The sequence below is a fragment of the Culex pipiens genome, chromosome 2, assembly GCF_016801865.2.
Source record: "Culex pipiens pallens isolate TS chromosome 2, TS_CPP_V2, whole genome shotgun sequence".
Taxonomy (NCBI): Eukaryota; Metazoa; Arthropoda; class Insecta; order Diptera; family Culicidae; genus Culex; species Culex pipiens.
Genome location: NC_068938.1, coordinates 78,877,593 through 79,143,335, shown reverse-complemented (window position 1 = coordinate 79,143,335; position 265,743 = coordinate 78,877,593). Strand labels below are relative to the sequence as shown.

General features: G+C 36.2%; 10 protein-coding genes and 2 long non-coding RNA genes across 24 annotated transcripts in view; 3 read left to right on the top strand and 9 right to left on the bottom strand.

Moving 5' to 3' along the window:
* Window positions 1-15,034: 15,034 nt before the first annotated feature.
* Window positions 15,035-17,255, bottom strand: LOC120422991 (fibroblast growth factor receptor substrate 2). The gene is made up of 2 exons (XM_039586602.2): window positions 15,444-17,255; window positions 15,035-15,376 (listed from the first exon to the last, which is right to left on the bottom strand). Exons 1-2 carry the CDS (start codon window positions 16,890-16,892, stop codon window positions 15,080-15,082), a joined length of 1,746 nt encoding a protein of 581 aa, XP_039442536.1. The 5' UTR covers window positions 16,893-17,255; the 3' UTR covers window positions 15,035-15,079.
* A 7,963-nt stretch (window positions 17,256-25,218) lies between these two features.
* Window positions 25,219-36,406, top strand: LOC120422989 (TBC1 domain family member 20). Its single transcript, XM_039586599.2, has 7 exons — window positions 25,219-25,684; window positions 25,756-25,875; window positions 34,527-34,771; window positions 34,836-35,029; window positions 35,156-35,372; window positions 35,435-35,544; window positions 35,605-36,406. The coding sequence occupies exons 1-7, from the start codon at window positions 25,438-25,440 to the stop codon at window positions 35,828-35,830; spliced, it is 1,359 nt and encodes a 452-aa protein (XP_039442533.1). The 5' UTR covers window positions 25,219-25,437; the 3' UTR covers window positions 35,831-36,406.
* A 2,175-nt stretch (window positions 36,407-38,581) lies between these two features.
* Window positions 38,582-230,609, top strand: LOC120422968 (phosphopentomutase). Of its 2 annotated transcripts, XM_052708945.1 has the most exons (8): window positions 38,582-38,945; window positions 103,938-103,962; window positions 208,627-208,804; window positions 209,154-209,416; window positions 219,740-219,985; window positions 224,140-224,759; window positions 224,820-225,348; window positions 229,348-230,609. In XM_052708945.1, the coding sequence occupies exons 3-8, from the start codon at window positions 208,724-208,726 to the stop codon at window positions 229,448-229,450; spliced, it is 1,842 nt and encodes a 613-aa protein (XP_052564905.1). In that variant the 5' UTR covers window positions 38,582-38,945; window positions 103,938-103,962; window positions 208,627-208,723; the 3' UTR covers window positions 229,451-230,609. The 2 variants fall into 2 exon arrangements, with proteins under 2 accessions (XP_052564905.1, XP_039442490.1); XM_039586556.2 differs by lacking the exons at window positions 38,582-38,945; window positions 103,938-103,962 and adding an exon at window positions 188,372-188,531.
* On the bottom strand, window positions 38,947-53,969 carry LOC120422986 (acylphosphatase-2). The gene is made up of 3 exons (XM_039586597.2): window positions 53,586-53,969; window positions 46,996-47,122; window positions 38,947-39,562 (listed from the first exon to the last, which is right to left on the bottom strand). The coding sequence occupies exons 1-3, from the start codon at window positions 53,653-53,655 to the stop codon at window positions 39,448-39,450; spliced, it is 312 nt and encodes a 103-aa protein (XP_039442531.1). The 5' UTR covers window positions 53,656-53,969; the 3' UTR covers window positions 38,947-39,447.
* Window positions 75,065-106,009, bottom strand: LOC120422975 (uncharacterized). 4 transcript variants are annotated; one of them, XM_039586575.2, is made up of 6 exons: window positions 105,796-106,009; window positions 105,150-105,736; window positions 98,949-99,103; window positions 76,477-76,629; window positions 76,175-76,358; window positions 75,065-76,098 (listed from the first exon to the last, which is right to left on the bottom strand). In XM_039586575.2, exons 1-6 carry the CDS (start codon window positions 105,882-105,884, stop codon window positions 75,728-75,730), a joined length of 1,539 nt encoding a protein of 512 aa, XP_039442509.1. In that variant the 5' UTR covers window positions 105,885-106,009; the 3' UTR covers window positions 75,065-75,727. The 4 variants fall into 4 exon arrangements, with proteins under 4 accessions (XP_039442509.1, XP_052564906.1, XP_039442511.1 ...); XM_052708946.1 differs by having other exon boundaries at window positions 105,150-106,006; XM_039586577.2 differs by lacking the exons at window positions 98,949-99,103; window positions 105,150-105,736; window positions 105,796-106,009 and adding exons at window positions 81,395-82,333; window positions 90,710-91,251.
* LOC120422979 (START domain-containing protein 10-like) lies at window positions 117,202-185,501 on the bottom strand. 3 transcript variants are annotated; one of them, XM_039586588.2, is made up of 5 exons: window positions 185,339-185,501; window positions 154,921-155,279; window positions 123,756-123,894; window positions 123,409-123,679; window positions 117,202-118,954 (listed from the first exon to the last, which is right to left on the bottom strand). In XM_039586588.2, the coding sequence occupies exons 2-5, from the start codon at window positions 155,210-155,212 to the stop codon at window positions 118,490-118,492; spliced, it is 1,167 nt and encodes a 388-aa protein (XP_039442522.1). In that variant the 5' UTR covers window positions 155,213-155,279; window positions 185,339-185,501; the 3' UTR covers window positions 117,202-118,489. The 3 variants fall into 3 exon arrangements, with proteins under 3 accessions (XP_039442522.1, XP_039442521.1, XP_039442523.1); XM_039586587.2 differs by lacking the exon at window positions 185,339-185,501 and adding an exon at window positions 184,945-185,321; XM_039586589.2 differs by lacking the exon at window positions 185,339-185,501 and adding an exon at window positions 184,188-184,334.
* LOC120422977 (uncharacterized) lies at window positions 157,169-160,549 on the bottom strand. The gene is made up of 5 exons (XM_039586586.2): window positions 160,402-160,549; window positions 160,237-160,292; window positions 158,581-159,147; window positions 158,303-158,522; window positions 157,169-158,234 (listed from the first exon to the last, which is right to left on the bottom strand). Exons 1-5 carry the CDS (start codon window positions 160,442-160,444, stop codon window positions 157,444-157,446), a joined length of 1,677 nt encoding a protein of 558 aa, XP_039442520.1. The 5' UTR covers window positions 160,445-160,549; the 3' UTR covers window positions 157,169-157,443.
* Window positions 164,052-168,056, top strand: LOC120422976 (uncharacterized). 3 transcript variants are annotated; one of them, XM_039586583.2, is made up of 7 exons: window positions 164,052-164,410; window positions 164,468-164,548; window positions 164,611-164,703; window positions 164,789-164,881; window positions 164,945-165,175; window positions 165,232-165,933; window positions 166,025-168,056. In XM_039586583.2, exons 1-7 carry the CDS (start codon window positions 164,342-164,344, stop codon window positions 167,378-167,380), a joined length of 2,625 nt encoding a protein of 874 aa, XP_039442517.1. In that variant the 5' UTR covers window positions 164,052-164,341; the 3' UTR covers window positions 167,381-168,056. The 3 variants fall into 3 exon arrangements, with proteins under 3 accessions (XP_039442517.1, XP_039442515.1, XP_039442519.1); XM_039586581.2 differs by having other exon boundaries at window positions 164,789-165,175; XM_039586585.2 differs by having other exon boundaries at window positions 164,789-165,175; window positions 165,232-168,056.
* LOC120422969 (uncharacterized) lies at window positions 198,100-198,522 on the bottom strand. The gene is made up of 2 exons (XR_005606190.2): window positions 198,376-198,522; window positions 198,100-198,303 (listed from the first exon to the last, which is right to left on the bottom strand). It is a non-coding gene; the product is annotated as an uncharacterized LOC120422969 (long non-coding RNA).
* On the bottom strand, window positions 228,316-229,341 carry LOC128093132 (uncharacterized). Its single transcript, XR_008212259.1, has 2 exons — window positions 229,162-229,341; window positions 228,316-228,887 (listed from the first exon to the last, which is right to left on the bottom strand). It is a non-coding gene; the product is annotated as an uncharacterized LOC128093132 (long non-coding RNA).
* Window positions 230,610-233,056: 2,447 nt separating the features above from the next.
* Window positions 233,057-265,743, bottom strand: part of LOC120422973 (cGMP-dependent 3',5'-cyclic phosphodiesterase-like) — a 121,208-nt gene continuing 88,521 nt past the window's right edge. For all 5 annotated transcript variants that reach the window (XM_052708939.1, XM_052708938.1, XM_052708941.1 and 2 more), the window contains exons 7-13: window positions 261,117-261,247; window positions 254,850-254,992; window positions 254,666-254,732; window positions 236,104-236,262; window positions 235,710-236,038; window positions 235,234-235,651; window positions 233,057-234,946 (exon numbers count right to left, since the gene is read on the bottom strand). In XM_052708939.1, the coding sequence (XP_052564899.1) occupies window positions 234,605-234,946; window positions 235,234-235,651; window positions 235,710-236,038; window positions 236,104-236,262; window positions 254,666-254,732; window positions 254,850-254,992; window positions 261,117-261,247 (1,589 nt within the window). In that variant the 3' untranslated portion in view covers window positions 233,057-234,604. The remainder of the gene's footprint in view (window positions 234,947-235,233; window positions 235,652-235,709; window positions 236,039-236,103; window positions 236,263-254,665; window positions 254,733-254,849; window positions 254,993-261,116; window positions 261,248-265,743) is intronic.
* Window positions 251,797-252,702, bottom strand: LOC120422974 (uncharacterized). The gene is made up of 3 exons (XM_039586574.2): window positions 252,357-252,702; window positions 251,995-252,293; window positions 251,797-251,934 (listed from the first exon to the last, which is right to left on the bottom strand). The coding sequence occupies exons 2-3, from the start codon at window positions 252,291-252,293 to the stop codon at window positions 251,877-251,879; spliced, it is 357 nt and encodes a 118-aa protein (XP_039442508.1). The 5' UTR covers window positions 252,357-252,702; the 3' UTR covers window positions 251,797-251,876.

Here is a 265,743-nt window from a genome sequence, read left to right as displayed (position 1 = left end):
CAAATCAGCTCAATATTTTGGTGAAGACTCGTTTAACCGGTCCTGTGTGCATGACGAAGGCCGATTTTTAAAAACATATAAAAAACGTCAGTTTTTGATTTTTGTATTTTTTAAAAAAGCTAAAGCAAAATCGGGCTTCGTCATGCACACGGGGTATGTCTTGGGAGTCTTCACCCCAAATTTCAGCCAATTTGGTTCATCCTATCTCGAGATATCGTGGCACCCGTAAATCAACTCGGTGTTTAGAGAAAAACGTTCACAAAGTTTGACAGTTCACTTTGCGCAAGGCAAAGTTTTTTTTTTTTTTTTTTTTTTTTTTGGGAGGGTGGTCCAGCCGCACATCGTTGATGTTGAAACCTCTAAACTGGGCCCTCGTCCTGTCACGTCCGTCAGTAGTCTTGTCGTACATTACAACTAGAATCAGATCTGCCAATGAATTAGTACACTTCGACCAAATAAACACTGACGCTGTATGGATCTGACTCTAGAATAAATGTACAGTGGTGTGTTATTCATAAGTCCAACTTTTCAATTATTCATTTAAGTCCACATATTCATTTGCTAACTACTTTGGATTGAAAATCTAAATTTTAATCTAACATTCTCTAAACTTAATGTTCAAAACTAAACGTTCCTTTAACCGTTGCAGTACTACTTCTAACAAAAAACAATAAAAATTTGTGAACTGATACAAATAGGATAGAAATCTCGATTTGAAAAAGAATTGACCATTTACGTCAAAAAATCCGTAGTTCCTCGATTCGCAACAATGGTCGATACAACCATAATCCGAAAACCGTTAGTTCAACAGATCAACGAATTTTGTCCGATATCATTTCACTATTGATTGATCGAGACTCTATGGACAATTTGACATAAAAGAATGCCTAGTATTCTACATCAATCAAAGTTTATTGACAGCATTACTTTAACTTAACTTACTAACTTTAACATCAAATAGATTTGGAAAGGATACAGATTTATTTTAAATGCTAATGCTAAGCAACAAATCAATTGTACTATCCTGAAGTCCCAACCTAAATCCCACATTGTGATAGTGAAAAAGTCACAGAAGCAGCGGTGTCTTGTGCAATTGTGATATTTTCACTATCGGAGAACTACTTAGTTCACGAAGACAGCTTATCGGTCAACGCTTAAGCCCTGGGGCTGCGGCAAAGCGAGTTCTCGTAGCATGAAGTGGTGTCCATAGTGCTTATAAAAAAGAATGTATACCCAAATTTTAACTAATGCACTAGGATCAAATCATGCCCCTTGACTTTACAAGGCCCAGGGACTTTGCGCAAGGCAAAGTTGTGAACTTAAATCGCCTCTTACCCAGTTCAGTCACGAAATATCTTCATGAAACTTTCAGGAGTGAATGAAAATCATGTTTTTAGTAAATTAAGTGAATTTTCTGTAATATGAAATTTTGTGATTTTCTACATGTATGTAACCCATTAAGGTCTTAGTTTAAATTTATGATTTTATCGTTCCTAACGATGAAGCTCGTTTTTCTAAGTGAAATGTCACTTTGAACGACCACAAAGAGTTTAATATGGATTTTAAAATTAATTTTCTGGAGTTTTTTTTTTTAAAAAAGGTCCATTAAACCAAATTTCCAGTTTTTGCTTTTTTTTTTGAATCAGGGGTATTAAAAAACACCCAAAAAGCAAAAACTGAAAATTTGTTTAAAAAAAAAAACTCCAGTTTTAAAAAAAATTAATCGCTGTCTTTCATGACAGAAAATTTTTTACTTGGCAGATCGTTTCGAGGAGACCATAGGTAATGTTTATTTTTATAAATTTTAACCCTTTAAAAATTAAAGTTAAAAAAACTAGGAAGCTGCTTTTTTTCTGGTGTCATCTAGCATCCTTGGAAACGAACTTGATTTTCAATAAATGTGAATCGATGATTTTTTTTAACTTTAATTTTTAAAAGGGTTAAAATGAATGAAAATAAACATTTTATTGCATGTTTATATTGTGAAATTGTCTCAGAAACACGAATATGATAAAATTATCACCAGAATTACAACCAAAAAATTAACTAAAGGTAAAAGCACTGACGAACCACCAGTAACAAATTTATCGATCATTTTTGACCGCACACTGTTTCTTTTTCTTTGTACTACACTCAAACCCCGATGGTTTTTCACCAACTGTTGTCAAACAAACGGGGTCACTTTTTAGTTTGACACCCCTTTTACACGGAGTTCACACATACTACCAAACGTTTATTTTGATAGTGTGCGTAAGCTCCGTGTAAATAGTGTCAGTTCGTCACTTTTAAGTTTGACTTTGACCAACCAACAGGGTACAAACTTAAAAAACTGTCAAACGAAAAAGTGACCAACCACCGGGGGTTGAGTGTATTCTCTTCTTCGGCGATTGTCAGAATTCGAGTTTGACGTTTTGTCACATCAGCTGCTTCCTTGCTGTGAAGAATTCTGGAACAACATGTGAAAATGGTGGATAAGAGTTGAAATGGAAATGTTACGAAAAGTCTAAAGCAAGCCTGATTTGGAAGTTTAACGCAATTTGTTGCCTCATTTCCCATTAAATAATGCAAGATTTGCAAAATATTCACCGTTAAGTTCAGAATTCGCAAAAGTTTTTAGGTTCCAATATTATTCCTCCATTGTCATTTGTTGTTCCAGAAAGCTTCTCAGCAACTGCAGCTGCGCATCTGTCAAATCGTCTGTTTGACAATCGCTGATCGCTGAGGGTGAGTGAGAAGGAAGATAGGAAAGTGCGACCAAGTTTGAATTCGGGGTGGCACGTCAGTTCGTCAGTGGTAAAAGTGTCTATTTTATGTGTTAAACTGCCTTACCCAAAGCGTTATCAGTCTCAGATGGTAGTCCCAGATGTCCCCTACAAGCTCCAGGTCGAATCGAGTTGATATCTGGATGGAACACTTTTTTATTTGAGTTTGAAAATTATGTGATTTTTTCACTAAAATGCTTATAACTCGCTTCAGATTTAACGGATTGGGATGCTTTACCCGGCATTTTGTTGGATTTTTTAAGCCCTTTCAAATGCATTTCGAATATTAGTTAAGGTTTGCCCAAGTTACAGCCTTTTTAATATTTTTGACGTTTTTGAACCATAAAACTTTGTGTCCCGGTTTGCCCCACTTCCCGTTGACCTAGAGTGCTCATATTTTTGGCCAGATGCTAGTTATATTTACAAACAATCCCTGAAAATTTCAGCCCGATTGCGATGGGTATGCTTTGCTCGTGGACTCGCTCTTAATGCAAAAAAATAAAAATGACAAGACAACATTTTTTTGATGGATCAACTATGGTCCCCTTAGAACGAGCTGTCAAGAAGGACCTTTTCTGTCAAGAAGGCCCGCTAAGTTAATTTTTTAAAAATGATTTAAACATCCATTTTAACTCTTTGCGTCGTTTTCGTTGTTAATAATAATATCACAAAAATAACCTTACTTTTAGGATCCCCGTAAAAAAATTGACAGTTCTCGACCTAACGCAACACCCTTCGAAATCGGGTAATCAAAAACAACCAACCAGTTAGCCGATTTAGTCGGGATGCGTCAGGAGTAAGATTTTTAGTCGCCCTACGAATAGACCGATAATCAATAATTGATAATAAGTGCAATTTTGATGTCACAAAGGTATTAAAAGAAATTGCTGAATTATTTAAAGGAGCTATTACACTACGGCAAACAAACAAACTCGCACTTTTCGACAGTTTGCTAGTTTTCCTGGATTTGTTTGTACAAACTTCAGCCTACATACATTTTGCGAGTTTGCCGCAAACAGGTTTGCGAGTTTGGCAAACTGTCAAACACGAAAAAGTGCGAGTTTGTTTGTTTGCCGTAGTGCAATGGCTCCTTAAGAGTGCGACAGACTGTGATATTTTGTTCCAGCGACAACAATAGAGAGTTTTTTTTGTAATAAACTAGTTATAGTTTGCCCCACTTCCCGTTGACCTAGAGTGCTCATATTTTATGTCAGATGCTAGTTTTATATGTACAAACAATCCCTAAAAATTTCAGGCGGATTGATGAGGTCGATGCGTGATGGGTATGCTTTGCTCGTGGACTCGCTCTTAATGCAAAAAAATAAAAATGACAAGACAACATTTTTTTGATGGATCAACTATGGTCCCCTTAGAACGAGCTGTCAAGAAGGACCTTTTCTGTCAAGAAGGCCCGCTAAGTTAATTTTTTAAAAATGATTTAAACATCCATTTTAACTCTTTGCGTCGTTTTCGTTGTTAATAATAATATCACAAAAATAACCTTACTTTTAGGATCCCCGTAAAAAAATTGACAGTTCTCGACCTAACGCAACACCCTTCGAAATCGGGTAATCAAAAACAACCAACCAGTTAGCCGATTTAGTCGGGATGCGTCAGGAGTAAGATTTTTAGTCGCCCTACGAATAGACCGATAATCAATAATTGATAATAAGTGCAATTTTGATGTCACAAAGGTATTAAAAGAAATTGCTGAATTATTTAAAGGAGCTATTACACTACGGCAAACAAACAAACTCGCACTTTTCGACAGTTTGCTAGTTTTCCTGGATTTGTTTGTACAAACTTCAGCCTACATACATTTTGCGAGTTTGCCGCAAACAGGTTTGCGAGTTTGGCAAACTGTCAAACACGAAAAAGTGCGAGTTTGTTTGTTTGCCGTAGTGCAATGGCTCCTTAAGAGTGCAACAGACTGTGATATTTTGTTCCACCAACAAAAATACAGAGTTTCTTTTTGTAATAAACTAGTTATCTTTATTTCCAGTTTCATAAACTTACTCGATAATAATCATATCCTGTACTTCGATTTTTTTGGTAGCTTACATCTATTTTTGGCAATAGTTTTTACAATTTAACCTTCTATAACGAAACTCATATTGTTTTGTTCTCTTCTAAACTCCTGTCTCTCTAAACTCATTAGTACGCGATGACCAACTTATTATCTCTGACGTTGTGTTTTAGGGCTACTACAGCGGCAATCAATTCGTCATTTACATATACATATTTCTTATATATTTTCTTTATTTTAATTAAACTATGTTCTGTATGTGTGTGTGTTTGTCACTCTGCACCGAATGCCTTACATTCCATCGTCTAGCACGACCCTCAGCAAACATTTACAATGTGCTTCGTGTGCTTGTATGTACAAAAATAAAAATTATTAAGGTAAATTTAACTATTTTACTGCACTCTCCTCTTTGCTGGTGCACACACTGACGGGCCCTAGACCGAACTTTACTGTTTCAATAATATCGTGCAGTTGTCACTGTTATGTTTATTTGTTTGTTTTATTTTAGTTCGGTTTAGTCATCGGTTGAACTTTTTTTTAAATTTCTCCATAATACGCTTTGGCTTCTGACCGGTTTGGCGTTTGTATAAGTGTGTAACATGCTAATATATTAAAGTTAGAAATATTAAAGACTTAAAAAATTCACGCGTATTGCACTTGGTACTGGTAAACAGATAAAAACTAAAAATCAATCGACATTTGTGCAGCGTTGACATATTATTTTATAAAGCTTGTTTCAAACGTAAATCAGTATTAGGCAAGATTTGCATGTGGTATTTAAAATATCAGCTAAAATATCTTGTTCAACAATGATGCTTTTTCAATCACAATTTCAATAGAATTATAAATATCATGACAACTTCAATTAAATCTATGGAAATTTGAACTGGCTAATCGAATCTATAAATTTTCTCGCTTCTAACTGTAGCATTTGGTTTATAACAAATTAATTGTCCTTTTTTACAAACTTGAGGTTTATTTCCGTACGCGAAAAACTGTTTAAAGTTACACTGATGTTTTCTCACCTTGTTTTAGTTTTTATTATTTTTCAAACCTTTTTTTTTTAAAATTTCAAAACATTCTAAATAAAATAAAAGAATTTTTGAAAATTTAAATGAAAATGATTATTCAAAATATAACCTTCCAATAATTATAATTATTAATCCCACTTTTTTGTATGAATAGCAGCTCAAGGACGCATTAGACTATGACAAACAAATAAATTCGCGCTTTTTCGTGTTTGACAGTTTGCCAAACTCGCAAACAAAACTGAATGTATGCCGGCTGACATTTCTACAAACAAACGCAGAAAAACTGCCAAACTGTAATTTTTTTTTTGGTTTGTCGTAGTCTAATACGTCCTTCAGAAAACAAAACATGCAAATGTCTGTGCATTTGTGAGTGTATCAAATGTGCACTAAATTCGCTAATTAGACAACTGGTTTATACGTTTGGGCGCTTTTAAACTCGTAAACGTTCGAATTAAAAAATCTGTATCTTTTGAATGATTTTTTTTATCGATTTGGTGTCTTCGGCAAATTTGTAGGAATGAATTTGTGGATGAGGACTGCTTCTAAAAATATGATACAAGAAATTTTGATGTTGCTAGTGTTGAAAATCACTTGTTTTTACTAAAATTTGATTTAAAAAACACAATTATTATAATACTAAAAAAATTATAGAAAGGCAAAAAATCTTTGATCAAGTATGACTTTTTTGGAAAAAAAACAGTGTTCAAAAAAAATCTTAAAGGAGGTCAAAAAATGTGACTCCATTTTTTTATGCCAAATCAAATTTGCAATAAAAAAAAAACTATAGTAAAATTTCGATTTTGTGCACCGTTTTAAAGCAATAGCTTTTTTTAACTAATTTAAAAAAAATCACAGTTATTCAGATGAAAAAAAAACTATTTAAAAAAAAAAGAATTTCGAGGGGCTAAAAAAGATGTCTAAATTTTTTTTCTGAACTTTGTAAATATTTTTTTGATTTTTCAACAAGTTTGACATTGATTTTTTTTTTTTTTTCGTTGACATTGAAATACACTCAACCCCCGTTGGTTGGTCAAAGTCAAACTAAAAAGTGACGAACTGTCACTTTTTACACGGCGCTCACGCACACTATCAAAACAAACGTTTTATAGTGTGCATGAACTCCGTGTAAAAGGGGTGTCAAACTAAAAAGTGACCCCGTTCGTTTGACAACAGTTGGTGTCAAACCATCGGGGTTTGAGTGAATTTGTTTCCTATATATCGGTGATCAAAAACTAGGGTTAATGGAGCACCCGCAGTCGAGCAGTTTTTGACAGTTCGCTCCATAAGAAATACATTGTAGGAAATGCTCCATTGGGCAAAACTGAGAAGATCATTATTCCTGTTTTATTTTATCTTTGGATGGCAGCAAAAAAGGCCGTATCAACAAAGTTCAAAAAAGCAAACTGTAGAAAATTTTCTCAGTCCTTCAAACATTTTTTTTATTTGGGCACTATTTTTAAAAATTGAAAAACTGCTACTTTTTTTAAGTTAACTGAAATTGCTATAATTTACAAACACTACCCAAATTTATCAGACTGCAAATTTGATTTCACAATTAAAATAAGTACTCGATTTTTGTAACCTATTCTGAGTATTTTTTAAATACCTATTTAAAAAAATATAAATAGCTCAAAGATTGTTTTTGTCATTCATGGAATTTGGAATATTTTTTAAATCAGGAATTTAAAAAATACTAAAATCATAATTTGATGCAGGCTCATTTCGTATAGAATTGCTCAGCAAATTTATTTTAAAATGCAAAAATTCTAAAATCTGGAAATTTTAGGATGTCAAAATCCTAATAATTTAAGATTCCAACATTTAAAAAATTCAAGAATTTTAAATTTTCAAAATCCTAATAATTTATAATTTTAATACTTTAAAATGAAAGAATTTAGATTTTTAGAATTTGAGAATTTTGGAACTTGAGAATTTATGATTTTAGATTCCAATAGTTTCAATATTGAAAAAATCTCAAAAATGTTTAGTAAAATATTTAAATAGCGTCAATTTAAAAACAAGTTGAATACACATTTTTTTTAATTTGTGATTTGGTGTTGCCAATTTTTTGATTTGAATTGATTTTTCTTGCAATTTTAGACTTTTTAAAATGAGAGAATCAAAAAAATTTAAATGTCAAAATCTTTTAGGATTCTTCAGATTGAATAATAAAAAAAAATTAATTGAAGATTCTTTAATATATTTTTGTAATATATGATTTTATTGTTTAAGTTTTGATTTTTAAATTTATGAATTTAAAAACCGAAGGATTTAAAATTTTACAATTTTAGAATCTTAAATAAATTTAAAATCAACCTTTTCATTTGATCCGATTTTCAATGTACAAAAATAATATTATGTGAAATTTTCTGCTCTTTTCAATACAAATTGTTTTGAACACTGAAAATCTACCTCAACATTAAAAAAAATCTAAATTAAGGATTTTTCCTCCTTTCAAATTTTTTTTAAACCATATTTTTTTTTCAAATTTATGTCAAAAAGCAACATAGATTTCGACCAAATTTCCCGCAGTAGAATACAACCTTCACACTGCTTTAAAACATTTCATGCAGATTTATAGAATTTTTGAAGAGTTTTTCTGGATACGGTATTGATTTTTTTCGTGTGCGGAAATAAACCTTCTTTTCATTTCTTCCTATTTAGCTAACATGGCCTTTACAAACATGATCTTAAATGAAATTACACAGATTTTCTAGATTTCTGGAGTTTTTTTTTTGAAAAGGTCCAGTAAACAAAATTTTCAGTTTTTGCTTTTTGGGTGTTTTTTAATACCCCTGACTCAAGACGGTTTCAAAAACACCCAAAAAGCAAAAACTGGAAATTTTGTTTATTGGACCTTTTAAAAAAAAACTCCAGATTTGCGTTTTTTTGTGCAGTTGAACTTGAAAATAAAAACGTCAGTTTAAAAATGATTTATACAATTGTGTACATGAGGTATGTTCACAGACAAACAGACAGGCTAGAAGAAACTAATAAAAATTAAGAATGCGTAGCTTTATTTATTTTTTTACTTTTTGACCTTTACAGATCCGCTCAAAACTTGTTTTTAGCAAGGTTGTTAATCGATAGAATTATCGTCGATAATATTATCGTCAAAACGATAACGATAATGGCTATCGTTATCGTCGGGACATGCATTTTAACTGGTTTTCAGTTGATAAAACATTAATTTTCATTAAAATTTTGAAGTTTTTCGAAAAAAATATTTGTTTTTCCTGATTGTTCAGGCCGATATAAACTTTGAAAAATATTTGCAACGGCCTAAGTTTCAAAGCATTAATACAAAAAAAAACCCTAAATCCGGTCCTTTTTTAAAGTACTAAAATTTTCATAATTTGAAATATGGGTATCAAACAAAGCGAAATTTTAGCTGCATTTTCACTGTTTTAAATTGTTTTGAATGAAATACTAAAATTTTCACAAAATACCGTATTTCCTCGAAAATACTCAAATTTTCATAATTCGCAATATGTGTTTTAAACGATTTGAAATTTTGCATGCATTTTTCCAGTTTTAGAGTTTTTTGAGTTTTTTTTCTAAAATTTTCACAAAATACCGTATTTTCTCGAAAATACTCAATTTTTTTATAATTCGCAAAATGGGTATCAAACGATTCAAAATTTTGCATGCATCTTCACTGTTTTAGAGATTTTTGAATGAAATACTAAAATTTTCATAAAATACGGTAATTTTCTCGAAAATACTTAAATTTCTATAATCCGCAATATGGGTTTCAAACGATTTGAAATTTAGCTTGCAATTTCACTGTTAAAGTTTTTCTTTTTTGAATGAAATACTAAAATTTTCACAAAATACCGTATTTTCTCGAAAATACTCAAATTTTCATAATTCGCAATATGTGTATTAAACAATTTGAAATTTTGCATGCATTTTTACAGTTTTAGAGTTTTTTGAATAAAATTCTAACATTTTCACAAAATACCGTATTTTTTCGAAAATACTCAATTTTTTTATAATTCGCAAAATGGGTATCAAACGATTCAAAATTTTGCATGCATCTTCACTGTTTTAGAGATTTTTGAATGAAATACTAAAATTTTCATAAAATACGGTAATTTTCTCGAAAATACTCAAATTTCTATAATCCGCAATATGTGTATTAAACGATTTGAAATTTTGCATGCATTTTTACAGTTTTAGAGTTTTTTGAATAAAATTCTAAAATTTTCACAAAATACCGTATTTTCCCGTAAATACTCAATTTTTTTAAAATTCGCAAAATGGGTATCAAACGATTCAAAATTTTGCATGCATCTTCACTGTTTTAGAGATTTTTGAATGAAATACTAAAATTTTCATAAAATACGGTAATTTTCTCGAAAATACTCAAATTTCTATAATCCGCAATATGGGTTTCAAACGATTTGAAATTTAGCTTGCATTTTCACTGTTCGAGATTTTCTTTTTTGAATGAAATACTAAAATTTTCACAAAATACCGTATTTTCTCGAAAATACTCAAATTTTCATAATTCGCAATATGTGTATCAAACGATTTGAAATTTTGCATGCATTTTTACTGTTTTAGAGTTTTTTGAATGAAATTCTAAAATTTTCACAAAATACCGTATTTTCTCGAAAATACTAAATTTTTTTATAATTCGCAAAATGGGTATCAAACGATTCAAAATTTTGCATGCATCTTCACTGTTTTAGAGATTTTTGAATGAAATACTAAAATTTTCATAAAATACGGTAATTTTCTCGAAAATACTCAAATTTCTATAATCCGCAATATGGGTTTCAAACGATTTGAAATTTAACTTGCATTTTCACTGTTCGAGTTTTTCTTTTTTGAATGAAATACTAAAATTTTCACGAAATACCGTTTTTTTAAGTACTCAAATTTTTATAATTCGCAAAATGGGTATCAAACGAAGCGGAATTTTACCTGCATTTTCACTGTTTTAGAGGTTTTTTTTAATGAAATAATAAAAAAAAACTCTAAAACAGTGAAAATGCATGCTAAATTTCGAATAGTTTGACACCCATATTGCGAATTATAGAAATTTGAGTATTTTCGAAAAAATACGGTATTTTGTGATTTTTTTAAAAAATATTTAACGTTTTATTTTTTATCGTTATCGAACCTCGATAATTTTATCGTTGATAACCTTGGTTTTTAGAATCCAATGAAGCACCGGATTTGAGTGGTAAAAATGGTGGCGCCAGCATTCAAATTTGAAGTGGCCGTTATGCTTAGTTTGGCATTCTTAAAAAAACTAAAATCCTGTCTGTTTGTCCATGATCTTACACGTTTAAAAAATTGCTCAGAAAAAATATCATGAACAACAAAACTCAAGGAAGTCGATGAAAATCTGAACTTCCAGCCAAATCAAAATCCATAAATTACCTGTCCGCCTCCTCTCTTTACTCCCCGCCGCCCCTAATCGCTAACCGAGTTGCTCTGGCGGGCCAGTGGCGTAGCGACGGTCGAGTTGTGGCGCGTCTTGCGCGAGCCCTCGCTGTCCAGCTCGGACGAGGGCGTGGTCGAGTTGCTGAGCGCGTTCGTTTTGGTAAAGTCGATCGTCGCGTACCCGAGCGAGGCCTTTTTGGGACTTTCTGGGGGCAACAGGGCCCCGGTTAGGGGCGGCGGCAAGTTGAATACACATTTTTTTTAATTTGTGATTTGGTGTTGCCAATTTTTTGATTTGAATTGATTTTTCTTGCAATTTTAGACTTTTTAAAATGAGAGAATCAAAAAAATTTAAATGTCAAAATCTTTTAGGATTCTTCAGATTGAATAATAAAAAAAATTTAATTGAAGATTCTTTAATATATTTTTGTAATATATGATTTTATTGTTTAAGTTTTGATTTTTAAATTTATGAATTTAAAAAACCGAAGGATTTAAAATTTTACAATTTTAGAATCTTAAATAAATTTAAAATCAACCTTTTCATTTGATCCGATTTTCAATGTACAAAAATAATATTATGTGAAATTTTCTGCTCTTTTCAATACAAATTGTTTTGAACACTGAAAATCTACCTCAACATTAAAAAAAATCTAAATTAAGGATTTTTCCTCCTTTCAAATTTTTTTTAAACCATATTTTTTTTTCAAATTTATGTCAAAAAGCAACATAGATTTCGACCAAATTTCCCGCAGTAGAATACAACCTTCACACTGCTTTAAAACATTTCATGCAGATTTATAGAATTTTTGAAGAGTTTTTCTGGATACGGTATTGATTTTTTTCGTGTGCGGAAATAAACCTTCTTTTCATTTCTTCCTATTTAGCTAACATGGCCTTTACAAACATGATCTTAAATGAAATTACACAGATTTTCTAGATTTCTGGAGTTTTTTTTTTGAAAAGGTCCAGTAAACAAAATTTTCAGTTTTTGCTTTTTGGGTGTTTTTTAATACCCCTGACTCAAGACGGTTTCAAAAACACCCAAAAAGCAAAAACTGGAAATTTTGTTTATTGGACCTTTTAAAAAAAAACTCCAGATTTGCGTTTTTTTGTGCAGTTGAACTTGAAAATAAAAACGTCAGTTTAAAAATGATTTATACAATTGTGTACATGAGGTATGTTCACAGACAAACAGACAGGTTAAAAAAAGTAATAAAAATTAAGAATGCGTAGCTTAATTTTTTTTTACTTTTTGACCTTTACAGATCCGCTTAAAGCTCGTTTTTAGCAAGGTTGTTAATCGAGATAATTGTCGTCGATAATATTATCGTCAAAACGATAACGATAATGGCTATCGTTATCGTCGGGACATGCATTTTAACTGGTTTTCAGTTGATAAAACATTAATTTTCATTAAAATTGTGAAGTTTTTCGAAAAAAATATTTGTTTTTCCTGATTGTTCAGGCCGATATAAACTTTGAAAAATATTTGCAACGGCCGAAGTTTCAAAGCATTAATACAAAAAAAAAATCACAAAATGCTGTACTTTTTTGAAAGTACTAAAATTTTCATAATTTGAAATATGGGTATCAAACAAAGCGAAATTTTACCTGCATTTTCACTGTTTTAAATTGTTTTGAATGAAATACTAAAATTTTCACAAAATACCGTATTTTCTCGAAAATACTCAAATTTTCATAATTCGCAATATGTGTTTTAAACGATTTGAAATTTTGCATGCATTTTTCCAGTTTTAGAGTTTTTTGAGTTTTTTTTCTAAAATTTTCACAAAATACCGTATTTTCTCGAAAATACTCATTTTTTTTTAATTCGCAATATGGGTATCAAACGATTCAAAATTTTGCATGCAGTTTTACTGTTTTATAGTTTTTTGAATGAAATACTAAAATTTTCATAAAATACCGTAATTTTCTCGAAAATACTTAAATTTCTATAATCCGCAATATGGGTTTCAAACGATTTGAAATTTAGCTTGCAATTTCACTGTTAAAGTTTTTCTTTTTTGAATGAAATACTAAAATTTTCACAAAATACCGTATTTTCTCGAAAATACTCAAATTTTCATAATTCGCAATATGGGTATCAGACAATTCGAAATTTTGCATGCATTTTTACTGTTTTAGAGTTTTTTGAAGGAAATACTTAAATTTTCACAAAATACCGTATTTTCTCGAAAATACTCATTTTTTATAATTCGCAATATGGGTATCAAACGATTCAAAATTTTGCATGCATCTTCACTGTTTTAGAGATTTTTGAATGAAATACTAAAATTTTCACAAAATACTGTATTTTCTCGAAAATACTCAAATTTCTATAATTCGCAATATGGGTATCAAACGATTTGAAATTTTGCATGCATTTTTACAGTTTTAGAGTTTTTTGAATAAAATTCTAAAATTTTCACAAAATACCGTATTTTCCCGTAAATACTCAATTTTTTTAAAATTCCCAAAATGGGTATCAAACGATTCAAAATTTTGCATGCATCTTCACTGTTTTAGAGATTTTTGAATGAAATACTAAAATTTTCATAAAATACGGTAATTTTCTCGAAAATACTCAAATTTCTATAATCCGCAATATGGGTTTCAAACGATTTGAAATTTAGCTTGCATTTTCACTGTTCGAGATTTTCTTTTTTTAATGAAATACTAAAATTTTCACAAAATACCGTATTTTCTCGAAAATACTCAAATTTTCATAATTCGCAATATGTGTATTAAACGATTTGAAATTTTGCATGCATTTTTACTGTTTTAGAGTTTTTTGAATAAAATTCTAAAATTTTCACAAAATACCGTATTTTCTCGAAAATACTAAATTTTTTTATAATTCGCAAAATGGGTATCAAACAATTCAAACTTTTGCATGCATCTTCACTGTTTTAGAGATTTTTGAATGAAATACTAAAATTTTCATAAAATACGGTAATTTTCTCGAAAATACTCAAATTTCTATAATCCGCAATATGGGTCTCGTGGCGCAGGGGTAGCGGCTTCGGCTGCCGATCCCGATGATGCTATGAGACGCGGGTTCGATTCCCGCCTTATCCACTGAGCTTCTATCGGATGGTGAAGTAAAACGTCGGTCCCGGTTTCTCCTGTCTCGTCAGAGGCGCTGGAGCAGAAATCCCACGTTAGAGGAAGGCCATGCCCCGGGGGGCGTAGTGCCAATAGTTTCGTTTTCGGGTTTCAAACGATTTGAAATTTAACTTGCATTTTCACTGTTCGAGTTTTTCTTTTTTGAATGAAATACTAAAATTTTCACGAAATACCGTTTTTTTAAGTACTCAAATTTTTATAATTCGCAAAATGGGTATAAAACGAAGCGAAATTTTACCTGCATTTTCACTGTTTTAGAGTTTTTTGAATGTAATACTAAAAAAAACTCTAAAACAGTGAAAATGCAAGCAAAATTTTGAATCGTTTGACACCCATATTGCGAATTATAGAAATTTGAGTATTTTCGAGAAAATACGGTATTTTGTGTTTTTTTTTTAGTATTTATCGTTATATTTTTTTTATCGTTATCGAACCTCGATAATTTTATCGTTAATAACCTTGGTTTTTAAAATCCAATGAAGCACCGGATTCGAGTGGTAAAAATTGTGGTGCCAGCGTTAAAATTTGAAGTGGCCGTTATGCTTGGCATTCTTAAAAAAAAATAAACAACTATAATCCCGTCTGTTTGTCCATGATCTCACAAGTATAAAAAAAATTGCTCAGAAAAAATATCATGAACAACAAAATTCGAAAGTAGATGTAAATCTGAACTTCCAGACAAATCAAAATCCATAAATTACCTGTCCTCCTCCTCCCCCTTCTCCCCGCCGCCCCTAATCGCTAACCGAGTTGCTCTGGCGGGCCAGTGGCGTAGCGACGGTCGAGTTGTGGCGCGTCTTGCGCGAGCCCTCGCTGTCCAGCTCGGACGAGGGCGTGGTCGAGTTGCTGAGCGCGTTCGTTTTGGTAAAGTCGATCGTCGCGTACCCGAGCGAGGCCTTTTTGGGACTCTCCGGGGGCAACAGGGCCCCGGTCAGGGGCGGCGGCTGCGACGAGACGGGGGTGGTGGTGGTGGCGGCGGTTGCGGCACCGGCTGTGGGGTTGACGGTCGCTTCCGATGGGTTGGTTGGGTCCTGAAAGAAGGGGGGGATCGGTTAGTGTTTTGGATGTTTTAGGTAAAATTCAAGAAGGTTAACAAACCCCGTTTGCGATATTGTTGTTGGCCGCGGTGGGAGCACTTCCGGTCGGGGACGTGACCACGGCCGCGGCGTTGATGTTGTGCGACGAGTTGGACGCGTCCAGGCACAGCTCGATGTAGTTGACCTTGCGGTCGGTGCCGGTCGGCGTGCACGGTTCGGAACTGTCCAGCGGGAGGTCCACGTTGGCGAAAATGTCCGGCTTGGAGTACCGGCCGCGTGGGATGACGGCGGATTTGATTTCGCCCGGTTCGAGGTTTTCGTAGCAGCGCGTCGGGTCGATCGAGTAGGTCGAGTTCATGCGGAGGTGCGCCAGCATGGTCGGCACGACCGAGGTTGGCGTTTTGACGTTCTGGTACTGGTTCTCGTCGAACGATCCGCCGTTGTTGTTGATGGAGATTAGACTAGAGTTACTTTTACTGGCAGGTTTCACTTTTGCTTTGGAGACGCTTTCCGGGTTGTACGCGATGTTGACGTTCATGTACATCCGCGACGGATCCAGGTCGGGTGCTTCGACGGCAGTTGAGGAGGTCGCCGGGTCGGCTTCGACACCCGGAGCTTCGTCCAGTGGTGGAATATCCAACGACATGCGGTGCACGGTTGAGGTCACGATTGTCCCGTCCTTCGTCATCATGGGAAACTCCTGGTACAGATTACTGACGCCGTGGTGAGCGCTGTTGATCGCACCGGACGATGCTGGCAAGGGATTCAACGTCGTAACTTCCAGTATGTTTGTCACGCTGTTTGGTGACCCCGGGGACGTCACGTCCGGACTTATCGGTCCACTGCTAACCGAACTTAACCGTAGCCCTTGCTGAAACCTAGAAACGGTCGTTTGTGGCAGTCCTCCCGTCCGGTTGGTCCCGGAAGGTTCCAGATACGGATCGTTTGGAAGAGTGTCCGTGCTTCGACTTTGGTTCGAGTTCGAATGGATCGTGCCGTTCGGACTGAGCGATTGGCTGGTCGTTATCCCACCCCGGTTGATCACAAAGTTACCGGTTCCCGTCCCATTCGACTGGGTTCCGCTGCGGGTCGCCGTGTTGTTCTGCGAAACGCTCTGACCCCGCACGGCCGGCCCCGCTGACGCCACCGGAATCGGGTACGGATCGTTGGGATTTGTGTTTTCGTCGCTGTAGATCCGGCCCTGGATGTACGACTGGACCGTGTAGAACAACGTCTCCGCCCGGCGGCACTTGAACGCGTAAATTCCTTCACCGGTCGTGCACCGCCGGCCCGCCTCAAAGCTAAATTGGTCCACGTTGTACCCATACCTCCGAAGGCATTTCAGTGGCCACGTCGTCGGGTCCTTCCCCTTCCGATACAGGGTCAACTCGGTCCGCGACACCTCCAACTGGCCACTCCACAACTGCTCGCCGTCATCGTCGACGTTTATGACGTGAAAAATATTCGGATGTACGTCATTTATGTCCTTCTTCGAATTGATGCACCCCATTCTCTTGTGATGGGAATCTGCTACGCGCACCGCAAATCCAAAAAATCCCGTCTCAAATCATCGCCTTCCGACCCGCACCAGCAACAGCAATGACAACAGAAAGGGATTTTCCCCGTCGCAAGTTCGGAACCATTTCCCAACGACCTACACCCTCGAAATCCGTCCCATCGTCGCCGCTTCCACACTCCCTCAATAGATACACGTTCTTTCCAAACACTTAATCGTCCCGCTGGGCAAGCACACCGAATTTCAATCCGTATTTTCGTCGTCTTTTTCGGCGGAGAATCGAAATGGAAAATTTTATTTTCAATAATCTTCTAATATTTGTGCTCTTGCTCTTCTTCCTCCTGGATCTGTCGCTTTTCTTTTCGCGTTCGCAGGTCAACTTGCACGCAAGTTTGGGTTTGTTGTTCTAAATTTGGTTACGCAAGACGCGCGCGGTCTGTCACCGCGCGAGAAGGATTTGTTTTCGTGCGCGCACGGTGTGTGCAGCGCGGGAAAAGAGGGAAATACTCGGAACATTGAAAAGGTTCAAAAAATGAATCTTTTTGTTAAATTTGCAAACAGCGATGGTGAAAGTTTGAAAAATTGAAGCAAGAAGTGTAATAAATTTAAAAGATAATAAAATAAAAATTTACACAGTCAGAAATTTCTTCCGATCTTCGGCATAAAAATTTACACTCAAAGTAAAAAGTATCTTTTTTTCAAGTTCACCCGTCGTCACCCTTTAAAAGGGTATCGAAAATGTACTGAATTTGACATACCCTTTTAAAAGGGTGACGCCGGGTGAACTTTAAAAAAGGATAGAAAGTATCCTTTTTGAGGATTGAAAGTACCCTTTTGAGGGATACTTCTGACTTTGAGTGTACATTTCGACAGTACCCAGTCACGAAATATTCTAGCAGAGCTGGTTCTGCCAGAATCTTGCTAGAACGGTGGAACATTTCTGCTAGAATGCTGTAAGAATATCCAGCTCTGTGAGAACTCTGCTAGAATCCTGCTAGAACGTCGTGACTGGGTAGTAACCACAACCTACACTGAAAACCCAACCATGGTAGTTGCTGCCATATTGTAGGGTTAAATTGAGAACACGCACCGACGTATTTTTGCTAAAAACATTCCGTGCTTGGATTGACTTACTAACGCAGTCAGTTTTACTATGTCGAGAGCGGTATGGTAATTTTTACCCTCGATTATGGAGAGAATGATAATGATTTCGTATTAGCTACCATGCAATTTTGTGGAAGCATGGTACATTTTACCATATTTGCGTTTACTTTCACCAAAAAGCCACAGTTAATGTAATAAGCAGCATTTTTAGCAAATTTTCTTAAAACTACCATGGTCGGGCTTTCAGTGTAGAGACCGAGACCAAGTGGACCAGTTTCACCAAGTGTTTCACCGAGAGTTCATTTACCAAACTGCGGTTTGTCTTTGAACCTTCAGGTTTAAACCATGTTTTGAAATTCATGCTTTATGAAAAAACCTTTTCTTAGTATTAAGTTTTTTTAAGTTCTTCAATTTTTAAATTTTTATAAATATACATAAATCTTTAAATTCGTAAATTTTTAAATTTATCAATTCTTCAATTCCAAACTTCTTAAATGTCATCTTTTTAACAGCCAAGATTACAGAAAATCAGATAACTTTGGAGCAGTATAAGGCTTTCTAGTCATAGCTGATCTACATTCACTTAACTTAGAACAGTTAAGTATTACTAAAAAAGATAAGTTACTTAGGAAAGTACTCAACTTACGACCGTCATCTACAATCAACTTAGAAAACTTGCTGGACTGATATACGTAGCTATGTCGATGTTTGTTAATCTTTGATATGGAAAGTTATGTGCAATTCTCTACGAAATCGGTCTTTTTATTTCTTAATTTTAATTTTTATATTTTTTTATCCGACTGAAACTTTTTTGGCGCCTTTGCAATCAAAAAGTACTTAAGTCTCGACTTTAGTGAAATTTTGATAAATAAAGTGCATCGTTTTCAAGTTATAGCCATTTTTTGGTAACTTTTTTGGAAATAGTCGCAGATAATTTATTTTTAAAAATTACTGCCCATATTTGCCCACTCTTGAAAAAAATATATTTGAAAGGCTGAGAAAATTCTCTATATTTTGCTTTTTTGAACTTTGTTGATACGACCCTTAGTTGCTGAGATATTGCCATTTAAAAATTTAAAAACAGGAAAATTGGTGTTTTCTAAGTCTCATCCAAAAAACCCGTAATTTTCTAATGTCGATATCTCAGCAACTAATGTCAAGATATGAAACATTCGAGAAGGGGTATGATTCTCAGTGTGCAAATATTTTGTGTGCAGTTATGATTTGTAAGGGTGGAGAATTTGGTGCAAAGTGTGCTATAGATTAATTTGTTATTTTTTTCAGTTTCGAATTGTAAAATTGTTGCATTTAAATATTTTAATTTTATAAATTTTGTATTTTTTCTTATTAATTATGTTTGAAATCTTCACTCTTTTTTAGTAGTACAGAGTACACTGAGTTTTTGTTTTCGTTATTTCGACGCCAACATTTCAAAAAGCATCATGTACACACCATGCGTTTTGAGAAAAACGCATTTGAATGTTGAGCATCCATTTTCAATTCCCATTTTAGTATAAAAGCAAAATAAGATGTTCTAATAATAACAAACGATGAAAAACGTTGCTTTTATTGATACTTGATCATCCAAATTCAATAAAACATCATTTCCGTAATTTTATTTGAGTAAAACAAACATAACTCCTTTTGAAATCACCAACGTCGATATCACCCTGCTGTCATTGAGGGGGGCGCTTTGTTATGATTCGTTTTTCTTCGCCGAATGTACATGGCGCTTTGTTCATGTAGCTTTTTTTCCGTCACGAGGTTCATGTAGTCTTTTGTTTGAAAGGTTGACAGGGCTATATAAACAGGGACTGCTGATGGCAGAGATTTTGTTTATGTTACTTTATTTAAAATCATGATTAAACAGACTTTACTGAAGTAACTTTTGCTCATTTTTGGTGGAGAGGTAGCTTATTAGGAGTACTTTCAGAATATGCAATAACCCAGAAAGTGTCAAAATGTACATGATGCCTTTTGAAATGTTACCGTCGATTTGACACTTTTGAGTTTGTACCCCGTTAGTTTGATAACATCAAACTTAAAAGTCTTTTTCTGCACCCGTTCTCAAGCATATTATTAAAACGGATTAAAACCTCAATTAAAACACAAGGGGTAAAAGGGGTATCAAGCATAAAAAACCCGATTGGTTTTATTTGACAGAGATCAGCGTCAGTTAGCTAATCTGATCTTGGGTATTCTTGATGTCGATTTTATTTATTGTAATTTTATTACACTCAAACACCGATGGTTTGACATTAACAGTTGTCAAACGAACGGGTTCACTTTTTAGTTTGACACCCCTTTTACATGGAGTTCACACACACTAACAAACGTTTATTTTGATAGTGTGTGTGAGCGCCGTGTAAAAAGTGTCAGTTCATCACTTTTTAGTTTGCCTTGACCAACCAACGAACGGACACGACACTGTGAGTATTGTTGTATAGGACCCCATTGTACCGCTGTAAATAGAGCCCAAATGACAGTTCGGCTGTTGGGCCGACGCCCAGTCAGCGAGCGCATTCTCTCCGCAACAGCGTCCGTGGCTACTCCGGTGCTGGGGATTCTTCCAGGACGATGTCGAGTGCTTACATTTGGCGATCCTGCCAGGAGGAATAACTTCCGGAACACTGTCAGTAAGTTTTAAAACCTGCTTCATGTCCTGGAGAATCCCCAGCACGCGGATGGATTGTGTGTTTTGCTTGACAAAGAGGAAGAGGAATGGAAAAACAAGAGAAAAAAAAGTGTTCAAGCTGGTGGAGGTTATTTGTCAACCCTTGACTGACCAGGGTGAGCATCGTTAACCTTTGGTAAGCCGGGAGCGTTTTAGTTTTATTAAAAGAAATGGAACAGTGAAATTTTGGAACATTTGACAAAGTGAAGAGCTTACAAAGTTTCTGGTCTGAAAGTGAGCTGGAAATTTGATTGAGGCGTGGCAAAAAATGCAAGGCGAGTATTTGAGGTTATGGAATTTAAAAACAAACACTTTAGTGTAATGTGTTGTTCTCCGAGCATGTACTTTCAATGTCATCCGTTGAGTGCAACAGTGTCGTCGCCTACTTCGGCAACGTCGGCGCGTACTCATCACTCGGGTGTGCACAAGTGCAAACAGAGGAGTGAGTTTTCTCAGCCTAAATCGTGATACAGAGCGAGCGTGCAACAGGTTCGCCTATGTCCGAATGCACTTCTTTGATTCTTGTTAAAGCTTCAGACTAACTGGGACGACCGTAGGAAATGTTCGTTTACGAGTCGAACTGGAAAGGCCTCTAGAAAATGTCTGTTTACGAATCAGACTGGATGTGGAATTGCATCAAGGAAATGTTCGTTTACGAGTCGAACTGGAAAGGCCTCTAGGAAATGTCTGTTTACGAATCAGGCTGGATGTGGACCGGGATGAATTGCCTCAAGGAAATGTTCGTTTACGAATCGAACTGGAAAGGCTTCTTGGAAATGTCTGTTTACGAATCAGACTGGATGTGGAATTGCATCAAGGAAATGTTCGTTTACGAGTCGAACTGGAAAGGCCTCTAGGAAATGTCTGTTTACGAATCAGACTGGATGTGGAATTGCATCAAGGAAATGTTCGTTTACGAATCGAACTGGAAAGGCTTCTTGGAAATGTCTGTTTACGAATCAGACTGGATGTGGAATTGCATCAAGGAAATGTTCGTTTACGAGTCGAACTGGAAAGGCCTCTTGGAAATGTCTGTTTACGAATCAGACTGGATGTGGACCTGGATGAATTGCCTCAAGGAAATGTTCGTTTACGAATCGAACTGGAAAGGCCTCTTGGAAATGTCTGTTTACGAATCAGACTGGATGTGGAATTGCATCAAGGAAATGTTCGTTTACGAGTCGAACTGGAAAGGCCTCTAGGAAATGTCTGTTTACGAATCAGACTGGATGTGGAATTGCATCAAGGAAATGTTCGTTTACGAATCGAACTGGAAAGGCTTCTTGGAAATGTCTGTTTACGAATCAGACTGGATGTGGAATTGCATCAAGGAAATGTTCGTTTACGAGTCGAACTGGAAAGGCCTCTTGGAAATGTCTGTTTACGAATCAGACTGGATGTGGACCTGGATGAATTGCCTCAAGGAAATGTTCGTTTACGAATCGAACTGGAAAGGCCTCTTGGAAATGTCTGTTTACGAATCAGACTGGATGTGGAATTGCATCAAGGAAATGTTCGTTTACGAGTCGAACTGGAAAGGCCTCTAGGAAATGTCTGTTTACGAATCAGACTGGATGTGGAATTGCATCAAGGAAATGTTCGTTTACGAATCGAACTGGAAAGGCTTCTTGGAAATGTCTGTTTACGAATCAGACTGGATGTGGAATTGCATCAAGGAAATGTTCGTTTACGAGTCGAACTGGAAAGGCCTCTAGGAAATGTCTGTTTACGAGTCGAACTGGAAAGACCTCTAGAAAATGTCTGTTTACGAATCAGACTGCATGTGGAATTGCATCAAGGAAATGTTCGTTTACGAGTCGAACTGGAAAGACCTCTAGGTAATGTTTGTTTACGAGTCGAACTGGAAAGGCCTCTAGGAAATGTATGTTTACGAATGAGGCGGGATGTGGACCGGGATGAATTGCATCAAGGAAATGTTCGTTTACGAATCGAACTGAAAGGTCTCTACGAAATGTCTGTTTACGAATCAGGCTGGATGTGGACCGGGATGAATTGCATCAAGGAAATGTCTGTTTACGAGTCGAACTGGAAAGGCCTCTAGAAAATGTCTGTTTACGAATCAGACTGCATGTGGAATTGCATCAAGGAAATGTTCGTTTACGAGTCGAACTGGAAAGACCTCTAGGAAATGTCTGTTTACGAATCAGGCTGGATGTGGACCGGGATGAATTGCCTCAAGAAAATGTTCGCTTACGAATCGAACTGGAAGGCCTCTTGGAAATGTCTGTTTACGAATCACACTGGTTATGGACAGGGACGGTCGCTAAAAATTGTTCGTCTACGGGACTAAATGTGATCACCACTGATGATATACCGCATTTACTAAATTCTAGGAAAAATCCACTGGAACAAAGTGCGATGGGACGCTACGTGGTCCGGTCTTAACGCGGGGTGGGATGCCCACAATCATGGATGAGATTTGATTGTTTTGGAGCGGACGCAGAATTGATTAACATTGAAAATCAAACGAATTAATCGCGTTGTGGGATGCACGTGAAGAACAGGACTGCTTGGATGAAAAGCGGAGGTGGTGTGGCGAATACAGTTAACTTCATCCATCGGAAGTTCAGTTTATTCATATTTATCCACGAATGGGTTCCATTTCTTGTGCGTATACTAATAAGAGCAGAATACGAAGAGAAGGAAGACGAGCCCAGCAGGCCTCGCAGGCTCGTTGAAGTATAAGAGATGTCTAGTTGACAAAGGTTAAGTAGGCAAAAACAGATTCAATTTCGATGGATGTCTATAAAGAGGTCTCGATGAAAAACTCTAGATTAAATTAGAAAAACTCGATTAAATTTTACGAAGTTTTCTTTAATACGATCACTTAAAAAAATGTCTTTTGCCCATACATGATTTTCTTTTTAAAACAAATAACAGTTTCAAATATAGGAGCAATACGTAAGGAAATGTACGCACTTTGTAAGGAAACTTGTAAGAGACGCCAAAACACGTGTTAAACTCTTTATCGATAGAGTGGGTGGTTAGCCAGTCTCTGTGAAGCCTGATGGCGTATTTAGTGGGTTTTAGAACAGTTAGTTCACGTGTTCTTTTGCGCTTCTATTAAAAAAAAAGTTTCCATGCGTCTTACATTTTTGTGATACGCTGATTATTATATTTATTATGATTATTAACAAGATTATTCTGGAGGAGTCATGACTATGTTCTAATATTTAAACAAATTGGAGAAAATAACTTAAGAGATTTGTATTTTTTAATCATTACCCCGGAGAAGAGGGAAGATGTGAGTATTGTGCCAACCTTGTTGTATAGGACCCCATTGTACCGCTGTAAATAGAGCCCAAATGACAGTTCGGCTGTTGGACCGACGCTCAGTCAGCGAGCGCATTCTCTCCGCAACAGCGTCCGTGGCTACTCCGGTGCTGGGGATTCTTCCAGGACGATGTCGAGTGCTTACAGACACGAGCATTTGAATTTTGAAGCGAGTCTTCTTGTTCTTTTTCCTATTTATTTTTCTGCTTGCCTTCCCAGCGCGAACGCTTATCCAGCTTTTTAAGCGAAAATGGCGTTCGAATGGTGAACGCCCGAAATGTCAAAATCACGCAGTGGTACCAACATTGAGAAAAAAGTGTGCCATGGCATGACAGCCATTTTTTTTGTCTGATGTTGGTGCTACTGCGCGATTTTGACATATCGGACGTTCAACATTCGAACGCCATCTTTGCTTAAAAACCTGGATATGTCAAAACAAACTTTGACAGTTTGCCTCGCAGTTTGGTCTACTTGACATTTTGCCTAATTATTTATTTTGACTCGTCGACCTTCGCAGATAAACACTCTGGACCACAACACAGCATGTTTCGGAATTCGCTATAAGATCCCGCCGTGTCCTCCAACTGGAAGGCCACTCCTCGAGCTCTGTGTACTGACGGCCTCCCTTTTCCATGGCGATCTGTTTGGCCTTGAAATTTCTATCGCTGTAGATATTTTGTTGACCGTGGAGAAACCGCGTCGGAATATCGTTTTACTCCATAGCACAACCTTCGGACGCCGAGAAATGAGCAGAAACTTGCAACAGAGGCCACAAAAGACCCAGGGGTCGTTAAACTGGATTGTTTTACTTGGCAATCTAGGTTTATTGAAACTGAAAATCTGGACAGTGGAGGCATCGAAATATTTGTTAATTCCTGTTTACAACAGCGGGAAATTTGGGGAAATTAAATGCAGAATCGCGAGCTTGAAGTGATGAAAAAGTTAAAGTTCAAGAAAATTTAACTTCCTAAATTCGGCATAAACTTCCAACATTCTACTTGATTTATTTATTTACAAATGATTCGCTCCAGATGGTATTTATTGTTGTTATCATTCAAAATTGTACAACTACCGCGATTTTATTTGTTATCGTTTACTCAAATTATTTCAGATTAGCGAATCTGCTCTGTGGGTCGATTTAAGTTCAATTCACACTATTCTCCACAACCGTGCACGTTTTAGTACACACTTCTTTCCTTCAATCAACCCAACTTTTAGTACAACATTCCAGCAGCTGTCAAAGTGTTTTGATTGAATCATTTTACGCGAGTGTTGTTTTGAATCAGCCCGAGAGTTCACAGTTCGAATGGCAAACATCGTCACCGCCGCTGCCGTCGTCGTCTTCGTTTGTCCGCGGAAAAATCGATAATCAATCCGTGCATTTTTTTTGCGTCAACCGTTCGCCACCCGCCGGGAATGTTATCTGCTTGAAGCATTCCCCGTGTGAAGTATTTGTTGTTATGAAGGATGGAGAAGGTTGAACAGCTCGATTCCAGCGTCACCAGCAACTCGATGACGGACCACAACAGCAAATCGCTGACCTCGTTCGAGGCGGACCGTAGCTTTACGGAGTTTTGCGATGAGAATAGTCGGCTGGTGGAGGACATTCGGGAATCGCCGTCGCCGACGTCACCCTACGGGAAGAATGTAGCGCTGGTGCAGCCCAATAATCACCGGAGGTCGGACGAGCCGACCGAGCTTAGCTTTGAAAAGTGTAGGGGGTCAAGGACTTTTGGACTAAAGTTTTACTTTATTAATTCCTTTCACTTTTTTTGCCGCTTTTAGTTCCTGAAAATCACGAAGAAAAATTGAAACGTATCAAAATCGAAAACGCTTTGGACGATTCCGCGACCACGCAGGACGAGTGGAGGAAGTTTGCGAAATCCGAGTATGGTCTCATTAACGGTATGTACCCGCCGCCACCGCCCCAACCCTCGACAATCGTCCATGTGCAACCACCTTCTTGTTTGCCTTCTTTGAAGGACGTTTCTTGTCTTCGATATTGAGCTGTCTTGAGCGCCTCCTCCTCCTCCCTCCTCCTCAACGCTAAAAAACCAGCCGACGCAGAGAAAGTGCTTCTTTCGCGGAGGGAGGGAGGTGTGCGAAAAAGCAGCAGCTCCAAAACAGACGTGTTGTAGGAGGAGATTGCAATGCAGTTTTTTTTATTGCTGTTTTTTTTTGACGAGTTCGAATGTGTTTAATTGCTTGATGTGCGGGTCACTGACGCGAAACGAAGTGGTCAGTCGAAATAAAAACAAGCGCGCAATTATGTAAAGCCCCCGAGCGGCCCTGTTATCAAATTGAGTGGCCGGAGTGGTTGAAGAGCGGCGTGGGATGGTTGAAGAGCCAGAGGGGGTCAAAGGTTGAAAAAGACTGAGCTGTCGGGGTGACTCATTTGGCGTTTATTATTTTGTTTTTAAACAGGATTATGTTAACTTTTTCAAGGTTGAAATTAGATGGCTTTAAGATAAAACATTAAGATTTTGTAAACAAATTCAAAAGCTTCAAGATAAAAACTCAAAATTTTGTGAACTCGTTTGCAACAACATGGATAATGCTCTAATCTAGATTGTTGCATTATAAGTTTTAACCGTGGCTCTGAAAATACGTTTTTTCAGAGCCACGGTAAAAACTAGACAGTTTGCTTGCTATCGCTCTTTTTCTCGACTGCAACAAATTTCAAAATTGCAGCATTTTCTTTAAAACTGCTTTCAAAAACTCGAAATATGGAATATCTGGTTCAACAGCCTTATTTTTTTGTCAAAAATTAAGCTTTTTGCCTTCCTCACCTTATTGAGGAAAGGCTATAAAATCACTCAAAAAATGAACTTCTTTATTCGACCTTTTAGACCCACCTTCACGTATACCTATCGACTCAGAATCAAATTCTGAACAAAAGTCTGTGCGTGTGTCTGGATGTAAGTCCGTGCAACAAAAAAATGCACTCGGTTATCTCTGGACTGGCTGAATCGATTTGGACCGTTTTGGACTCATTCGACCCGTTTTGTGGTCCCATAAGTCCCAAGTTACTACCATGAAATTTAGAAAAGTACTTCAAAAGTTGTGCCTTAAAACGAGTTTTTCTAAATTTTGTTCAGATGGTGATTTTGGTAAGAAAACATATTTTTAGAAAGACATTTGAAAGACCTTTCCAGTGAGCATAAGATATTGAAAACCCTTTCAAAAGTTATAAGCACTTAAGTGTTGTTTTTACACTTTTTTGGAGGTCAAATCTCAGTTATTTCGATGAAAATGATGTCTGGGTCCATTATGCGAACCGTCGTAAGTAAGATAATTGAAAGACCTTTCAAATGAGCCTAAAAGATCGAAGATCTGATAATCCTATCAAAAATTATGAGCACTTAACTGCCGTTCTACGCATAATTGTCCCATGTCATTTTGGACGATTATGACTTTTTAACATTTTTAAGTTTAGTTTGTCGTATACTTTAAGAAAAACACATAAAATCTGGTACTTTGTTCGGAAACTCATCAAAAACAACACCAATTAGAGCCAAACATTTCATTAGGGCACAAAACCAAAACGTAAACATTCGGGATTATTCCACTATTTCATTCATTAGTAGGGTAGAGTAGTCATCAATGAGACACGGGGAACAATGATAAAATGGCTCTCACAAGTCGTAGTTTCAACCAATCAGGCTCATATTTGGGGGAAAGGTGTGTCTACTGGATACACGTCTGCCATATAAGTGGCTTTGGTCATGGACGCTCCCTTGAAAAGTTATTCATAAATGTTTGATTCTGGGGTGTAAAAGTAAATTATGGACAAAAAATACTTTTTCGCTCGTAGGCTGCCATTTACACCAAAACTAATATTTCTTCAAATGTCTTTCGACATTCCATAGGGATTAGGTTGGGCTACAATGTCCTTTCATTAGATTTGGCCAAAATTTAGAATACACCCAGAATCCAGGACTGTCTCATTGTTCCCCACTCTTTTCAGCCCATGGGTAACAATGAGACACTTTGATTTTTCTTCAATAAACTTTTCAAAATCGATGGAAATCTTTCAAAACATGAATTTAATGTGATTTTTGGCATATTTATAGAGTTTAAACTTCATTTAACCAAAAATACAAAGTTATTTGGTATTAATATATGGATTTTACAAAATTTAAATACTTTTTAGTGAAACTTTTGTTATTAAAAATTTCATGTTGGCAAAATTACTCTAAAATGTTCAAGGCAAGTCACCTGCAATGGAACAATACAAAAACATGATGTTTTGCTAGAAAAATGTTGATTTTCGTAGAGTGTCTCATTGTTCCCCAGCTGTCTCATTGTTCCTGCCAAGTGCGTCTACAATGAGACAGTTGAATAACTCTGGCTGTAGATGTCGGATCGATCTCATATTTTGGTCAATGATAGAACACATTAAAAGAAAGATAATGCAACTAAAAGCTCATTAAGACATGCTGATGAAAAAAATAGAAAAATCGTTGAAAGTTGAAAACCAAAAGTGTCTCATTGATGACTACTCTACCCTACACTCCCTACATGCCCTCCATGAATCAGATTGATAGCAAACAATTTACCATTGAAAAAACCAAAAACACAAAAGGGCACATAACAATTTACACTCCAAACCAAAAAAATGTTAATATGTGCCCTTTTGTTTTTCGTTAGTTTTTAGTAGTTGTGGAACTTTTTGTGTTATAAAATGAACTTTTCATACATTCTTAACACTAATTTACTTCAAAACAAAGTTTGGTTTACTTTTCACCAAGCATTTCTGCAGAAAAAAACTTCGTCAAAAAACAATATTTAATACGGTCCCGCGGCTGCTGTTCAGTACTCTTTTGAAGAATTTTTATGTTTTACATACCTTATCTACACCATTCAATCACAAAACTTCACCAATTATCAAAATTTCCACTGAATCCCTCATTATTTCTAACTATATAAAAGGGCCCAGAAACATCATTCAAAACATCAATCCGGCGACAGCGCTTTAGTGTCCTTTTAATTCTCTTCGAAATTGCATTTAGAAAGGGCCCATTATGAACAGCAGTTGGAAGCTAAAAGGGCCTAATAACGAGATTTTTTAAAATTATGATTTTTATTGCGAAACTCAACAAAAATTAAGAAGCATTAAAGCAGAGCTCAGGATAATGATGCAATTTATCGAATCCTCAGTTAAAATGCCATCAGTCAAGCTTTCTTTTTTAAATAGGAATTGAAACAAGTTGTCCACTTTTTGCAAGCGATTTTCTCGAATGGCGGTTTTTGGTCTTGTGCCCTAATGAAATGTTTGGCTCGAATTCTGGTTTGTTCCAACTTAAGGACGCATAATTGGGTCCTAAAATTAAGCTTAAATTTGTGATATTATTGTACACAACGAAATAGGTTATTTTTCTGAGTACAATGACCCTTTGTACGACCACAAGGATTTAAAATGAAATTTTAAATTATTTTCAAAAAAAAATAACTTCCAAAAAATTTTATCTTGTCAATTTATTTATTTTTTTGCATTAAAATGAAAAAAAAAATATCAGAAATGGTATTTTACTGTTTTTTTACCGTTTTACACGAAATCATTAGTTGAAAGAAAAATTATATACTGCCCCTTTCAAATGTTGCTCCAGAATTATGCCTACAACTGTTTTTTTTCGAAAATTTATCATTTGAAAACGGTCTACCTCATCAGAAAAAAAAAATAATTCCGTCAAATTAATTATTAGTAAAGCAGATATTAGACTATGACAAACAAACATACAAACTCGCACTCGCAAACTTGTTTGCGGCAAACTCGTTTGTTTCTCAAATGTTTCTTAAAACACAATTTTATATTTTCGTTCAACTTTAAATGTTTAATCAAATTTTTGTTAATTTCAGGAAAAAAAAAATGAAAAAAAAGTTCAAGATGGTATGTCAGAGACATAACCGAAAGACATAGGACCAAACAATTTGAAATTGTTGTTGGATTGCTAGTGAAATCTGGAATAAGATTATTTTATTTTGTTTCATAGATTTGTCGGCAAAATTGTCATAAATGTTCTCCCAAGGTGAACCTTCCATGAAGGCACCGGCAACTCCAGGTTGTGGCCACTACTATCGAAATGTCAATTTTCATGTTCAGTATCAAAAACCATGAATTTTGATACCCATATTGCCACAACTCGTATGTTTCTGTAAATGTCCCCCCAAGCCCCGGGGGAACCTTCTTTGAGGGCACCGGCCACTCCAGGTTGTGGCCACTACTGTCGAAATGGCCATTATTATGTTCAGTATCAAAAACCATGAATTTTGATACCCATATTGCCACAACTCGTATGGTTCTGTAAATGTCCCCCCAGGCCCCGAGGGAACCTTCTTTGAGGGCACCGGCCACTCCAGGTTGTGGCCACTACTGTCGAAATGGCCATTATTATGTTCAGTATCAAAAAGCATGAATTTTGATACCCATATTGCCACAACTCGTATGGTTCTGTAAATGTCCCCCCGGGCCCCGAGGGAACCTTCTTTGAGGGCACCGGCCACTCCAGGTTGTGGCCACTACTGTCGAAATGGCCATTATTATGTTCAGTATCAAAAACCATGAATTTTGATACCCATATTGCCACAACTCGTATGGTTCTGTAAATGTCCCCCCCGGCCCCGGGGGAACCTTCTTTGAGGGCACCGGCCACTCCAGGTTGTGGCCACTACTGTCAAAATGGCCATTATTATGTTCAGAATCAAAAACCATGAATTTTGATACCCATATTGCCACAACTCGTATGATTCTGTAAATGTCCCCCCAGGCCCCGGGGGAACCTTCTTTGAGGGCACCGGCCACTCCAGGTTGTGGCCACTACTGTCGAAATGGCCATTATTATGTTCTGTATCAAAAACCATGAATTTTGATACCCATATTGCCACAACTCGTATGGTTCTGTAAATGTCCCCCCGGGCCCCGAGGGAACCTTCTTTGAGGGCACCGGCCACTCCAGGTTGTGGCCACTACTGTCGAAATGGCCATTATTATGTTCAGTATCAAAAAGCATGAATTTTGATACCCATATTGCCACAACTCGTATGGTTCTGTAAATGTCCCCCAGGCCCCGGGGGAACCTTCTTTGAGGGCACCGGCCACTCCAGGTTGTGGCCACTACTGTCGAAATGGCCATTATTATGTTCAGTATCAAAAACCATGAATTTTGATACCCATATTGCCACAACTCGTATGGTTCTGTAAATGTCCCCCCGGGCCCCGAGGGAACCTTCTTTGAGGGCACCGGCCACTCCAGGTTGTGGCCACTACTGTCGAAATGGCCATTATTATGTTCAGTATCAAAAAGCATGAATTTTGATACCCATATTGCCACAACTCGTATGGTTCTGTAAATGTCCCCCCGGGCCCCGAGGGAACCTTCTTTGAGGGCACCGGCCACTCCAGGTTGTGGCCACTACTGTCGAAATGGCCATTATTATGTTCAGTATCAAAAACCATGAATTTTGATACCCATATTGCCACAACTCGTATGGTTCTGTAAATGTCCCCCCGGGCCCCGAGGGAACCTTCTTTGAGGGCACCGGCCACTCCAGGTTGTGGCCACTACTGTCGAAATGGCCATTATTATGTTCAGTATCAAAAACCATGAATTTTGATACCCATATTGCCACAACTCGTATGTTTCTGTAAATGTCCCCCAGGCCCCGGGGGAACCTTCTTTGAGGGCACCGGCCACTCCAGGTTGTGGCCACTACTGTCGAAATGGCCATTATTATGTTCAGTATCAAAAACCATGAATTTTGATACCCATATTGCCACAACTCGTATGGTTCTATAAATGTTCCCCCGGGCTCCGGGGGAACCTGCTTCGAGGGCACCGGCCACTCCAGGTTTTTTCCACCACTGTCGAATTGGCCATTTTTCATGAGAACCGCCGCATCATAGCGACTTCCACCGGTCCGCTTCGCTCGAATTTCCTCCTTCTGCTGCTGGTGGTTCTTCCTTCTGGTTGCTGGTCCTCTTCTTCTATTGGCCGCTGCTGCTGCTGCTGCTGCTCCGCGCCTGCCCGACGTGCACAGTTCGAGTGCTCGTTCCAAAGTGACTTGCTTTTGCGAAATTTTCTGCTTAAATAGCGGCACAGCCGGAGAACGGCACAAAAGGGGCGCGGCCTCGAATGCATACGCTCGCTCTGATTGGTCATCTGTCCGATTTGTACTGAAAAATTACTCATTTTGATTGCATGTTTTAAGTGCTTTAACTATGTTTAGTCAAACTATCTATGTAGTTAAACAATAGCTGAAGTCTTCCTCTTTCGATTGGTGGTCCAACCGTCTGGATTGATTCACAGGGAAAAAAGATATAAGCGTTCAAAATGTCCCCTTTTTTAACGCTTAAATGTGACGCTTTGGATCGAATTTCTGAACTGGCCCCCCAATATAGTAAGTAAAGACATAGTCCTATGTCAATAAAATAAAAACCTTCAAGGCATGCAGGTTGACATTTCTGCAAACAAATGCAGGCAATCAACAAAACAGGAAAACTGTCAAAAAGTACTAGTTTGTTTGTTTTAGAAGTGGGCAAAACCGCTCTTTTCTAGGAGCCGCTCATTTTCGCTCGCTCATTAAAAAGAGCGTTTCTTTTGAACGGTTCTTTCGCTCTTTTTCAAAATTTTGAAAAAAGGCTATAAAGATTGGGGTAATCTTTATGTTTAGGACTTATATAAATCATTAAAATGAACGATATGGCACCATTGCCATGGTGGTATCTTTGTCAAGATTTCTACTCGAACATCAAATTTTAAATAATAACATGGGGAGAGCCCCCAAACTTAAATTTAAGATTTTGGAGAAAATAGCTTTTAATTTTATAAAATTGTATTTATTCTGTTAACTCTTTTTACATTCTGAATCAATCGATAACGTTTATAAATGCTAAAGTTTAATCGGGCGAGAAAATTGTTTTTTTTTCAAACTTTCATGGGATTTTTTGAAGCATTTTGAAATGCTTATATTTTAACTTAATACAATGAAACCCCGATAGTTTGACACCAACTGTTGTCAAACGAACGGGGTCATTTTTTAGTTTGACACCCCTTTTACACGTAGTTCACACACACTACCAAACGTGTGGTTTGATAGTGTGCGTGAGCGCCGTGTAAAACGTGACAGTTCGTCACTTTTTAGTTTGACTTTGACCAACCAACGGGGTACAATCTAAACAACCCGATTTAATATCACCAGAGGTGAAATAGAGCCATTCTTACAAAATGATGAAACTCCGAAAAATATATTGGTGCAATTAATTTTTCAGAAAGATAATGATACCACCCAGTGAGAGTTTTACCTAAAGCTTCGAATCTTTTTAGACTAAACCTTGAATGCATTTTTTTTTATTTCAGAAGTTCATGATGGGTCGCAAGGTAATTCTATTTAATTAAGAAAAACTTATTGGATTGACATTATAAGAAAAAAATAAAGTGAGAGTTTTACCTAAAGCATCGAATCTTTTTAGACTAAACCTTGAATGCTTTTTTTTTATTTCAGAAGTACATGATGGGTAATTCTATTTAATTAAGAAAAACTTATTGGATTGACATTATAAGAAAAAAATAAAAGTACTCAGTCTTTAATGTTAGTCTATGATTAACTTAAAAAAATATGTATCGATATTGCACTTTGTCAATCTATTACGAGAAGCCAGAAAGATCACTTTCAAGCGCAGCGTTAAACGGGCGACATAAACCTTGAACAATATTTGCAACGGCCTTAGAAATAAAAGATACTCAGGTAAAAAAAATCCATCTTGGAACGGTTCTTTCAAAAGACCAGAGTTTCAAAAAGAACCGTGGTTCTTTTTTGTGAGCCATGGTTCGTTCACTCTTTTTAGTGATCCGGCTCTTTGAACGGTTCGCTCTTTTTTGCCCACCTCTAGTTTGTTTGTTCTTTAAATGTTTCATGAAAAAACACAATTTTATATTTTTGTTCAACTAAGTTTTTAAATGTTTAATCAAATTTATGTAAATTTCAAGTTAAGTTTTTAAAAAATAAATAAAATAAAAACCTTTGACTATCGCTCTTTTAAGTGACTGTAAACAACAGAATCTCATAAGTTTCAGAATTTTCCTAAGAGGCACTTCCTCAAACTCGAGTCGTGGTGTGTTTGTTTTTGGGACGACATTTTTTTCTTTGTTCACTAGTTGCAAAAGTGCGGGGAACCCACGCGACTTTTAAAAGTGAACGGGTTTTTGTGGTTTGGAGGGGGTTAAGATGAATTTCATCGGGCCAATGAAATATGTTTTAATTTGTTAAGTTTTTTTTTTACAAATTGTTCGTTTTCCCCCCTCGTGAGCAATTTCCATACAAAACATTTTTTTTTGTATGGAGCATGGACTAAAGCCCTTCCCGTAGCATCGCAACACGGATGGCTCGGCGACGGATTTATATTAAATAGTCCTCCCCAAAACATCGTAGCTCGGGAGGCATCGGAAAACCAATACCATATCCTACTAACAGAAAGAAAGCATATCATTCACAAGATGCTTGGATGAGATGCCGTGTCGTCTATATTTTCTATATTATTTTTAATTATCCCTCGTCAGATGACCTCCGCCGCAAGGTGTGGCCTCTGCTCGTCGGCGTCGACCCCACCCAGGTCGATCCGGCGCCCTCGCTCGAGCAGCTCAACAGCCACCCCGAGTACAACCAGGTGGTGCTGGACGTGAACCGCTCGCTGAAGCGCTTCCCCCCGGGCATTCCGTACGAGCAGCGTGTCGCCCTGCAGGACCAGCTGACGGTGCTGATTCTGCGCGTCATCATCAAGTATCCCCACCTTAAATACTATCAGGTTAGTTGTTTGAAGGGTCCGCGAATTGAGTTATTGTGACTTGAACGCTTTTTATGCTTTTCAGGGTTATCACGATGTGGCCATCACGTTTCTGTTGGTGGTCGGGGAGGAGGTCGCATACCACGTGATGGAAATCCTGTCCACGAATCACCTGGTGGAGTGCATGCAGGAAACGATGGAACCGACCCAGCGGAGGTTAATGTTTATCTATCCGCTTGTGCGCAAGGAGAGTGCGTCGCTGTGTGACTTTCTCGAACGGTAAGTCCACGCATCCTTCCTCCCCTGTAGAATCTGTGAAATGTGCTCCGTTCACAGAATTCTCTCTGCGGTAATAATAACGCAGTGGGGCTGACTGCTTTTTTTCTTGAATTATATTCAACGCAGATCAACCGTGGGCACTCTGTTCGCGCTGCCGTGGTACCTGACCTGGTTTGGCCACAGCCTAAACTCTTACCGGTCCGTAGTGCGACTGTACGACTATTTTCTGGCCTCCGAGTTTCTTCTGCCTATATACGTGACCTCGGCGATCGTGCTGTACAGACAGAGTGAGATCTTCCAGGAGGACTGCGACATGGCCTCGCTGCACTGCTTGCTCTCGCAGGTTGACCCGTTGTTTGAAGGATGATTTATTTGTTAAGCTTTAAAAATGATATTTCGCTTTAGTTACCAGAAGACTTACCTTTTGAATACCTGCTGAAGAATGCAGAGGAATTGTACCGCAAATATCCACCCAAAATGATTGAAAAGGACGTGGAGAATATGATTGCCAAAGAGTAAGTTCACCTGAATTCTCGTAATCCGCTTCAAACCCTTAACCAACCCCCCAATCCCAGGAAGCAGCAGCGCCTCAAGGAGGAACGCGACCGCGAACGGCGGAAGGCCGCCTACAACAAGGGGGTCGCCAAGCCGGGCCACAACTCGCTCATCGGCCGGTTATTCCCGAACCTACCGCTGACGCGGCGGTCCGTGTTTGTGACGACTGCATTTTCGATCCTGGTCGGATTCTGTGCCTATTACTACCGCGCACACTTGATACCCCTGTCGGCGGCGGTCAGATGAGTCGAGCTGTTCCGGCGGATTCCGTCGACTTTTACGGCCGTCGCCGGCGGCCCACTGACCAGCTACTGAACTGAACTGGACCGGAGGGAAGGGATTTGCATGACTTTGCGATCGCAGGGAGAGAAAAAAAAAGTTTTAAACGAGAAATGTGATTATTTTTTTAAAACAAATATGTTCATATAGTGTTAAACATGGCCAAAAGGAAATCACGCGAGATAATTAACGGTCCGTCTCGTTTTCTCAAATTTGTCATTGCAATAAAATGAAAATGAACCACATTTAGTTCGTACATTTACTGTATATTTTCATCAAACCCTTGTGTACATAAAGTGTACGTTGATTAGCTTTGCATGGAATAAAAAGTGGCTTGGTAAGTTTTCCTGGGAGAAACATTATTATCTAAGATTACTAAAAAAAGGAAATCGTTAACTGTAAGCGAAACAAAATGTGAAAATTAAACCACTAGAATGTAAGCCAACGCACTCTGTTGATGATTAAGATCTATGCAAAATGTATAATACTTTCACTCACTGTTTTATTGGATAAAAAAATAAAAAATACTGTAATAAATAAAGATTTATCACATCTTTTTCATTACATATCACTACAAAAAAAAAAAAGAAAAATAAATAAACACCAAAATCTAAACATTTTTTTACTCCAAGAAACCTTCAACCCCAGGATTCGAACTGACGACCTTTGGATTGCGAGTCCAAGCGCCGCCAGCGATTCTACCGGAGTTGGCTTGGTTTGGTGTGTTGTTTGTACTTATACCAGGGAGACGACTTCTACACATGGAATGACTCACAACACCCAAGGCCGGGACCGACGTTTTACTTCCCCATCCGATGGAAGGCAGAAGCAGGTGGGAATCGAACCCATGATCATACGCTTACAAAGCGAAACTCGAAAAATTTGAACAGTTTGAAAGTTGCATTTTGATAAAAAAAAAAACAATTTTTTTGCCCAACTTCTTCATTTGATTTCTGAATGTGTTTAAATGTTTTACAATTTAAAATTTTCACTAAATTTATCCCTATCAATCTTTTCTAACAAATTCCCTTCTAGGTATTATTTATGTTAAAATAAGATTTTTGAAAAGTAGTCTTTATCAACATTATTTTCATTTTAGCTTGATACATTTTGCTCCTTTTTAGAGCCCAGTTATAGAGCGCCCAGTTAAAAAGCAGCCCAGTTAAACAACGCCCAGTTACTGAACAACTACTGTATACTTTAGGGTCTGATAATAAAATTAAACTTGAAAATGTTCGTCAAAATCTATATTTTATTTTGTTGAATAAATATTTCTATAAAATTTTACTGCAGGCATATAAAAAGCACCTATTCCAAATACAGTAGTTGTTCGGTAACTGGGCGCTCGATAACTGGGCCGTAGCCCAGTTAAAAAACAGACAAACGTCAAAAAACCAAAACAAACCGAAATCACCGAGGGGTTAATGGATGCAAAAATCATGTTCAAAAAATAAAAAAAAAAACTTTTTTCAAACTTTTATGTAATTTCAAGTCACAATTAGAGAAATATGAAAAGTAATCATTGTAATTGAATTTAAGTAACTTTTACATTTATATTTCATCAAAAAAATATGCATCGGTAGTCCCCTCGTTATTTTTCGTTCAGCCCAGTTAGCGAACAGCATTCGGTGACTGGGCTACGTTCTCAGCCCAGTTACCGAACAACTACTGTATTTTAAAACGTTACTTGCTTAATTTATTTATCAGTTGGAAACATTTACGTAATTTTCTAGGTAAATTTAAAATAAATTTTGCTGAAAAATATGTATTTTTCGATTGATTTTGAAACGGGTCTGTATTTGTGTGGTACAGTCCAGACTCAATTATCGATTATCCGAAGTTCGATTACACTGACCTTCAATAAATTACAAAAATGACTGCGCAGACACAACTCGAGGAGAAGCATGAAATTTGGGGTCCCTAGAAAGAAGTGCACTTTGAATTTTTCAAAAATAATTAGACAGGTCCGTTTGGGTTTTCTCCAAATTTTGTATGGGGAATTAGGGTAGTTCGTCGTTGTAGCATACAACCAAGAACTAGAGATCCTTAAAAGGAAACTGGTCGATGTGAATTTGACGTACCCAAACAGACACGAGTTTGACGTATCCAAACTAGAGATCCTAAATAGGGAGACTGGACGAAGTGAATTTGACGTACCCAAACAGACGCGAGTTTGACGTATCCAAACGAGCATTTGCCTTTACGCCCAGCAAAACTTATCAGTGTTGCCAAGCTCAAAACATACGTTGCCAGATCGATTTAGCAAGCTTAGACCAGTCTCCCTATTTAGGGTCTCTAATCCAAACGAGCATTTGCCTTTACGCTTAGCAGAACTTATCAGTGTTGCCAAGCTCAAAACATACGTTGCCAGATCGATTTAGCCAGCTTAGCCCCAAGAAATCGCTCCCTCTCCTTTGTTCTGCTGTTCGTAAAGCTGTTTCTTGACCCCTTTCCTTACGATCTGCATACTAGCCTTTAATTAAAAATTTAATTGTTGGCATTTTTATTTGTTTCTTGATTCATTGTAAATTTTTTGAGGGACCCTCTCCCAGACTTGAAATAAAATTAGCATTGGCCTTATAATTTTTTTTTAGACCTTTGTTAAATTTTCTGATCGCACATTTTACAGAATATTCTGTTTCACAATAAAATTTAATAAAATTAAAAAGAATCGCCTGATTTCGCGGAGAGTTTTTATTGCATATTATTGCACATGTCCTGTTTGCTTGCAGCACTGCCGTCGCCGTTCCGACACAACGCGCGAAACGTCAAACTTGCCAACCGGTCTGTTTATTTACGTTTTCTTCATCGTATCGAGTTTTGATCGCGGCGCGGATTCTAAACTTTTAAAAGTTTCATTCCGGGTATTTTGTGCTTGTTTTAAGTGTTGAATGTAATTGTAATTGTTCGTTGAATATTTTTCGGAAAGTTGAGTGTCAAATTGTGTCCAGTGAACACCAGTTTCCTTGTGTAAGATTCTTCCTGTGGCCCATAATTACCGGCGAAAAAAGTGTGACCACGCAATCGCACACCTGTTGATTTCGAGCAGGGACCGGTCATCAACGCTGAAGAAAGTAAGCTGGTAAGTGGTAATAAATCTGTTTATTTCATTAATAATTTATCTCTTCTTCTATCGTAAATTAAATAAGTTCAACTTAAAAGCTAGACAGCGCTGTCTCTAAATAAAATTTATTCGGATTTCAAGAGAAACTAAACAAAAAACTGCTGAAGAATGGCCATCTGAAGCCATCACCTCACCTTTCACTGTTTGTTTCGATACCGGTATAGAATAAGCTTGTTCGTGATTTGTTGTCCTCTCCTAGAAGCCTTCTGAGCGTGTAAAATAAAGAATCTAATCCAGTTGTAACAAATATACATACAAAATACAGCTTTTTTTCAATGGGATTTGCGCCCCTTTCCTCTCAAAAACAAGCAGTATTATATTGTCACGAATAGGCTGCTAAAATAATTAGCAATATCATGGTTTTAGAGCACATATTTTGTCTAATATTAGCCACAGTTTTGATTAAAATTAAGCGCAGTATTTGATGAGAAGGAGGAGGAGCACGAAGGAAGGGGGTGCCTTAGAATCTAATCGCAAAGTCTGTGAATGCGAACCGCGAAAGCGTGCCCCAGTTTGTGAATTCCGACTTGTCGATCTTGCAGCCAGGAGAACCGGTTTTCGACAGCCAATCAACCCTGGAACGGAAGAAAGATGAGAAATTAGACGTTTGCTACTTTTTTTCGAGAGTTTTTGTTAACGTATGTGGTTCTTTGATGTAACGGTAAGGGTTTAGGTTGATTTCCAAGTATAAACACCAAGAAATTGAAAATAAAATCAAATATTTGATAAATAGATTTCAAAAACATGGCCCCGATCAGAATGAAACGGCTCGAAACAAAAAATCAGAGAAAATCGTCGTTTTCCTGCAGCAATTCATCACGTTTCGAAACAATCGGGGTCGATATAAATACAGCCCAGAGCGCAAACATTCCTTGCTATGCTCGTTTTTATCGTAAATATCAAGAGCGTTGAATAAAGCTCTTGCTCAAGCAAAAGAAGAAAAACAAACTCACGATCCTTGAACAAAATATCAAAATTTGTGATGGTAAGCTAAAAAATGTATTTACCGCCATGGTTGTGAGAAGATGCAAACATATATTTGGTGAGTGGTGAGTGAAATCCTACGCCGGCCGGTAACCGATTTTCCTACCACCTCAACCCCCTTGACGACGACGACGCCGATTTGGGGGTGTCGTTGAACGGAAAGTGGGTTGGTTGATCTTTGATGTATTTTCTAGATCAACGTTTCATGCCGTTGCTAACTACAGTGTTTCTCACATGAAAAAGTAATTGAAACTAAATCATAATAAATGTATGCTGCCCCGAAAAATTACACTTTGAAAAATATTTGCAGCGGCCTTATAAGTTTTTCAAGGAATGAGTTTTTTTTTCTAGAAAAATAGCAATTTTACTCGAATTTTTTTTGACTTCGCTTTTTATTGTAAAATTAATTTTGGAATCAAAAGATAATTCCCAGATATTTTGATAAAGTGCACCGCCTTGAAGATATAACTTTAACCATTTTTTTAAATAGTGTTCATGATTCCATTCCAGAACATATATATTAGGGTGGGTCATTTTTTTCGAAAGTGCTCGGATCCGGCTGAAATAAAGATCATCTTGTAGAGAGGACCCATAGGGACTAAAGTTAAAGTTAAAGTTGAGATAATTATCAACAAAATTGCCGCGATGGCAAAATGTTTTCTCCATACTTTTCTATGCCTCAACAGTTGCCTTTTTTGTCCCCTAAAACATATAATAAATAATATGATAAAACAATGAAAAAATATGGATTTTGGAAAATTGATTTTTTGTGAAAAGAGCTAAATTGGATTTTTTTCCGTGTATCATTCTTTTCTGAATAGTCCTCATCAATGCTTACAACTTTGCCGAAGACACCAAACCGATTAGAAAATTCCATCAAAAGATACAGATTATCGAATATTTACGTACACGCAGAAAAATAAGGCATATTTGAATCAACAAAACGGTTTTTTTGTGGAATTGAGAAAATCAAGGTTTGTTTCAACGTAATTTTGTTGTTGATTATGACACGAAATGGCTTATTTGGTCATAGAGGAGGCCCTCAAAAAGTCTGAGCCAATTGAAAAAATATAAACAAAATCCATTTCCGGTTTTGGTGGAGTATCGTTTATAGGTGAGTTCTATGATCAAATAAGATACATTGCAAAATATATGTTTTTGAAAACTAATGAAGGCAACGAATGAATGGTGTATAGTATCATTCATTTTACAACAGTTTATTAACCCTCTACAACACAACCCCGCCTTTAGACGGGCTTCGATTTATAAAATCAAAAAAATCAATATTTCTACCCATTTTTGATTTTTTGAAAGCATTGGAAAGAAGAACTCTTAAGATTTCAGAAAATTTATGGGTTGGAAGTTTTACTTGTTTTATGTGACTTTGCCAATGTTTTAAAAAATGTAACTTTGGCTGTGTTTTTTACTAACATTTCCTATATTTTAAGCAAAAAGAAGTATGCAGTAATTTTTCTAGTGCCCCAGACTATGCCTCTACGCATTTTTTTTACCATTTAAAGGATGATGTTGCCATTCTAGAGCAGAAAATTTGAAAAACGAGCAATTCTCTACGAAATCGGCCTTTTTTCAATTTTGATTTTTGTATTTTTATCCGACTGAAACTTTTTTTGGTGCCTTCGGTATGCACAAAGAAGCCATTTTGCATCATTAGTTTGTCCATATAATTTTCCATACAAATTTGGCAGCTGTTCATACAAAAATGATGTATAACAATTCAAAAATCTGTATCCTTTGAAGGAATTTTTGATCGATTTGGTGTCTTCAGCAAAGTTGTAGGTATGGATACGGACTACACTGGAAAAAAATGATAAATGGCTTAAAATTTTTTGGTGATTGCAAAAAAAAAAAAACTCTTTTTTATTTTCTAATATGCTTTAGGGCAGGGTGGCCACCAGATTTCGATTTTCAATTTCCCGGTTTTTTCCCGGTTTTCTCCCGAGACCAGAAGGAATTTTCCGGAATGTTTTTAAACCAAATTACAATGTTTTTTAGGCTGACGTTAATATCATCATACTTTTTGAACGCATACATTTGGTTCAAAGTTTGAATTCCTCAAGAAAGCTTTCAAATCTTGAGTAAAAAGTAAGTAAGTTGTAAACGAAGCCGTTTTTATCTGTTATCAATCAAACCTCTAATTTTCAAATTATTGGGTTTTTTCATCAAAAATCGTTTTTATTTTTTAAAATAAGATAAATTATTAATAGAATTTATTAATTTTGTAAAATAGATTTACAAAAATACATTGTTATCAACATTGATGTAAATGCTCGTTAATTTTCTTTGAAAAAAGGTTTTGTGAATTCAAAAAGAACAATTCTTCCAAGAATTATCAATTTCTGTGAATTTTTTTTTTTTGCTAAAATTATGTGAGAACTTTTTTTTAACCAAAAAAGTATTTTTGCATTATTAGTCCAAACAAAAATGTATATACTTTGGCAGCAGTACAGCAAAAGTGCCATACAAATGTAAAAAAATCGATGCCTTGAAACTTTCTTTTTAGAATAATTTTAATGAAAAAACTTTCTAAAAAACCCAAAACACATAATGGTAAAAACAATTAAAAAATTACCGTGCTGTGACTTTTTCAACAACACATAAGGTGGGTACAAATTTCATTCAAAGTTTTTGCTGCCCCGAAAAATCAGGGAACAATTTTTTTTTTTCAAAGAACATCAAAATTTTAATGGAAATTTAAGTGCAATCAGCTGAAATCAATTTAAAATGCATTCCCTTGCGTCTAGAATCATTTTTAAGCATGTTTGGGTTGATTTAATAATCTTTTGAATTTTTGAAAATTTTCGATCTTTAGTTAAGGAGCGGCCGTGGCTTACTGGTCACGGTGTTCGCTTTGTAAGCGAATGGTCCTGGGTTCGATTCCCATCTGCTCCCAACGAGAAAGTATAGAAAAATATAAATCTTGAAACTCTGAACATGAACGAAAAATCAAAGTCGCTCGAGTCGGGGTTCGATTCCCCGTCCTTTGGATTGATAAGCAAAAATGCTAACCACTATGCCTTCGCGACTTGGTGAGCTATGACTGGAATTAGGAATACTGTTTCTATCAACTATATACGCGCTGGGTCCTTGTCCATCTGACAAGGGTTCGGAAGTTCTAAATAACGTTTGAATCCGATTGGTCCAAACGTTCCTCAGGACGGGGCTTGTCGATAAAGCTGAAGTACCTCGTACTCGGCTAGCCAGCGTAGAAATGCATTGGTCACCGATGCTCTGCAGAGCTAACACCTTCCAAATGCCTATGCGAGTTATTTGCCTGTATAGAATGTAGATCTAAAAATACATGGAAACAACTCAATTTGTAAGAAGCGACCCCGTGGTCCCGTTTGGTTGGTTGCACACACTGCACACACACATTTTCGATCTTTAGTTTTTTTTTCGTTCATTTTTTTGTTTTCGTCAAATCTTACATTTTTTGAAGACTAATGATTGCAAAACAACTGAACCAGCGTAAAATGCATTTTTTTACACTTTTTGCATTCAAATGTTGAGACTATGGCTTGTTCTTTGAATTTTTATATTTTTTTCAGATTTAAACATACTACACATACTTTTTTGAAGTTGTAGCTATTTTCAATTAAAAAACAATTCTATTTTATCTCTAAAAAATCAAATGGTTGAGAAAATTCTTTACTGCATTCTTTTTTGAACATTTTTGATCCATTCTTTTGTTGCTGAGATACAGGCCAAGAAAAATATTTTAAAAGAGTGTATTTTGTGTGACAATTTGAAGGAAAAGTCTTGATCTTTAAATTTAGAGAGATATTTAGTGTAATGTTGTTTTCGTACCATGAGATCCATATTTTCCACTTACAAAAAATCCTAATTTTAATTTTATGCAAAACTAATATTTTAGCAAAGATGGGGTAAATGTCCACCATTACGGGGTTTGTCTTCCGGACCCCCTGAGACAGCTCTTGGTACCCCCAGGGGTACATGTACCCCAGGTTGAGAACCGCTGGTAGAGCAAACATTTTGCTTTATTAAAAAAACAAATTCGTCTTGTAAAAGTATCATATATAGGATACAACAGATAAAAAATCCATAGCCAAGAAGCATGAGTCTATCACACAAATTTAAACATAGATTTCGCGAATTCTTCATTTAGAATAACAGGAATAATATTCTTATTGAGAAAAGAACATGTTGAATACATTAAAGAGGCTTTTGTCAAATTTTAACGAAACTTAAAATATTTTCCCGGTTTGTCGGTCGAATTCCCGAGTTTTTCCCGGTTTTCTCCCGGTGGATAAAAATCCCGGTTTTTTCCCGGTTTTCCCGGTTTTTTCCCGAGGTGGCCACCCTGCTTTAGGGACATCAAATGCTAACTTTTTAGAAATTTCCAGGTTGTGCAAAAAATCTTTGGGCGTGAATTTTTTAATCAATACTGATTTTTTTTCAAAAAATCAAATTATTGGTCGCAAAAAATTTTCAACTTCATTTTTCGATATAAAATCATATTTGCAATCAAAAAGTACTTTAGTGAAATTTTCAAAAAGTGCACCGTTTTCAAATTAAATCTTTTTTTATGTGATTTTTTTTTCAAAATAGTCGCAGTTTTTAATTTTTCAAAATAAGTGCACATGTTTGCCCACTTTCGAAAAAAAATATTTTTGAAAAGCTGAGATAATTCTCTATATTTTGCTTTTTGAACTTTGGTGATACGACCCTTAGTTGCTGAGATATTGTCATGCAAAGGTGAAAAAAAAACAGGAAATCTGATTTTTTCTAAGTCTTACCCAAACAACCCACCTTTTTCTAATGTCCATATCTCAACAACTAATGGTCCGATTTACGATGTTAAAATATGAAACATTCGTAAAATTTTGCGATCTTTTCGAAAAAAAAATATTTTCGAAAATTTTAAATCAAGACTTTGGTTTGGTCCTTTTAAAATGTTGGTCTTGATTCAAAAAATTTGAAAACATTTTTTTCGAAATAATTACTTTTTCGGCTAAATACTACCAAAAACAAACATAAACTAAACAAGATAAATTAAAATACTAAAAATGAAACAGGAAAAACATAACACAAAAGAAGTCAAGTTTTTCGTAGAAGGCCCGTTCTTACACTGAAAATTGCGAATTGCGAACAAAAGTTGCTCAAAATGGCCTCCTAAACACGGGAAAAATAAAAAAAATCGAAAAAAATGTGGGCAGTAGAGGGTTAAACTGAAATGATTATTTTTTTAGTTGCAATTTAAAAATGTGCCATGGAAGAAAAAAAAGTGTTAAAAAAGCCCAGAAAATTTCTTTCATTTTTCATTTTACCAAATTTCGCAAAAAATCGAAAAATTATTTTTTTTGCTTGAAATATTTTGTGTTAAGGGATTAGCACTTACTTTTCTGTACACAATTATTCTAAATGGGCCCATTTTTTGCGTGTATTTTAAGCTGATTTTATAGCACCGTGAGAATTTCGTGAAATTACTAATTACTCTGCCGCGAAATTTTATTTTTTATTGCCGTGAAAAATCCCATCAAGTCTGAAAGGCTTCGTTTCACAAAGAAAAATGTCTATGCAAGCCATAAGTCAGTAAAAAATTAACAACCGAAAGATATTTATAGGGGCTGGGGGGCAGAATGGTCCGCCTAAGTAAAATGGGCCAAAAACCATAGAAAAACAAACAAATTTATGAATTCAGTGTAGTAGGCTTATGCTTTGGGATTTTCCCTTTGAATGTTGTATACTTGGTAGATGAAAATTTTTAAGCTTAAAAATATTTTTGATGCAATTTAAAAAAAAAATTGTTTTCGACTACTTTTCCAGGGTGCGGGGCAGAATGGGCCACCTTAGAAAACAAGCCATTTCGTCTAATACAACGTTGAAGGAAGATAAGAAATAACTTTGGGGACCTTTCTAACATAGTTTTCATGAAGTTAGACCACTTTATTAAAAATAGTAACTTACCAAAACAAACATTTCTAAAAATAGTGTTAGTATGTTGTAATTAGACACCATATAAGCATCAAAACAATTAAAAAATCAACTAATGTTGCATCAAACGTGATTTGTGAAGCTACCAGGAGTGAAATAATCCATTTAGCTCAAATTTCGTAACTTTTGATTGTTTTTATAAGGCAGGGAAAAGGTGGTCCATTCTGCCCACAAGTGAATTTTAATTTAACACTTCCACCATCAAGCCTCTAAATGATTTGAAGGTTCCGTTGTTGTTTGTTTACCTTGGTAGTAACATCTAGTAACATTATAAGCATTGAAAACATTTTATCAAACAATCCTATTTTTCAGAAAGCTTATTTAAAAACCTCTAAATAAACAACATTTGCGTGGTTTTGTCAATAAATTTACTTTTTTGCTCATAATTCGAAAAATACAATGAATTCAAACGTTGTTTTTGGTATGGTGATGTTGTTTGACGTCATTTATAAGAACCTTGCCCAACAGTTGGTCTAAATCCATTCTAAATCTCAAAACCAAAGTTGGCCCAATCTGCCCCCGGGTCCGTTCTGCCCCCTGCCCCTATTACCCGATGCACAAGCAAATATGTTAGTAGATTATTCTGAAAATAGGCCAAGGTCATGTGAAAATTTCAGCAAACAAACAAATCAATTCGAGTGGGGAACCCCTGCCTAAACTAACGCGTTAACCGATCTCCAACTTTTTTTTTGCGATCTCTTAGTACACGCCGATTGAAAGACGCTCGCACGGTCTTAAAACGAAGATGACAACTTGATGTAATCAGCCGTAAGTTGCCTCTGTGCGCGTCGCGCGTTCGGTCAGTATTTTTAGCAAAGATTTCATACCAGACGCGCGCAAATTACGCTCCCACGAGGGGCAATGAATTGGTGTTTCGCTCTCTTCTGCTTCGAGGTTGTTTGATATGATGCTTCAAATTAGATAATTAATTCACCCATTCTAACCTTAACCCAATTACCACCAGAGACAGACGGAATGTGTGTGTGTGTGTGTGTGTGTGTGTCGATGGGTTCACATCTATTTCTGTTGAAAAATACTGAAATATACTTACATTTTGCCGACATCACCCTTGGCGCCCTGCATTTTGCCCATGATGGTGCCCTGTTTGGAGTTTTTGACCCATCCTTTGATGCCAAGGGCTAAGCAGTTGTCTCTGCAGTGTTTTGTGAATCCACATCCTGTGTTGTGTTCGATAAAACCGGAAAAGAAAGCAGGAAGAAAAGGGGGAAGGAAGGTTGTTTTTATTGAAGATATGGCCAACAGATAACGTTACACTTCTCGTCACTGTCACAGGACGCGACGGATAAAGGTCCTCTGCTGGAAGACACAACCCGATGATGGCCATCAAATGTGAGACACGAGCAATAAATTACGGTCGTTGGCAGCATGGAAACGGGCCTGCAATTAGGTAATTGATGTGTCCGCGGTGCTAAGTTTAGCATTTCGCTGGAATGTTTCGTTTCGATACGCGGAAATTATCGTTTGGAATTCCTGAAATGGCAAAAGTCACTGGAAATGCGCTACAATATTTTGCATTTTAAATTTTGTGTCTACCCGGACACTATTTGCAATATTTCTAAAACGTTTAAAAAATGAAAAACCACTAAACAATTGTTTCTAATCTAACTTTAAATTTGAGATTGGAAAAATAAGACGGCTTTTTATGATATCCTTTCAACAAAAAGTGAACAACACAGCAAATAAAGTAGTAATCCAGCTGCGTGTAAAAGGCCTGGGTGTAAAATAAATTTTGCATTATTTCATGAAATTCTGTGTAATATTGCACCCTGAAATATGTAGCCCACCAGTATGGGAAACCTACTTGACCGAAATGTCAAGCTCACATATACGTTTATTCTTTCCAATTTTCATCGGTCTGATGGCCAAGCGGGCTAAGGCGCCAGTCCTTACTGTAGGTGCTGGGTTTGAGTCCCATCGGTTGCTACTTTTTTTTGTTGGTTTTACATAAATTGTACATGCAGCGTGTAATTTTAAGTGTCTTTTTTGACGAAGGTGATGTGCATGCTTTTGCATGCGATTTTACCATCGGACTTTTTGCTGTGTAACTTATGACTTTAAAATGTTCTCAGATCATTTACCTACAATTTTGGTAAAGTCTGTCTAGTGCTAATAGTTACTCGATTGGTTAATTTTTTTAGAAAAAACTTTTTACAGTATTTGTTTTGAAATGTTGATCATTTCAATCATTTGACATGTCAATTGTGAGGAAATCCATACCCCAGCATTGGGATCATCCATAAACCACGTGGACACTTTTTTGAAATCTCAGAACCCTTGTGGATAATTTTCATACAAAACCAATCTTTTTTGTATGGAGCATATTTTGTCTCATTAAACAGTTTTCATGACAGATTCGTTTGATTCTAAGAACGTGACTTTATCGACATTATGTGCAAATTTTCTTGTAAACGTCCACACTGCCCATTTTCGCATAATTGTCCCATATGCAATAACAGCAAGCTGAGAAAAACGCATTTGAAGTTTGTCCCACACATAATACTACGTGTTAAGTTTTTGCGAAAAAACTGGATTTCCTCATGATTTGTAGAACAAAGTACTGAATGTTGTAGACTCTTTTGAAAGAGCACATGATTTCGAACCATACTGCATCAATAACTCAGGGGTAGCACATCACCCTTTAGGTGGTAGATGGTGTCTTTCACTTTTGGGGCAATGACTGTCAAACACAAATAGTCCAGAAATAGTAAATTGAAATGAAAAAAAAAATCACTATATGTTAAATGCTTCTACAAACAACAAAAAGAAAACCATTTTTTGATTGAAACATTCGGAATCAAGATTTGAATGTTTTTTTTCTTAAAACAAACATGGCCGATCGGGAATTATGCCTTTCAGAGTCTTGATCAGGGATGCCAGATACACAGATTTGTCTGTGTTTCACAGACTTTTGAGCTTGTGTCAAACATTTTTTGAGGTGCACAGACTTTTAAAAAACTTCATTAAATTATTATTTTGTAATCTTTTTTGTCGAAACTTATTTCGTAAGTCTTCAAATGCTTAAAAACGCAATTTCTGATGGATTTCAATGACTGTGAATTGATATATTTGAATTTTAGACAAATGCACAGATATACACAGACTTTTTTACAGACATTTAAAAAAAACAAGTGGCATTCCTGGTCTTGATTGAACAAATCAATCATTAATAAAATTTTCAGTATAATGCTCTGAAAGTCACCCTATATCTTCACAGAAATGTTGTTGTTTATTTTATTAACGTGACTTTAACCTGAAGAGGTCATTCCTCACTTTCACAGGAATTCGTAGTGAATTGCAATGTTATAAAAGTAATGTTTCAGATTATTATCTACACAGGAAAAAAATGATGGTAATATTCATCAGGAAATGATGACAGATTTTGTGTCAAAAAAAAAATTATGTAATACTACTAAAAAAAAGAGTTAATATTCTTCCTATCAAATTTTCAACACTCCAAAATTCAACTTTTTTTCTGTGTATGAGAATTTTGATAACAAAATAAAACATAGGGTGGAATCGAACATTGTTTTTTCAGCAGCAAAATTTTTGGGTCCTATTTAGGGTCGATTGGAAGCGATTGGGTAAGCCCACGATTGACGCAAAGCGAATGAAATTTGTATGTAAATTACTATGGGGAAACGGTCATTTTCACATTTTAAAACTTACAAAATTCATGTTTTATATTTCATGAAACTAACACCGTAGAAGTATAGCCCTGGATGTCCTGAACAACTCTCCCGAAGACAGTATGGTGCTAAAGTGCGTCATAAAAAAAGGTACAGAGATTTCAAAAGTAGTGTATTGAAATAATCAGTGAAACTCATATTTTCTGCCTACATTGCCAAAGGAACCATGAAATACAAAACAAACATGATTGTTTTATTTTTTTTATTTTGATGAACGTTACGTAAAATCATTATGAAGAAATGTTCAGAAGACATTATTTAGTTAGGTTGCACCGCAATTCCTATTATATATTATAGTTTTCGAAAGTTCAGGTATTTCAATTTGAATTTAGGGATTACAGAGATGTAAAATTTAAAGCAAGAAATTCAGTGGTATCTTGCTGTTTTGCAGTATCGTAACTGTATCAATGTCTAAGATACCCTTGAAATATGGAATTCAGCTTTTTTTTAACTCTTCCTTCCCCGCATCGGCCTCGACTTGAGCCAAGGGACAAAAACGTAAAAAAAAATTCTAATTAATTAAGTAATTAATAATATTCATAAGAACATGTACGTAATTATCAGGTGGGTGTGGCTGTCAATCCCCCCATTGGCCCAGATCAAAATTCGGGCCGAAAGGCCGAAATACAAAAGGCCGAATTACTCGAAAGGTGGAATTCTCAGAAAACCGTATCTCATAAGGCAAACCGCTCCCGAAAAGGCGGCCATAGTTATAGTTAAAAATTGGTTTCGAAATAAAGAAGGCATAACGTTCTAGCATTACTGCTAACTATATTTTTAGTGTTTTTATTTATTTGCCGCAAAAAAATAATCATAATTATTTGAATTCATTTAGTACTAGGTGACGAATGTTCAAATTTCGGTTATCATCACCAAAATTCAATAAACAACAAGATTGAAACACTATTGAAATACTTTAATTCATTCTACTCCACTCACTTGTATGCGTGGTAACAATATGATCGGTAAAGATAAACAGTTAGTTAGTTTACTGTATCTCTGGAGCAGCATTTGAAAAGGGCGCATAAGCATATTGACAGCTAGAAGAGTTGGGAGGTAGCTGGGGAGGCCAGCTTTTGTTTTACAGTTCGAGCTTCGCGAAAAAAATCCTGAATTTTGAGAATTAGCAAAACAGTTCAAGCTGTCAAAATACTTATCCGCCCTTTTCTCGTGTTGCTTTAGATCTTTGAACATCATAATCAATGAAAATCGTGAAAATATTAACAAAATTCAGAATTTCAAAATTATTCTGCCTTTCGTGACATTCGGCCTTTTGAGACGTTCTGCCATTTGAGCAAAAGACAAAATTCGGCCTTTTGATTTTCGGCCTTATGAGTTTCGGCCTTTTGAGGCAATCCCCAAAATAAAAATCACCATGTCAGTAAAAAAACAGTTTTGAGATACTGATATCAGTGAATACAATTAAAGCAAACGCCAATTTACAACACGATTCTGGAGTTTATTTTAAAGGTTAAAAAGTAATAACAAAAACATTATAATTTGGGTTGGAATTAAGTTTGGAGATCAATAAAAAAAATGTTCAGCTCAAATACAGATTTGAAGCTGAGAAATAGTTTGACTGTTGCACAAAATCCTGCCTTTTTAGGGGCGGAAAACCCCGCTCCATACAAAAAGTTGGAATATTGTTTGGACAAAAACTACGGAAGGGGTTGATTATTTAAATTTAAAGGACAAGTGGATTATGTACGAGCCCTTGGCTCTGAATATAAGAGGCATTTTTTTTTCAAAAAACCTCCAGGTTTTAATTTAAATATTTAATTTAATTATTTTTAACATGATTTTAATCAGTCTCAAATTACAAAGATTTTTTTTTGTACCGTAAACTGAGGTCAATCGGGCCACATGGGGCGAATTGGGACAGCAGTTTTAACCATGTTCGAGCACAATATTTTGATTTTTCTGTTTGGTTTCCGTTAGAGCAGACTCAGGTCAACAAAATGTGTACATCCATTTCCAAATTTAAAAGCTTTAAGTGCTCTAAAAACTGCTGTCCCTATTCAGACTGTAGTTCCAATTCACCCCAGATTACGATATATGATGATTGACAAAAATTTATTTTGAAACATTTCATTGAAGCAATGTGTTGAAACTAGGGATTGTAATAAAAAGTTCTGTATTTCGTCTTTTTGTTGACAAAAAATAAAATTATATTGCATGGTTTGCATGGCTTACCCCCTTCTCTTTATACTACCGTTTTACGGCGATATGATGTATACGCCATTTTGGACATTTTCAATTTTATTGTACAGTCTGATAAAGAATCTTAAAAGCTACCTCCTGACGAAAGAAGATTTCAAAAAACTGCTCTGGGGCCCATTTTATTAAGCAAACAAACAATGATGTATACGCCAATTTTACTCATCAAGATGTATGTATACAATGAGAATTGATAGAAGTCAAATTCAATACTGTTTGAATCTTGATTTGAGGTGTTGGGACCAAATCAAGACTGGGCAATATTTTATTACATTATTTCGATTTAATTCTTAAGGGGATGTCCATTAGGCATCATCCATAAAGTACGTCACGTTCTGAGGGAAGAGGGGGGTTTTGAGAAAGCGTAACGTTGCGTGTTAAAAGCATAGGGAAATCGTGACAAAGGGGGGTGGAGTAAATTTTGGCTGATTTTAATGTGACGTACTTAATGGATGACACCTTATCCACATCCACGTAGACACTTTTTTGAAAGTTCTAGACCCACCCACCTCCCTTGCTGACAATTGTTCATGCAAAAAATGTGTTTATGGAGCATAGACAATCGCTAAGGGAGCGTTCTTTTATTACGTAACGCAAAAAATCGGATTTTTAGACCCCCCCCCCCCTCTTAACAAAATTTCAATACAAATTTTAAAAAAAATGTATGGAGCGTAAAACGGCCTCCGACCCCCCTCCCCCCAACTGCGTTACGTAATCAAAGAACGCTCCCTAATACCCTCCCCCCCCCCTTAAAGTGTCCACGTGGACAATGCATTACGGGATCCACTCAGCTATCAAAATAGCTGGCACAAAAAATAAAGCCAGCTTTGATCGCTTTGATCGAGCAATGTATACTATACATACATCATTGGGCAGGAAAAGTAGTGATTTTTTATTGCTATTTTTTCGGCCAAATGATGTTTGTGGTTTAAAATCGTAGAGAATAGGAAAAAAACAAGAAATTTTGTAGGGGCCACATTTTTATTGTACTTTTTAACAGTTTCTACAGAGCAGACCTCAAATTAGTCATTTTAAATTGAAAAAATGAACAAAAACAGAATATCGTGTCTACAGCAAAATCACCTCAATGGCGTATACATCATATCGCCGTAAAACGGCAGTATAGTCTTTGTTGATTTCTAAGCATAATTTAATTATTTATTTTTATGATTATTACAAACAAACAAAACCAAATTATGCTTTATTGCTTCGTTCGATCGTTTCGGTCGTTGGCGTCTTTGGCCGATATCTCGGTTTTTCTGTTTGAAATTCCGCGACCACATCGACTTGTTTTATTTTCGCTTTTTTATCACTCTCGCTTCAGCTGAACGGCTAAATTTGCTTCTTGACGAGAGGATGGTTTCGAAAACCGAACAGCATCAACACCAGCGTGCCACAAAAGTGGAACAATCGGTTTTTAAAAATATTTTCATTTTTAAACCGCGCTCTCAAGTGGCATCAATCAGCAGGTTCAACAAGGCACTAACTACTGAGGTTTGGGTGTGTGTGTGTGGAAGAATTTGTAGGAATTTGGTATTTTTAGGGTTGTTGATAGAATTTTCTAGAATGGCAACATTTTGAGTCGGTTACACTGAATATCACTTATTTGTTATCATTATCAAATGAATCATTGCAGAACTTGTTACGCCATCATCGGGATTTTCTTCCTCAGTGCCAACAGTGACAGAGAGAGTTCATTCATGGTAGTTCAACGCACCTTGCACCTGGCCGAAGATCTCGAAGTCGCACTGAACTAGCACGTGATCCTGAACGTCCTGGACACCCATTTTGGCTCAACTAAAGTGAAGGACAAGTTTCCGCTAGTGGCAAACAGGCAAAGCACCGAAAGTTCTAGAAACGGTTCACTGACGCCGCTGGCGTGTGCAGTCCGAGGGCTTCTTCAAACTGCTAAAAATATCCTTGGCCGAGAGCTTGCACTTTCACTTAGGTCACCCGCGACACACTCCGAGAAGAATGCTCTAGAAATAAGGGGTTGGCTTTTTTTTCTTTTGTCTTTGCTGATAAGAGCTCTGCCGCCGAGAACTGATCTGTTTCCGTTCCGTCGATCGACTAACGAGGCTGCCAAAGTGAGACTGGCTTAAGCCGCGGCCCGGTTCGCGATCTATGTTAACTAGGATTTTGGGGTTCGGTTCCGAATTGCGCGCGCGCTTTCTCTCTCTCTCTGTCTTTGCCCGAGTTTGTGTGGGTGTGAGGGTGCGCAATCGCGGGACTCGCGCGGTGATCGATTGTTTGATGCTCGCGGGGTTTAACGGTTGGCGCCGTAAGTTTGGGGGCAATTTTTTGAAGAATTTCCCAACAAATCATATAACTCCTTGTTTGTTGTTTGGGAATTCAAAAGTGTATCCAGAGTCTCAAGACAGGAGTTGAAACAGATTTTGGCCCTATAGCTACAGATAGTACGGTATCTCATAATTGTCTTGACCAATTCGGTTCGTATTTACATAGTTCCAGTGTTGACGAAAGCCGTTTTGAAAACTAGATTCAAGTTTGAGCCCAACTGTTTGCGTATAAATCCAAATCAATATTTTTATCCCCGTAAAAATCGGTTACTAAAAAAAGTATAAAAATTTAAATTACGAGCCATGGTTTCAACATTTTAATGAAAAAAGTGTTTTAAAATGCATAATACACCTGTCCAGTTGTTTTGCCATCATTAGTTTCCAAAATATATTTTTTTGCGGTGCTGTACATTGGAATTTCATAAAAATGCAAAACATTTTTAAACAAGCCCAAACATGCTAAATATGCAGAAAAATGCATTTTAGATTGTTTTCAGTTGAAAAGCATTCTATTTTCATGGAAATTTTGAAGTTTTTTGGAAAAATATTTTTTTTGCCCCCTGATTTTTCAGACCAATTTTGAAATGGGGGCGACATAAATTTTCAAAATTATTTGCAACGGCCTTATCCATACATAAATATTCTAAAATCTGTATCTTGAGGAAAAAAATCTGACCGAATTGTACGTATTCAAAAAAAAAAAATAAAAATCAAAATCAAATTATTCGCTCTACAGCATTGGCTTGGCGTTCTCGAATGCGAGATTCCTACTCGAAACTAGGTGTCCGAAGGCTTGATTGTTGAAGCAATTGCAAACCTCTTTTTACACCTTAGCTTCCATCCACCCCGGGATTCAAACTGACGACCTTTGGATTGTTAGTCCAACTGCCTACCAGCGACTCCACCGAGGCAGGACCCAGAAAGACTGCTCCTACACCTGGACTGAGCTAACGACCTAACCTTTTTAGGTTAGTCCGGGGCCAACATTTACTTTCCTGTCTAACGGAAGGCGTGATCAGACAAATCTCGTCTCAAAATTTGCCTGGGATCGAATCCAGGCCGACTGGGTGAGAGGCAATCACGCTTACCCCTCCACCACGGTTCCCTACGTATTACCGAGACTTATTCTGATAAAAATACAATTTCAAAAAAATTTAACCATTTTTCCGGCCCTTGCAAATATTCAGAAATTTTTCGTTTAATGTGTTTGAGAGGACCAACAAAGCCATCTGCTGTGCAATAGCAGCAGTTTTGCTGCCCAGCATTAATTTTAAAAAAATAGTCAATTTTTGAAAAAAAATCAAATCGAAAACTACTATTCAAAATTTTTGATAAGGTGCACCGTATGCGAGATATAACCCCTTAATTTTTTTTTCAAAATAGTAATATTGCATTTTTTTGCCCCTTTTCGGACTTGATTTAAAAAATTTCAAAACATACTATTCGAAGAGATCAGAAAATTTTACGACTGTTTGATTTTTTGACATTGAAAATCGGACCAGTATCAGAAATATCGGAAATAAAAAAAGTGCAGTTTAGGTGACTTGACTACTTAGAAAACTTGAATGTAATTTTTTCTTTATATATGAGTGGTTGTATGAATCTTTGGAAAATACCGATCTTCACTGTTTATAGTTTATAGAGTTTATAGGAAATCAAGAAAAACAATTAATAAAAATAAAACTAATTTTCGGTGAGAATACATATCTCGAAAATGGCACACTCAACCAAAATTTCTGTTAAGTACTTTTCGTTTGCAAATTCGATTCTACAAACAAATTTTCTCCATAAAAATAGTTTTTTTTATAATACATATTGTTTTTCAAAAAATATAACTCGGCGGCAAAATTTGCCCAAACTTTTCTATGGCTCAAAAGATGCCTTATTGGTCCCCTGAACCATGCAGTTCATTTAAATCTAAAAATACAGATTTCAGGAATTTAATTTCACGAATATGGTGAACCTTCCAGAAATATGCCATTCAAGTAAAAAACTGAAATCTGCTTGGGTACAACTGGTTGACTAATTCGGCATTTTTTTCTTTTTGATATTATATTATCGGCCAGGCCTACTGCGTTGCATTAATCACAGAGAGAATTCTGTGAACGGATCACATTTCACAAAATATACAGGGGAAGAAAGATACGTGGACATACCGTTTCAACCACTCCGAATGAAGCTTCAAGAATGTTACATATTTTACCAGCGCCACATTGGATAACACGCTCCTGGACATATCTATCGATAATGGGTTCAAATCGACATGTCGGCAGTCTGTGTCTTTTTGATATTGTTACTTTCTCAGTTAAGCTACCATATTGGCCACCATCTTGAATATCTCGTTTCCTTTTATTAATCCAAACTAGGGGGCCATTCATAGACCATAGGAATCTTTTTTTCTGGAATCAAAAATATCAATTTTTGCGCAACGTTATAAAATAACGCTCTCCTAACAACTCCGTAGTAACAGTTCAATAAGGCGAGTCTGCGTTTGTAAACAAGCAGTCTATCCCCCTCTCACTTGACGTGAACTGTCACTTGAGCAAAAAGGATAGACTGCTTGTTTACAAACGCAGATTCGCCCTAGTGAACTGTTACTTCGGAACTGATTATAGTGAATCTAGAAACCTTGTTCAACATGATTGATTTAACAGAAAAGTGTCAACTCCTTTCGTCAACTACTGCCCTCTTGTATCACAACAGAGCATTAACGGGCGCGTCTTTGCGGCTTGTGATCCCGAATGTTTTGCTTGGTCTGACAAAAGACAGCTTCTATTGCTACAGTAAAACTCCGATAGTTTGACAGCAAATGTTCTCAAAAATAGAGTTCAGAGGTCCAATAACCTTTTTTTTAGTGTTTCAAAGACAGTAGTTTTTTGGACCCTCATAAAAAATACCTTGAGAAACGATTATTTTTTATTTTGTTTTTTTTTTATCATCTTTACATGTTAGATAGCGAACACAGCAACTTGTTCAAAACATTTGTATTTTCTTTAAAAAAAAAAGTAAATCTAAAATGCCTCAACCATCGAGGTTTTGCTGTATTTTACATTTATTTTCTTCTCTCAGCCACAAGATTTATTTTTAATTGATTTCGGCACTACACGGCAGACCGGCAACGACAGTGTATAGTGTCAATGTGGTGAGAAATTGCGACTCGTCCGCCGATTTTGAGCCGAAAATTGACAGCGTCAGATCGGCGCTCGCCACTTTGCCCAAGTCGATCGATGTGGGGTTGTGCTGTCGGGTTGTTGAGTTGTTGATGCGCAAAATGGGTTCACTTTGAGCGCGTCGAGAAATTTCCAGCTTATTTTGGTGGAAAATAGCTACAATTGACGTATATTGAGGAAGAAAATTGCGTTTCGGATTTCGTTTTGCGTTAAATTGTTGCATTTTTTTATGTTTAGTGTTATGTTTTTTGTTGGTCATATAGGCATTTGTTTTGATCCTGAAATTTCTTCAACCAAAATAAAAAACAAGGAATTTACCATTCAATCGGAAAAGTGCCCCAACTATACGTTGCTCACATGACTTGCTCATGGTTGGTTTCCGAGGAAATTTTTCGCCCAAAAGTTTCGGCTAGAACGAGCACCGTTCTCATATCATACAAAGTTCCCTTGACCTTGGCATCACTTCGAATCTCGTCGGTCGCCCTCTCGTGAACGCCGGGATGGACGATGAACTCGAATTAAAAATGTGAATTACACGGTGACATACAATTTCCGCTGTTCGAGTATGAAAAAAAAAAACCACCAAACGAATGTGATGAAATAAGTCATCAGAACAGGGGAAGTTTGGGTAAATCTGGTGATTCTGAATAAATGTTCAATTTTCAATCAAGGTCCAACAAAGGTCAAACTTCTCTTTTCGATTTGCTACTACCATGTTTTTGGTCAGGCATGCCAATTTCCGAATGAATTGCCGGTGAAAGTGCCCTCGATTGCCTCATATTAGACTTTTTTCTCCCTATTTTTTGCGCTCGATTCGCAATTAATTTTCAGGAACAGGAACAACAACTACATTTTGGTTGTATCCGGCTAAATAGCTCTCGGCTTGTTTTTTGTTGATTTCGGGGTAGTTCTTTGCTCTCGTTACGATTTGGCACGAGTTTTGCAGGGATGGCTAGTCGTTTTGTTGTGGTCTTATTTCGAACCATTGCATGTGCTGTATTGTAGCTGTATTTGGCTCATGTTCACATCATCGACGGTGGATGGGTTGTGGGGGTTTTGATTGTTTTCTCGCTTCATAGAGATCTAACGATAAATTTAAGCTTTTTAAAAGGATATTTGAATTTGAAAAAAATATATCCCATTCGCGTTTGTTTTCTAATAAAATTATTTGTTCTACTACAATCACGTAAGGCCGTTGCAAATATTTTTCAAAGTTTATGTCGCCCCCCTTCCTTCCGAAAAATTAGGCAAAAAATAATTTTTCAAAAAACATCAATTTTTCATGAATTTAATAAACTGATAACAATCTAAAATGCCTTTTTCTGTATTGATAATCAAATTTAGCATTATATTTTTATAATACAGTATAGAGCGTCCAATTTCCCGGGGTTACAAATTTCCCGGGAAACGGGAAATTTTCAGCCAATTTCCCGGGAAATCCCGGGAAAATTTTAATTTATTGAAAATTGTTATGGTCTTGCTTTTAATTAATATTAAGCAACAGAATTGTATAGGACATCAACATTAATGGTTTAAATAAGTGTGAAGATCAATTAACAGCTTGACTGCATGTAAAAAATCATTCAACTACAAGAAAATGTATTTTGGTATTTTTTGATGAGAAATTTTAAATATGCATCTGTGACCAGTTAATTGAAATGAGAAAAAAACATGCAGAAATTATGTTTTTCATGACAAATACTGGTTTCAGCTCTTGAACAAATGGTAAAGCTTTTTAGTGTTGGTTTTACTCCAAACAACCCAATGTTTTCAAATATTTTAGCAAACTTTGAATATATTCTTGCATTTTTTTTAGAACAATCAATAGAAAGTAATTTATGAATGATTTTTTTTGTATTATCATGTTGCATAATTTAAATTACACGATAAACTAACATCAATCCACAAAAAGTCTTCTATTTTTCACATTTAACCCTCTAACACCTGTAGTTGCACCAGTGCTTTATAATTCTTTTACTTCAAATTGTAATTTCTTTAGTACTAGGTATTCAACCAATTGAATTAATTCTTTTTGCACAAATTCGATTTTCATCTCATTTGATCATGGTAAACAAAAACGTAAAAAAAATCTCAATTTTAATTTGGAGGTAAGGAGTTAATATTGTTTTGATTAAATTACATCAATCTGTTGAAATTTAATAATAATTTAATTTGTATTAATTTAATACTCATTAAACAAGATCTATTCTCAGTTGCCTTAAAAATTAGTATTATCAGAAATAATTCTGATGTCATAATTTCTCAATACATTTAATTTAACAAATTATGTTAAGTTTGTTCATTTATTATTTTTTCAGAGCATTTTCAAAAAAAAGTTCAAAAATTTTAAGAAATGTATGCTTCCGCTTGAATTTCGGGAATTCCCGGGAAATTTACAAATTTCCCGGGAAACGGAAAATATTTTTTTTCGGGAAATCCTGGGAATTCCCGGGACGGGAAATTGGACGCTCTAATACAGTACTTGTTCGGTAACTGGGCTGAGAACGTAGCCCAGTTACCGAATGCTGCTCGCTAACTGTGCTGATCGAAAAATGACGAGGGGAACGTCAATGTATTAAATTTTCTTTAAAAAAATATGATTGTACCACAAAAATAATTCCAGAGCATACCCTTAAAAAATCCTTTGAATATGACATAACATTTCATGAAAACTTAGAAACAATATTTTAATTGTTGATAATTATCTTTGCATTGAGTGACCCCTCGATCATTTTACTTTGTTATTGTTTTTTGACGTTTGCCTGCTTTTTTAATTAGGCTACAGCCCAGTTAAACAACACCCAGTCACCGAACAACTACTGTACATTGAACTTTCATGAAATTGCAATGTTTTTACAAAACTTAACAAAGTTACAAAAATATTATTTTCGTCAATATTTAGAAATTTTGGAAATTAATGATTGCAAAACATCAAATTCGGAAGTAACTAAACATTACTCAAAATTTAATTATAAAATTATAAAGTGTATAATATCAATTTTTGTCTGGCTTTTGTATAGCTTACGATATATGCTGATGAAAATTCAGTAAAATTTTAGTCCATCTAAGATAAAATTTTATGAACTACCGTCATCAGGGGTGACATTGGGCTATCTTTTGATGAAAACAAGGTATTCCAAAAATTCCAAATAAAGGAATTTAAGAATACAGTACTTGTTTGGTAACTGGGCTGAACGAAAAATTACGAGGGGAGCACCGATGCATAATATTTTCCTGATGAAATATGAAAATAAAGGTTATTCAAATTTATTTGCCATGCTTACTTTTCATATTTCTTTCATTGTGACATGAAATTAAATAAAAGTTTGAAAAAAGTTTTTTTTTATTGATTGAACTTTTTTTTTGCATTCATTAACCCCTCGGTCAATTCGATTTGCTTTGGTTTTTTTTGTGGCATTTGTCTGCTTTTTAACTGGGCTACGGCCCAGTTATCGAACGCCCAGTTAAACACGGAAAAAAGTCAATTCCTGAAATCGTGAATTTTGTTCATGAATATGAGAACCACGAAAGAATATATTCACGTTTATAGTGCAAATGTACCATACTCATGAATAAATTCCTACGTGGTTCTAACATTCATGAACAAAATTCACGATTACGGGAATTATTTTTTTTCTGTAAACAACGCCCAGTAACCGAATAATTACTGTATTAAGTTTAGCTTAGCAAATCTTCCTTTGCTAATACCGTTTGTTGTGGCGCTAAAAATACAATTTCATAATATAGTGCGGCAACCCGAAAAGTCTAGACGCCTCATGTGTAATTCAATTCAAGGGCTTCAAGCGGTTGTGCAATGCACTCCTAGCTATAGCTTCAATGCATAGTTTTGAGCTGGTTTGTACGCTCTGGGAGGATTCAGGAAACAAATCCCTTGAAAACATGTTTATCTTTCTCCCTCAGTTGTTTAAAGTTTGCATGTGTAATTAAGGGAAATTGTCCATCATAAACGACGCTCGTAACACTACAGGCTGCCTTGTGGCATTGTAAACCAGAATGACAGCTTTATATCCACCCCGGTAAGGACAAACCTGTGTCCTACAACGGCCCGGCAAAGATGACCCATTTACCCCAACGGAACGGACGGGATGTTTGGTTAGGGCTTCAATCGCGTGCAGCAGGGACTGAGCTGAGCTGTTTGTTTACGTTTCAGTTAGCTCCTCTCTCGGAGGTAAAAATAAAAGGTTTGTTGATACGATTAGCACCTTTCTGCACGGGTTGCACAGATTTGTTGGCTAAAGTTATCACCATTCAAGAGTCACCTGCGAAGGAGCTGATACAAGAATCTTGGACCGCGTCCAAAACGGGGGTTATTTTTTGCTCCACTTTGCGGCTTGATACAATGTTGTGATATACATCAAGGACGACGTATATGAGCCCAGTTGCAGTGCATTGGCATCATAAGATGCTTCCTGGCGGCATGACCGAGACTTCCTTCATGGTTTCACTTTCAGTGCCGGATGGGACCCTCAGTCGTGCGCCAGAGGCCTTCGCGTAACCTTTGGGACCGATGCCAAAGAATGTTTCTCTCGTTTGTTGTCGGCCACGGTCAAGATTTGCACAGTTTTGCCAACAAAAAAAGTAGATTAGTTCTACCATAGTTCATCCAGACCATGAATTCCTCGAATCACCTCGCCATTCTTCCCTTAATAGCTCTTTTGTGACATTGTAAGCCCAAGTCTCGCGCGCCGTTGATTCCGCACGATTTTATGATGGCCAATTTATTACCAGAAGTCACACTGTTTTGCATACTCGGCCCACGCCCCCTAAGTAGAACCAACTCGTCAAAGTTAGTGTATATGTTGATAAAGTTAGCGGCTTTCTTCGCGCCATATCGCCATGTTGCGCTGCTGCTTTCGTGCGTAGGAGTAAAAATAGACAATGGCGCTTACGTAAGGTTGGCTTACACCACGTGACGTATTTCACTTGAGTTTGGCGCGTTTTTTTTTCTCGGCTGTATTTGTTAAGACAGGCGATGGATGTCAGTTTGGGATGATCTACGGCCGTGATGGATATCACCAGGCGTTCCCTCGTCCAGGAATGTCAAGTTTAATTGTTTTCCTAGAATGTGGTACGATGTGGAATTTTGCGTCACATTTTGAACCTGCATCAACAAAATTAGGTAGCGTTGTCAACGTGTTTACGGTGTTCGTTTCGTAGCAAATGGTACTTTTCAAAATTTGATGAAAACCTCTGCTTGAATACTTTGAACACTTTTCTACCAAGATCAAAACGATTCCGTCGCCGTTGTGCTAACTTGTCGTACGTGCATTTTGGGTCAAATTGAGTTAAGAACGACATTTTTTTGACCTTTACAGATCCCCAAAATTCTATTTCAATCCTGAGATATTCAACGAAATCCGAAAAAAACTCCGTGCATTTTCGTCACTCTACTTATGAGCAGTTCTCTACGGAATCGGTCTTTTTTCTTTAATTTTAATTTTTGTATTTTTTAATTCGGCTGAAACTTTTTTGGTGCCTTCGGTATGCCCAAAGAAGCCATTTTGCATCATTAGTTTGTCCATATAATTTTCCATACAAATTTGGCAGCTGTCCATACAAAAATGATATGTGAAATTACAAAAATCTGTATCTTTTGAAGGAATTTTTTGATCAATTTGGTGTCTTCGGCAAAGTTGTAGGTATGGATATGGACTACACTGAAAAAAAATGATACACGGTGAAAAATTTTGGTGATTTTTAATTTCACTTTTTGTTACTAAAACTTGATTTGCAAAAAAAACACTATTTTTATTTTTTTATTTTTTGATATGTTTTAGAGGACATCAAATGCCAACTTTTCAGAAATTTCCAGGATGGGCAAAAAATCTTTGACCGAGTTATGATTTTTTGAATCAATACAATTTTTTTCAAAAAATCGAAATATTGGTCGCAAAAATTTTTCAATTTCATTTTTCGATGTAATATTGAATTTGCAATCAAAAAGTACTCTAGTGAAATTTTAATAAAGTGCACCGTTTTCAAGTTATAGCCATTTTGATGTTACTTTTTTTTCAAAATAGTCGCAGTTATTGACTTTTTTAGAATAGTGCACATGTTTGCCCACTTTTGAAAAAATATTTTTAAAAAGCTGAGAAAATTCTCAGCAATATCTAGTTGCTGAGATATTGCCATGCAAAGGTTTAAAAACAAGAAAATTGATGTTTTCCAAGTCTCACCCAAACAACCCACCATTTTCTAATGTCGATATCTCAGCAACTAATGGTCCGATTTACAATGTTATAATATGAAACATTCATGAAATTTTCCGATCTTTTTGAAAAAAATATTTTCAAAAATTTTAAATCAAGACTAACATTTCAAAAAGTCCAAACATTCAATATTACGCCCTTTTGAAATGTTAGTCTTGATTTAAAATTTTTGAAAATATTTTTTTCGAAAAGATCGGAAAATTTTACGAATGTTTCATATTTTAATATTGTGAATCGGACCATAAGTTGCTGAGATATCGACATTAGAAAATGGTGGATTGTTTGGGTGAGACTTAGAAAACATCAATTTTCTTGTTTTTAAACCTTTGCATAGCAATATCTCTGTAACTAAGGGTCGTACACTGAAAAAATCCAACATAGCAAAATCAAATGTTTTTTCACGTGAGCTACTCCAAAAACCAACACGATAACTTCACATGCTTTCCTTTTGACTCTCACATGCTTTTCATTTTAAATGAATGTGTAATTCATTTAACTCCAGCTGATCATTGGCATACAAACATTCAATCATTTTTGGCATGGTGTTCACGTGAGATTCAAATGAATTTCACCTTGATTTGCCCCAATCGGCTTGTCCTTTGGTTTTGAAGTGTAAGTCACGTGAGATTTAAATGAATTTCATTTTGATTTGCTCCAATCGACTTGTCCTTTGATGTCCAAGTGAAATTCACGTTAGTTTCAAATGCTATCGATGACGAAAATAAGTCCTAAAGCAAGATGGCAACTTTCATAAAGTCAGAGCTAGAGCTCTAGCTCCTAATTTCATTTTTTTTCCGAAAAAAGTGGTTTTTAACGTATAACATATTGCTGGATTATTTTTAATAATATGGTAAGTAATTTTTAATGAATTCTTTACAATGTTTAATACTAGAAAACTTCTAATATTTCTACAGGTAATCACGGATAGGAAACTTCCGGCGAAACTTTCCAAGACTCCCGTCCAGGCTTGCTCCAGTGTGTGAAAGTGTGAGAGATCCGGTATGTGGCATAGAAGTCAACTTTCGCTGATCGTCCAGAATGTGCATTTTTTTTTAAGTGAGAATCGCTCTCGAAAAAGTGAAGTTTTTGAATAGCACCTAAACTCCCGAGCTCGATTAAGTGGTCCTTATACGCAAATAAATAAAAAAAAAACTCCCGAGCTCGAGAAAAGGGGGGAATTTCCATACAAATTCCCCCCTTTTCTCGAGCTTGGAAGTTAAGGTGTTAATCATGCAAAAGTGTTTGTTAAGTGTTGTTTATGTTACATATGTAAATAAAGGCAAAAATCAAAAAGATATTAAACGTATTTTTATTTTACAATCACAAATATAGAATAGACAAAAAATATGCTACATAAAATCTTCACTTGAAAATGAAAAGAAAATCATTTGATTTTAATGTGCAATCCATTTCTTTCTCATAAATATTTCATGCGATAATCATGTGGGATGACACGTGAGGTTAACGTGTTTTGCATTTGAATTTATAACGTCCCGCGATGACAAATTTCTAAGTGATTTGCACATGACATTTACATGTAAAGTCGTATGGGGCAGATTCACGTGTGAAACATGTGATATTGCTATGTGACTTTCTTTCAGTGTATCAACAAAGTCCGAAAAAGCAAAATATAGAGAATTTTCTCAGCTTTTCAAACATATTTTTATCATAAGTGGGCAAACATGGACATTTAAAAAAAATAACTGCGACTATTTTGAAAAAAGTTGCATAAAAATGGCTTTAACTTGAAAACGGTGCACTTTATCAAAATTTCACTAAAGTACTTTTTGATTGCAAATTCAATTTTACATCGAAAAATGAAATTGAAAAATTTTTGCGACCAATATTTCGATTTTTTGAAAAAAATTGTATTGATTCAAAAAATCATAACTCGGTCAAAGATGTTTTGCCCATCCTGGAAATTTCTGAAAAGTTGGCATTTGATGTCCTCTAAAACATATCAAAAAATAAAAAAAATTAAAAATAGTGTTTTTTTTTGCAAATCAAGTTTTAGTGACAAAAAGTGAAATTAAAAATCACCAAAATATTTTTACCTTGTATCATTTTTTTTCAGGGTAGTCCATATCCATACCTACAACTTTGCCTAAGACACCAAATTGACCAAAAAATTCCTTCAAAAGATACATAATTTTGTAATTTCACATATAATTTTTGTATGGACAGCTTCCAAATTTGTATGGAAAATTATATGGACAAACTAATGATGCAAAATGGCTTCTTTGGGCATACCGAAGGCACCAAAAAAGTTTCAGCCGAATTAAAAAAATACAGAAAAATCGAATGACCGAAATCTCAGAGAATTGCTCTTATGAAAGTAGTTTCAATCTTGTCGTGCTATCTTGTCACTCCCTGAAAATTGATGTAGGTGCGACAACTGGCCAAAGGGATTTCAGGTCAGAACGCGTTTGACGCACGTACAAGTTAGACTACCGTAAACATTTGTAATTATAACTCGGGACTCTACCTTCAATCAAGTTTCGGGACAATTCACATAACGGTCAGCCAAACAAAACTTGTTTGTTATTGTTTACTTTGCGTGCTTTCGTTTTTGTTTATTCAAGGTCATTACATTTTTTTTCTCGGAACGTCGAAATGGCGGATGTGACAAGATAGCACGACGACGTCGATTTGATAGAAATCCGAACGATTTATGTTTTGATTTTTCGTTTTGCTAAAATATCTTAAACCTATCAAAGACTGTAAATGTTACCCTGTTTTATGGTACCTACCTTCCATCTGCATGGAGCAATTCTAGTAGTTCCTGGTCAATAATGGAGTAGCAATTACGGACTCCAGTACTCTGCTAGACTTGTCATTTAAATTGAAATCAAGCGCTAAATGTTTCTATGAAACATTGAAACCTGTGCTGCTCCTAATCACATAAATCTCTTATATGCATTTTAATCACTTTTGAGTTATTGATGCAGTTTGGTTCAAAATTGTGTGTTGTTTCAGAAAAGCCCAAACATCGTCATTTGTGGCACAAACTTGTTCTGCATTTTTCTCAGCACATGGGACATTTATGCGAACATGTGAAAATCGACGTTGTATAACATTAAACAAAATGCAACTTATCTATACTAAAAAAAATCATGGTTAATTTATATTTGCAACATAACCCCAATAAACTTGTAAATTTACATCTTTTTATTGGCAATTCAACATGTTCCACATAAACAGAGGTAGAATGATATCGAAAAGAAGTAATATTCAACCATCAAATTGCTCAATTTTATAATTTATCTTTGTTTTTACCATCATTTTATTGCAGGTAATTATTGCAGGTAAATCACCTACACATTACATAATTTTACGTCATTTTTAACTGGTGTCTTGTCCAAAAAACCTATCGATTTTGATATTGGAGACGCATGGTCGGCTAACAATCAGTTACACACCATGCGTCCCCATTGAAAGGATATTTGCAACTTTTGTAAATCTTTGCTGAATGATGTTATTTCATGCTTTGCATAAAACGGAATCGTTCAACAACTTTCCGGTAGCTATGCGTGCTGTCTCGTACCTTTTATCGTCGTCTTCGATGTTTTTGTTGGCAACTAAAACTGTTTTTGACTGACTTGTGACTGATTGGCCAAATATTTCCGTCACTCAACCAACTCCCCACCATCAGCTGAGAATATGGACTCGTGCGTGATAAAAATAGCGCTCGTTTTGAAGTTGCTCAATATGTCAATAATGGATTTGTCGCCTGAAGCTAAAGTGTGCTTTCGGGTCAATGTGATTTATTTATAGGGTCATTTGGGCGAAACTATTTGGCAAACTCCGTGGAAATTTTCCATTTCATTTTGATTTTTATTGTCAACCATTTCTTCTGATCTCGCTTTGATTATCTTATCGCTGCCGTAAATTAGTGTGATATTTAGCAGAACCTCCGCTATCCGCGCAAAGTGAGAGAGGTCATAAACGGCAACTTTCATTGTTTTTGTGTCTTATTTGCGTTTCGGAACGGCTCTCGCATAGTAATAACGGCTAAATATAGCATCGCGTGGCGTGGCGTGGCCGTTATCATCTGTGGTATTTAAACGGTCCTGTCGCACACATCCTCTTCTCTGCAAGCAAGCTCGACCCACCGCCCTTAATCCACATCAGGCGCAGATATCTGGAATGTTCTGGTGGCCTCGCGGGATGGATCGTGGCCACTACAACAACGTGAGCTGATTAAAACGCTAATAAGATAATTGTATTGTGATTTGTTTTCCTTCCGACGTCATCCTCCCTGACGGACGGATGGGCAGACAGCCACTCTCTCTCCCTCTGTTGGGGGGACATCATCAGCTGCGAAGTGGTTGTCGTATGGCCCCGGCGCTCATCAGCGATGAATTGTGTGAGTTTGTTGATCTTTCCTTTCGCACAATATTTACCTTGTCTCTTTCTCTTTACAGCTGAAACAAAAACGCTGCACTTTATTTTTCCAGCGAGTGGAAATTTTGTTTTTCATTTGTTGGTCTTGATTCTTGAAGCTTTTACATTATAGTTGCCAATTGATGAAGAGTTGTCAAGTTATTTTATGTTGATTTTATAGAATAAATGGATGTTTGCAGCTAAATTTTAGGTCAAACAAAAATGCTGAAATTTGTACGACCAAACCTTACTTCACAGACCCAATGTCACCCCTGATGACGGTACTCTTTTCAAATCTAGAGTGTAGTTTTTGTTACATAAAAGCCCACACAATCACACATTCACACACACTCGCATACAATGAAACGTACACACACTCTCACAAAATACAACCACACTCACTCATACATTCACACACACCTACATAGGCACATTGTGCACAGGGGGATGGCGTCGCTATTTTTAAACCACGTTTTTCACTTTTTTCAATCAAAACCGACTACTTTATCGACTTTATTTTGCTAGGCGAGATAGGACGCCGTCTATTTTAGACGATTTTCCACTCTTGCACTTAAACGCCACGTAACGCCACGTCCCTATGGCATTTGCATACCTGTTTTCAAACCTTTCTTTAACGCTCGTCGTTGTTTAATTGCGGGAAATTTCAGAGTCTCGGCCCGAAACTTCAAACACCAACAAAAGCAGAAAACTGAAGACAAGGTATGTAGATTAGTAAGGTAAAGCGGGTTTTCAAGCTGTCAAAATAGTTAGTTTGCTAACAGGTAGCCAAATCTAAAAAAAATGCAAATGCCATAGGGACGTGGCGTTACATCGTGCTGCCATCTGGTTTTTTAAGTGCAAGAGTGGAAAAGTGCTGAGTCATCGTCTAAAAATAGACGGCGTTCTATCTCGCCCACCCGGATTTTTTATGGAGTTTTTCAGAAAAGTGAAAATTTGACCATTTTCTGGTCAAATTTCATCGCATTTTTTTTCTGTGGTGTTGTTAAGCATGCTAAACTGAACCGAAACACGCTTTTAAAACAGAAAAAAAAATTTCAAAAAAATTAATTCAATTAATACGCGTTTCTCGGTATAGTTTGGCATGCTTAACAACCCCACAGAAATAACCCGGTGAAATTTGCCCGGAAAACGATCAAATTTTCACTTTTCTGAAAATCTCCATATAAAATCCGAGTTTCGTGCTAACTATTTTGACAGCTTGAAATTCCCGCCTTACCTTATCTAATCTACATACCTTGAACTGAAGATTGGCAATGACGTTTTGGAATTTTGACAGTCTGGAATGCATGAATTGCCCCATTATCGGTTTTGTACAACAGTAATCGGTTTTGCAGGTTGGAAATTAATTTTGCAACTTGCATTATTTTGCATCTTATCTTGATTTATGCTACATTGCAAAATTAAACACCAATGTCCCAATGTAGAGCAAACTGGTTTGCAAACTAAAGATAAGCTCAGGGAACGAAGATTTGGTGCATTATTGTGCTAAGAATCGCAATAAAAGTAAAAATTTAGAATATATTTTGTCTGTTCTAGTTGAGTGTCCCGCCCGTGTGGATCAATCGGACCGCGCACTGGACTCACAATCCAGAGGTCGCCGGTTCAAATCCCGCGGCGGGCGCTCTAAAATTCTTTGTGTAAATATGGGTATTCGGCGCCGTCGCTCCGTGCCATACTTTCATACACTTAGGAGCCCAGGGCGGCGAAGTCCTTGTAGATAAAAGGAAGAAACTAGTGGTTAGTACTAGCAATGGTGGCCGACAGCTATATAGTCAACTTCGTTTGTCTGTTCTAGAATTCAACAAAATTTTGACTATTATTTAAGATTTTGAAATTAATACACAACGATTACAGAAATATATATAAAAAAAATTTTTTTTTTCGGTTAGTCCACAAACAATTTCATGTTGGTAAACAAACGAAGCCAAATTGCCAATCCTGTTCGGTAGCTCATATCAGGCGATCGCCGGAGCCCTTGGAAATTTGAAGGCCGCGTCTTACTAATTTTCATGAAAATAATGTCCGGGTCCATCATGTGACTTGTCGTTAAATAGGTAATTGAAAGACCAAAAAATTTAAAGATCGGTGAAGTTTACCGATTTTTCAACTGCTGAACAGTTCGGTAAACTGAAAACTACCGAATTTGGTAACAACTTCGGTAAAATAATGAACTTCACTACCGAATTTGGTAAAAAAATCGATAATGAAGATCATTTTTGTTCATCGTACAACCGATTTTTTTTGCCATTTTGGCAGGTGGTTTACCGATCTGAACACACTAAGATTGTTTTTACCGAATTCGGTAGTTGAAAAATCGGTAAGTTTAGATCGGTAAACCATCTGTCAAAATGAACAAAATATAACCGAATTTCGGTTGTACGATGAACAATAATGAACTGCATTACCGAATTTCGGTAAGTTTTCACCGAATTCGGTTATTTTCAGTTTACCGAAATGTTCAGCAGTTGAAAATTCGGTAAACTTTACCGAATTCGGTAAAAAAAATACCAGTGTTAACTTTGCCAATTTTCAACCACCGAAATCGGTAAAAAATCTGAGTGTGTACTTTTTCGCAGCCGGATCTCACCTAAGCAGTTCTCTACGAAATTGGTCTTTATTCTTAAATTTTAATTTTTGTATTTTTTAATCCGACTGAAACTTTTTTGGTGCCTTCGGTATGCCCAAAGAAGCCATTTTGCATCATTAGTTTGTCCATATAATTTTCCATACAAATTTGGCAGCTGGCCATACAAAAATGATGTATGAAAATTCAAAAATCTGTATCTTTTGAAGGATTTTTTTGATCGATTTGGTGTCTTCGGCAAAGTTGTAGGTATGGATATGGACTACACTGAAAAAAATGATACACGGTAAAACAAATTTTGGTGATTTTTAATTTAACTTTTTGTCACTAAAACTTGATTTGCAAAAAAACACTATTTTTTTTTATTTTTTGATAAAATTTTCCGATCTTTTCGAAAAAAATATTTTCAAATTTTTTAAACCAAGACTAACATTTTGAAAGAGCGTAATATTGAATGTTTGGCCATTTTGACCAATTTCACGAAAGTTTCATATTTTAACATTGAAAATCGGACCATTAGTTGCTGAGATATCGACATTAGAAAATGATGTGTTGTTTGGGTGGGACTTAGAAAACATCAATTTTCCTGTTTTTAAACCTTTGCATGGCAATATCTCAGCAACCAAGGGTCGTACAGTCATCCCACATTCGGAACGGTTTCCGGATCGGCCAATGTTCAAAAAATCATAGCACATCGATAATTGAACCTAATGATTCGCTTTTACCTTCATTTGAAAGCTTTTCTTGTGATCTTTCGAATGCTGTATCGAACATCTGCAAATTTCAACTTTTAAATGAAGTTTTTAAAGATTTACCCTTGAAATCCACAAATTCGGAACACTTTTTTCTTACGAATGTAAACAAACTTTGGATCTCTCCAGGAGTACATATTTATTACCAAATAATGACTTCACACACTGAAACCAATGAAACTCAAGCTTAGTAATGTTTTATACATGGTTTGACAATTTTTTTTTCTGAAAATATCAGTTAAATTCAGGTGTTGCACAATTGTGGGAGGCACAATAACATCCCACAATCATGAAACAGGCCATTTGGAGGCAATGTTTTGCTGCTCTGGACAAAATAGTCTTGGAATGAAGTTTTTTGTTCAAAAAGTACTACTTTTACTAGTGAAATAGCAAGATAATGTCCAAATGAAGGTTCTAAAAATAGTAAGGACGACAGAAAAGCTACTTTTGGCATGCTATTGACAAATTATCATAAAAGTGTTCCGAATTTGTGGGTGTTCCGAATATGTGGGATGACTGTATCAACAAAGTTCAAAAGTGCAAAATGTAGAGAATTTTCTCAGCTTTTCAAAAATATTTTTTTTCAAAGGTGGGCAAACATGTGCACTAATTTTAAAAAATTAAAAACTTCGACTATTTTCAAAAAAGTCACCTAAAAATGGATTTAACTTGAAAACGGTGCACTTTATCAAAATTTCAGTGAAGTACTTTTTGATTATAAATTTGATTTTACATCGAAAAATGAAGTTGAAAAAATTTTGCGACCAATATTTCGATTTTTTGAAAAAAATCAGTATTGATTCAAAAATTCATAACTCGCTCAAAGATTTTTTGCACAACCTGGAAATTTCTGAAAAGTTGGCATTTGATGTCCTCTAAAACATATCAAAAAATAAAAATAGTGTTTTTTTTTGCAAATCAAGTTTTAGTGACAAAAAGTTAAATAAAAAATCACCAAAAAATTTTTTACCGTGTATCATTTTTTTTCAGTGTAGTCCATATCCATACCTACAACTTTGCCGAAGACACCAAATCGATCAAAAAATTCCTTCAAAAGATACAGATTTTTGAATTTTCATACATCATTTTTGTATGGCCAGCTGCCAAATTTGTATGGAAAATTATATGGACAAACTAATGATGCAAAATGGCTTCTTTGGGCATACCGAAGGCACCAAAAAAGTTTCAGTCGGATTAAAAAATACAAAAAAAAAAACGAATGACCGAAATCTGAGAGAACTGCTCACCTGTCTTTATCAAAACCATGACCATTATCAACTTATCGTAGAATATGTATTTGAAAGACCATTCAAACGAGGCTTAGAGTTTGATGATCTGGCAATTCTGTCTTAAGTTAAGTGATATTTATACACTACACACCTAGATGTTTTCATCGAATTCGGTAAAGTTTAACGAATTTTCTCTGCTGAACATTTCGGTAAATTGAAAATGACCGAAATCGGTAAAAAATCGGCAATGCAGTTTATTATTGTTCATCGTACAACCGAAATTCGGTTAAGTTTTGTTTATTTTGACAGATGGTTTACCGATTTTTCCACTACCGAATTCGGTTAAAAAAATTTAAGTGTGTAAAGTTATGTGCGCATTAGGGTGCCCAGAATATGGAATTTTTTCTCAAAACCTTGCTCCACAAGCTGAATATTGTTCTTTGAGCTATTTTAGGACTCTGGGCGAAATATGAGCAAAATTGGTCAACATTTACCCATCGATACTCGAAGGTGAAATTTGTATGAGAAAAATTTAAAAAATGTATGGAAAACTCGACATTCTTACGGTTTGGTGCGTTACTTCCATAAAAAAATATTCCCAAAAGTGAGATTCTTATTGAAAATTTAATGCTCTATAACTTTGTATAACAGACCAAAGCTGTAAAACTTGACCCTGAAATGTTATTAGCGATTTAAAATAGTCATTTTTGTATGAAAAACATTTTTTTTCACCAACTTTATGCTTGGGTATCAATTTGCACAGATACTTAAAATAACCCAAAAAACCGTTTTCCACTTGTGGAGCAGGGGGTCATTTTTTCTGGGCACCCTAATGCGTATCTATCACGCGACACTTCGTTAGATAGGAAATCGAAAGACCTTTTTTTTTTTAAAAAAAAAACAGGTCACATAGTTGGAGTGAGGGAGGCACAATCAACATAGGTGTTTTTTTTGTTACCAAAATCTATCCTGAAAGGTTTTCGACTACTCTAGGTTTGTAGGACTCAAATGTGATTAAAAGTTATCTATTCTACCCCTCGAAGATCTAACACGATCCTTTGCGAATTTAACTCTGATCTACCAGAAACAGTTTGCTCGTCGGTCTGCGCAGTTAGCTCTTTCGACGGCTTTAAACATATCGGTATTAAGCGGACGCGTGGTCATTCGGCAAAGTACGGACTAATAAAAAATTAAGTCATTTAGCGTTAGTTGCGTCCATTTGGATGGGATGCTGCTTTCCCCCGGGGCAGCAGGGCGTGTGTTCATTCAGTACGATTCAGCGTGGAATAATTTCGTTTTACGAACCTGGACCGGATGCAGAGGCCTTCGCACGGAACGGGCCCCGCTTCATTCAGGTCTTTGCTAATTTACCAATGAGCCGGGACCAGCATGATGCCAATAAATGAGTTATGTGTGGCATTTTGCTCAATTTGCTGTGTACTGTCAGTTGGAGCGATGATGTTTGCACTGAAATCGTCATAACCGTGAAATAGTTTGTAAACTTCTCTGGGGTAAACTACAACGAGCACTTCCTTTGCCGAATGGGGAAACGGCAATCTCGTGAAGAGGCCCTTTTGTGGCCTTGGCTTGGTTTGCTGTGGGTGTGGAAGCCTTTCAAGTTTGTGTAAATGTTTGATTGTGTAGTTGACAGAATATTCATGATTGTTAAACGATGTGAAATGTTGCTCATTGCGACACATTCTCTGGAAATGTTGTCGTAATTCAATATTTGTAAAATTAGGTATTTTTTTTTAAATTCACAAATACAAAAATAAATTGATAGATGGATAAGCTAACACCGTGAAACACATGTTTGGACTTGTCTTGAAGTCTTGAAGATTGTAAATGCACGAACCACTCTATTATCCATCCGATTTTTTGTGATTTTTTCCCGGATTCATGAATACGCGCTCATGCAATTTTATCTCAAGAAAAGGGTGGATACACTCAACCCCCGGTGGTTGGTCACTTTTTCGTTTGACACTTTTTTAGTTTGTACCCCGTTGGTTGGTCAAAGTCAAACTAAAAAGTGACGAACTGTCACTTTTTACACGGTGCTCACGCACACTATCAAAACAAACGTTTGGTAGTGCGTGTGAACTCCGTGTAAAAGGGGTGTCAAACTAAAAAGTGATCCCGTTCGTTTGACAACAGTTGGTGTCAAACCATCGGGGTTTGAGTGTAATAGAGTGGTTCAATTTTGAACATTTTTAAATATTGAAAATCACATTTTCAGCAATATTACGTACCCACAGATTGCAAAAAAAAAAAAAATAGATGAAGGAAAATGTTGGTGTGTTTTAATTAAATATCTTTATTTCGTCCTTGTCAAAGATTATTGAAAATATATGAAATTATAGTCTATCAGTGATATTTTGTATGTACAGAAAAAATAGTGTTACCTTTCGATGCATTTGTTATATACACATTAAATTTTCGTTTTAAATTTATTAAATGTATGTGGATGAATTTCAAAGCTAAATTGAATAGATAAAGGTAGTGAAATAATTGCAAGGATTTCTGCTAGTAAGTTTAAGATTTTTATTTATTATTCTAAGACATACGAAAACGTATTCATAAATTAGTGGAATGCTTCCAACGAATTGTAGTGTGACTATATACATTGTTCCAGGTGTTGTTTTTTTACCAATCAGGGTTGGTGCTTATCGTCTAATTAATTTACACTTAGTGCTACCATCAGCAAAATTTAAGATATAAAAATACTCTCACAAGTAGCCAATCGCACGGGGTGATTTTGGCATAGGTATCTCAAACGCTATCAACAGGTGTCCACAGGTAGCGAGATTTATCACTAGATATTTTTTTCACACGACAAGTTTCGCTATCTGTCGACAATTTGTATTTATAAGTTTAACCAAAAATGTATGAAATCGCTAACAATACCATATGACAAATAACATACGTTAAATTACGGACGTTTTCGACATATCTCGACAGGTACCGAGAGTTGACGTGCTTGATATCTCGCATGTTCACTTACATACTTTTGTCATAATACTACGTGAAACGTTGAACGTAATTTGTCGAATGTAATCACCCCGGTAAACTTCGCGGATGAACCATTCAGGTTTGCGGTGATCGATCCTGTAAGGTCCAATTGAAAAGTTATGTAGATTTAGATTGTTTGCGTGTTTTGTTTTGGTTTCGCCTACGCGAGGCACTAAGAACGTCACTGTTTGTTTTCGTGCGTGTTGTGATCACCATTGCTCTTAGGATTATCGATTATCGTTAGTGGCACGGCATCTAGATTTCGGTTGATTTGGTGGTTCTGTTCGACCTTCGTGTTCGGTTTTTTGTCCACGATGACGACGTTGTTGAACTCCGCCCGGTTCAGGGACTCGAGGATCTTCTTCTGTTTCTTGGTACGTTCCTTCTGGAAGAACAACCGGATGTAGTACACCGGGAAGACCACGCACTGGCCAGCCGGTTCTTCAGCATCGATGTACACGCCCCGGACAAGGACCGAGTTTGAACAGTTCAGCAGAATCAGCAACAGCAGCGAGGCCACGTGCGTAATCCAGTTGCTAAGCAGACGATTCTCTGTAAAAGGTTGATCAAATCAAAAAGGTGATCCCCACTAACAAGGCCCCAAGGCCCGTCACCATTCCGGTCGTACCTGGTAGGAAGTAATGGTCCAGCAGTTGCCATACGCCTCGCCATACGTTGATTGTGCCAATGAAGCTGAAGAAAAGGAACAAATCCGCAACAATGACGCGCCAAATGCCAGTTAACCGATCACATGTCCATCGCATCAGCGGCTGTAGCGAAAATGTGACTGCGGTCACACCATAGCCTATCAACTACAGAAAAATACCCTAATCAACCTTTTGTATAGGACTATAATAAGTAATTTGCACACAATTCGTGCCGCTCAGGGATTCACACTGAAGAGGTTTCTATTGACAATTGAACACTTACCACGGAGGCCCACGCCGAGAGTGCCTTGTCCTCGGGAAACAGTTCCATGTCAAGTAGGACCCATAGCCCTCGCCAAACGAACACGACCAGTGAGCCGATCACCAGCACCGAAAACATGCAATCCAGGATGTACAGTCCCGGCTGTTTGGAGCCCTGTTGGAGTACGAAAACAGAAAATTGATTAAAATGGCTGCGCATTAGGGTGCCCTGAAAAAATGACCCCCTGCTCCTCAAGCCGAAAACGGTTTTTGCGTTATGATGAGTACAAATTAACCTTGCAGCGCTTATTTTTTTCGACGTTTAATTTTTTTCTTGCGCATTTTTTTTTTGACTTAAATTTTGCTTGCTTTTTTTTCTTGCATTTGTCTTATGCTAACCTCCTTCTATCATTTCCTTTTGATTTTTTTAAATGTATGTTTTTTTTGTATTTTTACAGCGAATAAAATGACATTGATACTTTAGGTGAGATGCATAGCTAATTACTTTTCAGGAACATGTATTTCATATATTTACCTACATTTGCCTAAGAATTGAACTCTAGGATTTTTTTCTCAATAATCTTTTTTTTTGTGAAAGCTCAAAGTTTTTGAAAATGTAAAATGAAGTTTATAGAGCAATTCCATGTCAAATAGGGAATCGGTTGTACCCAGGGATCTGATACGCATGCAGTTTCCTGAAGTCCCCACCAGAGGCGCTGTCAATATTGTTTACGTATGGATTTTGAATTCATATTTTTTGAATTCATATTTTTTTCCCAAGTTTAGTCTTTTGTTAGTTTTTACCTCGGTTTTTACTTTTTTTGCATATGTATGCGAGATAATTACACGCATTACGTTATTTTTTTACATTTAACATTTATTAGATCAATAAAACAAAGTTCTACTTGGCCTTGTCCACAACACACTGAACTGAACTAAAAACTGAATAGCTTCAGTTTCCTTGAAACAAAATAAAATTTGTTTGAAATTTCCAGTCCTTTGTATTGAAATGAATTACTGAAAAAAGTTTTTATTTATGTAATTTATGTCTGATGCGCATACGACCTTTTCAAATGCCACGCGTTAAAAACTTGGTTCGATCTTGGTTCGATTTTGACTTCACTCGCTTTGTATGTGGATGACAGTCGTGTCGTAACCGTGGTTGTACCCGACCCTCTCCGATTTCAATGAAACTTTGTAGACATGTTATCCTAGGCATATATAAGCCATTTTTGTGTATATGGAGCCAGTTACATTCGATAATGACATTTGAGAAGGGCGCAAGTGTTTTAAATATTTGTGTATTTCGTAATTTAAATATTGCTGTATCTCGAAGCCGTTGCATCGTATCAAAAAGTGGTCAAAGACAAACTTGTAGGAAATTTGATGGGCTTTCCGAAAAAAAAAACACTCCACTTTTATGAGATTTTTTGATTTTTAAGTTTAAAAGTCAAATTTGAAGGTGAGCCCACGATTTTTATTTTCGTTCAAAATTTTTGTTTAAATAGCCTAAGATGTTACAAAAAGACTCACGAAAAATGCAGGATGGAGCAATTCACCCAAAAAAATACAAAAATCATTTACTGAAACTGTTTTTTTTGAAAAGTGCTCTAAACGTCAAAATTTTCAAAAGCCGAATACGGGAATCGATTCTCCAGACAATTTTACATAAAAGTCTCCATAATGACCATTTTCCTAAGTCCAATACTTGTGAAGTTACAGCGGTTTTAACAATAAAAATTTTGAAAAATAGGGTTTTTGATGGTTTTTGGCAATTTCTATATGACAGACTTGATTTTTCGGTCTCGAAAATATTTTTACCGGAAAGCTCGTCCAATTTCACATAAGTTTGTCTTTGACCACATTTCAATTGGATGTATGGGCTTACAGATATAAGCTAATTACATTGCTCATAACTGAAAACATGATATTTTTTCAGTGTAGTATAGTAACCTGGATAGTTAATGAGCTTATATCTGTTAGTCCATACATTATTTTTTTATATATTATGTAAAATTTTCCAAGGAATCCAATAAAGATATTTTCAGACATAGGCTCTTTGGTCCCGAGACCTTCAAACAGCATTTTAAGTTTTCATTAGACCTTTTCAAATGTTAGGCTAGATATTTTAAACTTCCAACTATTTTTCCTCAATACCCTTTCGTTGGACGCAAACGACAGCTAAAATAGATTGAAATGGTGCGAAGTTATGATTTCTGAAAATGTGTTTTTTGCAAAAATCGACGAAAATGGCAATTTTTTGAACCACCCTAACACGGCGTAGGTCACCCTAATGGCCAAACAAAAAAATATGGGTCTAATTATTTCAGCCCGAGAAACACCAGAAAATTTTTTAGCCCGATCGGTGAACTTTTTTTTGAATCATGCTGTTTTCGTGGGGAATTGCTGTATTTTTCAGTCGATGGCACATTGAAAGTTAAAAGCTAGAAAAATTCTCTCTGGTTTTGTGGCAAATTTTAAAGGGAAAATTTTCGATAGTACTATAACTGTAATTAATTATTATATTAAAAGCATTTTTTGATACATTTTGCTTAAAAAAATGATTGAATATTAGGCTGTAAATTTGCTATTTAGTTTTTTACTCGTTTGTATTTATCAAAATTGATTAAAAAAAATGAATCAAAACATACATTGATCGGATCTAATCGAACACAAGCGCAGCCAGTCCGATATAATAAAAAATACCAAAGCATACCTCAAAAAAACAAAAAAAAATATAATAATAATAATAAACCCATGCAAATGTAATATTAAAGTTTATCTCCCCCTTACCCAACATATTTCCAAAAAATCAAGGGCAAAAAAATCTAGAAACAGAAATATTCATTGAAAAAAAAAAAAAAAAACTGTTTAATCGTTTGTAAACTGTTTGATTAACATTTTTAAAGTACATTTTTGCAATTCCACTGTGAAACTGTCAACTTTTCCTGCCCTTCTGGAGAAACGAAACGGCCTACTCTGCCGTTTTACGGCGATATGATGTATACGCCATTTTGGACATTTTCAATTTTATTGTACAGTCTGATAAAGAATCTTAAAAGCTACCTCCTGACGAAAGAATTTTTCAAAAAACTGCTCTGGAGCCCATTTTATTAAGCAAACAAACAATGATGTATACGCCAATTTTACTCATCATGATGTATGTATACATTGAGAATTGATAGAAGTCAAATTCAATACTGTTTGAATGTTGATTTGAGGTTTTGGGACCAAATCAAGACTTGGCAATATTTTATTACATTATTTCGATTTAATTCTTAAGGGGACGTCCATTAGGCATCATCCATAAAGTACGTCACGTTCTGAGGGAAGAGGGGGGTTTTGAGAAAGCGTGACGTTGCGTGTTAAAAGCATAGGGAAATCGTGACAAAGGGGGGTGGAGTAAATTTTGGCTGATTTTAATGTGACGTACTTAATGGATGACACCTTATCCACATCCACGTAGACACTTTTTTGAAAATTCTAGACCCACCCACCTCCTTTGCTGACAATTGTTCATGCAAAAAATGTGTTTATGGAGCATAGACAATCGCTAAGGGAGCGTTATTTTATTACGTAACGCAAAGTTGGATTTTTAGACCCCCTCCCCCCCCTCGTAACAAAATTTCCATACAAATTTTAAAAATTTTGTATGGAGCGTAACACGGCCTCCGACCCCCCTCCCCCAACTGCGTTACGTAATAAAAGAACGCTCCCTAATACCTTCCCCCCCCCCTTAAAGTATCCACGTGGACAATGCATTACGGGATCCACTCAGCTATCAAAATAGCTGGCACAAAAAATAAAGCCAGCTTTGATCGAGCAATGTATACATACATCATTGGGCAGGAAAAGTAGTGATTTTTTATTGCTATTTTTACGGCCAAATGATGTTTGTGGTTTAAAATCGTAGAGAATAGGAAAAAACAAGAAATTTTGTAGGGGCCACATTTTTATTGTACTTTTTAACAGTTTCTACAGAGCAGACCTCAAATTAGTCATTTTAAATTGAAAAAATGAACAAAAACAGAAAATCGTGTCTACAGCAAAATCACCTCAATGGCGTATACATCATATCGCCGTAAAACGGCAGTACTTTTCCCTACCAAAAATAACAGAATGGAAAATTAATACCTTTCAATAACAGTGCTGAAAAGTTCTACTTTTCAGCACTGAAATGGGTGCTGAAAAGTTGAACTTTTCAGCACTAGTATCGAAAAGTAACATGTTTCAATATTGTTTTGTTTTGAACGATGAATTTACTAAACACATGAATGTTTGACATAAAATTCCATTAAATAAGCGTTTTTCGGAATTGCAAAAAATGTTGTAAGCAACTCGTTGCAAAACTTGATTTTTTCAGCACTCGTCGTATTTATCCAACTCGGTAAACCTCGTTGGATAAATGTACAACTCGTGCTGAAAAAATCTTCTTTTTGTAACTTGTTGCATAAACTACTATTTCGCAATTTCAATTAAAGCGTTCACTTAACGTTGTGTAACGTAATTTTTGGATGACACCTACAATTGTACGCCATACACTGTAACTGAAAATCGCACTTTGCTGAGTTCGAACTCTAACTATTTTCAGTTACAGTGTAGCAAACTTAACATTCAGTAAACTATTTTCTAGTATGTGGGCCAAGTATCACGCATTCATTATCAGTATCATTCGTTCCAAAAAAAGATATTTCGTCGATAGCAGAACAAAGATAACATTCAACTCGTAGTCTAACTAACAACAGACTCTATCGATTAGTTGTGCAGGAGTAAAACACCTCCTTCGCAATGACCGATAAGAAATTTTAAACCGAATCAAAGTGATTCCTTTATTGAGCAGTAATAGACAAATAGAGGTTACTAATCCGTTATTGTGCACTGCACAGTGCGGAAGCTCGGTACTTGAGGTGACCAATTAGTGTTTTGCGCCGAGTGCTTACCGATAGCTTGAAATACGTCGGCACGTCAAAGTACTCCCGCCGGGAATCGATGACAACGACGAACGGTGACGCGGTAATGTTCCGCAAGCCTCTGAGCAGCGCCAGCAGGACGGCACAGACGAGCGTTATCACGACTACGTAGAGCACGTTGTGCGTTGTGTACAGGTTGATAATTTCCCAGCCTCCGCGCCAGGTGTTGACACATACCGTGCCGTAAATTTCGGTGTAGAGTCGCGACGCGATGTAGTACACGAGCCGATGCTTGTCGGCGTTCAGGTGGGACCGTAGTGGCCCCTGGAAGATGTTGAATACCAGATGACCGAAGACCCCGAGGGCCAGCGAGATCATCAGGCTGGTGGGCAGATCCGACGGGTAGAGGTACTCGCCCATCAGGTTCCACGTGCCCCGCCAGTAACCGACCACGAGGGGACCGATGACGCACGCGGCATACAAATTATCTAGCAGCTCCAGGAACATCCCATGCCAGCTGCCGGGCTTCGGACTGGTCAGGCCATCCTCTATTCCAACTATGCTGCCGCGCATAATGTTTCTGCTGGTGCCACCCGGAAGATTTCTTCATATAAAGCTAATTTGTACACGGCAAATGCAAATGCACCAATTTTCCTGGCCGCGATCACAGATGTACACACAGAACCACACACTGAACCCGTTAAATCGTCCCGTAACTGGTGCAGTCTTTACCGTCCCACTTGAGCACGCTATCACTCCGCGATCACCGGTCGCGATCTTGGTGTCACCGGCTGCGAATCATTTCCTGGGCTACAACTGCACAGTACTGGAGCCGCCCCGAGATTGAGCTCGACCTACGACGACGGCGGCGGCGAGCGGTTTGTTTTTGTTTCGTGTGAATCTACTGGTAGATGATATGGCGCGCACTTTTACAGCAACCGGAGTAAACACTGCTGTGAAGGCTGTATCCTTTTATATGTGGGTGATAGTATTCATCTTGTCACTTGTTTGAGATAAGACGGCTTAAGAACCCGGTGGTTGATTGATCCGATTGTGGGTGGTACCGCGCTGTGCGCTGGGAACTGGTTTTAGAAGATTTGATAACCTTTTTTTAAAATCAGCTAATTCAACTTAATTATTATTATGTTATCGAAACGCATTTAATGTTTGAACTTTCGTGATGAGTTGTTTCAACGAATCATGTTTGCTGTAATCTTTAAACGGTAGGCCTGGCCAATTGTATAGGTTTGTTGTTTCGTTGCATTGCAAAAGTTTGTGATCTTTTTGCAAAAGTTCAAATGTCATTATTCTGAAAACCAAAAAAAATGTTGTATTTCCCCGTATGAACCACCCTATTACTAAATATTGCACAGGCAAGAAATTGACATCCCTTGTCAGCTAGCCATTCTGTAGTGATGCTGAATCTTGCGTGCAGTCTATGTTGCAGGTGCTGGACATCCACCAAAGCAAGCTCAGACGGCATTGCGTACAGGTCGGTCAGTTTTCGCTTTCTGTGTTTTTATTTGTTTTTTTTTTATGTTTTCTTTTTTTTTAACAGCGTTTTTAAAAAGTTGTTGAAAATATAAAATTGCAGAGCAACCAGACAAAAAAAAATATATTAATAACACAAATATTTTTTTTAAAGGTTAGCTTTTTTTTTAAAAAAAAAAAACAGTGCCAATTAAAAGTTATGCAACTAGGAGCAACATTAATATTTACTCAGCTCGTGTCGTGCCATAAACATAAGTTTTTGTGTTGACAAGACATTCACAGAATAAAAAGCCAGAATAATTTGTTTTTGGAACTGTTGATGAAACGGAAAATCTTGAATAATATTTTTAAGGCAATGTATGTTCGAAAAATGAAATTTCTATACTTTTCTTTGTAAGCAAGGCAAAATCATTTACAGTGGACTCTCTCGTTGTCGATATTGAAGAGACCGTCGAGAGCGGGAGTTATCAAATTATAGAACGAAAAATCAAAGCAATCTAGTTGAAGGGACTGAAAAATTTATTGACAGCTGGAGCAATTTTGATATCGAGAAGATTGACAACCAGAGAATCCACAGTATAAGGTAACAAAGTAATTTCAATTAAAAATATAAAAATTTTAACGGAATGATAAATTCTCGTTTTCTGGGGTTTAGCTTTACCGTGGAATTGGATGTTCTAATTGTTAAAAAGGATAAATTATTTTATCATAATTTTGTGTAAAAAATATCATTAAGCAAGAACTTTCGTGAAATTCTAACTTTTAATTTTATTTGTATTTATATACAGTCGACTCTCTGGCTGTCGATCTTCGCGATATCAATAATTCTCCATCTATCGATGAATTCTTCAGTCCCTTTAATCTACATACTTCAATTATCTTCATTCCTCGTTTTTTCCCTTGCTTGAAGGATCTCTTCCTCGACGGTCCCTTGGATTCTGTTTGCTTTAAAAATCTCTTCCGGTTGTCAATAATTTCAATTTCTCATGGCTTGCATAGACATTTTTCTTGGCGAAACGAAGCTTTGAAGGGTGTTTGACATTAGTTTGTTTTTGTTTGATGGACGTTGCCATGATTCTCTCCCATAGCTGGGTATCAAGAAAAACATATTTTCAATCGAGTCTTCATTTTGCATCGTTCTCTAAACTGATGATTCTCTTCCTCGACGGTCCCTTGGATATTGACAACCAGAGAGTCGACTGTATTTGACAAATTTACAGCTTGAAAATTCAATCTGGTTGGTTGCAAAAGCAACCAAAAATTTTCTGAGACAAGGCTATAAGTTTTCTCTAAAAATGATCTTTTTAAAGAAAGCTCGTAGACACACCTTCATGTATACTTATCGGCTTAGAATCTAAAACTGAACAAATGTTTGTGAGACCAATAATGTCCCTTAGTTTTCTCGGCACTGGCTGAACCGATTTTGGTCAAACCAGTTGCAGTTTAGGGTCCCATACGTACCTATTGATTTGATTTGATTATGTTTTGATATTAGCTCAACAGTTATGTACAAAAATTTGTTTTTGTATATATCCTGATGTGACCGGAAATTGACCCATATACCATCATGTCATACATCAATGGATAGGTAATAGAAATAACTTCCAAACTGGTCCAAAATTTTACAACCCTATCTCAAGTTATGACCACTTAAGTGATACTTAAATAGTTTTTTAAAGCCGGAATTTAATATCTGTATACAGTATGTAAAAAAAGTATTTACACCCCTTGGGCACTATGCACATTTTGTGATGAAACATGTAAAAAATGTAAAGTTTGACAGGAACCTAGTACTACGTTTTGTTCAGAATTTCATGCCAAACATTTAGCTACAAAAAGCTCATGAAAAGATGATTTCTATGAAAAGTTATATAACAAATACTATTACGAAAATAAAAAAGGTGCAAAAAAAGTTTGTACACCTTTTGAAAAATTTACATAAATAATGTTATTTGTTGACAAATCACCATAAATCCAGTCTCTCAACTCCAAATAGGCATCCTTGACTGATTAAAAAAATTATTTGGATTGAATATAAAGTTTACTAACTACTTAGTATAAAAGTTTATATAACTCTGGAAATTCTATATAAAACTTATCTAAACTTAATTTTGCAAACTTTTGATTTATCTAAATGTCAATATATTACCATAGAGTTGCTAAATAAACATTTTGAAGTGGGTATAACACCGTTTTGGGGGTCTTTGTATCGATAGAATAGATTTTTCGTTGGAATTTCGTACCAACCCGGAATTACGTCGTAGGAAAATCCGCCGGCATCCGAACCGGTCCACGATTCACAAGTCAACCTATGAGGAATCGGAAAGGGTATAAAATTTCCGATCTTTTGATACCCATACATCTAGGTTTTCTTTAAAACCTACGTTTTTAAATACCTGGGCAAAAAGTAAGTTTGATCCACGAGAACAAAAATTACGAAATTCCATACATTTTTGGCAAGTTGCTCAAACGAATCCATAACAACGTTTTTGCTTAGGTATTTAAAAACGTGGGTTTTATAGAAAACCTGGATGTATGGGTATCAAAAGATCGGAAATTTTATGCCCTTTCTGATGCCACATAGGTTGACTTGTGAATTGTGGACCGGTTCAGATGCCGGCGGATTTTCCGACGACGTAATTCCGGGTTGGTACGAAATTCCAACGAAAAATCTATTCTATCGATACAAATACCCCCAAAACGGTGTTATACCCACTCCAAAATGTTTATTTAGCAATTCTTTGGTAATATATTGACACTTATTTGAATTAAAAGTTTGCAAAATTAAGTTTAGATAAGTTTTATATAGAATTTCCAGAGTTATATAAACTTTTATGCTAAGTAGTTATTAAACTTTATATTCAATCCAAATTATTTTTTTAATCAGTGTAGGATGCCTATTTGAAGTTGGGAGCCTGGATTTATGGTGATTTGTCAACAAATAACATTATTTATGTAAATTTTTCGAAAGGTGTACAAACTTTTTTTGCACCTTTTTTATTTTCGTAATAGTATTTGTTATATAACTTTTTATAGAAATCATCTTTTCATGAGCTTTTTGTAGCAAAATGTTTGGCATAAGTTTCTGAATAAAACGTAGTACTAGGTTCCTGTCAAACTTTAAATTTTTTACATGTTTCATCACAAAATGTGCATAGTGCCCAAGGGGTGTAAATACTTTTTTTACATACTGTATAAATATGGTCCGAATCCATGATCCGACCCATCATTAATTAGGTAATCGAAAGACCTTTCCATCGAATCCAAATCATTGAATTTCTGGCAACCCTGTCTCAAGTTATGGTCACTTAAGTGATATTTAAGTGCTTTATGAAGCCGGATCTCACTTATTTGCAGTGGATTATCTGGCTGTCGATCTTCTCAATATCAATATTGCTCCAGCTGTCAATATTTTTTCCAATCCCTTTAAATAGATTGCTTTGATTTTTCGTTCTATAATTTGAAGGACTAGCTTAATCCACTTTATTGTTGTTGTAAACATTCAACTGTGCCCGCTAATTATTCTAGGAATTCATTATGTCTGCAAGTCTTTGTAAATCCATTCCCGTTTAGCAAACGCCACGTGATTTGTAATGAGGAACTTTATCTAACAAGACAAATTATCGTTGGAGCTGATAGTTTCTCTTTCCGCAACTATCGCTTACATTGTGTACGTACTCATGGGCACGTGTCACCTAATGTAACATGTGAACCGTTGGATTTGATGAATGTGAAACAATGAATATAATTCATCATGTCATGAATATTAAGTCTATTAAACAGACGTTTACAAAAAACGGCAACCTGTTAACGTTGCTTTACCGTGTAGTTGCGTGCAATACAAATGCTTTAATTTGAGAAGGCATTCTCCTGGTAATCACATGTTTTAAACTACGGTGCGATTAGAGCGCAACGATTAGATCCACTTTGCGTCACTGTCACTGATAAATATGTTTTCTAAGTGCACCCGCTAGCGGAATTCTTGGTGATTTATCTGCTGCGAAGAATCTCCCGCCTGTTGTGCTCAGGTGACAGTAGTGGCACAAAGGGCTTGTCTGTATTGGATGTAATTGGCCGTGGTAATGGGGGTATTTCTCGTACACGGTGTGCTTCTGTATCTTCCGGTTGATCTTGAAAACATCAGAGAGTAATTAACTCTTACTTAGGCGAATTGATGATCGTATTAAAGACGCTGCTTTTATTTTTCAAATAGGGGAAAGTGGGGCAAGTGTAACAAGCTAAGGAAATGCTCGTTATAACCCATTAAAATGTTAAAAAATCTGTCGGATTTTATTATAATCATCTTTTTCTAGGTCTTGACTAAGACTTTGTTAGAAACAGTTTTTAAAAAATCCAGTTTTTTAATGTAAAAAATTGATTTTAAAATTTTTGATTTTCCGTACGTTCTACTCAACTAGTGGGGCAAGACGAAAAACCCGTTGGGGCAAGATGAACATTGCATGAAAAAACACGTTAATTTGCTAACAATTGAACTGTTATCACTTAGATACATCAGATTAGAATGTATTTGAAAGGTTTCTTCCATTTTTAGATTAAATAATAATATTTTACTAAGAATTTTATCGTTTTTACGAAAAAAATATTACTTAGATGATAAATAGTAAATTTTCATAATATCACTTTATTTTGTATGGACAATTTTTTTTTAACAATTGTTTATCAATTTTCAAGTACTATCAAGTATTTATTTCACAAAAAAATATGTTGTTGCAGCATTTCGTATTTTTTTCCATACTAAAAATCCATATGGTACACTTGCCCCACCTGAACAAGATTTTTTAAAAGCTCTCAACAAAAATAACCAAAAGTTAAATCATACTTCGTAATAGGTGCATGTCATTGGTAGGGACACTACTGATCTAGGAAAAATAGCATTTTGATAAAATGAGCCTTAAAACGAACCCTAAGCCTTATTTTGCACTTTCCAAATATTATAAGAAAACAAAGGTTTTGAAAAAACTTCACTAAATCCTATGCCCCGTGGCGTTTACGTCGTTTTGGCGGTTATGTGGTAGTAGAATCAGCTGATTGCATTGCTAGCAACAATTCCTCATACTGGAAATAATCAAAATTGTAAAAATTACTGCCGTACGAGCGATTGTTCCTCTTGCCCCACCTTCCCCTATTGGCGCTTGGCTCTGCTTTTATTTTGCTTTTGGAGCAGACAGGCTTGATGGCAAAAACAAAAACGTTAGTATTTAATACATGGTTTAACCACAACTTTCATTTTTTTTCAAAGGTCCGATATTTATGGGAACTAAATAAACTCTAGATTTACACTCAACAATTCCTCACGAAACAACATGATTCAATAAAAAAAGTTCTCCGGGGTTCCTTAACCCTCTACAACCCAACCCCGCCTTTAGACGGTGTGCGATTAAAAAAATCGCAAAAAAACAATTTTTCAACCAATTTTCGATCTTTGAAAAGCATTGGAAAGAAGAACTCTTAAAATTTGAGAAAATTTATGGGTTGCAAGTTTTACTTGTTTTATGTGACTTTGCCAATGATTTAAAAAATGACAATTTTTTAGGGATCAACTTTTGCTGTGTTTTTTACTAACATTTCCTATATTTTAAGTAAAAAGAAGTATGCAGTAATTTTTCTAGTGTCCCAGACTATTACTCTACGCATTTTTTTTAACAACTTAAATGACAATGGTGCCATTTTATAGCAGAAAATGTGAAAAACAAACAAAAAATTTAATAAGTGACTGTAAAAACAAGAAAAAATTGTATAGGCAAAATGTAATAATAGGAGGTGGTAGAATAGGCCAAATACTACCAAAAACAAACATAAAATAAACAAGATAAAAGCAAATTAAAATACTAAAAATAAAACAAGAAAAACATGAAACAAGAGAAGTAAAGTTTTTCCTAGAACAAAAGTTGCTCAACATGACCGCCTAAACATGGGAAAAATAAAAAAAATCGAAAAAAAAATTGAGCAGTAGAGGGTAAATTATACCCTTTTTTTTTGTTTGGCCATAAGGGTGGCCTACGCCGTGTTAGGGCGGTCCAAAAAATGCTATTTTCATCGATTTTTGCAAAAAAAGCCTCCAATTTTAGCTGTCTTGGACGAAAATAAAAGATGATTAGATAAGATTTTTAGGAAAAATAGCTTAAATTTTCAACAATCTAGCCTGGTATCTGAAAAGGCCGTATGAAAACTTGAAATGCAGTTTTGAAGGTCTCGGGACCACAGAGCCAATGTCTGAAAATATTTTCATCGGATTCCTCGGACATTTTTACGTTACATTTGTAAACATGGTGATGTTTCATTAACAGGTTTCGGAGATATGATTTTTTGAAAATAAAAATTGGGTTTCCGACGCGCCGTTCGAAAATACAGGAAAGTGGCAAAAAACGGCAAAAAAGAACTTTTTTTTTTACTAAAATTGCGATACTTTTAAAATTTAAGCGATGACCTATACATGTTTGGGTACCATAAGATGTGTCTTTCAATTTACAAAAATACGGGTCTAACTATTTCGGCCAAGGAACACACCAGAAAAAATTTAAGCCTGATTGGAGCCTGATGCTGTTTTCGTGGGGAATAAATTTTATGAAAAAATGATTCTACGTTTTAAAATAATTCAAATGAGAAATTTTCAATGCTTGTAGACTGTAAAAACACTAATTTATATGTATAAGAATTCTACAAACTTATATGGCGGACAAAAATTCTAATGAATGAAAGTAAGGGAATAAAACGTGACATTTGGATCAACACCTCAATTCGGTTCTCCCGGGCAGACGGTAATAACAAAATTGCCATGCCATTTCAATAACAAATATTGTTAAAATAACAGAAAGTGTTATGGAATCTCTTCGAAAAATCAATTTTTGTTTAACGGTTTAATAACAGTTTATGTTATCACAACCAAATTTGTTATTGGTCTGACAATAGTTGAAAGCCTAAAAAACTTTGGAATAAAATGTTGTGTTATGGAAGAATACGTCCAACTGTTACTAGGATGAACGGATAAGTTGTTAAAATAACAAAAAAATAATAAGAAAGATTTGTTCGAAGAATAAATTAAAATGTTCTTAATCTGTTATTACTGAACAATCTAATAAAAAAATTCACGACGCTGTATAACAAATATTATAACAAAAATGTTTTTGGCCTAGTGTTTTCAAATAACTCGGCAGAGCCTCGTTGGATAAATGTACGACTCATACTGAAAAAAATCTTCTTTTAGCTTCAAGTAGTCTGAGTTCTGACCGATCCGACAAGCGTTTGGAAAAATCTGCTCTGTAGGTTTGAACCATAAAGTAAGTGAACTTAATCACTGAACTTGAACTTTTATCATTAAAAGAGAAAACACAGTAAGTCTCATTTTACTAACATAATTTTGGCTCATGTTTTGGAACGCTGTTCTAATCGACATTTTTTCTAACTAGAAACTTCCATGCTGATCGATGCGGGACTGTGACAAATTTTCCGATTTCGTTAAAGTTGATAGTGTTTAACCCATATCGTCAAAGTAACTGTACAATCGGAGATGGTGGATGATTTCCTAAATTTTGAACTATGGCGTTTCAACTTTGACTGCTTTATCTATCAACAGGAAGTATCGAAATTCAATCACGTTTCTCCAAAATCAGTTCCCGCTATTCGGGTGCACTAGCGTGGTACCACCGCGTGTTACGCCCATAACTCTCTCCCAGCGTAAAACCACAACAGATTCTTCCCCCGGTGTTCGCCGTCGGCATTCAAACAAGTGACACAGCAAGTGCACGCTCGTCCAGCCAATTAGGTGGCTTTGGATTCGCGCAATTTTCAGCACTCGGGTCCGGTCTCCAACCCCTGTCTCTATTTGTGTAGTACCGAAAAAAAACAAAAGCTTCTCCAAACGGCTGCTTCCACACTTCCACGGCGTACACGCGTAATTTGAATAAATCACTTAGAATTGTTGCTGATTACATTTTTTTCTTTAAATTGATTGATAATTTGATTAATAGCGCGTTAAAGTGTCAAGCCTCAGCGAAATATATGCGCGAGGTGTTCCGCGCGCGGTAACCGGCGTGGACACAATCAACTCTGGAGGTTAAGGTCCGGCTGGTCCGCTCGGTCTAGATTCTACACTTTGGGAAAGGTCAGCTACCGGCGAAGCACTTGGAACTACGCGACGCGTGACGACGACTTCCGCCGACTGTGTTGCGTTGTGCGTACAGCTGGATTAGTACGGGAGATCCTCCGATGGAGGGAGCACGATCCGTCGTTGATCGCGTCGTTTGCAAAACTGCTGCGTCGATCCGACTTCCTCGAGGCACTCACAGGCACAAATTAGGCCGATTAGAGACGACGACGCCGCCACAAGTGAGCGAGGGCAGTACCGAGCGGCTGGATGATCCGAATCAGCCGTAGATCAGAAAGAAACTGTTATCATTCGAATTATTCTAATCAGCAAATGGCCAGTCGGCCTGGCCGCAGCGTCGACGAGCGAGTGAGAGGGCGAGAACCTCAAGAGTGCCCCCGCTGGTTGTATGTGTGTAGTGCTCACGCTATCAATCCAGAATCCGAGGGATTACTGTTTTGCTGACAGTATAACCTCGGTAGTGCGACATAGTTTTGTATGGCACCTCGCATTTCGTTCCCCGTCGGATTGACAAAGTCCAATTCGATAACAAACGTCAAAGCATGTGTGAGTGACTGCTGTACCTGGAATGTATCAAAACCAGTGTTCAAGGGTTGTCGTCGTGGTCACCGTGTACAACAGCTCAATTGAGTGGCTGTTCGGATTACGGACCGGAGCGGTACCTGCTGAGAGAAAGATTCGCGCGATTCAACCGTTTAGTACAAGTGAATCGGTTGATCGCGTATAGTAACCGGTTCAAGCAGCGCCGCAACACAAAATGTACTATACACTGTTACAAAACCGAAAACGTGCGTACCGTGCAGGACTGGAAAGTTCCTGAAATATTTCCAATCGGGCTCGATGCGTTTTGTTTGTGTTTTATTTATAAACACTGATAGTGACAAACAATTTGATGATTCGGCGTCTTCACGCAAGGTGTAGGAATTTGCCCGGGGAGACGCCAACGACGCGGCCTTTCTAGAACGGTTATCAGTTGTAAATGTACTCATTAGGGTGGGTACGGATTTTGAAAAGTTCTCAGATCAAGTTCTGGTGTGGTTCCCCTTGTAGGGCATACCCAAAGGGACTCTCACACCAAATTTCAGCTCATTTGGTTGAAAACTGGCTTGTCTCAAGCGGGTTCAAGTTTACATGGAAATTACTATGGGAAATTTTGAATTTTCGTTCATTCGCTCCTACAGGCCTGGGGAAAACATGTAGAAACTTCTAGGATGGCCAGAAATGAGCGGAATCGTCTGGAGAACAACTTTCCCTAAGAGACCAGGTCGATTCGTTCAACCCCCATCGAGCTCAACGGCAATACATCCGGGGTTTTCGGAACCAACGGTTTTCCCCAGAAAAGCATCAAATTTTCCTTAGCATGCTATGAATGCTTGATGAACACCGCGACGCCACATGTCAAACAGCTACCACGTGGACTAGCATCGCCTATGAAAAAATACTTTTTATTGCTTTTTGAACCAACGAGTTATCATTTATGGTGATCAGGATACTATTTATCTGTATTCTGAACCTCCAAATAAGAAAAAAAAACTGTTATGGTGCAAATTTTACAATCACGTGGTAGCTGTTTGACACGTGGCATCGCGCTGTTCATCAAGCATTCATAGCATGCTAAGGAAAATTTGATGCTTTTCTGAGGAAAACCGTTGGTTCCGAAAACCCCGGATGTATTGCCGTTGAGCTCGATGGGGGTTGAACGAATCGACCTGGTCTCTTAGGGAAAGTTGTTCTCCAGACGATTCCGCTCATTTCTGGCCATCCTAGAAGTTTCTACATGTTTTCCCCAGGCCTGTACGAGCGAATGAACGAAAATTCAAAATTTCCCATAGTAATTTCCATGTAAACTTGAACCCGCTTGAGACAAGCCAGTTTTCAACCAAATGAGCTGAAATTTGGTGTGAGAGTCCCTTTGGGTATGCCCTACAAGGGGAACCACACCAGAACTTGATCTGAGAACTTTTCAAAATCCGTACCCACCCTAGTACTCATTACAAGTTTGGGTCGCTCCGGGAAGAACTACGTGACGTTGGCCGATATGGCCGGCTAAGGTAAAGGGCTTGAGATCCGTGTAGGAGTACACAGCAAATCGGAGAGGTTGTTGTTTCCTTCTTGCAAAATCGTTGCATTTCTACGTCGTCGTGCTATCTTGTAGCATCCGCCATTTCGACGTTCCGAGAAAAACGCGTTGCAATGTTTAACCTTTAATAAACAAATACTAGAGCACGCAATGTAAACAATAACAAACACGTTATGTTTGGTTGACCATTCTGTACATTGCCCCGAAGTTTGGTTGGAGTTGGTTGCTGGAGTCTCGAGTTATAATTACAAATGTTTACGGTGGTCTAACTTGTACGTGCGTCAAACGCGTTCTGACCTGAAATCCCTTTGGCCAATTGTCGAACTTACATAAATTTTCAGGGAGTGACAAGATAGCACGACAAAATTGAAACTACTTTCATACGAAAAGTGACAAAAAATGACAATTTGAATATCTCAGGATTGAAATCGAATTTTTGGGATCAAAAAAGGTCGTTCTTAACTCAATTTGACCCAAAATGCACGTACGACAAGTTAGCACGACGGCGACGATTTATGGATAAATTCTGAAACAATTTGATTGTAAAAAAAGTCTAAGTTTGATGCAAATCGTTTAGTAGATTTTACATTAGGACATGAATCAAAACTTGTATCGATTAATTTCAGCAGGTTCAAAGATACTAACATGATTGTAACATAAATCTCGTTGCATCAGACTCTTGTTGATGTAAAAAGACCAACATCTATGTTTGAAGAATTGCAAATATTACAAAAAAGTGAATTTAGGTTTGCGAACAAACAAAAGGCTACACCGACCAACAAAATTTTCTGCGCAGGTTCAACTCGAGGGAAAGCATGAAGTTTGAGATCCCCAAAACACATACACATTGAATTTTTCAAAATTAGACAGGGTCGAATGGTTTCTCTCCAATGCTTGTATGGAGAATGAAAAGGTAATATGAAATTAGATTTTCTTGGATTTCTTGGAAAATTTAGATAGATATTTATTGTAAACAGAGATAACTTCATAAGGCCCCAAGATACGAACTTTTCAAAGTAAAAGTTGGCATTTTTGACGGCACGCGCGTGAAAAAGGCTTTTTCGTGATAAGCGATGAGGGCGCATTGGATGGCAGATCCGCTGTCATTCAGTGTTATGATAAGCAACATTGATAGACAGATGTGGATGAATTTTTATTCATGTACTTTGATCTGGGACTGCACGCGAATCGTCAGTGGGCAGTGCATGTGCGATGGCCATTCAAGCATTACGTGGACACTTATTCAAAATTTTCTTTTAAAATTAAATATAGTTCTTTATGAAAATAACTGGTTTAAAGTTAAACATGTATTTTTAATATTGGCTTCAAGATAAATTTCAGCCCGGAAGCCGACGATTAAACTTTGATGACCTTTAAGATTCGGGTTACCTTAAATGTAATCAGAAAGTTTTTATATATTTACTCCAAACTTATAGTCATCAGTTTCATAAGCAATGACAAAAAAAATCTGTTTAAAAAGGTACACACGTAGCAATATGTATATCATCTAACTGCCATATCACAAAATATTCACACGAAATAAATCGATGACGCACATCGCCGTTCATTCGTCTTTTAATCAGATCATAATATTTACCAGTTTTGACAGGCAGGCGTGCTATGGTCGTGATACATGTACCCAATTTCCCCAACTGTCACAAGAGATAACTATTATGATCTGATTAAACAAAAAGAATGGACCCAGAAAATTCCGGGAGGTCGATGATAACCGGGTACACAGCTTCATTGATTTTTACAATTCATCGTGTATATTTATAAATCTGGATGATAAGTTAGAAGAAGACGCATATAACATGACAAAGGACTTTGGTATTCGCGTCATACAATCAGATCTTCTTATTATGCGTACTGAAAAAGAAAATCAAATTTGGACATTATCTTCTGGATTGCCTGAAGAGTATAAATAGATGACAGCCGCCTGTGTAAAGAGATACCAAATTGAGTTGAAATTCGGCCTGTCACTGCTGTTTGCTTTGGAACATTCGCGGCGAGAAGAAATTATCAGCAATCCATCTTTACCGTTGACAGCAGTTGAACTTTCCACTGCGGCAATCTTTGAGGAAATCTCGCTACATGCGATCAACACGTGAATTTGACATACAACTCAGAAGAGTCACATTGGATGTATAGATTCGTCATGATTTTTTCAAGAAAGATTATCAAAATATATGCATATAAAAACGATTTAATAAAATGAATACTGGGAAATAATTTATTTTGTTTTCCACGCAGAAAAGATTTAGATCCTCTGGCAACCCTATTTTGGAGTTGTATAACCCTCCAACATGAATATACCTTCTACAGTAATGACGAATGAGTCATCCATTAATTTATTTTGTGATTTGTTATTATTACACCCAAAACTGGCAGCGCTAGTCCAAGAGAATGATCGTCTCGAGTCGAGAGAATAGTGGTACCGTTCACGGACGCAGAGAACACAGCTCGAGATGGGCGATAGAACTATTCTCTCGAGGTTCATTTGCAAAAAAAGTTCATCCGTCAAACAAAAAACCAAAAGTGTCGACAACGGGAATCGAACCAGAGACCTTTGACAAACCAATCCAATGACTTAGCTGCCTCGGCCACCACAGCTTGGTGACCATGGAGAAGTCAGAAGTCGATGTATGACACTTGTTGGAGATTTATTGATTCAACTAACGAATGAACTCATTTGTTATGATGGTGTGAGTTGGTACCATAGGGACGTGGCGTTACATCGTGCTGCCATCTGTTTTTTTAAGTGAAAGAGTGGAAAAGTGCTGAGTCATCGTCTAAAAATAGACGGCGTCCTATCTCGCCCAGCAAAATTAAGTCGATAAAGTAGTCGGTTTCGATGAGAAAAAGTGGAAAACGTGGTCTAAAAATAGCGACGCCATCCCCCTATTATTCTATCGATTTTGGCACTGAACCCTCAATAAATTTTGAGAGAACGATTAACTTGATTCTGAATTTTGGTGTAGGCATTTTTTATTGGCCTTGCTTGATTTGGCCATTTTCTAGCTATGGTAAAAGTATGATTTTATTAATGTAATGATTTTCTATGATTTTTCAAACATTAGTCTTGACCTTCACAGCTAAAAAAGTAGTAATCCGCCTGCGTGTAAAAGGCCTGGGTGTAAAATAAATATTGCATTATTTTATACAACTTTATGTGATTTTACACCCTGAAATATGTAGCCCATCAGTATGGGAAACCTACTTGCCCGAAATGTCAAGCTGATATATGCGTTTATCCTTACAACTTTTCATCGGTCTGATGGCCAAGTGGGCTAAGGCGCCAGTCCTTACCGTTGCTGCTGGGTTTGAATCCCGTCGGTTGCAACTTTTTTTTTGTGTTTGCAAAAAAAATGTACATGCAGTGTGTAATATGAAGTGTTTATTTTGACGAAGGTGGTGTGCATGCTTTTGCATGCGATTTTACCATCGGATTTTTTGCTGTGTTCTCGACTTGTGACTTAGTGGAATTTTGGTGATAAATATAAGTTGGAAATAAATACATAAATTGTTCGCTTTACAGCATTGCCATGGCGTTCTCGGTTGCGAGATCCATACACGAAACTACGTGTCCGAAGGCTTGAGACAACTGCAAACCTCTCTTCACACCTTAGCTTCCATCTACCCCGGGATTCGAACTGATGACCTTTGGATTGTGAGTCCAACTGCCTACAAGTGAATCTACCGAGACAGGATCCAGGGAGTCGACCTGGACTGAGCTAACGACCTAACCTCTAGGTTAGACCGGGGCCAACATTTACTTCCTCGTCCGACGGAAGGCGTGATCGAACAAATTTCGTCTAGAAAAATGCCACTGGGACCGTCTGGGATCAAACCCAGGCCGACTAGGTGAGAGGCAACCACGCTTACCCTTACACCACCGGTCCTGGAAAGCATGTCTAAGAGTTTGTATTAAAAATAGACCTACAAAATACATTCCAGTAGGTTGGTTAAAATTTTCTTTTTCAATTATCTTTTTTTACAGTTACTAGCCAAAGTTGCAAAACATGTTTAATATAAGTTTAAAATAACATTAAACTATCTAACTAATTTTCAAGTATTCTTAAAAGACTTTTCGAATAAATTTATGAAAATTTTAATGGATCAAATTTGACGATGCATTTTTCACTGTCACCATGCGAGCTTTAAGAAGCTTTTTCGCACGCGCATGGTTGATATCGCATTCCACGATCACCAGTGAAACTTTTTTTTTAGAACAATAGACTCCACCTGCACCAAGTTAGTATCTTATATATCAATCTGTCACACGAGGTAGAGGCGCCCCTTTCGCTTTCTCTGTGTCCGCATTCAAGCCGCGCCGGTGACGGTTATCATCATCACTAGTAGCAGCTGCTATGCTAAGCTAGTGTGTGGTGGTTGACAAACACTTGAACACCGGCTAGTAGAGCTTATCACTTTGTTGTTTAGCGGACTCTGGTTTGGATTTGCTCATTGTCAGAGTAACACTCAGTCGGTCAGTATTCTTGCTAGAGAGGTTATGGAGCTAGGGATTGTTGGGTAGTAGCTTGGTTTTCTTTAAATTCTTTAAAAGTAAATATTCAAAACGACCTAAAGTCATAGGTTTCCTATGCAGATAGGACTTTATGAAAATTTTATCTAGAAGTTTCATCAAATTAAAAAAAAAACTGTTTTTTTAAGATCATCAATATCAATTAATTCTACACCCAAACAATAGTTCTCTGTCATTGAATGCTGCCATTAAAGCAGAACGTTTCATTCATCAGCTTTGCTTTCAAGCCGTCGTGGCCTTATGGTAAGGAGGGAGAACGGCAATCAATGATTGCTGTTTCGAAACTTGATTTCCGCTGCAACTTTTTTTTTTACAGGCTTTGTCTTTCCTTGTTCGGGTGTATTGTATATTGCGCGTATTACCGAGAAAGACACGCGGCTAACCAGCCTCGAAACGACGCGCCGCACTTTCGACAAATGCGTACTGTCAAATCCCATACTGCGCGTTTTGTTTTTGTTGATCTTCTTCTTCGAATCGCCTGGCATTGTTGCCAGGTATGTTTTATATTGCACCAAAAGTGCAGAAAATCGCTGGCAACAATGTCTATGGCATATTCTGAAATGCCGCGCGGCGTGTACCTTTGAATAAAACGGACAATACTTGTGGTAGGATAGTTTGTATGACACTGAGAAGCCGTTGATCATGTGGGTGAATCATGCAGCACTTGAGTTTTCAGTGTTTGAACGATTATTGGCATTGGGGTTAGGCTCTTTGCGGTGGATTCCCACCGTGAGGTGTGTTTGCGAAGATGTCGTGGACAAGTGACGACGACCCATGTTTGTTTGATGTATAGATTGATTTATTATTATTGCTGTGAAAGGAAAGCACTTGAAGAGGTCAAAGGAACTGCAATGGAAACTTTCCTGTTGGTACGAGGAACATTAACCTTATCACAAGATGGTTGAAGAAAAAATGATCTGATTTGAGTTGTCTTATGAATAGACGTGGAATTGTCTGAGATAGCATTTGGTTTTGTTGGAAATTTTCCACTCACTGAAAACAAGTGTCATTCTTTGAATGAGCAACACAGTAAAAATCATGGCAATATTACATCTGGGGAGTGTTACATTTTTTTATGCCAAAAACAAATGTGTAATTCTACCACTTTTCTGTTGGAATATCATTATTTCAGTCTAAATTGTTGTAACATTACATCATAAAAGAGGTAATATTCAACCTTCTGAAATTACACTTTCCAAATTTTCATTTTTTTAACTTTGAAGTCTCTCCGATTGGGTCCGTGAAAGCGGAAAAAATAACTTTTCTAAAAAAAACAAATAGCGCATTTTTGTAAAATACCAAAATTACAGGTTCCTCTTAAATTAACAAACGATACTCTTACCTGTATTCGAAATCGCGTTGGAAAGCTGAACGCACACTCCTTGTGGTCGGTCAGGATTAGAAAGGGCGGCGCGAGCAGGTTGCGGACCGATTTCATCAGTACAAGTGGAACGAAGCAGATGGCGGACACCGTCATTGCCGGCCACACGTCGTGATCTGGAAAATTGCAAAAACCGGACAATTAAGGGGGCGCTTGTGTTGTTTGCGTCTCGTGAAATGTGGCTGTAACATTGGAAAAAACTAATTTGAAGCGGGAAATAACTATAACAGATGATTGAGTGGAACGTGTGCTGCTTTGGATTTGTCAGGGATTAAATACTTAAGTGTGTGACTGTTAGGGTGGCTAGACTTGGTCGATTTTTCAGAATATGTTTTTTTTCGGTTGCATTTTTAGGATCCTGAACAACTTTTTATAATTTGTGATCGATTTGTTCAGTTCACACTTTGCGCATTGAATTTTAGTTTTGTAGTGTAGTTTAGAATTTGTCTTTTTTGTGAAACAAGATCGTGAAAAACCCTACTTTGAGCAACTTGGGCGGAGGGTCCAAAGCTCTATCTCAAACCGTTGTTTTTTTTTCATTTCTAGGTTAAATTTCCGAAACAACCTATGAGTCATGGGTTTCCTATGCAGATAGGACCTTTTGAAAATTTAATCTAGATTAAATCTAAAAATCATTTTGTATGGATCGTCATAAACATTCAACTCCTCCCCCCCCCTCGCACTCAAAATGCTGCCTTATTTGTGCATTGTGCCTTACAAAAGAAGGGAAATTAGTGATAAAAACGCAAATCAAATTTTCATATTACTTCAGATTAATGCTACACTCAAAAAATAACTCTGCAAAGTTACAAAAAACAGAACATGACATTCTAAAATGAAAAAAAAAAAAAAATAAATAAATAAATAAAAAAATAGTTCTTAACTACAAGTTTTCCCTTCTGGGTCATTGCAGATTCGAAAAGTACACTAAATACAAATAATTCTTGAAATTGTAAATTGTGTTCATGAATTTCAGAACCACGAATCATTTATTCATGAGTGTGGTGCATTTGCACTATAAACGAGAATATATTCCTTCGTGGTTCTCATCTCAAATTCATGAACATTATTTACAATTTAAATAATTGACGTTTTTCCATGTTTGTTAAATTTGAAACTATTTTTGTATTTTTTTCTACGAGAAAAGGTTTTTTTTTTATTTTGAACACGCTATCAAATTGTCTAATTTTTAATAAAAGTTCGTTTGACAAAATTTCCAAACATCACTATTTCAGGCTGCACATTATCTCAACTCAAACGAAATCGGGTAAAGTTGCCCCGACCCCTCATCGATTTGCGTGAAACTTTGTCTTAAGGGGCATCTTCTGTCCCTAATAACGAGTCCGTTTTTAATATCTCGTGTCGGAGGGGCGGTACGGCCCATTTAATTTTTGATCATGCGAAAAAAATTTGTGTTAAAGGGACTTTTATTTGAAATGGGACGCCCGATTTGATTCATCGAAAAAAACACTGAAAAAGTGAACTTAAACATTTTTTGGAACATGTCATTTCAAGGGAAATTTAATGTTCTTTTCGAATCAACATTAACTCAGAAAGGTCATTTTTCAGTTTTCAAAATTCGGTATCTTTTGAAGGAATTTTCTGATCGATTTGGTGTCTTCGGTAAAGTTGTAGATATGGATATGGACTACACTGAAAAAAAATGATACACGGTAAAAATTTGTTTTGTGATTTTTTATTTAACTTTTTGTCACTAAAACTTGATTTGCAAAAAAAAAACACTATTTTCATTAAATGATTACATCGAAAAATGAAGTTGAAATTTTTTTGCGACCAATATTTCGATTATTGGAAAAAATCAGTATTGATTCAAAAATTCATAACTCGGTCAAAGATTTTTTGCACAACCTGAAAATTTCTGAAAAAATAGCATTTGATGTCCTCTAAAACATATCAAAAAATAAAAAAAAATAAAAATAGTGTTTTTTGCTAATCAAGTTTTAGTGACAAAAAGTTAAATAAAAAATCATCAATTTTTTTTTACCGTGTATCATTTTTTTCAGTTGTGGCCATATCCATACCTACAACCAGGGCTGCGGAGTTGGGTCATATTTCAAGCGACTCCGACTCCGACTCCGACTCCGGCATTCTGGGATTAGCCGAATCCGACTCCGACTTCGGCTCCGGCTTTCAGATCCAACCGACTCCGACTCCGACTCCAACTCCGGCCCACCAACTCTAGCTGACTCCGACTCCGACTCCGACTCCAGCTTTCAAAAAATGGTTGGCTCCGACTCCGACTCCGACTCCACATATTTTTTAATATTTCAAAAGTTAGTCTACTATTATTTCGAAAACATTGATAAATAGGATTATTTGAAAACTCTTTAAGTTGAAAAAACCGGAAAAAAATCTATTTTTACAAGTTTTAGACGTTATTGAAACAGAAATAAAAAAACGCCAGTTTTCAAGGCATTTGCAGAAGAACAGTTTGGTAAGTAAATTTGGATTTATTTACTTAACCTCAAATTTTCATTCAATTGATTAAGGTGAAGCCGTTGATCATTTTCGAAGAAAATTAATCATCACTATAAAAAATTGTGTATTAAATTCAATTTAACGAATTTCAGCACCAAAAGGAATCAGCATGTGCCGGTTGTTGCCTTCTTGAAGCCACTGAAGGAATTTTTGATCTAAATCAATTGTGCTTCAAAATTTATATACTTTTGTGGCACAGTCATTGACGTCCTAGTTGGCAATCATTGATTAATGACGATTTCCATAACTTAACAAGGAATGGGATAATCGTTACCAAAAGGAATCAGCATGTGTAGGGCACTATTCTAAACAACTTGTTGAAGGAATTTTGTCAAAATATTGAAAGCGACGCAAAATTTATATCTTTGAAGGAAAAATCATGACAATGATGGAAGTCTTCACGTTAAAAGCTAAAATATTACATTGTTGTTTTTTTAATGATCATAAAAAGAAAGCTGGCCTTAATGATTGATTTAATATAAAAATTCAATTTGCTCACTTTTAAGTTCACATTTATAAGAAGCACAGTGACTATCAAAGTTACCTTGTATTTTTTAATAACAATTTTGAACGAAACTATTTTTTAAAGCTCCATTGAAATTTTCAAGACGTACATCGACATCACGCCAAGGCTGATGAAGTTTATTATTACAAATCAATGTATCTAAAAAAATCTTCGTGGTAAGGACGCTTAAGGGGTCCTTTTCAAATATCCGTGCCCTAGAAACATTTTACCTCGGAATTCTGGATTTATTTGAATATTTTTTTATATATTTAAAAGGAGGCGCGTGATACTTCTTGCATCTTCACCTAAAACGAAGCTTTATGAATGGTCGTGCGCCTCCATGAAAATATATGAAAAAACTTAGAATTGGATAAAAAACAAAAATCCACAGGATAAATATTTTCTAGGTCACGGATATTTTTTTATCTTGAAATCCTGTCCTATCCTGAAATCTTGAGATTTGTTCAACGATAATTTGCAACAATATCAAAATAGTTTGCCTAAGGATCAACATTCTCAGACACTTTTAATTTTTTGTACAAAGTTATAAACAAAATGCGCATGTTGAGTTCCAAGTAATAGATTGTTATAATCGTTGAATATTTGTTGGAAGAGTTATCCTGTCAGTGATTTTTTTGTTTTCGATTTCCATAAATAGTGATTATTATTTATATTTTTTTATGTACCTCGTAACTTTTTTCCTGAACATTGATTTACTTAAAACCACCAAGATTCGCTATCGAGGTATAAGATGACTGTGTGTGTACTTGTTTCAGAAAGAACTAGATTAAATTTGGTCAAATTTGAGTTTAAAGGGTACATAAATATTGGCAAAAGGATGCAGTCAAAAATCAATTAAATATTTCTGACTACAAAACCAATATTTTTTTTGAGTTATGATGATACTACATACTTGGGTAAGAGCTGATTAATAGTTTATCATTTAGTATTCTCTAAAAAAAAATGACAACGCATGCACGCATGCAAATTGAAAAAAAAAATATTGGAAGTTTTGTAAATTAATCTGTTATATAGCAAATACCAAAAAAATAAAAAATAAACATATTTTTTGTTGAATTTAAGATTACTCCGACTCCAACTCCGACTCCAGCTAATAAAATTTAGCCGACTCCGACTCCAGCTGTTCGAGTTTTTACGACTCCGACTCCGACTCCGACTCCAAGCTTCCCAAAAAGACCCGACTCCACCGACTCCGGCTCCGACTCCAGCTCCGACTCCGACTCCACAGCCCTGCCTACAACTTTGCTGAAGACACCAAATCGATCAAAAAATACAGATTTTTGAATTTTCATGTATCATTTTTGTATGAACAGCTGCCAAATTTGTATGGAAAATTATATAGATAAACTAATGATGCAAAATGGCTTCTTTGGGCATAACAAAGGCACCAAAAGTTTCAGTCGGATTAAAATTACAAAAAAATAGAATGACCGAAATCTGAGAGAACTGCTCAATGATTTCTTTTTAATTTTGAGTGCGCCATCAAATAGGGCGTCCAATGTTACAAAAAAAATCCCTTCAACACTAAATTTCCATCTTGTCACATTTTCAGGATGCAAACTATAGAAAATGCAAACTATCAAAAATGGAAGGGGTCCTACCGCCTCTCCGTCACGAAATATTTAAAAAAACGAACCTCGGGTTCGTGATCAGGGTCAGAAGTTACCCCTGAGGACAAAGTTTCACGCAAATCGAAGAGGGATCGGCGCAAGTTTTCTCGATTTCGTGTGAGTTGGTGGAGAATTATCCATGTGAAATGGATGCAAAATGGGCTATCTGACGTTTCGACAAGCCACGTATTACAAAACTATTTTGAGCATTTTTTTGTACAGTACCCTTTACACAAATACTTGAAGTTGTATTCCATGTTATTAATAATAAATTTACAGATAAATAATATGCTTCTTTTTCGCTTCTCTTTTCAGGAAAACCAGATTCGTTTTAAAGAAGGTAAGCTGAGTGATTAAGGCCAATATTTGTTTTTAATCATGGAGAATTTGTACGGTTCGCTTTTTGTACGTATTGCACGATTTTAAAATGATTTGTTTTTTCAACAGCATCTTACCTAATTTTTCATGCATACTTTGGAGAAAAACCATTCCGATCTTTAAAATAATAAAAAATAAAAAACAATGAAAAATTCACGTTATTCTGGGAACTTTCTAGTTTATGCTTCCCCATGAATTGCATCGGTGTTAATTAACGGTGCACATGAACCAGAGCTTTTTCACCCAGATTTTTGTTACAGACATTTTAGACTAATTTTTTTAGTTTCTCCAAAATTACGGGAACTATCGATATAATTTTATATTCATCCCCTAAGCAACCCTTTCCATAAAGAATTACAACAAAATTTGTATTTTTTTATAATCAAATTATTTCAGGATTGGGTGCGTAACTTCAACAATTTTTGAATAAGAATGGTGAGTCAGTACATTCTTGATGGAATAACATGCTTTCCCCTAAATCACAAAAACCAAATAAATCAAAATCAAATTATTCGCTCTACATCATTGCCTTGGCGTTCTCGAATGCGAGATTCCTACTCGAAACTAGGTGTCCGAAGGATTGATTGTTGAGGCAATTGCAAACCTTTTTTTGCACCTAAGCTTTCATCCACCCCGGGATTCGAACTGACGACCTTTGGATTGTTAGTCCAACTGCCTACCAGCGACTCCACCGAGGCAGGACCCAGGAAAAAGACTTCTACACCTGGACTGAGCTAACGACCTAACCCTTTAGGTTAGACAAGGGCCAACATTTACTTCCCCGTCCGACGGAAGGCGTGGTCAGACAAATCACAATATGGTTCAAATAAATGTGTAAAGGCAAACATGGCATACATTCTTTATTGACATATCTTAAACTCGCGTTTGGCTAATATTGACTTAACTTTGGGAAGAAGCACGTATCGCCTTTGTCTATTTCTATCAAATTTAGTATCCACGCTCCATATAAAACCATTTGGATAACTTTTCACATTGGAGGTTGAAGAATTTCCTAAAAAAATGGTCCTCGTAGTTTATGGATGGCCTCTTTCATTGTTTATTTTATGTTGGTTACAGCTGTAGAACTTCTTTGCGATTTTAGAATTTTAGGTTTTTCAAAACAACAAGCTACCATTTTCCGATACTAACCCAGATACATCCGCATCACGTCCCATCCGCCGCGCCAGTGCATAATACAGCTGATACTAAACACGTACGTGTACACTTTGATAACCAGAAACCGTCGCACGGTTCGCCAGCAACTTTTCGCCTGACCCTGCCGACTCGGGCCGGAAAATTCCGCCTGCAGCGGTTCCCGCAACAGGGCAAGTGCCGTGTGCAAGATTGACCCCAGCGCGAACGAGTGCCACGCTGGGAAGTACTCCCCGTTTAGGTCCATATAGCCCCAGGTGCCCCGCCAGTGGCTGACCACCAGCGGGCTGATCACGAACAGTGACAGCAGGGTGTCCCCGGCGTGAAGTATCCGTTTCACGCAGGGTCGTGGCCGACGACTGGGGTGGTGATCCGATGGCTCGAGGGCCGTAAAGGTTATGGTCTCGTGACGGAGATCGGTGGAATCCATTTTTGTGTTTACTTTCAAGAACCCACAATTCTTCACTTCTTCACTTTGCACGAAATGATCACTTTCGGAGTACATCTTCTGAACTGCTAGTTCGGATTGAGACTGTGGTATTCCAGTTTGTGCGGGACAAACGCCGCAAGTGACCGCGATCTTGCTGAATAGGTGATAATTTGTTCAGCAATAAATGTTTTAAGATGCCGCGTGCTGCCTCACCTCTGGTTATTATGATAATTTATCATATCCAATCTTGAAACGAGAGCACTTTTCAAGGTTTTAGTACCTGTTCTTTCGACCGTTGACATCAATTTATATTACGAATTACTCATTTTATAGTTATATTTTATGATACGACACAGACGAACGAATTTACTGTTCCCGGTTTACTACCTCCCTGGAAGTTTCTTGGAGTCCATCCGGACCTGTTGCTTGCTAGCTGAGCACTGTCTGTGGTGGATCCTATTTCTGCTCCTATAATGGGACTACTAATGGCGGGAGTTCTTTCTCTACACTCAGTAATGAGTGAAGGGAACGTTACTGTATCCTTGCTAAATAGTTGTTATTTCGCATTTTTTTTTAATCTAATCTAATCTAATCTAATTTCGCATTTTTTTTAATGGTCAAAAAATCAAAAAAAAATCAAACCATCCACATTAACGACCCCCGGGTCTTTTGTGGTCTCTATTGCAAGTTTCTGCTCGAACCAAGGAGTCCGAAGGCTTGAATGGGGAGAGCACCCAAACCTCTTTCTTCTCCAAGGAACCTTCCACCCCAGTGTTTGAACTGACGACCTTTGGATTGCGAGTCCAACCGCCGCCAGCGATTCCACCGGAGTAGGCTTGGTTTGGTGTGTTGTTTGTACTTATGGCATGGAGAGAACTCCTACACCTGGAATGACTTAACGGCCTAACAACCAAGGCCGGGACCGACATTTTACTTCCTCATCCGATGGAAGGTTGCAGCAGATGGGAATCGAACCCAGAATCATCCGCTTACAAAGCGGACAGCGTAACCATTCGGCCACGCACTGCCTTTTTTGATGGTGTAGATTCGAATTTAATATCTGGAGTTTTTTTTAATTTGCCCTAAGTGAGACATATTTTTCATTATTTTTTATTATTTGTTTAAAAAGCATTGCAGATTATAGTTAATTTACCTTGAAAAGGGCGTAATATTGAATGTTTAACCTTTTTAAAATGTTAGTCTTGATTCAAAAATTTTGATAATATTTTTTTTCGAAAAAATCGGAAAATGTAACGAATGTTTCATGTTTTAACATTAAAACTCGGACCATTAGATGCTGAGATATCGACATAAGAAAATGGTAGGGGATTGTTCTTTTATTACGTAACGCAGTTGGGGGAGGGGGTGCTGGAGGCCGCGTTACGCTCCATATAAATTTTCAAAAAAATGTATGGAAATTTTGTTACGAGGGGGGAGGAGGTCCAAAAATCCGTGTTTTTGCGTTACGTAATAAATGAACGCTCCCTAGGGTGTGACTAAGGAAACTGCAATTTTCATGTTTCTTTTTTTTTAAGCCGCTGTATGTCAGCAACCAGAGGTACAATCTGCAATGTCTTTTAGACAATTTTATAGCAAATTTTCAAAAAAAAAAAATAAAATAAAAAATTGTCATTATTTTTTAAAATCGAAAAACTGCAAATATTTCGCTAAAATCAAACTTTCGGTGGCTATGTCTTGGAAACGGAGCCCTTTATCAAAATGTGTAAAGTACTTTTAGATTAAAAATTCAATTTTATATAAAAAATTCAGGTCTAGTTTTTTTTGCATGAGATTTCGATTTTTTCCAAAAATCACAGTTTTTGTGAAAAAAAAGTCAATGAAAGAAATCTGCAAATTTGTTTTCCGTGTACTTATTTTTTCTCAATGGTCCTCAACAATACCTACTACTTTGCCGACGACACCAAATTGATCAGAAAATTACATACCATTTTTGTATGGACAGCTGCGACAATTGTATGGTGACTTGTATGGGTGACCAATGACAAAAATAGCTTATTTGGTCAAAGAAAAGTTTGAGCAAAATTTTAAAAAATATAAAAAATAAAAATGGTTGAGATCGGCTGATTTCCTAGATAATTGCACCTCTTCATTGGAAAAAACACTGAAACAGTTGCCTTTTTTATTCGGATGATAGTGTGTTAGTATTTAATAATAAACATGGACATAATTTTATCATGATAAAAATACGAAATTTTTAATCAAATAATATTGCGAAATCGTAGAGAATAACTATGAAGACTTATTTGGACGAACCAATGATGTATTAAATTTCCAAGGATATTTTTTTCTTAAATATCGGCATTTTAAAGAAGATTTCTAATGCTTAATTTTCTTTTCAAGATATAAACTATTAAACTAAACCATATTATCTTTTTCTTCCATCACACACTTTATATCCATTTCTATATTTTATCCTGTTTTTCCCCTTACTCCATATCATAAACCATTTCTAATATTAAACACCACATACCTTTACTTTTACTATAATAAATTAAAATCCCTACTCCCTCCCCCCTCTCTAAATTCTTCTTCAACCCCACCCCCCCCACCTGTTGTTGTTGTGTGTGTGTTGTAATAACACCTTAATACAACTCAAATAAACCAAAATACTACACTCGCTACTTACCAACCTCTTACTATCCTCATATCAATAATATTTCTTTTCCTCTTCTCACCACCATTTCCCCTATAATATTAATTTAACAATATCCTCTACATTATGCAATTTTTTATAGTACGCAACCAGTAATTTTAATTAACCTTTACACCTATCCTCTCATTATATTAAACCTCCAACTAAAACAATCCTAAAAAAAAACAACAACAAACAAGACATTTATTTTATAAACCTAACATTTTTCCCCAACAGTTACAAACCTTTATCACAAATTATCCCCATGATAGTACGGATTGATTTATTTCTTTGTGTTGGGAGTGCATCTTTATCGATTTAGATTTTGACGTGTTTGATTTTGGTGTGTGTGTGTGTGTTGGTAAGACCCCCCCCCCCCCCTCGCTGTCCATAAATGTTTTGAGGAAGGGGTGGGGGAGCTCCCCCCCCCAGTAACAGCTTAAGCAGCAAATTATGTGCCAATTATCCGGTGATTATAAAACTATTTTTAGTTTGTGGTAGTTTACATGTACGCAGGAGGGGGAGTGGCATTTCACCTTCACTTGGAATTTATCATTTATGATAGTGATAAGGTTCACTCAAAAGTGAAATAACTCATGTCACTCCATATGGTTGTTACCAATATTTTTTCCGAGTCTTTTCCATATATGTTTTGAACTCAGCTTGTACTTGTACGAATAAATCAATTTCTTTTCATTTATTGTACAAAAAACAATAAAATAAAGTAAACCCTGTGGCATTCAAACCAAGCACACTAGCAGGGGAATACGCATTAGCTTGCTCGGCTGTCAGGCCGTTGAGCAGAAAGAGTTAGAAGGAAGCAGATTCCCATACTGATTAGGGCAACAAAAATATGATGTCTTGAGAAAATTTGTTTTTAATTTAATGAAGGTAAAATGGTTAGAATCGGATAACAATAGCGCCCTCCACAGTTAAAAAAGCAGGGCTGTGGAGTCGGAGTCGGAGTCGGAGCCGGAGTCGGTGGAGTCGGGTCTTTTTGGGGACCTGGAGTCGGAGTCGGAGTCGGAGTCGTCAAAACTCGAGCAGCTGGAGTCGGAGTCGGAGCCGGAGTCGGCTAAATTTTAAGAGCTGGAGTCGGAGTCGGAGTCGGAGCCGAAGATTTCTGATAACCCGGAGTCGGAGTCGGAGTCGGAGTTATCTTAAATTCAACAAAAAATATGTTTTTTTTTATTGTTCAGTTATCCAAAACATCTTATATTTTTAATTGATCTATCAGATGCCATTATGTTTTTGAAGCTTTTTATTGTGATTGGAAAGCTCTGATTGTGTTATTACACTATAATCACTAAATGATAACCTCTTACCCAAGTATGTAGTATCATAATTTAAAAAAATATAAAAAAATATTGGTTATGTAGTCAGACATATCTAATTGATTCTTGACTGCTTCCTTTTGCCTATATTTATGTGCCTTTTCAATTCAAATTTGACCAAATTTCATCCAGTTCTTTCTGAAAAAAGTACACGCACAGTCATCTTTTACCCCGATAGCGAATGTCTTGGAGGTTTTAAGTTAAATCATTTTTTAGGAAAAAAATTACGAGGTACATAAAAAGATTAAAAATTGCAATCACTGTTTTTGGAAATCGAAAAAGAGTCACTGACAGTTTAACTTTTGTTACAAATAATCAACGATAATAACAATCTCTTACAATCTCAATGACGATTATAACAATCTCAACATGCGCATTTTGTATATAACTGAGTACAAGAAAATCAAAGTGTTGCATTTAAAATAATTTAAACTAACAAAAAATATCAAAAGAAGTTGCAACTAATTTTGAAATAATCATTGATTGTTGATATTGATGTTGATTTTAGGTAAAATATTTTGATATCGTTGCATATTATCGTTGAACAAATCTCAACAAATGATCAACTGGTACGAATTTCCTCATACTGTATATCCCACGCCAATATAACGGAAGGTGATTATCATTGCAAATCAATGTGCTTTATGCTTTATGTATTAATGTACTTTAAAAAAATGGAATAATTGTGACCTAGAAAATATTTCACTTGTGGATATTTGTTTATTTATAATATTTTAAGTTTTTTCATATATATTGATGGAGGCGCAAGATCATTCATAAAGCTTCGTTTTAGGTGAAGATTCACGAAGTATCGTGCGCCTCCTTTTTAAAGTATAAAAAATTTTAAAATTAAAATAAATTAAAAATTTCCAGGGTAAAATATTTTTCATGTCACCGATATTTGAAAAGGACATCTTAAGCGTCCTTTCCACGAAGAAATTGTTTAGATACATTGATTTGCAATAATAATCTCCTTCAGCCATGGCGTGATGTCCAGGTACGCCTTAAAAAAAAGTTTCGTTTAAAACTGTCATTTAAAAAACGAGATGCCTGTCCCTTTGAGCAATTCTCTACGGAATCGGTCTTTTTTCTTTAATTTTTGTATTTTTTAATCCGGCTGAAACTTTTTTGGTGCCTTCGGTATTCCCAAAGAAGCCATTTTGCATCATTAGTTTGTCCATATAATTTTCCATACAAATTTGGCAGCTGTTCATACAAAAATGATATGTGAAAATTCAAAAATCTGTATCTTTTGAAGGAATTTTTTGATCGATTTGGTGTCTTCGGCAAAGTTGTAGGTATGGATATGGACTACACTGAAAAAAATGATACACGGTAAAAAATTTTTTGGTGATTTTTTGTTTAACTTTTTGTCACTAAAACTTGATTTGCAAAAAAATACTATTTTTATTTTTTTTTATTTTTTGATATGTTTTAGAGGACATAAAATGCCAACTTTTCAGAAATTTCCAGAATGGGCAAAAAATCTTTGACCGAGTTATGATTTTTTGAATCAATACTGATTTTTTTCAAAAAATCGAAATATCGGTCGCAAAAATTTTTCAACTTCATTTTTCGATGTAAAATCGAATTTGCAATCAAAAAGTATTTTAGTAAATTTTTGATAAAGTGCACCGTTTTCAAGTTATAGCCATTTTTAGGTAACTTTTTTGAAAATAGTCGCAGTTTTTCATTTTTTTAAATTAGTGCCCATGTTTGCCCACTTTTGAAAAAAAATATTTTTGAAAAGCTGAGAAAATTCTCTATATTTTGCTTTTTTGAACTTTGTTGATGCGACCCATAGTTGCTGAGATATTGCTATGCAAAGGCTAAAAAACAGGAAAATTGATGTTTTCTAAGTCTCACCCAAACAACCCAACATTTTCTAATGTCGATATCTCAGCAACTATAGGTCCGATTTACAATGTTAAAACATGAAACATTCGTGAAATTTTCCAATCTTTTCGAAAAAAATATTTTCAAAAATTTAAAATCAAGACTAACATTTCAAATGGGCGTAATATTGAATGTTTGGCCCGTTTAAAATGTTAGTCTTGATTTTAAATTTTTGAAAATATTTTTTTCGAAAAGATCGGAAAATTTCACGAATGTTTCATGTTTTAACATTGTAAATCGGACCTATAGTTGCTGAGATATCGACATTAGAAAATGGTGGGTTGTTTGGGTGAGACTTAGAAAACATCAATTTTCCTGTTTTTTAGCCTTTGCATAGCAATATCTCAGCAACTATGGGTCGCATCAACAAAGTTCAATAAAGCAAAATATAGAGAATTTTTTGCCCATTCTGGAAATTTCTGAAAAGTTGGCATTTTATGTCCTCTAAAACATATCAAAAAATAAAAAAAATTAAAAATAGTGTTTTTTTGCAAATCAAGTTTTAGTGACAAAAAGTTAAATAAAAAATCACCAAAATTTTTTTTACCGTGTATCATTTTTTTTCAGTGTAGTCCATATCCATACCTACAACTTTGTCGAAGACACCAACTCGATCAAAAAATTCCTTCAAAAGATACAGATTTTTGAATTTTCACATATCATTTTTGTATGGACAGCTGCCAAATTTGTATGGAAAATTATATGGACAAACTAATGATGCAAATTGGCTTCTTTGGGCATACCGAAGGCACCAAAAAAGTTTCAGCCGGATTAAAAAATACAAAAAAAATCGAATGACCGAAAACTCAGAGAATTGCTCCTTTGCTTCTTATAAATGTCAGCCTGAAAGTGAGCAAATTGAATTGTAATGTCCAATAGATCGTTAAGGCCAGGTTTCTTTTAATTATTCATTCAAAAATAACAATTTAATATTTAAATTTATTAGCTTTGAAAAAAATATTTTCAAATTTGAGGTTAAGCAAATAAATCCAAATTTACTTACAAAACTGTTCTTCTCAAAATGCCTCTAAAACTGAAGATATTTTTTGATTTCTGTTTCCATAACGTATAAAACATGTAACCTAGAAACTTTTTTCCGTTTATTTACTTTACTTTACTTATTTTTCTTGAGAAAACATGACGCTTAGAGAGTATTTAAATAATCCTATTTATCAATGTTTTAAAAATAATTAACTAATAATAGTTAACTAACTTTTGAAACATTTAAAAATACGTGGAGTCGGAGTCGGAGTCGGAGCCAACCATTTGTTGAAAGCTGGAGTCGGAGTCGGCTAGAGTTGGTAGGCCGGAGTCGGAGTCGGAGTCGGAGCCAACCATTTGTTGAAAGCCGGAGCCGGAGTCGGAGTCGGAGTCGGCTAATCTGAGAAAGCTGGAGTCGGAGTCGGAGTCGGAGTCGTTTGAAATATGACCCGACTCCGCAGCCCTGTAAAAAAGTAAACCAGTTGTTTTTCTTCCACACATTTTGTCAATTTTTCCCATACAAACTTCAAGCGATTATAGGGAGGGGTTCCCGTGGTCAGAATGAGTTCAAATTTGGAATTTAGCCTAGTAATGGGCCTATATTTATTTTTATGCCCTAGCCACGGGGAAGCCCGACTTCTACATTCTGCTGTAAATTTCCTAAAATTGACGGTTTCCATGCCAAATCGACCACTCAAAACCCGGACCATTTCCGATCTTAATGAAACTTGACTTGTAGGAAATTTGGCTTTCTGAAAAAGTATACTATACATTTTACATAAAAGTCTTCATATTGTTCATGATGCTTAGTACAATCCTTGTAGAGATACAGAGGGATTTGATTTTTTTTGAGAAAAGCTGATTTTTTAGTCTTGAAAACATTTTCTCCGGCAAACTCGTCCAATTTCCCAAAAGTTTTCCTCCGTTAAACTCGCTCAAGAGCTCTTAACCAAGGCGTCACCAAGTGCGCAGAGCAACAAATCGATCGAAAAAAATGGCAAACACTTATTTCAGATTACACTAAACTTTGTGGTACCATACAACCAAACATTAATCTAAAAAAAAAAACGTTACATAATCCACCTTTAGGTGGTTGGAGCCTTCCTCTCATTTATAGAGTGATTCCAACTCGCCTAAAGTGTCCACAGACTACCTACAGACTTTTTGTCAATATTATACAGACACGGCCTTTGAGGAAAATGGCATCCCTCTACATGGCTTTTTCGTGGCGATCAGACCCGACCAGTTGAGGTTATGTGAATTCAGACCATTTTTTAAACTGATTGTAATTCAAGATAGGTAAGTCAGATCTTGAAAATTCTTACTCCACCTAAAAGGTCATCTCATATGCTTTCTAAAAATATAGAACATGTGAGGGTTTCATGAAAAAACCACCCTTTTTACCATAATTTTGATTTAATATGAAACAGTTTTTTTAACATAACTTTTTAAATACATGATAAAACTGCATGAATTTAAATAGCAACTTAGGGGACGTTAAGACGGATCGATTAAAACCATTCCGGCTAAAATCGGTTGAGCCTGTGACGAGATATTCCAGTGACATTGATTTGGTACACATGTCTACATACAGCCAAACACACAGACATTTGCTCAGCTGGTGATTCTGAGTCGATATGTACAAATGAAGGTAGGTCTAGGAGGTCTAATTAAAAAGTTCATTTTCCGAGTGATTTTATAGCCTTTCCTCAGTAAGGTGAGGAAGGCAAAAACAATTAAAATAAGATCACTTACATGTTCATAACGTGGTTGGTGATTTCAATTGTTTCATGTAACTATAAAATGCTTTTAAAAAATCAATACTAAACTTTTTTTACAGCAGATTTTTTAAAATCTACATTTCTATAAAGGCTATTTACAGCTTTATTTTAAATTTTTTTGTGAGAAAATGATCAGCCATTATTGAAAAAGGGTTATTTTACACTTTTGACAAAATCTAGATTCTTGTTCCAGGTGGTAGAGGATTTTCCAATGAATCTTCTGAAACCTAACTTTCATTAAAACAGTGTTTAATTTTGGATGGCAATGTGAAAGCCAAAAACGGCTAATAATCCGCTCTATTGGGAAATTACCTGGACGAAGATTTGGTGACGATTTTTTTTCTCGGAATACTTGTTTATGTACAATAGCCAAATTTTAAATTATGAGCAGTTGGTGAATAGTCAATTAAAAAAAACAAACAAAATTGCGCGTGAATTGACACTTGCTTTGTTGGCCCAGTACACTGTGTGTATTGGAATGTTTGCTTGCCCGAGTTTGCAAAACCCGAAGTCAACATTTCAGAATTGTTTTTTAAGCGCATGACGACGTGGTGAAAAGATATACTTTTGGAAACTCAAATGTGTGCTACAATGCAGCAACTGTTGCTACTGCAGAAAATATTGAGGTAGGCATTGCGACGCTCATGCAACTAAGTTTGAAAAAAAGGTTGAAAATTTCAGCGGTGATGTTATAAATTCTGTAACATTCTTAATAGTGGAAGAATCTTATAGCATTCTTCGGCAAGGTTGTTCCCTGCATGACAAACTATAAGCTCAAGCGGGTTTTCTGTTTTTAACTAGGCTAAGGGGTCGAAATTGACAAAAACCAAAACGCACCAATTTTACGGGTAAAATCCCATTTAAATTTCAAAATCAAAGAGCCAGGTTCTGTCGCAACCAAACAAGCTCATATTTGGGATTCGGGCTCAGTATACCTAGGAGATCATGCCGTGAAATGCCCGCAAAATAGACACAGTACCAACGATATGCAAAAACAGGGCTGCGGAGTCGGGTCATATTTCAAGCGACTCCGACTCCGACTCCGACTCCGGCTTTCTGAGTTAAGCCGACTCCGACTCCGACTCCGGCTCCGGCTTTCCACAAATTGTTGACTCCGGCTCCGGCTCCGACTCCGACTCCGGCCTACCAACTCTAGCCGACTCCGACTCCGACTCCAGCTTTCCAAAATTTGTTGACTCCAGCTCCGACTCCGACTCCGACACCTAATCTGTATTTTAAATATAAAAAAAACGCATTTTCAGCACAACAATTTTCTGACTAAATTTGAATTTTATTGTTTGAAAAATTGGACCATTTTATTTAACAGCATCTTATTCCAGCGAACTTCCACAGAACTTTGACATTCAATTAAAGCTAATTAAAAGCGTTTTCAACTGGAATCGAGTGATAAATAGCTCAATAAAAAGTGAGCAAGCAAGTTTCTATCAAAAGTTATGCAAAATTAGTTGTTTAAAATCAGCAAATTGGATGGAGTTAGGAGCGAGTGCTTATCCTGACAAACATACGAGAATTTCCTCTACTTAAATTTACTTTCATTTTTTTAAGTTAATAGCCTAGCTACACTAATTTTCAATTGTTTTTTTTTCAGTAAGTTTTCATTTACTGAAAATAAGCACAGATTTCAGTAAATTTTACTGAATTCAGTAATGAGAAATTGGTGTGCAGTAACTATCAAAGATACCCTGGTTTTGAAATAAACAATTTTGAAAGTAACTATTTTTTAAAGCTTTTTTGAATTTATTTGAGAAGAATAAATTAAATAATATCAATTATATCATCCCGAATAAGGCATTTAAAACAAATAGACTTGTTCAACGTTATTATTTAAGGATCAACACTTTAAAAGTTTTGTAGAGAAATTGTAAACATTGGGGTAATCGATAAATGTAATAAATTCAATGAATCGTATATGCAAAGTTGCATATGCGAGGCATAAGAGCGCGTGTTTAACTGTATTTCAAAATTAGCTGCAACTTATTTTCGATATTTTTGTCAGTTGGAAAAGTTTTGAGCAAGACTTTTTGATTTGTTTTTATTTACATACAAAATGAGCATAGAAGATTGATATAATAGTTGATATTGCGCAATTCTCACTGACTTGGACTTCGCACTAAATTATTGCTATCGATCGCACTATTCCGACTTGTCAGCTGCCTTGAGAAATTTTAATTTTCTCAAAAAATGATCAAAGCGAGACGATGTTGCTCACCTGTCAATCGCAATTTTAAAGTGCGAATGTCCAGTTTGGAGGAAAATGCGACTGTAAATCTCGGATTAGTTTTCAAAAGGACGCAAGAGCCATTGACAAACTAAGCCCTTTTTACATCGGTACTCGTCCCTCTTACGAAAAACCAACTTCAAAAATGCTTGAGATTGTTCATCCACACGTCCTCCGAGTGCCCTAAATTTAAAACAAATGAAATATTGGTTCAATTTGGAGAAAAACGAAAATTAGTCCCGGAGGTCACGGTGGCTCTTACGGCTTTTTGAAAACTCAACCGAGAAATGTAAATAAACAACTGCTGGTTGCCTACTTTTTGGAAATTTTGTTGTCAAACGTGCGAGAGAAAAGAGCGGGCAAAATCCAAGTTACAGTGCAAGGATCTATAATGTTAAAAAAAACATAATTATTTTTGTTAAATACTGATAGTGAGCTAACCTGAATTATAACAAATATTGAACAATAACTAAGTTCGTAGATTATATTAATTTTTTTGCCAACTCCGACTCCAGCTCCGACTCCGGGTCTATCAGAAATTTACGACTCCGGCTCCGACTCCGACTCCAGCTCATACAATTTAGCCGACTCCGACTCCGACTCCGACTCCAGCTATTAGAGTTTTGACGACTCCGACTCCGACTCCGACTCCAGGTCCCCAAAAAGACCCGACTCCACCGACTCCGGCTCCGACTCCGACTCCACAGCCCTGTGCAAAAATAATACACGCCCAACTCAATGTTTTAAAAATCACTTTATTTAACAATCAGCCAATCGCAACGGAAACAACTTCACTCAACCAGGTTCGATACATCATATCATATTCTTTTCATTGAACTGCACTACGCTCGACTTGTACAATAACACCTTCCCCTCTCTCTCTCTATTTTTTTCCGAGCCGGGAAAGAAGAGTACAAGAGATTTGTCTGCAATTACAATCATCGCAACGGCAATGGGATAATAATAATAATAGTTTGTGTTTTTTGTCACTTTTACGCTAGCAGCTAGTTTGAACAATAATAATTTCTTACGCTAACTTTGTTTTCTTAAATCAGGATAGTCTCTTTGTATTGTTTTACTTTTGCATGTTTTGCCTTTCACTTTTAGGAATGTATACAATTATTACAATTTTGTCAGTACTGGTAATTATCATTAAATTTGCCTTAACTTGCATTTAGGATAGAGTCACAACACATATTACAATTGCATATGCTTATGCTAAACACATTCGTAAAAAGAGCTTCAAAGTCTAACTAATTGTTATCGATTTATCATAATTGATTGTAAACTTGTTTTCAATTTCTCCCTCTAATATTTGTTCTCAATACGAATTTGTTAACTAAACTATTCTACTCCTACAATTGATTTCTTAGACGATTTTAGGGTTTTCTAATCTTCTGAGAAATAGCTAGGAAAAGGCCTCCGGATTGACGAACTTAAGAAATCTTTGATACATAGAAACGATTTGTAAAAGGAAAGGTGTGAACAGCTAGAATAGTTAGAACCAACAAAGTTTCAAAAGAATTGTATTTCTTTTTTAATTTAGAGATTTTTTAATGGGGTTTTCTAACAGACTACAGCCACTAATATTTTTCAACGTTAACAAATAGTGGTAATTTAACAGTTCTATTTACAAATTTAATGTACACTTACAGTTCTGGCAACATTTTTTAGGATTTGTTTGAGATTTTAGATAAAACTGTACTTAAAAACGGCGCTTACTTGTGTGTGTGTGTGCATTATTGAGCTTGTATTGTGTCGATCCTAAGTTAAGTCACAAAATCTGACCTTTGTTGACTATTGTTTCTGTAATTTGATTAGGATTTTTGTCTGTTGTTGATATGAATGCGTGTTTGTGTGAGTAAAGTGCTAGGAAGTGTACTTTTTGGTTTGTTTCAAAGATATAGTAAACTGTAGATTTTCAAATTTGTGTTATCTATTCTTGTTTCTGCGCTGTGCGTAGATGTTCCACCGTGTTGCCTCCGCCGTTTCGTTACATAACTAGAATTTATTATTCAACTATCTAGAACTTCAAACTCAACAGTGATCTTCGCTTCTTCAGTCCACCTTCCTTGTCCTTTTTCTTTTCCTTAACTTCGCTGTCGTCCTTGCTTGCAGCTTTGAGAGCTTTTTTGGCTTCTTTTGCTTCCTTTTTGCTGACGGCACCGTTGGAAGTTCCGTTGAGGTTTAGCTTCGCCTCGGATTTTTCCCTCCTCGGAAGCCACCGTCGTTCCGGTTTCGTTTCTTCCTTTTTGTTGTTGATGTTGCTGGTGGATGCACTGATGACCACCGGGCTGCTGGCGGCGGTGTTGTTCAGGGATGAAACGCTCGGACTTTGGGAGATTGGAGTCACTGGGGTAACGGCACCTCTCGGAGTCACTTTTCCCGTCGCAACTCTTCCGTTTGCCGTTGGGGCACTGCTGCTGGTGGTTGGAGTTTGGGGTAGCAGCCGAGGTATGGGAATTGGGCGCGTTGTTTCGTCCAGGCACTGTGAAGAAGGCAGAACGATTAGGGGAATTTGTACTGCCCACCATTGAAAAAACGGCTAATAGCCACTTTTGGCAAAAACGAGATATTAGCACCAGGTGGTAGAGGATGTTCCAACGCATCTTCTGGAACTTGAATTTCACTGAAATAGTGTTTAGACTTGGCTGCCGATGCGAAAAACCAAACGGCTAATATGCCACTCTTATGGGAAATTGCCTTGACAGAGGTTTTGTGACAAACACTAAAACGCGTTTTTCTCGGAATACTTGATTTGGCATAATAGCCGAATTTTCAATTATGGGCAGTGTAATTCTACCATGTAAATAAAACAAACGTAAGCAAGTTGCATTTTAAAGAATTATTAAGTACTTTTAACATTTCGTAATCTTTAAAAACATCTACAATGCCAATTTGATTGAAATACAAATAACAAGATGTGCAGTCAGGTTAGTACACGGAGAAAAAAGAGTTCCCAAAATCGTGAACACCCGTTCATGAAATTGGGAACCACGAACAAAGTGTTCAAATACCATGGTACGATTTTCAAAAACGTACCATGGAATTTGAACACTTTGTTCGTGGTTCCCAATTTCATGAACGGGTTCTCACGATTTTGGGAACTCTTTTTTCTCCGTGTAGAGGTTAGAAAATTTGATAGAAATTTCAGAGTTTCAAATGTCCCATTGGATTAGCAATGAAAGTGATGATTTCAATTTCTCAGAAAAAAGTTAGTGTTTCAAAGACTTTTGCAAAATATGCAAAGTTTTTGTTACCCTCCCCTTCAAAAACGATTCGAAAAATCAGGGGGCGAAAAAAAGTTAAAAAAAACTTCAAATGCAAATGTCATTGTAAGTACTATCAGCCGATCACAATTTAAAGCGTATTCCTCTGCGTTTTTGATCATTTTTGATTTGTACAGTATCGCAAAAAGTTTTTTTTTCTAAGTAAACATAAAATAAACATTTATGAAATTTTCTGATCTTTTTGACAAATACAATTTTCAAGAAATTTACAATAATGAAATGGCCCAAGTAGAAATTTTTTTTTATAATTTATGTTTTACAGATTGGCTGAAATGCAAAAAATGGGCGTAATGTTCAATGTTTAGGCCTTTTAGAATGTTAGTTTTGACGTAAAAAAAAATTATTTTTTTTTCGAAAAGATCGGAATATTTTACAAATGTTTCATGTTTAAACATTGAAAATCGGATCATGAGTTGCTGAGATATCGACATTAGAAAATAGTGGGTTGATTTGGTGAGACTTAGAAAACTTCAATTTTCGTGTTTCTGTTTCTTAAAGCGGCTGTTTCTCAGCAACCCGAAGTCCTATCTTCAATGTCTCTTAGACAATTTTATAGCAAATTTTCTGAACTTTAAAAAAAATTGTTTTAGAATTGGTCACTCATGGTCACTATTTTTAAAAATTGAAAAACTGCAAATATTTCGCTAAAATCAAACTTTTGGTGGCTTTATCTTCAAAACAGAGCCCTTTATCAAAAAATCTGTCAAATAATTTTCGATTGGAAATCCAATTTTACATAAAAAATGAAGTCAAATTTGTTTTTGCATGAAATTTCATTTTTTCCAAAAATCACTATTTTTTCAAAAAATCATAAAAATCAAAAATCATGACCATGTTTCTCTATGGCTCAAAAGATGCGGGTTTTGTCCCCTAAAACATATGGGTAATTCTCTACCAACTCACACGAAATCGGGAAAAGTTGCCCCGACCCCTCTTCGATTTGCGTGAAACTTTGTCCTAAGGGGTAACTTTTGTCCCTGATCACGAATCCGAGGTCCGTTTTTTGATATCTCGTGACGGAGGGGCGGTACGACCCCTTCCATTTTTGAACATGCGAAAAAAGAGGTGTTTTTCAACAATTTGCAGCCTGAAACGGTGATGAGATAGAAATTTGGTGTCAAAGGGACTTTTATGTAAAATTAGACGCCCGATTTGATGGCGTACTCAGAATTCCGAATAAACGTATTTTTCATCGAAAAAAACACTAAAAAAGTTTTAAAAATTCTCCCATTTTCCGTTACTCGACTGTAAAAATTTTTGGAACATGTCATTTGATGGGAAATTTAATGTACTTTTCGAATCTACATTGGCCCAGAAGGGTCATTTTTTCATTTAGAACAAAATTTTTCATTTTAAAATTTCGTGTTTTTTCTTACTTTGCAGGGTTATTTTTTAGAGTGTAACAATGTTCTACAAAGTTGTAGAGCAGACAATTACAAAAAATTTGATATATAGACATAAGGGATTTGCTTATAAACATCACGAGTTATCGCGATTTTACGAAAAAAAGTTTTGAAAAAGTTACTTTTTGCGTTTCTCTTTGTTTCGTCGTCCGTGTCTGTCGCGGGTGACCATGAATGGCCATGATCGATGACGACCAACTTTTTCAAAACTTTTTTTTCGTAAAATCGCGATAACTCGTGATGTTTATAAGCAAACCCCTTATGTCTATGTATCAAAATTTTTGTAATTGTCTGCTCTACAACTTTGTAAAACATTGTTACACTCTAAAAAATAACCCTGCAAAGTTAGAAAAAACAAAAAATTTTAAAATGAAAAATTTTGTTCTGAATGAAAAAATGACCCTTCTGGGACAATGTAGATTCGAAAAGTACATTAAATTTCCCATAAAATGACATGTTCCAAAAATTTTTACAGTCGAGTAACGGAAAATGGGAGAATTTTTAAAAATTTTTTAGTGTTTTTTTCGATGAAAAATACGTTTATTCGGAATTCTGAGTACGCCATCAAATCGGGCGTCTAATTTTACACAAAAGTCCCTTTGACACCAAATTTCTATCTCATCACCGTTTTAGGCTGCAAATTATTGAAAAACACCTCTTTTTTCACATGTTCAAAAATGGAAGGGGTCGTACCGCCCCTCCGTCACGAGATATCAAAAAACGGACCTCGGATTCGTGATCAGGGACAAAAGTTACCCCTTAGGACAAAGTTTCACGCAAATCGAAGAGGGGTCGGGGCAACTGCTGTGTGAGTTGGCGGAGAATTACCCATATCAAAAAATCTCGAAAATCAAAAAATACGTATTTTGGGAAATTGAGTTTTTGTGAAAAATGGTTTATTAAAAAATCAGCAATTTTTTCCGTGTACCTAATTTTTTACTCAATAGTCCTCAACAATACCTACAACTTGATCAGAAAATTCACTCAAAAGCGACAGCTGTTTGAATATTTACGTACCATTTTTTTATGGACAGCAGCCAAAATTGAATGGAGACTTGCATGGGTGAACCAATGACTCAACATTGCTTCTTTGGTCATAGGGAAGGCCCCACAAAGTTTGAGCCAAATCAAAAAATACAATAAATAAAATGGCCGAAATCGGCCGATTTCGTGGAGAGTTGCTCATTTTTATTTATAGATTTGCTGAAATGCAAATTTAAATTTAATGCTTAAATTTGTGTGACCTAATCTTACCCCAGACACTAAGTTACCCCTGATGACGATACTCTATATCTAAAGGTTAATTTTTTATTAGAGTCTTAAAAATGAATAATTTTTATTATAAAATCAGGTCAAAAAGATCTGGTCAATTGATTTACTGTTATATTTTATTACATTTATTTAGTCTTGTAGGTACTTTCTTTTTTATTGGTTATAGACTGTTGTTTTACATCTTAAAACTTTGAGTTCTGTTTTAAACTACTTCCCCTTAATTTAAAAACTTTAATGTTGGCCAAGGGCCTAGACTTTTAAGTCCAATAAAAATAAGTGCTACAAATTTTCTCAGCTGTTTCAAAAGTCAAAAGGACCAGTACCTACACGGAGAAAAAAGAGTTCCTAAAATCGTGAACAAGCGTTCATGAAAACGGGAACCACGAACAAGTGTTCAAATTCTATGGTACGTTTTTCAAAATCGTACCATGGGATTTGAACACTTTGTACGAGGTTCCCATTTTCATGAACGCTTGTTCACGATTTTGGGAACTCGGTTTTCTCCGTGTAGTATAATTTTACCCTCGAAAAAAAATCTAGTTGACTTTTATAGCTGTCGGCCACCATTGCTAGTACCAACCACTCTAGTGTCTTCCATTTAATTACAAGGACTTCACCGCCCTGGGCTCCTGAGTATTTTAGTACGGCACGGAGCGATGGCGCCGAATTTTTAGAGCGCCCGCCGCGGGTTTCGAACCAGCAACCTCTGGATTGTGAGTCCAGTGCGCGGTCCGATTGATCCACACGGGCGGGGACGTTGAACCAACATTTAAATGGCTATATCTGTTAAAATTATATAACTCCGGTAATTTTTTTTGTCCGTAATTTTGTTCAGCTAAAAAGTTGCCTTGGTTTACAGTATTTTTCGTGCTTAAATCTGGAAGTTTTGTTGCAAATGCAATTTGTTTCTATGGATTTTTTTTTTGTAATTGGAGTCGATGGAGCCGAGTCTTTTGAAGATCCGAACCAATACTCACATCCTCGATCGATATCCGCGGGCCGTTGATCTCCTCGGGGAAGCGCCACGGTTTGCGCAGATGCGGCTGCTGCTGCTTCCAGGCGACGTACCCGAGGGCGGCCTTCTTGAGGTCCTTCACCATGCGGGGTCCGAGCGTGTGCGTTACCTTGTTCACCAGCCACGGTGGCAGCGTCCCCTGCGGGTCACAGTGCGCCACGTACTTCAGCAAGCATCCAGTCTTTGAGTTTCCGTTGGTCTGCAGAACAAACCCCGTAATGTAGGACATTGCCCTGATTTGAGTGGGAGACAACAAAATAAGATTAGGCTCAATTTTCATTTAATTTGATTTGTGAGCGGGGAAATTACCTTACGTATCCCTTTTTAGGGGGGAAATTTTTGTGTGGCACTGAGCGGGACAGCAACATTTGTTCCCCTTGAGGTCCGGTGTCGAGCCAGGACCGTTGCAGGACAAAGTCGCGTGGTTTCAGCGGGGGTGGACAGGACACTGGAAGAAGAAGAAAGTATAGAAAAAATATGATTAAATGATTGATTTTACTTGTCGGTTCGCGTGTGCTTGATTGAAACCCATAATTTTTCCTTCCCTCCAAGTCTTCCCCAACTTTTCCACCAATTTCCTGAATATCTTTGCTTTAGCTTCTTCCCACGTAGAATCTCAGTTTGATTATAACGTAAACGAAGAAAGGCTGATGTGGTAGGAGGAGTACCTCCGACAGGAGGTGACACAAATTGGACGTACATTACAGCTGGCAGCACCTGTTGTAATGTAGCTTCACCCTTTCCGGTGGGAAATCTGGTGGATACCCTTGGCATCGTGGTTGAAGCTAACTTTATTCTTTTTTCTAGCAGCATGCCATCGTTGATTGTAAATATCAAAACTGAATAAAAGTGAAGGGGGAAAGCGTTATTCCCTTTTCCCTCGTTTTTCCTCGTTTACAGCAAATATTGCCAGCGGATGTGCTGTTACTACACTACACTGTTTTATAGAGGCATGGATTCACAGCGAAAAAAAAAGGTATGCAAAATCAATGTATGCAATATTTTTTCAAACGTTCGACAGTTGCGGGAATTCCAATCGGTGAGTTCATTGTTGACGTTTTACTCTCGAATAGGCAGAGAGGAATAATTGAATAAATTGATTCAATTTGAATTTTACAACAGTTGTGATTTGCCATAATTTAATTGGAGCATTTTCATTTTTTTCTGACAATTTATCGAAATTGGTACTGACGATTATGGTTTTGTCGGACGGTCGGATTGTAAATCAATCCAAGTATTATAATTTGATATTTCATGTTTTGGCGACATAAACTTTGGAAAATATTTGCAACGGCCTTAGATAAAAATTATAAGTAGGGGAAATATACCCATTTTAATCACACTAAGCCGTTCGACCCATTCTCATCTTTTTTGTCGTTTGTCGCTATTAAATCAACATTTTCAGATGTATCAACAATGGAGAGTTGCTTGCTCACTTTTATTTGAGCTATTTATTACTTCAGAATAGTCAAAAACACTTTATAAAAGCTGTAATTCATGATCAAAGTGCTGATAGGCCGATAATAGAAATAGGCTGAGAAAGGGTATAGTTCCCCTACTCATCAACTTTGCCAGTATACTCTTTATATAATGTTTTCACAGTTGGCATATTGGGTATCAAACGACGATTTATTTTAAAAAGATTAACAATAGATCAAGAGTTTTGACTTTTAATATTCAAATTTTCACATAATACCGTCAGTGGTGGTGACTATGAGTCAAAAACGATACACCTCTCGTCATTTTCTTAGTAACAAAAACAATTTAAATAACATCAAAAATCCTTATTGTAGAATTGTTCTTAGATAGTTTACTAACATTTTCCCAAAATATGGTGTAATTTGATGGACTCTACCTTAAATGGCAATCGTTTGAAAATTGACTCAATCTCACCCCTTAGAAGGGGTGACATTGGGTCAAATGGAACTAAAATGATGCTCAAATACAAAGATATGGTAAAAACAAGTCATCCAACAGTGTTTCTTGTTCGAGGGAATCGTATTGACATGCTACAATGTTTGAAGTGGAGATTTTCAAACACTTGGGTACTTTTTGATCAATTTCAACAAAAAAAATTAGAAAGTTGATTTTTCGAGAGGTCATTTTTGGCCAAAAACGTACCTCAATTATAGACAGCTGCTAAAATGATAAGATTTGTTCTAGGCACGGGATTTTTTCAGCAAAGTCATCTTAAGATGTCCCTTGCACAACCCTTTTAACAGAATTTAGTTTCATTGAGAAGTACCTGAGAAATGATAAAATCCGTAAAAAAATACTTTGACCCAATCTCACCCCCAGACCCAATGTCACCCCCACTGACGGTACACAGAGATGTGTGACAAAAGGTCGAAATACATATGGTCGAATGGACAAAAGGTCGAATGCCAAAAGGTCGAATATTGACATAAGGTAGAATGTGAAAAAATGAAACAAATAATCAAAACTATAAACTTCTTTAAAAAAATCCTCAAAAAATATTTTCTTACTAACAAATCTGATTTTTTTCTATGAGTTTATCCTTGGTTTTTGAGAAGATTTCCATTCTTTAGAACATGAGCAGTTCTTCCATAAAAGTTCGACTTCTTAAATATTTTTTAAGTTTTTATTTAATTTTTAAGTGGTTACATACATGTAGAAAATCACTTAATTTCATATAACAGAAAATTTTTTGAATCCTGCATGACGGAGCCCGATTTCGAAATTTTGCTTTTTAAAAAATTACAAAAATCAAAAAATGACGATTTTTTATATGCAAAACACAAAAATATTTTTCTTTTTTTTAAATAAGTTAGTTGAAAAATAGCCTCCGTCATGCACACAGGATAGGTTAAACGAGTCATCACCAAAATTTTGAGCCGATTTGGTCAAGGCAGTGTTAAGATACTAACTGCAAATAGGGACCATCCATAAACCACGTGGACACTTCAGGGGGGGGGGGGGGGGTATGGCGATTGTCCACGATCCATACAAAATATATTTTTTTTTGTATGGACAATTGTCCACGAAGGGGGGGGGGTAACAGATTCCCGAAAAAGTGTCCACGTGGTTTATGGATGGTCCCATAGCTATATCTCCGCAATGATACAACCAAATGTCTTCAAATTTGTTTTGATGATGGATGAAAATGTATATTTTAAAGCTCTGAAAACAGATTTTAAATAAAATTTAGTGTGTGCTCACACCAACCTCTGAATTTTTGGCGATTTATATGTATGTAACTCCTTAAAAACAACATTTCTTTATAGTCAAGATATTTTTGTGAGTTTTTCCATTCTTTCAAACATGAGCAGTTCTTTGAACACAAGTTCGACTTCTAAAATATTTTTTTAAAAAACAATCTTTTCTTATTTGTCGAAATATTTTTTGTTAGTTTTTCCATTCTTTTAAACAAAACAGCGCTTTAAAAAAAAAAGTTCGACTTTTTAAATATTTTGTAATTATTTTCAATTTATTAGATGTTTATTGCCTTTTTTTAGTCGTCATTCTTGAAAAAAATGTGTTTTACCTTTTTTGCCTTCCTCACTGAGGTAAGGCTATAATCCTGCTCTGAAAATGAACTTTTGATTAAAAGCTCCTAGACCCACCTTCATGTATACATATCGACTCAGAATCGAAAACTGAACAAATGTCTGTGTGTGTGTATGTGTGTGTGTATGTGTGTGTGTATTAGGGTGGGTCATTTTTTTCGAAAGTGCTCGGATCCGGCTGAAATAAGGTCCATCTTGTAGAGGGTACCCATAGGGACTCTCATACCAAATTTGAGCTCATTTGGTTGAAAACTGGCTTGTCGCTCGGGGGTTGAAGTTTACATGGAAATTCTTATGGGAAATGTGTGATTTTACTTCAAACGCTCCACAGTGGGCGGAAACCCACCTCTAATCCCATTAAATTGAAGCCGCTGTTTTTTTCTTCTGAAAAATAGTTTTTCTTATGTAAAAAAATCTCAGAAATCGATTGCCGCATAGCAAACCCACCGGAAATGACGGGAAAGGGTCCATTTTGCCCCATTTGTCCTAAAAATTTGAATTTTCTTGATTTTCACTCTACAAGTTAACCATATTAACATTTATAGGATATCTATATAATATTTTGATGTAAAATTAACAGGAGAATCGAATGGTGACATTGTCGAACCATTTGGAGTAACCCATTTTGCCCTATGGGCCCTTTTTGGCGAATTTAGGTAGTTTTACTCCTTTTTATAGCATTTAGCGTAGGAATTTCGTAAAATTATTTCTACTATGTGTGCAAAATCAGCAGAAAAATCAAATAATGCTTATTTTAGACCATTCATAATAACCCGTTTTACCCCATGGGCCATTTTTCCAATTTTCCCTAATTTAATTTATTTATAAGTGTTTTGCGTATAATTTTCATAAACTAATCACTGTTATTTGTACAAAATGACCATGAGAACTGAAAGACACTGTTTTATAATTATTTGAAACTTCCTATTTTACCCCATGCCCCCTTTTCAAAATATCTCATATAATTTGAATTGTTTTTCGAACAATTTGCAAAATATGGTGATAGATTAATTACTTTGTAATGCGTAAGATGACCAAGTGAATTATATATTTATATTTTGGAATTGTTTGAAATAGCCCATTTTACCCTAATAGTCCTCTCATCATGCTTAGGCAATTTAGTTCTCTTTAGAAGCTATTTGCGTAGAATACTTATTGAATAATGACAATTATCTGTGTTTTATGGACAGAAGAATTGAACAAAGGAATTTTGAGATTACTTTGAACTGTAAATGATCAGTGCATCCTGCTCGTTCCCAATGTAAACATCAACAGCCTGACCAGAATAAACAGTTTGTAACTGTTTGATCTTGCTGAAAAATTAATGAGGCCTTCGCCATTTTTTTTAAATGTATGTCCCTCGACATTTGAATGAAGTGTTTAAAATGCATTTTATACCTGCCTTGTTGTTTTGTAATCATTGTTTTCAAAATATCTATGTAAGAAAATATTTTTAAAGAAGGCACTTTAGATCAGAACACTAACATTATAAGAATTTTCTTCAATAAGCCAAATAAATATGCCCAATTAAAAAATATTTGCAAAAAAAGTTTATGAGAGATTTGCTTTGTCATGTTTGACCTCTCCTTACTTTCGCAAATTAGAAAAGTCCACCAGCAAAAATTATTCCATATCTGGTATAAATTTTCAGTCCAAAATTTCCTAACTTGATTAATTTTAAATATATTATTATTAGTTTTAATATTGGTTTCTCAAGCAGTCAAATCCGTATACCGGATTATAAAAGGCATTATTTTCTTGTGCTTCAAAAAAAAAATCATAGATATTTCCTTCTAAGACAACTGAAATAATTAAATGCAAAATAATAAGAAACAATTACTGACAAGTTTTTGGAAATCAGTATTTGATTAATTCTTGTATTGCTGCAATATTATTTAAAAGCAGATGAGCAGATAATATGGTAATCAACATTTTTCAACATTTTATTTATTCACCTCATATTAAACGAAATTATTTTCAAATATAATTAAACACTTTCCGGCTTGTTGTTACATGTTAACTTTGCCAATGATTCTCGTTCATATCAGAGAGCCATTTTGCATCACAAATTTGTCCATATAAATCTTCATAGCTGTTTGAAGTAATCTTTACAAAAAAATGTTTCTTGCTACTTCGGCAAAGTTGCAGGTAAAGATGAGAAGACATTAGGAAACAATAGTTTGTTATGACTGAATAATAGTAACCAACAGTGGCAACACTTTCAAATGAATATGTATGGAAATGAACTAATGAATAAAGATTAACGTATAAAAATGATAGAAACCTGAAAAATAATACACCAAAATTATGTATTGGATTTTTGTCAACAACAAGAAAGAATGGAAATGATAATCAGAAAAGAAAGCAAAAACAATTGTTTTAAATACATAAAATCTTATTGGTTGTAAAAAAAGAATATGCTTTTAAAGTAATTTACTCCAAATGTGATATTCTTTAAGCGTTTATTGTAAAAATTTCTTTATAAATTTATTTTTTATTTATTTTGAAAAATTTAAGTGGTAAAAATAATCATTCTAAAATAATTATTTAGCCTGATATTTGATCCTTTTTATGAAGCAATTTTGTCAGAATCAAAACTCTTTTCCGCAAGGCACCATAGTAGAAATGTTAAATATAATATAATTCTTCCAAAATATAAAAAAAGAAGAACAAATCATATTAAAAATGGAATTTTGCAAACAAAAAAAAAACGAGGAAAAAAATATAACTAAAAAAGAAATTTATGTTTAAAAATAAACATAAAATATTTTATTTTGAAAAATTTTTGTGAAATCTTTTGCGAAAAATTTTAAGTATATTTCATCAATTCAAATAGATATTTAACTATAACATTTAAGTTAACTTTAATTTAAATTAAAGTCAAAAATCTAATTATTTCTTTATTTCGATTGATTGTTTTGTAAATTCAAACAGCTTGATTATTTGATTCTAAAACCTCATACATATTTTCCTTCGATATTGACACATAGAGTATACCTGTACAAGGATTTGCAAATCATTGAAAAATCCATCAATTAGTAACATGATTTCTGTTGAAAAGAAAGTCCTATGATTTATCAATCATTTCTTCGAAAAAAATAGAAGAATCAAATAAAACCATTAAAACGACGGTAACATTTCAAAAGGCATGATGTACATTTTGACACTTTCTGAGTTATTGCATATTCTGAAAGTACTTCTAATAAGCTACCTCTCCACCAAAAATGAGCAAAAGTTACTTCAGTAAAGTCTGTTTAATCATGATTTTAAATAAAGTAACATAAACAAAATCTCTGCCATCAGCAGTCCCTGTTTATATAGCCCTGTCAACCTGTCAAACAAAAGGCTACATAAACCTCGTGACGAAAAAAAATGTTTGTTTTTCTCAAATAAAATTACGGAAATAATGTTTTATTGAATTTGGATGATCAAGTATCAATAAAAGCAACGTTTTTCATCGTTTGTTATCATTAGAACATCTTATTTTGCTTTTATATAAAAATGGTAATTGATAATGGATGCTCAACATTCAAATGCGTTTTTCTCAAAACGCATGGTTTGTACATGATGCTTTTTGAAATGTTGGCATCGAAAAATAACATTGCATTATCTATTTATATGGTTAAATTATGTTTTTCTCAGTTTGAAATAATTAAATTTCACTGAAAATCTTTTATATTTACACCTTAGTTTTTCGATAAAATTAAGGTTCTATTAATTCAAAGAAAGCCAAATATATTTTTTTTCACTTAAAATTTTATCGATTGAATTGCTGTGATCGCTATAATACATATATTTTTGAAGATTGATAAATAGATCGCTTGAGTTGATCCACTAAGGTTATGAAGATCAATTTATCAAGTTTTCATTCCATCACATCTTAATTTTATGTTTACAAGAAGTTAATGAATTAAGATTTTTGTATTTATTAATTTTTCAGCAAGATCAAACAGTTACAAACTGTTTATTCTGGTCAGGCTGTTGATGTTTACATTGGGAACGAGCAGGATGCACTGATCATTTACAGTTCAAAGTAATCTCAAAATTCCTTTGTTCAATTCTTCTGTCCATAAAACACAGATAATTGTCATTATTCAATAAGTATTCTACGCAAATAGCTTCTAAAGAGAACTAAATTGCCTAAGCATGATGAGAGGACTATTAGGGTAAAATGGGCTATTTCAAACAATTCCAAAATATAAATATATAATTCACTTGGTCATCTTACGCATTACAAAGTAATTAATCTATCACCATATTTTGCAAATTGTTCGAAAAACAATTCAAATTATATGAGATATTTTGAAAAGGGGGCATGGGGTAAAATAGGAAGTTTCAAATAATTATAAAACAGTGTCTTTCAGTTCTCATGGTCATTTTGTACAAATAACAGTGATTAGTTTATGAAAATTATACGCAAAACACTTATAAATAAATTAAATTAGGGAAAATTGGAAAAATGGCCCATGGGGTAAAACGGGTTATTATGAATGGTCTAAAATAAGCATTATTTGATTTTTCTGCTGATTTTGCACACATAGTAGAAATAATTTTACGAAATTCCTACGCTAAATGCTATAAAAAGGAGTAAAACTACCTAAATTAGCCAAAAAGGGCCCATAGGGCAAAATGGGTTACTCCAAATGGTTCGACAATGTCACCATTCGATTCTCCTGTTAATTTTACATCAAAATATGTATATAGATATCCTATAAATGTTAATATGGCTAACTTGTAGAGTGAAAATCAAGAAAATTCCAATTTTTAGGACAAATGGGGCAAAAAGGACCCTTTCCCGTCATTTCCGGTGGGTTTGCTATGCGGCAATCGATTTCTGAGATTTTTTTACATAAGAAAAACTATTTTTCAGAAGAAAAAAACAGCGGCTTCAATTTAATGGGATTAGAGGTGGGTTTCCGCCCACTGTGCGCTCCTACAAGCTAAGCGACAAACTTTAGTCCACACTTACACTAGGTAGCCGTGTCGGGGGTGGTCCAAGGAACATTTTTCTCTAAGGGTTCATGGTCATCCGTTCAACCCTGAGCTTGCGCAAAGCCGAAACATCCGGCGACGCCGGAATTCTTCGAAATCTCAGTTTTAACGGTCAACGCATGCTACAAACTATGACAGAAGCATCGTTTGAATGAATGGAAAACGCGACGCCAAACGTCAACTCACTGTTTGGAAGCAAATGTAAGGGTTTGCGCTTTTCCAACAAAGTGTTTTTTTTTTTCTTGAAAAATTAAATGGTTTTCAATAGGCAATTTGAAAATAAACATGGCCTCCGAACCCGAGTTCGTCGTTGAGCGGGTCGTTGCAAAGAGAACTCGGCGCTAAAAGGTCCAGTTTCAGATCAAGTGGAAGTGCTGCGAGGATTCTGAAAGCACCTGGGAACCGGAGGAAAATCTCAACTGCCAGGATCTTCTGGAGAAATTTGCAAGCGAGGAGGGCGAATAGCGGGTCAGCCGCGACAAGCGAACATGGATCGGGTCGAAGAAGATGGGGGGGCCTCCGGCGATTCCAGTCAAACAAATGAAAGCCAAAAATGGATTCGAAAAGGACACGTGGCGGAGAAGTTGGAAGGAGTGCCCGAAGAGGACAGCGACGAGGTGGAACTGGTCCAGTCCAGAATGGTCCGCCTGCACGTTCAGGAGCTTTGATTTCTACGAGAGCCATAAGATAAGCGTTCAAGTGATACAAAGTTGAAGATATTTAGTAAACTTCAATAAAATAACTTTTATTGGTCTAAAAAATAAAAAAAGCTTTACTTTCTTAGTTTGTTTCTTACAAATAAAAATATTATCCTGATTAACCGATGCTAACCGCTTCGATAAGGTCAGTTAAAACATGTCCTGTCCATCCCGATGGCTCTTCCGGTGAACATCTCGCCGACGATGCCGCTGGACTTGCCAGACGAACCCCAAGCCGGCTATTCCGCTGGCCCTGTGCGTCGAGCAACCACTTCCATCCACGAATTCCAACCGTAACTACCTGTACATGTCCTGCCTCGCCGTCGATTCCACTGCCCCGGGGCGACGATTAACTGTTTCCTTCCAGGAAGTCCTAACGCAAAAAGGGTTTTTTTTATTCAATTATGTTTCTTGCATACCTTAATTCGAATAATTCTCACTAGAAATAAGCATGAAAAATTATGAATAATTAGTTATTTAATGCAAAAAGTAAAACCCACAATACTGAACCTTTTATTTTGCTAACATTTGAGTGTTTTGACGTTTGGCGTCGCGTTTTCCATTCATTCAAACGATGCTTCTGTCATAGTTTGTAGCATGCGTTGACCGTTAAAACTGAGATTTCGAAGAATTCCGGCGTCGCCGGATGTTTCGGCTTTGCGCAAACTCAGGGTTGAACGGATGACCATGAACCCTTAGAGAAAAATGTTCCTTGGACCACCCCCGATACGGCTACCTAGTGTAAGTGTGGACTAAAGTTTGTCGCTTAGCTTGTAGGAGCGTTTGAAGTAAAATCACACATTTCCCATAAGAATTTCCATGTAAACTTCAACCCCCGAGCGACAAGCCAGTTTTCAACCAAATGAGCTCAAATTTGGTATGAGAGTCCCTATGGGTACCCTCTACAAGATGGACCTTATTTCAGCCGGATCCGAGCACTTTCGAAAAAAATGACCCACCCTAGTGTGTATGTGTGTGTATGTATGTATGTGACCAAAATTCTCACTGAGTTTTCTCAGCACTGGCTGAACCGATTTTGACCAAACCAGTTGCATTCGACTTGGTTTAGGGTCCCATACATCGCTATTGAATTGTTTGAAGTTTCGATAAGTAGTTCAAAAGTTATGTATAAAAATGTGTTTTCATAAATATCCGGATCTCAATTATATGCATGTAAACTATGTCCGGATCCATCATCCGACCCATCGTTGGTTAGGCAATTGAAAGGGCTTTCCAAAGAGTCCAAAACATTGAAAATCTGGCAACCCTGTCTCGAGTTATTACCACATAAGTGATATTTATGTACTTTTTTGAAGCCGGATCTCACTTAAATGTATGTAAACGATGTCCGGATCCATCATCCGACCCATCGTTGGTTAGGCAATTGAAAGGGCTTTCCAAAGAGTCCAAATCATTGAAGATCTGGCAACCCCGTCTCGAGTTATTACCACATAAGTGATATTTATGTACTTTTTTGAAGCCGGATCTCACTTAAATGTATGTAAACGATGTCCGGATCCATCATCCGACCCATCGTTGGTTAGGCAATTGAAAGGGCTTTTCAAAGAGTCCAAAACATTGAAGATCTGGCAACCCTGTCTCGAGTTATTACCACATAAGTTATATCTGTGTTCTTTTTTTCTGGATCTAAAAAAAATGCTGAAATGTGTGTCCAAACCACTCATATTACCCATTTTTGGTAAAAAGTGAGGAAGGCATCAACCACATAGGTGGATTAAGTTAGTTTTTTTTTTAAATATTTTAAATATTTTTTGTAAGTTTTTTTTAACATGCCATATGTTGCGATATTGCTAAGGGACCATCCATAAACCACGTGGACACTTTTTTTTTGGAATCTCAACCCCCCCCCCCCTTCGTGGACAATTGTCCATACAAAAAAATCTTTTTTGTATGGAGCGTGGACAATCGCTTAACCCCCCCCCCCCCCCCTAAAGTGTCCACGTGGTTTATGGAAGGTCCCTAAGTAGAGGTGGGCAAAAAAAGAGCGAGCCGCTCAAAGAGCCGGTTCACTAAAAAGAGCGAAGATCCGTGGCTCACAAAAAAGAACCGCGGTTCTTTTTTAAACTTCCGTCTTTTGAAAAATCCGGCTCGAAATGGCATGATTTTTGTTATAAATATAATTTATTGAACTTCAAAAAAATAGTATTGAATTTGTTTTTGAGAATTGAAAATAAAATTTAAAATTTTTCATTGCTTATGAAATTTAATTCCAAAGGTAAATGATTTATTAAACAATATGAAAAAAAAAACTGTTGTACATTAAAGTATTACCGTAATACAAATTTGAGCATTTCAAATTGCATAATTTGTAAAATATTACCAAAAATTTACTGAATAATTTAGAGATTTTGGAAAAAATCCTTCTGGCAATTACAGACTTTATTGATTAAATCAGAATGAAAAGAGTTCGCAGAATGTTTTCTCCAAATAAAATATCAGCATTAGTTCAATTCTTGCAGAAATAAACGCAATTTTAAAATTAAATGCAATTGTTCCAACATCCTAGATTTAAGTTTGGATGCCATTCAATTACTTGAATGTATAGGTTCGAATAGAAATCTTGACCTAGAGACCGCCAAGACCTATGGTTTTAAAGGGCATCTTCTCGTTTTCAGTTTTAATTTTTTTTATCAAATTATTTGTTAAAGTCCAAATGTGAAATAAAAACCTTTTCATCAAAATTTTGGAAAAGAGCGAAAGAGCCGTTCAAAAGAGCGAAAATGAGCGGCTCCTAAAAAAGAGCGGTTTTGCCCACCTCTAGCTAACCCTTTATTTTTATTATTTGTGTGCATTTTGCAATGGCCAGATGAAATGTTAACTTTTTGTCCCATTTAAATAATTATAAATATTAACAGCATAATTTGCTCGACTTGCAATATTGAGCAAAAAACCATTCCACTTTTACCGTGTCTCAAAATACAGACTTTATACCTTGCCTCGATTGGAACAAATCACGCTACCACTTCCGGTGAACGACGCGTCTCCGCCGATGGTGGGGTTTTAGTGTATCTGTGTGTGTGTGTGTATCAATAGGGCGGTTCATGGATATATGAAAAAGACAAAAGTGTTCTATTTCGTTTGCATCAACCGGAATTTCAAAGTTCTATGACCCCAGAAGCTAGCCTGAAAATTTTAGCTCATTTGGTTATGGTTTAGTTGCTCCAGTTTTGATCTGAAGTTAGTATGGAACTTGATTCAATTTAATATGGAGAATTGTAACTTTTTACATCTTCTTATAGAAAATTTCCCAAAACCCTATTAAATTTGCCTATTCATAGGTTTCTTATAGGTTTTGATCCGGGGAACAACTTTTTAGAACATCGCAAAGTGCTAAGAATTGATCCTGGAAAGATACAGGATGTTTTTTAGAGTTTACTTTTTTCGGCAAAATTTCAAAATATGCTAAAAAAATAATCTGTATCTTTTCGGGATCATTTCCTAGCGCTTTGCGATGTTCTACAAAGTTGTTCCCCGAATCAAAACCTATAAGAAAACTCTTACATGATAAAGTTTTATCGGGTTGAGGAAAACTTTCTAGAAAAAGAGTTAAAAAGTGAAAAATAAATCAATTAAATTGATTGAAATTCCATTCTAACTTCAGATCCAAACTGGAGCAACTAAACCATAACCAAATAAGCTAAAATTTTCAGGCTAGCTTTTTGGGTCATAGTACTTCAAAATTCCGGTTGATGCAAACGAAATTGAACACTTTTGTCTTTTTCATATATCCGTGAACCACGCTAGTGTATCAAGCACCAACCAAAGGCTCCAAACCACTCCGCTAGGTGTCGTTTCCTTCCTCTGGATTGCTTTCCATATACCCATGTGTCTTTGTGCATATTGTTGTGTAGGGTACGTTGCATCGCGAGGGAAAACGCAAAAATTGTCGACCGTTGTTGTTAAAGCGAGAATGTTGTAGGAGTGGGTGGGGCACTTTAAGCGATATCATGTTCAGGAATCTGTTGGATTTTTCCATTTTTTTTTTACTATGGGGTTTTCTGTCACAAAATGGTGAAATGTCACGCCTCTTTGAAAAAAAAAAAAAGAGAAAAGGAATGCGTTGACATTTTGACGAGCTTTGCAGGGCTTTGATGTTGAAATAGTTTTGTCATTTGTTGATATTTGATAGCTTGTTAAAGCTGTTGTTCAAAAACATGTTTGCACTTTGCTTTGATGTATGCCTACGATGATTATATTTTTCAAAAGTTCTAAGCTGACGTACAACATTTAAATATTAAACAGTACAAAATCTGATTTTATAACATTAAAAAAACAGAAAGTCGTTTACCTGCCATAAATTTTTGTTTAGTAAGTAGGTTACTGTTAAACTATGCATCAATCATTTACGGGCTAGTAAAAAGATTTAACAACCGTTTGACCCTTATCGCTCTAAGTTTTGTTTGTATCAAGGTGTGCTCCGGAAGTTTCATCGTAGTTTGTTTTTGTCCCTGTTATGCGGTCTTGTGACATTCGTATACTGCCGCTCTAATTGAGTCCGTCCCACATGTAAAAACAGCAAGCCGAGAAAAACGCAAGTCAAATTTGTACCGCCCATAAGGTTACGTGTTAGAATTTCACGGAAAAGTTAATTTTCTACGGTGTGCTGGAACAAAGTACTAAAGTTTATTGCTTTTTCTGATAGTTTACATGATTTCGAACCAAACTGCTGCATTGACGAAATTGCATATGGGACGGACTTGATTTGAGCGGCAGTATATTATGTACATTTTTTTCAGATCCAGATGTTTCGGATATACCGGTCTCAGGAAGCCAAAGTGACCGAATAATTGATTGAAACTTTTCAATTTACTTTTGAGAGTCAGTTGGTGATTTGCACATTTAATTTGAAACACACAAAAAATGATTTTTGAAACAATTTCTGGATGTAGTTTCTGCAAAACAAACCAATTTTTTTATGTTCTTTTTTAGGCATTTTTTTGAAAACCTTGTTTAATCCACCGTAATTTTGTGGGGTGTTGGAGAGGTCTTCTGATTACCCACCAACGATGGGCCGGTCCATATTTTCATCAAAATACCTGAAATCTCTTAATTTCACAAAGGTCTAATCTAATCTAATCTAATCAGACCCTAGCGCAGCCAATCTTTCAAAGGGATCCTTAAGAGTGCCTTAGGTTAGCACTCTTCTTGTCATTTATTAACATTTGTAGTGCGCCATTGCACCGGAATGCACAGAGATGCTTTTAAATTGAATATCGATAATGATGATTGGTAATGACACAGAAAGATATTTTCGAATCTTTTATACATATTTAGAAAAAAAAAATTTAAACTCGTACAAAAAAAATTACACTACAACTAAAAATTTCTTTCATGCCGATTTGTATGTGAGCAATTCTCTACCAAAACCGGAAATGATTTTTATTTGTATTTTTTTATTTGGCTCAAACTTTGTGGGGGCCTTCCCTATGACCAAATAAGCTATTTTGCGTCATTGGTTCACCCATACAAGTCTTCATACAATTTTGGCTGCTGTTCATACAAAAATGGTATGTAAATATTCAAACAGCTGTAACTTTTGACTGTATTTTCTGATCAATTTGGTGTCTTCGGCAAAGTTGTAGCTATTGTTGAGGACTTTTGAGAAAAAATAGGTATACGGAAAAAAATGCAGATTTTTTTATCAACTTTTTTTTCATAAAAACTCAATTCCCCAAAATACGTATTTTTTGATTTTCGAAATTTTTTGATATGTTTAGGGGACAAAAATCCGCAACTTTTGAGCTATAGAGAAACATGGTCAAAAAATCTGCCGCCGAGTTATGAATATTTGAAAAAATAGTGATTTTTGGAAAAAATCGAAGTTTCATTCAAAAACAAGTTTGACATTATTTTTTAATGTAAAATTGAATTTACAATCGAAAAGTACTGTACAGATTTTTTGATAAAGGGCTCCCTTTTCAAGATATAGCCACCGAAAGTTTGATTTTAGCGAAATATTTGAAGTTTTTCGATTTTTAAAAATAGTGACCATGAGTGACCATTTCCAAAAATATTTTCTTTGAAAAGTTCAGAAAATTTGCTATAAAATTGTCCAAGAGACATTGAAGATTGGACCTCGGGTTGCTGAGATAGAGCCGCTTTAAGAAAAAGAAACACGAAAATTGAAGTTTTCTAAATCTCACCAAAACATACCATCATTTTCTAATGACGATGTCTCGGCAACTAATGGTCCGATTTTCAATGTTAAAACATGAAACATTCGTGAAATTTTCCGATCCTTTCGAAAAAAATATTTTAAAAACTTTTAAATCAAGACTAACATTTTAAAAGGGCCAAACATTGAATATTACGCCCATTTAAAATGCTAGTCTTTATTTCAAAATTTTCAAAATATTTTTTTTCGAAAAGATCGGAAAAATTTACGAATGTTTCAGGTTTTAACATTGAAAATCGGACCATTAGTTTCTGAGATATCGTCATTAGAAAATAATGGGGTTGCTTTGGTGAGACTTAGAAAACTTCAATTTTCGTGTTTCTTTTTCTTAAAGCGGCTGTATCTCAGCAACCCGAGGTCCAATCTTCAATGTCTCTTGGACAATTTTATGGCAAAATTTCTGAACTCCTAAAAAAAAAAATTTTTTTAGAGATGGTCACTCATAGTCACTATTTTTAAAAATTGAAAAACTGCAAATATTTTGCTAAAATCAAACTTTCGGTGGCTATATCTTGAAAACGGAGCCTTTTATCAAAAAAAATGTAAAGTACTTTTCGATTGCAAATTTAATTTTGCATTAAAAAATAATGCCAAACTTGTTTTTGCATGAAACTTCGATTTTTATCCAAAAATCACTATTTTTCCAAATATTCATAATTCGGTGGCAGATTTTTGACCATGTTTCTCTATGGCTCAAAAGTTGCGGATTTTTTTCCCCTAAAACATATCAAAAAATCTCGAAAATAAAAAAAAATGTATTTTGGGAAATTGAGTTATAGTGAAAAAAAAGTTGATTAAATAAATCTGCAAAAAAAAATTTCCGTGTACCTATTTTTTCTCTAAAGTCCTCAACAATAGCTACAACTTTGCTCAAGACACCAAATTGATCAGAAAATTCACTCAAAAGTTACAGCTGTTTGAATATTTACATACCATTTTTGTATGGACAGCAGCCAAAATTGTATGGAGACTTGTATGGGTGAACCAATGACGCAAAATAGCTTATTTGGTCATAGGGAAGGCCCCCACAAAGTTTGAGTCGAATCAAAAAATATAAAAAATGAAAATGGTCGAAATCGGCCGATTTCGTAGAGAGTTGCTCATGTGCTAAAAGAACATTACTCCATCGATTTTCATCTCTCAACCGTGTAGCATTCACTATACTTTAAAGTTAGGGTCAAGTCAGCATTCGAGGGATCAACCTTGCGCAGCCCCTCGTCAAAATGTTACTTTCTGCTTTTTGGACTGGATGGATCAAACCTGGACCGGACATCTGACGTTCCATCCCCAAGTGATGGACGAGTCAGAATGCAAAAAAAAGTGAGCAACATCGACCAATCAATTACGGCAAAAAGTTTTCCCCAGCTTTCCCCGAAGGCCGGCAGGGAAGATTTCCCATCAAGGCACAGTCACCTTCACCCCTGAGTGACGACTGCTGGTTTTGGTCGCTGAACGCTCAGATAAGTGAGTCCTCCAGAAACAAGTTTCTGCTCCCTGGAGTCTCTCTCGCTTTTAATGCTGAAGTTTGTTGGTGGCCCCTCCGATTTGTCGAGAATAAAAAGCAATATTTATGTTTTTCCGTCGGCTTTTGACGCCAACAAGAAACTTCAATCAGTGTGGTTAGGGAGGAGCGCGGCAGGCACAGATTGGACTGGGATATTGAATGATTGAAATTGTTTCTAAAGTTGCTTCGAAGCTGAGTTCCCGAAATTCGTCTTTCCAGCATCAATAACGATTTTTTTCGGTGGCAAATGGAATAATTAGCATTTTGATTGAATTGACAGGATATTCGAAATAATTATCTCCAGAATTTCCTTCAATTCCCAGAACTAAATTTTCCTTTTCCACAAATTGATGTCTAATTAAAACATACCAACCATTTCGAGAGCATACCAATCTTCAACGATGGGAGTGTTTTCCCCGAAGGACTTGGAAAATGGACGAAAGATGAAGTGACGTGGGTAGTGCTGTGTCGGGACCAATTTTCGTTCAAGTGAACCTAATCCTTGCCGGAAGCAAGGTTTTGTGGGGGGCCGGAGAATTTGAGCTTCGGAAAAGCGATTTATATGCAACCCTGCTCATTGCACGTCGTCCCGTTCTCGACTTCCGGCAACTTTTTTTTGTGAGTTCATACCAAGTCCTTTCTTGCCCATTCGAAGAAGCGATTACATCTTGCCGGATCGTCGATGCATATATAGTAGGGGCACAGTAGAAACAAGAAGATTGAATTTGAAGAATATTTAGGACTTTTTCTGTAGTGATCAAACTAAGAAATTAGATAAAAATTACGCGTTTTTCGAAAATCTTTTTTTTTCACTGTGCAAAGAGGAAATCTGAGCCAACAGCAGCGTTAGTGTTGTCAGAACATTTTAGGGCTGGTTCATAGTTTAAGGGGCAGAGGCTAGAGGGCTTCAGGGCGATTGAAAAATCTAATATGCTGATGGTGTGTAAGTGTGATCGATGGATGATTTAATAACACCACAGTGGAGGAGATTTCTTGCCCGGAAGCAGATTCTGAAGGATGCTATGTTGATACAGAACTTTAAACCGATGAAACGTGGAGCATGATGAGAAAAGTGATGAAAAGTGACAATGATTTGACAATACAAAGTGTGCAAAGTTTTGCATTACACAGTAAAAAATAATGTAAATTTGGAAGCTGTAATTTTGGGAGGTTGAATATTACCACTTTTATGATGTAATTTTACCTCAATTTAGACTGAAAAAGTGACATTACACCAGAAAAGTGGTAAAATTACACATTTCCATAGGTAAAATTACATTTTTTTTTGTCATAAAAGATGTACCCCTTCCCAGATGTAATATTACCATGATTTTTTTTGTGTGTAGTTATGACCAGTTTTGCAGATTTTTTTTAAAATTATTATGCCGTGTTGAGAATTTGAAATTAGGCTATTTTTACAACGCAAACATCGTGACTTGTTTTAAGTTTCTTTTTTTTTAAATTTCAGTGTACTTATGTGCATTTGTTTTCTTCAGAATTTTATGATGGTTTTAATCGTAGTCTACGACTAATTATCATTTTTCTATTTTGTCATTTATTTTATATTTTTGAATAATTTTCAAATGAAGAAAAATGCCATCTTTCGAGCTTTAAGGCAAGACGGTCAAGCCTCATATGGCAGCGCAGCCAATTATTTTTCAGTGGTCATAATTATTGGAAATTGAAAAAGAAATCGTTGTTCGTATTTTCATAGAGGTTCCTCTAAGAATTTGCCATTATTTCTCTTTCCAAAATCCATTAAATCATCTATTATTGATGTACTCCCAATTCAATACAACAAACGGTACGATGGGGTATGAGGTATGAAGTCGTACGATCTGCGTAAACATCAAACGATGCGATATACAAGATTAGGGACTCTTTGATGGGCCTGTTCATAAATCTTTCCACGAGCCACAGAAGATTATCTTCTGTGCCTCATCAAAAGCTTCCAATTGATAGCTTTCGCATCTATCTGCTTTCCTTGCTCATTTTTATCGGATATGTTGATTGTTAAGGAAGAGCTAGTCTTTAAAAACATAACAAAATTCTGCAAATAATGGTAAACAGTTTTTTGGCCTCTTGGTAGTCACAATTTTGTGGTGCTTTTTATAAAGTTTGAAAACTTTTTGCGAGTCATCTTATAAAAGTGTTAGTCATTTTGGCAACAAGTTGTGAAATGCACAATTGGTTCAACTTTTTGATTTATTTTAATGCTATCATGTTTACTGCTTCCATATAGATGAGATCTAATTTTTTTCCAATTCCGTCGTGATCCTTAATAATCCTATACTTTTTTGCCAAGGGCTGAAAAGTTCACTGAAATAAGTGCTGAAAAATTCAACATTTTGTCACTTGTATCAAAAAGTGAACTTTTCAATGTTGTTATTATTTGAATGGTGAATAAAACGAACCCATGGACATTACATTTAAAAATCAATTCTAAGAATATTTTTCGAAATTTTCAAAAAATGTTTTTTCGTGTTGTACGATGAACTTCGTTAGACAAATTTTCGACTCATGCTGGAAAAAAACTTTTTTTGCTAATTGTTGCATAAACCACTATTTGCTGCCGGTTAAGATTGAACATACTTTTAACTAGAGGTGGGCAAAAAAAGAGCGAGCCGCTCAAAGAGCCGGTTCACTAAAAAGAGTTATTTTTGAAACTCAGGTCTTTTGAAGGAACCGTTTAACGATGGAATATTTTTTAATATTATGTCTACTTTAAGTTTATAAATACAATTTATTGAATTTCCAACAATTTGTAGCATAAAATGTGTCTTTGAGGATTGAAAATGCAATTTTTCAATGCTTCTAGTCAAATTTGTCAGATTTGTGTATACGGTGTACTTTTTCATGTTAAATTACTTTAAAAATGAATGATTTTCTGAACAAAATAAAAAACTTTTCATTGCACAACTGAATTTTTTGCTGAAAAAATACTAAGTAGCCATATCCGAACTCTTTAAAGGCTTTAAAGATTAAATCAGAATGTAGAAAAGAGTTGGCAAAATATTTTCTCAAATTAAAATACCAGAGTCTGTTTGTGAATAAGGGAAACCCATTAAACGTTAAAACATCTGTCGGATTTTTTCATAATCATCTTATTTCAGGTCTTGACTCAGACTTTGATAGAACAAATTTCGAAAAAAATCCTGTTTTTGAATGTTAAAAATTGATTTTAAAATTTTTGATTTTCCGTCCGCTCTACTCAACTAGTGGGGCAAGACGAACAACCCGTTGGGGCAAGAGGAACAATGCATGAAAAAACATGTTAGACACATTCTCCGGCAATGTACACCTTGGGATGAATTTTTGAAAAGCGTGTATGAGCTATTTGGATATTTTTCCTCGATTCTAGACTACTTGAAGCTTCAAAAATCATGGTTTTCATTAATTGATCATTTGAATATCTTTTTGTACAAGTTGGTTAAGTTATGCATCAATTCGTGATAAAATCATCGTTTTAAAACATTTTTCTAAAAACTACTGGTTTTCAGCGAAATAAAATCCAAAAATTATTCTTTTGATTGCATTTTGTAGGTTTTGAGATGTACTAAACGGAAATGTAATGGATCTGCAGTTTATCTTAAGTTAAGCATTTTTTCAAACTAGTGTAAGTTCACCATTTTATTGCGTTGCAACGTCACGAAAAAGGGACAGTTGTTTATGCCAATAGAAAACTAAACATTCAATCATTTTGATATTTTGGATGCTCTTTGTACTTGGAAAGAGCTTTCAAATGCAACCTAGAGCAACTAAATTGATTGTCTAGATCCAAAATTACAACAGGTTTAAGTTTGCGTTGCAACGTCACGAAATTTTAAATCATATTAGTCACATGGCAAAAAATGTGTATGCGTAGTTGGTTTTTGAAAATAAAAGGATACTAAATATTATATATTTTTTATATAATGTTTCCGAGAATATTTACAGAAGTATTGTACATGGGTCATTCACAAATTCCGTTACTTAAGTTTGTATGCAACTCGAATAAAAGTAGGTATTTTATGAAACTTGTTGAACAAATCAGAATAGACCGATAGACCAGGGGTAAAAATTCTAAAACTTTCTTAAAAGTAATCACGTGGTAACTGAATGGTCCCTTTATGACAAACTGATTGAACGTGAAAGTTCATTCTAATACAACGCAACGATTTTTTAATCCCACACCCTTACTTAGGCCAAATTACAGTAAAATTCACAAAACAATAAAAATCACGTGATTCGACTGTTTTTTTTTACAAACTTTTGTCACTTTGTTGTTGGACGAACCCTTACCTAGATAAGTTGTATGCATTGTTTAGTTGTTCGCAATTAAATATGTTGCGCAGGTATATTATTTCCTTAATTCCTTTATTATTTCCTCAAATTTTATTTAAAATGCACAAAAGTCAACAAAATAAGTTACGTTGTTTGCAGAACACCCCTTAGGGGCCATGAACAAACGATATGGGCACCTTATTCATAAATTTCAGCCTTCCTGAAAACTTGAAGCTCCTCCTCCCTTCTAAACCTTCCACGTGGTTTGTAAATTGCTCAAAACCATTAAAATATTAAGGGAGCGTTCTTGCATTACGTAAGAAAACATTTATATTTTTAGACCCTCTCTACCCCCTGGTAAAACATTTCCGATACATTTTTTTGTATAAATCTTGGACCCCCCCCTTGATATTACCCCGTTACGTAATGCATGGACGTCCCATTACATGGATAGAGGAGGGGAGAGGGGGGGGGTCCTTCGTGATAATGGAATAATACAAATATTAATTTTTACTTTGAAACGCATTGGAAATTGTACTGCTACTGTGAAAGCGGTTTATGGGAAGGGGGAGAGGGGGTCTAAAATGGGCGGGCCAATCAATTCTCATGTCCTTGTACTGTCTATTAATGCCTTATAATCAAATCTTAACCTACAGTTGTTCAGCCTAACAAAAACTATGATTTATTTTGAAACTAAAATTTCGTGACGTTGCAACGCAACGAAAAACCCTGTTTTCAAAAACAGAGCGTTGCAACGTCACGAAATGTAAGTGGTCTTTAAAAATCGAGGTTTGATTTTTTCGAAAAACTAATGATTGCATTCGATTTGTTGGTCAATTTTACATTAAAAATGGAAGAAGAACTCAAAATTTGCCGTTTAACAGAGCAGAGTTAATGGCAAAACATAAATTGGGTCAGGATTGAGAAAAAGTCACGCGTTGCAACGTCACGCTACATATTCCCCTCTCAAAAATAGAATATTTGCCTAAAATAATGTTTCAGCACTGTTTCTTATTGGAAATTTAATGCCCTTTCCGAATCTGTAATAACATATGTACCTTTTTTATGTATTTTTTGAGTTACAGCCGAAATACTGAAAAAAGAAAAGTCAAAGCGTTGCAACGTCACGGCGGAATGTGTCGTTAATTTGCTAACAAGTGAACTGCTATCACTTTGAAACATCAGATTTTTTTTTATTTGAAACATTTCTTTCATTTTTAGGTTAAATAATAATATTTTATTAAAAATTTGATCGTTTTTACGAAAAAAAAATTACTTAGATGATAAATAGTAAATTTTCATAGTATCACTTAATTTTGTGTGGATTTTTTTTTAACAATTGTTTATCAGTTTTTAAGAGCTTTTTTTATTTATTTCCCAATAAAATATGTTGTTGCAGCAATTCGTATTTTTTTCCATACTAAAAATCCATATGGTACACTTGCCCCACCTGAATAAGATTTTTTAAAAGCTCTCAACAAAATAACCAAAAGTCAAATCATACTTTCTAATAGGTGCAAATCATTGGTTGGAACACTACTGATCTAGGAAAAATTGCATTTTGATAAAATGAGTCTTAAAACGAACCCTAACCCTTATTTTGTACTTTCCAAATATTATAAGAAAACAAAGGTTTAAAAAAAACTTCATTAAATCTTATGCCCCGTGGCGTTTACGTTATTTTGGCGGTTATGTGGTAGTATAATCGACTAATTGCACTGCTAGCAACAATTCCTCATACTGGAAATAATAAAAATTGTAAAAATTACGGCCGTACGAGCGATTGTTCCTCTTGCCCCATATGGTCGTCTTGCCCCACCTTCCCCTACAAACAGACGAGTTGTTTTGTTTAATTTGAGCAGAAATTAACTCAATTTCGTAAAATTAATAGCATTATTCTTCAAAGTCCTGGATTAAACTTTGGATGCTCTCTTCATCCAATCATTTGAAGGTTTAGACATATGGTTCTCGTGCGAATCTTCTCGCGTTTAGCTTTTTTTTTAAATGTATAAAAGTTTAATAAAAAAAAACATAAAAATCACTGACTATACTTTCGCTGACTTTACAACAAAATTAAAAAAAAGTGAAAGAGCCGTTCAAAAGAGCGGCTCATTTTGACGAGCGAGCAAAAAAGGGCGGTTTTGCCCACCTCTACTTTTAAACATCTGGTTTTCGAAATGGTTTTATGTAATTTTGTACGCTTATATTTCATATTTACTTTTTCATTTTCAAAAAAAAAAAAAATTCCATGGAACGATATTCGAAGTAGAACGACAACTGGTAGTAGAAAGTGGTTAAGAAGCGAAAAAAAAATCACCAGATCACAGACGGGTTTCGAACCCGTACCACCCACGTCTCTAGCGCGGTACTCTACCGTTCAGCCACCGTGATCCTTGGGATTCTAGTTGTCCCAAGACACCAAAGTAGTGTTCGGTTGTAGATTTGATCACAAGCCCCGCCTTCAATCGCCTACCGTTTTTGTTTCGAATTGATCTTCTTGCCAGTCAGTTTTGAAAGCTTTCTAAGGCAGTGTAATAGAATAGCCTAAAGATCTTGCTTAAAACACTAAATATATATTGGTAATCAGTTTCCATTTTCAAACTGCCTCCAAACCTTTTATCCAACGTTGTATCCTTAAACTGCCGAAAGATGAAGCGTTTATTTGCGAAACACAATCCCCTTTCGTGGGAAGAGAAATTTATGAAGCCCAGTTCCCCCTGGGGAGTGCTTTCAACACCACCAAACATCCCCCGAGAAACCCTTTCATAACCGCGCCAAAACACTAACCAAAGGCGTCTTTGGTCAGATTTTGAAGACGTCTTCCCGCAAAAGAAAACAGATAAGAACGATGGTCTCCCAACCACCCACTACTTTTGGCGTAAAAACGCTTCGCGCGATAAGCTCTGGGCGAGTAATGAATTATGCAGTTGTACCCTTTTTTACAGGGAGGGGTTCGTAATTTGTGTAAATATTTCTCTTTTGTGTTTTTCTTTTCGTAAGAAAAGCTTTTTGCAGAGCAAAATAATAAACGGTTAAAATACGCTTCGTTAGCTTAAGGAACAAGCTGCGCGCTTAAAAATCCAATCAATGGAATGTAACGAACAAACCAGAAAACAAAACAAATCTCAAGTGTCTCCTGGGAAACTTCAGGGTTGCCATTTGGTCGCCGGATTGAAAGGGCTTACAAACACGCGCCGCACCACCACCCGGGAACGAACGGTTTTCCGCTCTTCCATCTAGACATCGTATTTTCCGGAGGATAATCCGGGAGATCTCGAACCGGGCAGAGAAGAGCAAACAAATGAACAATCTACCGAACGAACGGCAAACAAACGTAAGTCAGTGGTACCTTTTCTTACACAAGTTTACACTGACAAAAATGTTTTAAATTTGGAATAAAAAAGATTAAAAATTGTCTTCATTCTTATGAATATATGAATATAACAAAAGAAAAATTAGAAAAAAAAATAAAACTTAAATAATATTTTGAAAATACACATTATTTTTTAAGAGTGTCCGACATCCCTTGGAAACGCAATGTTGTGTTTCTCAGACTTGTACTAAGGGCCGTCCCAACCAACTGTTGTACTGATTATATAGGTATTATTGATAAAGGTTGCCCGTGGCCGAGAATATCGCACGCGGGATGGAAGCCCTCAGGGAGTGGGACTCAAATTAAATGTTATTATGGAGGGATTATGTGTAAGGAGCAATGTTGCTGGTTTTAAATTGGTCTTTTATTCCATGTCCATGAGTTATAAAAATCGAAGTTAAACCAAATCGAGAAAGTAACTCAAATTATTTGAATGATATGTCATGAATGAATGAAAAATCTTTAATAAGATAAAACATACATTGCAATATCGTTGTACCATTCAATCAACGAATCATCATTCAATTCGCTCAAAAAACTGCCAATCCAATCATACTTCGCAACGGGAAGCCTTTTGAAGTCAATGATGATCACTCGTTTCCGCTGTATGGAATTTTCCCCATATTGATGCTTCAACAACATCATGTCGTCGTCATAGTGCTATCTCGTCGCACGGCAATTTTGGGTCAGTTCAATTGTGTTGAAATTCTTTGTGATCTATCATTTGTGCTGAAATTTTGAAAAACACTTTTTGCAATTCCGTCGTGAAACTACTTACTTTTCCTGTCATTCTTGAACGACGAAATAGCCTACTTTTCTGTACCAAAAATAACAGAATCGAATAGCAACACTTTTCAAAATAAATGCTGAAAAGTTCTACTTTTCATCACTCAAATGGGTGCTGAAAAGTTGAACTTTTCAGCCCTTTTTCGAAAAGTAACACTTTCGAACATTTTTTTTATTTAAACGATTTATTGACAAAATACATGAAAATTTGACATAAAATTTCACTCAGTATGTGTTTGTATGGAACTTGTTGCAAAACTTGATTTTTTCAGCACTCTTCGTATTTATCCAACTCGGTGAACCTCGTTGGATAAATGTAGGACTCGTGCTGAAAAAATCCTCTTTTTGCAACTTGTTGCATAAACTACTATTTAACAAAGGTCAAAATTGTGCCTATGACAAGCCAGCACAACGGCGACGATCTGACCCTGCCGGAGCTGGTGGCCACCATCGTCGATGTGTGTGTTGATTGTACGAACCGCGCCATAACCCTTCCTTCGATGGCCACAATCTTCGTGGAATTCTTAGGATTCCCTGCCCGGCGGCGGTGAAGAAAAGGTGTACTAAAGCTGATCAACTGGCCTGATTAAGGAGGCATTCGCCCGGTGATGGGAAAGGGTAAATGTTTCCGACTTATTGACATCCACGTCTGTCACTGCTAATAAACCAACGTATGATTGAGGAGTGTGATGATTTCAGCGTACACTAGAACGGTCCAACTTTGGGTTAAGTGTTGTGATACAAAAAAAAATCAATTCAGCACTTTTTCAAAACAGTGTCAAAAAGTAATGCATTTTGATAATGACATAGTTTTTATCATTTATTTTCACAGAACTCATAGAGTCGTATTTGTAGATATTTGAATTTTTCCATTATTCTTCGATTTGTCCTTACAAGTAACATTGTAGGTTAAAATATTTAAAACTTTTGTTTATGCAATGAGCATTCCGGTCGACTAGCTGGATGAATTTTCGAAGCAAGCATCGAGGAAGAGAAGCATCCGTTTACAGAACGGTGCAAAATAAAAACTCGATTGCACGTTTTTTATTCCTGAACCTCAGTTGAAATCATGGCAACGTAAAGCAAACAATAACAAACAAATGTCAAACTCCATTCGAAGCTTTGTATTGAAAAGCTCTCTGCAAAGAGGACTATTGACAAACTGATTGTATTTTTGGAGCAAAGGAAATCCTAGCCACCATCGAGGAAGAGATTCATCGAGCTAGAAAGAATATCGATGAAAGAAGTGCATCAAAGTATGCAGTCTGAAGAGACTGAGCAAACCATCGATGGCTTGAGCAATACTGAGATAGCGCAGATTGATAACTAGAGAGTCTGTATTTCATATCTGGATTCTTTAAATCGTTCTATAAGGCTGTTATTTTTTTTGTCCCTCCCCCTTCGACCCGAAAAACAAATTGGTAAATTTAGTGCAATCAGCTGAAGCCCTGCGTTTAGAATGAGGTTGGGTTTATTCAACTAAAACTTGTGAATATTAGTGAATTTTCGATTAACAGTCCCGCAAAAAGATTTGTTTGCTATATTTTTCTAGAACTAGAAAAGCATTTGAAGACCTTATTGGAATGCTTGTGATTTATTTTTTTGTGAAACTTTGTGAGTATCTTCAATGTGGCCAAAGAAGAAATTTGTTGTCATCGGTTCGTCCATACAGTTTTCCATACAAAATTGACATACAAAAACTGAAAGTAAATATCACAGTTCAACAAAAAAATCAAATGTTTCTTGTCTCTGAGACGAGTATATGTGTTCCTAGTAGAATTTTGCCTGCTGAATCCGAATCCGGGTCCAGAATTGCTACAAATGGTCCCAATTTTGAGATACACCCGTTTGAAATGTTAGTTTAGGCCAAAATTTGCTACTTTGTCGACTATTTTACAAAAGAACTATTGAATAAACAACTAAACCAATACGTGTATCTTAAAGTTCACGTTTTCCCCTTTCTGAAACACCCCTGGTTTTTTTTTTAAATTTGATTGTTTTTACGCATATTTATAGCCATTTTAAAAATAAAATTTGACTTGCAAGTTGCATGCAAGTTGGAAATACTTGAATGAGAACCAACTGAAAATATAATTTTAAAATGGCTATAAATATGCGTACAAACAATCAAATCTTAAAAACCAGGGGTGTTTCAGAAAGGGGAAAACGTGAACTTTAAGATACACGTATTGGTTTAGTTGTTTATTCAATAGTTCTTTTGTAAAATAGTCGACAAAGTAGCAAATTTTGGCCTAAACTAACATTTCAAACGGGTGTATCTCAAAATTGGGACCATTTGGAGCAATTCTGGACCCGGATTCGGATTCAGCTGGCAAAATTCTACTAGGAACACATATACTCGTCTCAGAGACAAAATCTTGTTGGCCTGTGTATTCAAAAATCACGAGGAAATTTTTTGATTGGTTTGGTGTCTTCGGTATTAGTAAGAACAAAGTTGTAAGGATAAGAAAGGGAAAAAATAGATACCGTCAGTGGGGGTGACATTGGGTCTGAGGGGTGAGATTGGGACAAAGTATTTTTTACGGATTTTACCATTTCTCAGGTACTTCTCAATGAAACTAAATTTTGTTAACATTCCAACGCCCAAGGCTCCAAAAAAGTTGGAACGGTAACATCAACTCAATGGTTCTCGGGCATAACTCAACCAATTAAGATGATTCTTCTTTCCAGTGATTTGTTAAGATGTCTAGATGATTCTAGAACTTTGCAGAACTTAATTTGATCAAATCTGTAATTTTTGCGATCAAAAACATCGTTCCAACTTTTTTTTTTCGGGTGCAAAAAAAAATTCGCCAAAAATTCCGCGGAGGCAGTTTTTTAAAAAAAGGTGGAACGAAGTTTTCGGTCGCAAAAATTACAGATTTGTTCAAATTGAGTTCTGCAAAGTTCTAGAATCATCTAGACATCCTAACAAATCACTGGAAAGAAGAATCATCTTGATTGGTTGAGTAATGCCCGAGAACCAGCGAGTTGAAGTTACCGTTCCACTTTTTTTGGGAGGCTTGGGCGTCCGTGTAAGTTGGACATGCGTTGGGCGTTCCAGTGTTAAAAAGGTTGTGCAAGGGACATCTTAAGATGACTTTGCTGAAAAAATCTCGTTCCTAGAACAAATCCTGTCATGAAAATCTATACTTCAAACATTTTAGCAGTAAAAACGATTCCCTCGAACAAGAAACACTGTTGGATGACTTGTTTTTCTAATATCTTTATATTTAGGCATCATTTTAGTTTCATTTGACCCAATGTCACCTCTTCTAAGGGGTGAGATTGGGTCAATTTGCAAACGATTGCCATTTCAGGTAGAGTCTATCAAATTACACCATATTTTGGGAAAATGTTAGTAAACTATCTAAGAACAATTCTACGATAAAATTTTTTCGATGTTATTTAAATTGTTTTTGTTTTTAAGAAAATACGAGAGGTGTATCGTTTTTTGACCCATAATCACCCCCACTACATAGATTTTTTTGCTGATCTGTACATCAATTTATATGAAAGGTATAAGTTTTCCATAATCACTTTTATTATTTTTTTTTTAATTTTTGAATATGTTTTAGGGGGCAAAAAATGCCATCTAGTTATGGCTCAGCAAAGGCAAACATAATTTGACCGAGTTACGAATTTTAGAAAAAGGGGTTTTTTTTAATGAATCGACATTGCTGCAAACTTTTAAATAATTTTTTTAAAAGTTTACATACATGTAAAAAATTACAATATTTCCTATTGAGGATTTTTTTAAATCCACTTGAAAGAAAGTTTTATGAAGATATTTCATGATTAAACTGAGTAAGAGACGATTTAAGATCAACATTTTGCCACGTGCAAAGGGAACTGTCAAACACCTAGTTGATTTACGGGTGCCACGATATCTCGAGATGGGATGAACCAAACTGGCTGAAATTTGAGGTGAAGACTGGCAAGACATATCCCGTGACGAAGCTCGATCTTAAAAATTTGCATTTTAAAAAAATACAAAAATCAAAAACGATTTTTTATATAAAAAAAAATATTTATATCTTTTATGAAAATAAACTTTTTGAAAATCGGCCTTCGTTATGTACACAAGACCGGTTAAACGAAGCATCACCAAAATTTTGAGCCGATTTGGTCAAAACAGTGTTAAGATATCGTGGCACCCGTTTTTTGAAACTGCTAACTTGAAATAGGTATATCTCGGCAATGGTACAACCAAATGTCTTCAAATTTGTTTTGCTAATAGATGAAAATGTATATTTTAATGCCCTGAAAACAGATATTTAAAAAAGTTTACGTATGTGCTCAAACTTGTATGTAACCACTTAAATGAAAATACGAATTTGCAATCGAAAAAAGCTTGTGTGATTTTTTTATAAAATGCCCCGTTTCTGAGATACACCTTCTTTTTTTCAAAAATCATAACTCGGTTAAATAATGTTTGCCCTTGCTGAACCATACTTCAAGAGATGGCCTTTGTTGTCCCTTTAAGCATATAAAAAGAAACAAAAAAGTGTTTTTGAGTATTTAACTTTTAGTGCCAAAAGAGAAACAAACAAAAAAAAATAATTTTTGCAATTCCGTCGTGAAACTACTTACTTTTCCTGTCATTCTTGAACGACGAAATAGCCTACTTTTCTGAACCAAAAATAACAGAATCGAATAGCAACACTTTTCAAAATAAATGCTGAAATGTTCAACTTTTCAGCACTCAAATGGGTGCTAAAAAGTTGAACTTTTCAGCACTTGTTTCGAAAAGTAACACTTTTCGACATTTTTTTATTTAAACGATTTATTGACAAAATACATGAAAATTTGACATAAAATTTCACTCAGTGTGTGTTTTTTGGAATTGCAAAAAATGTTATATGGAACTCGTTGCAAAACTTGATTTTTTCAGCACTCTTCGTATTTATCCAACTCGGTGAACCTCGTTGGATAAATGTACGACTCGTGCTGAAAAAATCCTCTTTTTGCAACTTGTTGCATAAACTACTATTGTTACTATTTTATTCACATAGAATTTTCACTTCTACTTCTAAATCAATAAAAATAAATTTGCAATTACATGCCATTGACATCAAATGTCTTCTGTGGTCACATGGTACTAGTTGAAACTTCGAATAGCTGGTCAAAATAATCACTTTACAAACTTTTTCAAAAAAAATCTGATTACTTATGAAGAACACATGTAAATCTCGTATGTTTATAAATCTATATTTTGTTTTATCTGCTCTACAACTTAGTAAAACATTGATACAGTCAAAAAGTAACCTTGCAAAGTAACGAAAAATCTAAAGAATATCTCTCTGGGTTACTGCGGGTTCTAATTCCTAGTAGGAACTTGATGAATACAACAAATGCTGAGAAAATAATGTTTTGCAATGAGTTGCATACACCATTTCTCCAATTCCAAAAAGCACCGTTTTCAGGGAATTTTAAGTCAAATATCCATTTGTCTGGTTAATCCATCAAGACAATATCAAAAAGTATTTCTTTTCGATTCTTTTAGTTTTAATAGAGAAAAGTAGGTCATTTCGTCGTTGGATAATGACATGAAAAGTAAGTATTTTTATGACAAAGTTGCATAAAATAACATTAAATTTTCCGTAATATTACAAGTCTCATTTTTTTTAGCTGAGTAACGAGAAATGGCAGCGCTTTTTAGAACTATTTTTTTGCAATTCCGTCGTAAAACTACTTACTATTCCTGTCATTCTCGAACGACGAAACGGCCTACTTTTCTCTACCAAGAATAACAGAATGGAAAATTAATACCTTTCAATACCAGTGCTGAAAAGCTCTTCTTTTCAGCACTTAAATGGGTGCTGAAAAATTTATCTTTTGAGCACTAGTATCGAAAGTAATATTTTTCAATATTCTTTTTGTTTTGAACGGTGATTTTACTTAACATATGGATGTTAAAAATAAAAATTCCACTCAAAAAGCGTTATTTGGAATTGCTAAAAATGTTGAAAGCAACATGGGATTTTCAGCACTCGTCGTATTCATCCATCTCGGTAAACCTTGTTGGAAATTGTAAATAAAGCGAAAACGTCAATTCCGTTTTTTGTTCCAAAATAGCAGTTATTTCCGTTCCACTGATTATCACCGCCAATACAAACTATACAGCATACTCACTCGCGTAGTACCCGACGTCGTTGTTCACGTTCAGGACCCCGATCTCGTGGCTGGCCAGCATGTGCGAGTCCCACACCTTCCGGTAGTCGGGGTCGTGCAGCACGTCGAACAGCGTGTCCGCCGTCACGTCCCCGAACTCGGTGTGGATTTTCACCATGTTGAAGTTGCATCCGGGGACGGGCCGCGTGTACACTTGCGTGTCCGACTTGGCCAGCTCCAGGGTCCAACCGTCGTGGTCGTCCACCAGGCGCTTCAGCGCGTCAAAGTCGCTGTCCTCGGCGATGCGGGCCATGGCTGCGGCCCTGGTTCGCTGTGTGTGTGTGTGCGTTTGTGCTCACTTCCGGTTTTGATTGCCGAACCTTTTTTTGGGGAGAGGAAGAGAAAGGTACGAAAAGAAAACATCATTCAAGAGGATTACTTGCGGGCCGGACTTCCGAGGAGATTTTCTGCCAAAATTAAATTAGTATGTGGGCAAACATTGACATGGCTCGTTGGAGAGTGAATTTCGACGGAGTTATTTAATTGTGTCAAGTTTGCTCTTCTATAGATGCGCTTGATTTAGACTGACGTCAGTATGTTCACTCTACACAAAGAATTACATATACACAGATTTGAAATAAAAAAAAAATGTTTTTTGTAAACATCCAGAGTTAATAGCTTCTACAAAAACTGTCAGACATTGCACAGTGGGCGAAATGGAACCCAAAATCGGACTTAATTGAACGCGGCTGGTTCCCTGGTATGAATAATAGTGTTTCTTATGTAAAAAAATCCGGGGAATCGATTGGTGATGGTTTCATCCACCGCACGAAACGGCAAAGGGTCCATTTTGCCCCAATTCCCCATTTTTTAACATTTTTTCTTGAAAATCAGTCTGTATTTGGAGCGGAGGCTTTATGCGGCCTTCCAAAATGCACTTAGCTTATGTGAAAATGTCCCAGGAATCCAGTAAAAATAACCACTTGCACCGCAAAAATCATCTAGGGTCCATTTAACCCCAATTCCGCTATAAAAGCATTTTTGGCCATTTTCAAATGTTAGGTCAGATTTTAAAAATCTGAAAATATTTTTATCGTAAAGATCAGACAATTTTACATAAGAATGACGATTTGCACTTGATAGTTTGACACATTTATGTTGATATAGAAATTAAACTAAATAAAAAGATTGAAGAATCACTTTTGGGCCAATTTTCCCAAACGCAGAATAAACTGCCTTTCACATACATTTTATTTTTATCAACATAAATGTGTCAAACTATCAAGTGCAAATCGTCATTCTTATGTAAAATTGTCTGATCTTTACGATAAAAATATTTTCAGATTTTTAAAATCTGACCTAACATTTGAAAATGGCCAAAAATGCTTTTATAGCGGAATTGGGGTTAAATGGACCCTAGATGATTTTTGCGGTGCAAGTGGTTATTTTTACTGGATTCCTGGGACATTTTCACATAAGCTAAGTGCATTTTGGAAGGCCGCATAAAGCCTCCGCTCCAAATACAGACTGATTTTCAAGAAAAAATGTTAAAAAATGGGGAATTGGGGCAAAATGGACCCTTTGCCGTTTCGTGCGGTGGATGAAACCATCACCAATCGATTCCCCGGATTTTTTTACATAAGAAACACTATTATTCATACCAGGGAACCAGCCGCGTTCAATTAAGTCCGATTTTGGGTTCCATTTCGCCCACTGTGCATTGTCTCTTAGCCAAATTTTCAACAAACACACTTCCTTCTCCGTGCGTGGGTTGGAAAGCTGAAAGCACCGGCAAACCGGCATCGCAATCCACATCAAACGTCTGTAGATGAAACCGCACAGAACAATTTTGTGCTTCCCGCATAAAGATTTCTGATGAACTTACAGTAAATTTTAACGTTACAAAACGATAAAATATATTGTCATTTTGACAGTGTTTTAACAGTAGACAGCATCGTTTTTTAAGATAATTTGCGTCGTATTTTGGGATTTTACCATAAAAAAGGGGGGTTGTTATGCACCGGTACCATAAAAATTTCGAAATTTTTCCATACATTTTTTTTCCAAATACGACGCATTTTACTGTTAATCTGATGTTGCATTTTTCATCCAAAAACTCGTCCTGACTATAGAAAACATCATACATTAATAATAAAAACAGCAAGCATTACAATGCATTGCACAGTCAATTAACAGTTCTTCATGGTTTTTTATCTAGTAAATGATGCGGTAAAAACTATTTCGGACAATGGAATAAATCATAAATACCTCAGATTTTAATGTGTTTTTATTGTCTTTATAACGGTTAGAACGATACGTTGCGATACGATAACAGCAGATATTACTGATATTAAAACGATTGAATTACATTGATTCGAATGTAGATTAAGCAAGATTTCAATGTAGGTTAATTCGCTTAAAAGCTCAAACTTAACGTTTAGAAATAATAGATTGATAACAAGTTTTGTTCACAGAAAACAAAAAAAACGCAGTTCATGGCGGTTCGATGACTCTTCAGATGGTCTTCTTATGTTAGTCGCTGATCTACTTCTGCGAGCAGATGATCTTCTTCTGCGAGTAGATGATCTTCTTCTGCGAGTCGCTAATCTTCTGCGAGTAGATGATCTTCTTCTGCGAGTCACTGATCTTCTTCTGCGAGTCGCTGATCTTCTGCGAGTCGCTGTTCTTCTTCTGTGGGGCGCGATTGTTCTCGACGCGGGAATGCAGCGATCGGTTCGCTACCTCCGGTTGGAGTCGCTGCGGCTGGATATGGCTGCTGGACTTTCGGTTCTCATCCACCTTGCCGAGCTCCGATTTTTGTGATACCTCCTTGGTATCAAATGGACGTCCTACTGGCTGCGATAATTGCCCAGACGACATGGTCTCCAACATAGATCTGTTCTTAGTTGGCACCAATCGATCGGAAACAGGCTGCGTTTGTGCCAGCGATTTGCGATGCAGCATGGAGTCAGTCCTGGCCGTCTTTCCAAGGCCTGCTGGTGCCACGAACTGGTCATCTGGTTGGTTCTGCGACGGCTTCTCTTTGATCCCGGTTGCTCCCGATTGCGTGTCGCTTTTTTTCTCTGACCGGCCAGCCGATGCTTTGGGCAGCTTTCCTGGGAGGGCTGGTCCAGGCTCTTCATCGTCTGAGCTCTGTGCTGGAGGTAGATATGGAGCGCACGCCGCCCGCTCATTCGCCAGACGCAAGCGGTGTGCCTTTCTCAGATTACTGATTTTTTCCGCTAAGGCTCGATTTATCTGTGCCGGCTTCGCCGATGCCAGAACTGCGGACTTGTTCGGACCCTTTTCGAACATAACACGCTCGAGAACTTTACCTAAGTAGAAAAGCAATACGAAATATTAGTAGGGTTATTAAACCCTAAATCTAAACTGAAATACTAACTGTAGATAAAGGTCAGCACGTTTTCTGGTATCTTTGGTTTGGCGATTTTGTCGCTCGATTGGGTCCAAGCTCGTCCAGTTACTGACATCTGACGTAATGTTTGCGGTCCAAATATTGCCACCGCCAGGTTTTGCGCGAAAACGAATGGATTTTTGGACGCAAGCGAGATATCCTTAATCTGCACCGATGTTAGTTGAATCCCGTCCTCAGCAGCAAAGAGCTGTAAAGTTTAAATGATTAACAAATAAGTATAAAAATAATTAAAATTTTATTTTTACCTCGACTTCTTCTCCATCGTTTCTGAGTTTGTAGTTCTCCTTGGCTTGGTCGCTGCAAACCTCTTTCAGCTCGGTGTACTGGATCTCCAATTTCTGGAACCTCTTCCGGAGATTTAGGTATTCCACACGTTTTTTCGACAGCTTTTGAAAAAGCTTGTCATATTCCGCTTTCGGAACAACTTCTTCGATTCGTTCGCCCTCTGGTTCGGGAGCATCCTTGTTGAGCTGATTTGATGGTGGGATGGCAGCACGTGGAGAATCTTCAAAAATGTCTCGGGAACTGCTGCTTTCATCCGCAAATGAACGCTCCTCTGAGTTGATGTCTTGAGCAGAGTTGACTTCTTCGAGATCATCCATTAAAACAGAACGTTCCTGAGATGACTCCTCACCATTCTCATCCAGATCTTGTCCTTCAAGTCCATCACTTCTGGCCGGTGACGGTGGGCGGACAAGCTCATCATCGGTAGGAATTCCGTTTTCCATCGCGTCCTCGTCGGAAAGGCTGTTATCAGCACTGGTTCCCGCACGCCCTTCCTCTTCCTTTAGTTGGCTCTGGATCTGCGCCAACTGTACAAAAGAAAATAAATATTTTGTTCGGTAAATCGTGTAAAAATTAACAATGCACAATTCTTGGCTAATGCACGAAGTGATTTGTTTACCTTTTTTCGGCTCTGAAAAGTTTGGTTATGTTACTGCTTGCAAAAGACAATTAGGTTTTACAGCGTGACGTCACAAGCGCACACGCACACCCATTTTTACTGAGACACACGTGCAAAAAATGTGAACAGTGCAGCCAAGCTGTCAAATTTATAACCTAAAAACCGAGTCGGCGTAAAACCTAATTGGCCAATTAGGTTTTACGCCGACCCGATTTTTAGGTTAGAAATTTGACAGCATGGCTGCACTGCAAATCTTTTTTATATGGAGCGTGGACAATCGCCATACCCCCCCCCCCCCCTAAAGTGTCCACGTGGTTTATGGATGGTCCCCAGGATATCGTTGTCAAATAAAATTACTATTACAACATTGACTTTTGCAAGCAAAACATAACCTAACTTTTCGGCACCCTCAGCAAACGTCAAATCAATACAAATTGCTGCCGGATCTTTTCCCGGATCTCTCCCGGAAAAATTCCGGCAGCAAAAGCCACCACTACAAACAGAAAACATCCGGCAGCATGTTAGTAAATTTTGTTCACGTCATCTCGTAGCATCAAACCGAACATCGTTCATCTCACATAAGAAGACCTTCTGAAGAATCATCGAGAATAGGGCGGATACGCATTTTGACAGCTGGAACCATTTTGAATATTCCGAGACAATAGGCAACTTTTTTACAAAACTCGAAGTGTTAAACAATAGCTGGCCTTCTCAGTTACCTTCTAATGCTGCGGATTTTGTTAAATAGTTACCTGTTGTCCCGGAATTTGCGAAATAGTTTTAGCTGTCAAAATGCTTATGCGCCCTTTTCAAATGTTGCTCAAGATCTGATTCCTGAACAAATAAGAACAAGACAAAACAATGCGATGGAGCTATGTTTTTAGGTTAGAAACACTACATACGCTTTAACCTAACCTAACTTAGAGCCATTTAGGAAAAATCACAATGCATGTTAATTTTTAGATAAATCTTTCCCCTATAAAGATAATTTACTCACCTTTTCCTTGAGATAACCAACGTTCTTCGCATTGGCACCTTCGCGTTGCAGTTTTTCTGCAAATTGAAAAAAAATCGTTGATTCCTCATGTTTTCAATCTGTTTAATTATTTCCCTCATCTGATCACAATCTGATAATATTCAGTTTCTAAAACAAGCAACTTACCTGTGTCACTTTGTGGTAGTTTTACGCGACGTTTAGGCGGCATTTTGATGTGACTTGCGCTGCACTAAACTCTTTCTGCAAATGGCGGCTACTTCACTCCCTCGTGGTCGAAGTTTGATCACAGAATGCGAATAAAAAATCGTCGCGTCACCTGTCAAATTCGTTTGAAGGCTTGTTTCGTACGGTAGTTTTGAACAGCAATATTCTAGAGACCCTGAATAGAGAGACTGGCCAGACTTTATTAAATCGATCTGGCAACTTTTGTTATTTGAGTTTGCTAACTCTAGGGGAAACAGACTGGCCGATGCAAATTAAATAGGCACTGGCAACGTATGCTTGCAACACTGCTAGTTTTGGTGGCAGTATGTATAGGCCGTCGGTCTCCAGCGACATTGGCCAATCTGTAAACCTTGATAATCTGTAGGGGGAGGGGGGTCAAACATAATTTTGTACGTTTCCTATTGAAAGAATGCACCACAAGCAGTTTAGAGGAACAGCATCTAATTCCATCGTACCTCTAATGTTGGCATATCAGCTCTTTGAAGTTCAATAGGGTCCTAAAACCCTATGTCATTTTTCATGTACAACGGCAAAGACACGCAAAAAAACCATTTCTAATCTTTTTTTTTCATTTTAATGCAAGACAACATTTTTTTTATGGATCAACTATGGTCCCTTTGCAACGAGCTGTCAAGTAGGACCGTTTTCTGTCAAGAAGCACCGCAAGGTTAATTTTTCAAAATTGATTTAAAAATCCATTTTAAATCCTTTGTGGTTTTGTGGTCGTACAAAGGGTCATTGTACTCAGAAAAATAAGCTTTATCGCTGTAAACAATAAGACCATCTCCACCGGGCGCGCGCAGTAAGGATTTGGAAGCACTCCACCATCACTTATCCCCACACCGGTCGCTCACAAACGCGCTCATAAAATAGCAGTTCGACCCTCGGTGAACAGCGGGTGACCAAATTTAGTCGCCCGCTAGTAGCGGACCGAGCCACGTAGCCTAGTGGTAATGCTCCCGCCTAGTAAGCGGTAGATCGGGGTTCAAATCCCGGCTCGGACCAACACAACTGGTGATCTTTTCCCATCTGGATTCGATTGCTTAGTAAAGGGAAGGTAGTGTATCGTCACAAACTGGACCTTATCACGACACCTTAGGGAGGCAACCTATGGAATGTTAACACTAACCTTAACATGTTAACATTGAGTTGAGAATGAAATTGCCACTGAATCTTTGTAAATGCCGGCCCCGATACTCTTCAAGGGTGTTCCCCTCAGGAACTGGGAAAGATTTACTTTTACTTACTATTAGCGCGCACAAATATTTGACATCTGCTTGAAGTGAAAGGAAAATCAAGATTTTTTTAAAATAGACTTTTTATGGTTCCACGGAACTGGACATTGACGATGGACATTTTTATTTTTCTGGCCACAACCCGGATTGGCCCAGGTTCCCCGGGGGATGTTCTGTTGAAAGGATATTGGCGGTACCTATGAATATGGACAGTGTTGGTGTCAAACTTCACGATTTTTTAAATCGCATATGAACATTTCGAAAATGGACATTGTGAGTTGACTGGCCACAATCCGAATTGGTCCGGGTTCCCCCGGGGATGTTCCTTTGAGCGGATATTGGCGGCACCGTATGAATATGGGCAATATTGGTGTCAAACTTCACGATTTTCAAAATCACATATAGAAATTACGAAAACTGACATTTTTAACGGACTGGCCAGAACCCGGATGGTTCCGGGTTCCCCGGAAGATTTTCCGTTGAGCGGATATTGGCGGCACCGTATGAATATGGGCAATATTGGTGTCAAACTTCACGATTTTTTAAATCACATATGGAAATTACGAAAATGGACATTGTGAGTGGACTGGCCACAATCCGAATTGGTTCGGGTTCCCCCGGGGATGTTCCTTTGAGCGGATATTGGCGACACCGTATGAATATGGGCAATATTGGTGTCAAACTTCACGATTTTCAAAATCACATGTGGAAATTACGAAAATGGACATGGTCAGTGGACTGGGCACAATCCGAATTGGTCCGGGTTCCCCTGGCAATGTTCCGTTGAAGGCACATTGAAGGTTTTTTTTTGAATTTATTTAAATTGTGGATTGTGGATGACTTAAGAAAAAATCATGTGATATTTCTTTTCAACTTCAATATTTGTTATTTATTTATTTGTGCCGATAAGGTCCCTTCAACGAAACATACTCCGGGAAACTCGAACTGATGCAGTTTGTGACGAATAAACTTTATATGTTCATTTTCGTAATTTCGATACACTCAACCCCCGGTGGTTGGTCACTTTTTCGTTTGACACTTTTTTAGTTTGTACCCCGTTGGTTGGTCAAAGTCAAACTAAAAAGTGACGAACTGTCACTTTTTACACGGCGCTCACGCACACTATCAAAACAAACGTTTAGTAGTGTGTGTGAACTCCGTGTAAAAGGGGTGTCAAACTAAAACGTGACCCCGTTCGTTTGACAACAGTTGGTGTCAAACCATCGGGGTTTGAGTGTAGGTGATTTTAAAAACCGGGAAGTTTGACACCAACATATACATATAACTTCCCCCGGGGAACCCGAAACTACCTGGGGTGTGATTTTGAAAATTGTGAAGTTTGACACCAATATTGCCCATATTCATACGGTGCGGCCAATATCCTTCCAACGGAACATTCCTCGGGGAACCCGGAACCATCCGGGTTGTGGTCAGTTCGTTAAAAATGTCCATTTTCATAATTTTCACATGTGATTTTGAAAATCGTGAAGTTCGACACCAATATTTCCCATATTCATCGGAGCCGCCAATGTCTCTCCAACGGAACATCCCCCGGGAAACCCGGAACCTCTGGGTTCTGGCCAGTCCGTTTAAAATGTCAGCTTTCGTAATTTTCATATGTGATTTTGAAAATCGTGAAGTTTGACACCAATATTGCCCATATTCATACGGTGCTGCCAATGTCGCTCCAACGGAACATTCCCCGGGGAACCCGGACCAATCCAGGTTTCGGCCAATCCATTTTTTTGTTTTTGGAAATAATTACTACTGGCTTTGAAGATTTTGCCAATAAACTGAAACAAATTTTATTTCGAAACGTCAAAATAAGCTGATACTCACCCCCGGTGGGGTTGGCAGTGACTATATTACCAACCCGTTTATCAACGACCGGTGTGGTAAGGGTGACTAAACTAAAATAGTAGCGCTGTGGGTGAACAAAATAGTCACTCATTTATGTGCGCACCGGTGGAGATGCTCTAATATCAGCAATGTTAGTTTCATTTTAGGACCCAATTAAAAAAAGATTTTTTTTGTTTTTAATCCTTTGCGGTCGTATTTACAAAGGTTCATTGTAATCAGAAAAAAGCTTTATCGTTGTGAACAGTAATATCCGAGGTAATATCAGAAATTGGGTCCTTAAAAGAAGCTTAGATGCTGATATTATTGATAAAGCTTATTTTTCTGAGTACAATGACCCTTTGTACGACCACAAAGGATTTAAAATGGATTTTTAAATCATCGGCTCTTCTTGACAGAAAAGGTCCTACTTGACAGCTCGTTCCAAAGGGACCATAGTTGATCCATATTTATTTTTTTGCATTGAAATGAAAAAAAGTGATCAGAAATGGTTTTTAATCGTGTTTTTTACCGTTGTACATAAAAATTTACATAGGGCTTTAGTACCCAATTGAAGCTTAATTTTAGGACCCAATTATTTTTTTACGTCCGTGAGTTTCCAAACGAACGCACCAATATGTCAATATATTATTCTGACGGGGAGCTGACCTGACAGGTATATGTTTTGACGTTTAAGTTCACCATCACGCAAATGTCATTTTTATGCAAAGTAGGTGATTTCTACGTTTTCAAAATTAAAAGATCAAACGAAATATTATTGAATCGCGACTTCACAGTTAATCATCACTATGGGACGAAATTCGCGCAACAGTTCGTTGTTTTTTAAATGCAAAAATGTTCCCTACAGTTCGAGGCCGGTAAAGCTCTCAATCATAATTCTTGCAGTATTATTTTTCAAATACTAATTTTTCCAGCGTCATCGTGTACAGAACGCTCCATCAGGCCAAAACGATACTCGGGATGTTAGTTCAATGAGGGCAGCTTTGAATGAAGAGGTTTTTTATTTCCACTTTAGTCAATTAACAATTTAAACAGCTGGCGACTTTCTCTGCTCTAGGTTTCTCGTCATCCACATGCAGCAGGTGTGAACTTAATTGGTGTACCTTCATCATTACGGATGGAACAAAGTTCGCCGACAACAGAGCACCCAGTTAAGCACCCTCACCTTCCAATCAACTCCTTCCTCATACTAAAAAATATTGCCCCACTTAGTTTAACAAGTTTCGCTTTTGCAGCTCCCGCATCATGACAGTGCAACGGAAATTAACAGTATTGGTGCTCATGGCGAATCTATAGTCGATCCTGGTGTACTGACTACGTGCGAGGAGGTAAACAAGGATCAAATATTTAAAAAAAAAAACTTCTCAAAATTGCCTCAATTTACCTTTCAGACCCAACAAGTACCAATGGAAGAAGATAATGAACAAGCCATTACAACGAAGACCTGGGAAGATTTGGGGAACGGAAACAGATCAGAGACATTTTTGTTTGATTTGTCGGACACCGAGCTCATGGACGAAGATTCCGATGTTGATTTATCCGAGGACGAAAGCTCTACTCTAAACGATAGTCAAAGTTTTGAAGAGTCTTTTGACGATGAGGAAGCTGACGAAATACCAGCGGTAAACAATACCCTTCTTTGATCTGTTAAGTTCTATTTTTTAAAAATATTTTACAGAAAAAAGACGAAGAACCGTTACATCCGTCCCTGCCACTTTCAAAACAAGATGTATTGCAATTAGTCCTAATCTATTTTATGCGACATAAACTAACCAACGTGGCGTTGTGCGATTTACTTGCCATGATCAACGTAATCATAGGAAAAAAAAGTTTGCCGGAAAATTACGAAACATTCAGCAATTATTTTTCTTTTGATAAATACCAAAGACAGTTTATCTGTTCTAGTTGCGGCTTATACACTGGAGAGGAAAAGGGTGTTTGCACAAATTGCTCGGGCACAAAGTTTTCGTTTTTTGTCGTTTTTGACATCGCTGCAAACATCGCCAATATTTTGAAAAGAAACTGGAGTTCCATTGTAGAACATAAACAAAAAAGCAAATCTTCTCCCGTTGTCACTGACATTGTAAATGCTGCAATGTATAAACATAAAACTTCTAAACATAACATAACTTTGTCGATGAACACAGATGGAGTAAAAGTATTTAACTCGTCGAAACGTTCCCTTTGGCCGGTTATGTTTCAAGTAAACGATTTACCACCCAAAGTAAAATTTTTAAGAAAAAATATCGTGGTTGCGGCCTTGTGGCTAGGAGATCATGAGCCACCGATGGATGCTTACCTCAAACCTGTCATGGAGATTTTGAATACGTTGTTTACCGGAGGATTAGACATTGGAATCGTGAAAATTGATAAAATTGAGGTAATAATATCATTAGGAAAAAAACCTAATTTGTCTTCAATGTTGAATTTAAATTCATTACCTGACTATTTTCTTTTTGCTGTTTCCTTAGGTGACGGCATGTCTCGCCGACACTTTGGGACGGTGTAAGATACAAAACTTTAAACAATTCAATGGTTACGAAGCGTGCGGTTTCTGTTATCACCCTGGCGATTTGAATGGCAGGCAGGTGCGTTATGGATACAGAACAACTGTTGTTAAACGGAATCATTACGACACATTAAAAGCCATGACTACCAGTGCAGCTACAAATCAGTCTATTAAAGGAGTAAAAGGGATCTCACCATTAATTTATCTCCCTAATTTTGACTTAATTAGAGGTTGTCCAATAGATTTCATGCATTGTGTTTTGCTAGGTGTTTGCAAGCAGCTTTGTAAAATTTGGTTCGAGACTCCGCGGAGTACATGTTATGTTAAAAGTAAAATCAGCTCAATCGATAGTTTCTTAATGACAATACTAGATTTTAACGAATCGTCCAGGAGGCCTAGAAAAATAAGCGATCGTGCAAGTTGGAAAGCCAACGAGTGGCTTCATTGGCTGATCCATTACAGTGTCGTTCCGCTAAAGTTTATTCTTCCTTCTCCGTTCTACAAACATTTTCTGTTGTTGGTAAGAACAATTTCAGATCTGCTACAAAATTCTATTAGTGAAGAAACATTCAACATTTGTGAACAAAGAATGCAGAAGTTTGTGGAATCATTTGAAAATTTATATGGATTACAAGAAATGTTATATAATGTTCACCTTTTGACACATATTGTTGATTGTTCAAAAGACCACGGTCCACTGTGGGCATTTTCTCTCTTACCATTTGAGGATATGAATGGAGTGTTTAAAAAATTTATCAAAGGGCCAAAGGAACCACTCATTCAAATATCAAACCGTTGCTCAATTCAGTCGTATGTGCACAATTCGTTAATAGAAAGCTCGCCCAGTACAATTGATTATCTAACTAAACTAAACTCGATAAAATACTGTGAATCCAAAAAAACTGACTACACTTTCAATTTAGATATCTCAATTCCTAATTTGTACTCTTCAAACAGACAATTTACAGTTTTTTCTCGACTTAAGTTTTTAAATTTTTTGTATAAGCCTATGAACTATGACAGTAACGATCAAAAACATTCAAACAAATCAAACAATGACTGCTATTTTAGCGTTGAAGAGGACGGTGAATTCATATTTGGAGCAATTCAAAAAATTTTATCTGATGCAAATGGATTTTATTTTTTAATTAGTCCTTTAGAAATAAAAGCTGTAAATGATTTATTATTAGAGGCACAATTTGTAAAACAGAAGAATGTACTCGTGAAGATTAATGATACACTTACAAAATATTTATTACTAGAATTTAAGGGAAGAATGTTTCTGCGAAAACTTATGTATACACTTCACGTTGACTGAAACTTAGAAAATTATAAAATTGTGTAATAAAAATGTGTTATTCCAACAGCAAGAATAAAAAGGACAGTCACAAAACTGTTGAAGCTTTTTTTTGTATTACGCTAATTCGAATGGAACTGCATTTCAATGAGCAAATCTAAATTCGCTTATAAACGACTGACAGCTGTCAATAGCTGGAAACCACGTGTTCGGAAATTGTTGAACAATGGGGTTGAAACGTCAACATAAGTTTCACAACTGGTTTTGACGGTTGAGTGCTTTTTAATTCGAAAACGTTTAAAATAGCGAGCATTCAGATTAGCATACATTCGAAGTAGCGAAATTCGAATTAACGAATCCGCTCTGTATCACGAAAGCATATTTCCTTGCAATGGCCACATATAAAAGCAGTTAAGTTAAAAATAGTTCATGCGCTAAACACTTAAACACATTAACTTAACTGAAAAAATGCATCGAACTTTAAAAAACACATTCTCAAGATTGTAATTTACAGTGTGTTTAAGAAAAGTTTACATTTGAGAAATATATAAAACCATTATAAGTTACTGTAACCATAAAACATATAAACGTGACAGCATTGTAAACAAATAACAATACCTTAAAATTTGGTGTAACGATGAATTTTATGGTACTTTTACCTTCATTCTATTATACTTTCAAAAAAGTTGACAATACAGCAACAGTAAAAATGATAATATGTACTGTAGCAGCACGGTTTTTACAATGCAAATCATCATATAATTTTATGCGGGTTACCTACCGGGAAACCGTAGACCCTAGCATAACTTGCAACTTTATGTACACCTATTTCTACAACCCATCAGCCTGGTTTCCAAGGTTACAATTTACCAGCTAGAAAAACATTTACACAAACGGTCAAAATTGTCATTGGTAGCGAAAATTGTGGATACAAATGTTATCAGTGGAATTATGCCTGTATTCAGCAAGTTGACCAAAGTCTCATGAAGTTTGTAGATTTTTTTTTAAATACATTTTTTTAAATTTATAAAATCAACGGCAAGTTCATAACATACCTCCAACTTAGCTATTTCGAAATTTTTAATTAACTAAAACAAGAAGGAAAACGTTTTTTAAGCCTGAAATTCAATATCAATTGTTCGTGTTGCTTTATTGAAATTTTGGTTTTCAAGTAATTCGGCCTTTTTCGCATAAGATGTTCGATTTTTTTCTCTAATCCACATTATTTATAATGGCAACTTTTACCAACTCTAACGTTGCTACTGAGTGTTAAAATTATTGAAACGGAACGACTACTCTGACACTGTCTGCAATTCTTTGTTACAACGGCTAGCAGCACGTATGCTATACACCATGGTCTGTCTGGCAAAAAGACAGACCTGGTTGCATATGTGGCGTACCACGAGAAGGAATATGGTTTCCTTTCAGTCTGAAGTTGTAATTCGGTCTTTTCATGGAAAAAATACTGTTTTTATCATATTATTAAAAAAACACTGCCTTCCGTTGTATTTGCAAGTCCAATGCTGACAATACTTTAATTTATTTTTACACAAATTATTCAAATTAATATTATCCCAGAATTTCCATCCCTCCAGAAACCACTGCTTCAGAAAGAATCTCCAGTTTAGCCGCAGGACCAATTCTGCCGTGGTCATGATCCACTTCCAGCGCTGCGTGTTCCTTTTTTCCGCGAATCTTATGCTGCTTGTAACCAAAACGCGGTTAGGTCCCATCCCACATAACTTCACATAGCTCACTCACCCCAGCCAGTCGCCCAGACATGTCGTGTCCCATCATCACATTCATAGAGAGAGCAGCACCCGGGCACTTCCGGACCTGCCCTGCCCTGTCCTGTCCTGCCTGACTTCTGACATCCATTCCGGACCACTGAGCTCGAAGCCGCCATGCGAAAGGAAAACGAAATATTAAATTTGCATAAATGAGCAGCACTTGCAGCACACACCAACACACATTTTTAGGATGGGATGAACTGGCGGGTTTAATATAACGAGCTAAGTTGGTGCGGGATTAATCCACTGCGCAGGATGTAAAGTTTTATTGCAGAAGAGTTCCGGAGCAAAGCATCACATGCACTTAGAAACTGATGATCCTTTATCCAACAAACGTTAGGTGGATTTTCTTCCTGATTAATAAAAGTAAATCTTTCCCTGTTCCTGAAGAGTATCGGGCTGGCATTTATAAAGTGGATTCAGTGACAGTTTATTAATCAACTTAATGTTGACATGTTTAGGTTAATGTTAACATTCCATAGGTTGTCTTCCTAAGGTGTCTACCCTTTACTAAGCAATCGAATCCACAAGGGAAAAGATCACCAGTTGTGTTGGTCCGAGCCGGGATTTGAACCTCGATCTACCGCTTACGAGGCGGAAGCGTTACCACTGGGCTACGTGGTTTGGCAATGACAGGGTGGCCACTCAAGTCGGGAAAGTCAGGAAATGTCGGGAATTTGTGAAAATCCACAAAAAAAAAACAGGAAAAAGTCGGGAATTTTTAATTTTTTGTAAAAAGTTGGGATAAGTCGGGAATTTCAAGCATACGTGTTTGAAAATTATTTTCTAACTCTTGTATATTTTTGTCGTATTTTTTACAATTTTCAAATTAAATTCACTCAATTTTCCTTAAGTAACTTATTTCAAATGTAAGGTTCCTTCCACTATTTCAATGAATTTCAGAATGAAAAGTCAATTTAAGACATTAAAAATTCTAAAAAACATCAAATGCATTTAACACAGATTTTCATAATATTTTTTTATGAATCAATAGATTTTTACAATTTTTTTTTATAAAACAAGATCTATTTTTCAAACAAACTTAACTAAAAACAGCAACAAAGTTAATTGAAAACTAATAGAAAAATAGAAACTAATTTAAAAAGTTTTGAGACAGCATAAACTTAGGGTTCTGTTTTTATAATGATTGAATTTTAAAAAAATATCCAACTAGAGTTTGGCAATGGTTTTTTTGGTGGAAAATATTCATTAAGTCATTTCAAATATTTTTTTCAAAGGTTTATCTTGAACTCGTTTTGTGAGTATAGGAAAATTACTATAGATTAAGCTGGATTTCCAGTTCTTGGAAAACTTAAAAATCGAATAAAATCCAATCGTTGTTCGTTCTGAATAAAAAAAAATAAAACCTTTATTACGTTTTGCAACATGAAAAAAATATTGAAAAAGCAAAAAAAAAAAATAGATTTAAACTATTGCGAATATGTATGTTTGATTTTTTTTAAAGATAACATTTCGCATAAAGTAAGTTGTAAAACATGGAATCTTATCAAACTGAATTTTTCGTAGAACAAATTAAAACAGTTGAATACTGACAACTGGATCAATCAAATCAAAATTTACAAAATTTAGAAGGGAACTCAAGACAAATTGTTTTTTAAACGATTTCCTTGATATTTTTCTGAATTCTTTCAAATCATGGAACCGTTCCATGATTTTAAGTATTATAAATTTAAGTATAAAATGTTATGTTCAATTATAATTAACTTTTTGCCATTTCGAGTTGAAATGAAGTACCAAAAACTATACGTTTTTAGTTTTAAAAAACTACCACGGAAATTAAAAGTAATTTTTAGCTTTTAGTTATTTTTCAAAGACTATAATTTGTTTATGTTTTTACTCTGAATCAAGAAACTGAGTGCTTCCATTTTTGAAGTATTTTTTAGTAATTTGTTGTTGAGTTTCCTTTTTTACGAAAATTGTAAACAGTTTGATTTTTTATTTGTTTAGATTTTTTTCGATGGTTGATATTATCTTTTTTTAAGAGTTTTTTTTTGTTTTAAATCATTATTTAGATAAGAAATGCCTATTTTTTGAATTTATGTACAAGTCAGGAGAAATTCGGTTCATGATTTGTTTTAAACTGTTTTAAATATCTAAAACTTGGACTATTTCAACTACAAAAAAAAATACTCTGCTAAAACTTAAGAACACTAAACAACTGTTTAAAAACAAAGAAATTTCAAATCATTTTGTAATACCTCATTTTTGTTGCGATTTTTTGTTGTTTTGGTCGCGAATATTTTTTTAATCAGTAAACTTCAAGTGTCAGTGGAATTGGAGCTAAACATTCTAAATAAGTACGTATTAAAAACCTTACTGTTGGTTTCAGTTGAGATTTACAAAATAATTTAAAAATACAGTTCAGACCCGATTATCTCAAGGCCTTGGCAAAAATTCACTTCGGATATTCGAATCACGAAAAAAAAATTTTCGCTGTCTTTTTTTTTTATTGTTGAGCTCGATTATGATCCTTAAGCTTCGCTAAAGTGATTTAGAATTTTGAAATCCAAGATGGTGGTCAAAATGGCGATGATGAGATATTGAAAAAAATGCATTATGTAATTTTACAGGCAGTCAATCATTCAAATTTGAACAAAATTGGGTCGTAGAACTCGAATTTGATGTTTAAAGCAAGAAAATAAAAAAAATACGAAAAACATTTTTTTTCGTGATTCGATTATCCGAAGTCCCATATAAACCTTCGGATGATCGAAACTTCGGATAATCGAGGCTCTGGATAATCGAGTCTGGACTGTAATTGGTTGTTTCAAGAAAATATAAATTCGATTAAATTCGGTTTCTCTTATTTGTATTTTTATGATGACCTAACAAGGAAAGTCTACAAAATCGCTAGGAAATCGAACATCTTAATTCTGAAACAACATAAGAAAAAAAAGTTACTTACAAAAATCTGAAAAGACAACATTTTACGATGGATCAACTATGGTCCCCTTGGAACAAGCTGTCATGAAGGGCCGCGCAATATTTTTTTTTTAATAACTAGAAATTTATTTTTTAAATACTTTGCAGTCGTGACCCTTCACATTGTAAGTCAGTTTTATTGTTGTGAACAATAATATCACCAATTTAAACTTATCTAAACGCACGTTTAAGATTTCAATAGAAACACAGAAAAATAAATTCTTAATTTTAAAGTGCCACGTTATGCTTTATACATAAAAGTACAATAAAACAGATGAATGCTTTTTGCCTTGCTCACCTTGCTGAGGAAAAGCTATAAAATCAATCGAAAATTGAACTTCTTAATTCGACCTCCCTGACCCACCTTCACGTATACATATCGACTCAGAATCAAGTTCTGAGCAAATATCTGTGCGTGTGTATGTCGGAAAGTCGGTGCACTGAAAAAAATGCACTCGTTTATCTCCGGGCTGGCTGCACCGATTTGGACCGTTCTGCACAGAAAAAAATCAATTCCCGTAATCGTGAATCAAGTTCACGAATGTGAGATCCACGAAGGAATTTATTCATGAGTATGGTGCATTTGCACCATAAACGTGAATATATTCCTTCGTGGTTCTCATAATCGTGAACTGACTTCACGGTTTCGAGAATTGATTTTTTTCTGTGTGATCTCGAAACGAAACGAAACTATTGGCACTACGCCCCCCGGGGCATGGCCTTCCTCTAACGTGCGATTTCTGCTCCAGCGCCTCTGACGAGACAGGAGAAACCGGGACCGACGTTTTACTTCACCATCCGATAGAAGCTCAGTGGATAAGGCGGGAATCGAACCCGCGTCTCATAGCATCATCGGGATCGGCAGCCGAAGCCGCTACCCCTGCGTCTGTGTGATCTCATTCGATCCGAATTAGAGTCCCACAAGGCCCTAGTTAATATTATGAAATTTTGTAAAGTACTTCAAAAGTTATGCTAAAAAACGATTTTGACTAAACTACGGAACATTGTAAAAATGTTGGTTTTTGTAAGAAAACCCGTCATGTTATACATTTTTGGAAAGGTATTGAAAGACCTTTCTAACGAGTCCAAAACATTGAAAGAGAGCGGATCTCAGATATTTTGATGAAAACGCACGGCGTGTTTTCTGGGCAACCTTAAGGAGAAAAAATAGTCATCGCTACTTTCAAATGTGTCTTATAGGAAATTTTCTCAGCTTTAGCGAAATAATTCTTCGAGATATTTCTGAGATATCTATTTTTTAAGTTTTTTGTTCTAAATTTCTTTATTATTTATTGCAAACTTTTTAATAACAGTTTGTGAAATTTGTCAAATGATGTGTTTCATGTGACATTTACTCATCAAAATGTGCAAAATAAGAAAAGAATCAATTTGAAAACAATGATTAGATTAGAATTAGATATTTCCTTAACCGAATATTCACCAGTTGCATGGATATAAAACATGTTTTATACTCGAAATTGAACTACAAATTACTGTTACAAGCTTCAGGAGAAATACTTTTCATGAGTATGAATTGTTTTTTTTTCTTGTATGAAACAACAATATCATAGAAGTCTTATAAATCTTATCTTTTTTAAATATTTTACAAATAATTTGACTTTTGTTCAACTAGTTTAGAATGGAAGTTTCTGTTTGTTTTTTTACCTATAATAATTTTTGTTCAAACCAAAAAAAGTTTGTGACGATGTTTTCAACATTCAAAGTTAAAACACACGAATTTACTCCTAGTTTAAAATGCATTTTCAACAAAAAAAAAATATATATTTTTTTCTTCATTTTATACTCATGAGAATATGACTTTTAAAGCTTGCAACAGTAATTTTTAGTACATGTTCGATTTTAAATCATGTTTTGTATTCATGTTTCTGGTTCATATTTAATCAAGAAAATATCATATTTTTTCATAAAAATCCAATAATAACCTTAACAATCTCAAATCTGCAAAAAAATCGGTTGTATCAGCTAATTCAGAACAGACATGTGATACTTGTACACAACAATTATGTAATTAACACCTAATTCTTGTTTAACACATATTTTATTACGGTTTTATGTTTTTAATTTCTGAATAAATCACACATATTCAAAAACTCAAAAAAAAAAATTTTAGCGATTCTTATTTTGCTCATTTTGATGAATAAATGATACTTAAAACACATCATTTGACAAGTTTCCAGAAATGTTATTTAAAAGTTTCCAATAAATAATGAAGGAATTTAAAACAAAAAACTTAAAAAATTGATATCTAAGAAATTTCTCAATGATTCATTTCGCTCTGAAAAGCATTAGAACGCTGAGAAAATTTCCTATAAGACAAATTTGAAAGTAGAGATGACTATTTTTTCCTGAAAAGTTTGTCCTAGAAAACACACCGAGTAAACATTGTCCGGATCTTTCATGCAACTCTTCAGTATTAAAAAATATTTTTAAGCACTTGTATTGAAAAGTATTACTTTTCGTCATTGTCTTGGAGTTTAAAACTTATCTTGCGGAAAATATCATTCAAGTGAGGAAATAAGCGAAGAAGTTGACTTTGAGTATGGCACGGAGCAACGACGCCGAATACTCATCTTGACACTTAGAATGTAAGGCCGCCCCCGTGGGATTCGAACCAGGGTTGCCACAAATACAGATTTATCTGTATTTTACAGATTTTTGAGGTGATGAGGTCATACAGAATCTGTATATAAAAAAATACAGATTTTAAGAAAAACATACAGATGTACAGATTTTCCCGATTTTTTATTAAAATTAAATAATTTTAATTCTTTAAATATTTTTTTTCAATTGCTGGATGAGCCCATACATTAAATTTTAGATTGTATAGCATTTTTATGCATTAAAAAACTATTAAGAATATTTTGTTTTTTGAAAAATTGTTTAAAAATGTCAATACAGATTCCAAATACAGATTTTCGTCCCCCTGATACAGATATACAGATTTTTGACCCTAAAAAATACAGAATCAAATGTGGCAACCCTGATTCGAACCGGTGACCTCTGGATTGTGAGTCCTGTGCTCGGTCAAATTGATCCACACGGACGAGACAAAGGAAGCAAGCGTTCCACTTAAAAATACAATTCAAAGTGTATTCCAGAATCGCAAAAAAAATGTATTCAACTCTTTGCAAAATTTGATTTTTTCAAGGCTCTTCGTTCGCAACAGTTGAACTTTTCAGCACTCAAATGAGTGCTTTCATGAACTTTTCCGTACTGCTATTTTCGGTGACGATAAATAATCAAATTATCACGCGACTCCATTGTCATTTTTTAGCAATATTTTCCCCTGATTACTGTCCATAACAATCGTAAAACACGACAAAATTAAAAAGTCAAATGATTCATGTTTGTTTTCTTCGCTGGCTTTTCTTCCATTTCCGCCCACTCTCGTGCTGGAGGGTTAGTCTGCCATTTTTCAAACCAGAAAGAAGTGCAAAGTGTATGTTTTAATTTCATCATAGCTTTTTCTCGCTTTCGTTTTTAAACATGATTAACGATTGCAATTTACCACCGCTAAGAATTGTTATAAGTTTCTAGTGCTTGGATTATCCAGCTTTTTAAAGTTAATTGTTTTTTCTCTGTAGAAATTGTAGCAATTGTTAAAGTAAATTTGTTCTGATAGTTTGTCCAAAGAAAAGTCGTTGATATCATTTGTTATTCTTTTCAAAGTCAATATTGCCATTTGCAATCGTACACAATCATCCTGTTTACAATTAATTAACAACACAACCGCTCCAGAACAAATATTTAGCAACACCGGAAGTGCTTCGAACGCAAATTGCCCATCTCGAGCAAACCATGCCCCAAGCGCAAAACCAGACTCTGCCGTTTCGTGATAATTTTGCTAAATCCTCCGGCAGTGGTCGCGATTAAGGGAAGCACCAGCACCGTGTGGCTGGCAATACAAAATCGATAATCTACCGACCCGGTACGACAAAGTTTCGCCAGCAGTGGGACACAGTACGTCTTGCCGTACTTTGGGGGGCTTCACACTTTGGAGAGCTGTCAGTCTGCTCCGGCACCACCACTAGCAAGGTGGTGGCTGGATCTGGGAGGAGGGAGCAACTCCCACGTGGAATCGGAAACGAAAAGTTTTGGCTTCAAACCCCGCCAACAGAATACCTTTAGCATATATTAGACGCGTCGACAATGGGAAAACTTTGTTTTTCTGTTTTGTCCAATTATCAAGGGGGACAATAATAATTTCCTGGTGGATTTGCGTGGAGCAATTTTCTTTCCATAATTCAAAATTTTGAAGGTTTCTCAATGTTGGTTTCAAAGTTTTGACATAGAATTGAGAAAATTATTTTTTTGGCCTGTAGGATTTATTTGTAAAAAAGAGTGTATAATCATTTAAATAAGACATTTTGAGTATCACATTTTCCCAAATTGAGCTTTCTTGCTTCATAATTTTCCAGAGAGTAATTGTGGCTGAATACTAGCTTTGCTAGCGAATGGTCCTGGGTTTGATTCCCATCTGAAAAATGTTTCTTATTCATCAAAATTTATGACTCTGAAGGTTTGAAGACTGATCATGCTAAATTTTGTTATACGTAATGTCTGAAAATTCCCCAAAGTTCCGAAGTATTAGGGCTCACGCAAACAGCGTGATTAATTTTATCTGAATTACAGACATGGATTTTAATTGCATTTTTTTATTTTGTTCAAATGTTGTATTCATTTTTTCGTATAATTTTGTGCAGCTGTTCAAACAAAAATGATACGTTAATATAAGAAAATCTTTTGAAGGAATTTCCTGATCGACTTGGTGTTTTCGGAAATTTTATGGGTGCTGATGAGAACTATTTTAAAACAATTATTGCGCATAAGTGACCACCTCTGAAAATATATTTTTTCGCAATATTGAAAAAATCCTTAAATTTTGCCCATGAAACATTTAAGATATGACAGTCTCCCATTTTTTCAGCAAGTATAAATGCCCTATTTTCGATGTTTAAAAATTAAGCATTTGTGAAATTTTCTGATCATTTTGAAAACATTTTTTTGAATAGTTATGAAAAAAGACCATTGCAAGTATTTTGCAACGGGGCAAAAACATATTTTTTCAAAAAACTTCAAAATTTTAATAGAAATAGAAGTGTAACTAGCTGAAAACAATTTTAAATGCATTTTACTTCGTTTAAAATTTTATTTCACATGTCTGGGATCGATCAAACATATTTTTAATTTTTGTGGAATTCCAATGTAGAATACCGCAAAAAGATTTTTTTTTCTGCGAAAATAAAAATCAAGTATTAAACTTGAATAGCATAGCATAGCATAGCATTGGTGTCTACCCGTAGCTGCTACTTCGTTATTGACCAGGACCCCCAAACATTGCTCCAAACATTGAACCAATCATCACCCCTTCGCAATTTTCAAAGGTCCCTATCGTACTGATCAATACCGACGCCGGCCATGACCAGTGGTAAGACACGGGGAAGTGGGGGTAAATTTTGGCTTATTTTAGCGTGACGTACTTTATGGATGAAGCCTATCACATGAGTTTTGAGGGGTTAGTAAGATGGGTATGAGGTCAGGAATCACTGTGGTAGGTGATGCGACCATAAGCAATTTGTTTATCGGTTCAAATTTTAAAAATCTTAGGCATATTCGACGGCGTGCCTTCCGATCATCGATGATATGGAAAGGACTTAATCCAGCAAAACGACTTGCTAGTCTCAAAAAATAGGTACATTTTTATAGAAACTATAAAAAGAGAACAACACAAAAAATCTCATCGGCCAACGAACGCGAGTAAAAAAAACAATGAAATAAGAAGAAGGTAAAAAAACAGAACTGCGCGTCCCGAAAAGCACCACTCTAATGATGCCATTATTTAATTATAATGGCCAATCACCCCATAGAGTTATCTAGGTGCGCATGTATTGTGTGTACGTACACGAAAAAGATTGAGGTTAAATTTTGTACCCGCCAGCAAAACAAATGGGGTGCTAGTGTGCGTGAGCTCGGGCTTAGATAACTCTATGCACTCGAACAGCGACACAAAAGAGACGGAAAATAACACGAAAAAACAGGACTGCGCGTCCCCACAGGCACCGCACTCAAATCAAGTATTAAACTTGAATATTTTGAAAACTAATGATTTCAAAACAACTGGGTAGGTGCAGAGAGAATACTCTTTGGTAGGTGTAACATGCATTTTTAAACACTGTTTCATTGAAATGTTGATACCATGGCTTGTAATTTCAACTTTTTAATTTTTTTTTATTCACGCAGGTATGTACCATTAGGGTGTAAAATGGATGCATGGAAAACAAATAAAGTTGACTAAATTTAGTGAGCACAGCAACTTTTAAGTTCCTGTTGGGGTCCTAAACAAATCCCTAAAGTTTGGTAACGATTGATTAAGTCCCCACTTTGACGAGTTTTGACGAGTTTTAGACGAGTTTCGAGGACGCCATACTCTCTTCGAGAAAGTCCAGAGCATCCGAATATGAATCAGGTGTTGGTATAGCGTGAAGCATGGATTTTTTAATTATAAAAATTCAAAAAATGATATTTCCCATACAAATTTATATGAAAAATTTAATCGCTTTGCGCAGCACACTACAAACAACACTGAACTAATCGTTCTCAAACTTTTGGGAAGTTTTTTAGGAACCTAAAATGAACTGAAAAATTACTGTGCTGGATTACAGGGATGGAATAATGCAAAACAATCAATTTCGCTTGCGAATTTTGTTCACCCGCGAAAGAAAGAGGAAGCGAATCACGCTAAAAAAATCGCTCCTGAAATTCTCCAAGAAAATCAATCCGCTGATGCTTTTTTGTGAATTTCTTTGTCAGCACCACTTAAAAACATTTATTTCGCTTTGTTTACACACAGCCCATCTACAAAATGTGACAGGTCCTTTTTCGAAGTGTGACGTAACACTTGCAAGTGTAGTAGTGAAAAAGATGTTCTGCCGAGTAATCAAGATGATGATTTTTTTGGATTCCTTATACCGATAGTGTGCGAGAGAGGAGAGCCATGCTCCCTTCGCTTCGCTAGGAGACGGTGATTTTAGCGGATTGCAGACTGGATTTCGCCATGTGATGTGATGATTGTCTAAGCCCAAGTTGCCTAGGATTGATAATTGGGAATAGAACCAATTCCACCTGCTCCCTTCGGATATTTACTCTTGATGAACATCCAAAGATTTTCGTTTGATTATGATTATTCCATCGCTGCACCCTAATGAAGCATGTTTACAAGGAAATCAAATTCCTGTCAAAAATTACAAATTACTTCCATGTGTGTCGACTAATGAATTTCTAACACAATATATTGCTCCGGGAAAGCTCCTTTTCCAGGATATTATCGTCCTGAAACGGCTCTTGGCATGGTCTTTTTTCGTCCTAGTCCGGATCACTTCCCCGAGGAAACGGATCAGTTGCGTCTGACGTGCAATTAACCAAATAAATTACCTTGTCATTAATCAGAATCAGATCCGGCTGGGGACGAACGTGACACTGCCTGCAAGCAGGCTCACATCAAATGTCATGTGAGCTGCTGCGTACACGTACACAAAAAGCAGTTAACGCGAAACAAAAAAAAGACGTCTGACATACGCAGACGCCTTCTGGTTTGTTAAGGGTAGACAAATATGCTTTTTGATGTGTTTCAAAGGGTAAACAATTTCGTGTCAACATTATTTATTTTTATTGAATTGAAGTATTTTTAAATTTAAATATTTTTTTGCGTTATAAAGATAAATTTGTCCTTGAATTAAAAAAAATGTATTGAAAAAGATACACAGTAAAAAAAAATCACGATAATATTACATTTGGGAAGGGGTACATCTTTTATGTCAGAAAAAAATGTGAAATTTTACCTCTGGAAATGTGTAATTTTACCACTGTTCTGGTGTAATGCCACTTTTTCAGTCTAAATTGAGGTAAAATTACATCATAAAAGAGGTAATATTCAACCTTCCAAAATTACACCTTCCATATTTATACTATTTTTGACTGTGTAGCAATAATAAATTCTTTTTGGTAAATTTCCTTTAATCACACTACCAAAATCCAGCACACTACAAACAACATATCGCGGCCTATTGTCAACATGACCAAACCGTGACGGTGATTGGCGTAAACAGTGTGTACCTACACAAATTGCTGTCAAGGCGCCACCCACACTGGCTAGCCACCAAAGTGTAACTAATTAGTCACCAACGGCTCCCACGCTTCCACACCAGCAGCCAGGAAGTGGCCGGAACTGCGCTGGAACTGGGTGGGAAAATCGTACGAACGAAAAATGTGTTTGACGTGAAGCGGAGGGTAAATACAATATCTGTTAAAGTTGTCGCCAACTGACAGGGCTGTTGATTCGGAGTAATTGTCTTCGCCGGAGATGACGTTTGTTTGTCGATGGGTAGCAGTGAGACGGCGGAAGAGTGCTTGGAAATAATGTATGGGTCATGTCATACTCAAAAAAATAAAAATAAAATACAAAGTCAAAATTGACTTTTTCTAATAACGCTCAAATGTGGTGCAACTATTTTAAGATAAAAACATGCAAGAATCCCAAATTTCAGCTAAAACGGACATCCCCTACTTTTTTGGCAGATCCTCCAAGTTTTGTGATTTAAAAAAAAAAATCAAAAAACCTTGAAAGTGTTAAACATGTCATTAGAGTCATTAGGGTGGGATCGAACATTGTGCAAAGGAATTGAAATTTGTATGGATATTAAAAACTAATAGCAAGAAAATTCGCTTGAAAAGAAAGATTTCTATTTGAACCTTAACGTTCGAATAATTGGATAGGAATAGCACCCAAATTTAAACCTATGATTTTGGAGAAAATTGCATTAGACAACGCAATTTAGCTCTTGAGATGTTGGAAATAAAAATGGGCTTTTTTAACTTGCCGTTTTTGGCTTGGCTGTTGCGTGGGAAATAAATGCGTCAGAAAGCACAAAATCGTTTCCCTTAAAACTTAAAATTTGGCAAACTTGTAATAAATATACGTTTTTTTGTTGTTAATATTACCTGCAATTTTTTTTTGCATACTCTTTTTGGCCCTATCCTCACAGTCGAATAACAAATTTTATGAAAAGTAATTCTGACTGCTTTTATACCAATCAAAATTTTCGATAATAATCAAATGATTGAGATTTTTTAGCTGTTTAATATCATCATAGTTTTTCAATGAAATTCATGTTAATATCTTGAATATTTTTTTTTCTAATTTCGAGTTGTAAATTTTGTTTTACGCCCACAGTTAACCTTCTTACGGTATTGGGATCCTTTTCGGCCTTTTTGATAATTAAATTTGCCATAACTTTTGCTATATACATGCTAGAGCCTTGAAATTTTCTGACATTAAATATATAGTAAAAATACACATTACACAAAACAAACAAACCTCGGACGATCCCTAGGGGAGCGTCCATAACGAAAGTTACTTTAAAGGTATTGGGGCCCTTTTCGACCCCAAACTTTTAAAAATCGTCAAAATCCTTTTTTTGACTGATTCCGGTTCTTTAGGTCACAGATGAAAGCTTAGAACGTCCCCTTTCCGAAACCGACCTAGAAAACCGGATTTGTGGTCACCGGGAATCGGCTACAACCGAAATCCGGAACATCCGAAAAGTTCATGTTTTACTGTTTTTCACTTATAGAATGACCAAAATGCATCAGCGAATAACGGCATGACCGTAGATTGACCTATCTTTCAATTTCATGAAGTTTGATATGTTGGATGATGGGTTTTATCTCATATTCCGGAAGTGTCCCCAAGGGGCCACCAGTAACCGGTTCCAGATTGGGCAGGATGGCTCAGCGAACAACGGCATTACCAAAAATGGACATATCTTTCATTTTCATGAAGTTTTATATGCAACATGATGGGTTTTCAACAAAAAATCAAGTTGGCCGTTCATCGGGTACCCGGGAACCGCTCCCATGGAAGTGATAATTAACACTACAGAGTGGTTCTGTATTGTGTTTTAAGTACACCCAAAATTCAGAGTCGAGATAATCGTTCTCTCAAAATTTATTGAGGGCTCAGTTCCAAAATCGATAGAATAATGGTACCAACTCACACCATCATAACAAATGAGTTCATTCGTTAGTTGAATCAATAAATCTCCAACAAGTATCATACATCGACTTCTGACTTCTCCTTAGTCACTAAGCTGTGATGGCCGAGACAGCTAAGTCATTGGATTGGTTTGTCAAAGGTCTCTAGTTCGATTCCCGTTGTCGACACTTTCGGTTTTTTGTTTGACGGATGAACTTTTTTTGCAAATGAACCTCGAGAGAATAGTTCTATCGCCCATCTCGAGCTGTGTTCTCTGCGTCCGTGAATGGTACCACTATTCTCTCGACTCGAGACCATCATTCTCTCGGACTAGCGCTGCCAGTTTTGGGTGTAAGTTTTATGGGTCAAATTCAACTATCATGAGAGTTTTGGTATCACTTATACGTGAAAAACATGAACTTTTTGGAGGTAATACCTGTCGAATGCAACCCGAAGCACCCTGATTGGTTAAAGTTTGCCGGAGATACAGTTCGTCAAATTTCGGGTCTCAAAAAGGTCTTTTTCGATTGTTCCGATTCCCGGTGGCCACAGTGACCAAATCCGGGTTTTCCAGGTCGGGTTCGGAAAGGGAACGTTCTAAGCTTTCATTTGTGACTAATAGAACGGAAATCGGTCAAAAACTGGATTTTAGACGATTTCTTACAATTTGGGGTCGAAAAGGACCCCAATACCTTATGTGTGATTTTTTAATACCAAGGGAAGTTTAAAGACCGAGCGGATAGTCCTTCCGAATTGAAACGAAAGGAAAATACTGTGGGAGCGTTCTTTTATTACGTAACGCAGTTGGGGGGAGGGGGGTCGGAGACCGTGTTACGCTCCATACAAAATTTGTATGGATATTTTGTTACGAGGGGGGGAGGGGGTCTTAAAATCCGATTTTTTTGCGTTACGTAATAAAAGAACGCTCCCTATTTTGCGTGAGTACAGACATCTCGCGCTTACAACCACAACAAATCGTGTTCATTTGTTCATTGAAACAGTTCATCCGATTGAGAGGCTAGTATAGACAAAGTTTTTTTGTGGGTCCTATGTTAATAGGTCCTATTTAAAAAAAACTCTACTCTTTATCCTCTTGTATGCTGATATCCAGTTCCAGTTCTGGTTGCAAGTTATTAAGTTATCAAGAAATTAATGATTTTAAATTTGTCAAATTTGTCTGAAATGAGGTCACACATCTCGAATTTTATGTTAAAAGTATGAAAAAAAAAAACGTTTTTTTTTGTTGTTGGTTCGATTTTCCAAAGCCCCATACAAACCTTCGGATAATCGAACTGGACAGTAGATGGTCAGTGGTACCCAATTATTTGACTTGTCTTGACCCTCTACTGCCCACATTTTTTTTCGAAAATTTTGTTTTTTTTTCCCGTGTTCAGGAGGTCATTTTGAGCAACTTTTGTTCTACGAAAAACTTTACTTCTCTTGTACTTGTTTTATGTGTTTCTTTTTTCATTTTTAAGTATTTTAATTTACATTTATCTTGTTTAGTTTATGTTTGTTTTTGGTAGTATTTGACCTATTGTACCACCTTCTATCATTAAATTTTGCTTATCAAATTTTTTCATGTTTTTACAGTCACTTTTTAAATTTATTGCTTGTTTTTTCACATTTTCTGCTACAAAATGGCACCATTATCATTTAAATTGTAAAAAAACGCGTAGAGGAATAGTCCGAGATACATGAAACATCACAGCATACTTCTTTTTTCTTAAAATATATTTTTAAAAACATTGGCAAAGTCACATAAAACGAGTAAAGCTTCCAACCCTATAATTTTCTACAATTTTAAGAGTTCTTCTGGCCAATGCTTTTTAAAAATCAAAAATTGGATGAAAAATGGATTTTTGGCGATTTTTTAAATTAAAGCCCGTCTAAAGGCGGGGTTGGTTTGTAGAGGGTTAAACGAAAAAGATCAAATTTTATCTTCACAATGTTTTCAACGGGAATTTTTAACTATCTTACGAAAAAAATACGATTTGTTTGATAAAACGCAATCTAAAATGATTAAAAATTAGAACAAACTCACTAGCTTCAACACGTTAAATTCGCGAAGTTCCACGTACCCAGCTATCGCACAACGTTTAATCCTGTTCGACGCTAATAAACACACACTTCCACTCTGTACTCATTCAAAATTCATTCACGACCGTGACACGACATCCTTGCTACTAATTCATAGCTCCTGACGAGCCCGACTGACTGCCAACACAGATGTGTGTTGCGACCGACCGACGCTGCATTAAGATGAGAAGGCTGTGCGAAGAGCAGAAAACAAACAAACCACGTGAAACAGACACACACACAGACATATGCTCCCACGTTAAAATAACAATAGCAACAATGTTTGTACACATACACACACGAATGAAATCACACACATGTGCGGTGCGTGGAAATTCTGCTCTCTTCTACACACGGCATGTTTTCTCTAATGCAGCACTTTTCCTAATGAAATTCGACAACATAAAACACACACGCACATACACACACATGCAAACATGCACACACTCACACGCGTGTCAAACTACGATACACTGCAGCAGTCAATCTGCTTACGATGTACTTTTTAGCATTTTGATGTACGTTTGCCCTACCACGTGGTGCCTCTTTCCACGGGAGATTTTCCTCCCTGGGTTGGCGTAAATTTACAGGTGAATGGATACAGAAGGAAGTCGGGAAACTTTCCTTAACAAAAACACGCACACACACACACACACTTTCACGCCATTCAGCGACTTTTGCACTATTGCTGCATTTTTGCTTCTTTTTCTTTTGCTACTTGCCTCACTTCTTTCGCTCCGGTTTTTCAATGCCGTATTTTGCCCTCTTTTTATAGCTCAATTACATTCTGCTGAATGTGCAGCTTTCCGATTCCGTTGGGGCTGGGGAATGCCCCTGAATGTAGACCATCACACCAGATGACTTCAGCATCACCCCCGGTTTGAACCTTTTTTCTGTGCCTCTTCTTTTGAAAGTAAAATTTGCCCCAAAAGCAAAAACACGCACACGCTTTTCAATTTTTCGATCCCCGAAACTTTTCCTTACGCAAAAAACATACACGAAAAACTGGATTTTCCCGAAAAACAAAAAAAAAAGAAATCCCGACCGTTAATGGCAAGAGAGAGCACCGCGGAAACTATGTCAAGCGACAAGGGGAAAGGCTCAGTTCGTACTGACCGAGTTGGCACGAGTCCACGAGGTTCGAACCTGGCTGGCTTTCCCTTCGGGAGGAAAACTCCGGTGAAGCAGCAGCAGCAGCAGCGAGCGCGAGCACGCACACTAGTCTGCACGTGAGCACAGTCGGGTTTCGGGCTGGAAAAGTCTCTCCCACCGGTGTAAGGATGGATAGGGTAACCGAGAAGCGAGGACAGTTCACTTGAATTTGGTAAAGAAAATGGGTTCGCTTGCTGCGATAGGATTTTCAAAACAATTTATTATTTGCAAGACTTTTAATTTCAGAATATTCAAACAATTGATTTTTTTTTTAATTTAATATGGAAATTACAGCTAGAAAATGCCGCACTATCACCTACCAGCTGCCATGAATTTGTAAAGCTAAAAATTTTAATCTTTTGTGTTTGTTTGCCGTAAAAGTTATTTTTTATTTAAATTTTATGCATCGAAGAATTGAAGTTTAAAATTTAAAATCGTGTTTTAAAAATCCAACTGATTTTTTTCTCAACAGGCATTCACATTCTGATAAATGATGTTTAATCCTCTACTGTTGATTTTTTTTCATTCATTTTTTTTATTTTTACCTACTGAACACTGGTCATTTTGAGCAACTTTTGTTCTACGAGAAACTGTACTTATTATGTTTTATGTTTTTCTTTTTTCATTATTAATATTCATATTCTCATTTATCTTGTTTATGTTTGTTTCTGATATTTCGCCCTTTTGAAATGCTAGTCTTGATTCAAACAAATTCAAAATATTGTTTACGAAAAGAACACAAAATGTCAAGAATGTTTTATTTCTAGACTTTTTTTTATTAGGTGAAACAAATGTGAACATTGAGTGTATCCCTTTTACACCTTATGTCAATGTCCATCGAAGTAAGCGGGATACTCTCAATGTTTACATTTATTTATAGGATCTAATAAAAAAAGTCTACATTTTTTTACTTTGAAAATCGAACCATTAGTTGCTGAGACATCGGCATTACACAATGTAGGGTTATTTGGGTTAGACTTAGAAAACATCAATTTTCCTATTTCTTTTTCTTCAAGCCGCTGTATCTCAGTAACCAGAGCACAGTGGGGCGAGGTGGCAATCTAGCGGGACAAAATTAATAGCGCTCTGAGGTTACGTCCTGAAGCTTCAGTATCTTCAGCAAAGTTGCTCAGAAAATCAGGGCTATATTTTGTAACTAAAATGTAGTTCCAATTTTGGCCACATAGGTGGCGCTGGAATCTAACTTTTTCCAGTGACCTCCTAGCAAGTAGGGGTCTTCGACAAAATTCTCAAAAATAACTGTGCTAAGTTACAGTTAATTAAAAAAATAGTTATAATTAAGCTATGGATATTCAGTGCTATTGATTTTGTCCCGCTAGATTGACTGAATATTCATAGCTCAACTACAACTATTTTTGAAACTAACTGTAACTTAGCACAGTTATTTTTGGGAATTTTGACATGTTGGGTAACTATACGTAATTTGGTGAGATCTACAACTTTGTCAAAGACACCAACTTGCTAAGAGGTCACTGGAAAAAGTTAGATTTCAGCGCCAAAATTGGAACTACATTTTAGTTAAAAATGTAGCCCTGATTTTTATGAGTTACTTTGCTGAAGACACCGAAGCTCTAGGACGTAACCCAGAGTGCTATTAATTTTGTCCCGCTAGATTTCCACCTCGCCCCACTGTGCAATGTCTCTTAGACAATTTTACAGCAAATTTTTTGAACTTCTAAAAAAAAAATTCTGAAATTGTCACTCATGGTCACAATTTTCAAAAATCGAAAAACTGCAAATATGTCACTGAAATCAAATTGTCGGTGGCTACCGTTATCATTTGAATAGGGACAGCAGTGTTTAGAGCACTTAAAGGGTTTGAATTTGGAAATGGATGTACACATTTTGTTGGTCTGAGTCTGTTCTGTTAAGTACTTTTCGATTGCAAATTCAAATTTGTTTTTTTTTTCTTCCAAAAATCACTACATATTTTTCCAAAAAAAAAAAAAAAATATAACTTGCCGTCAAGTTTTTTTACCATGCTTTTCTATGGCTCAAAAGTTGTGGGTTTTGGTCCCCTAAAACATATATAAAAATCTCGAAAATAAATAAAAACAAATTTTGGGAAATTGAGTTTTTGTGAAAAAAAAGTTAATTCAAAAATTGGCAAAATTTCTTTCCGTGTATCATTTTTTTCTAAACAGTTCTCTTCAATACCTACAACTTTGTCGAAGACACCAGATTGATCAAGAAATTCCTTCAAAAGATACAGATTTTGGAATATTTACGTTCTATTTTTGTATGTACAGCTGCCAAAATTGTATGGAGACTTGTATGGGTGAACCAAAGACACAAAATGGCTTTTTTGGTCATAGGTTGAGCCAAATACATATGGAGTTTTTTTAAAGGTCCAGAAAATAAAATTTTCAGTTTTTGCATTTTGTGCTTTTTTTAATACCCCTGACTCAATGCGGTTTCAAAAACACCCAAAAAGCAAAAACTGAAAATTTGGTTTGTTGGACCTCTTCAAAAAAAAAAAAAAACTTCAGACTTGTTGCAGATTTATAAATAAAACATTTAAAAATATCATGGAGAAAAAATAGATGAAAATTGATATTACAAAGCATGGTGTCGACATTTCAATGAAAAATGGTTTATAAAATGCATTATAAACCAGAACAATCACAAACAATCATCAATCATTGGCTTTCAAAAATGAAATAAAAATAAAATGACAAAAAAATCACAAGGATCCAACATATTGTGAAATTGATTCAATAAAACTTAAAAATTATTATCAACGCAGGAAAAAGCATTAAAAATTGTTTTTAAGTTGATTACACTTCTATTTCCGTAGAAACATTAAAGTTTTTTGATTTTTTTAAATGTAAAGCTAAATATTAAGAAAAAATCCTAACAAACTGGCAACAAGGCTGTTCTGAGCTGCAACCACCTGAGCGCAAACTGTCAGCCACTCTAGTCATTCACTATCGCACAGAAAAACACAAACAGTATGAACGGCGCATGCTCCACATTTTGACGCTTCTTGCCTCGAGTTTGTGTATGAGTGCGTCCCTAGATGTTTCTTCGATTTCGCCCAGACTTGCCGTGTTTTCGATAGTAAAAAATCAATTTGATAGATTCGTGGTGTTGTGGTTTTCGTGGTTTGGTTCCGTTCCAGCTTTGCCGGTGATTTGTAAGTGGTTTATGCTTAAGTGTTACTTTGGAGTGGATCTGAGAAGAATTTTCGCTTGCCGGGATTTTTGTTAGGATGACCCTGTGACATTGTCTACCTTGTGACCAAAATATTTACGTTTGCGGTGAAAATTTATGGTGGCAGCATATGTGACTATTGTAAATATTTAATTATGTTTCTGGTGTGGTGAAAAAAAGGTTAAAATTTAATTTTATTTAGTTACTTTCGATTACTTTCGTAATAAAAAAAATGGACGAGAAAAAAATATGTAAATAAAAGTACTCAATAAACAGAAATTCTGTATACAATATCAGACTATAGCGACTTCAAGCTTTGAGCGTTGCTTCCCTATTTCGCAATTCCAAGTTTTTATTCTTTTATTTTTATAGTTCAAAGCGGAAAGTTGTTATTAATCCTCTAAAATCCGACCACGCCTCTAAAATCTAGACAGGCTTTGACATAAAAATTAGCCAACCATATTGACCTTTTTTTCATTGGATCGGACCATTGGAAAGAAGAACACTTTTTTTAGAAAAGAAAACAAGAAGACTTGTTCTATGTGATTTTGCCAAGTTTTAAAAGTCCAAATCGGTAGTAAATTATCAATTGGACGTAACTTTAAGCAAAAACAGGTAATATTATGCGATGCCCTATTGAAAACTTATTGCTGAAATATCATATCAGTAAAAAACAAAATAATGTAAATCGATGTTAAAAACTTAAAAATGAAAGGAAAAACATACAACATGAGAATAAGAGGTCTTCGTACCATAAAAGATCATCAAAATGACCTTTCATACACGAGAAAAATAACAAAAATTCAAACAAAATTTTGGCGATAGAGGATACAGAACATTCTTTTCAATTTTTCCTGTGTTCAGGAAGTTATTTTGTTTTACGAAAAACTTTGCTTCTCTTGTTTTATATTTTTCTTGTTTTATCTTAGTATTTTAATATGCATTTATCTGGTTTTATTTTATGTTTGTTTCTGATAGTAATTGACTTACTCTACCCCTTTCTGATAGTATTTGGCTTACTCTACCTTTTGCCTATCTGTTTTTTTTTATGTTTTTAAGAGGCAGTATTTGTAGATTCTGCTCGGTTTGTTCTAGAGGTCGTATCGAGGTGCTCCGATTTGGATGAAACTTTCAGGGTTTGTTTGTCTATACATGAGATGAACTCATGCCAAATATGAGCCCTCTACGACAAAGGGAAGTGAGGTAAAACGGGCTTTGAAGTTTGAGGTCAAAAAAACATAAAAAATCTTAAAATTGCTCGCATTTCCGTAAAACTTCATCAATTCCAACTCTCTTAGATGCATTCAAATGGTCTTTTGAAGCCCTTCAAAATGTGCTATAGACATCCAGGATTGGTTTGACTTTTTCTCATAGCTTTTACAAATTACTGTTGAAAATGGATTTTTTAAAAACCTTAATAACTTTTCCCAGCAGCCTCCAACACCCATACTCTCGTGGGTCAAAAGTTAGGGAATTTCATGGACTATAAGCCTACGGTATTAACTTTTTGGCCGATTGCAGTTTTTCTCATAGTTTTACGGTTTTTCTAGAACAAACATTTTACAACGTTAGTTTCTGCCCTGTATGCCGAGAAGACGGCACTTTTTGGTCTCAATTTTGTCATATTCGGAATCCTCGGACAATTTCACGTAAGTTAGAAGTATTGGAGTTGTAATATTGCTTTAAAAAATAATTAAATAAAACATTTTTGAAAAAAGAAATAGATCTTATTTACCCTATGCTCAATACGTCAAATGCTGTATCAAGTAGGCGAAAACTTGTTTTACCCTTAATCCGACAAAATGCTAAATAATATTTTAATTAATTCTAAATGGCATTTTTTACAATCAAATTCAAAATTACAACACCTCAACCTAATGTAAAATTTTCTGAGGATTCCGAATATGTCAAAATTGAGACCAAAAAGTGCCGCTATGGAGGCCTACAGGGCAAAAACTAACGTTGTAAAATTTTTGTTCTAGAAAAATCGTCAAACTATGAGAAAAACTGCGATTGGCCAAAAAGTTAATACCGTAGGCTTATAGTCCATGAAATTGCCAAACTTTTGACCTATGGAAGTATGGGTGTTGGAGGCTGTTGGGAAAAGTTATTAAGGGTTTAAAAAAATCCATTTTTAACAGTAATTTGCAATAGCTATGAGAAAAAGTCAAACCAATCCTGGATGTCTATAGCACGTTTTGAAGGGCCTCAAAAGACCATTCGAATGCATCTAAGAGAGTTGGAATTGATGAAGTTTTACGGAAATGCGAGCAATTTTAAGATTTTTCATGTTTTTTGGACCTCAAACTTCAAAGTCCGTTTTACCCCACTTCCGTTTGTCGTAGAGGGCTCATATTTGGCATGAGTTCATCTCATGTATAGACAAACAAACCCTGAAAGTTTCATCCAAATCGGAGCACCTCGATACGACCTGTTTCACATCGGTGAAAAACTCGCTCTTAAGTCACCTTTTCAATTTTTTGCTTGTTTTTCACATTTTCTGCTGTAGAACGATACCATTATCATTATTAATTGTAAAAAAATACTTAGAGGCATAGTCTGGTACATATACTACACAAATTACTGCATACTTATTTTCACATAATATAGAAGAAATGTTAGTAATCACAGCCAATGTTGACCATAAAAAATAACATTTTTTAAAACATTGGCAAATTCACATAAGACAAGAAAGTAATTTTCCTAAATTTTAAGAGTTATTCCTTGCAAACCCAAAATTTATTTAAAAATGATTTTCGGTGAATTTATGGGTTTTAGAGGGCGATGGATTGTAGAGGGTTAAATTAAATCAGGGGTGACCAAAGTATGGCCCGCGGGCCAAACGTGGCCCGCGATGTGATTTTATGTGTGATATATAGCGGAATTAAAAGGAATAACTCGTCTCTTTGTATTCAAAACTTTTTTATGCTAATATTGTATATTTTTTTTTATTAAAAACTAATGATTTTATAATTTTAGGACACAAATATTTTGTTCAAAAATCATAATAATAAAAACAATTTCACACGTTTCAATGTGAGTGAAACGATCGGGCTACCTACGTTGGAGCCAGCCACAACACAATTTTAGTGCTCCGTTGAATTTTCGATTTTTTCACGCCGCGGGTGAAGTGTTTAATCGCGAACTTGCCGCCCGGAGATGCCCAAGCGTGGCGCTAGGCATGGCAACTCGAGTGCACCACCGGGGACCTCGCGGAACCCGTCTCCTGGCCGGATTACTAAAAACAATCCGGCCAATAGTCAAATCAAGCCTTCCACCGCGGCGACAGCGTTGGAAGGCATTGACAAAACAAAGCTGCATCCACACTATCGCAGCCCGTACCAGCTACGTGTGAAGACAGCTAAGGCAGGCCGGCAGGCCTCCGGCGTCCCCTCCGTCACCCCCGTCCCCACACGCAACGAGTTCGAGCCGCTGAGTGGTGACGATGAGGACAATGAAGACGACTGCAGCACCAGCAGTAGCGACGACGACGACGACCCTGCACGCGGGTCGAAGAAAGGAGAAACCAGCAAAACTGCGGCGAAGGAAAGAAGACCTCCGCCGATATTTGTCGTCGACACACTAGCCGATCATGTGGACGAGCTACTGGAGGGTCAAACCTACTGTTTGAAGATCGGCAAGAAGAATGTGCAAGTGATCACGTTGTTAAGGGCGAATTACGATAAAGTGCTGATGGTCCTCAAAACAAACAACGTGAAATACTTCACTTTCGATCCGGCTGAAACGGTGCCGGTTAAAATAGTCCTGCAAGGGTACACGGACCGGCCAGTGGAGGACCTGGCTGGGCACCTTGCCGACGTAAACGTTCACCCCCGGGACATCAAGGTGCTCTCAAGAACGACTACGGTCACGGGTACTCACGTGCTGTACCTACTCTACTTCGATCGTGGTACCGTCAAGCTCCAGGATCTCCGACGGAAAAAAACGTTGGACGGTTTCTGGGTGACTTGGAGGTATTTCTCAAAGAATTCGACAGACGCAGCCCAATGCCACCGTTGCCAAAAATTCGACCACGGCTCGAGAAATTGCAACCTCCCGTCGCGCTGCGTTAAGTGCGGTGAAATGCATTTCACGGAGAAGTGCAAACTTCCCCAGAAAGCGAGGCTGAGTGAAAGCGACGCTCAGCAGCACCGGTCGCGTGTCAAGTGCGCGAACTGCGATGGCAACCATACAGCGAACTTCCGTGGCTGTGCCGCGCGTAAAGCATATCTCGAGGAGCAGGCTAAGAAGAAAAAGAAGCTTCCAGCGACCCGGCCGCCTCCAAGATTAAGCCCAACCGTTCCTGTAGCTGGACAAGGCGCGGCAGATCGGATTACTCCAGCGATTCCTCCCGGCTGGGGAGGTTCCTACGCAAGCGTGACCGCGGCGAGCGGTACAGTTCCGGAACAAGCAGCTGTGTCCGGAGATGACCTATTCACTCTGCCAGAGTTTTTCGCCCTCGCGGGAGAAATGTTAACTCGTTTTCGTGCCTGCCGAAACAAGGCAGAACAGTTCATGGCTCTGGGAGAGCTCATGATCAAATACGTTTACAACGGATAAGCTGCCTCGTGCAGCGCTGCTCTTCGGCGTCAACAGACACAATCATTCTGTGATCTAGCTTTAAGTTTTCCTCTAACTATCCCCTTTCTATAGCAATTTTGTAGGTTTTTTTTTCTTGAACTTTTTCCTACTTGTGATTAGCCTTTAGAATAACCAATTGTGTCGAAAGACAAATTTATCAACACATAGCTGAAAGGACCTCCAAATCTCTATTAGGTTTAATTGCAAAGACAATTGTGAAATGATTATTTACTTAATAAAAACTGAATTGAATTGAATTGAATGTGAGTGAAACTAAAAACATTTCTGGAAATGTTTATAAAACACTCAAATTTGACATAGATAGAAATATATAATAATATGAAATTCATAATAACCCTATTATGAACTAACCCTCAAAATTACTTTGCACTTAGAACCTTCCCTCGAGATTCGTACTCATGACAGTTGGATAACGAATCTGACTACCAACAAAATGTTGAAATCGGAGGAAGAAGGCTGTTGAATAGTAGTTTATGCAACAAGTTGCAAAAAGAAGATTTTTTCAGCACGAGTCGTACATTTATCCAACGAGGTTTACCGAGTTGGATAAATACGACGAGTGCTGAAAAAATCAAGTTTTGCAACGTGTTGCTTACAACATTTTTTGCAATTCCGAAAAACGCTTCTTGAATGGAATTTTAAGTCGAATTTTCATGTATTTTGTCAATAAATCGTTTAAATCAAAAAAATTTTGAAAAGTGTTACTTTTCGAAACAAGTGCTGAAAAGTTCAACTTTTCAGCACCCATTTCAGTGCTGAAAAGTAGAACTTTTCAGCATTCATTTTGAAAAGTGTTGCTATTCGATTCTGTTGTTTTTGGTACAGAAAAGTAGGCTATTTCGTCGTTCAAGAATGACAGGAAAAGTAAGTAGTTTCACGACGGAATTGCAAAAAATATGTTACAAAGCTTTTGTCGACCAACCCTCTCCTCCCCCACGATTAAAAATTGGCTCGAAAAATCAGAAACAAAACTTTTTTTTTAAAAATAAAAAAAAATATGAAAATTTATTTATTTTCTGCGTTTAGAATCATTTCAGTATGCTCGGGTATATTCAAAGATAATTTGAATTTTCGTGAATCTACATTTTTTTAAAATAATGATTGCAATTTACTTTTGCGAGTGCTTAAAACATTTTTTTACACTTTTTTTCATTGAAATGATAAAATTCTGGCTCTTAACGATTTTTCATTATTTACCTCTCAAATTAAAGATAAAATTATGTCGTTACATGCATTGTTCAGATGATTACATGTCACCATTTTCGAAATATCAAAATTGAAAATACCAGTACATTTAGCTACAAACTTTTTTTCAAATACCTTAAACAATAATATTAACAATACCGATGTTTTCTATTATTTTTTATTAATGAAAATATTCAAAAAAATACAGAAATTAAAAACAAAATAACGTATGGTTGTATTTTTTAGTATTTTAAATTTTTAAATAATCTATTTTGTAAATCTGGCTCGCAAGCTCATTTGAGCTTCAAATTTGGCCCGGCCTCCAAAATCTTTGAGCACCCCTGAATTAAACTGTGTACTTTTGAATGTTTGCTTATACGGTCATCAAATTTCGCAGTAGAGCAGTTCTCTACGGAATCGGTCTTTTTTCTTTAATTTTAATTTTTGTATTTTTTAATCCGGCTGAAACTTTTTTGGTGCCTTCGGTATGCCCAAAGAAGCCATTTTGCATCATTAGTTTGTCCATATAAATTTCCATACAAATTTGGCAGCTGTCCATACAAAAATGATATGTGAAAATTCAAAAATCTGTATCTTTTGAAGGAATTTTTTGATCGAGTTGGTGTCTTCGACAAAGTTGTAGGTATGGATATGGACTACACTGAAAAAAAAATGCTACACGGTAAAAAAAAATTGGTGATTTTTTATTTAACTTTTTGTCACTAAAACTTGATTTGCAAAAAAACACTATTTTTAATTTTTTTTATTTTTTGATATGTTTTAGAGGACATAAAATGCCAACTTTTCAGAAATTTCCACAATGGGCAAAAAATCTTTGACCGAGTTATGATTTTTTGAATCAATACTGATTTTTTCAAAAAATCGAAATATCGGTCGCAACAATTTTTCAACTTCATTTTTCGATGTAAAATCGAATTTGCAATCAAAAAGTACTTTAGTGAATTTTTGATAAAGTGCACCGTTTTCAAGTTATAGCCATTTTTAGGTAACTTTTTTGAAAATTGTCGCAGTTTTTCATTTTTTATAATTAGTGCCCATGTTTGCCCACCTTTGAAAAAAATATTTTTGAAAAGCTGAGAAAATTCTCTATATTTTGCTTTATTGAACTTTGTTGATGCGACCCATAGTTGCTGAGATATTGCTATGCAAAGGCTAAAAAACAGGAAAATTGATGTTTTCTAAGTCTCACCCAAACAACCCAACATTTTCTAATGTCGATATCTCAGCAACTATAGGTCCGATTTACAATGTTAAAACATGAAACATTCGTGAAATTTTCCGATCTTTTCGAAAAAAATATTTTCAAAAATTTAAAATCAAGACTAACATTTCAAATGGGCGTAAAATTGAATGTTTGGCCCGTTTAAAATGTTAGTCTTGATTTTAAATTTTTGAAAATATTTTTTTCGAAAAGATCGGAAAATTTCACGAATGTTTCATGTTTTAACATTGTAAATCGGACCTATAGTTGCTGAGATATCGACATTAGAAAATGGTGGGTTGTTTGGGTGAGACTTAGAAAACATCAATTTTCCTGTTTTTTAGCCTTTGCATAGCAATATCTCAGCAACTATGGGTCGCATCAACAAAGTTCAATAAAGCAAAATATAGAGAATTTTCTCAGCTTTTCAAAAATATTTTTTCAAAGGTGGGCAAACATGGGCACTAATTTTAAAAAATGAAAAACTGCGACTATTTTCAAAACAGTTACCTAAAAATGGCTATAACTTGAAAACGGTGCACTTTATCAAAAATTCACTAAAGTACTTTTTGATTGCAAATTCGATTTTACATCGAAAAATGAAGTTGACAAATTTTTGCGACCGATATTTCGATTTTTTGAAAAAATCAGTATTGATTCAAAAAATCATAACTCGGTCAAAGATTTTTTGCCCATTCTGGAAATTTCTGAAAAGTTGGCATTTTATGTCCTCTAAAACATATAAAAAAAAAAAATTAAAAATAGTGTTTTTTTGCAAATCAAGTTTTAGTGACAAAAAGTTAAATAAAAAATCACCGAAATTTTTTTTACCGTGTATCATTTTTTTTCAGTGTGTTCCATATCCATACCTACAACATTGTCGAAGACACCAACTCTATCAAAAAATTCCTTCAAAAGATACAGATTTTTGAATTTTAACTTTAACTTTTTGCTTTTTGGGTGTTTTTAGAACCGCCTTGAGTCAGGGGTATTGAAAAACACCCAAAAAGCAAAAACTGAAAATTTGGTTTATTGGTCCTTTAAAAAAAAAAAACTCCAGAGTTGTTTTCGTTTCATTTCATTTCATTTATTGGATTGTTTTGGCAAAAACATTAGTGCAGTAATTAACCTAAGCTGAGATATGGGTACCTTTCAACAGCTGACTAATTTAAATGGTGTTAGAGTTTACTGGTACACGGGAACAAAATGGGCAGGATAAGGAAAAAAGCAAAATAACCTTCGAAATTGCTAATAGATGGGGGATAGTTAGAGGAAAGGAGGAAAACGTTTGTTTTGGTCGTATAGATTTTAAAGATTTTGTCCCTCAGACCAAAGTAAGCGATTTAGGCAAGTAGTTCGGATTTGCTCAAAAAAGTCTATTTTTCATTTGATCTCTTCGATATATTATTTAGTGCCGCCTGCAGAGTTGAGATTGGAAATTCATGTGAATTGTCACCTCTGCTGACGGTTATGATTATGATTTTGCACTTTACAGATGTTGCTAGGAAAAAAAATGAAATATAATATTTTGTAGAAAATGGAACGTGCTTATCTATCATCCTTGAAATTTAAGCAAGTTTGTAACAAGTAGAGCAAAATGATTCTCTTGAAATTGGTGTTTCTCTTGTAAATAAGGATAACATCAGCGCGGTCTAGTTGTTTATCCGCAGATTGCACTCTAATTTCTTTGAAAAAATGTAATCCTTCGAAGAATGATTTTGTTTTTTCACCTAATATACCAACAAATCTCCCAGCTCTTAATATGAATTTCCTTGAACCGGTGATCCATTATAATTCTCGTAATTGTAACGGTTGCTTCCAGGAACAAAACCACTCTCAATCCATACTTCGCGCCCAAATCATAAAGCCCCCAATAAAACCCACGCACGCACTTTATCACAACATCTCCAGAAAAGCGCCTGAACCTTGGTCGCGATTGATTTCCCTCGTCTGGCCTGACGTTGACTTCGCCGAAATAGTCGCGTGGGTTGTATGTAATAAGTAGGGAAGCATGACTCGGCGAGTAAATTGAATTTCATGCTAGGGACGTATTAAAAATAAGCCTAAATAAGAAGACAAATGTTTTGCGGTGGCGACGAAAAATCCTTCGCAGAAGGAGACAATGTCAGGGTCGTCCTGTTGCTTCTGTTATGGTTTCAGGTGCGTCAGAAGAATTGTGTTTCTTTTACAAGAAGAGCAGTGGCCCCTAACAAATTGTCCTTATATAAAAAATAACAATTTTAATATTTGACATTTTAAACAGATATTTTATTTTGGATTTCTGTTGAACTTAGTGCATTTTATGCTTGTTCAGATTGAAAAAAAATCTATTTTAAAAATATTATCCATTTTGAGAGAGTCCTAATATTCTTAGTTGAATTGAAATTTATTTTAAAGACTGCTGCAATGTTCTGTGACAAGGACTTTTAATTTATTCTATTGCCGAAATAAATCAACGTAACTTTTTCTTATCATCGTCGTGTGACCTTCTACATTAAATTATTTAACGACACTAACAATAGGTTTGGAAAATAAAAACATCGAAATTTAAAAAGTCATTTATTGCACGCCCTCATCCAAAACCTCAAACCGACATACAACTGCGCAAATCGTTGACCAACTTGACGACATCTTTGGCCACCGTGCCGGCAAAGGAAACGCACTGCTTGTTGGAACTGCGCTCGTACCGTACGATAGTCGCTATCAGGTGCTCCAGATGAAGGGCAAACTTGGCGACACACAGCACCTGTTGGCAGGAGGGAGGGAATAAAAAATCAATTAATTTAAATTACTTTTCGGGGCCCTGCGCGGTACTCACGGGAACTGCCTCCGCTGACGCTATTATCAGGATCAGCAAAAGTGCTACCTTTACAAATTTGTTTGCGACCATTTTGACGTTCTCGGCACTTTATGACTTTGTGATATTTTGCCAGGGGGGCTTTTATAGGCGAAGCCTCAATAGAATATTTTTTTTGTAATGGTAATTAAAATGCTTGCTGAACAGACTGCGCCCGTTTAGACATACAGTAAATATTTGTAGTTGACGGTTACAAAACTGTCTATTCCATTCATCGAAACAAAAAAGAATTCAAATTTATTCTCATTCATGTGCACCGACCTCTGTCCATCTAATAAGAAAATGTTTATTTTAGCATTTACATAATGCTTGCTGTTTAGAAATGGGATCATTTCAATCAAGTATTAATCCTCACGAATCTGTTTAAATTTTTTAGTTATTTTAATGTTTTATAAATTATAATAATTCTTTATAAACATGTAGATTACCAAGTTTGCAAATTAAAAAAAAGTCTACTCTGAATGATTGATATCAAGCACTGTCATAGTCATGTAATTTTTATATGTTTTGAAATCGTTTACGGAAAACTAATTTTAGAGGAAAACTTCGTCAACCCGTAAATCTTCAACCCTGGAATGTTGTACAAATCGATGCCTATATGCCCTCTTGTACTAAATTTACTGGGATTTTTATCTATTTAGCGTAATAGAGCACAGATTCATCGAAATGTCAAACTCTATGTTTTCAGCCACTACAATTATCGCTCCTAAAATCTCATGCTTTCAGGACAGAAATTCTCAGCGCCATTTTTGTGTTTCCATACTCATGTTTGACATTTGCCTTTTTTCTTTCATCCTCCCATTATAAATCATCTCCCTTTAATAGCGTTTAATCACAAAAGCTGCCACAAAACCAATTTCGCTAGCACACACAGAAGTCTTCAAAACGAAACCAAGCTTAAAAGTACCTGATGAATTAAATAAAAATTTGTTTGTGCACGAATGCTCTCAAAAATAGATCAAAATAAAGCCTGAATTTAGATCATTAAAAATGGTAAACTTTACGTATTTCACCGAATCGAGATCACAAAAAAAAGTTGAACGTAAAAACGTTTTTTCTTAATTTTCGATTATTTTTTTGTATGTTTTAGGGGACAAGCCAATGTGCATGAAAGTGTATAATATGGTTCCAGAGAAATTAATTTGATAAATTTGATTTTTGAAAAAATATCGAAACTGAGGTACAAAAATGAATGAAATATTTATTTTCAAAAGCTATAAATCAATTAAGCAATCAAAAAGTATTTTACCTAATTTATGAATATGAAAATTAAAGTCATTTTTAGGTTTATTTTTGAAATTACACAAATTTTAATTTTTAATTACGTCATGAAAACGCATAATCCTTATTGTCGCCTGTTTTCGACGAATGTTAATAAATAAAACTCTTGTGAGATTTGATATTACAAATTATTTGATATATACAAATAATTTTAAAAAGTTTTGTGATCACCCCCCTTTCAAAATCAGAGGGTTTTTTTTTCAAAAGGCTTAAAAATTTCAATGAAATGTCAAATGCAATCAGCTGAAATCAATTTCAAATGCATTCACCTGTGTTTAGAATCATTTTTAATATTTTTTCAACAATCTATTGAATTTTTGATGTACAGTACCGCACACATCTTTTTTCGCTAAAATTTTTGTGTTCTTTAAATATTTTTTTTAACACATGATTGCAAAACAACTGAACTAGTGAAAAATGCATTTTTAAACACTTTTTCATGACAATGTCGGTAGCATGGCTTGATATTTCATTTTTTTGTTTTGTTTTTTTGTTGCCTTTCCCTTCTCGGCCCCGACCAGAGCCAAGGAATAAAAACTTTGAAAAATATTAGCATCGGCTCAAAATTATTTTCAAAATTCGAAAATCAAGCTCAACATTTTCATTTTTAAGACCACATTAAAACATTTTGAAACAATTTTTATTGCATTCTTTGTTAGGTTGTTTATCAAAAACTAGGTAATTGTTCGATTTTCAGCGTCTCAGCGTGTTCTCGATTTTTCAGAACCAAAATGTTCAGGAGTGGCATTCCATCGTTAGGCCGTTTCAAATATTTATCATTATTAATGTCGTCTTCCAATGCAAATTTTAAAATTGCTCAATTGCAAAGATCCAGAGAACTTCTAAAAAATAAAAAAAAGTCTCGAAAAAAGTTTGAAGGACAAGTTTTTGGAATTCAATATTAGCTTTTGTTCAATATTATATGAGCAATTGCGTCAAATAAATGGCAACGGGAAAGAGCCATCTTTGACGGTACCAAATGTCATCATCAATTTCTGCCATCAGTAGTTTTCAAGTCAAGTTCCAATGATTTTGCTTGCGAAAAAAAAAATATTTCGTTGCTGTGCACAAAATTATTACAGATTTTCAAAATACTGTTGAACCAGCCTGATTTTTTGCGTTATTTTGATAGGGGTGACATAAACTTTGAAAAATATTTGCAACGGCCAAACTATTGAAAAATTAGCAAATGAAACTAATCATATCTAATTTAATAGGTTTGATTTTCTTTAACAAGATAACAATTTCAAATTTGTTCACTCAATGTTAATTTATATTTAATATTTATCAACTGAGCAATTCTCTACGAAATCGGTCTTTTTTCTTTAATTTTAATTTTTGTATTTTTTAATCCGACTGAAACTTTTTTGGTGCCTTCGGTATGCCCAAAGCCTTTTTGCATCATTAGTTTGTCCATATAATTTTCCATACAAATTTGGCAGCTGTCCATACAAAAATGATGTATGAAAATTCGAAAATCTGTATCTTTTGAAGGAATTTTTTGATCGATTTGGTGTCTTCGGCAAAGTTGTAGGTATGGATACGGACTACACTGGAAAAAAATGATACACGGTAAAAAAAAAATTGGTGATTTTTTTATTTAACTTTTTATCACTAAAACTTGATTTGCAAAAAAACACTATGCCAACTTTTCAGAAATTTCCAGGTTGTACAAAAAATCATTGACCGAGTTATGAATTTTTTAATCAATACTGATTTTTTCAAAAAATCGAAATTTTGGTCGCAAAAATTTTTCATCTTCATTTTTCGATGTAAAATCAAATTTGCAATCAAAAAGTACTTTAGTGAAATTTTGATAAAGTGCACCGTTTTCAAGTTAAATCCATAATTAAGTGACATTTTTGAAAATAGTCGCAGTTTTTCATTTTTTAAAATTAGTGCGCATGTTTGCTAACTTTTGAAAAAAATAAATTTGAAAAGCTGAGAAAATTCTCTATATTTTTCTTCTTCGGAATTTGTTATTACGACCTTTAGTTGCTGAGATATTGCAATGCAAAGGTTTAAAAACAGGAAAATTGATGTTTTCTAAGTCTCACCCAAACAGCCCACCATTTTTCAATGTCGATATCTCAGCAACTAATGGTCCGATTTTCAATGTTAAAATATAAAACATTTGTGAAATTTTCCGATCTTTTCGAAAACAATATTTTCAAATCAAGACTAACATTTCAAAAGGGTCAAACATTCAATATTACGCCCTTTTAAAATGTTAGTCTTGGTTTAAAAATTTTGAAAATAATGTTTTCGAAAAGATCGGAAAATTTCACAAATGTTTCATATATTATCATTGAAAATCGGACCATTAGTTGCTGAGATATCGACATTAAAAAATGGTGGGCTGTTTGGGTGAGACTTAGAAAACATCAATTTTCCTGTTTTTATACCTTTGCATGGCAATATCTCAGCAACTAAAGGTCGTATCAACAAAGTCCGAAGAATCAAAATATAGAGAATTTTTTCAGCTTTTCAAAAATATTTTTTTTTCAAAAGTGGCAAACATGTACACTAGGGTGGGTACGTTTTTCAAAAAGTTCTCGGATCAAGTTTTAGTATGGTTCCCCTTGTAGGGCATGCCCATAGGGACTTTCATGCCACATATCAGCTCATTTGGTTGTAAACTGCCTGCGCGCATCAGGGTTAAAGTTTAAATGGGAATTACTATGGGAAAATTTGAAATTTTGTTCAATCGCTCCTACAGGTCTGGGAAAATAACGCGCCAACTTCTGGTATGGTCAGGCCTATGGGGAATGGTCTGGAGAACACTTTTCCCGAAGAGAGCATATGGATTCGTTGTCCCTAGACCTGGCGCATCGGCAAACAATCCGATGTCTCCGAAATCAACGGTTTTCCCCCAAAAAGCATCAAATTTTCCTTAGCATGCTATGAAAGCTTGATGAACACCGCGACGCCATACGTCAGGCAGCTACCACGTGGGTGAGAAACGGCTGGAATATTCAATTGCAAACCTTCTTTGAACTAGAAAATGATCATTTCAGGCAATCCTGATATTATTTAGTCGAATTCAGAATCTTTGCATAGCAAATTTGTATTTTTTTGCAAATATTTCAACCACGTGGTAGCTGCCTGACGTATGGCGTCGCGGTGTTCATCAAGCTTTCATAGCATGCTCAGGAAAATTTGATGCTTTTTGGGGGAAAACCGTTGATTTCGGAGACATCGGATTGTTTGCCGATGCGCCAGGTCTAGGGACAACGAATCCATATGCTCTCTTCGGGAAAAGTGTTCTCCAGACCATTCCCCATAGGCTTGACCATACCAGAAGTTGGCGCGTTATTTTCCCAGACCTGTAGGAGCGTTTGAACAAAATTTCAAATTTTCCCATAGTAATTCCCATTTAAACTTTAACCCTGATGCGCGCAGCCAGATTACAACCAAATGAGCTGATATTTGGCATGAAAGTCCCTATGGGCATGCCCTACAAGGGGAACCATACTAAAACTTGATCCGAGAACTTTTTGAAAAACGTACCCACCCTAATGTACACTAATTTAAAAAATGAAAAACTGCGACTTTTTTTCAAAAAAGTTACCTAAAAATGGCCTTAACTTGAAAACGGTGCCTCTTATCAAAATTTCACTAAAGTACTTTTTGATTGCAAATTTGATTTTGCATCGACGAATGAAGTTGAACATTTTTGCGACCATTATTTAGATTTTTTGAATAATCAGTATTGATTAAAAAATTCATAACTCGGTCATTGATTTTTTGCACAACCTGGAAATTTCTGAAAAGTTGACATTTTATGTCCTCTAAAACATATAAAAAAAAAACAAAATTAAAAATAGTGTTTTTTTTGCAAATCAAGTTTTAGTGATAAAAAGTTAAATAAAAAAATCACCAATTTTTTTTTACCGTGTATCATTTTTTTCCAGTGTAGTCCGTATCCATACCTACAACTTTGCCCAAGACACCAAATCGATCAAAAAATTCCTTCAAAAGATACAGATTTTTGAATTTTCATACATCATTTTTGTATGGACAGCTGCAAAATTTGTATGGAAAATTATGTGGACAAACTAATGATGCAAAAAGGCTTCTTTGGGCATACCGAAGGCACCAAAAAAGTTTCAGTTGGATTAAAAAATACAAAAAAAATCGAATGACCGAAATCCTAGAGAACTGCTCAACTTTAGGATTGAAATTTAACCAAATTCAATAAATGAAGTTGAATTAAATTGTTTGATTTCGAATTATAAGATGTTTAACTAGTTTTCCTAACAAGAGTCGGAGAAAATCAAAGTTCATGTTTTGCCAAAATTGAGTTATAAAAAAGAAATCATAACCATCAAATTTAAAATAGACAAACACATTGCTGTTCAACTCGTACATCTATCATAACCTCTCATCGATGGCCACATGTTGGCATATATAGACAACTTCATAGAATGCAATAAAGGAAATCTCATAAAACGTAAAATGTCCACATCTGCCCTCTGGAACAGAGTAAAATTGCAATTCCATCGTGCAACCGGTCTCATGGAGGTAAATGCAAACAGTATAGATATCAAAATTTAACGAGCTTCCAGTTTGAAGTTAGTTGGCAATTTTCTCTATCCTCCTCGGAATCACTGTAAATGTAAAACTTTCGCATTACAATTTACTCTCTCGCCATTCGTGTTGCCATATTTCAACTGAACTTTTGATGCTGAAGTGTTAAAAAAATCTTTGACATGGAAACCACTTTCCGCTTCCGGGAAAAACTCAAAATGAGCGTCAGTTTGTTCTGTATGAAATTCATTAGCCTTCGATGAATAAATTTACACAGCTAGAGCAATTCCCTGCTTCTCGGAAACATAACGAAATCGTGACGGCACGTGTTCGTCTCAATTTTCGCTCCAGTTTTCAACTTTTGCCGCAAGTAGAAAAAAAAAGTGCTTTAAATTGAGGTTATGGCCGTCCGTCCTTGTCCCCAGCCCGGCAGGACACATCTCGAGAGTGTCTCACCGCCGTCGTGGCACAAAATAGATCCTATCGCCGTACAAAGATGGACGGCGGACACTTTCCCAAGCGTGAAGCGAAAGCCCAGCTGGATTCAAAGCACTTTTCCCCACTGTGTGCCTATGATGGCGAGAGAGCTCTTGGCGTTTGCACTTGAACCTGGAGTATCGCCCGGAGGAGGCACTCTTCACGGATGTGGTTGCTCCCTGGGCCAGGCCTGGTGTTACTGTGGCCAGAAGTGCCATTGCATAATTCACTTTGTGTCGTAACTAGAGGGGAAATTTTAACCCAAAAAGGGGGGTTGGAAAGCACGGGAAAATTGGAAAGCCGACAGGAAATTCACCAATCTCAAGTGGACGGATCGGATAAGGATATTGGATGGGGCTTTACGATGCTGACAATGTAGGTAGATCAACCTGGTCTTCGATGTTTTTGAAAATTTGAAGATAAATTTTGGAATCGATAAAACATCCTTTTCTTATTATTCAAATTAGTCCAAACGCAGACGAACATTACGATACAAAGTAAACTTCCACTTTTCATCCATAAATATTCATTTTGAAATAAATATTTAATTTTGTATTTGCATTTTCCCTGCACCGAATCGTTTCAAAGAATAAGTTTGCATATAAAAGCGACCGATCGCAATTGTTTCGCAGAAGCATTTCAAACGGCAGAAAGATGAAACTTGTTGCATTTAAAGCTATCTTAGTGCTTCTTTTGGTGATTTCATGTGAGGCCGCAAACTCGGTAAGTATTACTGTGACTTGTTTCTACCAAACAAAAATATATCTAAATTAACAATTTTTTCTCTCAATTTAAGCGTGTAAGGAACTGCTTCAAGACGTTTGCCGGGCAAGTCAATGGAGATGTTCAAGCAATCAGAAACTACAATGCACCGACAACCAAGGCGTGCGTGAACAATGTACGGGCAAATTTGAGCAAATTGAAATCGCAACTACAGCAGCTGAGGCGTTGCTTGTAGTGAAGGTTATGAAATAATTCAGTTATTGCAAAATAAACGAACTGAAACAACACCTTTTTTTCCTAAAGTTTCAACTTACCGTCGCCGGAAATCAATATTGCCGATGCAACTATATTTTAAAATTGTGTGTACTTTAACTCTGGCCAAAGTCTAGTGTGTGGGGAAATAAAAATAAAGAAAACTAACTGAATCATCGTTGATGCCTTCCTATCACTTTCTATGTTATAAATATTCGAGAATTTTGAAAATGATGTTACAAGATCTTGAAAGTGTTTCCCTCATTGGAACCACCTATAAAATAGGGTAGATGTCCCTAATTTGGACCTACTTTGCAAAGCTCTTTCTCATTTTGGCTTGTTCTCAGACCAGACCAGACGAAAATGTGTATAAGGACAAAGTTTCACGCAAATCGAAAGGGGACCAGTGCAACTTTTTCCGATTTCGTGTGAGTTGGCGGAGAATTACCCGTATAAAAAAAATACAACATGTTAAGGGGATTACATGAGAAAACTTAGAAACATAAGATTGTATCCTAAACTTTTCTTTACTTAGGTACTAATAATCGGAACACATTTTTAAAGCTGTATGACGAAAACAAATTATTATAAATCGAGATGACCCATGAGAGATTTATACGTAATTGGTCCTTAGCAAATTAAAAAATGATTAAAAATATATTTTATGAAAAAAAAAATATTTTGAAATACTAAACAATATGCGGTTTATAGTCACATACAATTAAAATTCACTTGAGTAACCATTAGAGTGTAACAAAAATGATTTTTTGGCGGGCATTCAAGGGTTTGTTCCGGTGGGCACACTAAGCCCAAATCCAAAATATGAGCTTGATTGGACGTAACAGGAGCTGGCGCTCCGACTTTCAATTTTAAATGGGTTTTAACTCGTAAAAAAAGATTTTTTTCAAAAATGTCACTTTTTGAGGCATTTTGGCCTCTGAAGCGTTTATTTTCAACATCATTGGCGTGTAGACCAGATCCTTGCGCATCTTTTGGTATAACTAAATTTTAAATTTTGGAGCACCCTGGAGCTTGGTACAGACCTTCAAATTTTGGCATTTTTTTTCGAAAAATTGACCCCAGCAAAATCTAATGGCGTCTAGGGCGCGACGCATATCTTTTTTGCCGGGACCGATATTTCGAAAAAATGCCAAACTTTGAAAGCCTGTACCGAGCTCCATGTTAAATATACCAAAAGATGCGCAAGGATCTGGCCTACACGCCAATGATGTTGAAAATAAACGCTTCAGTGGCCAAAATGCCTCAAAAAGCGACATTTTGGAAAAAATCTCTTTTTACGGGTTAAATCCCATTTAAAATTGAAGGGCGGAGCGCCAGCTTCTGTTACGTCCAATTAAGCTCATATTTTGGATTTGAGCTTAGTATGCCCACCAGAACAAACCCTTGAATGCCCGCTAAAAAGTCATTTTTGTTAAATACTAGGAACCATGCGCCTCCATTCATGGAACTTAATGCGGTATCACTTTTTTAACGCATTTTTACCGATACTATATTTTTAATTGTATATTTTCTTAATCAGGAAGGTGAAATAATATATTTTATGTAATAATCTTTCATGTGTCATCTCAATTTATTATAATTTGCTTTCGCCATATCGTAAGCTTTTATAATTAGGTATGTTGGAGAAAAATATTTTGTTTGTTTTTGTTTTCGAACAAAGAAAACTTAAACCAACAAAATGTGTAAATGTATTTCCAAATAAAAACCTGCAAGTGCTATGAAAACTGATGTCTCGAATGCGGATTCATATTCAGCCCAGACTATTCCACTAAAGGAGCTATTACACTACGGCAAACAAACAAACAAAATCGCATTTTGTGACAGTTTGGCAGTTTGCCTGCTTTGTTTGTTTGCCTGGATTTGTTTGTACAAACGTCAGCCTGCATACATTTTGCCTTGTTTGCGAGTTTGGCAAACTGGCAAACACGAAAAAGTGCAAGTTTGTTTGCGGCAGTGTAATGGCTCCTTAAGATGTAGGCATGTTTTATTCAAATCATCAATCAACTGTCCAAATCGTGGTCTAAAAGTGTCAAATCGCTGTGATTGTGCTATCTTGTCGCACGTCGATTTTGGGCCACATTTGGTTAAGGACGCCATTTTGTGCAGCTTTTAAGGATACACAGCAACCAAAAAAGTTATTGTCTTCTTTATCTAAAATTTTGTTGTATTTTTTTATGGAAATAGTATGTTAGGGGATGATTCAAAAATTTTATATCGATAGTTCCCGTAGTTTTGAAGATACTAAAATGTCTGTAACAAACATCTGGGTGCAAAAGCTCTGGTTGATGTCCACCGTTAACGGCTCACCCTTTGACCTGCACAGATCCCAAAAATTCGATTTCAATCCTAAGATATTCAACAAAACCCGGAAACACTCCATGCATTGTTGTTATTCTTCATATGAAAGAAGTGTCGATTTGATCGTGCTATCTTGGCACAACCTGAAAATTGCTGGAAGTGCGACAACTGGTCAAAGGGATTTTAGCCAGAACGCGTTTGACACACGTTCAAGTCCGACTACTGTAAACATGTTTAATTATAACTCGGAATTGTTCACATTGCATGGTTTATTTTTTGTTTATTCAAGGTCAACCATTACTCGTTAATCTCGGAATGTCAAAAATGCGACGAGATAGCACCAGCACGAGTATTCCTCAAAACAAGTATAAAAAATAATTCCTGGTCACTTAACCCTACTTACCATGAACAAGTTGAATATCACTGCGAAACGACGACGATGTTTGTCTATGTTGCGAATCAAGCCTACGACTACGACTATGATTCAATTACTATACCAAACCGCGCACTAACGCTGCTGATAAGCCGAGCGAGCTGATTGCCATTGTCTCTTGAACTGTGCCGTAATCGAATTAATCCGAGAATTGACTAACGTATACATGTTTCTCTCTCTCTCTTGCTCGTCAACAGATTTGCCTCCCCAGTAGCTGCTTGAACTTGGCACGATCAGGACTCACCTTAAAGAAATTGGATTGAATTTCGGCGGCACCACGTGGATTTGCATCAAATGGAAGTGAATGGAATCCAGTTCGATTCTGGCTCGGCCGAACTGAATCAGAAAATCTCCGAGTGGCTCCAGTGGGATAAGGTAATAACAATAATGTTGAATATTCATACACGGTTGTTGAGCTTGTTCGCGAGTGCGTACGCCATGGTCGGAGGGTTCGTTTACTTCCGGCTGATTGAGCTTTTGAGCTCGAGAAGAAATATTTATTTTCCAGTTGGTATTCGATGCGTTGTGCTGTTTTCTTTCGGAAAAGCGCAATATTTTTCAAACCAAATCCATTCCGTTCGAATGACTCAAATTTGTGTAAATTTTTCTTAAAAAACTAAGAAAACAACCAAATAACTTGAATGAATTTAAAATAATTTTACAAGCTGAATCTTTACGGAAACTACGATGAATTCCTGAAATTTCTCTCCCTATTCTTCCCCAGAATGAAAACACCCTGAACGAAATCAAATCGCTGGTAAAGGGCGCCGAATGGAGCGCGCTGGGCGAACGACTCCAGAAGCGGTTGGCCTTCGGAACGGCGGGGCTGCGCGGGGTCATGCAGGCCGGATTCAACGCGATGAACGACCTGGTGGTGATTCAGTCGGCCCAGGGCCTCTGCCAGTACTTGGCCGAATGCTACCCGGCGGAAGCGGACCGAAAGCGGGGCATCGTGCTGGGATTCGACGGGCGGTACAACAGCAAGAGGTGAGAGGTTGGAAGGGGGACGGAGTGGGATTCACAGCTCATCAAACGGGGGCTTTATTCTCGGGCCGAGGTAATGAGTGTTTATTGGAGGATTGATTGTAAATGCAGTTATCGGTGCTTGTGATGAATAATACTAATGCTCTAACGGAGCGTAAATCTCGGTTGGATAACTTTTGTGATTGGTTTCTATTGTTAGGGGAATTTAATGGAGCGATATCGAGCGTACCATATTGAAACAGTATTGGAAAGCAAGGATGAATGATTGCTGGAAGCGATGGTTAATATGCATGAGTAGAATTTGGCTGCGTGGCAAATCTATGCTTTCAATGGTTAAGAAAAACAGTTTCATCGGAAATATCAACCCTGACAATACATTTTTGAGTTTTTAAAGATGTGTTTCCTTATCTTACGTAGGTATTTTTCATAGTGAATTATTCAGTTGACTCTTCTCTTGTCGATGTTTTTGGCCCGATAATGTATAAACGTTAGCAAATTACCGATTGATAAAAAGGATTGATCTTTTATTAATTTTTTTGGAACATAAAATATCGGCGCAAAAAGTATCAACAGTTATAAAAATATGAAGACTGATCGATACTTCATATTTACGGATATCGATTAGTTTTATATTTTTTATTGTGTCCTACTTTATGGTGTCCTTTCCTCGATCAACTGGTTCATTCAAGTATTTTACAAATGAGCAATTTTATGAGATTTCGGTCATTCGTTTTTTGTATTTTTTTAATCTGGCTGAATCTATTTTGGTGCCTTTGGTATGCCCAAAGAAGCATTCATTAGTTTGTCCATATAATTTTCCATACAAATTTGACAGCTGCTAATACAAAAATGATGTATGAAAATTCAAAAATCTGTATCTTTTGAAGGAATTTTTTGATCGATTTAGTGTCTTCGGCAAAGTTGTAGGTATGGATAAGGACTACACCTGAAAAAAAAATACACGGTAAATTTTTTTGGTGATTTTAATTTCACTTTTTGTCACTTAAATTTGATTTGCAAAAAAACACTGTTTTTATTTTAATTTATTCTATGATATGTTTTAGGGGACATCTAATGCCAACTTTTCAGAAATTTTCAGAACGGGCAAAACATCTTTGATCGAGTTCTAAATTTATTAACCAATACTGATTTTTCAAAAAATCGGAATATTGGTCGCAAAAATTTTTCAACTTCATTTTTCGATCTAAAATCAAATTTGCAATCAAAAATTACTTTAGTGAAATTTTGATAAAGTGCACCGGTAACTTTTTTGAAAATAGTCGCAGTTTTTAATTTTTTTAAATTAGTGCACATGTTTGTCCACTCTTGAAAAAAATATTTTTGAAAAGCTGAGAAAATTCTCTATATTTTGCTTTTTGAACTTTGTTGATACGATCCATAGTTGCTGAGATATTGCCATGCAAGTGTTTAAAAATAGGAAAATTGATGTTTTCTAAGTCTCATCCAAACAACCTACCATTTTCTAACGTCGATATCTCAGCAACTAATGGTCCGATTTACAAAAAAGTTACCTAAAAATGGCCTTAACTTGAAAACGGTGCCTCTTATCAAAATTTCACTAACGTACTTTTTGATTGCAAATTTGATTTTACATCGACAAATGAAGTTGAAATTTTTTTGCGACCAATATTTCGATTTTTTGAAAAATCAGTATTGATAAAAAAATGCATAACTCGGTCAAAGATTTTTTGCACAACCTGGAAATTTCTAAAAAGTTGGCTTTTGATGTCCTCTAAAACATATCAAAAAAATAAAAAATAAAGATAGTGTTTTTTTTTGAAAATAGAGTTTTAGTGACAAAAAGTTATATAAAAAATCATCAATTTTTTTACCGTGTGTATTTTTTTTTTTCAGTGTAGTCCGTATCCATACCTACAACTTTGCCGAAGACACCAAATCGATCAAAAAATTTCTTCAAAAAATACAGACTTTTGAATTTTCATGCACCGTTTTTGTATGGACAGCTGCCAAATTCGTATGAAAATTCATATGGACGAACTAATGATGCAAAATGGTTTCTTTGGGCATACCGAAGGCACCAAAAAAGTTTCAGCCGGATTAAAAAATACAAAAATTAAAATTGAAAAAAAGACCGATTTCGTAGAGAATTGGGTCCTAAAATGAAGCTTAGATTGCTGATATTATTGTTTACAGCGATAAAACTTATTTTTCTGATTACAATGACCCTTTGTACGACCACAAAGAGTTTAAAATGGATTTTTAAATCAATTTTGAAAAATTAATCTCGCGGTCCTTCTTGACAGAAAAGCTCCTACTTGACAGCTCGTTCCAAGGGGACCATAGTTAATCCATCGAAAAAATGTTGTCTTGTCAAAAAAAAATTTTGCATTAAAATGAAAAAAAGTGATCAGAAATGGTTTTTGATCGTGTTTTTTGACGTTGTATATAAAAATTGACATAGGGCTTTAGTACCCAATTACTCAGTTGTGGAAAAATGGGCTTAGGGTAGGGTAGTCATCAATGAGACACTTTTGGTTTTCAACTTTCCACGATTTTTCTAATTTTGTCATCAGCATGTTTTAATGAGCTTTTTGTTGCATTATCTTTTTTTTTAATGTGTTCTAACATTGACCAAAATATGATATCGATCCGACATCTACAGCCAGAGTTATTCAACTGTCTCATTGTAGACGCACTTGGCAGGAACAATGAGACAGCTGGGGAACAATGAGACAATCTACGAAAATCAACATTTTTCTAGTAAAGCATAATGTTTTTGTATTGTTCCATTGCAGGTGACTTGAATAGAACATTTTAGAGTAATTTGGCCAACATGAAACTTTTATTAATAAAAGTTTCACTAAAAAGTGTTTAAAAAATTTTAAATCCATATATTAATACCAAATAACTTTGGATTTTTGGTAAAATGAAGATAAAACTCTATAAATATGCCAAAAATCACTTTTATTTCATGTTTAGAAAGATTTCCATCGTTTTTGAAAAGTTTAATGAAGAAAAATCAAAGTGTCTCATTGTTACCCATGGGCTGAAATGAGTGGGGAACAATGAGACAGCCCTGGATTCTGAGTATATTCTAAATTTTGGCCAAATCTAATGAAAGGACATTGTAGCCCATCTCAATCCCTATCGAAAGAAATATGAAGAAATATTAGTTTTGGTGTAAATGGCAGCCTACGAGCGAAAAAGTATTTTTTGTCCATAATTTACTCTTACACCCCATAATCAAACATTTATGAATTACTTTTCAAGGGAGCGTACATAACCAAAGCCACTATTATGGCAGACGTGTATCCAGTAGACACACCTTTGCTCCAAATATGAGCCTGATTGGTTGAAACTACGACTTGTGAGAGCTATTTTATCATTGTTCCCCGTGTCTCATTGATGACTACTCTACCCTACTCTTTACACAAATGCTTTTTCTTTAACCAAAAAAATGCGCAAAAACACCATTTTTGAAATGATTCCCAAATTTTGACAAAAACATTGGAAAACATTAAAAAATTCAAAAAATTTGCATTTTTTTAAATTTCCAATAGGCACTACGGTTGCCCACAGTGAAGTGGAAAATGATTTTCCGTAAAATTGTAAAGTTTTGGAGCCTTGATGTCTTCATAAGAGTTGTTGTAAATGGAAAGGGGCAACTTCTGGTTCAGTAGAAAATTAGGTTGGTTTACGATTAGGGTGATTTTCAAAATCTAACTTTTGAGGAATATTTTTAGGATTTTTTTGTCTTCTAAAAAGTTGTTGGGCTGCCGAATCTAAGCAACTTTGTCGAAGACACCAAAATTTTATCTCGCAATCTACGCCCTACCAAATTTTGAGAAGGCATCTGAGCGAACCTTCAAAAATCAGTTTGAACGTAGCAATTTAGGGTAAAGTTGTAGAAAAATTAGATGTTCGGGGCACTTTTAGAACTCCTAAAAACAATCATTTTTATTTTTTGACAACTCAATTTGGACTTATGGGTCGAAAGTTCCAGTCATTTTAAGGTAAACAAGAAGCCATTTTAAAACATGAAAATATTTTGAAAAAGCGAGCCAAATTTTAAGCGCCACATTGCATTCGAAAGGGGAATTCTAGCACTACAAACACTAAAAACCCCCAGGGGTATTTTGACAAAGAACTTTGTCCTAAGGGCCCTATTCTGGTGAGGTGTCAATTCAGAAAAACGATAAATGTCGCGCGTTACGGAAATGTTGCATGCTTGGTACTGCAGAAGGGGTCTGCAACGAATAAAATGTGGCAACAATGATGCAACATTGAACGGTCACTCAAAAACCAGAATGATTTAAGGCAATGATTTAAGCAATGATTTTAAGCAAAAAAAAAAAAAAAAAAAAAAAAAAAAAAAAAAAAAAAAAAAAAAAAAAAAAAAAAAAAAAAAAAAAAAAAAAAAAAAAAAAAAAATAAATTCAATCACAACATTGACGAGCAAATGTGTTGCGAGTAGCGCGTAGTTAACAAGCTTCAAAAGTGATGTAAAATCGAACTTACCGTTCCCGAATTCCCACCCGCGAAAACCGAAGTACCCGTGCGCAACCCGTTTGTGTTATCCACAAAAATCGTCGTCATCTGGACCAATTAAAACAAATATAAATTTGCACCGCTGAGCTGGATCCACCACCGCCATCGCAAACAAGCCGCACCGCTGAACGCTGTTACGAACACTTTTACTGTTTTCGTTGTGCATAGAGTTATCTAGATAACCCTATACTGCTGCACGATGGCCACGAATACAACTACTGTCGACGACACAAACAACAACAAGCAGTCGTCGTTCGTCCAGGGCTGTCAATCGTCAATCGATGGCAGAATTGGGGAAAATTCGATGACGTTGGATATTGCTGTGAGGATGCTGATGATGCAGTTCACCGAGATGAAGTTGATGCTTGAGACTTTTCGCAACGACTTCAACCGTAAAATCGACACAATCAAATCGGAGCTTCAAGGCAAGGTGAGCGGTCTCCAAAGCGACATTACGACACTGAAAGCAGAATACGAAGGCAAGTTTGTCAACCAGGATGCTACGTTGGGCCAAATAAATCATCGTGTTAATCACCTCCACCTGAACATCGATGCCTTGGAGAACCAGAAGGAGTTGATCATCTCAGGTGTGCCATTCGCGAGTGACGAAGACCCGGACGCACTTTTTGCGACGATCTGTCGCCAGCTGGAATGCAGCGGAGGCGAAGAACTGCTGACGAGTACCAGACGAATCCACGTGAACAGGTTGAAGGACGGAGACGTTAGCCCTCTACTCGTGGAATTCGCTCTAAAAACTACACGTGACCGGTTCTACAGTACATACCTGCGTAGGCGGGACCTTAAGCTGCGACATCTCGGCATGCCGTCGGATCGACGTGTGTTTATCAACGAGAACCTGAACGCTGGCGCTCGTGAGGTGAAAAAGGCGGCCCTCCTGCTGAAAAAAGTGGGTAAGCTGACATCCGTTTTCACCAAAGGAGGAATAGTCCACGTAAAGCGCAGGGTTGGTGACCCACCGATCGCTGTTCAGTCTGTGAAAGATCTGGATGACGTGTAACCGTAGTCAAAGCGTCACTTTTGAAGTTATGTTTATGTTTTATTGTGAAACTTTTAAGATTGTCTTTTTGAAATTTGACTATAAGAAGCCCGTTGAAACTGCTTCTCTAAAAACACCCCTTACCCCCCTCCCCCTTACACAAACACACACATAATGCCTGTCCCACACAACCACACTTTCACGAACATCCCGGGAGCCGTGCTAAATGCTGCACTTCTCCCTGGTAAGCTCAACATCTGCCACGGGAATTCCCAAAGTCTGTGTGCGAGGAAAAACTCGAAGTTGGAAGAAGTTCGAGCTGTCCTGTCGAGCCACATAGTTGACATCGCGTGCTTTACTGAGTCTTGGTTGACTGCCTCAAGGAATAACCGCAGCATCGGCGTCCAAGGATACTCTGTCGTACGTAACGATAGGGTGTACAAGCGAGGCGGTGGTATCGCCGTTTACTACAGGGATACTATGTCGTGCACTAAGATCTTCAACACCGAACTAACCATCGAGTCCGCCGATAAAACCGAGTGTCTAGCCTTGGAATTTCGTCTAAACGGATTCAAAGTTCTGCTGTTAGTCGTCTACAACCCTCCTGACAACAACTGTGCATCTTTCCTCGAGGAAAAGCTGACTAGTCTCACTTTGCACTACGAGTCGGTCTTTCTGGTTGGCGATTTCAACACTGATTTGCTTCAAGCGAGCAATAAGCGTACGCTGCTCCTCTCAGCATTCGAAAGTTTTTCACTCGTTCCTTACGGCTGCGAACCGACCCATTACCACGATACTGGATGCTCTCAACTGGATTTGTTAGTGACCAACGACAGGGACAAAATCCTACGTTTCGGGCAAGTCGATTTTCCGGGATTGTCGCAGCATGACCTGATTTACGCATCTTTGGACTTTGACGCTACGCAAACGCCCACAGTGAACAACTATCGTGACTACGTGCATTTTGATGCTGATGCCCTGAAGACCGCCACAATCAGTATTCCATGGAGAAACTTCTACTCAATCTCGGACCCCAATCACTCCTTGGAGTTCTTCACGGAACAACTCAAAATTGTGCATGACACCTGTTTCCCGCTTCGGACGAGCTCTCGTCGCAATGCATCGAACAGATGGTTTACAGGTGATGTTCAACGAGCAATTCTAGAACGAGACCTGGCGTACAAGGATTGGCGAACTGCTGCTCCGGACGTAAAGGACCTTAAGCGACATACGTACAAAACGCTGCGAAATCGTGCGAACTCTGTCATCGAACGGGCGAAAAAGACGTTTCTCGGTGGTCACCTGGACGCAAACATCCCATCAAAGCTGCTCTGGACCCGCGTGAAGAATCTTGGAGTTGGAAAAGACAAATCATCTCAACCATGTGACCACGATCCCGATGAAGTCAACCGTATGTTTCTCTCGAGCTTCACACAAGCTGAAACTAGGAACGCTCAACACGCAAGAACACTGCCATCTCAGTACAATTTCTCGTTCCGCAACGTTCAATACTGGGAGGTCGTCAACGCCATCTGTGAAGTAAAGTCGAACGCTGTAGGGATGGACGGTTTGCCAATCAGGTTTCTGAAAATCGTGCTGCCACTTGTAATCCAACAAATAACCCACATGTTTAACCTGTTCATCAATACATCTACCTTTCCCAACCATTGGAAACATGCTAAAGTTCTGCCCCTAAAGAAAAAAAACGAACTCAAACGACGTGACGAACTTGCGACCGATCAGCATCCTATGCTCGTTGTCCAAAGCTTTTGAGAAGCTTCTCGATCAGCAAATGGCGAACTACATCGACAACAACCATCTTCTAACAGAATATCAAGCAGGTTTCCGGAAGGGTCAAAGCGTCAAAACTGCAGCGCTTCGCGTCCACGACGATTTGGCGTCCACAATCGACAGGCGTGGTGTTGGGGTACTAATCCTGTTGGACTTCTCAAAAGCTTTCGATACTATCCCCCACAAAAAACTGCTGGACAAGCTGGAAACCCAATTCAACTTTTCTTCGACTGCCTTGAACTTGATGAACTCCTACCTACGAGGACGGAAGCAGACAGTGTTCTGTGATGATCGCTGCTCAGATTGTGCTGAGCCAACATCGGGCGTCCCGCAAGGATCAATAATCGGTCCTAGATTGTTCTGTTGCCACATCAACGATCTACCGAACGTTCTCAAACACTGCTCCATCCAATTGTACGCAGATGATGTCCAGCTCTACATCCGTGGTGTTGGTCCATGCGCGCGTGATTTGATCAGAATGGCTAATCAGGACCTCCAGAATGTTGCCGAGTGGTCGACCCGAAATCGTTTGCTCGTGAATCCCGCTAAAAGCAAGGCCCTCTTTATTCAAAGTGCGAACCGCAGAGGTGACTCTGTTCCCGACCTGCGCATCGAAATGAATGGTGAGCAAATTCAGTGGACAGAACGTGCAAGCAACCTTGGATTCATCTTCCAGAGCGACCTGCAGTGGGACGGTCTTGTGTCACAGCAATGTGGCAAAATCTACGCCAGCCTTCGCACACTCTACAGCTGCATACCGACTGCACCCGTGGCTACAAAACTGAAGCTGTTCAAAGCCCTTGTCCTGCCTCACTTTCTATTCGCCGACGTTTTCTTTGTCCGTCTTTCATCGAGTCTGTTCAATCGACTACGTGTGGCCCTTAACTGCTGCGTACGTTACGTTTACGGATTGCGGAGGCGTGACCACGTGAGCCACCTACAAAAGAACCTCGTTGGATGTCCGATGCAAAACCTATTCGCGTACCGATCTGGTCTGTTCTTGAGAAACCTGATGTCGACCCAAACACCACCAGCGCTCTACCAGAAACTCATCCATGCAAGAAGCCGACGTCTACGCAACTTGGTCGTCCCAGCGAACCGTACAGCTGGGTATGCCTGCACTATATTCGTCAGAGGGGTTGTGTACTGGAACTCACTCCCTCCCGCAGTCAAGAACAGCTTATCTGAGGCAACCTTCAAGCGAGACTGCAAAGAACACTGGAATGAAGTGTAACCACTGTCGCGCCCGGAGGTCCCGGGGCCCCCCTAACCACAAGTCAAAGGAAGAGTGGAATAGGGACAACCCTCCGGCTCCTCCGGGGCGCCTGGTAAACACGACACGCAAGCCGACGAGATGCCAACCGACGCAAAGCCAACTAACAAAACGCCAACCGACGAAACGCGAACCGACGAAACGCCAACCGAAGAATCCACCGAGGCTCAGGAGACCCGGGGCCCCCCTAACCACAAGTCAAAGGAAGAGTGGAATAGGGACAACCCCCCGGGCTCCTGTGGCCACCAGGAAGAGGTCGCACAAGGGGCAAACCCCCATCCCCTCGGATGAACCTTGGACATTACCTCACGACAACGCTACACTACCAGCAACACGAGACAACAACGAAAAGGACGATTTGAACCAGCGAATTCAGACTTAAGTGACACTAGTTTTTTTTTCAAATTTTAGTGCTTTCAATTATTAGTATACAATTTAGGTTATAAAATTTGTGTATGCACGTCGATCAAAATCGGAAGTAGCAATTTAAAAGGTGCAAACCTTACGCTACCAGAGAAATAAACAAAACAAAACAAACAAACAATGGGGTTGGGACCAAACTGGTAGGATATTGGCCACACCCGGGAAGTTTCTACCGGGGACATTTATCGAACCATACGACTTGGGGCAATATGGGTATCAAAATTGATGGTTTTTGATACTGGTAATGAAAATGGTCATTTTGACAAGATTGGCCACACCCGGAGTGGCCAAGGCCTTGAGGGAAGGTTCTACCGGGGGTACATTTATCGAACCATACGATTTTGGTAACAAGGGTTTTGAGACTGGACATGAAAATTGCCATTTCGATAGTGGTTGTAAAGTCCATGATTTAAGGATGCAGCTCTATCGCTGCCGTTTTTTTCTGGGAAGGGGGGGGGGAGTTGGCAATTAATATCCACAGAGGTGCCATTGATTGAAAATGTTCAATTAGAGTTAATTATTCAGGATTAATTAAATTGGCAAAGAATTAAAAAATATAAATAAAACTAGCATGATTTTTAGCATTGTGTATAAAGTTCTTTGTCATATTGGTCATGTAGAACATAACCACCTGCACCTTTTTCTTTACACTCGAGGTATCTTCATTTGGAATTGTCTTATTTTCAAGGGAAAAGTATACGGGACCACCCTAACAAAATTCGAAAATATGTCGTACTTTATGTTTTTTCATGAAATCGCTGAATCCGAAGCTGCCCTCAGAATTGAGCCAAAGTGTCATAAAATCGATTTTGGTCATATTTTGGGAATTTTTAAGTGTTTGTAGTGCTAGATCTCCTCTTTCGAATGCAATGCGGCGCTTAAAATTTGGCCTGCCTTCTTCGAAATATTTGAGAGCGAATTTTCACCAATGTGAAACAGGTCGTATAGAGGTGCTCCGATTTGGATGAATCTTTCAGCGTTTGTTTGTCTATACAGTAGACGAATTTGAGCTCTACCTCTACGACAATGGGAAGCGTGGTAAAACGGGCACTGAAATTTGTGATCAAAAAAACATTTAAAAAATCTTAAAATTGCTCGCATTTGCGTAAAACTTCATCAATTCCAATTCTCTTAGTTGCATTCAAAAGGTCTTTTGAAGCACTTCAAAATGTGCTATAAACACATTGGATAAGTCACAAGAATCAATTCAAATAAAATATACTAAAAAAGAGGCAATTAAAAAACTTCACAACTAGAAACAGAAAGTTTTAAATTAATTAACCAGTTAACCTTTCCGTCTCCAAAACTCTAGATTCGCCGAGCTGAGCGCGTGCATCTTCCTGGCGCAGGGTTTCTCCGTGTGGCTGTACGGCCGGACCGTGGCCACCCCGTTCGTGCCGTTCGCGGTGCGGGAACTGCGCTGCCTGGCCGGCATCATGGTGACCGCGTCGCACAACCCCAAGGAGGACAACGGCTACAAGGTGTACTGGACCAACAGTGCGCAGATTATTTCGCCCCACGACAAAAACATCCAGGCCAGCATCCTGCAGCATTTGGTGTAAGTCCTCCTGTGTTCCGTACATAAAGTGTACCTAGGTGTGTAATTTCATATGCTATTGCTGCCAGAGGCTAATGAGGGTAAAGTTTAATTGTTTCGGTTTTGTTTGCTTACGTTTAATGAAACGGTGAACAAAGGTGTTTCTTTTTGTTTCGTTTACTGCCAATGTGTTTGCTTTTAATTTACGCCGAGAATGTCCGGGCTTCTGTTGGGGTCTTTGACATTTTATTAGATCTAGAAGAAAAAAACGTGTTTAACTGGATGCTAGGAACTCAGCTTAAACTTGACTTGATACCCACGATGGCATTTCAAATAGTTCTATGACTGGCCCTTAAAGCTGTTAATGAAATATTCGATAAATAAATTGAGTGTCTGGATTAAAAAAAGAAAATTGTGATCAAATTTTCACATATTTGAACTAAAAGTTATTTGAGATCGTTTAGTTGTTTTTTTTTTTGTTTTAGTAATGTTTTTGTTTCAAGTTCAATCATTCTTTGCAGGCCAAGTGCGAATGATGCTGGTGATACCTCTTCAGTTGACGCTCAGGTGAGGAACATCCTGGAAGGAGCGACACTGACTACGTCCGTAGTCCTGTTAGATCATTCTTGATCAAGACAGTATAGCTCTGGTTCCTTGCAAGTGTCCTATTTTCTTACCTCCACGTTGGCTTGGTTTTCATGATGACCTAGCTGGTGGCCTGTGGAAACGGATCGTAAACCTTTGACCACCGCGGGTCAGAGTCGAGACGGCTAAAAGAAAGGGGCGCGACAATGTGGGAAAGGAATGTAATTTGTGATTGTAGACGGTATTGTTTTGATTCGCAGTATGTTGAGTCAACTGCTGTGGATGTACCTGAAACATCGCACAACGGGGTTTCTCTTCTTTTCGTTTTTATCTACCATTAGAGAGCCTGGAGCTTGTTAGAGAACGGACATCTCGAGCCTGAGGTGCCAGTCGAGGCACGGGAGCTGACAAACGTATGGTGCCTATCGAGCAAAATCCTTTGTGACGGTTCTCGTGCTTCGATTGGTGCTTTTGATTTGAGATGTCCGTTCTCGAATAAGCTCCAGGTTCTCTATCTACCATCTATATTCTGTTTATTTTGTTTCACTGATTCTCTAACACGCCTTATGTTTATTATCGTCCATTTGTTTTCGATTTTTCTTTCATGATTCTCTTATTTCTCAACGCTTTTTTACTCTATTTACTAATTGATGCTGCTGTAACAAACTGTCTGTTTTCCCTTAATTTGGCAGCGATGTCAATTTTGTTTATCTTTATTTATCTATTTGAATAATTGTTCATCTACCCTATAAATTTCCTTTATACAATCTAAGCTTGTTTGTTGCCTCTATTTATTAACTATTGTTAATTTTTTTATCTACTTCATAAATTACTATCTTTCTTTTACTATTGATTCTTCAAATAGTATATTTCTTTCATTGTCCATTGTTTTCAATCTTCACCCTTTTCTTCAAACAAATAAGGTTCAAGCCCTTACTCAAATTTTGAAATGATTAAAAAATTTACACAAATATTACTATTGTACTTTTGAAAAATTTGTATAAAATGCTTAGGACCAAAAATTGTAACAAAACACCGCGACAAAAGAAATAGCAACATATAAACACGACTCAACTCTAGGAATGATTTCAGCAGAAAACAATACACAGTAAAATAACAACTAGTTTTTGAATTCAAACTAAAAATAAAACAGTTTTTGCTTTAATGAAAGTTGATAGGCACACTTTAAATGGTTAGGCGCTTATACTTACATCAAACCCTACGTAATGTACCACCCCCGGCCGAGTTAAAAGGCGTAACCGGAAAAGAAGGTGTGCATGCCTGGCACGAACACTCAAAGCGTGTTCTAGCGTGCTGCTCGTACTGACTCAGAGCAAGGGTGAGATGTAGGTGTAAGGGCAGTGCGTGTTCGTCGGGAACCTTGTGCATAAGATCGGTCAAGGCCCGTTCTTACACTGAAAATTGCGAATTGCGAATTGCGAAGTTCAATCATTCTTTATGTTTGAATTTAAATCGTATAATTTCTCTTAACTGAAAATGGGATAAGAATTCATTTTTGCTTACCCATTTTTTAATAAATGAGCAAGCAAAAATGATGTAGTTCTCAGGAAAATTTAGAAATTTAAGGAAAAAGCTTCAAAAATTAATTATTCAGATAAAAAGATTCGCCGCAAATATTTTATTAATATTAAAAAAATGTCAAATCAGCAAAAAAATATATTTCTCAAATAAACTTCAATATTTTGAAGAAATTCGAAGAATAACATTCAAAATTGCGTGTGTGTTTAAAATAATTTTCAAATGTTTTAAAAGATATTTGAACATAGGTGCACAATAACGCAAAAGTTATTTTTTTGAAAGAGCAATTCCAGCCCAAAACAAGACATTTTACATTTTTTTCGACACTCTCCGATTTCAATGAAATGTTGTAGAAATGTCATCCAACGCTTACATAAGCCAGTTTTGTGTATATTGAGCCAGATTCACTCAATAATGACATTTGAGAAGGGCGTAAGTGTTTTAAATATTTTTGCATTTCGTAATTTAAATATTGCTGTATCTCGAAGCCGTTTCATCGCATCAAATAGTGGTCAAAGACAAACTTGTAGGAAGTTTGACGGGCTTTCTGAAAAAAAAAATACACTGAAAGAAAAGACACGCCACTTCTATGAGATTTTTTGATTTTTAAGTTAAAAATCAAATTTAAAGGCGAGCCCACGTTTTTTTCGTTCATTTTTTTGTGACCCTTATTTGCCTGAGGGAATTGGAAGTCTAAATATAGATCGAGTTTCCTTCGGATGCTTGCTTCTATGTTTTGGGTCTCGTGGCGCAGGGGTAGCGGCTTCGGCTGCCGATCCCGATGATGCTATGAGACGCGGGTTCGATTCCCGCCTTATCCACTGAGCTTCTATCGGATGGTGAAGTAAAACGTCGGTCCCGGTTTCTCCTGTCTCGTCAGAGGCGCTGGAGCAGAAATCCCACGTTAGAGGAAGGCCATGCCCCGGGGGGCGTAGTGCCAATAGTTTCGTTTAGTTTCGTTCTATGTTTAGACGGGGCCGAACAATGCCCAGCGACCTCGGAATTGGACCGCAAGGAGCTCTGTCATTCTGAAACGGGTCGTTGGAAGCAGCGCGAGGGCTATCGCCACCTAATACCCGGGACTGAGATAAGCTGTATCAGCATTCGGCATATACAAAGTCTGATACAAATTATACTTTCTTATAATATCGCTACCGGTTGGCGGGTATTGGATTAGACCACACACACACAACTCGTTTTGTCATTGATGTAAGCTAATTTACTTTTCAGGTTACTACCATCAAATGGACAAAAAAAACGTGGGCTCGCCTATAAATTTGATTTTTTAACTAAAAAATCAAAACGGGGTCAATTTAAAAAAAATAACACATTTTTGAAAAAAGAAATAGATCTTATTTACCCTGTGATACGTCAAATGCTGTATCAAGTAGGCGAATATCTGTTTTACCCCTAATCCAACAATTTGTTAAAAAATATTTCAATTCATTCTAAATGGCATTTTTTCTAACCAAATTTACAACTCTAATACTTCTAACTTACGCGAAATTGTCCGAGGATTCCGAATATGACAAAATTGAGATCAAAAAGGGCAAAAACCAACGTTGTAAAATGTTTGCTATAGAAAAATCGAAAAACTATGAGCAAAACTGCGATTGGCCAAAAAGTTAATACCGTAGGCTTATAGTCCACATATCGTCAGCTGTGTGCTATCTTGTGACATAGACCATTTTGGTCGAAAATGAGTTAATGATGACGTTTTGCTATACTTAACAAACACTACAAGATGCTTTAACCCGATTTTGGAAACTCGCTTCCGTTTCCCGGATATCGCAATGCACACTTGTGACATAGACCAATTTATCATCAAAATGATTGTGCACACTTGTGACACGTCATACATGTTTCTTATTTTTTACAAACTCATGTTGAAACAGATTTTCTGAAGGCAATGCAATCTTTTGTTTTTGAAAATATACTGATTAAGTCGGTTAAACTATTGATTTGAGCCTATTTTAGTTTGTATGGGAATTCTGTGCACACGTGTGATTCAAGTAGTCAAACTATATTAATCAAAGTTTAATTTTTTTTAGCCCACTTGAATCGTCATGGAACCTGTCCGCGCTGGCGAGCTCCTCCGTCCGGGACCCGTACGACGAGATGACCAAGCTGTACTTCGAGCAACTTTCCGCCAACGTCCCGCGTAGCTTCGTAACCGACTACAATCGCAAGAGCCCGCTCCGGTTCGTGTACACCGCAATGCATGGCGTCGGCTATCCGTTCGTAGAGCGAGGCTTCGAAACCGTTAGCCTACAGCCGGTGGTGGCCGTCAAGGAGCAGCGCGATCCGGATCCGGAGTTCCCCACGGTAAAGTTCCCCAACCCGGAGGAGGGCAAATCCGCCCTGGTGTTGTCGATGAGGTTGGCGAACGAACTGGGTAGCGATGTGATTTTGGCCAACGACCCGGACGCGGACCGGTTAGCGTGTGCGGAGAAGGACGGAAGCACTAACGAGTGGCGCGTGTTCAGCGGGAACGAGTTGGGCGCGCTGCTGGGTTGGTGGTCGATTCGATGCTACCGCGAGCAGTTCCCGGATGCCAGTTTGAGCGATTGCTATCTGCTGGCCAGTACGGTCAGCTCCAAAATGTGCCGGTCGATAGCGAGCATCGACGGGTTGAACTTTGTCGAAACGTTGACCGGGTTCAAGTGGATGGGTGAGTTTTTTTCGAGGAGGGATGGCGTGTTTGAAATGCTTAATCTTCCCTTCTTTTTAGGTAACAAATCTGTCGAACTGATGGAAAGTGGAAAAACCGTTCTGTTTGCATTCGAAGAGGCTATCGGGTTCATGTGCTCCCCCACAGTCCTGGACAAGGACGGCGTCAGCGCAGCGTGCCAGCTGGCCACGATGGCTTGCTATTTGCGAGCGACAGCCGGCCAAACTCTCTCAGACAAACTCAGTGAACTGTACGAAATCTACGGCTATCACTACACCATCACGTCGTACCACTTTTGCTACGATCCGGTGGTGATCGAGCGGATCTTCAACCGAATCCGAACCCTAGAGGGTGACCAGTACCCGAAAGCGATCGGCGTCGGAGGAAAGTACGCCATCGAATCGATTCGCGATCTGACCACCGGGTACGATTCGAGTCAACCCGATGGGAAGGCGATTCTGCCGTCGAGCAAGAGTTCCCAGATGATTACGTTTTCGTTCGAGAACGGTGCGGTCATTACGCTGCGAACCAGTGGGACGGAGCCGAAGATTAAGTACTACGCCGAAATGTGTGCCAAACCGGGACAGCGGTAAGTAGTGTGCTATAAAAATGGGGGATAGTGTGCTATAATTTGGCAGTGGGTTGGAGTATTTTGAGAGCTTAGAAAAATGATAGACAATTGTTCGAAGCTTCAGTTGTCCGGAGTTCGATTATTCGCAGGTTTGTATGGGACTTCGGATAATCGAACCACGCATATTTTTCTCTTGCTTTTAACATCAAAATCGAGTTCTGCGACCCTATTATAGTCAAATCTAAATGGTTGGTTGCGTAATTTTTTGTTGCCCGATGGGCATTGGGTTAAGTTCACTGCGACCACCTGAGAAGGCTATCTTTTGTGATGTACCCTGATTAGGGTAGAGTAGTCATCAATGAGACACGGGGAACAATGATAAAATGGCTCTCACAAGTCGTAGTTTCAACCAATCAGGCTCATATTTGGGGGAAAGGTGTGTCTACTGGATACACGTCTGCCATTATAGTGGCTTTGGTTATGGACGCTCCCTTGAAAAGTTATTCATAAATGTTTGATTCTGGGGTGTAAAAGTAAATTATGGACAAAAATTACTTTTCGGCTTAACACCAAAACTAATATTTCTTCAAATTTCTTTCGACGTTCCATAGGGATTGAGTTGGGCTACAATGTCCTTTCATTAGGTTTGGCCAAAATTTAGAATATACCCAGTATCCAGGGCTGTCTCATTGTTCCCCACTCATTTCAGCTCATGGGTAACAATGAGACACTTTGATTTTTCTTCATTAAACATTTAAAAATCCATGTAAATCTTTCAAAACATGAATTGAAAGTGATTTTTGGCATATTTATAGAGTTTTAACTTCATTTAACCAAACATATAAAGTTATTTGGTATAAATATATGGATTTTACAAAATTTAAATACTTTTTAGTATAACTTTTGTTAATTAAAGTTTCATGTTGGCAAAATTGCTCTAAAATGTTCAAGGCAAGTCACCTGTAATGGAACAATACAAAAACATGATGTTTTACTAGAAAAGTATTGATTTTCGTAGAGTGTCTCATTGTTCCCCAGCTGTCTCATTGTTCCTGCCAAGTGCGTCTACAATGAGACAGTTGAATAACTCTGGCTGTAGATGTCGGATCTATCTCATGTTTTGGTCAATGTTTGAACAAATTAAAAGAAATAAAATGCAACAAAAAGCTCATTAAAACATGCTGATGAAAAAATTAGAAAAATCGTTGAAAGTTGAAAACCAAAAGTGTCTCATTGATGACTACCCTACCCTACTGTCCAGTCCATACTACAAATTGCTCGTATCCATTGGATCGGAAGACGAGGGGTTATTTTGCAGACATGGTTTATCCCAATTTGGCGCAATACAGTCGATGAACTGTATGTATCGTACGGCGCAGCCTTCGAGACACAAGTGCTCCGCAGAAGCAGAGTAAATGTGCCGAGCTTTCCAGCTCAGTTAAACAAAAGCGACAGAGGTTGTAAGGCCACCTGCCGATTTTGTGCAGGTGATATCTGGCAGGACAATGTCCTGTTAGAAGCCCTGCGAGTATTCGTAGTTCCCTACGGTTTAAGCCTAGAAGTTTCCTGGCAATTGAAGGACTTGGAGTGATAAAAGTTTTAGCTTGTCTCAATCCTCGCATCTCGCCCCAGATTGAAGCGATTTGCGATTGATTCACGGCACTTTTAGAGATTCCAAGGAACGGCTCGGGACCCACGAAGATGTTTGATGAGCCTTGTCTGGCAAGTTCATCAGCCATTTCGTTGCCTTCAATGCCGCAGTGCTCTGGGACCCAAAACAACATGACTCTGTTATGCCGAGAAGCAAGTTCCCTGAGGGAAGCGACGCATTCCCAAACAAGTTTGGATTCGCATTTAGAGGATTTTAATGCCAATAGTGCAGCTTGGCTATCCGAGAAAATACCGATTTTTGCGTGTCTATAATTTCTCATAATACACGTCCTCGCACAGATGTGTATGGCATACACTTCTGCATGAAAAACGGTAGGCCACTTTCCCATAGATATGGTTTCCCTGGTCCGAGGACCGGTTGCGTAATAGAAAAGAGCATTTTTCAATATTTTATCACCGTCATTTTGGATGCCATCTTAAGTATAAAAATTCTAAAACTGAACATTAAAAAATAAGAAAACAAAAAAACATTTTTTTGTTCGTAATCCGATTTTTCGCAGTTTCTATTATCTGAATTGAAATTTTGCCAAGGCATTCGAATAATCGAGTCTGGACTGTATATTACAAAAAAAAAACAATCCAATTGAAACTATGCCTAATGGCTGAAAAAATGCGTTATTTTTGACAATTGTAATTAAATTTAAACCGCAATTTCACAGATTATTCTTATGCTTCTTTTAGTGCTACACTAGTTGATGGTATGAATAGATAAATTAAAAAATATTTTTTGAAAGTAGAGCACATGCGAAAAATATATTTTTTTAGGACTGAGACAATTTTCTATAATTTTTCTCAACAACTTTGAAGATCGTTTCTGACAAACAGACTCATGAAGAATTAGAATCGATCAAAATGAATTTCTTTAAGTGTCACTTAGCCTATAATTGGCAATTGAGGATATCTACTACATAAACTTTGAACAATATTTGCAACGGCCTTATAAAATTTTTAAATATTTTTATTGAAAAAATCTGAAAATCTCGTAGAAGTTCAATTTTTTTAACATTGGCAAACGGATCAACAGCTTCCGAGACATCGTCAGTTGAAAATTACAGGCTATCAGCTATTAAGGTGGGAGAGAAATTCATTTCAATCGATTCGAATTTTTTATGAGGCTGTATCTCAGAATGTAATTTCATGATTTTCAAAGTTCTTGAGAGAAGTTATGGAAAATTTATCAGCTTGTAAAAAGTGTTTTTTTTCTGGTTACTTTTCTTTGAAAAAATATTGTTTAAGATTAAAAAAACTTTAACAGGATCGAAAATTTATTCTTAAAAGTAGTTATAACTTGAAGTCAGTACATTTTATCAAACAATTATACAATTCTCTTGGATTTCAAATTCAAATTTGTTTACCAGGTCCCCAAATTGTATGAAGTATGTATACTATGATGAAAAATTAATTATTTTGACATAGGGAATGTGTTGACAAAGTTTCATCCAAACCAAAAAATGCAAAGAAGGTCGATTTGCGAAATCGTAGATAAAGCAACTGTTATTTGAATTCTATAAAATCGGAAAATTATTATAGTCAAACAAATGTTTACGCTGATAATTCAAATGCTTTTGGTATTTCATTTTTAATTTTTCAGTAAAATTATTGTTTGAAACATTTAAATAAAAACATATTGTTTACTTAATTGTACTGCCGTTCTACGCATAATTGTCCCATGTAATTTTTCGACGATTTCGAATTCATTACATTTTTGAGTTTAGTTTGACGTGTACTTTAAGAAAAACACATCAAATCTGGTATTTTGTTCGGAAACTCATTAAAAACAACACAAAGTCTGTTTGTCTCATCGTTAAACTTCTACGCATAATTGTCCCACCAAAGATTTTCTTACACGGAATCATTAGTTTTATGAAGCATTATGTCTTGTTTACCTATTACTATAAATGGTTAGGCGCTTATACTTACATCAAACCCTACTTAATGTACCACCCCCGGCCGAGTTAAAATGCGTAACCGGAAAAGAAGGTGTACATGCCTGGCACGAACACTCAAAGCGTGTTCTAGCGTGCTGCTCGTACTGACTCAGAGCAAGGGTGAGATGTAGGTGTAAGGGCAGTGCGTGTTCGTCGGGAACCTAGTGCATAAGATCGGTCAAGGCCCGTTCTTACACTGAAAATTGCGAATTGCGAATTATGTCTTGTTTACCTATTGTTTAGCAAGAGGATCACAAATAAGGGTAATAAACTGCTAACGGGGGCGATTAGGAACCTACGGGACAATTATGCGTAGAAACACAGAAATCAGTTTTTCGAACATGGGACAATTATGCGTAGAACGACAGTACAGTAAATTGGTCGGACTAACTTCCCTTTTTACCATTCACCTTTTCAGCGACTGGAACGCCTCCCGAGCCACCCTTCGCACCATGGTGGACGCCATCGTGGAGGAGCTGCTCGAACCGGCCAAAAACAATCTGACGCCCCGCTCGGAGTAGAGACCCATGCACACAGAAGGAAGGAAGTCGTTCGGTCTAGAAAGCAAAAAAAAAGCGATAGCAGACACGGGTAGCACATCACATTCTCAGTTTGTTTTAGGTTTATTTTCTCGCGTTTTCTCGCTCTCTCTGTCTCTCTTCTTTGTTTTTCCTTTTTTTTGTTCTGATGATTCTGACTTTATTTGCCGTACTTTCTGCGTCTGAAAGCCTAGTGTTCTACACTTGTTACTAGATTTTTTTTTGGATAGTTCTAAACACACACTGCATGCACTTACTTACACATACTGAAAGATCTACGCCGTGGCGATTCCTCTAAGTTATCTACAAAATTGATCTACAATTTAGAGCACATGTGTAACATTGCGGTTAATGTTACTCTCCTTAAACAAGTACTATTATCAACTTACCCAGTGAGGGGCTACACACTCAGATTTTGGTTTTTTATTGATTGTGAGTCTCGAATGCGTTGTTTTGTGAAAGTCTAAGCATCTAAGATTGTAGCGAAATGTGGGGGAACATCTTCATCCTCTTAGGGACACAGTTACTTTCTCTCCAGCTAGTTCTCTACGCTATTTACCTACTAAACTAGACCAGTTACGCTCTAGTTGGCTTTCTAATGTGTATTTTGTGTACAATATAAACTTTTATTTTTCTGAGACCGACGGTTTAAATGCGTTGCAAATTGTCTAGGACACGTTACATAATAATCGATTGTTGTAAAATATCTTTCGTGACAAGTATGCTAATAAACGTAGAAATAAACTATTTTGTGCGAACAAAAGGAACTAAAGTTGTACTGTTTTAATTTTAACACAACGAAAGAAAACTTTCTTGTCTAACGTTCTCAACTTGGTTCTTTCATATTTAAGTCTGATAACCTAAATTAGATTCGCTAATTTTTTTCCTGATTTAAATTGTCCCATTTTCTATTGTTTTCTTATGTCCAACAAAGTTATTTCACATCACTGGTTCATCCAAACAAGTCTTCATACAATTTTGAGAGGCACACATGAGCAATTCAAGCCAAACATTTCATTAGAGCACCAAGCCAAAATCTGAACATTCGGAATTATAATACTTTTTCATTAATTAATATACTTCCGACATGCCCTCCAAGAATAAGACTGTTTGCAAACAATTTCCTAATGAAAAAATCAATCACACAAATTGATTCAGATGTGCCCTTCCATTTTCGTTAGTTTTTCGTACCGCCATCAGGGATGACATTCGGTCTGGGGGCTGAGATTGGGTCATACAAAAATGCTGAAATTTGTACGACCCAATCTCACTCCCAGACCCAATGTCACCCCTGATGACGGTAGTTGAGAAACTTTTCGTGTTATGAAGTAAACTTTTCATACATTCTTTACACTCAATTGCCTATGAAAAGAGCCCATTATGAACAACAGTTAGAAAAGGAAAGGGCCTTATAATGAGATTTATTTTAAATTGTAATTATTATTGCGAAAATCAACATAAATTTTAAAGCATTAAGGTGAAACGGGAAGGCAGTGCCGTATTGGCACCACCACTCGAGTTTTGGATGCACCGTTGACGAAATCGCCCTAACTTAAACAAGTTAAATCTGTTGCAGACCAATAATATAAGGGTAATTCTCCGCCAACTCACACAGCAGTTGCCCCGACCCCTCTTCGATTTGCGTGAAACTTTGTCCTAAGGGGTAACTTTTGTCCCTGATCACGAATCCGAGGTCCGTTTTTTGATATCTCGTGACGGAGGGGCGGTACGACCCCTTCCATTTTTGAACATGCGAAAAAAGAGGTGTTTTTCAATAATTTGCAGCCTGAAACGGTGATGAGATAGAAATTTGGTGTCAAAGGGACTTTTATGTAAAATTAGACGCCCGATTTGATGGCGTACTCAGAATTCCGAAAAAACGTATTTTTCATCGAAAAAAACACTAAAAAAGTTTTAAAAATTCTCCCATTTTCCGTTACTCGACTGTAAAAAATTTTGGAACATGTCATTTTATGGGAAATTTAATGTACTTTTCGAATCTACATTGTCCCAGAAGGGTCATTTTTTCATTTAGAACAAAATTTTTCATTTTAAAATTTCGTGTTTTTTCTAACTTTGCAGGGTTATTTTTTAGAGTGTAACAATGTTCTACAAAGTTGTAGAGCAGACAATTACAAAAATTTTAATATATATACATAAGGGTTTTGCTTATAAACATCACAAGTTATCACGATTTTACGAAAAAAAGTTTTAAAAAAGTTGGTCGTCATCGATCATGGCCGTTCATGGTCACCCGCGACAGACACGGACGACGAAACAAAGAGAAACGCAAAAAGTAACTTTTTCAAAACTTTTTTTCGTAAAATCGCGATAACTTGTGATGTTAATAAGCAAACCCCTTATGTATATATATTAAAATTTTTGTAATTGTCTGCTCTACAACTTTGTAGAACATTGTTACACTCTAAAAAATAACCCTGCAAAGTTAGAAAAAACACGAAATTTTAAAATGAAAAATTTTGTTCTAAATGAAAAAATGACCCTTCTGGGACAATGTAGATTCGAAAAGTACATTAAATTTCCCATAAAATGACATGTTCCAAAATTTTTTACAGTCGAGTAACGGAAAATGGGAGAATTTTTAAAACTTTTTTAGTGTTTTTTTCGATGAAAAATACGTTTTTTCGGAATTCTGAGTACGCCATCAAATCGGGCGTCTAATTTTACATAAAAGTCCCTTTGACACCAAATTTCTATCTCATCACCGTTTCAGGCTGCAAATTATTGAAAAACACCTCTTTTTTCGCATGTTCAAAAATGGAAGGGGTCGTACCGCCCCTCCGTCACGAGATATCAAAAAACGGACCTCGGATTCGTGATCAGGGACAAAAGTTACCCCTTAGGACAAAGTTTCACGCAAATCGAAGAGGGGTCGGGGCAACTTTTCCCGATTTCGTGTGAGTTGGTAGAGAATTACCCATAAAGCCAGCGATTTTCTCGGATTGCGATTTTTGATTCTTCCTAAATGCCGAAAATGGATTTTACAGTCCAGACTCGATTATCCGATTATTCCGAAGGAATCAGGAAAAACACATTTTTTGTTGTCTTACTTTTGATTGTTGAGCTTTAGTATGATCCCTAAACTACTCCAAAGTGATTTAGAATTATTGAATCCAAGATGGCGGCCGAAATGGCGGTGATGAAATATTGAAAAAGTTTGTCGCTGAACTCAGATTTGATGTTTTAAGTAAGAAAACGAAAAAAAAAATACGAATACAAATTTTTTGTTCGTGATTCGATTACCCGAAGTCCCACACAAACGTATTTTTGTATGGCTCAAACTTTTCATTGGTTCTCCCATATAAGCCCCATAGATTTTTGGCCGCTGTGCATCCAAAAATGGTACGTAAATATTCGAAAATATTTATCTTTCGCAAGAATGTTCTGAGCGATTTGGTGTCTTCAGCAAAGTTGTAGGTATTGGTGGGGACTATTCAAAGATACAGGTACACGGAAATTATGGGCCGATTTTTTAATTTACAAAAAAAAATCCTCAAAATCCGTACTCTATTATTTGGATTTTTTTATATGTTTTGTCTCCTAAAACCAGCAATTTTTGAGCCACAGCCAAAAACGTTGCCGCTGAGTTATGATTTTGTTGTTGAAAAGAAATCTCAGCCGACTGTTTTTAACCTTAGTTTTAAATGTTAAATCGAATTTTCAACAAAAACAAAACAAACAACAAAACAATTTTTCAAGTTTGATTAAAAAATATTTTTATGATTTTGGAATCAAGACTTACATTTTAAAAAGACGAAATATTAAATATTTGATCTAATCTACAACGTTTCTTAGCCGAAAGTGTAGGAAATTGTCTGAAATTTACGAAAAAAATATTTTCAAAACTGGTCACTCATGGGCACTTGAAACAAAAAAGAAAAAATAAAAGTTTTGATTTAAAATAAAATTTTGATACCTCAGAAACGCTGCACTTTATCGAAATTTCTGCAAAGTACTTTTCAATTGCAAATTCAAAGTCCCCCAAAAAGTTTGAGCCAAATCAAAAAAACGCAGAAGGTTGGCCGATTTCTTAGAGAATTGCTCACATACAAAATGATATGAATGAATAAAAAATCTTTTTGTTGATAACAGACTTGCGGATGATAAGATAATTTTGTATCTTCAACAAAGATATAAGTATGTTATTATAAGTAAAAACAATATAATAAATTTTTCATTAACAGGAAATAAAATTATCTCCGTATTAAAATCCGAGAAAATTTTAAGCCTAACCATTAAAAAAAACACAAAAAAAATCGAATAAAGAATTTAAAAACCAAATTGAGTAGAGATGAAATTATAACATAATTTCAATTTTCAAAAGTTGGATTTAAAAAAAATCTGTTCGAAAACAATGAAATTAAATTTATATTTATAAAAAAGGAACTCTCGCTGTTCTAGAATCAATTGCATTAATATTCATATAGCATTTCGTTGAGTGTTCCTCAAAATTTTATGAAGACTAGTAGCAATGTTACAAGAACCCTACCCTCCCGCTCAAATCAAGTCCGTCACATGTGTAAATTCGTCAATTTTGAGGTAATGATGCAGTTTGGTTCGAAATCATGTGAACTATCGGAAAACCAATCGACTTTAGTACTTTGTCCCAACAAACCGTAGAGAATTCACTTTTTCGTGAAATTCTAACACGTAACCTTATGGGCGGGACAAATTTGCCTTGCGTTTTTCTCTGCTTTTTGTTTTTACATATGGGACGGACTCAATTAGAGTGGCAGTACAAGAAATTATCAAATTATTTTGTATTGTCACATTGTGCTATTCGTAGTTTTGTTTACTTAATTATATCTCACATTAAATTTGTGCCGATTTAAAAAATAGGTTCTTTATTGCTGAAGAGCAACACCATTCAATGACCTCGGAAAAGTCTAGCTTACAAGATTCGATGTGACTGATTTCTTTGAATATTACTATCGTTTGCCAGCAAACAGTACGCCCTAAAAAACATGTGAAAGGTGAAAAGTTTCTAAAAATTTCATAACAAGTATTTTCTAAATCCTAAAAAAATAAATAAAAAAAAACACTCACTCGCCCCCCAACTAAGACTAATCACTAGCATCATGAAGCTTCCTCTCCTTCTCACCGCAAACCTCCTCACTAACCCTCCTGCGCACTGCCACCATCATCCTCCGCTGGCACAGCACATTCCTCCTGCCCACCCTGGAACTCGCAGCACTCGCTTCCGCCGCTGCACGCACCGCTCGTCGACTCCTTGACCTCCTCCCACTGGTGCCGGTTGCTGTCGATGGTCGCGAGGAACGCGTCCGTCTGCGGGAAGATCGTCACCAGCATCTCGAACGTGGGCCGCACCACCGTCGTTAGGAACTCGATCTGCAGCACCGGAATGCACGCCTTCTTGCGGTCCATCATGGCGTTCGGATGAAGGCCCATCTGCTTCTCCAGGTCGCCCTCGTTGAAGAACTCGGCGTAGACCAGGTGCTGTCGGAAAGGGAGGGGAAAGAGGGAATGGTGATTAGTAGGGTTAGTGAATTTTCACGATTTCGCGGACAGCGTAAAATTCGTAAAATTAGGAAATTTTCGTGAAATTGAAGAATTTTCATCATCCCCCTTCAAAATCCCGTTACTCAAAATTTTAATGGCAAGAATCTCGACTTCAATTAGTTCAATTAAAACTAACCATGCGGCCCCATTAAACGACTTTGAGCAGAATATCTCAATGGAGACACATTATCTTCCAATACCAGTCACCCCATCTTCCCACTTACCGCCACATGCTGCACCGTTTTCCACGACTTGATCTGATCGCTCAAATCGCAGCACGTAATCATCAGCGACAGCAGCAATCGCTGGTTAGCCGGCTCCACCAGGTTCTCCGACCGCAGCCGCTTCAGGTGCGGCAAAATGCGGAAGTGATTGGCCAGATCCGTCGCCAGGATGAGATCGCGCAGGTAGTCGATGCACTCCTTGAACTCCTCGGTGGACAGCCCGTCCAGAATTTTGCTGCTCGAGTCGTTCAGGATGCAGATCGCCTGCGACAGGTGGTGCCTCTCGTTGACGCTACCCTCGCTGCTGTACAACCGGGCCAACGGACTGCTCGACTGCGTCTGGTACGTGTTGCTCGTGCCCCGATGGTCCAGGTCGTGACAGAAGGCAGCAATGAGGAACGAAAAGCCTTGCATTTTACTGTGAAAAAAAAGACACTGAGTTATTATGTAAGAGTTGCATTATTAACTCGACTTACGTGATGATTCCCTTTTCAATCAGCTGCAAATTGGTCATCAACGAGTACGCAAAGTGGGCCACCGAAAACGCGTGCCACCAATTATGATACGGCGTGTCCCGATAGCCTCGCTGCACCAGCAGAATGAACCGTGCCAGCTTATCCTCGGGGATTTGAAACGTAGTAATAAAGTTCAGATCGTAAAACATCTTCATCGAGAGCTGCACCGACAGGGCATAGTTCCGTACGTCCCGCGGGCAAAAATCGAACCTTGGGAATTCCACCAGCAGCTGGTCCGTTTCGCTCGTGTTGACCCCCTCGAGGACATGCTGGATTTCGGTGTCCGGAACCTGTATACGCGAAGCGTGAGCTTGAAAAATGGCATTCGTTTGCGACGCGGAATTAATTACTCTACCTTCATATGATACAGCAGCAGCTCCTGGGACAGCTTGTAGCGGGCCTCCGCCTTCTGGACCTGTTTGTGGACGAGCGCGTGCATAATGCTGATGCCGCAGTACACGGAGAACGCGGTCGCCACCTCCTCGTCGCACTTGTCAAAGTGGAAGCCGTTAATCTGTGGGTGGGGAGGAAAAAAAAAGTGGACATGAGAAGTGGGAGGTTTGAAATTTTATGCTGCACCATGCGGCTCCATCTTCATCGTTGAAATATGAGAAGGCATAGAACAAACTTTTTTTTTGCAATATTTTTGTGTCGATGAAACGAAAAAAAAAATTAAAAAAAACCAGAAATATTCTTGGAAAGTATGATTTTATTAACACTCTAAATGTAAACCATCAATATTTTCAACCAAGCCAAAATTTGCACATTTGAAACAACTTGTCTGAAGACACCAAAGTTTCAAAAATTCACCATTTTACGGGAAATTTTGCGATTAGACCACTGTGCTATAATCATTTAAGACAGTTTTTTTCTCGAATTAACCATTTCAGGGGGCATAATATAATTTTTTCAAAATATATTATTTTGCCTTGGATATTTCAATGGAGACCGCGATGGAGACAGAAATCTTATCAACTGAAAACAATCTGAAATAAATACATTCTCCTGCATTGATTATCATTTTTTTCATGTTTTGGCATATTTTAAAAATATTTTGATTTTTTATGAAATTCCAATTCACAAAAAAATGCTGGAATATTTTGGAAACTTATTATTGCAAAATAACTGGACAGTAGGGTGGTCCAAATTTGAGCTCAATCTGACCACGGGAACAACTCCCTCTAATCATTTGAAGTTTGTATGGCAAAAATCGTCAAAATGTATGGAGAAAAGCTACTGTTTCAGTTGTTTACCTGTGGAGGGCGCAATAGTCGTCCAATCTGCATCAATTCTCAGATGTAGGATTTTCAATAAATTTAGAACAATTTTCCCGAAGACACAATGCAGGCCAAGTGCGAATGATGCTGATGATACCTCTTCAGTTGACGCTCAGGCGAGGAACATCCTGGAAGGAGCGTCACTAACTACGTCCGTAGTCCTGTTAGATCATACTTGATCAAGACAGTATAGCTCTGGTTCCTTGCAAGTGTCCTATTTTCTTACCTCCACGTTGGCTTGGTTTTCATGATGACCTAGCTGGTGGCCTGTGGAAACGGATCGTAAACCTTTGACCACCGCGGGTCAGAGTCGAGACGGCTAAAAGAAAGGGGCGCGACAATGTGGGAAAGGGAAGTAATTTGTGATTGTAGACGGTATTGTTTTGATTCGCAGTATGTTGAGTCAACTGCTGTGGATGTACCTGAAACATCACACAACGGGGGTTCTCTTCTCTTCATTCTCAGCTACCACCTATTTTCTGTTTATTTTGTTTCACTGATTTTCCAACGCGGCTTCTGTTTACTATCCTCCATTTGAATTCGATTTTACTCATTTGATTCTCTTATTTCTCAACGCTTCTTCACTCTATTTTACCAATTGATGCTGCTGTAACATACTTTCTGCTTTCCCTTAATTTGGCAGCGATGTCAATTTTGTTTATCATGTGCCTTTTCTTTATTTATCTATTTGAATAATTTTTCATCTGCCCTATAAATTGCCCTCAATACAATCTAATCTTGTTTGTTACTTCTATTTATTAATTATTGTTAATTTCTTTATCTACTTCATTAATTACTATCTCTCTTTTACTATTGATTCTTCAAATAGTATATTTCTTTCACTGTCCATTATTTTCAATCTTCACCCTTTTCTTCAAACAAATGAGGTTCGAGCCCTTACTCAATTTTTGGAGTGATCAAAGAATTAACCCAAATATTACTATTGTACTTTTGAAAAACTTTTATAAAATGCTTAGGACCAAAAATTGTAACAAAACACCGCGACAAAAGCAATAGCAACATAAAAACACGACTCAACACTAGGAAAGATTTCAGGAGAAAACAAAACACAGTAAAATAACAACTAGTTTTTGAATTAAAACTAAAAATATAACAGTTTTTGCTTTAATGAAAGTTGTTAGGCACACTTTAAATGGTTAGGCGCTTATACTTACATCAAACCCAACGTAATGTACCACCCCCGGCCGAGTTAAAATGCGTAACCGGAAAAGAAGGTGTGCATGCCTGGCACGAACACTCAAAGCGTGTTCTAGCGTGCTGCTCGTACTGACTCAGAGCAAGGGTGAGATGTAGGTGTAAGGGCAGTGCGTGTTCGTCGGGAACCTGGTGCATAAGATCGGTCAAGGCCCGTTCTTACACTGAAAATTGCGAATTGCGAATTGCGAACAATTTTCCCGAAGACACAATATTTTCGGTCAATCTTTGATATGAGGGGGTAACCCCGAGAGAGCCCCGGAAACCGACAGCACCGGAAAAAAAGTGTTTTTTTCACAAAAATATTTTTTTCTTCAATACTCAGATAATTTGGAAGCTTATGATTGGATAGGTATATAATACATTTGAAAACCCTTCTTTCAAGTGTTGAAACCGTGACTAGTATTTTTTTTATAAAATTATATTTATTAAGCTCGGAGAAGTCGTACTCTTTCAATTCTTCTACAAGCGCTATCTGCCCTCCTGCTGCTGAATATCTTCCAGGACAAGCCCGCCAACGAGGACTACCACACAGTTCACCGGCTCGGGCTGGCGCTAAAGCTGCTGCCATTTGGCATCGAGCATTACAATGTAAATAAATTTTCTAGTGTTAACATCACCTTCAAGATTCTGAAAGCCCCGTCTAAAGAAAAACATCAAATTACAATTAAAAAAATGTATAAAATTACATTTAAACAGATTGCTCCGTTGAATTTAGAATCCGATATTAAAAACGGATTTTAGATTCAGCGGAGCAAAAAAAAATGTTTTTTTGCAAATTTTCATTCGAAACATTTACAATGAAAAACATGTAAATTTTCAATGAACCTAATGTAAATATACATCAATTATCATGATACCTTTTGGTACATGATAAATAATGTAAATTTACAGGAATATTTTTTTCTGTGCAGGCTTAAGTCAGCAACCGAGGGAAAACCAATCAGCACCAACGGATGAAGGCGGTAGTGATCTGTTTTCACCACAAGAACTTCTGAACATTTTCATCGAGATGAAAACAACACTGCGTGGGTGCAAAACTCGCCAGGAACAAGTAAGAACACTTGGAGCATTCATCTTAAAATACAGTTCGTAGTTTACTCGTTCTTAAGATGTTGGATATTTCAATGAATTTAGTTTTTTATTCTAGTTTTAAGTTAGGATTAGTTATTACAGTGATTATTTTTAAAATTTTTAACCAAATGTATTCTATTCAATACAATAATGTAAAACAATTTGAAGTAATTAAAATAAATGTGATCAGTTGGTAATCAAACGAACAGTACAACAAAGATTAAGAGCATTAAGCCATACCACTTAGCATGTAAAAGAAATGTAATTATTAAAAAAAAGTTTAAAAAAATAAAAAAAACCGTGACTAGTATAAATGATGGAAAAACATTTTTTGGACCATACGAAAATTATAGACTAGTTTGGAAATTTTTGATTTTTGAGTCAATATGATCCATCAGTTATCTGTGAAATTTGGATAAAATGCACTACATCATTTGATTTGAACAAAAAAAATATTGAAGAAAAGACATTGTTGCATTGGAGAATATAGCATTTTTTTTATATAGCAAGCTGGCTAAAAAATGTCATGCAAAAATTTAAAATAATAGAATCGAGTTTTTATGATACTCCATTTTTCAATTCCATCGAAATCGCAAATTAATATTTTATTGACAATGGCTGCAAACTTTACAATATTTGATGAATTAAAAATTTACAATCTGTTAAATCAAGTCCTCCCGTTATAGATTTCCATTTTAAATAACAGCAAAGCCATAAAAGGTCCCTCCCGCGGGAAATGTCTCGTAATCATCCTCCGTCGTCCTTTTTCGCGTTTGATGTTCGGGGCTCTCCAACCAACCAACCAACCAAAAATACGAAATGAGTCCCCAAAAGTCGTTCAAATGAAAACGCTCCTAATACGCCAAATCCACCGGGGGAAAACATGGAATCCCCCAAAGCGATTTGCTTCCTCTTGATTTGATTTTCACGATGATTGATGAAATCAGCTGTGAGTGTGTGAGGGAGAGGGGAGGGGGGGTTCTATTTGATGCTGAAGGCTGACAATAGAACTGTTGGAAAGTACGTGGAGCAGAATAGACGACGGGGGACGTTTTGGGCTGTTGATTATTTTCGCCGGAAGTTGGCTCGCAAACAAATTTTAACAAAGGCCTTTGAAAGTACTGTTTGGGATTAGCTTTTCGGAAGGGTTATAGTCAAGTGCGAATGGTGAATTTTAGAGTTATTCGGGTTGATCAATTGGTGAAAAAAAAACTGTAAATTTATTGAAGTACCTTTTTAATTTCAAACTTGTTGACTCATTAATACAAATTTAGATGATCAAACAAACACCCACCAACAAAACAAGTGCCCAAGAAAAACGACACCATCGATAAGAGTCAACAACCGCCCAACGAGAAACTTGTTGGAGCCAAAACCCAATATTGACAGACAAGAGCCAAAAGAAGTGGAGAGCGATTCGCGGTATGGAATCATTTCCGTTTTTCCACCTTCAAAAGGATCTTCATGCCACCAAGAGGCACACTCCCCAACGCGAGTCGCGGGAAAACAAATTGGCAACGTGAGTGTGTGTTTTATATCGAATTTTGGCGGCCCATCAAAGGAAAAAAGAGACATGATATAGGTAGTCTCAAGAGTGTGGTTCACATACGTGAGAGTCCTACTACTCTGTCGAAAGTATTAGAAATTCGACAGTCGTCTTTTTGGGGTTTGGGACAGCCAACAGGGACGATGTATTCATACATATGCAAATAACGTACGAAAATGGGTTACGAACAGGTGGTGCACCTGCCAACCAGTCAGGCAGTCCTGCCAAATATTTCCCACACCAGATCTTGACGAGATGTCTTCGGTAGACAGGCCGAAACCCAAACAGGTGAGACACTGTGATTTGATGAAGGTGTGATAAGCAAATCTTGGAAACCCTTTTTAAACATCTTCTTTCAAGATTAAAAGTTTTATTTTAGCTCTAGACATTTTGAAAGTTTTTAGTAAAAAACATGATTTAAAAATTATTTTAAACAATATGTGTTAACTTAACTTAGTTAACTTCAGAATAGTCATGCCCCGGTTTTGCACGCCTCCGTTTTGCACTGCCCCGGTTTTGATTCGTTCAGCTGCCTCGGTTAAGCACGGCTAAGTGCTTAACTGAAACACAGAGCTTAGGGGCCATCCATAAACCACGTGAACACTTTAGGGGGGAAGGGTTCATAGATACAGATTCCCAAAAAAGTGTGGTTTATGGATGTTCCCTTATGGAATTTTTGCTATACGGGAGACGTTGGCTTTAATCGTATGAAAAATTATCCAAATTATCCAAATTATAGTATTTTGGAATCGGGATGATGTCAGCTATCGATTGCACTTATTATTGCATGAAAATTTGCACAAAAATACGAATTTTTCCTTTATTTTAAAAATGCAATGTTTCTCGAAAAACTACTCAAAATTATTGATATTGCATTATGGGTATCATATGATCGGGAATTTTCATTTATTTCGAATGTATTTTTTTAAATACTAAAATTTGTCACAAAACTATGTATTTTGAAAAAATACTCAAAATTTTAGTTTTTACAATATGGCTTGATATTTTTTCATACATTTCGAAAGTTATAACACAAATTTTTGAAAATACTCAAATTTTACTTAAAACTACGTATTTTTGAAAAAAATACTCAAAATTTTTTTTTACAATATAGGTATTAAATAATTGGATTATTTTTATGCATTTCGAATGTAATAATAAAATTTTTTGAAATCCTTAAAATTTCACAAAACTACGTATTTTTGAAAAAATACTCAAAATTTATTTTTTCAATACACGATTGGGATTTTTTTCATATATTTTTTTTTAATTTTCACAAAGCTACATATTTTCGAAAAAAGCACTAAACATTTCAATTTTTACAATATGGATACAATACGATCGGGATTTTTTCATACATTTCGAAAAATGTTACACATTTTTTGAAAAATACTAAAAAATTTCTCAAAACTACGTATCTTTGAAAAATGCTCAAAATTTCAGTTTTTCACAATATAGGTATGAAATGATCGAGATTTTTTAATAAGTTTCGAAAGTTTTAACATTTTTTTGAAAACACTCAATTTTTTTTACAAAACTTCTAAGGCTGGTACAAATATTTTTCAAAGTTTTTGTCACCCCCCCCCCCCCCTTCAAAATTGGTCCAAAAAATCAGGGGGAAAAATTTTTTTTACAATAAACTTCAAAATTTCAATGAAAATTCAAGTGCAACCAGCTGAAATCAAATTAAAATACATTGTTAAAATCATTTTTAGCATGTTTGGGTTTATTAAAAAATCTTAAGATTTTTTGAAAATTTTCGATGCAAAATCTTTTTTTTTCGATACAATTTTTGTTTTTGTCAGATCATAGATTTTTTGAAAACTAATGATTGTAAAACAACTGAACTAGTGTAAAATGCTTTTAAAACACTTTTTTCATTTAAATGTTATTTAAATTTTTATATTTTTTTTTTTTTATTTTTTTGCCCCCCCCCCTTGACCTCGGCCAGGGCCGAGGGACAAAAACTTTTTTAAATATTTGCATCGGCCTAATTTTCTTAAAAAAAAAACAAAATTCCATGGTTTTAAAATGTATTACATTTGAAATCCGATCATTTGTTACCCAATTGAAATTTTGAGTGTTTTTTTTTTTGTCAAAAATACGAAGTTTTGTGAAAATTTTTAGTATTTTCAAAAAAGTTTGTTTTTATGTATGTTTGAAAAAAATCCGATCATTTGATACCCATATTGTGAAAACTGAAATTTCGAGGATTTTTTTTTTTAAAAGAAGCTTTTTGTGAAAATGTTGAGTATTTTAAAAAAATGTTTTTATTACATTCCAAATGTATGAAATAGTCCGGATCATTTGATACCCATATTGCAAAAAAAACTGAAATTTTGAGTATTTTTTCGAAATTACGTAGTTTTGTGAAAATTTTTCTGTATTTTCAAAAATTTGTTTGACATTCGAAATGTATGACAAAAACACGATCATTTGATACCCATATTAACAAATATTTTGAGGTTTTTCAAGAGTAAAAATTAGCATTTTCAAAATTTAAGAAAAATATGTATTTTTGTGAAAATTTTCATGTAGGGTAGAGTAGTCATCAATGAGACACGGGGAACAATGATAAAATGGCTCTCACAAGGCGTAGTTTCAACCAATCAGGCTCATATTTGGGGGAAAGGTGTGTCTACTGGATACACGTCTGCCATTATAGTGGCTTTGGTTATGGACGCTCCCTTGAAAAGTTATTCATAAATGTTTGATTCTGGGGTGTAAAAGTAAATTATGGACAAAAATTACTTTTTCGCTCTAAGGCTGCCATAAACACCAAAACTAATATTTCTTCAAATTTCTTTCGACGTTCCATAGGGATTGAGTTGGGCTACAATGTCCTTTCATTAGGTTTGGCCAAAATTTAGAATATACCCAGTATCCAGGACTGTCTCATTGTTCCCCACTCATTTCAGCTCATGGGTAACAATGAGACACTTTGATTTATCTTCATTAAATTGTTCAAAATCTATGAAAATCTTTCAAAACATGAATTTAAAGTGATTTTTGGCATATTTATAGAGTTTTAACTTCATTTAACCACAAATACAAAGTTATTTGGTATAAATATACGAATTTTACAAAATTTAAATACTTTTTAGTATAACTTTTGTTAATTAAAGTTTCATGTTGGCAAAATTGCTCTAAAATGTTCAAGGCAAGTTACCTGCAATGGAACAATACAAAAACATGATGTTTTACTAGAAAAATCTGGATTTTCGTAGTGTGTCTCATTGTTCCCCAGCTGTCTCATTGTTCCTGCCAAGTGCGTCTACAATGAGACAGTTGAATAACTCTGGCTGTAGATGTCGGATCGATCTCATATTTTGGTCAATGTTAGAACACATTAAAAGAAAGAAAATGCAACAAAAAGCTCATTAAAACATGCTGATGAAAAAATGAGAAAAATCTTTGAAAGTTGAAAACCAAAAGTGTCTCATTGATGACTACCCTACCCTAACTATAATTACAATGGATAGCTGACATCATCCCGATTTCAAAACACTTTAATTTGTTGATGTTTGTATGATTTTTCATTCGATTATAGCCAATGTCTCCCATATAGCCAAAATCCCATAAGCTCTGTGCTTCAGTTATGCACGCCTCAGTTTTGCATCCCCCATATGCAGTGCTAAACCGAGGCATGACTGTAAAGTTTGGTCCTTGAATCTGATGCATTTATTAATCTAAACAAAAATGAAGTTAGAATAATTATTATCTTTTTCGTGTGTAGTAAGCAACGAAAATTTTGGCTTGCTGTACACGTTTTTTTATTTACATTCATATTTTTTTGCATTTTTTTGTGTTTGAGTTATTTCAATCATTTTTATTTTCCCCATATTGTTGTAAAGCCTCGATCAATCCTCCTTCAGGTGCGCTATAGCCTTTCTTACAAAGCAAAACAAAACTATATGAGATAAGCACTTTTAATTAAAATACAACATTGAAACCTCGAACTATAATTTTATCTTGTAACTGTATTAACTGTACTTAAAATGATTTAATATGTTTCAAAATGAAAATTTTCTTCATCAAACACACTTTCTAAAAATAACTAATTTGTTGTTTCCGAATGGCTGAGAAAAAATGCTTTAATATTTGTTGTAAATTTTCAAAATCGGAAAATGAGTTGCTGATATACAGCCTTGCCATGAATAAAAATTCTAATAACTGAGTTTTTCTAACTGTCATCAGATTAGCTCTATTTTTCAAAAGACGCTCAGGTCAGTATTTTGAATGTTAAAAAAAACATTAATAAGGAAAAAATCCTGATATGTTCGAAAAAAAAATATATTCGTAATTTTAACATTTAGCCTTAAATGTCTAAGTCTTTAAATATAATTTTTTCGACTTTTTATAAAAATCCTGTGTGCTTCAAAAATCATGATTTCATGAGAAAAGAAAATCACGTGCTTCTGTTTGACTTGACTCAAAAGAAATCAGATCATGTCATTAACATATAAAAAATAAAAGTTATGGTTTTTGGGTATTTTACTTTTTGCGATGAAAAATAAATTTGACAAATGGATAAATTTGTTTAAGGGCGGCAACTTGTATGAATTTACCAATGATGGAAAATTGAGCCAAAAGTTTCGAGCAAAAAAAAATAAAATTTATCATGAACTATAAAAAAAATCTATTCTTTTTATTTTGTCAACAGTTGAACTTAAAACCCAAAATGCAAGCCTATATTAAACTCTTTTGACAAAGAACTTTTTTTCATTAAAAAAAATAACTATTACTTGAACTGTAGCAATCAACCAGTTCTTTCTGAATATTTTAATTACTTTTATTACCCATAATTATTGAAATTACTCATTAAAGTACCTTTAATTACTTGAATTATCGGTAATTACCAAATAATTACAGGATTATCAAATTACCAGCACAAAAACAAAGTTTTCAATAATTATTTGCCAGTCTGAAAGCCTTCTATAATCCCTTGGAATTTTTATTTGTTTCTGACAAGACTATGGATTAATAATGAATTATAAATATTTTTTTATTTGAACAAAAAGAAGTCTATCTACAACTCGAAGTACTTAGCAGAAATGAATCATTTTTGAGCTACCTGGAAAAATAAATCTCCCTCATGTAAATATTCACCTGATATAAAACTTTTTCCAAGAGATGCCTTTGGCTGAAAAAAACCGAGCATCAGAATCCAATAACAAAAGCTAAACGATGAAAACTTTTTCTTCGCACACGTTCCCCAAACCGTGTGATGATCTAACTGACTGGTATACCTCCTGTAGACAAGACTGTTACAGCAATCAGAATTGGTACAAGTTGTTTCGCAAAAGGAACTCAAATACAAAAAGCGCAAATAAAAAAGTTGTCCACGCTCGATTACATCAATCATGTGTCTCCAAGAGGGAAAAAAAACTTTGTGTCTTTCTCTAAGAAAAAACGATACTTAATCCACCTTTAGGTGGTTGGTGCCTTCCTCACATTCATAAAGTCAATACATTCAGTAAAAATAGCAACATTCCCTTAACATGTTTAACAAATCAATTTTATTACTGATTTCTTTTGATAGGGTTCGCAGACCTTCAATTTTTCTGGCTCATCGGCAAGGTCTGATAAAAAAACCTATCCAACGAAAGTTCACATGGAAGATTCAGACAATATTTTTATCACAATATCTCAGATCCGGCCTCCAGAAAGTATATAAATAACACTTAAGTGCCAATAACTTTTGATAGGGTTGTCAGATCCTTGATGTTTTAGGCTCATTTGAAAGGTCTTTCAATTATCTAACTAACGATGGGTCGCATGATGGACCCGGACATAATTTTTACTGAAATATCTGAGATCCGGCCTCCAAAAAGTGTATAAATAACACTTAAGTGCTAATAACTTTTGATAGGGTTGTCAGATCCTTGATGTTTTAGGCTCATTTGAAAGATTTTTCAATTATCTAACTAATAATGGGTCGCATGATGGACCCGGACATAATTTTTACTGAAATATCTGAGATCCGGCCTCCAAAAAGTGTATAAATTACACTTAAGTGCTTATAACTTTTGATAGGGTTGTTAGATCTTCTATGTTTTGGGCTCATTGGAAAGGTCTTTTTAATACCTTTCTGAAAATGTATAACATGATAGGGTTTCTTGCAAAAACCACCCTTTTTACAATCTTCCGGACATACGCCAAAATCGTTTTTTTAGCATAACTTTTGAAGTACTTAACTAAACTTGCTGATTTTAAATAGAGACCTATGGGACCCCAAGACGGATCGAATGAGACTAATACGGTCAAAATCCGTTCATCCAGTCCGGAGATAATCGAGTGACAATTTTTTTGTCCACCCACCTACACACATCCACACAGGTATACGTGAAGGTGGGTCTACGAGGTCGAATTAAGAAGTTCATTTTTCGAGTGATTTTATAGCCTTTCCTCAGTAAGGTGAGGAAGGCAAAAATGAACAAGTTACGTCCAGCCTTAAGGTGTTGCTTTCTACTTCTGGGAACTCCGACATTAGAAATGGACAAAGGGGAAAAGTTTTGTCTGCAGGCAAGAAGCTTGCTTCGAAAGCTCTTCGAAATTGCCCGGAAGGCTGAAGGAAGTGGATTTGCAAAAAGATTGAAGAAAGGAAAAAAAAATAAGAATGGTTGTGAAAGTGATTTTATGTTGCGCATGATTTATTTTTTTTTGCTTTTTGCTTCCGTTTCAAGAGTAGCAAGAAGGGAAAAAAACGTTGAAGACATTTCTGCGGGACACGTTGTCGGACTGTGTGGTTGCAGGCAAAAAAAAACAGAACAAAAATATACATCGAAAAAGAGCAGAAAGGATTCTAGAGACTAGAGCTGCCAGTTTACGATAGCACAAAAAAAAACCCGGCTGCCAACTGTTGAATCAAGAAAGGAAGGATCACACTGGTGAGAGCATACACGCGTGTGCATTTGGGCGTATATTGTAAGCAGATGGGATTAGGAATATTGGTCCTTACGAGTCCCAATTTGTTTGCATTGACTTTGATTTTATTTGGAACGGAGAGGATTTGCTTTCCATTCTTGTTTTGGGAAATAAAAGGCGAAATTGTTATCTTTTCAGTAGGTAGATTTGAACTCAAGTGGATTTGGTAAGGTTAAAAAGAAATATTGTCTATTGTCATGCAGTGATTCACAAGATTTTGGATAATTTAAGCAATTCTGTGAAATACTTTGAACCTAAAGTCTATTACATGAACATAACCTATATTTAAAAGTAATGTTTATGGGAGTATTCCAGAAAAAATATAAAAATTTGTGTCTTTTGTCAACAATAATCATGTTTTTGATTCAATACAATTATTATGAAACTCTATCTCAAATGCCTGTAATAAAATAATAAATAGTAAAATGAACTGTAAATTTTAAGTCATGGGTTCGTAACGCATTAAATGCAACTGATTGCATTTTTTTAAATTACAAAATAATTGAACAATTAGAAGTAGATGAATATTCCGTCGTAAAACTACTGAGCAGTTCTCTACGGAATCGGTCTTTTTTCTTTAATTTTAATTTTTGTATTTTTTAATCCGGCTGAAACTTTTTTGGTGCCTTCGGTATGCCCGAAGAAGCCATTTTGCATCATTAGTTTGTCCATATAATTTTCCATACAAATTTGGCAGCAATTCATACAAAAATGATATGTGAAAATTGAAAAATCTGTTATCTTTTTAAGTCCCGCCCGTGTGGATCAATCGGACCGCGCACTGGACTCACAATCCAAAGGTCGCCGGTTCGAATCCCGCGGCGGGCGCTCTAAAATTCTTTGTGTAAATATGGGTATTCGGCGCCGTCGCTCCGTGCCATACTTTCATACACTTAGGAGCCCAGGGCGGCGAAGTCCTTGTAGATAAAAGGAAGACACTAGTGGTTGGTACTAGCAATGGTGGCCGACAGCTATAAAGTCAACATCGTTTTTCGTTTCGTATCTTTTGAAGGAATTTTTTGATCGAGTTGGTGTCTTCGGCAAAGTTGTAGGTATGGATATGGACTAAACTGAAAAAAATGCTACACGGCAAAAAAATTTTTGGTGATTTTTTATTTAACTTTTTGTCACTAAAACATGATTTGCAAAAAAACACTATTTTTATTTTTATTTTTTTATTTTTTGATATGTTTTAGAGGACATAAAATGCTAACTTTTCAGAAATTTCCAGAATGGGCAAAAAATCTTTGACCGAGTTATGATTTTTTGAATCAATACTGTTTTTTTCAAAAAATCGAAATATCGGTCGCAAAAATTTTTCAACTTCATTTTTCGATGTAAAATCGAATTTGCAATCAAAAAGTACTTTAGTGAATTTTTGATAAAGTGCACCGTTTTCAAGTTATAGCCATTTTTAGGTAACTTTTTTGAAAATTGTCGCAGTTTTTCATTTTTTAAAATTAGTGCCCATGTTTGCCCACCTTTGAAAAAAATATTTTTGAAAAGCTGAGAAAATTCTCTATATTTTGCTTTATTGAACTTTGTTAATGCGACCCATAGTTGCTGAGATATTGCTATGCAAAGGCTAAAAAACAGGAAAATTGATGTTTTCTAAGTCTCACCCAAACAACCCAACATTTTCTAATGTCGATATCTCAGCAACTATAGGTCCGATTTACAATGTTAAAACATAAAACATTTGTGAAATTTTCCGATCTTTTCGAAAAAAATATTTTCAAAAATTTAAAATCAAGACTAACATTTTAAACGGGCCAAACATTCAATATTACGCCCATTTGAAATGTTAGTCTTGATTTTAAATTTTTGAAAATATTTTTTTCGAAAAGATCGGAAAATTTCACGAATGTTTCATGTTTTAACATTGTAAATCGGACCTATAGTTGCTGAGATATCGACATTAGAAAATGTTGGGTTGTTTGGGTGAGACTTAGAAAACATCAATTTTCCTGTTTTTTAGCCTTTGCATAGCAATATCTCAGCAACTATGGGTCGCATCAACAAAGTTCAATAAAGCAAAATATAGAGAATTTTCTCAGCTTTTCAAAAATATTTTTTTCAAAGGTGGGCAAACATGGGCACTAATTTTAAAAAATGAAAAACTGCGACTATTTTCAAAAAAGTTACCTAAAAATGGCTATAACTTGAAAACGGTGCACTTTATCAAAAATTCACTAAAGTACTTTTTGATTGCAAATTCGATTTTACATCGAAAAATGAAGTTAAAAAATTTTTGCGACCGATATTTCGATTTTTTGAAAAAATCATTATTGATTCAAAAAATCATAACTCGGTCAAAGATTTTTTGCCCATTCTGGAAATTTCTGAAAAGTTGGCATTTTATGTTAGAGGACATAAAATGCCAACATATCAAAAAATAAAAAAAATTAAAAATAGTGTTTTTTTGCAAATCAAGTTTTAGTGACAAAAAGTTAAATAAAAAATCACCAAAATTTTTTTTACCGTGTATCATTTTTTTCAGTGTAGTCCATATCCATACCTACAACTTTGTCGAAGACACCAACTCGATCACAAAATTCCTTCAAAAGATACAGATTTTTGAATTTTCACATATCATTTTTGTATGGACAGCTGCCAAATTTGTATGGAAAATTATATGGACAAACTAATGATGCAAAATGGCTTCTTTGGGCATACCGAAGGCACCAAAAAAGTTTCAGCCGGATTAAAAAATACAAAAAAAAATCGAATGACCGAAAACTCAGAGAATTGCTCTACTTGCTTTTCCTGTCACTCTTGAACGACGAAATAGCCTACTTTTATGTCCCAAAAATAACTGAATCGAATAGCAACACTTTTCAAAATAAATGCTGAAAAGTGCTACTTTTCAGCACTGAAATGGGTGTTGAAAAGTTGAACTTTTCAGCGCTTGTTTCGAAAAGTAACACTTTTTAACATTTTTTTTCATTTAAACGATTTATTGACAAAATACTTGAAAATTTGACTTCAAATTTCCCTTAATGGGAAATAATTTCGGAATTGCAAAAAATGTTGTATGGAACTCTTTGCAAAACTTATTTTTTTCAGCACTCTTCGTATTTATCCAACTCGGTGAACCTCGTTGGATAAATGTACGACTCGTGCTGAAAAAATCCTCTTTTTGCAACTTGTTGCATAAACTACTATTAATCAAGTACTCATGCTCGAAATTTCCGGCTTTTTCCGACTGTTGTTACGAAAGTGCACACTTGTCCTGGAATAGTCTTGAAATATAATTATATTGTGAATTTTTGCATTGTTTATGAAAAGTTTCACCGCTATTGAAAATTAAATAGTAATAAATAGTGGTGATTAACCATCTACAACCCCGCATGTTGCAATCAATTTTTAGTATTGGAATGATAAACTCTTATAATTTTAGGGTTGGAAGTTTAACTTGTTTTATATGACTTTGTCAGTGTTTTTTAAAAAAAAATATTTTTTAGGCGTTAACTTTTCTTTATATTATGAGCAGTTCTCTCAGATTTCGGTCACTCGTTTTTTTTTGTATTTTTCCAGCTACAACTTTTTTGGTGCCTTCGGTATGCCCAAAGAAGCCATTTTGCATCATTAGTTTGTCTATATAATTTTCCATACAAATTTGGCAGCTGTTCATACAAAAATGATGTATGAAAATTCAAAAATCTGTATCTTTTGAAGGAATTTTTTTTATCGATTTGGTGTCTTCGGCAAAGTTGTAGGTACACTGAAAGAAACCAACATAGCAACTTCCCATGTTTTACACATGAATCTGCCCCATACGACTTGGCATGTGAATGTCACGTGTAAATCATATAAAAAAAATCAATCGCGTGCCACGTTAGCTTCATATGGAAAGCATGTATACTTCAAGTGTCATCACACATGATTATCACGTGAAATTCTTATCTCAATATAATGAAAAACACGTTAGCTTCACGTGTCATAGCACATGATTATCATGTGAAATTCATAATGAAATTGATAGGATTTCACATACAAATCAATTTTTTTTTTTCATTTTCAAGAGATAATCTTTTGAATTTTTACGTAGAATTTTATTTAAAATCAAATAACCTGCAGCACTCGAATTCAATTGAATGTTGGATGTTGATTGAAGCGGCTGCTGTATCTCGTTCGCAGCAGGTATCTGGAAAAAGCGTACAAGAACTAAATAAACCAACTCAGAACCGAGAATCTTCTTCTTTACCTGAGCGCCTCTGGGGCAAGGTGGCGATCGGACAAAATATCCCAACAGCACCTGTTCCGTTCCGCCCTCTTCCTTCGGAATCTTTTCCCAGCCAGATGTTGATTGCGGCTGCTGGTGCGCTCCGCCGGGCGCGTGCGGCGAATGGTCCGCGTTTTTGCCGGATGTTGATTGAAGCCGCTGGTGCGCTCCTCCGGGCCGGCGCAGTGAATGATCAGCGTTTGTTCCGGATGTTGATTGAAGCGGCTGCTGTGTCTCGATTTCAACAATTTTATCCGGATTATCGGGGTCAACCTGAGCATCTGTGGACACAAAAGACTTTTAGTAAACTGCATTTCATTGCAAACAATTTAAACTATATTTACCAAGGAGAAAATTAACAATTTGGTCCGGGAAATTGAACCGTGCAAATGATTCGTCGTGATCACGCGCCATCTTGATTGCCTGTGCCTGTGCCTTCACACTCAAAATCAAATCAAGTCAAAGTAACGTGCTTTACACATGAACTTCATTGTATAGGGCAGTTGGGGTGAATCCAAGAGCAATTCACTTGAATCAAACATGAAAATCCAATGAAAAAATAGTGGATAAAAATTGATGAAACGAATGCGGTTTTCACATGCATTCATAATGAAAGTCATGTCAAAACCAAAGGAAAAGCACGTGAATTTATTGTGTTGATGTTTGGAGACTCTCACGTGAAAAAACACTTGAGATTGCAATGTTGGTTTCTTTCAGTGTATGAATATGGACTACACTGGAAAAAAATTATACATTTTAATTTTTTTTTGATGATTTTTTATTTAACTTTTGGTCACTAAAACTTGATTTGCAAAAAAACACTATTTTTAATTTTTTTCATTTTTTGATATGTTGCTGAGAAAATTCTCTATATTTTGCTTTTTTGAACTTTGTTGATACGACCCTCAGTTGCTGAGATATTGCCAAGAATAGGTTTAAAAACATGAAAATTGATGATTTCCAAGTCTCACCCAAACAACCCACCGTTTTCTAATATTGATATCTCAGCAACTAATGGTCCGATTTACAATGTTAAAATATGAAACATTCGTAAATATTTCCGAACCTTTCGAAAAAAATATCTTCAAAATTTTTAACAAAGACTAACATTTTAGAAGGGCGTAATATTAAATATTTGGCCCTTTTGAAATGCTAGTCTTGATTTAAATTTTTTGAAAAATATTGTTTTCGAAGAGATCGGAAAATTACATCTAAAAATGAAGTTGAAAAATTTGTGCGACCAATATTTCGATTTTTTGAAAAAATCAGTATTGATTCAAAAATTCATAACTCGGTCAAAGATTTTTTGCACAACCTGGAAATTTCTGAAAAGTTGACATTTGATGTCCTCTAAAACATACCAAAAAAAGAAATAAATAAACATAGGTTTTTTTTACAAATCAAGTTTTAGTGGCAAAAAGTTAAATAAAAAATCACCAATTTTTTTCCCCGTGTATCATTTTTTTTTTCAGTGTAGTCCATATCCATACCTACAACTTTACCGGAGACAACAAATCGATCAGAAAATTCCTTCAAAAGATACTGAATTTTGAATTTTCATATATCGTTTTTGTATAAACAGCTGCTCAATTTGTATGGAAAATTATATGAACAAACTAATGATACAAAATGGCTTCTTTGGGCATACCGAAGGCACCAAAAAAGTTTCAGTCGGATTAAAAAATACAAAAATTAAAATTCAAAAAAAAAATACCGATTTCGTAAAGAATTGCTCTTATGTGAAAACAAGTATGCAGTAATTTTTGTAGTGTACCAGACTATGTTTCTAAGTATTTTTTAGAATTTAAATGATAATGATGCCATTCTATAGCTAAAAATAAGAAAAAAAATAAAAAATAAAAAAGTGACTGTAAAAATATGAAAAAAAAACTAGAAAGGAAAAAGGTAATGAAAGGTGTTAGAATAGGCCAAGCACTACCAAAAACAAACATAAACTAAACAAGATAAATGCAAATTTAATTACTATTAATACAACAAGAAAAACATTAAACAAGAGAAGTAAAGTTTTTCGTAGAACAAAAGTTACTCAAAATTACCTCCTAAACAAGGAAAAAAAATAAAGGATAACAAATTTGGGCAGTAAAGGGTTGAATTTGGAATCAAATGATTCAAAACAGGGGCCAGTTTTTAGTAATTTTGCATCCTGAAAGGTTATGTTTTTGAAAAAAAAGTTCGTTGGTCAAAATAATTAGGCTCATATTTTTGTTTTTTTTTTTTTTTTTGCGTCCACAGCAAAATATGCTGAGAACTCATTTCTATAGAGAAGCATGGTACTTTTAGTTTGGTTGTTATATCGAGAAACGATATTTTCTTCAGAAAATCATATCTAAGATTTATGTAAAGGATATTCACCATTTTAAAGATATGTTATGATAAACATTCTAAAAAAGGACCATGCCGAATTTGGCACCATCGGAGCACTTTTGATCTGGGTCCTTCTGGTTTGACGTGGAATCGCTAATACATTTTCTAAAAAGTTCCATAATCAAATAAAATTATTATTTCTATTAAAAATTGCCTCTACTCTCCCAAATTTAAAGTTATTTACATTGTGTTCAATTCGAAGGAGCAGCACGGTACATTGTTGCCTTATTTACTATCCCGTTAATGTTTTTCTTTACGTCCTGCTTACCTTGTTGCACAGCTGCGCCACTCCGATGACGCCCTGCTCGTCGCAAATGGGAAAACAGAGGATGTTCCTGTAGTGACGATGGGAAGACAACGAAAAAAGAAAAGAAAAGAAGACAACAATCATCAAACGAATCGGGACTTGTAGAACCACGCAGGATGAAGGTCACGCGACGACGCTTCCTTACCGCGTCTTGAAGCCCGTCGACTCGTCAACGCCCTTGTAGAACAGCGGGTGCTGGTAAGCGTTCCGGATGTTTAGCAGCTTGCCCGTTTGTGCCACGTATCCGGCGATGCCCTTGCCGCTCTCGATCCGGATCTCCTTGGACGCCTTGGGAATGGGGAGGGAAGAAGACGAGACAAAGAGTCAAGGTTAGTATGAGTGGATTAAAGGGGAAGCCATCAAAATTAAGTTGATATTTTTTTCTGATCAGCACTTTAAGATTGAATTGTATGAGTCTCATACACTTTTCTGGTTTACAGTAAAACACAACAAACAGTCTGCTGAAAATGGGTAGTTTCCCCCTATGTATTATGAGCACGGTCGTCATTTTGGTTTCCCCTTGATGAAATGCCAAACGAAATCCATCGAATCGACTGAGATTGCGATTACGCGATTTCTGGCATGATGAAGGTTCAGTGTGGTGCGTGTATGAGGACACGTTAGGGTAAAGGAACTTATTTTAGACATCTCAAAAAAGAGAAACCTATTGAAAATTTGATTTAATGTACGAGAAAAAAAAACTGTACCTCGCAATAAATAAAAAAAAAAACGAACTTAAAAAGACAGTCAAAAGTTGGCCCTGTTACCCTTTGAAAATGGTTCGTTGGTATAGAGACAATGTAGCGATTCTTATAGTTTGAAGAGGAAACTTCCGCGGGAAAAAATATACGGCAAACGGAAATAAAGATCGGTACTGTGTTTGTTTATGGTACGACGCAAAGATACATATCTGGTTGTGGGGAGAAGCTGCGTGGGAGTGAGACGAATTGTTTACGCGCCCTTCGGATTCGCAGGATTGCCAGGAAAAAATAGGACATGTTTGATTTGTTTGTCTTTACTCTGCTGGTTCTCGGTTAAGATCAGTGTAAGAGATGTAGTGTGTGAAAAAGTAAAATATAGCTTCCAATTTATCATGAGCTAAGTTATGTAAGATATTTTTCAAATTTGGTCTTCAATTCATGATTTGTAGAATGTAGGGTAGGGTGACAATAAAAAAACGACTTCAGGGATACCTCCTGGCTCGATTCCTTAGGCAAAAATAAGTACCTATATGTGGCAATTTTGAGCCAAATCGGTTAAGGTCGCTTTTTATCATTGAAGTTTATATGGGAAAAATTGGAAAAATGTAAGCAGAAAAACATCGTTTCAGTATTTTTCTGCCAGGTGGCGCAGGGCTCGCCCAATTTTGTTTAAGTGTGAGATTCTTGAAGGAAATTCAACTTCCTACAACATTGCTCAAGGGTGCAAAACGATCTGAATTAATCCTGATTTTTGATGATTTTTTAAGTAAAAAATATTTTATATTTATTTTATATATGCCTCTTGTATAGTTTTAAGTATTTAAGCCGATTTCTTTTCATCGCATTGCTAATTACTCATAAGGATCAACTTTGAAAAAGTTGTAGGACATTTAATTTTCTACAAGAATCTCACACTAGGGCAATTTTGAGCGAGAACTGCGCCACCTGCTGCCAACATCCTGAAGCGATGTTTTTCCCCAAACATTTTCGTGATTTTCCCCATATAAACTTCATCGATGAAAAGCGACTCTTAAACTTTAACCGATTTGGCTCAAAATTGGCATAGTTACTTATTATTACCTAAAGAATTGAGCCAGGGGGTATCCCTTGAGATTCTCCAATTTTTTTTTTCTTGTCACCCTGAAAATCCATTTGAAATTTTTTTTTTCTGGGGGTTCCTTGGATAAAATAATTAGACCCGTATTTTTTTGTTTGGCCATTAGGGTGACCTACATCGTGCTACGGTGGTTCGAAAAATGGCATTTTCGTCATTTTGCGCAAAAAACCCTTTTTTTTCCGCGCCATTTCATCCAATATTAGCTGCCTTAGACGCAAAAGAAAGGTGATTAGTTTGGCTATTTGAGGAAAATTGTAAGAAGTTTCAAAAATCTAGCTTAACATTTGAAAAAGTCGTATGAAAACTTAAAATGGCGTTTTGACCGGGTCTGGACCAAAGAGCCTATTTTCAGACATTGGATTCCTCGGAAAATTCACAAAACATGTCAAAAAATTAGCGATCCGATGACGAATCGTACGTGTCCGAGACATGATTTTATTTAAATAAAAACTGAGCTGTTTTTTCTCTTTTTCGTAAGTTTCCTGTTTTTGCGCGTGGCGCGTCGAAAAACTCAGTTTGCTCATATTATGTAAACATGAAGGTGGGTCTACGAGCTTTTGATAAAAAGTTCATTTTAAGAGCAGGATTATAGCCTTACTTCAGTGAGGAAGATAAAAATGCGAGCTAAAACTGCTTATAAACAAAATATCAAAATTTTAGTGGACACTTGTTTTCACTATCGAAAAATTGCAACATATCGATGAATTTTTGTTTTTTTTTTCTTATGCTTTTGAGCAGAGCTGAAAATGTCAGGGGTCATGACGCGAAAATCGGCGACGCATACACGTTTTTTCAGATCCATTCACTGAACCGCAAAACCGTGACATGAACAAACCCGACTCAGTCGTGAGTGCCCTAGCTCACTGAGCAGCTGCAATGCGAGGCAGTAGTCGACCAACGCTCATTCGACGTTGCACGCACACACATAAAGAAACAAGTTTTTACACAAAAAGTTGGTATTTATGCGTGGAAATGTAATTTTGAATATAAGTAATGGTTGTTTTAAGTGTTTTGCACAGTCTAGAACCATTCAATTGTTTAAAAATAGTCAAAATAGTGTTTAGAGAGGATTTTACGTGTCAGTCATATGACACGAATTGAGTGAGTGTAGCTCATTTTTTCACGTCTCTCATTCTCCAGCAGCCGACCGGCACGAGTCAGGCGGCAGTGGTTGAACGGACACAGTAGGCTTACAGTCACATGCTAGCAGTGAACTGACATTTTGGTTTGCTTCATGTGTACGCTGGGTTGGAAACATTTTGCAGGCCTGCTTTTGAGTCTGTTACCGATCTGTGCTCCGAAATAACAAGTTTGTGAAAGGATCAAAAAATTGTTATTTGTTTCAAAATGCATAAATAAATGTTGAGCAATGTATTCGGAAAAGTTTACCATCAACTTTATATGTTTTTGCCTTCCTCACCTCACTGAGGCACTCGAAAAATGAACTTCTTAAATACACCTCTCAGATATACCTTCACGTATACCTATCGACTCAGAATCAAATTCTGAACAAATGTCTGTGGGGATGTGTGTAAACATGATTTTTTCCACACGATTATCTCAGAACTGGCTGAACCGATTTTGGCCGGATCCGCCTAATTCTGTTCCTTTTTAGGTCCCCTAAGACCATATTAAATTTTATTCTGTTCAATGAAGTACTTTTAAAGTTATGCCATGAAAAAGTATTTTTGTGGCTACTAAAAAGAGTGATTTTTGCCTAACCTCAAAGGCTGGATCTTTTTTCTTGCGCGCGAGAGTCGCGCAGCATGCGTATCGCCCGGTTGCCACATTGCAGTGCAGTGTCTGCGTCTCTTCTGGAAAAAGTCTATATTAATTATGATGCTGAATACATCATTTTGTTTCGACAAAGATTCACACGAACTTTTTACTGAAATATACAACTCATGAGACATTGTTTACTAAGACTATGGGGACAGCATGCAATTCCATCGTGCACCTAATATTGGCATATCACGACTTTTAAATTCAATTACAGTCCCCCCTTTCTCCTTTATTTTGGAGATTTGGTTAAAAAAGAATTGAAAATTACTGTTTTGGTAAAAACAATAATGATAAAAAAAATTAATGAAGAAAAAAATTAAAAATTAAATAAAAAAAAAACTCTTAAAATAATTTGAAAATACAACCTAAAATCGACGTCGTCGTGCTATCTTGTCGCACCCGCCATTTTGACGTTCCGAGAACAACGCGTTTTAATGTTTGACCTTGAATAAACAAAAACGAAAGCACGCAATGTAAACAATAACAAACACGTTTTGTTTGGCTCACCATTCTGTGCATTGTCCCAAAGTTTGGTTGAAGTTGGTTGCTGGAGTTCCGAGTTATAATTACAAATGTTTACGGTAGTCTAGCTTGTACGTGCGACAAACGCATCCTGACTTTCCTGGCCTGAAATCCCTTTGGCCTTTTGTCGCACTTACATCAATTTTCATGGAGTGACAAGATAGCACGACAAGATTGAAACTACTTTGATATGTAAAGTGACAAAAAATGCACGGAGTTTTTTCGGTTTTTGTTGAATATCTCAGGATTGAAATCGAATTTTGGGGATCTGTGAAGGTCAAAAGGTGAGGCATTGTGAGCTGCACAAAATGGCGTTCTTAACTCAATTTGGCCCAAAATGCACGTACGACATGTTAGCACGATGGCGACGAAATACAACATGAATGTGAGGAAGGCACGAACCACCTTACGGTGGATTAAGCAACGTTTTTTAATGAAAATTAAAATTGTAGTCAATAAATTTTTCTGACCAATGTATTTTGGTGTAATTTTGAAGAGGGTGACAAAAATTTAAAATATAATTTTCAAAGGCCTTAGCTTTCAACTAACACAACAGGCCATAACAGTTCCTCTCAATTGTTTGTTCTGGGTGGCAAGATTCTGTAAAGCGATGTTTTGCTTGCTTCTCAAGGAACCTTGCTTTGTTTAAAAGGTAAATAATGTGTAGAAATCATTGATTCACCAAAAAAATATTTCGTATATATTTTGGTGTATTTGTGGAAGTTTTTGGGATCTATTTACTGTTTTTTTCTTGGTAATGGTAAAAGATAAAAATCTAAACAGAGTCTGCAAATGAGAATCTGCAAACGAGGCAAAAATAAGATCATATCGTTAACCAGCTAGAGCTACGTGTTTTCCCTTAATTGAAATTGTAACACTGCAGAGTAATAAATTTGAATCTTATTCCAATTTACAAATCCCGTTACTTCCAACGCTCACTGATTGCACAAAACACAACTCCAGTTTTCAATCTGCTCTGCAGTGTCACATTTTGTCTTGCCCCAAAGAATTGGCTCGTTGCAGCATTCCAGGCACGATTTCACTGCTGCTGCTGGTGTGATGAGACCTAATTGAGGGAACCGAAAAAAATCGATATCAGACCGATTGGTCAATGATGAGAGAAGCCGCCTCGAAGGAAGCCAAAGTTCAACGCGCGTCCCTAAATGACGAGATATTTTGTTGTTTCTTTCGCCAACTTTAGTTGAGCCTGGACCTGCCCGCACACACTGTAATAACACACCCTGGTCGACAGTTTGGCTCCGTCACTTGTGTTGGCATTGCGACGGAAGTACGTCGTTGGAATATCCTCCCAGAAAATCTTATTCTGAGGGGGATTGAAGGCTGTGTTGCTTCCGGTGGTGAATAAAGTTGGAGATGTTATTCGACTTACTTTTTTGTATGCATAAAAATGAATCAAAAATATTAGTAACCAGCTCTGAACCTTCCTATCGTACAAAAAGACACACTGTCCAACTGCGGATGAAGCAAATCGGATTTCATCCCTAAGCTTGGATGGTGCAGAGCTAACCAGCCCTGTGTGTGTGTCGAAGAAATCATCCCAAGCGAGAATTGGACCCTCGTCCACAGTTGCGAATTTCCGTTTCCGGATCAAAGAAGTGCTCTCGAGCAGTGTTGCCATTTTGCACCGCACGTACACAAACAAAAACACGTGTACTCAAAGCTCTCAAGTCATGCGAATCGAATTTCCCGCCCAGAATAATAACTAGACTGGCAAGTTTTGGGCTGATGCTTCCAAAAGACGGCGTTGGGGAGAAGAAAATTCGTTCGGGCAAAATGCTGAATGCTAACTTGAGAAAGATTGGCATCAACTTTGCCAACCTAGAGAGTCCTTCCAGTTGAACAAATGAGCAGGTTTTGAAAACTTTTCGAAACATCGTTTCGCCATTAGGTACTAATGATTTGGGCGTCGAAATGGTTGAACACGGTAAAATTTGAGAAAATGGAAAACGAAAGCAATCCAGATGGGGCCCAATTTTCAAAGCAAGATGAATAAGATGATTGGTAGTAAAGGGTGTACAAATGTAGTCCTAAAAGAGTAAAATGCACGAGACCATAATTTGGTTTTTGGGAAATTTTAAGTTTATAATCTCAAAATAAATTATTGATTTTTATTTTGATATTCAGAAATTTCTTAAATTGTGCTACCAAAACCAGATCAAATGTACCAGGGTTTCTCACTAGTCGTTCTTTTCCTATAAAACTAAATTCGCTGAAGCGGCAACAAACCCCAATCAAAAGATGGAAATTTCACCCCCTTTCTTCAACTCACCTCGTTACCGTCAAACACCTTCGACACCAGCTCGCCGGTAGCCTTGTCCAACAGGAAGAGCGAACACCGTTCCGCCGTGGTAAGTTCTTTGGCTTCTGTCATAACGCCCCGCAGCAGCTGGCCCAAGTCACCTGTAGAAAAAAAGCGAAAAAAACGAACAATGTGTCAATATGACGTGGGACTACAACGTAACAGGGGTTGAGGTGCTAATTAAAAATCCCTACTAAATCATGACCAAACAACCCTCCTATCATACACTGTCTGCTGAGTCGTGTCGGACACGACTTCTACAGGAAGTGGAAGTTGGGTCCAACGAACGGACGACAGTTCCACAAATATTGACTTAACAATGTGTGCTCTCAAGAATTTGCATTCTGTTGATACGAACTGCACAATATTTTTAGTTAGCAGTAGTTTTTTTGCACTTTATGCATGATGACTCTTTTAATTTTTTTTTCGTATGTGCTTGGTGACTTTAAGAGAAAAGTTTTCACTGACGTTGTTATCTATTAAGACAAAAGAGAAAACTGATGAAAAGCACATTCTATGAATTGCAAAGAACAGACCATTGTTGGCCTGTCCGACACACATTTCTCCGACAGTCACTCCAGGATGCTCCAGGTCAATGTGTAGTAGCCCAGTAGTAACAGACAGAGATACTGCTGCGAGTGCAACAACGTTACTTCTTGTACAATAACTGGGGATGTAACTAGTTTCAGCATTGTACTTCTTTGCGAACGTGCCACGTGCAACAATGTCCTGCATTTTTTCTATAAACACCTGTCGCGAGGGAAGTTATCTTGTACTGAAAAACTGGAAACCGTTACACAATATGTATAATCTTTAAAAAATATCAACATTATCTTCAAGATATGAAAATATTCATTTTCATATCTTGAAGATAATGTTGCAAGACAATTTGCAGGATAGCAAGATTAATGATTATTTTACGATTTCGCCGACAGTGTGAAATCCGTCAAAATATGAAATTTCCGTAAAATTCGTGAAATTAGTAAAAACAACGGCCCGAAAAATCAGGGGCAAAAAAAAATTTCTGGTTTTTTTTTATTTTTATTTATTTATTTTATTTATTTTTTTATTGGGCCTTAGAAACATATAAAAGACAATAGCTCGTAGGATCTCGTCGATAAAATGGATTTTTTTCAAAAAAAAAATCTAAATTTTAATGGAAAAAGACGACTTATCAAATAAAAACTATTTTAGATGCCATTTCCTGCGTTCGAAATCACAATTACCATGTTTGAGATCGATTTAAAATATTTCAAATTTTTGTGAGTTTCGATGCACACTACCGCAAATAGTTTTTTTTCGCGGAAAATTCTCAAAAACCATGATATTTTGAAAACTAATGGTTGCAAAACAACTGGGCAAGTGTAAAATGTCTTTTTAAACACATTTTCCTTCAACGATAATGCTATGGCTTGAAATTTCAACTTTTATATATTTTTTTATTTTTTAAATCGAGGGGGGGGATTAATAACAACTTTACCACACAGAAAAAAAATGATGATTATATTTATCAGGAAATGAAGTCAGATTTTGTGTAGAAAAAGATTAATTTAACCTCTGAAAATGATTAATTTTTGTCAGTTTTTGATTAATTATCATCAGGTTCACATTTTTACACATTTTTAAAATAATATTACACAAAAAAGAGGTAATATTCAACCAACCAAATTTTCAACCTTTCAAAATTCAACTTTTTTTCTGTGCATTGTTTGATATTTTATGTAAAGTTTCCCCAAGAAGACAATAATAGTAGTTTATGCAACAAGTTGCAAAAAGAGGATTTTTTCAGCACGAGTCGTACATTTATCCAACGAGGTTCACCGAGTTGGATAAATACGAAGAGTGCTGAAAAAAATCAAGTTTTGCAACGAGTTCCATAAAACATTTTTTTGCAATTCCAAAAAACACACACTGAGTGAATTTTTATGTCAAATTTTCATGTATTTTGTCAATAAAGCGTTTAAATAAAAAAAATGTTGAAAAGTGTTACTTTTCGAAACAAGTGCTGAAAAGTTCAACTTTTCAGCACCCATTTGAGTGCTGAAAAGTAGAACTTTTCAGCATTTATTTTGAAAAGTGTTGCAATTCGATTCTGTTATTTTTGGTACAGAAAAGTAGGCTATTTCGTCGTTCAAGAATGACAGGAAAAGTAAGTAGTTTCACGACGGAATTGTTGTTTTTTTGCAATTCCGTCGTGAAACTACTTACTTTTCCTGTCATTCTTGAACGACGAAATAGCCTACTTTTCTGTACCAAAAATAACAGAATCGAATTGCAACACTTTTCAAAACAAATGCTGAAAAGTTCTACTTTTCAGCACTGAAATGGATGCTGAAAAGTTGAACTTTTCAGCACTTGTTAGGAAAAGTTATACTTTTCAACATTTTTTTTATTTGAACGATTCATTGACTCAATGCATGGACATTTGTCCTATAATTCTGTCCAAAGGGTGTTTTTCGGAATTGCCAAAAACGTTGTATGGAAATAATTGCATAACTTGATTTTTAATCACTCGTCATATTTATCTAACTCGGTGAACCTCGTTAGATAAATCTCGGATTAGTTTTCAAAAAGCCGTAAGAGCCATTGGTAAACAAAGTCCTTTTGGCGTTGGTATTCGACCTACTTACGAAAAACCAATATCAAAAATGCTCGAGATTGGTCATCTACACGTCCTTCAAGTGCCCCAAACTAAAAATAAATGAAATTTTGTTTCATTTTCGAGAAAAACGAAAATTAGTGTCAGAGGACACGGTGGCTCTTACGGCTTTTTGAAAACTCACCCGAGAAATGTACGATTTGTGCTGAAAAAATTCTCTTTTTGCAACTTATTGCATAAACTACTATTTTAAACATAAGCTCTTTGGTCCCGAGATCATTAAAACAGCGTTTTAAGTTTGCATACGACCTTTCCAAACATAAGACTAGATTTTTAAAACTTTAAACTATTTTTCCTTAAAAGCCTATCTAATAACCTTTCATTCGTGTCCAAGACAGCTAAAATCGATAGAAATGGCTTGAACTTATGATTTAAAAAAAAAATGGTTTCTTCGAAACGCGAGTAGGTCACCCTAATGGCCAAACAAAAAAATACGGGTCTAACTATTTCGGCCAAGGAACCCCCTCAAAAATTTTGAGACCGATCGAAGAACATTTTTCGAATCATACTGTTTTCGTGGAGAACGTGTATAGAATAAAGGAGATTAAAACTTGGTTTATCCAAGATAAAAAGAATGTTGCTTCATGACATTATTTTTGATCTAGGAAATCAAAGCTTAGAATATGAAAAAAAATCACGAAATTTGATGAGTTGATTTAACTAACTCCGTAAAATTAGAAAAAAGCTTTTTTTGCTTTAAATATTTTTTGCTTCTTGTTTTTTTAAAGGGAATTTTTGTTGGTCGAGACGATAACTTCCAGGAATATATTATTATGCTTTAAAAAAAAATCAAGGTAAATTAATAATTTCAGATGTATCATGTTTTGTTTTGGAATTCAATAAAATGTGAAAAAGATAAGATAAAAGCGGATCAGAGAAAACTTTTAAGCTTTATAAATCAAATACTGTCATTCGGGGTGACATTGGGTATAGGAGATGAGATTGGGTCATACAAATTTCAGCATTTTTGTATGACCCAATCTCACCCACCAGACCCAATATCATCCCTGATGACGGTATGATAAAAAAAAAACAAAGCACTTATTGAGCATGTACTAAATATGTTAAGCATAAAATATTTATTTTTTAATTCAAACATAAAATTTCTAAGTAACTTTAACATTTAAAACGTTCTGAGAAGTTTGATGTTTTGAATTTATGGTCTTCATTAAAATTGCAATTTTGAGTTTGAAAATCACTTAACTTAACCATAACATAAAATTTGTTTGTTAAAAATGATCATACGATTTAACGTTAGCAAAGAAATCAATTTACAAAAAACTGCTAATCAAAAAATAAAGATTTAAATTAAGTAATTCCAGCAAAGCAGCCGAAGCCAAAGTGTAAACATAGAGTCTATCCTGCTCACGTCGGTTGATGTTTGCATTAGGAATGAGCAGGATAGATTCTTTGTTTATACTTCGGCTTCGGTCCTATTACAATGTTTTCCTAGAATTACACATTCAGAGTTATGTATGTTATGTAAACAGCTAAGAATTTGTTTACTTCAGATTTGCTATCTCTTACTAGCAAAAGTTTTTTGTCAAGCGACTTCTAGCTGGTTTTTTTGATTGACCGCCCGATATGTCAGCCAAAATATTTTGCAGAGCTGTGACAGCTCGAGCTCGATCATTGTTTGCATCAGGACAATGTGACAAGAGGTTTCTTTTTTGGGTTAAATTATACTTTTATCACTGAGCCTACACAACCTTATGGCTGAGATATGATAAATTAAATAGCTTTTTTGGTATGAATTGAATAATTTGATAAATTCATTGAAAAATATTTTAAAATCCTTGCTTCATAATGAACAACATCGTAGAACTCTAGTGTTTCATATGATTATAGGAAATATTAAAAAAAAACTCTAGAACTTTTTTTTATTCTATATTTGGCTTCAGTTGCCAAACGTGCCCTGGTTTGGATATTGAATGCATA

Coding starts and splice junctions, on each gene's coding strand:
- LOC120422977 (XM_039586586.2), bottom strand. CDS start 160,444: ATGCCGCCTAAACGTCGCGTAAAACTACCACAAAGTGACACAG. Junction 159,148..160,236: donor TTGGTTATCTCAAGGAAAAG/GTGAGTAAATTA, acceptor TCTTTTGTACAG/TTGGCGCAGATCCAGAGCCA. Junction 158,523..158,580: donor ACGATGGAGAAGAAGTCGAG/GTAAAAATAAAA, acceptor TAAACTTTACAG/CTCTTTGCTGCTGAGGACGG.
- LOC120422974 (XM_039586574.2), bottom strand. CDS start 252,293: ATGCTCAGGTTGACCCCGATAATCCGGATAAAATTGTTGAAATCGAGA. Junction 251,935..251,994: donor CTTGCCCCAGAGGCGCTCAG/GTAAAGAAGAAG, acceptor CGCTTTTTCCAG/ATACCTGCTGCGAACGAGAT.
- LOC120422991 (XM_039586602.2), bottom strand. CDS start 16,892: ATGGGGTGCATCAATTCGAAGAAGGACATAAATGACGTACATCCGAAT. Junction 15,377..15,443: donor ACAACAATATCGCAAACGGG/GTTTGTTAACCT, acceptor CCCTTCTTTCAG/GACCCAACCAACCCATCGGA.
- LOC120422986 (XM_039586597.2), bottom strand. CDS start 53,655: ATGGGTGTCCAGGACGTTCAGGATCACGTGCTAGTTCAGTGCGACTTC. Junction 47,123..53,585: donor GATCTTCGGCCAGGTGCAAG/GTGCGTTGAACT, acceptor AACACAACACAG/GATGTGGATTCACAAAACAC. Junction 39,563..46,995: donor AAGGGTGATGTCGGCAAAAT/GTAAGTATATTT, acceptor CTTCCGTTCCAG/GGTTGATTGGCTGTCGAAAA.
- LOC120422968 (XM_052708945.1), top strand. CDS start 208,724: ATGGAAGTGAATGGAATCCAGTTCGATTCTGGCTCGGCCGAACTGAAT. Junction 209,417..219,739: donor GGGCGGTACAACAGCAAGAG/GTGAGAGGTTGG, acceptor CCAAAACTCTAG/ATTCGCCGAGCTGAGCGCGT. Junction 224,760..224,819: donor GACCGGGTTCAAGTGGATGG/GTGAGTTTTTTT, acceptor CCTTCTTTTTAG/GTAACAAATCTGTCGAACTG.
- LOC120422989 (XM_039586599.2), top strand. CDS start 25,438: ATGGAGAAGGTTGAACAGCTCGATTCCAGCGTCACCAGCAACTCGATG. Junction 35,373..35,434: donor TGCACTGCTTGCTCTCGCAG/GTTGACCCGTTG, acceptor ATTTCGCTTTAG/TTACCAGAAGACTTACCTTT. Junction 35,545..35,604: donor GAGAATATGATTGCCAAAGA/GTAAGTTCACCT, acceptor CCCCAATCCCAG/GAAGCAGCAGCGCCTCAAGG.
- LOC120422979 (XM_039586588.2), bottom strand. CDS start 155,212: ATGGCCCGCATCGCCGAGGACAGCGACTTTGACGCGCTGAAGCGCCTG. Junction 123,680..123,755: donor CCTAAAAAGGGATACGTAAG/GTAATTTCCCCG, acceptor CACTCAAATCAG/GGCAATGTCCTACATTACGG. Junction 118,955..123,408: donor CGCGGATATCGATCGAGGAT/GTGAGTATTGGT, acceptor CCTTCTTCACAG/TGCCTGGACGAAACAACGCG.
- LOC120422976 (XM_039586581.2), top strand. CDS start 164,342: ATGGGACGAAATTCGCGCAACAGTTCGTTGTTTTTTAAATGCAAAAAT. Junction 164,549..164,610: donor GGGCAGCTTTGAATGAAGAG/GTTTTTTATTTC, acceptor TCTCTGCTCTAG/GTTTCTCGTCATCCACATGC. Junction 165,176..165,231: donor AAGCTGACGAAATACCAGCG/GTAAACAATACC, acceptor AATATTTTACAG/AAAAAAGACGAAGAACCGTT.
- LOC120422975 (XM_039586575.2), bottom strand. CDS start 105,884: ATGTCAACGGTCGAAAGAACAGGTACTAAAACCTTGAAAAGTGCTCTC. Junction 99,104..105,149: donor CGTGATGCGGATGTATCTGG/GTTAGTATCGGA, acceptor GCAATTTTCCAG/ATCACGACGTGTGGCCGGCA. Junction 76,630..98,948: donor CAACGCGATTTCGAATACAG/GTAAGAGTATCG, acceptor GTACTCCAACAG/GGCTCCAAACAGCCGGGACT.